Genomic DNA, 288358 nt, shown 5'->3' with positions numbered 1-288358 from the left:
CCCAGTAGCCCTGGGGAACCACCAACACATGGGTTTTACAAGGCTTAGGAACCTTACTCTCACTATACAGGAGCCCATTCTCCCAATACAGGAGATGATCACCAGAGGTACCTGTATTTAGGTGGGCCTCAACCTGCTGCCGTAGTCCCTCAAGAGTGGGGCACGCCTTCTGTGCCTGGCAAAACTCTGCCAGAGAGGGGCCTATTTCATCCTGACATCCAGCAAGTTAAATTAGGCCACCCCGAGCAGAAATGTCCTCCCCTGTAAGTTGTGGGGCATCACCCTCAGGACTGGCTGCTTCCCAGACCGTGAGCCCCTTCCCCTCTTGTTCCTAGGAGGTACCTGGATCAACCGTTACATGCTCCAGGTCCTTTTGACTCTCTTCTCTGGCTACCATAGGCCCGTGTGGGCAGGTACACCCACTAGGGCAAACCTAACATTTCCAAGTGAGCCCGAAGCTCCCCTCTTTTCAGATAGTGTACTCCAGGTCACTTCCTAGCAGACAGTGCACAGCCCTGGGTGGGCTCACAGCAGCTATTAAGCTACCTGAGACCCCCACCTCCAATCCCATTCAAAGTGAACCAGAGCCATTGGATAGCAACTCACCTGGTTGTCTTCTGTCACAACCTGGTGAAACTACAGTAAGGATTACCTGCTCCCATGCCACCAGATGACACCTAACAGTAGTCTTATTGGCTTCTCTGTCTCTCAGAGACTCCACCCTCTGCTCATTCATTTCTATATTTCTTCTATATTGTGCATTGATGGCACCATATCTCTGTCTCCCAGGTACACTAGGGTAAACTGTGCACCCCCGAACACTAACTGGGGCAACTTCCTCTCTGAGCACTACACTAGCCATTCCTGGGATAGGTCCACCAGTGGGGGGCAGCTTCCTGCACTCTCAGATGGGGTCCCCCTTAAAGTGCCCATACTGGTAGCACTCATGGCACTTGAGTCTAAAGTGGCCCAGGGGTTTCCTTTGGATTACTTGCCCTGAGAACTGTTTTGGAGGCCTTGTGAGAACTGCTTCAGTTTGTCCTTGAATCCCCCTTTTTTCTTCTGGAGGTGACCCTGTTCATCCTTTTGGTGATTTCCCCCCCACCCCTGGTACTTTTTTGACACCCTAGTTCTAATCCAGAGTTATGCCTTTTTTGCAAGCTTCTTAGGTACAGTGAACTTGAAGTATATCAAGTGTTAATAATATCGTAAAGCATTTACTCAGCCTGTGAATCAGATTATACAGCCCATTTAAATCACTCATTTTGCTGCCTTTCACCCAATCATTCAGTCCCTTGCTGGAGCAATCCATGAAATCTACCCAAGATTGGTTAGACAGTTTGTGACTGTCCCTGAACCATAAGCGTTATTTCTCTGGAGTGAGACCAAACCTGATGCCGAGGGCTGCTTTCATGGGGGCATATGTCAACTAGTCAGCCACCTCTAAGGCCAGCATGATATCGCACCCAAAAACTGGTAAGTGCTTCCATAGGCCAGCTCCCTAATCCTCCTCTGGGACTCTATGCATACGGAGGCTACTTTATATGGTGCAACCACCACATAACTAGACAATGTGCCTCTGTGAATGTGTACCCTTTTACCTCCTCTAGGCGCCTGTGTGCCGTATCACTGCCACCATCTTCAGTGGACTTTTTGACCCTCTTAGCTTTCAAGTCCAGTCCCTTCTGACTCATCTCCTGAGCCAGCAACTTTTCCTTCCCCTCCAGAGATAGATTACTTTCCTCCAAGGCCCCCTCAGCATCAGTCTTTTTCTCCACCAACTTCCTCTCTGTTAGAGCCTTTTTTTCTGCCAAGGCTCTTCCTGTCTCATTTTTCTCTTTTCTGCAGCCAGTTTCTACTTAGGCAACTGCAATATCAGCTCTTTCTCGGCGCTCTTGTCCTCCAGGGGTCAGATTGCAGGAGGCCACACTGCTTCCTGCTCTGGATCCAGCAGGGGATTCAATTAAATTAAATAATACACTATCTGTGCACTTGTTTGATATACACTGGATTTATTTCTGTATTTGTGTGCATTGTTTTGAGGTTCAAATCATAGAAATTGCTTAGGTAGGAGTCCCCAGCTTTCAGGGGTGATTTAGTGGGAGTTCGCAGACAACAAAATGTTAAGAACCACTAGACTAGGGGTTTCCTTACCAGCATTGCCTTTCATTTATCATTAACCCATTACAGACGGAGGCACTAGTTGCCATTGGCTGCTAACGTGGATTACGATCTATTAACAAAGAGACAGTAAGGGGGTTATTCTAACTTTGGAGGAGTGTTAATCCGTCCCAAAAGTGACGGTAAAATGACGGATATACCACCAGCCGTATTACGAGTTCCATAGGATATAATGGACTCGTAATACGGCTGGTGGTAAATCCGTCACTTTTCCGTCACTTTTGGGACGGATTAACACCTCCTCCAAAGTTAGAATAACCCCCTAAGTCTCTTACGAGAAAGGGCATTGATGCAAGTAGACAAAGTGTACAGATAAGAGACAAATTACAAAACTACGCAATGGAATGCAAGCTCAGGCACGCAATTCGAACATTGCCCTGGCTTGCTTTTTCAAATACTTTTCGTCTGGTTCTTTGCCTTCTTCGGTCGGGTCTAAATCGCTCAGCAACGAATCATCCTGTTTCCTGGAGACATGCTACCACAACAGACGAGAATGTGGTTGTGCCAAGGCTTACCCTTCATTTTCTTGGATTCTTTATGTGAAACCGTGCCAATTTCTCAATAAATCTTCCATTTACAGGATTTTCGGCTCCTGGATAAATAGTAATGAGGTCTATACAACGCTGCCTATACAATGAATTAACTGAATGCAATTCGATACATTTTAAAGTGAATTTAGGATTTGTAAAGCTTGCTGGATTCCGACCACCAGACACAAACATATTCGGGAATATTTGGCGCATGTAAGTGATAGTCTTGCCCACTCATTGACCAACTTAGAGTGACAACACGGTTTCATTGAAAGACCAAAGTCCATATTTATACTTTTTTAGCGCCGCAGTTGCGTCATTTGTTGACGCAAAAGTGTCACAAATTTACAAAATACAATTTTATTTTGTAAGTTTGCGCCCCTTTTGCGTTAAAAAGTGGCGCAAATGCGGCTCTAAAAAGTATAACTATGGGCCCAAGTTTGGCGATGATGGTGTACTGAGTGGTCGCCTGTCCACTCAGACATGGGCGTAAATCATTAAATCACGCAGAGGCTTCCAGGCTCTACGTTTTCTATTTTTTTTTTTTTTTTTTTTTGCTGATGGTTATGCATACAGATGGAAGCAATGTGGTTTCCTGTGTATGTTTGTATTACCAAACATTAAAGGAACGTATTTTTAGTGAATATTCAAACTGCAAAGCATTATTTAGCATCTATGAAGATTGACATCGTGGTGAGAATAAATATGCACTGGCAAAGCGAGTAGGTCTTCTAGTTTAGGTATCGTTATTAACCACGTTTTAGGTATCGTTATTCACCACATGAACCTGGTACATAAGGTGGCACCTTTACTTGTAATTAGGCCCTTAGACGGCACACATACAGAAAAAGAAATGCATATCTGGCTCATTCAGACACAAGTGGAATTTGCTTAGATGCCAGGATGGATAGATTGATGGATGTGTTGTTGTATACAAAGTGTAATCAATGGTGGCTGGCTAGCTGAGGGTGCAGACCTTGCTAGGTTGTGGATGGGTGTGGATACGTAGCTGGATTGATGCAAGCGTAGATTATTTCATTAATTGTACTGTTGATGGATGAAGGTATGGGTAGATAAGTATGTGTTTGGGTAAGGGTAGATGATTGTAGATAGGTCAATATACGTACTGGAGTGGGTAGATGTGCTTAGGGGATAGATAAATGTGGATGGATGAGTGAATAAATGGATAAGAGTAAGTGGTGTATGGAGAAATGACTGGAGCTGGATAGATGGGTGCATATACAACAGAACAAGGAAGCATATATGTAATTATTAGGATTAAATAATTAATAATTACAGTGATCTGTGAGAGAATGGTTTAAGGGATAAAATCCCCCTGCCGCACAATATAAGGATATTGCAAGTCAAAGAGGAGTGTCATAACCACACAGATGAACAAGGCTGAAGGCGTAGTTCCTTTATCATGTTATGGAACTCTAAGGTGACTTATACTTGTACAGGCTGTACTTGATCCCATATAATACATGGTTACATGCTGCTGTTCGGAAAAAGACCACAGACTGGGGCAGCCCTGAAGCAGGCCCTATACGAGCAGGTGCAGGAGCAGGATCGGCAATTGCCGGCTTGCAATCAGGCTGCACAAGGAGCTGAGGTTATGGTTGAGCAAGATGTTGATTCTCTGTCGGTGACACGATCTCCCCCCCCCTCACCAGGTGGCTGCAGGATCCGTCTTGACTGATATTGCCCCCAAGAAGGACCTAGTCAGGGATGCTACAACTGTGAGTATTGGCTCAAGATCAGAGGTCTGGAGTAGCCGTCTCACTAGCCCATTGTCTTGCAAGGTTTTGGCACTCAGGTTAAGGGTGGCCAGGGAAGGGCAGACAAACCCCATGGAGATGGAGGGAGGAGAGAATAGGGCCAGTGGGATAGTCAGGTTAGAGAGCTCCTCTGGCTGTGTACCTAAGGTGGGATTTTACTGACTCACCCTTGCTGGGCCGGAGCACTTCAGATGGTAAAGAAGCCAGCTCAAACCAACACATTGTTGTTACATTGGAGACAATATATCAAGGCATCATGGCACACCGTGAAGAAAATCGAGCTGATAGTCACAGGACTCAGAATGCCAATTGGAAGCCACAGGGGCCCATTCGAAGAATGGCCAAAACATGCTCTAAGTTTTTAGAAAGGATGGCTGAGGTGGAAAATAGGGTAGTTACCCTGGAGAGTGAACTTGGAGCACAAAAAGTATGTGAAGCAATTGAATCCCACATGTTCGATACCCACTGGACGCTTGAGGAGCTGAAAAACAGATCAAGAGGAAATAATCTTAGAGTCCTGGACATGGCAGAAGGCCTGGAAGATGCAGAAAGCTATTCAGAGCAGCCTTCCCGGAACTGACGAGTTGGAATTGGGACTTTGAGATTCAGGGAGCCCACAAGTTTTCATTCAAACAGCACCCTCAGCATGTGCAGGGACAGAAGGATGAAAAACGTAGGGGAATCCTCGTCTTCTTTGGAAACTTTCTACTCAGACAGGCAGTTTTGAATTCACCCACCCAGACTGGCAATGTACTGTTGAAGGTTGCTCATTTTTTGTTCGGCCTGATTGTTGTCTTGCCACTGTGGAGCAGTAGTGGCACTTGAGGCAATTGACACAACCCTTTCAGAACAATGGAGCCCAGGTGTATTTAATGAACAAAGCCAAATTAAAGGTGGTCATTCAAGACCGGCCATATTTGTTCATCTTGGAAATTAAAGCAAAAGAGTTGTTAGAGAGCTTTGGTACAGGTGTGGTTTCGGGTTTAAGTTGGTCCCACGCATTAAGTGAAAGATGGGTTGGGGATGAGGTTGTATGATAATTTTCTGACATATACTTTGTACATTTAAGTTTCTTTTTGTTTCTGCATTATGATTATGATTATGAATTTGTTTGCTTGGGAGTAGGAGTGGGACAGTGGCTGTTTGGTGGTGGAATTTGCAGACTGTTTATTATGGGGAATGGGCCTGCATGATGGAACAGCAGATGGTTTGGATTGGGGCTGGGTTTTTTTTCTTCTTTTTTCCATTAAGAGGGGTCAAATTCGAGAGGAGGGTACATAACCATCCACGGACCTGATAGGTCCAATTGCCTCTTGTGACTGGTTGGGGAGGTTTGATGATTAGGAGGTGGAGAAAAGGGGGTCTGGGGAAGAGTGAGATGAAAGGGCATTGAAGGTTTTTTATCAGACAAGGAGGTATGGTAAACCATTTTAATTTAAACATTTACAGGAGGGTTTTTTGGTGCATTTTATTTTATTAATTTACATATTGGTAGATGACTTGGTGGATGGTGAGTGGCTCCTTGCGGGCAGACCAATAAGGGGGTGAAAGACTGATCAGAAACTACGTATCTGAATGTTCAATATTGCGGCCTTAATGACAAGAGAAAAAGAAGTAGGATGGCACTTGGTTTGTAGTTAATGAGAGCAGATGTAGTGGGTGTACAGGAGATGCATATCGCTTGGGGTAAGAAAGGGCTTTTGCTGGACTTGGGCTATTACTTCTTGGCTGTATTCGTCAAGACCTGGCTTCTAAGGGGGGTTGTGTTTTGACTAATAAAGCTAGATGCTCAGCCCTCTGATTCGCAGCTGACAAATTAGTTCCTTGGGTTATCCGAGAAAGTCACGTGGGTGAAGGGAGATTTATCCTATGTACCCTTTACGGATCAAATTTAGACAAGGCTATAGTTTTCAAATATTTGAACATTAAGCTTTCATCTTGGCCTACCCCTATTATTTTTTGCGGAGACTTTAATATAAAACTTGGATACCAAAGGGGAACTGCCTCAATTCGAACCTTATACTGGCAGGAAACCATTAGTATACAGGGTACTGCAACGGGTGGTTAGGGATCAGGGATTTATCGATGTATGGAATAAGCTAAAGGCACCAGAGTTAGAATATAATTTTCTTTTACCCCCACAATAAATTTGCACATTCAGATTATTTTTGTGTGTCTACTTCTCTTGGTAGCCGGTTAGTAATGGAGAGGTTTCCCAGAGCTTTATCTGATCATAATCCACTAGTGTTGGAAATTCCATATATGGGGCTTGGTAAACTACAGGGGGATTGGTCGTTTGATAAGAAGCTTATGTTTGACAAAATGTATTGAGATCATATATGTAAATGGATGAATGAGTTTCTGGGTTTCAACAGGGGGACGATCTCTGATAATATTTTGTGGAATGCATTAAAAGCTGGCGTTGGGGGCAAAACCATATGCTATAGTTTGTTTAAATTGAAACAGAAGCAAGCTGAGATCCAAGAGCTATATAAGGAGATGTAGTTGCTAGAAGAGAGACAGTCTAATGTGGGAAAACTAGATGGCACAGGAGTCAACCAAAAGATTGCTGTATTGAGGGTTAGGATTACCCACTATTTTAGCAAGGAAGTTGCCGCAAAGTATCATAATCACAGATCAGAATGTTAAAAATACAAGAAGAACACCGATCGCTTACTTGTGCTGCGGATTTGACAAAAACAGACTGAAAGAGACAGAGGCTGTCTCTGACTCCCAGAGACACAAGGTATATTCCCTAGCTGACATCTTCAGGGTCTTTAGGGATTATTATGAGAATTTGCATACTGATGATCTGCTACCTCCCACGGATGGATATGAGGCTGTAGTGGGAATTTTCGATAAGGAGAAGCTAAGTGCAGAGCAGCAGGCAGCTTTGGAAGCACCAATTTCATCTGAGGAAATATTAGAAGCAATTAACTCAATGACTTTGGGGAAAGTCACAGGGCTAGATAATCTGGAACTGGGCAGGGGTATCCTTGCTCCCCACTGTTGTTTGATCACTATTTTGATACCTTCATAACATTAATTAGAGGGAAACAAATTAATAAGGCCTATTGTGGTAGAGATAGCAGAGTATAAAGTACTAGCTTATGCGGAGGACATAGCAGTGGTTACAGCGGATCCCCCAACCACTCATGTATAAATAGAGAAAGCCGCCAAGTATTTTGGGACATTCTTTGGCTAAAGATTAAATGAGGGAAAGATTCAGGTGAAATAAATGGAATTTGATGATCAGTGAGTGGTGGAAGAGGTGGTGTACTTAGGAATCAAAATAACAGCCGCTTTGGATCACCTGTGTAAGGTAACTTTAGCCCCACTGCTGCGTAATATGAAGCAGGAACTTATGAGAATCAGCCACAATCGCCTCTTAATGGTGGGAAGGGGCAATGTGCTAATATTTACAATTCTGTCAAAGATGATATATGTATTTTGGGCTGTTCCCTTGAGATTACTAGTTTCTGGATGGCAAAACTTGAAAGTGTCTGCTCCAGCTTTCTGTGGGAATTTAGGGGGTCATTCTGACCTCGGCAGTAAAAGGCGCTTACCGCCGGTCAGAAGACCGCCATAACACTGCTGCGGCCGCGGTAAACCGCCACGGTCATTCTGACCCGCAACTTGCAAACAGCCAAAAACCCGACATCCACAAAAGTCCGCCACACCAAAGGTCAGCGAAAAAATGGCGATGACCAAACCTCCACCGTCACGCCAACAGAAATACGCCCACACTATCACGACACACGAATCCACGCGGCGGTCTTTCAAACGCGGTATTCCATTGGCGGTACACACCGCTGCGGTCAAAATACACACACACATAGAAAACTCAGCCACATTGGTCATTTTGAAACACACACACCTGATACACATACTAACACCACTCCCACACACCCAACACAATATAAAACACACACCCACATCACCCACAAACCCCTACGACCCGAAATTATTGACGAAGGCTAGAGAGAGAGCACAGAATAGACAATCCCACAACACAGAGGCACACAACACCATCACCCACACAGAATCCACGCACCAAACACCACACACCACCACACGCACCACACTCATCACCACAAACGCCACCCCACACCTCATCCACACCACCCCATGGCACCCCAAAGACACCCCAGGTTCACTGACGCAGAACTCAGGGTCATGGTGGAGGAAATAGTCCGTGTAGAGCCCCAGCTCTTCGGGGCACAGGTGCAGCACACCACAATTGCCAGGAAGATGGAGCTATGGCAAAGGATAGTGGACAGGGTCAACGCGGTGGGACAGCATCCACGCAAACGGGATGACATAAGGAAGCGCTGGAACGACCTACGGGGGAAGGTGCGTTCCATGGTATCAAGGCACAACATTGCGGTGCAGAAGACTGGCGGCGGACCCCCACCTACTCCCCCAGAATTTACAGCATGGGAGGAGGAAGTCTTGCACATCCTGCATCCTGAGGGCCTCGCAGGAGTAGGCGGAGGAATGGACTCTGGTAAGTCAAATCTTCACTACTGCTTCCCACCCCCACCTGCATGCCAGCACATACCCCCACCCTCACCCCCACCCCCATCACACCAACTCCTTGCAAATGGCTCACCATCACAACCCACCCATCCCAACACCAAGCCCTGCATGCGACCACAAAGCATGGACACCCATCACCAAAGCAGGCCCACTGCACACACACATCACCCCCACAAGCCACCCTCACAAAAGCCCCCACAAGGGAATGCCTGCACTTGGGTACACGGACACCCACCCATCACACGAAATGCCACACACAGAAGCAATAACCATACCTTTATACCCCTGCAGGACCCGAACGCCACCACACCGCCACGGAGGGTACAGAGATGTCCATCCCACCCCCAGAAGAGGCCACCAGCGATGACAGCAGCTCTGTCTCCCTGGACCCAGATGACCAGCCCAGCCCATCGGGGACCTCTGGACAGTCGGTTCCCCACAGACAGCCACAGGCTACACCAGACCCAACCCCCTCTGGGAACACCAGCACAGCTCCCACCCAGCGGGCCCATGCCTCTGTCTCCAGGACACGTCAATCAGCGGTGTGTCCACCACTACAGGGCACCCAGGTTGACCCACCACCCCAACAACAACAGGGACCTGGGGCAGTGGTAGTGGGCACACCGTCCAGGGGACAGAGGCCCAGGAATACAGGGGAACTGGGAGGGCTGCTGTGCGACAGGGGGGGGACAGGCCCAGGGAACCAACTCTCCAAGAGGCCCTCTCCTCCATCATGGGAGCTTACCACCACTCCCAGGAGACGATGGTGACGGTACTGGCCAGGTTCCAGGAGATCCAGGCACTGCAGGAGGAACGGTACATGGGGTTCAGAGAGGAACTGAGGAACATCGGTTCCGCAATGGGGACCATCGTCGTGGCCCTTAACCAGATAGTCACCACATTGCGGGACCATGTGGCACCCCAAAGGGCCCCTGTCACTAGCCCAGGCCAGGAACAGCCTACCACCTCCGCCGGCGCTAGTGGACAGGAGGCCCCCACACAACGACAGGCCACCAGAACCCCACCTCCTGCAGAAGAAGAACCACCCCGCAAGCGGAACCTGAGATCTCACAAGAAGACAGAGTAGGATTGCAAGACCCCCGCCAGCATAAGATACCCCCTGATGTCATCCCACTGTCCCACATTGTCACCCTGTCCAACCTTTAACAGCCCCTGCTCCATCCTTCCACAGGCATATGGACAATGCACCTGTGAGACTGAGAACTGGACTCTGCCATGGACATTACTCCACCCCCACCCATCACCGTTTTACAATCATGTACCTATATGTAGCACTTAAAATAAATCACTTATTGCACTTAAAATAACAGGAGTCTGCTTGTATTCTTAACAAATGTATTACACATAACAGTGCAATAATGTCCAGTTACTTTGTGATGACAACATACCAATTTCAATAAGCTTTAGTCCATGGGCAAACAAAGCAGAAGTCACGCAGTGGGTCATACAGCTCTTAAAAGGGAAGGGAAAGTCACAAATCAGTTAACAGGAACTGGGGGGAAACACAGACAGTAGAGACGCATGAGGCCTTAAGTAAATGTAAAATGGCGTGGGTGATTCTTACCTGTGTGCTACTGAAAATATTGTTGTATGACTGTATCCCTGTTGTCCGTGTCGTCCCCGTCGTCTTCCTCCTCTTCACTCTCCACAGGCTCCACAGCTGCTACAACACCACCATCTGGACCATCCTCCTGCAGAAAAGGCACCTGGCGTCGCAAAGCAAGATTGTGAAGCACACAGCAGGCCACGATGATATGGCACACCTTCTTTGGTGAGTACATTAGGGATCCCCCTGTCATATGCAGGCACCTAAACCCCGAAGGTCCTTTCTATGATCCTCCTAGTTCGCCCATGGGCATCATTGTACCGTTCCTCTGCCCTGGTCCGGGGATTCCTCACTGGGGTCAGTAGCCACGACAGGTTGGGGTAACCAGAGTCACCAATTAGCCACACACGGTGTCTCTGTAGCTGTTCCATCACATAAGGGATGCTGCTATTTCGCATGACATACGCGCCATGCACTGACCCAGGGAACTTGGCATTTACATGGGAGATGTACTGGTCAGCCAAACAGACCACCTGGACATTCATCGAATGATAACTTTTTCTGTTTCTGTACACCTGCTCACTTTCTTTGGGGGGAACCAAAGCCACATGGGTCCCATCAATGGCACCAATGATGTTGGGGATATGTCCAAGGGCATAGAAATCACCCTTCACTGTAGCCAAATCGCCCACGTCAGGGAAAATAATGTAGCTCCGCATGTATTTCATCAGGGCAGACAACACTTTGGACAAAACCTTAGAAAACATAGGCTGAGACATCCCAGATGATATGGCCACTGTTGTCTGAAAAGACCCACTTGCCAAAAAATGGAGTACTGACAGAACCTGCACCAGAGGGGGAATCCCTGTGGGTTGGCGGATGGGGGACATCAGGTCTGGCTCCAGCTGGGCACATAGTTCATGTATAGTTGCTCTGTCAAGCCTGTATGTAAGTATGATATGTCGTTCTTCCATTGTCGACAGGTCCACCAGCGGTCGGTACACGGGAGGATTCATCCTTCTCCTCGCAAGTCCCAGCGGACGGTGCCTAGGAAGGACAACATGGAGCACAGAGTCAAGCAACCAACAGGTTCGTTCACACAGCTTGCACAGTACATGAATCGCTATGCATTGAAAGGCTTGTATGAGTGGCAATGCAAGGCCTAGGCCTGTGTGACGCAGTAGAAATTATGCCATGTGGGCCCTTGAAATGGCGGCTGCCTGACCTGTGAAGTGTGACAGTGGGATGTGAGGTCAATGCGCTGGCGTGGCACACCGTGGCGGTAGGCGGTCGAAGACCGCGGTGCTAAGCCGCATTGGTTAACATTGCACCCTATGGGTTTCAGTAGCCAATGAGGATGGGCGCATGCGGTCGCGGTACGCACCGCGGCAGTACGCACCGCCGCGGGCGTGACCGCCATTTTCTATCTGATTAATCACACGAGACCTGATCATCCACAGGAGAGGACCGATACTGCAAGTGCTGCTGTGACCTCGGTCTGGGAGATACAATGGCTGCTGCGACTGGGGAAAGGGCCCCTGCCTTCACCTCTGAAGAATTGGAGAAACTTGTTGATGGGGTCCTCCCCCAGTATGCGCTACTCTACGGTCCTCCAGACCAACAGGTTAGTACACAGGGTGCACGTTGAATGGGCTATGCCTGTGTTGAGTGGGGTGTATGTAAGATGGTGGGGAGGGGAGCGAATGAGGAGTGCAACGCACGAAAGATGAGAGCATGTGCCACATGGCAAGGTTGGGGAGGAGGGGGCCACTCACATTGACCAGGCAGAAAAGTGATGAGATTTCCTTTACCACCCTGTACATGTCACATAGGTCAGCGCCCATCAGAAGATCGACATTTGGCGTGCCATCGCCAAGGACGTCCGGGCCCTGGGGGTCCACAACAGACGGGGCACCCACTGCCGAAAGAGGTGGGAGGACATCCGCCGCGGGACCAGAAAGACCGCCGAGTCTCTGCTGGGGATGGCCTCCCAACGTAGGAGGGGTGCCAGCCGCCAATTGACCCCCCTGATGTCCCGGATCCTGGCGGTGGCCTACCCCGATTTAGATGGGCGCGTGAGGACATCACAGCAGACACAAGGGGGTGAGTATCAGCACATTCTGCTATCTTTGCGCGCAGTGAAGGTGTCTGGGTGGGGGAGGAGGGCTGTGGCTATCTCTAGGCCAGGGCGCATTCTGTAGGCTAGGCCCCTCCGTTAGGCATGGCCCTGTGCCCCCGCCCCCCACCTCTGTAGGGTGCCAAGTACAGCTATCCATGGTCCGGCCTCACCCATGTGTGCATTTGTCGTCCATAGACCTGTAGGCCTAGTCACAATAACTGAGTAGTGTACCCCGATTGCGCGGCCTAGTGCAGGGGGCTTCTGTGTCTGTCCTCTTGGTGTTGCCAATGCATGCACTCAACCTGTCTTCATTTCTCCCCACCCCCATTTTCTTTGTCTTCCTGTTCATGTGTGCATTAGCATCATCAGGCGGAGGAGAAGTGGCATCGGCGCACGAGGGAGCTGCCTCTCACATGGCCCCGGAGGGCCATGCAACAGACTCTGAGTACACCAGTGAGACGGAGGGCGAGTGGGGCTCCACAACGGGGACCCGTGGAAACGTCAGCGACACCGACACATCCTCGGAAGGGAGCTCCCTTGCGGTGGCGGCAACATCCGTGCCCACCGCCACAACAGGTACAGCCGCCACCCAGCGCACCAGCCCCGCCCTCCCAGCAGCCCCTCAGCCTTCGCTCCGTGCCCGCTCGCCCAGGAAGGCGGGCATCTCATTCGCCCCAGGCACCTCAGGCCCTGCCCCAGTTACCCCTGCTGCCCTCAGTGAGGAGGTCATTGACCTCCTCAGGACCATCATTGTTGGGCAGTCTACCCTTTTGAATGCCATCCAGGGTGTAGAAAGGGAGGTGCATCGGAGCAATGCATACCTGGAGGGCATTCATTCGGGTCAGGCTGCCCATCAGCGATCGTTCAACGCTCTGGCCTCAGCACTGACGGCAGCCATTGTCCCTGTCTCCAGCCTCCCTCTTCTGACTCCCTCCACCCAGTCCCAGTCTCCTGTTCCTCTGCCTATCCCATCCACACCATCAGACCAGCCTGCACACACCTCTACACCCAAGGGCAGCTCATCCAGACATAAGCACCACAGATCCCACAAGCATTCACCCAAGCAACATCCAGATGCAGACATGCCAACAGTCACTACCACCTCTGTGTCCCCCACCTCCTCATCTCCCTCCTCCCTCCCTGTGACGTCTCCACTCACACCTGCATGCACACCACCATCAGCCAGTACTTCCATCACCAGCACACCCTCCATTACAGTCCGCACACGTGCAGTCACCACCCCCACTGCCATTTACACGTCCCCTGTGTCCTCTCCCAGTGTGTCTGTCACCCCCTCTTCCAAACCACACAAACGCAGGCAGCCACCCACCCAACAGCCATCCACCTCACGACAGCCTCCGTCACAAGCACCTGCACCCAAAGACAGCACACTTGACTCTCCTACAACCACATCCTCTTCCTCCACTCCCATACCCACTACACCTACCCGTCCCTGTCCTTCCAAAGTGCTTTTCCTTTCCAACCTTGAACTCGTTCCAACCACTGACCCACCCCCTCCATCTGGTAAGAGTCAAAAAAGCACCTCAGCCACCACCAGCCCTGCATCTACTAGGACCATAGTGCAGGGCTATTGGAGTCCACCAGTTCCTAGGGCAGGAACATCGGCCAGCAGCAAGGGGACAGCCAGCCCACCTCCTGGGAAGAGGACAAAAAAAACTAAGGGCCGGCGCGACAAGCCTGAGACGGCTGCCACCAAGGACAGTAGCCTTGCCCCGTCACCTGCCACATCATCAAAGGGAGGCAAGGGCCACAGAGCTTCAGCGAAGGAGGGCAAGGGCAGCAGGGCGGAGAAGTCAGGCAGCAGGTGAGCTGCCCAGGAGGGCCCCACCAGCCCCATTCCGGTTGTGACGGACGACACCCACGGGCCCAGGACTCCATCACAGGACGGCCCCGCGACCGCAAGGTCGGATGGCGACTGAGCGGGAAGTCTTGGCCAGGTCTGGCTCCCTAGAAACACAGGACAAGCACCGCTGAACAGGGCCCCGCCGTGAGAAGCACTGCTGAACAGGGGCCCGCCGTGACAAGAACTGCTGAACAGGGCCCCGCCGTGAGAAGCACCGCTGAACAGGGCCCCGCCGTGAGAAGCACCGCTGAACAGGGGCCCGCCGTGAGAAGCACCGCTGAACAGGGCCCCGCCGTGACAAGAACCGCTGAACAGGGCCCCGCCGTGAGAAGCACCGCTGAACAGGGCCCCGCCGTGAGAAGTACCGCTGAACAGGGGCCCGCCGTGAGAAGCACCGCTGAACAGGGCCCCGCCTTGACAAGAACCACCGAACAGGGGCCCGCCGTGAGAAGCACCGCTGAACAGGGCCCCGCCGTGAGAAGCACCGCTGAACAGGGGCCCGCCGTGAGAAGCACCGCTGAACAGGGCCCCGCCGTGACAAGAACCGCTGAATAGGGCCCCGCCGTGAGAAGCACCGCTGAACAGGGCCCCGCCATGACAAGAACCACTGAACAGGGCCCCGCCGTGAGAAGCACCGCTGAACAGGGCTCCGCCGTGAGAAGCACCGCTGAACAGGGGCCCGCCGTGACAAGAACCGCTCCTCTGTGCCCTTCCTGTCAAGCACCGCTCCGCTGGGCCCTTCCTGTCAAGCACCGCTCCGCTGGGCCCTTCATCTCAAGCATCGCTCCGCTGGCCACCGCCGTCTCAAGCACCGCTCCGCTGGGCCCTTCCTGTCAAGCACCGCTCCGCTGGGCCCTTCCTGTCAAGCACCGCTCCGCTGGCCACCGCCGTCTCAAGCACCGCTCCGCTGGGCCCTTCCTGTCAAGCACCGCTCCGCTGGGCCCTTCCTGTCAAGCACCGCTCCGCTGGCCACCGCCGTCTCAAGCACCGCTCCGCTGGGCCCTTCCTGTCAAGCACCGCTCTGCTGGGCCCTTCCTGTCAGCCATCGCTCCGCTGGGCCCTTTCTGTCAAGCACCGCTCCGCTGGGCCCTTCATCTCAAGCATCGCTCCGCTGGGCCCTTCCTGTCAAGCACCGCTCCGCTGGGCCCTTCATCTCAAGCACCGCTCCACTGGGCCCTTCCTGTCAAGCACCGCTCTGCTGGGCCCTTCATCTCAAGCACCGCTCCGCTGGGCCCTTCCTGTCAAGCACCGCTCCGCTGGGCCCTTCCTGTCAAGCACCGCTCCGCTGGGCCCTTCATCTCAAGCACCGCTCCGCTGGGCCCTTCCTGTCAAGCACCGCTTCGCTGGGCCCTTCCTGTCAAGCACCGCTCCGCTGGGCAACGCCGTCTCAAGCACCGCTGGCCCATTGACAGTGCCGGTTCTGTGTCGAGCAGGGCTTCACGAAGCACTCTGGGCACCATGCCTCCTCCATTAACAGTGGAGTCGGTAATCCATCTGATGGACTGTGGCTTGCCACTTCCCAGGATGGAACAGTGGGCAAGCCACCCACTGTAGAGACTTGAGAGACTGTGGCTTTGCACTCCCCAGGATGGCACAGTGGGCAGGCCACCCACTGTAGAGACTTGTGAGACTGTGGCTTTGCACTCCCCAGGATGGGACAGTGGGCATGGAGGCCCCTCGTGGATCTGGCGTCGTGGACTCATGTGGCTGAGGTGCCCCCCCTTCCCTTCCCCCTGAGGTGCCTGTAGTTTTATCATCTGATGCCCCAGCAGAGTTCTCTCCAATGGTATCTGGTCTCCTGTGGGGGCTTTGCCCATGTGTTTGTGCACATTGGCCCACGGACTATGGAACTTTGACAGAATGGGCAGGACTTATTGCCTATGTATATATTTTTAACTATGTTCATTCCTTATTTTGTATCTTTCATATTGCATATTTCCCATAACTTCAATGGAGCTATATTATACATATATTTTAAAGATCATTTTAATTGTGTCTTTGCATTATTCCGGTGGGTTTGGGGGGTGTCACTCTGACTTGTTGCTCTGCATTGGGGTGTAGGTATTTGGGGTGGGGGGGTGGGTGTATGGCGTATGTGTGTGCCCGTAAGCTTTCCTCCTCCCCCCTCCCCAGTGTCGTAGGTGCAGTACTCACCGTTGTCGTCTGCGCCGGCGTTCGTACTCCTTGTAGATGAGCAGGTAGACAATAGCTGGTAGGATGTTTAATTCGGGTTCCATGCTGTCCTCCTTCCTCGTGGAGTGTGTAGAGGTGAGCGTTTTCCCGTTCGTAGTCTGTTTCCGCCGTGTTTTTATCGGCGGGGCTCCCGCCCCGGAAAAGGTGGCGGATTGGTGAGTTGTGATAGGGTGGGCGGTACATTGTCTGCCGCCTGCTTGTTGGCGGTGACCGCCGCGCTGTTTGTCTGTCCCGCCGTGGCGGTCGGAGTGTTAAAGTGGCGGCCTGTGTTGGCGGTTCCCGCCAGGGTCAGAATTCCATTTTTTTGACCGCCTGCCTGTTGGCGGGTTGGCCGCCGCTTTATCACCGACCGCCAGGGTTGGAATGACCCCCTTAATCTGTACTATACTTCAGCCAAGTTGTGTAAACAGGGCAGGAGCCCTACATCGGTGCGGGGCAGAACAGGCGGAAATTGTACATATGTTTTTCGCTTGTCCTGTATTAAACTCTTTCATACGGGAGATTGGGAATTGTCTTGACTCGATTATAGGTGAACAGTTCCAAATCACCCCAGCAATGGCCATCTGGAAAAAGAGGTGTATCTGCTATTTGTTGCTTTGGCTCTTGCACGATTGTGCATTGCATCAGGGTGGCTAAGTTCAGAGTCACCTACAGTTACAGAATAGAGGTCCTGGTTCCTGGCAACACAGAATATGGAGATTAACCTATATGTGTGTAATGGGTGAAAATCACAATGGTGGGGAGCTAGGATCTGGTTGTCAGTTACTAAGTGGATCGATAATATGAGTTAACTGTATATGTACTAGCACTGTACAGCTGTAATGTCTGTTAGGTATACCCTGGAACGCTTAGGCTTTGAACAGTGAACTGTTGTATTAACACAGCATACATCAGTTGATTTTTTTTTGTCTTCCTTTCGTCAGCTTGTGCTGTGCTTTTTTTTTTTTATGTGAATTTGCTTTACTTGCTGCCTCCACTACCATTCTTTAATGCTATTTGCACTGATTTGCTTTGCATTTAAATCTCTGTTTGCTGCTATAATGTGTTGCATCAGTGGGATAACAGGATGCTTGAATTTTGTCTTCCTGCTTTTAGCCTGAGTTATCTTTTTATGTTATATCGTTTTATGTGAACATGCCTAATTGGTTGTCTGTATTTCAGCACTTTATTGGTATTTGCACTGAATTGGACGGTATTTACACTTCTGTTTCATGCTATAATGTATTGTGTTTATGGGATAATTATATCTCTCTCCATTTTTTAAAAGCCAATAAAACATTTAAAAAAATACATGGTCACACCATCACCTTACCCACAAACCACTTAAAAACCCGGTGAGTAGCTCTTTCATATGAAAGGGCAAGCATGTTTGCAAAGATGAAGAACACAAATAAAACCTCTAGTGCAAAATTCAACACATCAAAACCAAGTTAGTTATTTGTTGCAAACAGATACTAGAAACAGTTCACTACAAGTCAGTTTAAAAAAAACAAAAAACTCTGCACTAGTTTAGAATGTGTAGAAACATGCAGAAAGATTCTATCTGTTCTCTAACTATCACTGGAGTACAAAAAATTAAACGTGTTCTCTGCTTGTCATTGTAAGCTAAAAAAAAATAGAGCAGAAGAAAGAAAAGCAACTTTCTATTTTAGTTTCTTTAAACACCTTCTTCAGTTATGATCCATGACCTGAGCTGACTTGCCTTTAACCTTGGCTGCTGGCTCTGGTAACAGGCATTGTGATGTCAGAATTCGCTTGCAGTTACTTATTATAGTTGAGTTCTGATGCATTTTCTTTATAATCAGCAACTGGTGTGTCAAAAGTCGCTGGTTATAAAGAAATCAGAGACTGATGTTTATATTGGGTTTTCAGAACACCATGTATAATAAGTATTTTATGAACAAAAAGTCCAAGTGTGTTCTGATCCTAGAATATATATAAAAAATATATATATTGGGCACTGTCCAAAATGGAATTATAATTTCATAAACACACATTTTTGAATAATGTGTACTTTTGCGCTGCATGGAAAGATACCATGCAGTGCAGCAGTCATGCCTTTAAAGTATTTATCCAGGAACCATAACCAATCAGTGTATCACTTTATTTCCCCACAAAAGAAAGACATCTTATCTACTGGTAAGTACATGGTTAAAACAGAAAAGATGTGCAACATTTTATTTTGCTTGTTTCTGACATTGGGTTTTCTAAACACAAGTTTCCCATGTGAATCCTTGAGTCCGCCTTTGATGGCATTCCAACGCTTAAAGCCTCATTAAGAGTTTGGCGGCCCCACAAACTCCAGCACCGACAGCTCTGCAACCAACCACTGACCGTATTCCAAGTCCAAAGTCACCGTGGGGGGCACTCAGGGCAGCCGGACAATGGCGGTCCGAACCACATAGGTCCATGGTCACCAAAGTAATACACAACTGCACATTGGATGGATTTGAAAATACAGCTGACACATATTGCCACACTCAACACACCTGCAAAGGGCACTGTAAAACACATCCCTGCACACAACACCGTTCTCTGCATTTTCACAGCAAGAGCCAGCAAGACAGAGCTCACAAAAAATGTAATTCCATATAATAGGCACCCCTTCAATCTTTTTTTCAACATCCCGTACCACACCGTGCAAGCACTTTTGACCAGGCACACCCTTTTGCACTTCCCCTCTTTAGTAAGTTACTGCCACCTGTAATATATATTTTTTTCAACCATGGCACATCTTAAAATTCCATGTTTCACTAATTAAGAGTGAAGAGTCATGGTGAATGAAATCACAAGAGTAGAGCCACAACTGTTCGGAGCCCAAAACCAGCATACTACTCTCAGGAAAATGGAAATGTGGGCTAGGATAGTCAACAAAGTGAGTGCGGTAAGCCCCACCTTGTGCATAAAGGAGGACATCATGAAGAGGTGGAATGACTTCAGGGGCAAGGCCAAGAAGACTGGCAGTGGTACTCCCATTCCTCCCTTACAACTCCATTCCTTGGAGGACAAAGTCTTTGCCATCCTGCATCATGAGGGCTTGGCAAGAGTACCTGGGGAAGTGGAGTCTGGTAAGTTACAACAATAAAAATGTCACCAAAATGTTCTGTCACGCATGGTCACTGCCCACCTTTTGCCACCTTCACTGTCACCCCACTCACCAGCCTGGTGTCCACCTTTTCAAAGACCCATGTCTGGCATCTCACAATTGAAGTAGACTCACCTGGGGAAACAACATCTGTGTATAGTGTATTTAGTTCAGTGATTGACATGACTACAGCTCCTAGCAGGCACTGATCCTGTAACTCCAAAAACCAGCCCAGTGTACTCTGCTCCAAAGACCCCTGTTTGTCATCTCCCAATTGAAGTGTACTCACCTAGGAGGATAACATTTGTATAATGTGTGTAGTACATGGACTGACATGACTAAAACTACCAGCTGGCACTAGTTGTGTAACTCTAAGCACCAGACCAGTGGTCACTTGCTCAAAAACATCTGTTTGTGAACTCTCAATTGAAGTGTGCTCACTAGGGGGAAAACATTGGTCAGGTGTGTGTACTCTACTGTGTGACATGACTGAAACTCACAGCAGGCCCTGCATCTGTAACTCTAAACACAAGTACAGTGTTCTCCAAAGACGACTGTTCGTCAATTACAAAATGAAGTTTACTCATTTGGGGGATGACATTTGTCAAGTATTGGGGAGTAGTGAGAGTGACAGGACTGCAACTCCCAGAATGGACTGTTCCTCCAGCTCCAAACACCAGACCAGTGTTCTCTCCTCAAAAGATCCATTTATCTCAACTCTCTTGTGAAATGTGCTCACCTGGGAAGAAACCATTTGTAAACTGTGTGTAGTACAGGGTGTTACATGACTGCTAATGCCAGGAGGCCCTGTTTCTAGAAAACCAAACACCAACACTGTGCTCTCTTGTCCAAGGACCCCTGTGTCTTAACTCTTAATTGAAGTGTACTCACCTGGGAGGATGCCATTTGTAAAGTATGTGCCGTAAAGTGAGTTACATGACTACTGATGCCAGAAGGCCCTGTTTCTAGACAACCAAATGCCAACACAGTGTTCTCTTGTCCAAAGACCCCGTGTCATAACTCTCAATAGAAGTGTACTGTTCTGTGAGAATACCATTTGTACAGCGTGTAGTACAGGGAGTTACATGACTGCAACTCACAGGAGGGTCTCTTATTATCACTCCAACCACTAGTCCTGTATCCTCTTTTCCAAAGACTCCTGTTTGGGAAGTCACAGAAGAAGAGTACTCATCGGGTGATGACATTTCTTAAGTGTATGAAGTAGAGGGAGTGACATGACTGCTAAAGCCAGGAGGCTCTGTCTCTCCAATTCCATACACACCCTGTCCAAATACCCTTGTTCATTAACTCACAGTGGAAGTTTACTCTCTTGGGAGGATCACATTTGTCTAGTGTTGGGAACTAGTGGAAGTGACCTGAATGTATACTCCAATGGGCCCTGTTTTGCTAACTCCAATCACCCAACCCAATGTATGTTAGTGTACTCAAAAAGGAAGTTTACTCACTTGTGAGGCTAGCATTTGGCTTGTGTTGGGAACTAGGGGAGTGGCCTGAATTCAATTCCCAGGAGGCACTGTTCAAGTGACTCTAAATAGCAGAACAGTGGTCACTTGTCCAAAAACGTTTGCCTGATCACTCTCAAATGATGTTTACTCACCTGGGAGGGACCAAGATACAGATAACGCTCAACTCAGAGATGTGGCTGGCCATCTACCTCAACCCTGAACTGCTAAACCAAGATGAAACTATTGAGGATAGGAAGGACAGCTCACCCAGTGTGCATAATAAATGAACAACAAGGCCTCAAGATGGATCACCAGAATGGTATTGGCTACAGACACATTCACAATGCACTGACCACATGATGACTCCAATCACATATACAACAAAGTCCTGGGTCAGCCCTCATAACAATATAGTAGGCCTCAAAATGGTCAAAGCCACATCCTGCCCAGTCACTGTTTTGCCTGCACTAGTGGCAATCTCAGCCCATCCTACCAAGTGCTAATAAACTGACAAATTCAGCAGTTGCTTGACTTAAAAGGAATTGGAATGCTTCATAAATGTCAGGTAAATACAACCAATAGCATGGGTACCTGTCACAACATGATAACTTGCAAATCAACTATCTACACAGACTTTACAAAATGCCACTGTAAAGTTTTGGAGGTAGATGTCACAATACAACCAGTAACATTGTATCTTTCACATCAACAGGTTGAACTGCCACTGGCACACAGAGGCCACAGACAAGACTGCCTCTACTCCCATTGATGAAGCCCTCAGTGATTATGACACTCCTGGATGTCTGGACATGGAGAATGGTTCAGGTCCATCTGAACAACTTGGTCAGACCCCTACAGTGGGTCTCACTATGGCCATATTAAGACCTCCCGGCCTGGTTGCCTTGACCTCACAGGAAGCCATTCGCCCCCCCCCCCCAACCTGTGTCCCTAGGACAGTGGCAGCCATCTCGTGCCCCCAGTTCAGGATCCTGAGTTGCAGCACAACACCTCAGACAATGATGGTCTTGGAACCAGTAGTAGGGGGCACCCTCTGGCAAGAGCACAACCTTGTGGGTGCATGGAACGGATGTTGTGGGCCATTGGGGTGAGTCCACTGGGGATGCTCCCGACCAGGACACTCTTAGCCAAGACTTGGTGGTCTATCAGTCGTCCCATGGTGTGATGGACCTGGTACTTTCCAAACTCCAGGAGATGAAGCATCTGCAGGGAGACATCCATAGGGATATGCTTCAACAGTGGGAGGCCACAAATACCAACCTGCCCTCCCTAACAGAGGTTTTGAGGGACATTAGCAGTACCTGATAGGGATCATCAGCAACACTCCACCTCTTCCTTTGGTGCAGCAACACCAGGCCCTTCTTCATCGGTGGCAGACATTGGAAAGGAGGCCCTGTCAGAGGAAGAACCAGCGCCAGACACCCCTGCCTCTGTAGCAGCAGCGCCCCACCCCTCCATGCAAGCGGGGACGTCCAGCTAAGAATCCAGGAGTGCAGATGGCCAGACACTGACCACTGCCAGCAAGTGACCACTTCCTGCTGGAACTCCTTTGTGTTCACCATATTCATTCTGTTGACAGTTCTTGACCTACTATCCATTTCCTTTAGGAGTAGTACACTTGGACTTTGGACTTCCAATGCTGTGGCATCTACTACAATGCTTCTATCCACCTTGAATGAATCCTACACTTTTCTGTTCCGTCATGTCCCTTATTTTTATTCTGTGCACAAATTCACAATGAGAAATACTTATCACAAAGAAGGTGTTTGATTGCTTCAATTTCAATTGTTGCTATGTTAATATGTAGGACCATGTGAAGCAAATGATGAAGACACAAGATACTAGTGCAAGGAGGGATGTGTTACAAGTAGTGTCCTACTAAGGATTACAACCAACACACACAAGCACATTGGTACAAATGTCCGGTCACACCAAACATTGTACAGCACATCAGCTGTCTATATGTCTGGACTGTCATAGCCAAGAATGGCTGGCTCATATTGTATCAAGGTAGATATATGGAGGTACAGTCTCACAGACCACAGAAGGAAGGGCCTTGTCAGACATTGTCCTGTAGAATAAGCAAACAGAGAAGTGAACTGTATCACCAGCTTGAGCCTTATCACTTACCAAAACCAAGTAATCCAACATTGCATAAACCAAGATAAAGGCAGAAGGCAGTACAACAGTCCCTGATCATAGGTCCATCATAATCCAACTACTATGCATCTGGTGGTATGACACAAACATATGTCAGTGTTGTGGCGCAGGCACTGTGGCCTGCAATTATGAAACATAACTACAGCTACCTACAGGTCATACAAGAAGAATGTTCAGCCTATGTGAATGGTGACTGCTTGGCTTGAACTTGATGACAACATATTTCATGCCCACAATCACACATATGATGCAATCAGTCCAACACAACACAAAAAAACAAGTATATTGTGCACTTCAGACCTTTTACCCAAACACTGTTCAAGCTGCCTTGGCACAAGTCTCAGATACCCCAAATCTGTGACCTACAATACCTGAAACAATCCATGCCCACTTCCTATGCCAGAACAGCATTAGATACCTGCCAATGCCACAACTCTGAAATGCCCACATGAGGATGCCATGGTGAAGATACTTGTATAAAGACAAAACAATTTGTATAGATTTGAAAACATACCTATTACACACATCACATTGCCAGCATCTGGAAATGAGGTCACATTGCAATGAGACTGACACAATCAAAGCAGCAACATCAAGGTGGGGATATGTCAAAGGCTAACTCTTCCAGCACCCTTTGGCTGAATGTTTCAGAGCCTTAGCACCCCAGTGTTTTGCCAAAACACTCTACTCCACACATTCTGACAACTACAGTTCTTTGTACAGTCAGTCATAACATCACATGACATACGTACAGTCAAGAAAAGTAGTTGAGATCTTCCCACAAGTCAGCTCCTTCCTGTTTACTACTGTCATCCTCACTTGGCATTTCAGGAGACTCACCCGGCGGCACATCAGACTCCCCCCTCATATGGGGTGTATGGGATATTCCTCTAAAGGACAAACTTTACTAGATGAGTAGAGGAGGGCTCCACCAGTGCGGTGCAGACACCTACAATTGGCCTTCAGGAGCTCAAAAGCCCGCTTATTGAAGCGGACTTTCCCTGGCGTAGTTGGATTCCTGATTGGCGTCAACAACCAAGGATGGTTTGGATGTGCAGAGTCTCCTGTTAAGTACATATGTGCAACTATGAGTCCCTCTAATTAGAATTGTTGCACCCGACATCGCACACACACAAACAGGACAAATATTACTTGCCAAACAGCCAGGCCCTTTGTGGGTACAGTCGTGACATCAGACGGGGGATAGTGCTGTTCGGCATAGTGAAGGCATCATAGACTGAACCCGGATAATGGGCGCAGACCTGTGAAGTGTATGGGTCAGCCAAACATACAACTTAGACATTGATAGAATGGAAGTTATTTCTGTTGTAGTATACTTGTTCGTTGGCATGCAGTGGGTCCAAGCCAACATGTGTGCAATGAATAGCCCCACCACATGTGGGATGGGTGCAAAACCATAAAAGTCAGCCTTCACATGGGCTAAATCCTCACGTCAGGGAAACTGAATATAGCTGTCAATATGTTTCAGCATTGCTGACAGGACATCATTCAACACCAGACTGAACATAAGTTGTGACATGCCACCAGTTTGGGTCACTGTATGTTGGAAAGATCCTGTCGCTAGGAAGTGTAACACTGACATGACTTGTACAATGGGTGGTATGCTGGTTGGATAACTAATAAATGGCATCATATCTGGCTCCAACTGACAACATAAGTCCACTATTGTTTGCAAATTCTGACGGTAAAGGAGGATGATATGTCTTTCTTCCATGGTCTGTAGGTATGGCGGTGACAGGTGGTTGTCGCATCCTCCCTCTCCTTGGGTACCTGTATATGACAAGAAATGAGTACTGACATTAGTTATTGTGTCCACAGCAACATACAAGATGCAAGTCAAGGATACCATGTGGCAAGACAATTTAGAAGGGATGGACATGGCAAACAGTACACATCATAGCTGCTAATAACACGAGGGTCACATGTTACCCCCCTTGGTGTGCCACACATGTGTACACATCATGAATCTGGACCTAAATCAAAATTTTGCATCAAAAACGGCACTTGAATGTCCTGAGCGGAAAAATAAAATTGTCCTTTGACGGGGGTGGACTGTGCCCCACTGTAAATTGCCATCTGTGCCTTGCAACATAATACAATAGTGTTTGAGTAGTAGGACCAACATTACAAGACAAGAAGAGCAGGTTTTTGTGCTCACAACAACATTTTCTAAGGTGTGTCGCAGTTCTTAAACCCCAATCACACATTTTAGGCCTCTAAAATGGCGTCGCTTGACTTACTCAACTGACTCAACAATAGGAACTGCCCGAGACCACAGACGGAAGTCGTCATGGCGGTTGCAACCGCAGTGGATGCCAGTGGTGACGACTGCATCCGTGGAGGACGTGACCGCCATGTTCTGCAAAATCCCTCACTTGACTCTTGGCACTGGGGATAGCAACACCTCCACTACCAAGCTGCTGTGTACCACCTTTGGAAGCAATCATGCCACGTCCAGCAGACGATAGAGCCCCTTCCTTCTCACCAGAGGAGTTGGAGAGGCTGGTGACTAAGGTCCTACACCTGTATGAACAGCTCTATGGTGCACCAGGGGAGCAGGTAAGTGCCTCATGTGCACAGTTTACTCTGTACTTCACCATCCTTTCCCTCCTCATAGGCTAGATTGTGCTCATGTGTGACAGATTGAATACTCATGTGCCTGTAGGTGCACTCTGTGTGGCACCAACTGGAGAGTCAATGTGCAGGTATTGGTGGCCAGTGCCATACGTTGAATTCATTCACATTGTGGTGTGTGTGGTGTTTTGTGTTCCCTGATCCACTTTGCGTTGGATGCACAGAACTAGGTGAGGTGACATTACAGCCATCCACTGACATCTATTTCCTCATGAATGTTGTATTTGTGAGACAAAATGTATGTACATGACAGCATGAACTGAGTATGCATGTTGTAGGTGTCAGTTGTGAATGTGAGCTATTTGTATGTTGCACAGAGATTTCTTCACATATCTGCCCTTGCTAGACTGCTGTTTGTAAAGCATGTCATCACTTTGTCTGCCCTTCAGGTCGGCACCCACACAACAAGCCAATTTGCTGTTGGCTACATGTTGTAAGGTAATGCATGGAAATGATGGGAATGTAGTGTCATGTGGGTTATGTCTGCTCAACCTGCAGAGACCAGGGCCTGTCACATGCATCTCCCGGTATGGGTCCTTGTCTAGGCAGGGGAGGAGTAACTGTGGCTATGCAACTGTGGCACTGTGCCCACTCCCTGTACCCCTGCAGATCCTGTCATGTGGCCAATATGTTGCCCAGAATTCCTCATTCCTTTGATCAGATTAGGAATGGGTTCAGGGGAAGGTTACTGATCTGTGACAGATCTACACTTAGCATCATTATCAATGTGTGTCTCTGACTCTTGATAGGTCCAGTATTCCCACAGCCCTGTTGTCACCTTCATAAAGGTCATATTTGTCCTGTGCAGGCTCATTGCATAACTGATGTCTCCACAGTGCAGATAGTGTGTTGATTCCTGGGAGACCATGGTATGTGACTCAGTAGCTTGGTCACATAGCAGAAACTGGACAATGCATGCCTTTGTTTTTTGGATGCTATCTCTGTAGACTGGACACATATGTTCAAAAGCATGTGCTGTGGTACAGATACCTAACACAGAATAGCACTCCTGAAGTGGCATGAGTTTGCATTTGTTATTGCAAATGTCCACACATGGACAGGCTAGTCACTTTCGGTGCCCACCATGCCAGTCTCTTCATTGTCACCCATATATGATGTTTGAGTTTGTACTCTGGCAGTAGCCTATAGGGACTGTATGCAGAGAGTCATTGTCACAGAGTGTGAATGTGTTGGTCCATTCATGCCTAAGGAGTCTACCTTCCAGAAGCCACAGAGGTGTGATGTCTCACAGTGGCTCACATCTCAGTCAGGTTGCTAGAGCATGTCCCGCAAAATGTCAGTAATCCTGCCTAGTCATTGTAGGGCGTGAGTAGGGTGGTGGGTAGGTCTACAGATTGGGAAATGTATGTTTGTAGTCATGGCCCTGTACTTATTGGCTTTTATGTGTCACACTTGTACTGAAAAAATGGGAAAGTTTTAAGCTTGATGTAACTGACATAAGTGGCTCAACCATTTGTGATGAAACTTGTGATCATGATCTCTTGATTTGTCTGTTGCATCCATACAGGTCAACGCCCATCAAAAGAAAGGGATATGGAGAGCCATCGGCAAGAAGGTGCGGACCCTGGGGTCCACAGTCGGTGGAGGGCCCACTGCAAGAAAAGGTGGGAGGACCTGAGACACTGGGCCCGGAAGATCGCAGAGGCCCAGCTGGGGCTGTCCTCCCAAAATGGGTGGGGTGCCCATCAGTCCATGGCCCCCCTAGTGGCCTGCATTCTGGCCGTGGACTATCCGGAGCTTGATAGGCATTTGAGGGCAGCACAGCAGTCACAAGGGGTTGAGTACAGGGCATAATCCTGCCTGTCACATTGCCAAGTGATTGAGCGATGTTCTGACTGCTCTCCTTAACAATTAGGGATGAGCCATGTGTCACACAGTAGATGCGAGATTGTTTGTGTTGACATGTCAAGTGTTTTATACTGATGTGCCTTGCCTATTGTGCCAGGGACCTAGGACAAAACTGGGTAGAATCTTCAAACCACTTGCTATGACAGGACAACATATTGCTGTGTACAGATATCAATCATGTACTGTTTGTTGTTGTTGTGTGAGTATTTTCAATGCAATATCTGTCTATGTAAATGTGTATGTGTAGGAAGTTGGCTCTGTATGCACTATTTCAAAGTAAGGAATACTGTAGTATGCACAGAGTCCAAGGGTTCCCCTTAGAGGTAAGATAGTGGCAAAAAGAGATAATACTAATGCTCTATTTTGTGGTAGTGTGGTCGAGCAGTAAGCTTATCAAAGGAGTAGTGTTAAGCATTTGTTGTACATACACACAGGCAATAAATGAGGAACACACACTCAGAGGCAAATCCAGGCCAATAGGTTTTGTTATAGAAAAATATATTTTCTTAGTTTATTTTAAGAACCACAGGTTCAAATTCTACATGTAATATCTCATTTGAAAGGTATTGCAGGTAAGTACTTTAGGAACTTTGAATAATTACAGTAGCATATATACTTTTCACATAAAACACAAATAGCTGTTTTAAAAGTGGACACAGTGCAATTTTCACAGTTCCTGGGGGAGGTAAAGTATTGTTAGGTTTTGCAGGTAAGTAAACCACCTACGGGGTTAGGATTGGGGTCCAAGGTAGCCCACCGTTGGGGGTTCAGAGCAACCCCAAAGTTACCACACCAGCAGCTCAGGGCCGGTCAGGTGAAGAGTTCAAAGCGGTGCCCAAAACGCATAGGCTTCAATGGAGAGAAGGGGGTGCCCCGGTTCCAGTCTGCCAGCAGGTAAGTACCCGCGTCTTCGGAGGGCAGATCAGGGGGGTTTTGTAGGGCACCGGGGGGGACACAAGTTCACACAAAAAGTACACCCTCAGCGGCACTGGGGCGGCCGGGTGCAGTGTAGAAACAAGCATCGGGTTTCCAATGTAAATCAATGGGAGACCAAGGGGTCTCTTCAGCGATGCAGGCAAGGGGGGGGGGCTCCTCGGGGTAGCCACCACCTGGGCAAGGGAGAAGGCCTCCTGGGGGTCACTCCTGCACTGAAGTTCTGATCCTTCAGGTGCTGGGGGCTGCGGGTGCAGGGTCTTTTCCAGCCGTCGGGATTTTAGAGTCAGGCAGTCGCGGTCAGGGGGAGCCTGGGGATTCCCTCTGCAGGCGTCGCTGTGGGGGCTCAGGGGGGACAACTTTGGTTACTCACAGTCTCGGAGTCGCCGGAGGGTCCTCCCTGAGGTGTTGGTTCTCCACCAGTCGAGTCGGGGTCGCCGGGTGCAGTGTTGCAAGTCTCACGCTTCTTGCGGGGATTGCAGGGGTCTTTAAATCTGCTCCTTTGAAACAAAGTTGCAGTCTTTTTGGAACAGGGCCGCTGTCCTCGGGAGTTTCTTGTTCCACTTGAAGCAGGGCAGTCCTCTGAGGATTCAGAGGTCGCTGGTCCTGGAGAAAGCGTCGCTGGAGCAGGTTTCTTTAGAAGGCAGGAGACAGGCCGGTAGGACTGGGGCCAAAGCAGTTGGTGTCTTCTTTCTTCTTCTGCAGGGGTTTTCAGCTCAGCAGTCTTCTTCTTCGGTAAGTTGCAGGAATCTCAATTCTTAGGTTCAGGGAAGCCCTTAAATACTAAATTTAAGGGTGTGTTTAGGTCTGGGGGGTTAGTAGCCAATGGCTACTAGCCCTGAGGGTGGGTACACCCTCTTTGTGCCTCCTCCCAAGGGGAGGGGGTCACATTCCTATCCCTATTGGGGGAATCCTCCTTCTACAAGATGGAGGATTTCTAAAAGTCAGAGTCACCTTAGCTCAGGACACGTTAGGGGCTGTCCTGACTGGCCAGTGACTCCTCCTTGTTTTTCTCATTATCTCTCCTGGACTTGCCGCCAAAAGTGGGGGCTGGGTCCAGGAGGCGGGCATCTCCACTAGCTGGAGTGCCCTGGGGCATTGTAACACGAAGCTTGAGCCTTTGAAGCTCACTGCTAGGTGTTACACTTCCTGCAGGGGGGAGGTGTGAAGCACCTCCACCCAGAGCAGGCTTTGTTTCTGTCCTCAGAGAGCACAAAGGCTCTCACCGCATGGGGTCAGAAACTCGTCTCTCAGCAGCAGGCTGGCAGAGACCAGTCAGTCCTGCACTGAACAATTGGGAAAAATACAGGGGGTATCTCTAAGATGCCCTCTGTGTGCATTTTTTAATAAATCCAACACTGGCATCAGTGTGGGTTTATTATTCTGAGAAGTTTAATACTAAACTTCCCAGTATTCAGTGTAGCCATTATGGAGCTGTGGAGTTCGTTTTTGACAGACTCCCAGACCATATACTCTTATGGCTACCCTGCACTTACAATGTCTAAGGTTTTGCTTAGACACTGTAGGGGCATAATGCTCATGCACCTATGCCCTCACCTGTGGTATAGTGCACCCTGCCTTAGGGCTGTAAGGCCTGTTAGAGGGGTGACTTACCTATGCCATAGGCAGTGTGAGGTTGGCATGGCACCCTGAGGGGAGTGCCATGTCGACTTAGTCATTTTCTCCCCACCAGCACACACAAGTTGGCAAGCAGTGTGTCTGTGCTGAGTGAGGGGTCCCTAGGGTGGCATAAGACATGCTGCAGCCCTTAGAGACCTACCCTGGCATCAGGGCCCTTGGTACCAGGGGTACCAGTTACAAGGGACTTACCTGGGTGCCAGGGTTGTGCCAATTGTGGAGACAATGGTAAATTTTAGGTGAAAGAACACTGGTGCTGGGGCCTGGTTAGCAGGGTCCCAGCACACTTCTCAGTCAAGTCAGCATCAGTATCAGGCAAAAAGTGGGGGGTAACTGCAACAGGGAGCCATTTCTTTACACAACCCCCCCCAGCCCACAGGCCAGGAGACTCAGCAAAAGCTAGGAGAGTCTTCCTAGTCTGTCAGGCGAGGAAGAGTAGAGGAAATAGGCTGGTTTGTTGCAGGGCCTACTCTGCCTTACATCCTCCTGTTCAGGTCATTCCCTCTGGGGAACTGACCCACTTCCACAGTGATAGGACCTAGTCTGAATTGCCTCTTGTCTGTGTCTTTAAGGTCTCCACCCATTCTCTCTATTTTGGGGTTAGAGGTATCCACCTCTGCTAATCTTATCTTAGCCAGGGTCACCCCTAGCTTACCCAAAGAGGTTACCCAGAGCTGGAGTAACCCCACCATGACCAACAGGGTCAGGGGGCCTAACTTGCTATTTGGTATGGGGTCAGACCACCTTGCCAAGGATAGTGCAGCCATTAAGGCTAACACCCAGCAGAAGCCACTGACAGCTGTCAGTGCCCAGAACCACACCTTTAGCTCTTCACCTACAAGGGAAGGGGCTAAGTTACAGGCTTCTTTGGGTTCAGGGTGCCTGTCTGCTGTATTAGAGTGGGGGGTTACCACATCTTGTAGTAAACACCCTTCTTCCACTCTTTCTTCTGTTAGCTGAGGAGCCACCCACTCAGTTTTAACAGTTGCCTGACTAGCCAGGACTTCTTGTGGGTTAGGTTGGACTTTACCAGTGCCACTTTTGGAGTTCTCCCCTACTGGAGCAGAATCTCCTTGGCTTGCTGGAACCTTGGCTAAAGGTTGTCCACCCTTCCTACACTGTTTTCTTTTCTTTTTCTTCTGGGGCCTGCTTGCAGTTACTGCAGAGGCAGCATCTCCAGAATCCTTGGGAGAGGACTGGCACTGGACCAGTTCCTCTCTTGGGCTCTGACTAACCTCTGGGTAGTCATTTCCAAGGAGACAATCAAGGGGGAGGTCTGTACTGACTACCACCCTTCTCCAGCTAAAAGTCCCACCCACTTCTATGGGCACAAAAGCCATAGGCCTATCAGTGACCCTGTCTGGGCTAACTCTTACTCTGGCCATCTCACCTGGGATGTACTGGTTGGAGAACACCAGCCTGTCATGCACAATAGTGTGACTGGCACAAGTGTCTCTCAGGGCAGTGGCTGGGATTCCATTCACCAGTAGGTGGTGGAAGTGTCTACTTCCCTCTGGAATCTCCAACTCACCTGTTGGGCCCTTTTTCCAGTTGAAGGCTATGAAGACCTTCTCATCTGAGGAGTCATCCCCAATGGCTACACTGGTCACCCCTGGGATTTTGCTAGGGGGTTTGTTTTTGGGAGACGAAGTGTCCTTGGTGTGGTGCCCTGTCTGTTTACAGTTATGGCACCATGCCTTAGTGGCATCCCAGTTCTTACCCTGGTACACACCTTTGTTTTGGGTTGTGTCTCTGGGCCCACCCACCTGGTCTGGTTTTTGGGGGCCTACAGAGGACTCTTTTTCTTTGTTTCTAGTGTCACCCACTTTCTCCTGGGGAGGCTTTGTAACCCCTTTCTTTTGGTCACCCCCAGTGGAAGTTTTGGTTACCCTAGTCTTGACCCAGTGGTCTGCCTTCTTTCCCAATTCTTGGGGAGAAATTGGACCTAGGTCTACCAGATACTGATGCAACTTTTCATTGAAGCAGTTACTTAAAATGTGTTCTTTCATAAACAAATTATAAAGCCCAACATAGTCATGCACTTCATTTCCAGTTACCCAACCATCCAGTGTTTTCACTGAGTAGTCAACAAAATCAACCCAGGTCTGGCTCGAGGATTTTTGAGCCCCCCTGAACCTAATCCTGTACTCCTCAGTGGAGAATCCAAAACCCTCAATCAGGGTAGCCTTCATGAGGTCATAGGATTCTGCATCTTTTCCAGAGAGTGTGAGGAGTCTATCCCTACACTTTCCAGTGAACATTTCCCAAAGGAGAGCACCCCAGTGAGATTTGTTCACTTTTCTGGTTACACAAGCCCTCTCAAAAGCTGTGAACCATTTGGTGATGTCATCACCATCTTCATATTTAGTCACAATCCCTTTAGGGATTTTTAACATGTCAGGAGAATCTCTGACCCTAGTTATGTTGCTGCCACCATTGATGGGTCCTAGGCCCATCTCTTGTCTTTCCCTTTCTATGGCTAGGATCTGTCTTTCCAAAGCCAATCTTTTGGCCATCCTGGCTAGCTGGATGTCCTCTTCACTGGAGTTATCCTCAGTGATTTCAGAGAGGTTGGTCCCTCCCGTGAGGGAACCAGCATCTCTGACTATTATGTTTGGAGACAGGGCTTGAGAGGCCCTGTTCTCCCTAGTTAGGACTGGTAGGGGGGAATTTTCCTCCAAGTCACTATCTTCATCCTCTGTGTTTCCATCCTCAGGGGGGTTGGCCTTTTCAAACTCTGCCAAAAGCTCCTGGAGCTGTAGTTTGGAAGGTCTGGGGCCCATTGTTATTTTCTTTATTTTACATAGTGACCTTAGCTCCCTCATCTTAAGATGGAGGTAAGGGGTGGTGTCGAGTTCCACCACATTCATCTCTGTACTAGACATTATGCTTCTAAAAGTTGGAATACTTTTTAAGAATCTAAAACTAGTTCTAGGTTCTAATTCAAACTTTCACAAAACTTTTAAACTCTAAAAGAAATGCTAAACAGGGACTAATACAAGGCCCTAGCAGGACTTTTAAGAATTTAGAAAAATAGTTCAAATTGCAAAAATCAATTTCTAATGACAATTTTGGGAATTTGTCGTGTGATCAGGTATTGGCTGAGTAGTCCAGCAAATGCAAAGTCTTGTACCCCACCGCTGATCCACCAATGTAGGAAGTTGGCTCTGTATGCACTATTTCAAAGTAAGGAATAGTATGCACAGAGTCCAAGGGTTCCCCTTAGAGGTAAGATAGTGGCAAAAAGAGATAATACTAATGCTCTATTTTGTGGTAGTGTGGTCGAGCAGTAAGCTTATCAAAGGAGTAGTGTTAAGCATTTGTTGTACATACACACAGGCAATAAATGAGGAACACACACTCAGAGGCAAATCCAGGCCAATAGGTTTTGTTATAGAAAAATATATTTTCTTAGTTTATTTTAAGAACCACAGGTTCAAATTCTACATGTAATATCTCATTTGAAAGGTATTGCAGGTAAGTACTTTAGGAACTTTGAATAATTATAGTAGCATATATACTTTTCACATAAAACACAAATAGCTGTTTTAAAAGTGGACACAGTGCAATTTTCACAATTCCTGGGGGAGGTAAAGTATTGTTAGGTTTTGCAGGTAAGTAAACCACCTACGGGGTTAGGATTGGGGTCCAAGGTAGCCCACCGTTGGGGGTTCAGAGCAACCCCAAAGTTACCACACCAGCAGCTCAGGGCCGGTCAGGTGCAGAGTTCAAAGCGGTGCCCAAAACGCATAGGCTTCAATGGAGAGAAGGGGGTGCCCGGTTCCAGTCTGCCAGCAGGTAAGTACCCGCGTCTTCGGAGGGCAGACCAGGGGGGTTTTGTAGGGCACCGGGGGGGACACAAGTTCACACAAAAAGTACACCCTCAGCGGCACTGGGGCGACTGGGTGCAGTGTAGAAACAATCGTCGGGTTTCCAATGTAAATCAATGGGAGACCAAGGGGTCTCTTCAGCGATGCAGGCAAGGGGGGGGCTCCTCGGGGTAGCCACCACCTGGGCAAGGGAGAGGGTCTCCTGGGGGTCACTCCTGCACTGAAGTTCCGATCCTTCAGGTGCTGGGGGCTGCGGGTGCAGGGTCTTTTCCAGCCGTCGGGATTTTAGAGTCAGGCAGTCGCGGTCAGGGGGAGCCTGGGGATTCCCTCTGCAGGCGTCGCTGTGGGGGCTCAGGGGGGACAACTTTGGTTACTCACAGTCTCAGAGTCGCCGGAGGGTCCTCCCTGAGGTGTTGGTTCTCCACCAGTCGAGTCGGGGTCGCCGGGTGCAGTGTTGCAAGTCTCACGCTTCTTGCGGGGATTGCAGGGGTCTTTAAATCTGCTCCTTTGAAACAAAGTTGCAGTCTTTTTGGAACAGGGCCGCTGTCCTCGGGAGTTTCTTGTTCCTCTTGAAGCAGGGCAGTCCTCTGAGGATTCAGAGGTCGCTGGTCCTGGAGAAAGCGTCGCTGGAGCAGGTTTCTTTAGAAGGCAGGAGACAGGCCGGTAGGACTGGGGCCAAAGCAGTTGGTGTCTTCTTTCTTCTTCTGCAGGGGTTTTCAGCTCAGCAGTCTTCTTCTTCGGTAAGTTGCAGGAATCTCAATTCTTAGGTTTAGGGAAGCCCTTAAATACTAAATTTAAGGGTGTTTTTAGGTCTGGGGGGTTAGTGGCCAATGGCTACTAGCCCTGAGGGTGGGTACACCCTCTTTGTGCCTCCTCCCAAGGGGAGGGGGTCACATTCCTATCCCTATTGGGGGAATCCTCCTTCTACAAGATGGAGGATTTCTAAAAGTCAGAGTCACCTTAGCTCAGGACACCTTAGGGGCTGTCCTGACTGGCCAGTGACTCCTCCTTGTTTTTCTCATTATCTCTCCTGGACTTGCCGCCAAAAGTGGGGGCTGGGTCCAGGAGGCGGGCATCTCCACTAGCTGGAGTGCCCTGGGGCATTGTAACACGAAGCTTGAGCCTTTGAAGCTCACTGCTAGGTGTTACACTTCCTGCAGGGGGGAGGTGTGAAGCACCTCCACCCAGAGCAGGCTTTGTTTCTGTCCTCAGAGAGCACAAAGGCTCTCACCGCATGGGGTCAGAAACTCGTCTCTCAGCAGCAGGCTGGCAGAGACCAGTCAGTCCTGCACTGAACAATTGGGAAAAATACAGGGGGTATCTCTAAGATGCCCTCTGTGTGCATTTTTTTATAAATCCAACACTGGCATCAGTGTGGGTTTATTATTCTGAGAAGTTTAATACTAAACTTCCCAGTATTCAGTGTAGCCATTATGGAGCTGTGGAGTTCATTTTTGACAGACTCCCAGACCATATACTCTTATGGCTACCCTGCACTTACAATGTCTAAGGTTTTGCTTAGACACTGTAGGGGCATAGTGCTCATGCACCTATGCCCTCACCTGTGGTATAGTGCACCCTGCCTTAGGGCTGTAAGGCCTGTTAGAGGGGTGACTTACCTATGCCATAAGCAGTGTGAGGTTGGCATGGCACCCTGAGGGGAGTGCCATGTCGACTTAGTCATTTTCTCCCCACCAGCACACACAAGCTGGCAAGCAGTGTGTCTGTGCTGAGTGAGGGGTCCCTAGGGTGGCATAAGACATGCTGCAGCCCTTAGAGACCTTCCCTGGCATCAGGGCCCTTGGTACCAGGGGTACCAGTTACAAGGGACTTACCTGGGTGCCAGGGTTGTGCCAATTGTGGAGACAATGGTAAATTTTAGGTGAAAGAACACTGGTGCTGGGGCCTGGTTAGCAGGGTCCCAGCACACTTCTCAGTCAAGTCAGCATCAGTATCAGGCAAAAAGTGGGGGGTAACTGCAACAGGGAGCCATTTCTTTACAGTATGTTGGCATCTGCTACCCAGAATCTTGTTTTCTTTAGTGCATGATGTATGCTGGTGCCTCACTGCAGTCTGTAATGTGAAGGTGTCCAACATACACGTGACAGGGCTTACATTGTTCTTTGGATGCAGCTATAGATCACTACTTTTCCTTGGTAAGTGGGGAATGTCCATTGCAATTAATTATGTGCCATCACTGTTGCAAACATTCCTTCTTCCTACATGTCAGCATGTGTCCCTTTTTCTGTAGAAAACAATTGTAACCTGCAGTTTCATGCATAGTATACCTATGTTGATGGGATGATGTCTGTATTCCCTCACATATATGTGCATGGCAAACTGTGGAATAGTACATTTACAGTGGGGATACATTTCAGGTTGTGCCACATACATGAGTTTGTCACCATTGTGTATTGTCTAACACGTCCCCTCATGCGTCATAGTATGTCATTTGACTTGTACAATTGCATGAGCAATGAGGGACATGACAGTGTCATTGGGTGGAAAAATACACTGCACATGTGTAGTGGTTAAGGTATGTGCCCTGACTGTTGGCATGCATCATGGAGTGACTTGCAGTTATGTTTTGGACCCATGTGTTTGGGTACAGGCATGCATCCACAGACAGACATCTGGGTTTGCATGACCAAGATGGGGACAGTGATGTAGCTTCCCATTGGGCAACGGGTTGAGGGTCTTCCTCAAGTCCTTGCAACTTCTGTGTCTTTCCAACATGCAGAGGAATAATGGCTTCTATTGAAACACTCAGAAAATGTCATTATGAGGGGTGCCAGACATTGGTGCTGGATACTCTGGGGCTTGCTGACTCATTGTGTTGTGTATTTTAGGGACATCTCTCCCTGACATATTGGACATGATGTCTACAGTGTTAATTTCCATGCCGCATGTGTGGCCTATCTGAGTAACATTGATAATGTGGGGACAAATATCACTTGGTGAAGTGTACGTTGTTGATATGTTTCCAGTGAGACATGGGCATTTCCATGTCACCTTCTCCAGGCACTTTCTCATCAACATGGCTGAGTTTTTGAGCATCATTTCTTATTGTTGTACCATTATGTATGTGACAATTAGATGTGTGCATGACCTTGTGTGGGATCTGTAGAAATGGACTTTGCATTGGCCTACTATTGTATGCCAACTGGTGACTGAGATCTGCTCCATGGGTCAGAGCTTTGAGGGTAATGAGGTCTCCATGGTTGTCGAACGGTTATTGTGATTGCACAAATTCAGCCATGCAATTGTAGTTGTCTGAGATCCAGAATTCCCTGTGGGCAACTGTTGATAAGTCAGGTGACATGCATGCATATGATATGGCACATGTATGTTATGTTTTGGACCCATGTGTTTGGGTACAGGCATTCATCCACAGACAGACATCTGGGTTTGCATGACAAAGATGGGGACAGTGATGTAGCTTCCCATTGGGCAACAGGTTGAGGGTCTTCCTCAAGTCCTTGCAACTTCTGTGTCTTTCCAACATGCAGAGGAGTAATGGCTTCTATTGAAACACTCAGAAAATGTCATTATGAGGGGTGCCAGACATTGGTGCTGGATACTCTGATGCTTGCTGACTCATTGTGTTGTGTATTTTAGGGACATCTCTCCCTGACATATTGGACATGATTTCTACAGTGTTAATTTCCGTGCCGCATGTGTGGCCTATCTGAGTAACATTGATACTGTGGGGACAAATATCACTTGGTGAAGTGTACGTTGTTGATATGTTTCCAGTAAGACATGGGCATTTCCATGTCACCTTCTCCAGGCACTTTCTCATCAACATGGCTGAGTTTTTGAGCATCATTTCTTATTGTTGTACCATTATGTATGTGACAATTAGATGTGTGCATGACCTTGTGTGGGATCTGTAGAAATGGACTTTGCATTGGCCTACTATTGTATGCCAACTGGTGACTGAGATCTGCTCCATGGGTCAGAGCTTTGAGGGTAATGAGGTCTCCGTGGTTGTCGAACGGTTATTGTGATTGCACAAATTCAGCCATGCAATTGTAGTTGTCTGAGATCCAGAATTCCCTGTGGGCAACTGTTGATAAGTCAGGTGACATGCATGCATGATATGGCAAATGTATGGGCCACTTAGGTGGAGTTTATTGCTGGAGCCTACTTGACATCATGGTAATGTTTGCTAATCAGAGCTGTTCATTTTTGATCATGGACATGTGATGACCCTATTCCTTTTTGTCTTGGCAGCATCAGCACAGGCAAGCAGAGGAGATGGGGCAGAGCGGAGTGGGGGAACATCTGGCCACGGGCCCTCGGGTAAACACACCACTGACACAGAGGGACCAAGTGGCCCGGAAGGCGAAGGGAGTGCCACAGGGGAGACCCGATCTACATTCCTCCTCCAGTGGTGGCAGACCCATCGGGGCATCCCCCTGCACCATCCTTGTCCGCCAACCTGTTCTATCTCAGTCCTCCCTGTTGCTCCCCACCAAGTTGGCTGTGCCCGCTCACCCAAGAGGGTGGGCGTCTCCTTCACTGCAGGCACCTCCAGCCCAGACTCTGTTACCTCTGCTGCCCTCAGTGAGGAGGCTATTGACCTCCTGAGAATGATCTCTGTGGGTCAGTCAGCCACTGTGAATGCCATCCAGGGATTGGCCACCCAACTACAACAAACCAATGTGTTCTTGGAAAGTATTTATGATGTAAAGGTTGGCATACAGAGATCTTTTGAGGTTCTGGTCTACTCACTGATGGCAGCCAGTCACACCCCACCTTCTGTCCCCCCTCCAACTTCATCTTCCCACCCCAAATTCCCCCCTTCCCCTACCTACCCAAGGCACACAGACAGATCCACAGGTATGCACATCAACAGCCAAAAGGTGCATGCACAAACACAAGCACCACAAAACACACGGGCATGCACACAAACAACAGCCACCCACAGACACAACAACAGTCACAATCTCCCTGGAGACCCCTACCTCCCCCAGAATCACACACATGACATCTAGCATACCCACAGGCATCACACCAACAGTCTGTGACACACACACAGTCAGTGACACACCCACAACACCTATCATATACCCACAGACACCACCCCAGCAGACCCCCAGACAGCCACCACAAGCACCATACCCACAGACACCACAACTACAGACACACAGAACTCCACCACATCCAGCCATCCAACAGTCACCGCCCCAACAAAGACACACACATCCACCAGTTCATCCCCCAGCACCTTCAACTCCTGTACTCCTGAGACACACAAACGCACTCACTCTCCCACCCAAAAGACACCCACCAAACACAAGCATACCTCCCTGAAGCACGCACTCATGACATCCACACCAACACAGCCTACAACCACACCTCAACCTCCAAATCCCGACCCCCTTCTGATGACCATCCCTGTGTCCCTAAGAAAGTTTTTTTTGTTTGACTTGGACCTTACCCCTTTTGCTCCACCCCACGTCCCAAACCCAAGAGGCCCGCACCTAGCTCCCAGTCCATCCCTTACATCTCCAAGGCCCCCTGCCCCCCTTCAAGTGCCCACCCCTCCCAAAAAGAAGACCACCCCTCCGAAGCCCCCACCTCCAAAATCCAACTCTTCCACCCCCGGATAATCCCTGAAGTGCCTGCCTGCCCCCTAGATGTCTCTTCCTGTGGAGGTTCCCTGGCGGTTAAGGAGTCAAGTCTGAGCAGGGGATGTGCATGAACATTCGATTCTTGGACTGGCCAATGGCCTTGGGTGTTTTATATTTTCTTCTAAAATAAACCCAAACAGTTATTTGTTGGGTACAACTTTGTCATGCAATTCCTTTTCTGCCTTTAAGTTCTTCACGAGTGACTGGTCTTTTGTGCTTACAGTTGTGTGTGTGTGTGTGTTTCAGCCTGGTTGCTGATCCATGTGCTGTTGTTTGCAATATGTGACTTTGTGGGCAGTGCTGGTGTCCCCCAAGACGGGTATATGTTGAGTGTGTAGGTATGAGCGTGTGATTGCAATGGTGGTGTCATGGGATTGTGTACTGTTTGTTCAGGTAAGTATTTAGTCTTGTATTTTCCAATGTGAGCATGTATGGTGTTAGACGTGTCCCCCCACTGACACTGCTTATGTATTAATGTGATGTGTGTCAGCTTGAATTTTGTTTGTGCAGACCTGGAGTGTGTTCAGTTGTGCTACCTCTGTTTGCAATTGACTGTGCATGTGTCCATTTAGGTGTGTGTCTCTTGCAGATAGTTCCTGTAGATGTAGGTCTCATGCAGTTGGAGTAGTATATGCTTTATTGACTTGCACTTCACATTGTGCAGATGGGCATGACATTTTGGTCTAGTGCTGTTTGCCCCTGTGACACATGTAGGGTCAGTTCCTGAGTACATGTACCTGAGGGGCGTGTGCAAAGTGATATGTGTCCCGTGCAGCCTCCTTCCCTGAGTGTTTGTGATGCCCCTATCCCTATTGTGCAGGTACTGGTAATATAGCGCTCTTTGCCTATTTGTCTCTCTGTGTATTGTGAATGCCATTGTCCTTCCATTGTGCTGTGATGTGTGTCCATTGCAAGGCTTTTTAATGGTAGTGTTTGTGTTCCATGCCACATCGATACATATTTGTGTTGTCTGTGATGACTATCCTTGGCAAAAGTGGAATGTGAGTGTGTGAGTTGTATCTGGATATGTGATGTTTGTTTGTTGTTGGTGATGTGTGAGACAATGTTGTGTAACTCCCACTGTACCTGGGATGTGTGGCTGTGTGTTTTTGTGTGGTGTTGCAGTGCAGTGTGAGTGGGCTGCCCAAAGGGGGAGTATTGTGACTGTGGATGTGTCCGTCTTAATGTATGTTTTGGACTGCGGCGCTGCGATCTGTTTTAAAGGTTAATGATACAGGTAGGTGTGTGTACTTACTGTCGGTTGCGCCCATGGTGGCGTTGATTTGGTGATCCATTGATAATCAGCAGCAGCGGTAGGATGTGTGTGATGAGCTCCATGGCGGTATCGGACGTGTAAGGCTGCCTCCAGGTCAGTGTCTCGCTGTATACTGTGCAGTTGTAGCTGCTGAGACATGGTGGTTGGGCAGCCACGGTCACATTGGTGGTGTGCAACCCCATAATGCATCTGGCGAGGACCCAGGCTCCACCAGCCTTCCTCATGACCAAGTGGGCTGTGCTGCCTGGCGTTGACGGTAGGACCGCAGCGTGACTGCGGCGGTCCTTTCTCAATAGGCCTGCATGACTCATAATATGGCCGTCCTGACGGCGGTCAGACTGTCACCATGGTGGTCCAGGGACTTCACAACTGGTAATGAGCCACTAATTCTCTATGGACTGACTGCACAGACTATCTGCTATGCTAAATCCACCAGTGCGGCTCACAATGTCTGAATACTGTAGTGATATATAGAATAGCACTAGGAATTTCACAGTAACCTAATTAGGCACACCGTAAACATTTACAGAAGATATTCACATAGATTTGTTTTCTTTAGATATTTAGTGATAAACACTGTAAAATACCTACATAAGGCCATCTGAGGCACATGGGATCAAGCACTTGTGTTGGGGTGCCCACTTTATCCAGACCAGGACCCATGGAAAATGTTGTGAATGTAATGTTATGTTATGCTATCTCAAAACAGATTTATAAAGCGCATGTACACCCCCAAAGGGTTTCATGGCGCATGACAGGAATATTAGTTTCATAGTGATTGACAAAAATATTCACTTGCATGAATATTGTGTCAAAATATCATCAATGCAAAAATATGGAGGAACAGAGCATAGAAGGTAAGAATATTGTTCTGTATATATAAAATATTGTTCTAAAAATATAATTGTATATTATATTGTTTACTTTAACATAGTTGTATTAAATATCACTTTCTTTAATGTAATATACATTAGTTATATAAATTGCAGGTGTTAGTGTATATAACTATAATTGTTTACATGTATAGATTGACATTTTTAATGTCTCATTAACATTCTTTTATATTCAGTAATGTATCATTTTGATACTTAAATGACATGACTGTGGATGAATTAAACAAACACATTATCAAATATATGATCATATGTAAAACCTATGTTCATATTCAAAGGACTGTAAAAAAAAATACAAAAGCAAAATAAATTCCCTGACAACCTAAAGCTGCAAAGGAGTTAAGTTTAATCAACATGTTGATAGTAGCTCTGTACAAAAATGAAAAGGAAACAAATTCTCAAGCGAAGCTGTGCAATGCTCAGTTTGTAGAAACAGAACAAATGTAGGTGCTAAAAAAATAGGGAAAAACTCCCCAAATTAAATAAATTAAGCATGATGGAAAATGTAGTGAACCATGCAATGTAGGGTCGTGAATATTCTTTTTAAAAAGAGAGAGAAAAAGTACTTAAGATGCCACTTATGGCATTGCTGCTAATAGACAGATTAAGGATTTCTTACTCTCAGATGTAGCACCTGATGTAAACACATTGGCTATTGTGATCTGTTAATTGTGAAAAATACAGAATGGCAATTTACAAATCACAAATCTCTATGCATCAATCACTGTCAGTATCACTTTGTGATTTGTTTAGCATTCACAGTCACAATATATGCATTATATATTTGTCATTCGGTTATCATTGTAAATCATGAATCTGGTGTTTTTAATGGCTAATGGTACATTTGGCAAAGACTGATGACACAACAGCCAAACATCTTGCCAATAACACAGTGCTGGCCAGGAGAACTCCCTGAGGAACTGTATAGGAGCTTTGTGACTAAACTGAGGCGCAAAAAGCCATGAGTTACACAAAGACAAAGGTGCAAAGTAAAAACAGCCACTCTCAGACGTGGAAATGGAAATCTTGACAGAGAAATGTGTAGCAAACTTTGATAAATAGTTTGGAAAAACATCCCTATCTGTACCTGAGGCTACCAGGGGAAAAATGATAAGGCATTCAGGAGCAAATTAATGCAATAGATGTAGCACAGTATCAGCAGATCAGGAAGCGCTCGTATGATCTCAGGCCAGGCACCAAAAACAAATTATACTAGGAGCAGAGATTCTGCTGAGACTCGAAACGGCCCATTGATTGAACTACCTCTAACATGACAGAGTTGATAGAAACCTCATTCATACCAGAGTCACTAATAGGTGTCAGTTTGTTATGGCCTCTTTGTTCAAGGTTCTAGAGAAACAGGTCAGGGTATTCCCCCTACACACATGAGTCAAAAACTAGTATGGGAAGTGAGTCCAAATGTTCACAACAGGAACATGCATTATGTATAGCCAAGACAACAACATTCAACAAACATACCTGACTATATTCAATCATTCTGGCCATGTCCTAGATGTTACAGGAAACATTCATTGTGGGACTTGTTGTTGTGTGGTCCAAAAGTGAAACAAAATGTTTCACCCTGCACATGTTCATGGAAGACATATGCTGCCAACATAAAAACAGAGAAGTACTGATCCCAAAGTATGAACTGCATGTGTGACACACAAACATCTAGTAATGTCATGCTCTCCTAATATGATATTATGCAGTGACTTTTCCTAGAGAGGCCACAGTACAGTAGGAAGAATAGTAAAATGGCATTGAGCATGAAGACAGGGAAGCAGATGTGAGCAAGACAAGCACTAAAGGAACTGTTACCAGCCCAATAAGAAGTATAGGCCACTGCAAGATCACCACAGCGACCATCACCACCTACAAGGACTCCAATCTCCAGTTCAAGAGACGAGTGAGAAGGCAAAGGGCAGCAATCAGAGTAAGGATCACAGTTGGTGTAGTGGATTATGGAGGCAACAATGCAACATCAGGAGTTGAAGGCCATGGCAGTCATGGTGTTGGGGCCTCAATAGGTCAATCGGAAATCAACTCAGGGCAGTCACTGAAGAGCAATGGCAGAGGAGGGGACAGCACTCTGTGAATCCTTTCATGGTGAATCTGGAGAAAAAAACCATAAACACAGGCAAATGCAACTCTGTGGTAGGCTTCGTGGTTAGTGACTTGACTCTGCCACAAGTGTGCTGCCCTGTCATACCCTCAGCTTGAGGTTTAGACAGGAAACTTTGGTGCTGACGTAGGAATGAGTTTTGTAAAAGTCACCTCTGTTTTGGAGGAGCTGCACACAGGTCACATAACAACTAGGGAACAGATACAGACTTCTGCAAGTGATGAGGCTTCCAGCCTGAGCAGTATCTCAGTGTCAGAAATGGCATGTAGACTGTGCTTGAGAAGGTGTAAAAGAGAGGGGGGGGAAATCACAGCATTGGAAGCAGAGAGGGCCAGAGGAGGCCTTTCATTCATCATATTTTGGGAAGGAGGACAAATCATGTTAAGGGTGATGACCTACCTAAAAATCATCTATCTCCAATTTCTCATTTTGCCAATAGGTCACACAAGCCACAGTGCCGGACAATGAATGAATCGTAGGTACTGACTGCATACTGTGCTACAAGATCTGTGATCAGGCATTCGGAATTGCTTACCACATGTATGTTCAGAAAATGCTGATTTTATGGGCCCTGCACAGAAATTTAGTGAGCGATGAGGGACATATTGATATGAGGCTGCGATCTGCACAGCCAGTGGCATTTTTGAAATTGAGCTATGTAGTAAAATTGCACCATGGCATCCGGCAAAATTGCCTGTGTATTAGGAAAGGCAAAGTGGTCGTGTATCTCCAATACATGGGCTTATAAGACTGACCTAAAAACCAGGATCAATTTACATTGTAAAATTACACTTATCACAGAAACTATGCCCTTTCATCTTTGCATACATCGCACATTATCCTTTTTGTAAATCAGTATGTGCTTGTTTGCCATTCGTAAATCTTTCCCACGTCTTACACATAGATATTAAATTGGTGAACATCATAAGGCAATTCCTGCACAAAGAAAGATTAACTGCTTAGTTGCGATGTGTGAACTGCTCACATCCGTGGATTGAAAGTGAAAGCAGCTGGTGCCATTAGCCACCTCAAATTTCAGAAATGTCTGGGTTCAGTACGTTTCCGTGGGTGGTGGCCAATGCCGGGGCCAACTACCACAGCTACCTACATTGCCAAAATGGTTACATTTTCATGACAAAAACATGATGTCTCCACAATGCTTTTTGGGGCTTATCTTGTCGCCAGCAGTAGGCCCAGATGCACAAGTGAGGTATTGATTTTATCTGGAGACGTGTAGGAATACAGAGCAATAGAACGTTTCTTATTATCAATTACATTTCTCTGGCTTCTAAATGTAAGCCAGTGTAAAAAAGAACACATTTTGCAAATGCCCTCTTAATCATTTGATTGTAGGATAACCTCATATTGAGAGCTGTCTAAATAACCACTAATCGTAAACACATTACTTCCTACCCACTCATTAGATTTTGATATATGAATCGCTGCGTGGTTTAAATTTAATTATATACTACAGCTCAATTCTAGGGTATTGTGTTTTCAGACAACTCCTAAAACTGAGCCCGAAGGGTCGAACAGACGTAATTGTATATTATTTTTGTAAATCAGTCATTGGGACAAAAAATTAAAGTTGAAAACCTATTTCTATTTTTTCCTACTTATTATCTTTCTTTTTCTATTTCGAAAATTAGTTTCTTTTGGAAAACTTGATAAATTTCACATTTTGTCTGTTTCCGAAATGAATTACTTTCTGGTTTCACCCACTGGTATTACACCTCTTTCCATACACACACTGCAAGTAGGTAACAACCACAACAACAAAAAATGAGAAAAAACGACTACCACTTACAAAAATGCAAATACTGATTAAAAATATGTTTTTCAACTCTGCTTGTACAGCTAACTTTTTGTTAATGCCATTTTTAGAAAAACAGATATGCTTCCTTTCACATCCCTTTTTCTGGTTTTCTAAAAAAACATGCTACTTTTTTGCTATTTCCAGCGTTCCTTCCAGGGAAATCCACAAAGACAGGGTACCTTTCAGATCTCCAGCATTTGAGGGAAAGGATGAAATGGACACCTTTTATGTACTGAAAGTTATTAAGGCTTAAGTGAAAAGTGCCCCAACACCGCAAAATGGATCAACATGTTGGGGGTGGGGGGGAGAGGGGGATGGAAGGAAAAGGTTATAAGAGATTGTGCTGGTTTTGCAACCGGCTGTGGGTCTGCATTTGCACATAAATATCACAATTTTATCAAGATCGAGATTACAGCCCAGTGTTTGGCTCAAAACAGAGGACTTCAGTTAATGGAGGTAGAATCACATCCAAAAGACGCAGACAATACCAAGTCAACTGGTAAATCTTTTTTTTAGATCAAATTCAAGTGTATCTGGCTGTGTCCAGCATGGTCCAACAAGGAAGGGCAGAAAATATTAAAAGCCAAGAAGGGAAGAAAGTCAAAATCAAAAAGAAAAAATAAATCCAATACGAACCCTCATGTAGCAGATGCAATTAAACATGTCACAAATAACCCTATAGATGAGGCCTGTGGATCACGGTCCTCTTGGGCTTTACTGAGCCACAACCCAAGCCTCAGGTTCCTTAAACTCTGCAGCAAAATCTGCATTTACTTTAAACTTAAACACAGTGGGATCATTTTGCCCTCCCCTATGTGAACCAAGGGCTCAGGAGATGCTCCCCTGCCCTTTTCTGAGGGCCCAGGGACCGAGGCACCAGTTCTGCAATACTGGAAGCAACATTATTCTTCGAGTTGAGGGCACTTAGTGTACACAGACTTCTGGTTTGCAGGAATGAAGGACAGGAGAAAATGTTCCCTCTTTAAGCTGGGTTTGAGTTTTAAAATGTTGGTCTATGAATTTTATGCAAACCCTCTTTCTCGTGCCATCTATGGGATGTAAGTCTTGCTATCTCTCTTTCTAAATTTGATTAACAGGCTGCCTCAATATGTAGAAAACTATGAAATGGATTTACACAAAACCAAGACGTCGCTTCAGTCAGTAAAGTTCTACTTTCACGCCACGTTTTGTGTAATTACTTTCAGCTGTGTTTTTCTCTATTGTAGAACAAAGATTCCTATGGGAGTTAAAATTGGAAAGCTGGAATAGCAACTGTATAGTTATAGTTAGTTTTTTTTTTTTTGCTATTAGCTTATGGTGCTCTTTGACAGATCTGCATGAAGCTTCCAAAAAAATGCTCATGGGTGCAGCATGGTAATTTTTTGGCAGATCTGTCAAGGAAGGAGCTAAAAAAAGGTTAGTCAAAAAGTGATGTTTCCCATTTTAATTCCCATATGAAGACATTGGACTCACAAAGTGGTTTGGGAGCAAAGCCTGGTTGCAGGGTAGCTTTATGTTTTTGTTTTCAAGATCTACCTGTCCCATAACGAACTACACGGAGTTGGATGCACAGAGATACTGTTCAGGAGTATCCATTCATAGTTGCAGTGATGTTCAGTTCTCTAAATGACAAGGTCAGGACCTACTGTCCGCTTCACTGCACCCAGCCTTTGCCGCACACAAAAGAGGCTAGCTGCTCGTGACATGTTAGGGCAGATTGCCTGGCTGAAGGCATTATGCAATGGGGTAGAATATACTTTGGATGTAGTATATGATAAAATTGAAAAAAAATGCATTCATTGTGCAAGCCAAATGTTAAGGATATCATTAGCTTTTGCTATTAGACCTAAAGTATGTTTAGAAAAAAAACAGAAATTGACTTAAAAAGGTTCCAATTACAGTGCAGTTAAGATTATGAATTTAAAAAAGAAAAAGAAAAAAAACTGATTCATCTGGTATAGTTAGGACCGCATCCTATTAAATGGACAACAACCATACAAAATGTAACTTGCATACCAAATGCAAAGCTCATTGCATCACGATATGTATACTACTAAGTGACAGCATGTAGAAGTACAACATAAAGACGTACTCAAACCAATAAATAATACCACACTCATAGTAATATTTGTCACAGTGTTAAGGGTAATATGATATGTAATCTGATGTGTAGTATTATGTTATTTCATAGTTACCTGTTAAATGCATTTTTCTCCATCATGACAGCCCCTAAACCGCACTGAGGAGGTTTATCATTGTCAGGACCACTAGAGGTTTGTGGCAAGGTTAACTAAATAACATGGCAAGGTGATATAAATTGTGTAACAAAATGGGCAAATTATGCAGCACATTTCCATGCAGTATTATCTTCATTCTTTTGAGCCAGAAACAACATGTTTGTGAAATCTGCCACTTATGTGGCAATGTTTGTGGTGAATGTCATAAATCCCTAATTATGTAGGAAAGACTACAGTCACATGATCACATACATCCACTTGCACTCACAGGTGTTCATTGTTTTTGTTTCCAAAATGTATTCATGAAAGTAAACTTAAACATTTGGACTCTAATCAGTGCCCGTTGCTAGCTGCATTTTAAGTTAAACAGATTTTTCAAGCTACCTACCCCAAAATGAACATGTAATGCAAAAAATAATCATGGGCAATGTGTGAAATATGATCCTATATTAGTATCTGGTAGTTATGATAACATTACTTCCAAATCACTCAGCCTCCTGGGTGAGCAGAACCCATTGTTGGTAATATTTGACCATATTACTTAGTAATAAGCTATGTATCCCAACCCTCTCTTAGAGGGTGGGGGGAAATGGGGGGGGGGGGGTGCCCCATAAAACACCTTATTCAGAGGAACTGTGCTAAAAATGCCCATTCAGTTCTCTTATTTATTGCAACAGCCAACTTCCAGTTCATTAACACAGTAAAGCAAAATAGACATGATAAATAAATTTATTGTCTCACAGAGTGCATGAAACAATCACTACACATGGAAATACCTATTCTAACGGTCATGATGTCTCTTTTTTGTGAATTTATGACACCTCCTGTTAAATGCTTTCCTGATACAGCAATAAAAGCTGTTTACACTAATTACTGCAAACATTAAACTCCTTATCAGAACCCCTTTCAGAGGGCCACAGGACATGCAGGGATTCCTGGGCCAAACCGTGGGGGTTAAGGCCTTTTACTCCTGATGTCAGAGGCACAACTCACTAACGATCCCTAGCAACTGAGCCAAGTATTTTCATTTGTATCGTGGTTGAGCAGTCCAAGGCTCCCTCAGGGGGAAGGGAATACAGGCAAGTGAACCCAGGTTCACAATTCAAAGTCGGTACAGCAATAGCAATAAATAATTCTCCAGCCAATTACTCACTTTTATGAAAAAGAGGGGTATTTTATTTCTACCAATAACACACAGGAAAAATACAACATTAACCAACAATCACATAGTTCTCCCTGAGGTTGATGCTCTAGTGTTTCCTTGGCGATTCCCTGTCCCCCTCCCTCCTCACTCTACCGATAGTGATTATTCACCATTCACTATTGGTAACATCCAGGGTATGCACCACTGGCAGTCAGAGTCTCAAGAGTCCACTTTGGCTTTAATTTAAAGTCAAAAATGTTCAAGCACCACACGGCTAGCTAGGAGCAAATTCCCCCAGGGCCGATAGACTCAAAATCAGTCTTACCTTCACCCATAGATGTGAAGCATCTGGAATTCTTGAGTGCACCATGAGCAACTGGAGTGTCAGCAGCTGAGTTCAGGTGAGTTGGCCATATGCTGTCCCGGTAGGCCGCACTCTGCAGGTGCAGAGTTCCTCACATGCAGCCACTCTCCCAATGTGACCAAAGGTTCTTTTTGGTTACTCCTGAGGAGCATGTATCCTATCCATTTCCCGGTTGGGTTTGTTGGGATGATCCTCAGATGGGTCTCTTGCTTAGGTGATGGTGCGCAGTTCTCCCAAGGCATCCTTACCCCAGAAGGGGTTGCAGATCAGGTCACTCTATCTTCACAATACATGGGCTCCTGCCTGATCGGAACAATGAAGTTCTTGGTGCAGGCCCTCCTGACATACAGGGTTTTTGGTCCTGTACTGCACAAGGCTATGGCCCTTACTGCACCAGTCTTTTCACTGCGGCCCCTTTTGGTTTACGGGTTTGCCAGCTCTGCACTACACCTGTGCTTAGGCCTGATCGGTGTAGTGCGACACAAGCCTCAGGCAATGAGGACCTCCTCTGACATATAGGTGTCGCTGACTTTGTTTTGCACATGGGAGACCAGCCAATCAGTGCAGCAGCCATCTCCTCACTCCTCGCAAAAGAAGGCCACTGGCAGGACTCCCTACTGGACTTTGCCCCCTTCTGCATTCTCCTTTTCCTCATAGGCACACTGGTCTGATGCTCCAGGGCAAGTGGTCTTGGATTCCTTGGATGATGTCCCCTCACCCAGCAGAGAGACTAGCAGGCCTTGGCCCCCAGTCCTGGTCAAAGGCAGAAGCCTTGCAGAGCTTCTCCCCCTTACACAGCCTGTTTGGTGGCTTGGCAGATAATTTGTGATGTCTCGAACTCCCCTTCTTGTAGTCCATTATCAAACACCAAATGTGATTTAGGGTAAGAGGCTTTGAAGTTTTATTTTGGGAGTTTGCTTCTTTCACAGTGTCCCCTCCTCTATTCTCTCTTCCTCTGAAAAGCAGTGTATCACAGCAAGAGGGACTCCATAGTTAATAGCCCCACAGTTCAGTCCATGGGAGTGACTAGAGTTCACACCTGGATGTCAGCCACAGTGATATTACTATCAACAGGTTAAAGGTTAGCCCGAGTCCCCAACCCTAGTCTTTATGATTCTCTTATCAACTCCATCTCCTTCCTGAGATGTGCCCAGGTCCCTTCCTTGTGATTTCTCACTGAATCAAGAAGCACCCTTTAAAGTATACAGGGGAAGCCTTACTGTCCCCTTTCCAGTATGTGTCCTGCCCAGCTTACAGGAATGCAGCAATACTCAAATATGCCTGGGGGGATATCCCTACCTCTCCTCCATGTTTCACCTCGCATGCTTGGGTGTCCCAAAATGGAAGTATCAATATCAACAGGATAAAACCAATATATGCTGTTGTGCTTCAACTTCCATTGAAAAACAACCCTGTGAATGGGGAATAAAAGTTGCTTGCCCGTTGTCTAGGGGGTTCGAGTCCACCTTCAGATAGGGCCCATTCATGGGCTTACTTTTCAATAGAAGTTGAAAAGCATTTATTTATTTTATCCTGTTGACATCAATAGTTCTGGGTTCTCTATGCTAATTGGAACGTATTTGATTGCTAATGGGTGGCACCTACAATTTAAACTAGGGGCCTCTTGGTGACCTCTTTGGTGTGAGAGGTGGACAGTGGCATCCTGAGGAGACCCAATACGTAGTATGAAACATTGATAAATATTCTCCCATGTGGTCAAGACCTATTTATGAGATACAGGAATAGCCTTGATAATCTGGTTACTCTATGTACTTGTCACTTCAGCAACACCATTGGGGAACGTACAGTGTGTTATTGTAACGTTTTGTTTCTATTTGTATGTATATGTGAGCACTGTGTCATCTGCACTAATGACTGATTTTCTCACACCTCGGACTCTGATTCTGATTATTGTATTGTAATATATTATGACAATTTAGTTATATATATATATATACAAATAATATTTATTTATTTTTTCATTGCGTGTCCAGCACTTTGATTTGATTACTGTTTGCATTGGTTGAATTTAAATTATCCGCACATGTATAAGAATAAGTTGTCAATTAGATTGTCAATTACAGTAATTGATTTAATAAAACTGCAGGGCTCATAGACCGAATGGATAATAGCCCTGACCAAATAAGCCTCATGTGACATTTGTTATATATTAACTCCTGATGAAGGCAGTAGCCTTCCCCCACGCATGATCTGCGTTTGCCTACGACAACAAAAATCAGTAATAGGGATCCAGATATCAGTACAGTTGGGCATTCAGGGCCGTGGTCCATGTTCATTACCATGCAGAGGACATTTTTGTCCTAACACCCCTGCACCTGGTTTTAGTTAAACACCTTTTTTTAAAAAGGTACTTGAAAAATTGGCATGACTTAAACCATAAATGCAGATGAGTGAAGAATAACTCTGTGTTCATTATCACTCTTGGGCGAGAGACATCATGGCCTACTTAAGGTTTCACCTCTCATGAGTCATGGTCTCCCCCTGCAATCAACATGATGATTAAAGGTAGGATGCACCCTATATAAATGTGAGCAATAAAACTTATGTTTTAAAATTATGTTATTTTGCTTTATTTGCCATCCTTATTATGGTGAGACCTGACTGAATACCTAACAAAACTTGACACAGCAGGTATAAATTAACACAGTGGGCCTGTAAGGAAATGTTTCTTTTTGCATAATCACCCCCAATGTTTTGGAATGATGCTGCTGGCTTTCCATCTCGGAGAGTACATTGAAGCACTGTAGGAAGCTGGCTATCTATGCAGTGTACCAGTGTAAGGGGACACTAGGCAGAGAGTCCAGGACGACCCTTCTTGGCTGAAAGGGGTCAAAAGCTCTCTCTTGTAGTGTGGGCGAGCAGTTAGGCTTATTAAAGAGGAGTGTTAGACATCTCTTGCAGGCACACAGTCAATAAGTGATACATGTGACTCAATAAGGAGATCCACGCCAAATTATAAAAATAACACTTATCTTTATATGATTTTTAAAGTCCAACATCATCAGAATTAGATAAGTACTATTCAAGATATGAATTTTTACACGTTTCAAAAGCTGACAGTGCAATTTCCGGGTGTGGTAATGTTATCCTATGGGGGAAAACATGCACTGCATTTGGGTACTTAACAGCAACTTACACAACTGCTTTCCTGGACTTAAGGTGAGTATGGAGCAAGGTCCAAGATCACACCAAAAAGTCACCTCAGGAGGCTCTGGGGCATCCGGGTACAGAGGTGTGTTACGGCATTGGGTGTCACGTTGACGTCAATGAGAAATGGTCTGGTCAGGAAGAGGCTGCATACTGGGACTGAAGGACCAGTCGGCTGAACCAACAAGGGGGCTCAGCACTCATGATGCTTGGCGATGTAGGGACACCTTTGGTCCTCTTCTCCTCAGGCCAGAGCGGCCAGGTATAGAGGTGTCCTGAGGAGTAGGGTTTTCATCACCAGAGGCAGTCACAGTAGAGGAGGCCTGCAGAAAAGGCTGTAGGCGCCATCTGAAATTCCACTGTTGGCAAACCCAAGGTAGGCTTTGGCTCTGGAAGGCCAGGGGACCACACTGGCACCGTTGGTCCACTTCAACTTGGGCGGGTTAGGGGGCACTGGTGCAGTGGTGCTGTCCGGTGTCATGTTTTAGCAGTCTGGAGTCCTTGTGAGTCTTCTTTGGAGCCAGCATGGTGCAGGGAAGCCACTCCACTACTCCACAGGAGATCCTGGTTACTTCTCGAACTGCAGACAGTCCTCCTAGGCTATGTAGGCAGGACAGCTGCAGGATGAGTCATCTTTGGCGCAATTGTTGAGGACAGCAGGCAGGCCGGAGGGGTTGGGGTCAAGTCAATTGCTGCACCTCAGTTCTTGCTTTTCGCAGCTCATCGAGTCCTCCTTCTTCCTTAGTCCAGTGAATCTGAAGTCCTGTTATCAGGGGGTCCCTTAAATACTCAATTTAGGAGCATTAAGGGGAGTGCAGGGCAGTAGCAAATGGACTACTTAATCCTGGGATCAATACACCCCCTAGATGACCACTTCCTTTTTGGGAGTGAGCATCACCCTATTCCAGAATTCTCTAATTCCACCACACACAAGATGGTGGAATTCTAATTTTGCATTCACTTTAGGCTGGTAACCCTATAGGTGTATCAAGCCTGGCAGTGTAACACACATTCTGCATAGCTACTTTTTTTCACCTGTCCTGGTGCCTAATGGGCCTCAGGTCAGAGGGTTGCCTCTCCCAGGACAGGAGGAAGCGGGGTTTGTATGCCAAAGGTAGCAAGGACTTTGAAGTCCTTGGTAGTCTCTGGCCTTGTTATACAGATTTACTAGCCATCCTGTTGGTGCAGGTGATAACACCTCCTGTCAGAGCAGGCATGGTTTCTGAACTTGGAGAGAACAGTCTCTTACATCCAATGGGTCAGAAACATGTCTGTGGTGGTAGGCTGGTTGAAACCAGTCAGCCAGCACACTACAGGACTAGTAGGTTTCAGGGGGCACCTCTAAGGTCACCTCTGGGTGCATGTCATAATAAATGCATAACTGGTATCAGTATGGATTTATTAAGATGTGGTGTTTGATACAAAAATCCGCTATTTTCTGTGCAGCCATCATGTAGCTGGGTCACTCGTGCTGACCAGTGTCCAGTGGAAACTGGACTTTTGCTGCACCAAAGCCGGCTTTGAAGGATATCAGCCCCTGTGCCCAAGGTTGCATCACATGGACTGCGGACCGAGGAGTAGGCCCAGGAAGACCCCTGTGGAACCCCTAGCATCAGGACCACTCCATTGAAGCCTACTGAGGTTCAACCATAGAGCCTGGAACTGGACTGGAGGCTGCTTTGGTATTCAGGTAATTGTCCTACTACTTCTCACTAGCCCCCCTGAACTTCCTCCTCTCGGAGTTGGTCACCCAACGTGAGCCAGAGTAGTGGAACACAACTCCCTAAAAGTTTTACAAAGTTTCCAATGTTTGTGGTTACAAATTTTGCTTGCATTTTTTGAGTGAAAAGCCGACTTTAATATTTTACCTAAAAATCTGTATCTCGGGAACCCTCTAATGGATTATATTCCTTTGGGTATCTAAAAATTAAGAAAAATATAATCTATTTTTAGAAATTGGTGTTGGATTTCTTTTGTGATGCATGACTTTCTTATTCTGTTGTTTTGGTACTTCTAAAGTACACTTGTTCCTTTGTTTATGCCTAACTACTCAAGCCACAGCTACCCAGGGTTGAGCTAAGGTTCAGCAGAGGAGCCTGCCTGGACCCAAGTTGGTTTTGTGAGTGTAGTCCACGGTGAGGTCGCACAACCACACCATATTATACACCACAATTGCTCACAGGGTTTTAGGGCATAAAGCTAGCAGTTGGAGTGCTAATTTAACAAAAATATCTGCCACTGACTGATGTCCACAACACTAGACAGTGGTAAATGATTGCTTGTTGCAGGAACTTTAAAGGCCTGTTCTGCTTTTGGCTTGAAATCTAGCAGCATTTGTTGACCTCTTTAAAGTAAACACTAATGTAACACAATAGTACGCCAAACAATATAGCAACACTATTAAAATAAAACGGGGCACAACACAACAGCCAAAGTATAACGAGCCATACTACAATAACGTAGCACAAAAACATAGCAGCACAAAAAAGAACACATCAGCACCACAACAAAAAAAACACTGTAAATATTTACACTTTTGACACGGTGATTAGTAAAAGGTGTTAGCACCAAGTCCTGTGTTGATTTACCACCAAAGATATGAAGTTGAGACTCTCGGAAATGTGCTAGCAAGTCTGAAATCCCACTGCACAGATTTAGAGATACGTTGTTTCGCTGTTTTTCCGTAGCTTGGAGTAACTGCATGCAACATCAGTCTTGCTGCCTCGAAAAAAATCCTGCAGCAAAGCAACTTCCATCTGGTGCCTGCCCCTTTCTCGTGTTTCCAGCGGTTTTGAGACTTCCTCTCGGTAGCTGGAGGCTGCGCGTCAGGATCAGTAAAACATACAAAGAAATTGCTAGCGCAGGCAGAAAAGCCAGTCCCTGCTGAGAGGAAGGATGTGCCTGTGAGACGGGGCAGCCGGAGCACTGTCATTTTCAAAGGAGGCGAATCTGTGGAAAAAGGAGACCAAAGTTTGCAACATGAGGACTTCTCGAGCCCTGCACATTTGTGGCTACCCTTTTCAGCTACTTTTGCTCAATATACTTGTTTTTCGGGACACACTGGCGGCACCGTCACCCATCATTAAGTTTCCAGGAGACAGCAGTCCCCAAACGGAGAAGGAGCTGGCAGTGGTAAGTGGTTCTTCGCCCCCCCCCCCAGTACCACCCCTACCCCCTTCGCCCGCTTTGATGGCATTTATTTACGTTTTGTCGGAGATGATTACTTTTCTTTTGTTCCGGCGGCGACTGCGAATGAGTGAATTCTATTCCTGCCTAAGATCATGGGGAATAACTCAGACAAAGGTGGTGTCAGTTTTCAAATGCGCGGACGCTTACACGCAGTTACCCGAACAAAGCATAAAGCCAGTTCCAACTTTACAATACTCGTTAAAACTTATGTTGCCAGTAATATCCTATTATGGGTCCAGTAATCTTGGGCAATGACGTCAGTGTTTGGTATACTAATCCCTCTTAAAGCTGCCACGAGAAAACATATTCAATAGAGTAAGATAGGAAGAAATGAAATAATGAGGAAAACGTACAATTAAAGAGTTTGTGCGACGGGTTTCCGAAAAGGATTTCTCTATTTGTCATTAAACCACCTCCCAGACCGCCCAGATTTACTGTTTAATAGACCAGAGGAGACGGGTATGTTTCGTTTTAACACTTTATTTTCAGTTCAGGCATAGTATGTCACTGGAACTATGAGGCAGCTGAAGACCAGGTTATGTAGCTGGACGGACAAAAGTATGTATCGAGGGAATTGCAACATACGGAGAAATGAAGATATAATTATGCAATGATTATGGGGCTTAAGGATTTTTGACGGGGCACATCACGTGGCCCTATTTATCCAGCTTTATTTAATACACGTTGATATATAACTAATCTGAAGGCTATGTAAATGAAAAAGATTTTATTAAGATATAATGCTACCATGGACATTCAAAAGAGCAGTCGCGGCACGCACTGCAAGGAAGGGGTGGAGTGCTCGGGGAGGGGGGGTGGATAGGGTGCGGAAGGTGGCTCCGATGGGAATAAAAATTAAATTAAAAAAAAAAAGACTTACCTCGCTCCTTGCTTCTCCTCTCCTCCATCGCTGCAGGCAGGCGCAAGCTCGCAGCCTGCCCTGCGGCTAATCCTGACGCTGCTCAGAGCAGCATCAGGATTAGCTGGGAGCGCCCAGCCAAGATGCTCCCAGGCAAACTGGGAGCCTGTGCAGGCTCTCTCCAGCACTGCGCATTTGTGTTTGGCCGGCCCTCGTCACCCCCTCCCCGAGGTCCTGCCCCTTTTTCAGGAAACAATAATAAACACTGTTTATTATCATTTCCTTGTAAAGGTTTGCAGCTGCCGCTGCTTGTGGAAGGGGTGATGCGGCACTCCTCCGCCCAAATTGAGGAGCCGCCCATGCAAAAGAGCCTACTGGAAATGTTATTTATGAACAATTAAGGCCTGATTTAGAGTTGGGCGAAGGGGGTGGGGGGATTTCTCTGCCAAAAACATGACGGATATCTTGTCTGCCATATTACCATTCCAATGTAGTCTATGGAGATTGTAATACAGTAGTTGGGATATCCATCACATTTGTTATGGAGTAACCCGCCCGCAAACTCTAAATCAGGCCCTAAGTCATTTAAGGTCTGATTTAGAACTCGGCGGACGGTTACTCTGTCACAACGGTGACAGGTAGCATGTCCTCCGAAATCTAAATCCCATAGAATAGAATAGGATTTAGATTTCGGCGGAGGGGATATCCATCACCATTGTGATGGAGTAACCTGTCAGCCGAATTCCAAATCAGGCCCTTAGTCTTGCATGTTAGCGTAAAAGAGTAATTGCATGAACACTGATCACAAGGGCCACTTAGCATAAAAAATACATTTGTCCAGAACATATACTAATTTGTCCTGAGCAAAAACGGAAGCACTCATGCACACACTTCTTGTCTATGCTGCACATTACCTTTACATTTTAAAACGTATCTTTAGTTTTGGGAGCAATCCTTTCTTCCATCCACAAAGTCTCTGGAAGCACCAAGGTTCATAAAGAAACAGCCAGACAACAACAAGCATTTACAATGCAACGGGTCTTGCGTTTGCTCATGTTAGAGCTAATAGTGTTGTAAACTCCTAACCCGGCTTTTCACCTATCAGCAAAAGTGCATTTATGTACGTAACCGAAAAAGTGCAATTAACTATGTAAAGCGCTCGACTTCTGCTAAGCGAAATCGCGCTAGTAAATTAGAGAAAAAGTAGTCCACGAGCCGGACAGAAAACAGCGAGCCTCACATGTTTTCTGTACTTGGTCGATGCGATCGAGGAAGGGTAGCCACCGGAAAAGGCATGACATATGCATGCCTTTGACTAATGAAAGCAAGCAGATTTTATGAGGCATGCCCACGAACCAATGAAAAACACTGACGTGACGTCGACAGGCCTCCGAGCCCTTTTCTAAACACTAAGGCCCATATTTATACTTTTTGACGCTAAACTGCGCTAACGCAGTTTAGCGTCAAAAATTTTTGCGCCGTCTAACGCCATTCTGAAGCGCCATGCGGGCGCCGTATTTATGGAATGGCGTTAGCCGGCGCAAGCAGACCGGCGCTGCCTGGTGTGCGTGGAAAAAAACCACGTAGACCAGGCAGCGCCGGCGTTGGGCAAAAATGACGTTAGGGCGTCTTAAAATGGGGCAAGTCAGGTTGAGGCAAAAAAATCGTCTTAACCCGACTTGCGCCATTTTTTAACGACGCCCATCCCCCATCAACATGACTCCTATCATTGTAAAGATAGGAGTCATGCCCCCTTGCCCAATGGCCATGCCCAGGGGACTTCTGTCCCCTGGGCATGGTCATTGGGCATAGTGGCATGTAGGGGGGCACAAATCAGGCCCCCCTATGCCACAAAAAAATTATTAGAAAAAAAATAATAATACTTACCTGAACTTACCTGAATGTCCCTGGGGTGGGTCCCTCCAGCCTTGGGTGTCCTCCTGGGGTGGGCAAGGGTGGCAGGGGGGGTCCCTGGGGGCAGGGGAGGGCACTCTGGGCTCATTTTGAGCCCACTTGTCCCTTAACGCCATGCCTGACCCAGGCGTTAAAAAGCGGCGCAAATGCGCCGTTTTTAGCCACGCCCACTCCCGGGCGTCTCTTTTGCCCGGGAGTATAAATACCACGTAAAGGCCTGGGAGTCATTTTTTAAGACGGGAACGCCTCCCTTGCATATCATTAACGCAAGGAAGGGGTTCACGCTAAAAAATGACGCACATTCCGGGAACTTTGGCGCTAGACGCCTCTAACGCCATAGTATAAATATGGCGTTAGTTGGCGTTAGTTTAGCGTCGAATTTGCGTCGAAAAAAACGACGCAAATTCGGCGCAAACGGAGTATAAATACGGGCCTAAATCGTCTCGCTGCGATACGCATGCGCGAGCGCATGCAACGCAGGCTCGACCCTAAAAATGGGCTTTTCGTGTTTATCATGTGTGTGTCTCACTAGCGGACACTTTGAGACTTAAGGGACCTGTGGAATGAGCCGAACACTGAAAGTGTTAGTTTAAGGCAGGTCCTTGCCTCAGTTTCGGGCCCACCTTGTGCCTTAAGTAGTTGAATAGCTTGAGCAGCTGAAAGTTTACCACCTTAGATAGTGGTCAATGTTCGTCACTGAAACTTTAAAGTAATATTTTGACTTTCACTAGAAATCTAGGAGCATTTATAGACATCACTAAAATAAACAACAGAACACAGCACAATGACACGAAACAAAGCAAAATAACCATTTAACAAAAACATAGACAGGAACAACAAAACAGTCAAAAATAATGCAACAGAAGTACCGTAGTGCAGCCCAGCAACAAAACTATACAATAATGCAACATAAAACACAACAGGGCAAACACCTCACAACACATCACCACCACAACAAATATACACACATATCTGGATACACATTACCATCTCCACAAATCTGCCTCCGTAGTTCGGTAGTAAAAAAGTGTTTGCATCAAGCACTGTCTTATTTCTCACCAAGTACAAGTATGAGTGCCAGTCACTTTTGTGATCTAGGGTCCTATGTCAAACCTTTAGAAGCGATTCGAAAACTTTGAGATTCTTCTAAACTTCATATACAAATAACTATGACCTTGGGAACAATATAATTAATGTAAACTTGTATTTGCATGAATTGTAAGACAACAATTTCTGGACAGAGAATGAACATTATTTCCACTGCATACAAATGTGTAAGATTGTGTTTCTTGCAGCAGATAAAAGCCATGACCCAGTGTATCATTTGGAATCATTAACACCATCTGGGCAAAATTCTCATCTATTCAGTACCTGCATGCAGCTATTAACTACTGAAAGGTGACTAATTATTCCAAAGTGAGGGCTCTGTATTCAAGTGTGTGCTCATGTCTGATCGGTTTAAATCAGAAGCTTTACTGTTGAAATCAGTACATTAATTAGCATGTGGTACTGTATGTGGCAAATGCAGCAAATCTATAGTTAGGCAGTTGTTTCTTCAATTGCAGCTTTCAGACTTAATGATGCCTCTTTTACTTGGCAACAAAAGTGCATGAGGCATGTGTTGCTACCTGGTCGATCCTCATCCCTTTAGTGTTTCCAAATCCACTTTGCAATCATCGAGTGTTAACATGGAAACGTCAACAGAATCATCTTGATGCGCATTTCTACTCTACAGTAATTTTGGCTGGTGTGGTTATGATCAGGATAAAGCTTCCAACTCTGACACTCTGGGACTTTAGGCTCCACACACTGACATCTGGCTACATTGATGAAGTAAACACTGTGCACCTCTTTGGATGTACGCTCTGAACCAGGTACAAAAGTGCATTTTTCAATATCAAAGTAATCGTCTCAAGTCAGACAGATAATCTCTGCATCATACTATCAAAGATCTGCTACTCAGAGAATGGAAGGCTGTAAGTGAATCTAGAAGCTGATATCTTGATAGCTTCAGTACTGATTTTACACCAGTATTGAACATGGAATCCTATTTCCCCACTTTTCCAAGACAAGCATCACTTAAATTACAATATGTACCTTCCACAGATCACACTGATTGAAAGGTAGATACGACCAGTTCTTAAATCAAATAGGCAGTGGGCCCACAAAGTCTGCAAGCCATTCTCTCGACATGGTGTCCCCAAACAATAACAAAACCACAATCGTTGTGGGAGAATCACAGGCTTGATCTAATCACTCATTAACCCCCTTGCTGTTATTCTCATGATAATGTGATGATTATGCATTCACAAGATTTAAAAGTCTTTTTTAACAAAAGGTAGTATGGAGTTTTGATGATAGTTGGTCATTGTTATTGAATCAGGACCCTGTTTTTTCAATAGCAAAATGACAGTTGTCTAAGGAAATGTCCCTTCCCTAAGTGACTGATTGAACAGATTAGTAAGTTTAACACTAATAAAATACCTGTCTTCACTGAACAACGGTATAAAGATGATCCTGAATTTAGTTTCCTTTGCTAATTCTCAACTATGAGAAGCGTAACCGGCTCAAACTGATTGAAGCTCCTCCCCAGTGTCACCGGAACTGCCATTTTTGGCTTGATAGTTGATATGTAACTTTGGTCAGTTCATATACTCTCAGCATTACAACATGCTCTGATCTGTTCAACATTGTCCTTGGAAAAAAATGAGTTTGCTATAAAAACTTCCTCGACGGGGACTGTTTGGGCTTCACACCTCGGGATGTAAATCTCCTGGACAATCCTCTAGCAAGGTATAAAAATCAACTCTGGTTTCTTTGTATTCCTTTTCAGCTGATCTGTTTTCTTACGTGCATTTCTGGAGCCCCTAAACATGCTCCAAACCAAGGCTCATTAGGATGCACATGATGCAGAATAATTCTCTTTTCCTCTGCTATTGCATCTACAGCCCTAGTAATCCATTCTTTAAACTCAAGAACAGCTTGCTCAACACTCTCAATTCTCTTTACTTGAAGCTAGCTAATGTGGGCCTCACATTAGAACTTGTAGAGTTGGACCAAGTTCATCCCCAGGAATGGATCGTTTTCCTGTCCTACTTTATCATTATCAGGAAGAATTAACATAAGTACATATGGCAATGGTTTGAAGACAGGAACTCTATGCCTGGAGCTACTTCTATGTCAAAGCAAGAACTATTAGGTCAAAGGGATGTCCATCTATACAGTTAGAGATTCACACTAATTGGCTCAGGTGAACTGCAGCACAACTCTCAGTGAGACACCCTGCCCCCTTAGAGTGGATATCATCAAACCATAATTTAATAATCCCCAACAATTGAAACTTTCCACCTTGAAGCATAGAAGGATTCATTATTCGAATAAATGACAGTACAAAATCCCCTCTCACACCAGATGGCCTATAAATAAAGCCACATGTGAGGGAAAACTGATGAATATTGCGCTGTTGGTCAGCAAACGTTCTCTCAGTTGAAACAGGGCATGGTTATTGAGCAAAACAGCTCCTTGAAAATAACTGTGATCCTGTTGCCTATTTTGAATTAATATTCAACATGCAACATTCTACAGTAAACCAGATAGCTAGTATTGACACTGGCCAGAGCAATGTGTAAACCATAAGGGGGAGAATACTAGGCGGCTGTATCACCTGATCGACAAAATCGCGAGGACCCACAGGGAAGTCCTTCTCTTCTCCATTAAAGAGGAGAGGGCTTCTGATAGAGTCCACTGGCCCTGCCTATTTACCCTAGAGCACTTTGGCGCCCGGTTCTTGGGGTGGATCAGGACCATATATAGTGCTCCTAGGGCAGTGGTGTGGGATAACAGGCTTAGCTCCTTGCCCTTCCCAGTTGCTCGGGGTTCCAAGCAGGGATGGTCCTTGTCCCCTCTCCTCTTCACTTTCTAAGTGGAACTCCTGGCCCAACATATGCGGGTCCCTCTGGATATTTCTGGCATGACGTTTGGGGGTGAACAACATCTAATTAGCCTCTATGCCGGTTAGAGACCCCCTGACCACTCTTCCAGCCCTGACTGTACAGCTTCAGCTGGTTGGAGCCCTCTCGGGTTTCAAAGTAAACATGCAAAAATCACTGAAACTTAACCTCTCCGTTGCGCCCGAGACTGAGGCCTCCATCTGGGCCCAATTCCTGTTTGAATGGGCCTTCCCATATCCTGTACCTCGGGATGCAACTGACTAACTCAATCTTCAAGACTATCTCTCTAAGCTATAGCACTCTGGCCAGGAAAATCAAGGCAGACAAACAGCTGGGAGCATCTGGGCCTTTCTTGGCTGGGCAGAATTGCAGCCATCAAAACGACCACATTACTGCCTGTTCTTTATTTATTCCAGATACAGCCCTTGACCATGCCTCAACAGGCCCTTCACTCAATGCAGGCAAATATTAACATATTCATCTGGGGGAGAATAAATCGCGCCTCCACAAACAGCTCCTCTACCAGCAGATGCGTAAGGGCAGTCTCGTTGTGCTCTCCCTCCCGAGATACCATCAGACGTCGCAATTGCTGTTTTTAGTGGAATGGAGCAGGCCACTTATTGAGAAGCACTGGTGCTTCATGGACCAGGCAGTGGCCGGCTTCCTCATTTGGAAAGAACCCTGGCCTCCCAAAAAGCACAGGGCTTGTGGTCTTTATTCCTCTTCCGTAACAAATGCTATCTGTTGAGTGTGGGATGCTGTGGCGGTAAAGACCAGCCTGACGGCTTTCCCTTCCCCACAAATGCCAATTCTCGACAACCCAGAGTTTACTCTCAGGCTACAGCCCGACCTGTTCAAACGATAGCAAAACAGAGGCTGTAAATGGATTGGGTGTCTATTTGACCTCCACAGAATATTTCCTCGAGCACAGGCTAAAGGAAACAGACCAGGTGCAATACTTACAAGTCTGCCACTGGGCGCTCTATCCTTCCACACGCAGAGAGGGCTATGACACAATTTGAAACATGGCTCATCCAAAAGGATAACAATAGACACCTGGTCTCCAAACGGTATGCTATCCTTAGCAGACTACAGCATATTCCTCACTCCCCAGAACAGGTGTGACGGGAGAAAGATCGGTAGACCTCTTTCTGATAAGGCGTGGGCGGATATCTATCACAGAGCGTGGCACATGGCACACAATATATCAAGTACAGAGGCAGGATAGAAGATTGTGTCTTACTGGTATTTAACTCCGTCCAAACTTGGCACATGGAATCCAGGGCGTTCAACAGCGTGTTGGAGGGGATGCAGTGGGATCTGATGCTACTCCACCTACCATGGCACTGCCCTAAACTCAAGCACTTTTGGGACCAGGTGTTAGGTGATAACAACAGTGCATTTGAAACCACTGTCCCTAGCTTTTTCTACCTATGCAATTCCAGGGTTCCCCAATCCCCTGACATTCCTCCTCTATTTGCAATGAGGCAAACATGTGATGCCTGGCTCTTGGTGCTGCGCAACAGGTGATCCTACCACTGTGGGGCACTGACAAAACTCCCCAGTACAACCTGGCTGCACAAGCTATGGTATATCCTAGGCATGGAGAAATTGAGGCTCACATTAGATCAGAAACTGGATGACTACCCATTAGATTGGGCCCCTTTCATATGTATTTTATCCCAGGAATTTAACAAACTGACTTGCCCTGCCGATCTGATACTCCTCCGCCTGCTTTCCATCCCAGATCCTCTGTCGGCTCTTGCCCCCTTCACTGCCCACCTGAACCCCTGTCTATGCCACTGGATAACCTTCCACAATATTGACTACACTGCTAGATAGCCCCACATATATGCAGAAGGAATAGGGGGGAGTGGGGAGAGTTTCTGGGATTGTATTGTTCATGTTTTTTCTATGAATTAACAAAGCAGTCAACCTTCGGGTCTTCAACAACAGCTGTATACACCTTTTTCTTCTCTTCAATACACTACCAGCCCCTTGAGGTTGTAGGCCTACAACTGTGTATCCTTTTGCAATTTCACTAATAAAATAGAATTGATCTATAAATCTAAGATAAGATCTCTAAGGCAATGTTATTGTCACTATATATCAAACGGTGGTTAATGCTTTTCTAAAATTGGCCTCTATGAGATCCCTTTGTTTGGTTTAACAAATTAATTCTGGGCTATCAAAGTAGCTTCTACCTGATTGATTTTGGTTTACAACACCATGTTCCAAATGTATGTCTTCACCTACGTCTTGCTTCTGATCTTTCCTCTTAAACAAAAACTGGCCAAGAGTTCCTGCCTGCTCCCCAGCCAGAGACCGGATGGACAAAAACAGAATTGCCTTAGCCATGTCTTTGGCACACCAGCACTCTCTGTCCAGCATACAGGGGCATTAGAAGGCAGATTAGCAGGACAAAGTAAACTAAACCAGAGACAAGCTATTCCGTGATCATGAGGAGGTACAGCTAAAGAAAAGGATAGCCGAACACTAGCGCTAACTCAAGGAAAGGATATTAGCAAAAACTACAAACACACCCTTTTACATACCTAAAGAAACAGACTAATATAAGAAATAGCGACTAGGGCCTCATCCCTAGATCAAGGAAAATAAAAAAGTTTGGATGAAATGAAATTTGAAAGGTTTTGAGCTCCTTTACTACATGCATATGTTTTGGTTTGTGCCTTCCTGTTTATGACAAAGAGCATGCTAAAAAGCTTACATTTCCAAAAGTATTGATCAGGCAGCTAATGAACCAAATTAACATTTTAATGTCTACTAACAATTAGGTAATCCAGCAGCTTTAAATTGTACTCCATATGTTTCATGATCGCTTTACTGGAACCGTATCAGGGTCATTGCAGCCAAAATTTCTCAACCATATATTATTATAGGCTTCTCCTGCCAAACCCCTTACTTTAGTCCTTCAAACAGCCGGGAAATGAACATTCATCAACTCTTGCTGAAAGAAATCAAAGCCTTTGACCTGAAAATTAAACCTTGTCCAAGGGCAAGATTGAAGCTATACTTCCCTACACTCATAGCCAACATTACAAGGAAGATAAACTAATTCCTCTTTATTAGAACCGTTACCCAAAAAATTAAACACTCAGTCATTACTCATTCCTGTAACAACATGGCAAGTCAAGAAGACCAAGAAACAGTCCAACCTGCCTTATATCAGCAAAAGTACTGGAGAAATAGGGCACTAATCAATGGCATGAGCACATTAAATCTAACAGTATAGTCCACATCTTAAAGCCCTTGTGAGGAGCATAAGTCATATTTACTAGTATTAGGAAAGGCCTGCATAAACGGAAGCAAGTAGTCTTATTCTGCAGCTTATGAGCCCATGGACATAATTTAGAAAAGGCTCAACAAAATGGCTAGGATATCTGGCATTGTCCTGCAAGAGATGTGATCTTTTCACCTTGTAAGAACTAACCCCCACTGAGGACTGAATCCAAGAGATCCTCAATACAAACAGGGAAATGCTGTGCTCTGATCTGTCTCTCAATCTCACTCCTTGTTTTCAATGTTTATCTGCCCACTGGTGCATATTCCATCGCATCACCAGGTATGTTTCTAAATGGATATTGATGACACCCAAATCAGCATTTGTTTAAAAAACAACTTTGACTAATCAAAGAAATGTTCCTTTACATGCATGGAGCTAAATCTGAGATCCTGGTATTAGGTAGCCGGACCATAACATGTTCCCCTTTGAGACAATCAGGAGCAAGGGGTCCAGTCTGCCTACATCTCACAAAGAAAGAAATCTGAGGATAAATCTAAAATATAAATCTGTTGTCAGGGTTGCTAACCTCCAATTTGTCATACTAAGGAGCATCCTTCCATTATTGCAAACCAATGATCAAGAGGAGTTGGCAGGAATCCTAGTATTGGGACGTTATACTATACTAGTGTAGTCTATATAGGGCCCCCTTAAAACTCATGGGCAGATGTAAAGACTTCAGAATTACAAAGCCAAAGTCTGTCTTATAAACAAGACTCACACTCCTGCAAAACTGCCCATGAAACCCTTCCACTGACACCCATTGGAAACTAAAGTCAATTTCAAAATCGTTCCTCAGTTCACAAAGTTAAATGTGACTAAAGAACCCATGTTTGATCCAATGTGCCACTCACAGCTCATCTGCTTAAAAGTCAGTAGAATTTGCAAGCTTATACCTTGAATTCATGTTAGGCTATTTGCTGTGCAATGTCCATAAGGATATCCCCAAGCACTGCAAATTAAGTGACTACACTACTTCAAATGAAGCTCTTTTAAACATGCAGAAGAACAGGTAATGGGACATTTCCCTTTGGTTATAAATCAAACATTTGAGCTAGAAACTCACTCAGGGATAGTTCTGCATATACCTCTGAATTGTATTCTGCCTTTTTTTTTTACTAAGGTTACATGTTAGTGACACTTTTTGAAAAGCAGCCTCTGAGTGGAGAGGCCCAACCCCTTTTAGAGAAGGGGCTGTCATCCCAGACCTTCGTGTTGAATTGGAATAAGATATGTCCTTCTTTCTCTTCCTGTACAGGAAGCAACTTTGTAGATGATGAGCTTTTTGTTCCTGTTCAGATAATTTCTAACATCAATTATCCAGCCTCTGTAGGGAGGCTCCATTACTAGTTTTCATTGTTAGCTTTCAAACTTTCCTCCACTTCACAGGGCTATCAAATCTATGTTCTGCAGTAACAGTCTGTACAACCTGTAGGAAGAGGTATTTCCATTCTTAATGACTGGCTAATCAATGCTTTATCTTTGTTAATGCAGAGGACCAGTTACTGACCGGATTTGCATAATCATCCAAACCTTCAGCCTCACTATCATTTTCAAGAAGTCCTACCTGTGGCTGTTCCAAAATGAACAAGCATTTGCAATGCAATAGTTCTCACATTAGCCAGAGTTAGAGCTATTGACGTAAATATTAAAGACAACCTCGCATTTGGGACCTTATAAATATTTAGCCAGGCAGCACATTAAACCTTTATCAGAAATAAACTGTGTTTGTGCATTCCTTCATACACCTGGCATTGGACTGTAATTGTCTGAACAGCCCATACAGAGTACCACAGTAAAAAGAGAATTTGAAAAAAACATGTTCATGTAACCATATATTCTTCCCCTAGAGGGCATAATTACATAAAAAATAATGATAAAGAACATTGCAGTGTAGCCATATCATCAGCCCCCTGAGGGCATAGAGTATTACACATTTTCAGGCCCAGCAGGCCTTTTAAGCATCATTTAACTGTGGAGTCAGTGGCACAAAGGTGCAGTGCTGCAGGTCCTTACTCGATGCCCCAGTAGCGTCAACAGCAGAAGGCGCAGTACCACTGGTTATGGCTAGATTTCCCTGTAGAGTCAACAGCAGAAGGTGCAGAATCACTGTCCATGGCTAGATGTCCCTATGGAGCCCAAAGCACTCAGAGTACAGTTTCACAGAATGCTGCCAAAACATCTTCTGACGTTAGAAGCTCAGAATGTTCCCCAAACCCGAAAACAGCTGCAGTACCAGGTCCTCAGTGAAATGGCTGAAATAATTAGCTATGCTGCACATTAAACCCTTATCAGAAATAAACAGTGTCTGTGCATTCCTTCATACACTTGGCATTAGACTGTAATGGTCCGAACAACCCCTACAGAGCACCACATTAAGAATAGCATTTGGAAGAAACATGGTCATGTAAGCATATAGTCAGCTCCTAGAGGGCATAATCACATGAAAAAAAAGAATGACAAAGAACATTGCAGTGTAACCATATAATCAGCCCCTTGAGGGCATAGTGTATTACACATGTTCAGGCCTAGCAGGCCGTTCAAATACTTAACTGTGGAGTCAGAGGCACAAGGGTGCAGTGCCGCAGGTCGTTCCTCAATGTCCATGTAGAGTCAATAGCAAAAGGTGTGTTACCACTGGTCGTGGCTAGATGCCACTGTAGAGCCAACAGCAGAAGGTGCAGTACCACTGGTGGTAGCTAGATGTCCCAGTAGAGTCAACAGCAGAAGGTGCAGTACCACTGGTTGTGGCTAGATGTCCCTGTGGACCCAACATCACTCAGAGTACAGTGTCACAGAACACTGCCAGAACTTCTTCTGATGTCAGAAGCGCAGAATGTCCCCCAAATACAGAAATGGCTAGAGAAGTACCAGGAATATTTAGCCGTGCTGTACATTAAACCTTTAAAAGAAATAAACTGTTTTTGTGCCTACATAAAACCTGTATCAGAAATAAACTGTGTTTATGCATGAGTAGAAGGTGCAATACCACTGGCCATGACTAGATGTCCCTGTGGAGCCTACTGAGTTAGTAGTGCCCTGGGGCAATTATCATCCATCAGCCCTTGGAGAGCATAGTGCTTTACACATTTGCAGGCTGAGCAAGGCAGTCATAACATTATTACAAACAATGCACTTATAGTAGAAACTCCTCTCAGCTGTAAAAAACAAAAGTTCTAGCTGTAAGAGACTTTTAATATGCATTGAATGGCGGAAGAAGTTATGATTTTTGGTCCTTCTCTAACCGAGCGTGTCCCACAAGATGACCGGGACAGAAAGAGCACATCGTTCTGAATGTTTTGGTGGTGGTCCCATTGCACTTTGACCACCACAGGCTGAGTTATGGGCAAAAAACTGTTGGAAAAGGAATGCCTGCAGAGCATTATGGGGTGAGTTTCCCCCAGTACAGTGAATATTATAGTATCTGTGTGGGCAGTTGCAGCTTGCAGGAGGGAGAAGGGATGGGGTATCCTGGCACAAGGTGGGGGGGATGGCGAGAGGGGAGCACAAAAAAAAAAAGGAAAATAAAAGTACCTGCTACGCCACACCACCTGTGAACGGCTACTCATCTGCCTGGACAGGTTCCCAGAAGCATGAAAGCAGCGGTAAGACTGGACGGAGCGCTGTGGCTAGGCGCTCCGAGACAGAGTGGGAGCCTCTGCCTGCTCTCTCCAATCTGGCACTGCGGTGCTGGGTTTGGACAGAGCCTACTGCCCAAAACGGCAAGCCAAACATACATGCGCACTGAGGGGGAGTGCTGTGCTGGCCCTTTTGCAGTAAAAATGTAATTATTACATTTATTACGTTTTTACTGTAAAAGGCTGCTGGCGGGGAGTGATGCTCCTGCGCCGCTGTGTGCGAGGAGAGCCGCTGTAGAGGATTCATTCCTGGGTTAATTTCATGCTATATAAAGCCACAAAAAAATGTACAAAACACACGCAGGACTACTTGTAATTACTGATTATGTAAAGTAAGGGCCAAGTGAAGGGCAAACGTGGAAAATGAACCACACTTGTGAACACAAGTACTTACTGACAAACACGAGAGGCAGGAAACAAAGAAAAATAGTCCATCCAAGCAACAGAAGTCATTCCAGGCATAATTAAACTGTACTTGGCCAGTGCTCCTCAGCCAAGAACAGGAAGTGACGTATCGGCTATCAAACCAGTTAGGAGGCAGCAAAACAAGAGCAACACTGCCTTCAACCTATGGTAAGCGGCAGGCTGGAGCAAAGTCCTATACTCCATCCAATAGGTGTAGCAGACAGCACATGTGCGCTGTCTAGGCTTGACCTAAATATGCTTGAAGGTCCAGTTCTAAGCAGACTGTGGTTGCGACTTCTTGCTTGGGTTGACTTCTCACCTCCCTCCTTCTGAAGTCACCCTCTTTAGCTCATGAATGATTGAGTGTGAAGAGGCAGATGCTGGCTTCAAACTTTTTGGTGTTATGGGGATAGTTACTGTTCAGCACTGGAAATGCCATGTGCTGTGCAACTGATCAACATATATACTTACAAACTGTCACAAAGAAGGATTGTAATAAGAGTTAGTAGGCTATCTGGTAATGACTGCAACATTACTACCTTATCCCTATCCCTCATCGTTCTCCTTATTTACATGAAACAGAACCCAAGCAATGCCTAGTGTGTGACTAAGGAGCAAAGAAACTGCATTGACACCCATATGACGTCAAACCTCTGTTTCATATAGTTATCACAGAAATCCCAAAACAATAGGAAACTTAAACATGCATTGGCAAAGCCAATAGGTTTTGCCTATGCAAAATCTATTAGCTTTGTAAATGTTTTTTTTACATGTTGCATGACAGTTGAGCTGCTGTGCAACATGCCTTATTGTAAAAAAAACTGCTATGACGTGGCCAGCTGACCACGTCATAACATTTTTATTTACTTTAAGCCATGTTACACAGCAGCTCAACTGTCTTGCAACATGTAAAAAAAATCCCATCTATCCCTTCATCAGTGTAGCTTGCTTGGAGTAGGCTTAGGGTGACAATGCAGTGGAGGCTAGCAAGTACAACATTGGAATTGTGTTCTATACACTCATCCTGTACTTGTGAATCGTAATCCACATTGTGAGATTTAAACTCGTGTCCCCAAGAGAAGCCGTGTAGGGCATGGCCAGCAGAAGATTAACGCGTACAGGCAAATAAACATGGAGGATACCTGTAGCAGAAGCAAATGGAACAATTACTTAAATGTGCCAACTTTTATTTCCACCAAAAACCTTTTATTTGACACGCTAGTCACATGCGGCGATCATCAAACAAGAAGAACCTGCCTTTCACTTTGAAGTCAAAACGTGAAATTTTGCCTGTCACTGATTCACGTTTTTATAGCCCAAGTCAACCGAAATGAGCCTTTCTGGGTTGGATTTGTCTGTCGCCTCTATAATGTGTTCTTTAAATATTGCAATTCTGAAAACATTACAAGTACATAATAGGCAGCAAAAAGCAACACAACAGAAGCTGAACATTCACTAGAAATATTTCCAACTCCATCAATTGACGCAGTTAAAACAATGTTAAAAGCTCCTTTTTCTCTCCTTTTAATGCGACTCTAACCTCCTCTCCCACATGCAGATCTGTATTTCATTCTCTGCACCAGCCAGTGCTGTCATGTCACTCTGGGCCCCATGATGCATTGCGACCTGCCGTCCAATAATATTAAACTGACATGTAAAACTGATTAGTCCATGTTTGCTTCAGCTCCGGGAAGAGAGAGCCCCAAGCAAGGAAGAATTGATACAAGATCACAGCTGATTTGTAATAGAGAAGTGCAGGTACATGCTCTGCAACAAAAGCTTAAAAAGTGACAAACAAAGAATGTGTAGCGTGAGGGGGGGTGTGAGGGATTAAAATAAAAAGCTTAGATGATCGGAGAAGGCCTGGTGGGAGGGAGGATTGACATAGATTGACCAAGCACTTCCATGTTGTACTTCATGTAGCCCCATATACTGTGGAAGTAAACTAAAAAGTACCTTTGGAAGCATATGGTCAGTGGAAGGACACTGATCATTAGCTAATGGCAGTGACCAGAAGGAGTACTTGGTCCTGAGGCAACACAACAGCAGGATGGCAAAGCAGCAAGCAGCAGAGAGCAGGAAGTGAAAGCAGACGATGTATTGGCCAGTCAAAAGCAAGAAAAAGCAACGTTGTAATAAGCCAATGGCAAGTTCAGGTAAGTAAGGGGCTGATTCTTAGCCCCTTTGAGTTTTTTTTTTCTTTTCTTTTTAATTCACAATAGATTTTGCAAGCAGCGTGCAAGCGTGCATGCAGGTGAAACCTAAAGATCGGAGTAGAAATTATCTGCAAGGTAAAAGTGATACCTGCTCTGTAGTGAAGGACAAATGATAGCAGATATTATTAGGGGAAATACTGTGATTCTACAGCTATATGTTGCCACCCAGCAGATTAAAAATGTTTTGAATATTTGAAGTCAGTTTCAGGCATTACCTCATAGTTTCCCCTGACCATGAAATTAAGTCATTAAAAAAACCTGAACCAAATTTGATGCATAAACAGCATAGTTGTGTTTTCTCAAAATTGCTTTTCATGCAATGTACTGATAGACATTAGCATACAGATGTAAATAAATGCAGATGTACAAAATGTAGTTGTACATCTCTATGCATTATGAGGTCCATCTAGAGAAATACAGATTTCACAAATAAAATTCACGAATTTAAGATTAACTGTCACTTCAAATTCTATATTAGTATTTTCACTGTTTGCAACCAGCCGTATATTATATTAATCATTAATGTGTTTCTAAATGGAATGGTAGTCTTTGTACTTTTCACCAAAGTTAAATTTTAATTTTTTGTTTTTTCCTGAAGCAATATTTAAACAGGTTCTACGGGTGCCCAAAAGAAAAATGCAACCTCTTTGTGCTAAAAGATACTTTAAAGAAAATGCAAAAGTTTTTTGGCTTACCTGAAACTGGAGTACTGGATCAGAGCACAATTGAAACCATGAAGAAGCCTCGCTGTGGTAACCCAGACGTGGCAGGTTACAACTTTTTCCCAAGAAAGCCAAAATGGGAAAACAATCACATCACATACAGGTACAACAAACCATATTTTTTAAAGAATGTCCAAAGCATGAAAGCAATCCTAATTGTTATGTGTAAACTTATGTGAAACTGATTTTGGTCTCGGATTAACCAAAATATTTCTTATATTTTTGTCCTGGTAAAACTTGAAAGGGAAATGAAAAATTACAATATAAATCAATACATTTGGAGACAGACAGGCCAAGTCTCTCTGAATCCAGACGATTGCCTAATTTGTAAAGCATTAACGTTACTCCATTCACAATTTGCAGTTAAAAACCTAGACGGAAGAGTACAATTAAACAAGAATTGCAAAGGCAACAGGTCGGACATTAATGTGCAAACCCGTTCAGCCGCACTCACAAGTGCACAGATTATTTGGGTTTCGTGTAAAACTGTCTCTCTGTACCTCCTATGTTAGGGCCGAGTGTTTTCTTACCCATCTTTGTGTTTCTTCTGTATATACTCCCTAGGCGTGCACTGCTGGTTCCATACAGCACTGCAAGCAAGGGGCGAAGAGAGGCACTAATCGAGGCCTGGGGTTCAATAATAGAGCATGCAGAGATTACGCAATTGTGCATCCAGCTGTTTGCATGTGTTAGCCATTCAAAGCCGAACCTATTGGCTTTGCTAATACTTGTTTCACATACTGCAGAAGAATCGGTCGGAGTGAAATTTTCATGCTACCGCCGTTATTTTGTGAAATTATTGTTATTTCATCCTACATGTTATGGAAAAATCCCGAAATTAGTGAACTATGACACCTAATTACTCATAGTTCACAGCAAAAATGTAGTGCCACCCTACATGAATAACACGAATGACCATAACGCAGTGTTACTGTTCTTTGTGGCGTTTGTGTTTTTTGCACATTTTTTAGGGCAAAGTGTGTCTGTGTCCAGAAATAGATTTGCGGACACCTTTGGCCCTAGAACATAAAGTCAAACGCTAGTTTTGTATTTCACGTAATTATGCATAATTTCACATAAGATTTCTGAGATTTCACATAAATTACGCAAAAGCAAACTACACCGATTTCGTACAACCCTTGAAAAGAAGAGATTTTGACATAAGAAAAAATATTCTCCATGCGTAGATAAAAAAAAATGTTCAAATGTGCGTTTCTGCTTGAACTGTGTTTTGGTAAATACTGTTCAATGGAAGTATATCTACGCACCGATGCCTATCAATGATTTCTAAAGTTGTTTCTGGACATTTCAGTGAATCCCCAAAAAGTTGGACACCTACTTTAAATTCAGAAACCCACAGAAGTCGGTTTCACGTGCTTTGAAGCATGGCCATGTGAATAGAATGCAGATATCAACAACCGGTATTTTGGGAATGGCACCAAAGACAATGAGAGCCTCATTAAGAATGCCTATACTTTGCTGCAAAGATACAGGAGGGCTGGAATTTAAATTACCAATTGGTATCTCCACAGCAATGTCCGACCATTATGAGTTTTCCCCTCAAAATGGCGAATAACTGCTCAGAATTGGATTTACCAGGGGTTTTCCCAAGAAGTTTTTCACCAATTCGTGAAAAAACACAGACATTTTCCATCTGCTCTGAACAGGTGAAAGTGACTGCAGGACCCCCCAGTGGAGGGCTGGTTTATTGGGTAGAGTGAAAGGCACTCTTTCCTTGTCCGGGGGGGAAGGGGGGCCTTGGGCATTATCTAATGTCCATAGCCCCTGCTTGTTGCAAGTAATAAAGTCCAAGGCCCGTATTTATACTCCGTTTGCGCCGAATTAGCGTTGTTTTTTTCGACGCAAATTCGGCGCAAAACTAACGCCATATTTATACTTTGGCGTTAGACGCGTCTAGCGCCAAAGTATGGGCAAAGAGCGTCATTTTTTAGCGTGAACGCCTTCCTTGCGTTAATGAGATGCAAGGAAGGCGTTCCCGTCTAAAAAAATGACGGCGACGCAAATGCGTCGTATTTATACTCCCGGGCAAAAATCACGCCCGGGAGGTGGCGGGTCAAAAAACCCCGCATTTGCGCCACTTTTTAACGCCTGGGTCAGGGTAGGCGTTAAGGGGCCTGTGGGCTCAAAATGAGCCCACAGGTGCCCTCCCCTGCCCCCAGGGACCCCCCCTGCCACCCCTGCCCACCCCAGGAGGACACCCAAGGATGGAGGGACCCACCCCAGGGACATTCAGGTAAGTTCACGTAAGTATAATTTTTTATATTTTTCAATTTTTTTTGGGTGGCATAGGGGGGCCTTATTTGTGCCCCCCTACATGCCACTATGCCCAATGACCATGCCCAGGGGACATAAGTCCCCTGGGCATGGCCATTGGGCAAGGGGACATGACTCCTGTCTTTACTAAGACAGGAGTCATTTAAATGGCGTCTGGGCGTCGAAAAAATGGCGCAAATCGGGTTAAGACGATTTTTTAGCGTCAACCCGACTTGAGCCATTTTAAGACGCCCTAGCGCCATTTTCCCCCTACGCCGGCGCTGCCTGGTCTATGTGGTTTTTTTCCACGCACACCAGGCAGCGCCGGTCTGCTTGCGCCGGCTAACGCCATTCCATAAATACGGCGCCCGCATGGCGCTTCGGAATGGCGTTAGACGGCGCTAAATTTTTTGACGCTAAACTGCGTTAGCGCAGTTTAGCGTCAAAAAGTATAAATATGGGCCCAAGTGTCTCTTGACGCAGAATTATCGGGTCCACAATTTTTGAACCCGATAATTCTGGGCCCACACACACTTGTAATGGGGACTTGGGTTCTTTGACTCAGAGTTATTGATCCAAGTGAAATAACCAAACTCGTAATGAGACCCTTAGAGAGATGCTCTAGTTGTCTGTGATGTCACAAAAAAAATTACACTTTCACTTGCTATCTGCCCACCTCCACTCGCATGTAGTGCATGGTGCTGTTCTGCTGCTGCAACCAACAACAGTCATCTGCTGTTACCTGTCCCCTTTACTGAGGAGGATTGCTGCTACCTTGGTTCAGAGCAGGGTCCATGATGGGAGGTCACGTTAAAATGATGGAGCAGAAATCGTACCTTTGAACAAACCTATTTTCTTTCTGTCCTGTGATAGAAGCCATTTAACTCTGTTGTGTATCATATTAGTGTGATATGACTTTGGTAGTAGATTGCTGCAATGTCATCGTGGTGCAAAGGATCTTCTAAATTCTGCTGTGGCTTCAGAATTGTGATAGGGAATCCTCATGCTGCCCCCAAATGAATATGCACTGAACTGGTTCTTTGGGGGTTCTTGGCTGTGTTCTTAGTTTGGGTGCAGTGCAAATGGACAAGTAATTGTTCATTCCATTAAACAATACAACAGCAGCAGAGATTAAAATGTTTGACATATTTCCTTGTGAGGATTCCTGTCGGACAACCACAAACGTCTCTAATATTATCCTATGACTGCTATGTGGGTTTTTGAATGTCAGCCGTTAGGGCCATCTCAAGGTTTGTGGTCATGTAGGTGGTAGGGCATTTTACGAATTCCTCCCCCAGCCCTCACATGTTTTAGTCCTTGGGGGCCAATGTAGCACTCACCAGCTAGTGGCACCCTTTTCCTCTTGGCCTCGTCTAATGAACTGTTATGGCGACATTTCTAGCTGATCCCACTTGCACCATGAGACTGGTTGGTGATATGTAATAGTGTCTAAATGATTCTGCTTGTATTTTTAGGTTGAAGCCTAACAGATAGCACAACTGGCTGGATGCAAAGTCTATGTGGGACAAGTTGAAAGCTTACTTAAGCCTGCTTTCTGCCCATTGTCTACCATTGGCTTTGAGCTTTGTCACTCTCGCTTACTTTCTATTTGCTGTCTGTACTTGTTTTAGATCTTAAATCTTCTGTTTGCCCCTCCCATGGAGCATAGCCTGTTTGCCATCTGTGGCTCTCTTTATGCATTCACCACTGTCTGCTTTTCGGGAACTTTTGATTTTCTTTTTCATGAAGCACTCTATCAGAGTGCATGTGTTTTCCAGCTGTCTCCCTTGTGTGCTTTTTCAAGTTGTTTCATTTCCCATATTTTGCTGTCCCTCCTCTACCATCCACGCTGTTGTCTCTCACACGTCATCTCCTTCACTTTCCCTCCCTTTGTGCTACTTCGTCCTTCACCTGCTTCCAACCTATGTGTTTTTATGCCACACTCCATGCTCATCTACCTCACTAGTGTGTTTTTCGCCCCTGCCTCCCTGAAGCTTTTAATCCTTCCATTGCGGCTGTTGCTTTATCTCCATCCACCCGCTCTCCATTACTGCTGTTGCTTAATGTCCAATAATCCACCTACCCTCTGTTCCTTTTATTGCTGCAGATCCTTTTTCCCAGTCCAAACTCTCTGTTGCTGATGTTGCTTAGTGTCCACCCACCCTCCTTCTATTTCCTTCATTGCAATTGTTGCTTTTTCCCATCCACCCTTCCTCCCTTAATGCTGCTGCATAGTGTCCACCCACCTTCACTGTGTTTCCATAGTTGCTTTTTCTTCACCCATTCCCCCTCAGTGTTGCTTCCCTCACCCTCCTTTGTTGCCTCTTTTCTTCCTGTGCACTCAACCTCCATTGCTGCTTCCTCTCCCACCCACCCAACATTTATTGCTGTTGCTATTGCTTTCCACGTCCACTTTCATTTTTTTATAAGCTTTGGTGAAATCGGCTTTGCCAGTAGGTCTCTAATGCAAGACTTATTGGCTTCCCCAACGCTTGTTATTTATGAACCAGTAACATGCCCCAGGTCCAGCTTTAGCACCGGTGAAGCCCAGTGTGACAGTCTTTTTTGGCACCCACTCATGACCACCTTCTCCACGAATTCCCTCATTACCACTCTCTAACAGTGCACCTCATCTCTCCATAGCCTCTCTCTGATATATATTTCATTTTTTATAGAGCTATTCATAGTTCACTCACACTCAGTTCTGTGATCTGCATGGCACACATTCTTAGCAGCAGGCACATTATTCCTCTGTGCTACTTTATGATGAGCTAAAAATGCCACTAAACAAAAAGATATCTCACAAGTAGGGACATAAACCACCAGAGTTATCTTGACATTTTTATTGTTGCCTGAAAGCTGCTGAATGTGCAAGGAATTCCACATGCTTTAAACCAATAGCTATTTTTAAACACAGCGGCCCCCACCTAAGTCACGGCCAGATGCGACTGCATCGGTCCCACTGCCCTAATGTAGGTCCTGACACTCCCCTTGGCGTATATAGCCTGCTATCCAAACCCCACAATCTTTTATTATACTCAGTAGAAAGAATTTTAACTTGTTAAATTAATTTAGTTATAAAGATGTCAATAGACCAGTGAAGGCTGCTTTCAGAATCAGAAAATTGCTTGTTCTTATTTCAGAACTGGAAGGAAATGATTCCTTTTAATAACTTGTACGACCATAGCTACAGAGTAGGTATAGTAAACAGAGTTTACAGTGTTACTGTTGCTGCCTTGAAGTTCCTTAGACTTGTCTTCTACAAAGAGCGTTGGCTCCATGGAAGGGACGGGAGGCATGTCAGGCTACCAATGACCCCCTTTTGACACTTTGAAATTGTCATAACGGCGTAAATTATTAGTAAAATGTTTTTGCATATAGCACTTGGTCCCCCACTTTAGAGGTTTTGTTTATAGGGTGTAGAATTACTCAGCTCAGCAGTACTCACGTTATAATTGGGGAGGAATGAAAATCTAGGTTGGAGGTGCCAGAATTTGAACCCGAGCATTGTAAGTTGCACACAGTTTTCTGCAACATATTCATGAGCCAGTTGTCTCTTGCTTCCAAAAATTTGCTTCCAAAAAGCGTTGTGGGACACTTTGCAGAGATACTGAGTGCTAAATATGCTATACCTGTGAACATTCGTCACAGGACAGCTACTCAATGGTAATGTTAAGCAGTTACTGATTTCAATTTTTAAGTCAACTGTCATTTACCTTCTGTGATTAAAAAAGGATATTTCAACAGGACTACAGAAAGTGACTGTGAGTCTGCCCAGATGTTGATTCATCCCAGTACATCCTTTGATTTGTCAAAAGCTGTGTGCTTCCACAGTTTACACTCCAAACAGCTGTGGTCATTTGTTTATCCATTTGCGTGAGCTGTGCTCTTTAACAAGCAAAGCTATTGAGTTTGACTTTTTATTCACGCACATGCCACATTAATGGATGGAGCCGGACTTTTAAGGTTACACAAATGCCACTGTGATGCTATTAAACAATTTCTCCTAAATGATTTGATAATTAAGGTGCTTTTTTCTCTCTGGTTCTTCTCTGGTTGCCAATGTGTGAAAGCAAGTTTACGCTCAACACAGCAGGGCCTTGCTGGTTATGGTGGCAAGCCAATAACCAAGGCTTTAAGCTAGATCTGTTTAATCTGAGAAGTTACTATAAACCCAGTGGGCCTGGCTTTTATATTGTCAGAAAGACACGAAAAATGTTAATAGGCATTTAAGTGTGGAGTGCAACTGCTCTTAAAATATGCAGAGATATTTTTTTTCTTACATGTAGTCTCACAGTTTATAATAGTAGGCAAGGGTTTTCGTGTTGGTTGACCTAGGATAGAAGTTGTGCCCTGTGATAATCCGTGTTGGGCCCTCTTAGGCCTAGTATTTTGTGTTACTAGCTGTAATGTTGTTTACATTTCTAATTTTGTGACTGCATGCCTGATCATTGACCTGTTGTGAAGCTTACGCTCAATACATTAGGCCTTAGCTGGACATGGTGACAAGCAAATTATAAAGGATATACAGGCCTGATTGGCTGAGTGGTAAAAGTTATGTCCAAAACATAAGGTCTGATCTCTTCATTATAAAATACTATGACATGGGCAGTAGGATTGGCTTATGTATTGTGAAAAGCATTTGATAAAACCATAGGCCTTTATTGATGGATTTTTATTAAGCAATGTTACAGACTCTTGGCAGTTTTTACATGAAATCCCACAGATTACCCTAGTAGGCAAGGGTTCTGGTGCTCATCACTTTGTATGAGAAACCCCGGAAGTAGAAGATTTTCATTGTGATAATTACTTTTAGGCCTTTTTGACAGGGTTTGTATATTGTTTTGCCAACTGTAATTTTAGACATATTTGTAATTTTTCTAACTGTATATATGATGTTAAAATCATAGGCACATTTCAGTAGGCCTGTGTTGGTTATAGTATACTGTCAAGCCAATGGAAAATGATAAAGGCCATTTTGGTTCATTGCGAAAAGACCTATAAGATTCAAACCTTTGGTCCGTTTATTATGAAACATTATGAGAAAGCCCATGGGCCTGATTTATTAGTTGTGAACAGCATTTTTTCACTAATAGGCTTTTAACAGTGGATATTAATCCACTGTGGTCAAAGCCTGTGAACTGGTCTGTTGTTAAATGGAATCCAAGAGATTACGATAGTAGGCAACAGTTTTGATTACCTTCTCCAACAAACCATAGGGATAGAAGATTTATAATATGATAATCCTTACTAGATCTTTTTAGGACGAATTTTACATGGTTTTTAACACCTATAATTGTGTATACATTTATAATTTTGGTACTAAATAGCTGCCTTGTGGGAAGGTTTATGCTCAATACAGTAGGTCTAACTTGGGTATGATGACAAGCCAATGACAAAAGCTATAAGCCTGATAAATTCATAGTGAAACATTTTACCCGATGCCATGGTTCTGATCTGGTTTTCTAAAAGTTACAAGAGAGGCTGTAGGCCTCATATATTTATTATGAAACACACGTTAAAGCCAATAAGAATTTAAGAGTGGATTGCTATTATACCATGTAATGCCTGCAGATGTATTTTGTTACATGAAGCCTCACATTACTTTTGTAGTCAATGATTTTGCTGTTGATTACCCCCATTACAAACTCTCAGGGTAAAGGATTTGCACTGTAACAATTATTGCAAGAATGTTCTTGGAAGGTATGACAGGCTTACTTGTCTGCCAGGATCTTGTAATAAAGAAACAATGACAATACATAATATACATCAGTTAAAGCACTTTACTTGCATCCATGAAAACATTAAGCATGAGGAATGGGTCAGCCACTTCAGAAAGTGACAGTAACCGCATTTTTCTTATCACATACAAATCCAACTTAAAATGAGTGCACTTCAGTACCAGCATTGGTGAGCTAATCCTTTCTTCAGTTTTTTTTCTTCTCATTTATTTTCTTCTCATCATCTTATGTTTATTATTTTTAGAGCATACATCAGCTTCTCAGAGGTGCTAACAGGTTGTTTGCATGGACTGCGCCGCATCCCATGAGACCACAGCATCTAGACCAGGGCAGCGTCATCGAATGGTAGTGCCCATAGTTTACGATGGCCAGCTCATTGGGTTTAAATGTAGGATCAGTGCTGGAACTTGAAAACAACTAAACAAAATGAGCAATACCACTGCAAAATGGACACGTGCTACTATGTTTAACTTTATTTGTTATTGACTTATTTAATGCCTTAAGCCATATTTAACTAAGGAGATATCTTCATTTAAAAGCCAGACTTAGTGGCTTTGTCAATGTTTGTTAATTAATGTAAAGCCCTTTACTTATGAGGAGAATATCAGGAGACTGTCACTTTGTGAATAATTTCACGTGGAATATTGTTTTTTGCTGTCAGCTATCCACACTGCAACTACTTCCTGAAGCGCACTCCTTGACGTTTATGGTCCCGCAAGAAAACAGAAAAAGCAACCCATTCGCAGTGCCTAAAACCTCAACTATAGACTTGATATCCAGGCGTTTGGCTGAAAATGTGAATGATAGCGCTGAGAAAGCAATGACCGTTCTCTACACTTTATAAATGCTCCCTGTGGGCTAGTCCAAAACGAGTAGGCAATGACAGGAGGAGGCTAGTTCAAAGCTTCGCTCTGTGTGTTACTTCCTGTATTACTATTAGTATCAATTTCTCGAGATCTGCCAAGGCATTTAAAGCCTCCTTTTATACCAGACCTGAAAAGTATTTGTAGTTCTGTTGCCCATGCATAAGAGGAGGGCATCTCCAAACGTGAGGTCACTACATATCATTCAGAAAATGTATTGACAAGCACAGTACTTAGTTTCTGAAGGTTGATTGGAAAGGCCATTCTTGCTTAAAAGAAAGTCTACATAAACCAGAGGGTGATTCTCAGATAGCGGATTGAAATATGTTACGTAAATAGGAGCACAATTTGTTTTGGAAATAAGTATTTTCTTTACAATTTATAACTGCATTTGTCCAGGAACATGACATGATTATTCTGTGTGCATGAGCCACGGAGCACCCATACAGTAAGTCTTGTAACTTTATTTTTAAAACTACATGTATAGCATTAAGAATAATTCAACATATTTCAAGCATATACTGCAAAGCAAAAGATTTCAGTGATCCTCTGTGACTGTTTGCTTGCCAGCAAAGTATTATGAAAGGCAAGCAGGAAAACACGGTAGGCGATTACACAAAAGAGTAGAGAAATACTGAAGGTTTCTACATCAAGTGAGAAGTAGGCAAATAGAAGCAGGAAGTAACGATACTATGTTGGGTTTTATTAACATATTATAGTACCTAGCAGCTTGCAACATACAATGTGAAGAACAATCGTTTCAAAGAACGGTGTTAATAGTGGCTAAATCATGCAAATTAGCTCCTAAACATATCATTCAGTAACAATAAACACCTTGGAATCCACAGGTCTGTATAATTTAACGGGGCAATGAAAAGAAAGGAAAAGAAAAGGAACATAAAGATCAGTGCTTAGTTTGAACTGGTGGTTGCCGGTGGGGGCAACGGCACTTATTTTCGAGGGCCCGCACTTATTTTTCTGCATCAGGCAAATACTGCGAGCCAAAGACCCATATGGGAAAAGATCGGGAAAGAAAGATGGAAAAGCGTTACAAAGGGAGAAAGTAGAAAGCTGCAAGAGTGAGCTGAAAGGGCAGGGAGTGCCTGTAGACGGATTAAAGAGGCCCGAGATGGCTTTAGGATTACGCTGCCTCACTATTGTGTGCTCGCACATTTAAATGCAGAAGCCGCATGTTTCAGAGGAGGGCTTTTAGCACAGGCACGCTTTAATTTACAAATTAACCACTGAAAAAGAGTAAGCAGACTGACAGGTTATGGGAGGAAATTCAGTTTGAAGGACACTTATCTAGAGATTTCGGTATGGCGGTGACATAAACAAAGAATAAACTCATTGGAGACCAAACACATTTCAAGTAATGATGATCAAATCGCCTAATATTTTGCAAAACACGGTGGCCCCCATTTTCAAATACCTTTACAACCATAATACTTCATTTACAGCTGAAAGTGACTCCATATATGAGTGACAGTTATCCACAAGACAATACTTGTCTGGAAAAATCGTTTTACTACTGTGCAAGTGTATGTTGTGACTGAGTTAAATTATGCACTAATAATGCCCAGGGGAGTGATGGAAAGCTGGAGTTTCGAGGTGTGGTTTGCCTTTACAGTTTGTTAATGCCTACAAACTCCTGTATTCCTGTTTTATTAAAGAAAGGAGGAAAGTCTAAAACAGCAGTGCAGAGAGAGAAAGAGCAACGTGGAGCTGAAGAGGAAAAAAGTGTGAGAGAGAGAGCAATATGGGGAAGGGGAGAAGCATATTGGCAGGAAGCCAACTCGAGGCCAAGGGGGGATGAAACTAGGAAGAGTATCATAGATGGGGGCTGGCGAGAGCACATGGGCGAGAGAGAGCAACGCTCAGAGGGGATAAGAACCACACGGGAAATGGCTGGAAAACACATGCACTCTTTTAGAATGCTTAAGACAAAATTAAAAAGTAATTCCCTCAATGTGAGGACAAACGTAAATTGACATGCTCTAGAGGAGGAACACAAGATGGGCTTGGAAAGCCATTGAAAAAGAAGCAGGCAAATGAGAGTGACAATAATGATACCCAATGGTAAGCACTGGGTGGGCTGCAAGCACCTCAATGCTCGAGGTAGTGCCAAAATGTATATGTTGCAGCCAGGCACCTGCACTGTCTGGTAGGTTTTGCTTAACAAGGGGAAGCTTCTATCTCTTTTTTACTTATCGACTAAATATGTCATCCTGTTTGCAAAAAATCATTATAAATTGACCAATAATAGTACCAGGCTAACCCCCCAAAATATGTCCACATAAAATATGCCTGGCCAAGCTTCCTACTATATAACTCATTAGAGCTCACTATCTCTTGTCACAATTCATGCTAAAATCACTGTTTTGTGCTTAACGGTTGATATCCCTGGATAATCCTGAAGTAGCTGATAACAACAAACCGCCATTGGTTGACTTGGAGTTTAACTGGGAAAATAAAATGACATTTGGTCTTTTGTGAGTTGGAATCTATGATAAAAGGGTCCATTGTTTCTTGGGCAATATTAAATTGTTGTTCTTGACTTGTGGCAAATCGAAGGCCATATTGCAAACGTGCATCAGCTGAGTCACCCCTTGGGATCTATAACCTTGTGATTGCATAGCAAATCTTCGAACACTCCTTGGGCTGGTCTGACAAAGAGTGTGGAGAAACAAAAGATCATCTGCACTGCCTTCCATCATTGGGCCCTCGAGACATAGTTAGAACAAAACAGGACAGAGAAGGATGTGAAGTACTCGTATTATGAAAAGAACAACGTATTATCGTCACCTGTGTGAAGCACTAAAGGATGCTCTTGAACTAAAAATGTTTTAAGTCCTTTTTGAAACATGTTACTTGTGGCCATATAAACAACCTGCCTCCAGGATTGCTTTCCTATTGCAGCAGGGATTAAAACCTTCAGTGATTCTTTTATGATAATGTAACCAAGCATGCAGTATCCATGCAGGTGGGTTCTCAACAATGACCTTTGCTTTTCAGAAGGTTACTGTACAATTGAATGGTCAGATTCAAAATAGCATTGCAAAACATTAGAACTTTGTTATTCTCCTAAAGTAGTTTAGGTATGACTGATAATGCGATTGTCTTTCTTTTCCACAAAATAAAGAAGTGGTGTAAAATCAAACACTTGCACAGTGCAAGTGCCTGATGCTTGTGGAGAATAGTTGTAACATATACATTTTAATAACGTTTTCCTATAATAAATGCACTGATAACTAAGTTAAGCACACCTCTGTTTACAGTCAAGGGATTTCTATATCAACAGCGACATTGGGACTTATTCACAAAAAAACGTATATGTGATAATATACACCTCTTATTGAATGTACTTTTACACTTTTTGCAGTTACAGTTTCCTAGGGTGTAAGGCTTTGTGTGTCATGTGGCATTTTTACGAATTATTATTTACCCAAAGTGCAACTGAATAAAGAGTATAGTTATGGACTGCCGAAAGGCAACGAGATGTGTAAGCTCATTTTTTGTTTTGCCCATTGGGAAAACATTTTGGCATATTCAAAAACACTTTCTGTACTCTCCCACCATGGTTTGGGGGGTGAGCCATTCCCCTTCCCTCCCTGGAAAAGATGCTACTCTAGCCCCTTTGCTGTAGTACAACGCCTACTATGTCCAAGGTGGGAAAAGATCAGAGAGGGGTTTGGGAATACTGACAAACTCATGAGTTTGTGTGTGTTCACAAACTTACAGGGCGCACCATGCTTGGTCCCACCCACTACCCGCAACTTGCATGGGATATACTAATGCTCTTGTGGAAAATTATACAGTAATAAAACCATTTGCTCCTCGTAGGTATCCTTATGTGGCTAACTTTCAGGCTTAAATTGCGTCATTTACTGCCTTAGGCATTCATCTGACTGTAAATCACTGTAAATTGCACCTATGTTTTTCATGGAAATCAGCTTGATTTATGAAAGTGATATTTATTTTTCTTTTATATAGGATCTTGGGATACACTCCTGACTTGGACTCTGAAACTGTGGATGATGCCTTTGCAAGGGCATTTAAAGTTTGGAGTGATGTCACACCACTGAAGTTTTCCAGACTTAATGAAGGGGATGCAGACATCATGATTAATTTTGGCCGCTGGGGTAAATTTTTGAGTCTTTTTACATTTTCATGTGCTGTGTTGCTCTGTTTTTCTTGAACTATTGATGATCTCAGCAATGCATGGCAGAAACATTTTAAGAAGGTACTATGGCTCAAGGATGTGACCATAGTAAAACCATTCATTATATGAAAAGTGAACAGTTAAAATCTGCACAAAAACACAGAGATGAGAAAAAATCTGCACCCCTAAGCAAACAGAGGATCATTCAAAGTATCTGATTAAGTCAATTCATGACCTGTCTCACCTACCTACAACGTGAAGATAAAATGCTCTTCTCTACAGAGACATATCTCACTTGGCCTGGTCAAATATCCAGGGCAAAATGTGACTGCCAAAGTAACAGTCTGCAATTAAAATAATACATTTGCATTGTTGAAGATAAATATTGAACATCAATTACTATTTACTGACTGAGAAGTACTACAAAAGAGCTAGCCAACATCTGATTCCCATCCTAGCACATATGAATGGGGAGCTCTTGGGATGCCATAGGTCCTGGGTTGAACACGGGGTTCAAATCCTTAGATGAACACCAAGTGTTTTTTTCAGTTTCACTTACTAGAGTGTTTAATGGCAGGCCTAGAGCAGCTAAATCACAGTCTGCTGGCAGTGCAGCCATCTCACAATTTTAATTCAACAGAGATTCAACACAGAACCCTTGGCTACCCAGGTGACCCGCAGAGCACTGGTGTGCCCAATAGGCTACATATTAGGAAGGTAGTTCTGATCACTGTAAGTCACATCCTAAAGAATTCATCTTACTCCATGAGACAAACGAAATAGGTAGAAAAATGTTGACCTAAAAATCATAAAGGATTCCTAAGAAAACCCTCTCAGTTTTACTATTTTAAATGTGACACATCATCAAAAAATCTCAGTTCCCTGCCCTTGCAAGTATTTATAAGCTTCAAAGAGGATACATGGGACGGTGGTTAATTAGTAGGAGAGAAGATGAGATACGGACAATAAAAGATCTTCATCCCAGTTTGGGAAAACACCATACTATTGTCACTCCCATACTACTCACACTTTCATCTTCCTCTGTTTCGGTGTATTTCAGAAGTTCTTTAGCATTCTTTGGCCCCAGAAAATATATTATTTGTCATTATATGTGATATGAAATTTAGCTGGCTGAGGTGAAAGGAACTCTGTTTCTATCTTCTTGGTCAGACAGTGGCTGTTGACAGTGTAAAATGATGTATTTCTTCATTGTTTCTGGTGCTGAATTTGGGAATATTATTTTCTGGCCCTCATGTTACAGTTCCCCCTTCTTTGACAGCCTCAAGAATCCTCATCCTTGTCAAGTGAATATGTTACACAAAAGATCAATGCAAGTACACCTCCATCATTCTTATTGGCTACTGCTATGCTGGTCTTTAGCTTGTGGCAGTTGTTCACATATCTTCCTTATGCATTATCAGTGGGTCTATTGTCCAATCCACTAAGAAGAGATTGTAGTTCTCCCCTTATGTCTTCAATCGTTTCTAGCAGGGCTGGGACTCTGATTTGGTTATGCCATGTTGCTTAATCCTGCGGGCCAATAGCCTATTGTACTTCTATTTTCTGTCCAAGTGAGGCATCTTGGAGGTTGCTAGTGTTAAATGTCTTTCCACTTCATTCATTTTGCCCTTTAGACTGGTAGCCTTCCCTTCCAGCCAACTAATTCATTTATTCACTGAGCCTGCCTTGTTCATGCTCCATGCACATGAATGACTTTTCATCAGGGGCAGCTTCTCCGCTAAGGCGGAGAAGCATCGTCCCACTGAATTGTAGAGAAAGGAAAAATAAAATAAAAATAACGCTACGTTAATTAATTTTATATTTCTTGTGAGAAGGGGCTGGAGGGAGGGGCCTGGGTATGTGCACTATAAAGTGCACAGGTCTGTTCAGCCGGCCGTGTTGGGGCGGCCAAACAGACATGCACAGTTTTCATGTTCTCTACCTGGCTGTATTGCGCAGCCGAGTGGAGAACATGCCCAGGCTCCCAGTCTGAGTGGTGAAGCAGGCTGCTCAGCCCAGTCACAACGATGCTGCTGCTGGTGACAGCAGCATTGTGATTATCTGGGAGCCTGTGAACAAGAGGAGGAAGAGGACGGAGGGGGGAGAAACGTGTCTGGCACACAGGTCAGTTTTTTTTTCTTTTTTTTTTTCCACCCATCTCCCTCACCCCGTTTCCCCTACCCCGCCACCCCAGTTAAGTGGCAGACACCACTGCTTTTCAGTTCCCATTAGGATGCCCTACACAGTAACACTTGGTCGGACACAGGTGCCTATGGGAAACTGCTTGTTGTTCTTTTATTTTAATTTAGTTTGGCAATTCTGTATGCTGCTCTTTTTTCTTTCCATACAAACTAAGCGTACTTGTATGAGAGTCTGATTTTAAATTTTGTAGCAGTTCTTGGAGAAAGGTGATTAGGCCTCCTTCCAATATTAATCAGTTATACAAATGTGTTCCATACAATGTGTGAGAGTGAGTGGGCCTGACAGCAAGGTGATTTTCACCTCCGGCAAAAAGGTAGCCTTTATTTGCTTCCTAGGCCCAGGCAAGGCTGCACAATCGGTCTGCTTCTTTCAAGTAAAAGTCAGCCCTCATTCCACCACTTACAAGGAACATAATCCAAGAGGACCAGTAAATCTGTTCATCCTAATTTTGCAACTACTCGGGCTACCACACTTCTGGACATGCCAGCAGAGAACCAAGTTGAGAAGTTCTCGTTTCCTCTCATGTGACGCTTGGATATATTGTCACTCCTTATTCAGAGCCGGCAGTCTCTCTTGGCGTAATGGTATGAGGCAGAGCAGTTTCTCCCCAGCCCTATGAGCAGCATCTATTGAAGCTGAGGACGCCCTCACATGGATACAAATCTCCTTCCCACAAGGACACAAGGGCCAGATTTTCACTTGTTGCTAAAACCAGGACAGCTGCGTTCACTCTTGGGGGCCCTTCAATGATGCTGAGCAAAACATTATTTTTTATAGATGGTTGGACATCGAAACTCATGCTTCGTGGTGACATACAAATAGTACTACATTACAGCTCAGACTTCCAGTACTCTCTCTCTTCTGAACAAGATGGATATCTTTCTCCCTTTCCTATGAGACAGGCATTTGGCTACTCATTCCTTATTTCCTTTGGTTTATGTGGCTGTAGATGGGCATGTTTCTTCAGCCCTTCCTGAATTGAAACATATCTTTTTTGACATTTCATAGTTGATGAGGATACCAATAATCCAGTGTTTTGTGGTATTGTTTTAGGGTTATATGACATGTTTGGGAATAACAAGTTTGCAGCTCCCCAAGTGGATCATACATATGCCCTTTGTTGCTCGCACTTCAGAACCGGGTATCTATAGATAAGCAGATGGTCCTGCTGATCCAGGATTCTGCTCATGCTATGATGCGCTCAGTCACTGGTTATGGTTAAGCTCTTGATGGAACCAGAAGAATGCAGGAGTCCTTGGTCTGAAAGGACAGATATGCTCCTCATCACACACTCTCATGGGATATTACCATGCCCCTTGGCTTGAACTGGCCAGTCCAAGGTTTCCCCCACCTCACATCTACCAGGCTTTGCTGGACTGGTTGCGTGATTACCGGGGTGTTCATACAGTTCACAAAATGTACTCCTGGACTTAGCACATAAAAGTGTCTCTTCTACAAAGATAAAGCTATCACATTAGTATGGTAATCATAAAAGTTCATAGCCAGGATATACTTTTCCCATGTTTGATTCAAAATTTCCTGCTGGTGATTTTTCCATTTAGTACTGAATATTCATCAGAGCTTGGAGGGCTCATGTTTTTGCTTGTGATGGACAGAGGCGGTAAAGTAAAAGTCTCATTTCTGCCTAATCCTATCCTCCTAGATCAAGGATAGTGATTAACAACAGGGCTAAAAAGATAATATGTTGTTACTGACTGGTAAAGTCCATTATCCCATCATAATCCTTGTGGTTCTCCTCCCCCATTGATTTGGCTCACCCTTCTTCAGGAGCTGCTGCTCGGTAGTTTACAGCAGCGATCTGAGGTGCAGGGCCGATCCAGTTTTGCGGGAGACCAAAAAAAGGAGACAATTGTCTTAGGGTCTGTTAGCTAAGTGCCTATTTTTATGGTGCAAACATATCTCAGAGAGTAAGGACAGTAGTATGTTAGAGAAAGAATCTGGGTAAATGATTAAATTACTCAGAATTAGGACCAAGAGAAACTCCTCTTTTTTTTCTGTTGAACAGTTTCCCAACTTTGATCAAAACTTCATGTCAGTGCTCCATATAACCTGAGCCAGACTCTCATTAGATTACCGCCGTTTCGTCTCACTTTAATGGCTTCTGCTTGAAGTTTGCATCCGCTTTTATTGTAAAAGTGTGTTTTATAGGGCTATTCACCCATTTCCCATGGCTTCCTTATCTAACAGATTGAGTTGTTTCAGTATTACGATGACTTGAGGACTAATTCTGAACTCGAAAATAGGGACTCCCGCCTATAAACATATACAATATTTACCCACATGTTGTCCACAAAATCTTCCCGATTCCCCATATAAAAGAAGCACATTGAAATGTTAGAATTGGATAGCTTTTTGTTGTTATTTTAAACAAATCATTCGCCATTTGCTGTGTGAAGTAGCAAAATAGATTTCCACCGTGTTAAAGAGAGGGAGCAATGTTTAACGCACTATTTAAGGATGGAAAAGAGCTAATGCCCGAGAACAAGCTGCACGGCCCAAGGAGCACATGAATACAAGAGCCATATTGCCGTTTCCGGTTGGGATTCCCACGTCTGCGTTTAAAAGGTTTCACTCATGCAGTGCAGACTACTATGGTAGTCAGTTAATTAGCACGCTCTTTCCTCATGTTTTGCCCTAAATTCCGGGCACGTTTTTGCATAGAAATAGCAGAACCAGGAATTTCTGCACCAAAAGCATAATCGGAGATATCTGATCAATTCTGGCAAGGTTCGACCCTCCACGGAAAAACTACTCTGCGTGGATGATAATTCATCTCTTAGTTAGGGATGGCATGAACACATAAAGGTTGAGCAGGTTTCAGAAAAAGAGGGAAACTGGCAATAACTGAATAAAGTGGCACTGAGTCATACCCCAGAATAACGGAGATACCCCACAAAAACATAAACTGAGCTATACTGAAATTGATAACACTGATATTTTGCAAATGTGATATTGTTCATTCAAATGAACAATATAAAACCTTCTGAAACTCTCACCCATAGGTATCAACAGTCTTTGAGACACCCTATCCTTCCATTTTAGATTTCAAACTTTACCTTTTCGAGAAGCACCCAATCTATTCATAACTTGTCCTTCTTAGAAAAACCCTACTGACAATCACGATGCGCCTGACAATCCCAGCTACATAATTAAAGTATCCCCATGGAAAACATATAGGCGGTCATTCCAACTTTGGCGGGCGGCGGTAGCCGCCCGCCAGGCGGGAACCGCCAATCGGCCACCATGCGGCCAAAAGACCGCTGCCGGCATTCCAACATTCCCGCTGGGCCGGCGGGGGCTAACAAAGTTAGCGCCGGCCGGCCCAGCGGGAATGAGGCCGCAACACAGAAGCCGGCTCCGAATGGAGCCAGCGGTGTTGCGGCCGTGCGACGGGTGCAGTTGCACCCGTCGCCATTTCACTGTCTGCTAGGCAGACAGTGAAAAGCTGGCCGGGGCCCTGTTAGGGGACCCCTGCACTGCCCATGCCGTGGCATGGGCAGTGCAGGGGCCCCCAAGGGCCCCAGGACACCCCTTACCGCCAGCCTCTTCTGGTGAAAACCGCCAGAAACAGGCTGGCGGTAAGGGGGTCAGAATCCCCAGGGCAGCGCTGCTTGCAGCACTGCCCTGGCGGATTCGCCCAGCCGGGGCAAAAACGGCGGAAAACCGCCGGCCCCGGTTTTCCAACCGCAGCTTTACCGCCGCGGTCAGAATGGGGAAGCACCGCCAGCCTGTTGGCGGTGCTTCCGTCATTCTGCACCCTGGCGGTCCAAGACCGCCAGGGTCAGAATGACCCCCATAGTCTAAATTGTTGGTATTTGTAATTCCAATTGGATTTATTTAGAGCTTACTACCCATGACGAGGCGTTGAAGTGCTTTTCGACGAGTAGCACACTATTTCAGAACCCATAAAGTATTAGTGGTGGATTAGTATAGGGAAATATGAGTTCATTTAGAGAGGTGGACATGTGAGCCCATTATATGTGTTTGCTAGGACTGAAAAGGATTATGGGGGATGGAAGAGGGAAGCGTCTAGAAAGTGTTATCTGAGAGATCATAGTATTAAGATGAGGTTTGGGATGAGTAAAAGGAGAGATGAAGGAGGGAAGAGTCTCTAGAAATGGATTAGGGAGATCATAGATCATAATAGTAAAATCCAGTTTGGGATGAGCCTACAAAGGGATACATGAGGGAAGAATTTAGAAAGGGTTGCTTAGTAGCTCATAGTAGTAAACTGAGGTTTGGGGGGATCCAAGGAGGGAGAGAGGAGGGAAGAGGCTAGAAAGGTTTATTTTGGAGATCATGGTAGTAGAATGATGTTTGGGATGAGTCAGAGAGTGGAGGTAGAGGATAGATTGAGGTATAGGGCGAGACATAGAGTAGTGCATTAAGAGATTCAAATGTTTGTTTTTCTTCTACAGTAGGTGTAAAGTAATAATTATAAAATACATAAGTACATCGAGAGGGTACACATGTATAAGGAAGATAATATATCAAGATTTAAAGTTGTATATTATAAACTCAGACTTTCAAGTCAGTGGCGTTATGAAACTTGAGCCCCACCCATAGAGTATATGGAGGGGCCCCTCCAGAATCACACAGGAACTCTCAGGCCATGTTGGGGGCGGGGGGTTGACCACAGGGGCTGCAGGGGCATTTGTTGCACCACTGTTTCAAGTGTTGCTGTACTTATTTGTGTATTTTTATAACTTTCTTTTTTTTAGTTTTATATTTTTCTGAATATTTCAATAGTGAAGCATTTGTAGATAAACATGTTTTTGGCGCCCCATGCTAGATTCATTTTCAAGCCCATTGCTTGAAACAAATTTGCATTTTATAGCTTATTTTCTAAAAATCCAATCCTATAAACAATATGAGATTATCTATACATTGGGGGCTAAAAAATCATTAAAATGACAATGGCCAGAGACAGACAGGGTCAAAAACAGAAGAAAGCAGAGAAAGGGAGCAATGTTCTAACAGAAAAATCTACAAAGTTAGAGTGAGAAAAAAGTATTTGTACAGGGGGAGAGCATGGGAAGGTGGGGGCCTTGGTCAATTGCCCAATTTGCCCATATTTTAAAATATCTCTGTGAAAAATGCCATTGTCCCTTATCAATAAAATATCAATGAGCATTGTTGAGGTTCTCTGACTGGCATTGACATTTAATAGAATTCTAGGATATGTGAGGCAGCAGTTGCCCTGGAACCTTTGGTTTAACATGTGCAAAACCACACAACTATCCCCCCCATGCAAACACACAGATTAAGCAGTAACTACTTTGACAAAATGTCGAAAAGAACATTTAATGAACTGAATAGCTTAACTGAAGTTTTAGTGTGAAGCAGTCATTGGATTTGTGAATTTCAAAGGTCTATGGTTAATTTTGAGGCAGAAAATTTGACTTGCAGATGTCACAGGCCCATGGGTTAGTTTCTATGTTTGAGCAAAAAAGCAGGACTAATTAAGTTAAGATGATTTAGACAGGCAGATTCATCATACGTTTAGGTCTATACAGGATATTGTGAGTAGTGGGTTGCAAGACAGTGGGCAGGGGTTTACTCAAAAGAGCCAAGAACAATGATAGAATTAGAGTCTGCAGAAAGATGTGAAAAGAAAATCTAAGTGAGCAGGACAAATGAATATGTTAAATAACGTAAGAAAATGAGGACATAGATAAATAGCACTCATCAACTACAGCATTAAAAAGAATATAAACTAGACTTTCGCCATGCTCAAGAGTTTTTGGGCTTTACCCATTAGACGGTAGCAATCAGAGCGTAATAGCATAAATTTAAATATCCTGTTACCAATTCTACTCTGGTTTCAGCTATTCCTTTAAAGCGCAGACTACTTTTTAGACATTCACTTGATGTTGTGGTTTCCTTACATGTACCTAGGTATTTTCACTTTAAAAAGAAGCACTGACATTAACAGGCTTCAGCTAGCCCTAAAAATCCTTATCTGTGATGTACAATATGTGACAGCTGGTTCATGAAAGAGGTAACGTGCTGCGAATAAGAGCACACATTTTTCAAAAACATTGAACAGCCCATAGTGGTTCTTGCCTGCATTCTGGTTTGTGATTCTACACACAAACCTATAGGCAGAAAACAAATATGAGCTTAGCATTAATTTAGCTTTGCCTTCTATATGGTTTTCTTCCTAGTTCCTTGCTTGCTTTATAAAACTGTTACCGACCACTTGCTCCTTTTAAATCATTTTTTTTCAGAACATGGTGATGGGTATCCGTTTGATGGCAAGGATGGACTTTTGGCTCATGCTTTTGCTCCCGGTCAAGGCATTGGAGGGGACTCTCATTTTGATGATGATGAACACTGGACACTGGGAGAGGGTCAAGGTAGGTACATAATAATACCAATAACTGCATTCATTAGCAATGCTGTGTACAAGATGTCTGAAATGGTGAATAGGAAGAAATGATTTTAAATCACAATATAGGTGTGAGAATATAATGAATTTAAGTTTTACAGGCCATTTTTTAGAACAATTGTGAATACAAATATTCATTATTATTGGAGGAAACACTTCTATTGCACATTTAGGACATGAAATACAAGCTGCTGGAACTAATAGGGGGCAGGGGATTTGTCTTCTATCTTATCCACTTTCACCTTCCAGGTCTAGGTCATTGTTAACAATATGAACATCTCACAGTGTGCTAGAGACCCAATCCATTCTTTCTGAGTAAAAGAACTTGCTCCATGCCCTTCTTGAATTTACTGGCATTATTAATAAGTAATTAGAAGCAGTTAAGGCTCCAATCTCTTTAATGTATGCTTCAATATTTCCATTGATCCAGAAGCCATCTTAGAAGCCATTGATCTATTGCTGGAAGCTCATTTTTAGTTACAATAATGGCCCTCATTCTGACCCTGGCGGTCTTTGACCGCCAGGGCGGAGGACCGCGGGAGCACCGCCGACAAGCCGGCGGTGCTTCAATGGGGATTCCGACCGCGGCGGTAAAGCCGCGGTCGGACCGGCACCACTGGCGGGGTCCCGCCAGTGTACCGCGGCCCCATTGAATCCTCCGCGGCGGCGCAGCTTGCTGCACCGCCGCGGGGATTCTGACCCCCCCTACCGCCATCCAGATCCCGGCGGTCGGACCGCCGAGATCCGGATGGCGGTAGGGGGGGTCGCGGGGCCCCTGGGGGCCCCTGCAGTGCCCATGCCACTGGCATGGGCATTGCAGGGGCCCCCGTAAGAGGGCCCCTACATGTATTTCACTGTCTGCTGCGCAGACAGTGAAATACGCGACGGGTGCAACTGCACCCGTCGCACAGCTTCCACTCCGCCGGCTCGATTCCGAGCCGGCTTCATCGTGGAAGCGTCTTTCCCGCTGGGCTGGCTGGCGGTCTGAACGAGACCGCCCGCCAGCCCAGCGGGAAAGTCAGAATTACCGCCGCGGTCTTTCGACCGCGGAACGGTAACCTGACGGCGGGACTTTGGCGGGCGGCCTCCGCCGCCCGCCAAGGTCAGAATGAGGGCCAATATTTGGAAGGGTGGTTACTAAGCAGTTAAATATTCACTTTCAGGCTAATATGGGCTTTCCCCCTAGCAGGAGCACAGAAATGGCTCTGCTGGATAACAATGAGAGATTTTGAAAATTAGAGACCCCGGAAAGGTAGAACACTTAGGGCCTGATTCCAACTTTGGAGGACGGTGTTAAACCGTCCCAAAAGTGACGGATATACCACCTACCGTATTACGAGTTCCATAGGATATAATGGACTCGTAATACGGTAGGTGGTATATCCGCCACTTTTGGGCCGGTTTAACACCGTCCTCCAAAGTTGGAATCAGGCCCTTAGTGTAGCTTGATGTCTTGTCTGCATTTGATGCTACGACCACCTCAACTTGATTAATCAGTTGCAATATGTTTCCTGTTAAGTTACCATATCTTTTCCATGGTTTGAGTCTTTACTTACCAACAAAGCGTCCATAGTGATTGTGATACAGTCTTGTCTCCTGTGATGGAATAAGTGTGTGTGTGGGGGGCAGGGTGAGAGTGCAATAAGTATTATGCCTGTCCCATTGTTATTTACTGTGCACAATAAGCTTCTAAATGATTTGCTGGCTGCTTGCAATACATGATTTCACATCAACACTTAAAACACTTAGCTAATTCTTACTTTGGCTGGCATTGTTCAATCTGATGTAGATACTTTCCGTAATCTGATGCCCACTATCAAGGTTTAGGTGCAATATAACAGGCTGGCACGTACCTCTGAATGAAACAAAGCTTATGTTGGTTGGTTTCAAACCAAAATTTAGAATTCCTGATAATTCTCCTGGAAGACTTAATTACAAGCCTCTCTGAAGAGGTAAAAAACAATGGTGATCTTAGTTGAGAAGGCCTGGCCAGCTTCTAAACTAAGACCAAGCCCTGCAATTTGCATGTTCAAATATGGGCAAATTGAGACCTTTCCTACACAAAGACAAATTACCCACCATTCAACAAGCTAGAGAGGGATTATGGCACAATTATTGTTCCAATCTTTTGTTGATGATACTACAAATTTTCTTGGTTCCATTCACAAAAGATTTTCCTGCTTGATTGGTGATTGGTATTCCTCAGTGTGAATCCAACAGCTCATCTCTTCCCAGTTTCAGCAGGTGTCTGATAACTGATCAAATTTGATTTTGATTCATCAGCTTAATCTTTGAAATTGCACTACACAGAGGCCTGGATCATGAGGAATCTAGGATGATTTCTCATATTCATTGTAACGCTTTGAAATTGATGGACAAAGACTGGTTGGTTCTCCTTCATCTTACATACAGCACCATAGGAGGCAAGCTGTTCTATATTGCTGGTAGTCAATGGTAGAAGAGAACTTTGGCCCTCTTATTGTTTGTCTTCTGGTAATGATTAAAATTATGTTATTTTGTACCACTCAACAACAAATCAAGTTAACAAAGTGTGCAGCTGCCAAACAAGGGGTTCAGCACTGGAAGTGCACTACAGAGCATGTAAATAGCATAATAATAAAGGTTGAATATCCATGTCTTAAGTTGTTGTCTAAACTGTCTTTCCTTTTTCAGTCAACTAGTCTGCCACTAAAACAAACCTCTGAATTTGACACTGTTGTGCGTAATCTCTGCCAATATGATCCCTGGTTTGAGGTGAAATATGCTGGCTGGTGTTTTGCCACCAATTTTTTTTTTTTTTTAATCTTGTTTTTGTATATTGCACAAAACCAGAAAAACAAAATGACACTGGGATGACATGTCCATTGTAACACAGGGCATCATGACTGCTGAAGGTACATGGGCACAGAGACAACCTCTTGATTCAATCCAAGTCTTAGTCCCTCCTTTGGCTCAACGCTTTATCAAATTTCCTGGGACAGCTCATTGGCTTTGTACACTGTACGGTCAGTCTGCATACACAAGTCCAGACCCATCCTCCACTGGGACATGGAAGACAGCTCCTCACTCTCCCACACTCGGGCAGTGTCCCTCCTGGCCAATCTGGAGAGGGCTAGAGAAGAAACAGTACTCCATACGGCAAGATATACAAGTGATAATATTTAAAGGGTTCATCAGTTTATTTCTTTTACCACTATACAGTTCTGTATCATTCATTCTCTTGGGTATTTTCTGAATGCAGATAGCTTCTGGTGAAATTACCAATTCTTTCTGGTCGGAAGACATACTATACAGCAGCATCATTGCATGAAAGAGACTACACTATTACAGTCTTGGTGTGTGTCTTACTGGCAGGGCCATGGAATATGTGAAAGGGGAAAACCTAATTATGCACAATGGTGGACTAAATTATACACAAAGCAAAGGCATATTATGCAGCATAATACAGCACATTTTGTGAAAGTCTCACTTCACTATTCTGTAATTTTTGCACATAATAACACTGTCTTGGAACATATTCCCTCTTGTTAGCACAAGTTTAACACCCAAATACAGCAATAAACATATGAAAGATCAGTCAATCTTTCTGAAAGGCCTTCTATTGCGCACTACGTGTTGCAATGTTTTAGAAACTTTTGATCCATTTGAGCTACAAATTTCTTTTACTCAAAAACTTTAGATTATGCAGCAGATGATGGATTATAAAGTAAATGCAGTAAATTAATAATTATGTAGAAAACGCAGCAGCTGCAGAACCGCAATATTCCAGTAGCCCTTATTATAGGACAGAACTGAGGCTAGAAGCACTGTAGTACGTCATACAGGTTTGTGCCAGTGAAACTGCTGCTGCTTTTTCAATCGGACAAGAACATTCTGTCGTCGAACGTAGTAGTTGGTGCCGCCTTCACTGTAGTTTCCATTGTGATTTGGAGGATAATACTCATAAAGTGTAAACAAAATCAAGTGCACGTCACAATCATATATAGCAACATAGGTATTCATATGTTCTTGTTTACTGGCTCGTGTCTGTTTATGTATATTTCTGACGTGTGCCATTTACTGTAGCCTTACTTTACAGAGTAATATTTAAAAACAGATGGTATATTTGCTATTTCTTTTTTTTGTTTACAGTTGTCAAGGTAAAATTCGGAAATGCAGATGGGGAATTCTGCAAATTTCCATTCCTGTTTGGAGACAAAGAGTACAACAGTTGCACTGACTCAGGGCGCAGTGATGGCTTCCTATGGTGCTCAACCACATACAACTTTGATGCAGATGGAAAATATGGATTCTGTCCACATGAATGTAAGTCTGACATTCTGTTAGTCTTTAAACAACATTCCTCTGTGTATGCTCTCTTTGCTTCATTAAATACATTTGCTACATCAGAGGTTAGATAGTATGTTGGCACAAAGATAAGTTGGTGTTTTGCTTCATGCTATTTGGTGTTGTTATGTTTCCTTGTGTTAGAGATATTTCTGTACTGTGTGTCTGCTCTTTATATGGCCTTGCATCACTGTCAGACTTTGGTTGCTTCAGACCTTGTGCTTGAGGCCTCCATCATGGTTCAGAGTTTGATTTCTGATTGTTTGAGCTGCATCGTCAGCAGTGTAGGTGTAGTTTATATGCTGTTAACATATGAATTGCTTGTCTATATGTGTCTTATAGTGGGTAGAAATGTTTAATAATTGTTGTCAGTGGTCTTTACCAATTTGGATAAGTGCTGCCCGCGAATAATGACATACACATTGCCGGGGTATGTGTCTGGGGTAGATTATAATTTTAATGGACAAACACCATAAAGATGCAGATATTCTAGTACTTGTCAAAGAAGTGACATTTAGGCATTGTCTTTAGATAGCTGTTTAATATTAATGTATTGCCATTAGTAACTGATAGAGGCATGGTTTGCAATCAGACTGTGGGCCTGATTCTAACTTTGGAGGACGGTGTTAAACCGTCCCAAAAGTGGCGGATATACCACCTACCGTATTACGAGTCCATTATATCCTATGGAACTCGTAATACGGTAGGTGGTATATCCGCCACTTTTGGGACGGTTTAACACCGTCCTCCAAAGTTAGAATCAGGCCCTGTCACCTCATACAGAACTAAAATTAAATGTGAAGAGAGCAGAGTCCTGGGTTGAGGGCACCAATTACATTTTTGAAATAATATAATTATAAAATGCATATTTGTTATTTTAGTATGTGTCCTGGTGTGTGACCATGCACCTTCCTTAAAGGAAAACGGGATGCATTTAAAAAAAACAAAAATGAAAAGTTCTCTTTTCATTTTTTCAGAGCAGGCAGTGGTCCATGGGACCACTGGCTGCTCGGAAAAATATTTTCGATATCATTCACAAAGGGGAAGGGGTCACATGGGGAACCCTTCCCGTTTGCAAATGGGTTGGCAGCAATTTGAAATTGGTGCTAACTGTGATTGTTTTGTGACCACGTTCACGGTCACAAAACAATTATACATAGCACTGTGACTCACATTTAAGAATGGAATGCCCCTTCCTAATTGTGATTCCCAAACCAATTTTGCGATTTGGTAAATATATTACACAATTGCAAAATAGGGTTTGTACATACCGAAATGCTTTTTTCTTGTCGCAAACAGCCTGATTCTGCATAGGCGGGCCGCTCGCGACAAGAAAAAAACTACGTACATCAGGCCCTTAGATATTTGAGTGTGAACTATGGAACCAATATGATCTTTGTTGGATTCTTCGGGACCAACCTTTGATTCTTAGAACTCAGTATCCTCCAAAACAATAACTCCTATCAAGTGGCCATTCTGATGGGTCTTCACCAATGCCTGAGTACCTTTTTGATGCACTCTGCCTGATATGTTTGTAAAGCATCACGACCAAACACCCCACCAATGACCAACATTAATGGGACACTCTTTAGGTCATGTGCCAGAGAAGGACTTGAGGGTGTTTTGGAAAGAACAATCTTTTAATTCTGCTATATTAACCATCGTCATAATAAAACAGGGTATGTAGTCTCCGCCTATCACCAAAACACAACAGAGCTTCCTGTGGGGTGAGAGCCCTGATGTCCTCTGAGACATTGGACATCGAACTGAAAGAGGCTGAGCCTTTGCCCAGCAAGCCAACAGAATCAAATACCAGATTCACACCTAGAGCACCAGTCTTACTACAGATGCAAGAAGGTCAATCACTGCGACCTCCAAAGTGCCATCAGACTGAGGCAGGGCATTGCTCCTGACAGAGTTGCTTATCCAGCCTTCAGTCCAGCTTAAAATGGCCTGGCCTTCTGACCCGGCCCGGCCCTGCCAGCTGGAATCCCCAAAACATTCCTCAGTGCTGTGCAAGAATCCACCAAAATGTTTCACGACAAGTCACACCACCCTTCGTCACTTCCTCAGCCCTGAGGCATAGAACAGCCACTTTCAATCCTGAAGTCAACACCAAACATGCCTCTAAGACTTGCACAGAAGAAACCATTGATTCCAACATCAAACATCACCAAGGCATTGATCCAATATCAGCTGCCAGAGATCCTCGACACACGCCAGAAAACAATACACATTGGCCCCTGTTACAAATGGATCCCACCAATCTAGGCAACCAGGATTTTTTCAAATCACTACCAGGCTTTTTGACTTTTTATTATGAGTGAGTCTCACTACCAGAGTTTCACTCACTGTAAATTCATGGGAATTGGACTGTGTGATAACTGCCAGTATCTGCCTTTTAAAATAAGGCAGCTGTTCGCAGCTAGGGTAAGAGGCACTGGGCTGCTACATAGGATCATATGCACACATGCATGTGTGCACATGTGCAGGCTGCACATGTTAGACTAACTTCATGGGAAGCTTCCATCTGCATACAGGTAGCCTGTGGCAGAAGGGACTCTGTGAGGATAGGTGCTAACCTCAGGTAGGCCTTTTACTATCAGTGGGCCTTCATGCATAGGTCAGTAATGTTAAGTGGAAAATCTGTATTTTTTTCACTGTATTATATATAAAGGCAGAATCTGCCCTAGAGTGCAGTTTCACTTTACCTAGGCCTGCACAGTGCAGGAAGGTGTCAAACTGGGGTAAAAAGGGCATAATCAAGTTTGAACTTGCAGATCCCCATGCAGAGCATCCATATCTTATGTGACTTCAAGATTTATAATATTTCTCTCATTCCAATCCTTTTTTCAGGATTTATCATATTTCTGAATCCAGGACTTTGTCCCTCCTCTGGGCCAAGTGAATTACTTTGCTTTCCAGCACAGGTAACAAAAACCTCCCAACACAAAAGGAAGAATTACCTGAGACTGGCCCAGTTCATGGCAGAGCAAAGGGGTGTGGAGGAAATCTGCATCTGATAATTAGCTTGTACAACTGCACCTGGTATGGGACAGCCCAGGCCCACTAGTACAAAGGGGGAAGCCAGATCTCTAGAGGCAACACTGTAGTGGATCATCTTTGAGGTTTTGTGGGAAGGTAGAAGAACAGAGAAATCTTGAAGTTGTGATGTTTGATTGTCATGGAATGCTGTAAAGGAGGGATTGGGCAGCAGTGAGGGATGATGTGGCATTGCAGGATTGGCAATGGGTGTTTGGCCTCCAAATCTTTCTACCCAAATGTATAAACCGCTGCACTAGGGAGAGATTGTGGAGAACGCCATGGATCTAGAAAGCAATGGCAGAAGAAAGGGTGCCCAGCTGGAAAGAGAAGCCACCTGATGCCCTGCAAAGATGATCTAAGAACTTTGTCATGGGCTGAATGGGTCTCTCTAGGGTCAGTGGTGCTGCCCCACTAATGTCCCCTGAGGACCACTTGAAGGAAAGATCTGGACTCCACTCAGGCTTTGGGGCCTGGTGAGTGTGGGTGGGAGGCAAATCTGATGGTCGGTTGGCTCCAAACTGGTTAATTATAATGCTATTTATATTCGCCTTACCAAACTACAGCTACACTGCTTTTTTAAATATTGAGGTTTTCCATAAAGTAACACAACTGAATGAACAGTTCATACATGTGTGTTGCTACATTGTTTTTTATAAATTGTTCAAAGTAATCAAGTGTCATGCTAATAGAGTATAGAAAATAAACAATGTGGACTCATCAACTGCGGGCAGACACATTTTTGTAAAAGATGGAAAAATTATTAGCCCACAGATAAATGCAAGATAAATAGTTGAAAAAGTAAGTCTGCCTCAAGAAGCATATGGCATTTCCTGTGAGAATGATACCAATCATCCGATGAGATATCAAGTAATGAACCAGATCTAAAAGACTTAAGGCATCGTTGCCAGGAATGTACAAAAGTCTGAAGAATTAAAATTTAGTAGGGGAACTCAGAAATATATGCAGGTAAAATCTAACGAGATCTTTCATTACGTACCTAATCAAACAAGCATTTGCACAGGGATTGAAATTACGAGATGTGTGATGATTGCCTTTACCCCTGCAGCTTTTCCCTGAGAGTTTCGGGCAGGACAGTCCTGCTGATGTTTTTTGGTGGTCAAAGCTCCCCCCAAAAAAGGCACAACATGCAGAGTATGATGCGTTAATAACTGATTCCACTTGATATGTCTCTTTTTCAATTTGAAAACACAGAAAATTTGGTATTTACCACACGTCATAAGTACCTCGCCTTGAATTAATGGTAATTATTATGTGTGGTAAATACTCCTCAATATATGTTGTCCAGCCTGTGATGAGGGCCAAAGTGTTTAGTAGCATCAAAGGTCAAGCAGTTTAGAAGTTAACTGATCTATAGAAAGAGTGACAAATAATAATCTGTGCTTTTGTAATGTGCCTGACTTTGACTATGACTTAATAAATCTCCAACCTCAACCCGTAAATCAGTGGCCAGAGAAAAGAGTACAACTTTCTAAGGAATGTCTGACAAAGTATTTGGTGCCAAAGGTCAACAGTCTCCAGAAATCAACCAGCACTTAAACCAATCACTGCCTCCCTCCACTTTTTAGGCACTGTTTTTTCTGGTTTTAAGACTCTGCGCACTTTGCCACTGCTAACCAGTGCTAAAGTGCATATGCTCTCTCCCTTTAAACATGGAAACATTGGATCATACCCAATTGGATCATTTAATTTACTTATAAGTCCGTAGTAAAGTGCACCATATGTGCCCAGGGCCTGAAGATTAAATGCTACTAGTGGGCCTGCATCACTGATTGTGCCACCCACTTAAGTAGCCCCTTAACCTTGTCTCAGGCCTGCCATTGCAAGGCCTGTGTGTGCAGTTTCACTGCAAATTCGACTTGGCATTTAAAGATATTTGCCAAGTATACAACTCCCCTTTTTCTACATATAAGTCACCCCTAAGGTATGCCCTAGGTAGCCCACCTAGGGCAGGGTGCGGTGTAGGCAAAAGGCAGGACATGTACCTTTGTGGTTTCCATGTCCAGGTAGGGTAAAACTCCTAAATGTGTTTGTACACTGCCGTGAGGCCTGCTTCCTTCATAGGCTAACATTGGGGCTGCCCTCATATATTGTTTGAGTGGTAGCAGCTCATCTGAAAGTAGTAGGAAGGTCATATTTAGTATGGCCAGAATAGAGATACAAAATCCTGCTGACTGGTGAAGTTGGATTTAATATTACTATTTTAGAAATGCCACTTTTAGAAAGTGAGCATTTCTCTGCATTTAAATCCTTCAGTGCCTTAAAATCCATGTCTGGCTGGGTTTAGTTGACAGCTTTCTTGTGCATTCACTCAGACACACCCCAAACACAGGTTACTCAGTCTCACTTGCATACATCTGCATTTTGAATGGGTCGTCCTGGGCTGGGAGGGTGGGGCGGCCTGGCGCTTGCATGTCAAAGGACAGTAGTCTGCCCTCACACAAAAGACTGCCACACCCCCTACTGGGACCCTGGCAGACAGGATTTATCTGAAAAGGGACCTTGTGCACTTCTAAGCCACTCTTTGAAGTCTTCCCCACTTCAAAGGCACATTTGGGTATTTAAACAGGGCCTCGGACCCTACTAATTCAGACACTTCCTGGAGAAGAAACTTGAACCAGAACCTGCATCCTGCCAAGAAGAACTGCCTGGCTGCCCAAAGGACTCAATTGTCTGCTTTTTGTGAAGGACTGCGGCCTTGCTGTTGCCCTGCTGCCTTGCTGCTCTCTGGCTGAGGTGAAAAAGTGCTCTCCATGGGCTTCGATAGAGCTTGCCTCCTGTTCCCTGAAGTCTCAGGACCAAAAAGACTTCATCTCTACAAGAAGGACTCTTTGTGCGGCGAAATTCTAAGCACAGCCTGCCAGAAACGATGCACAGCCTGCGCCGTGGTGAACAATTCACTGCTCCCTGATCTGGAGTGATGCAGCCCGACTTCGCATCAAGAAGGTCGACGCAGCGCAAGCGTAGCGACCGGAAATTCAATGCACGGCCAACCGGATCGGTGCACAGCCAAGCCGGAATGACGCCGCCCGACTTCCAGAGAGAAATCAACGCAGTGCCTGCCGTACAGTAGAAAATTCGATGCAATGCCCACCGAATCGATGCAGCTCCTGTGACTTCATTCTGCCAGCTCAGGAAATCCATGCACCATCCCCAGGGCGTCCGAAAACCCCGCAACCCAAATAAGATCCACGACCGAGCGCCGGATATCGATGCACAGCCGTCACTGCGTGAAAACTAAACGACACATCGCCGTGTGTGGCCCGAGAAATCAACACACACCCCTTTGTTTCCACTCATCTCCTCCTCTGAAGTTCTTTGTGGAGATTTTGCATGCAAACCAGGGACTTTGTGCTTGAAAGAGACTTTGATTGCTTTTAAAAGACTTAAGACACTTTGGCCCTCATTACGACCCTGGCGGTATAGAACCGCCAGGGCCGCGGGACGCGGTGGCACCGCCGACAGGCCGGCGGTGCCCCGCGGGGCATTCTGACCGCGGCGGCTTAGCCGCGGTCAGTAAAGGGAAACCGGCGGTCTCCCGCCGGTTTTCCCGCTGCCCCCAGAAATCCTCCAAGCCGGCGCAGCTTGCTGCGCCGGCTTGGGGATTCCGACTCCCCCTCCCGCCATCCAGTTCCTGGCGGTTCTCCCGCCGGGAACCGGATGGCGGGAGGGGGAGTCTCGGGGCCCCTGGGGGCCCCTGCAGTGCCCATGCCAATGGCATGGGCACTGCAGGGGCCCCCGTAAGAGGGCCCCTACAAGTATTTCACTGTCTGCTTGGCAGACAGTGAAATACGCGACGGGTGCAAATGCACCCGTCGCACCTTCCCACTCCGCCGGCTCGATTACGAGCCGGCATCCTCGTGGGAAGGTCGTTTTCCCCTGGGCTGGCGGGCGGCCTTTTGGCGGCCGCCCGCCAGCCCAGGGGAAAACTTGAAATACCCGCCGCGGTCTTTTGACCGCGGCGCGGTATTTTGGATGGCGGAATTCTGGCGGGCGGCCTCCGCCGCCCGCCAGAATCAGAATGAGGGCCTTTATATCACTTTTATAGTGATATCTCAACATATACTTATTGCATTTTAATTGTGTTGACCTGCATTTATCCAGATAAATATTTTTCTAAACACTGTGTGGTGTATTTTTGTGGTGCTATACTGTGTTGCTGTATGATTTATTGCACAAATACTTTACACATTGCCTTCTAAGTTAAGCCTGACTGCTCAGTGCCAAGCTACCAGAGGGTGGGCACAGAATAATTTGGATTGTGTGTGACTTATCCTGACTAGAGTGAGGGTCCTTGCTTGGACAGGGGATAACCTGACTGCCAACCAAAGACCCCAATTCTAACACTGGCCCATTAGAGTGTTATTCCTGAGAGACAGCCAATGAACCAATGAAGGAATGATTAGTTTCCAGATTGTTACAGTCTCGCAGGGATCATGCGTTTCAATTAGCTTTGAGCTTGAGACACAAAAGTTCAGCTGTTGCCAAACCTATTGTGTGAAGGCACAATACTTTCACACATCACTTGCACATTAGTTGTACATATCATTAGATTGAACCATTAATGGTTAATGTCATTTAATCTGCCATAGAGGCTCACTGAGCTATGTGTACAACATTAGATGCCATCCAGTAACAATAATTTAGATATGAGTCCGAGAATCCTAGTTACCACGCTGTCCATCCAAGAACTGACATTTATGTAGAAGCTTAACTCTTTCCAGTATAAGTATCTTAAGGCAACTCTCTGTCAACTTATACAGGTTCATGGAAAAAATATTACACTTTGAGTCATCTCAAAGCCACATTAATCTCTTGGCCATAAGATTTTAAAATATTGTTTGTTCCTGGATAATCCTCACTGACTCAGAGGTTGTGTGGGGGAGGACTGCCAGGAATACCAATCACCATTCCTCAAGTCTGCATCTGTATGGCCCTTTCCATCATTTTGTCTAACCGCTGGCTTCTAAGTATGGCCTTCTGTACCACAGAGTTTGCTGTTTTAGAAGCCCTCCAAAACTCGTCTCTTGCACTTCTTGTAGTCTGCACCTTTCCCAGATGCCTGGGAGCCTCATTACATAAAGTGAGAACTGCAAGGACTAAATTAAGATACGATTTATGCCACAGAGCTTGAGCAGATCTATTTTACCACCGTAGACAGTGGTAAATTGTTTCTTTAAAGGCATGGCTATTTTGTGTTGAAATGTTGCAGCATTTGTTGACAAGTCCAAAGTTAGCAAATTAATATAATGTAATAACATAGACAAAGCAACATAACACAATTAAAACATAACAAGGCACATCACAAAAATCAGAAAAAGCATCACAACAACTGAGGTGCAGCTAAATCACCTTGTAATAATTCAATACAAAAACAATGCAGCACAATAAACAAGAGAACCCATCACCACAACAACAAAATGGCACACAAAAAATGTGCACAATGGTTATTGGAACACATTGGTACCTCAAAAATCTTATTTTCATAATATGGTGGCAAATGGTGTTTGAAGCAAGGACTGTTAAATAACCACCAAGGAAATGAAATAGTGTTAGTGAAAAAATGATTTGTGATCCATCCTTTAAAGCATATACCAGGATGTCAATCTCTTTAGTATTTAGAGCTGTGAAAAAATGTCTCTCATGAAGTTGTAGTTCATCTCTGAAGCACTGGCACAGAATAGGAGTGCACGTAGCCGATGCTTACAGAGAAAACTGACTAAAGCCTTTTGTGCAAGATTGACAACTTCTTCCACGCTTTTCAGCATTTTGTAGGTATGGGGCTTGTCAAGACCTTTTCATTTGACTAAAATGATATCCATAAAACACCCCTACTTATAGGGGCTTTCAGTCAGCCCTCTTCATCAATAGTTTTTTCTTTGCGTCGTTCACTTTTTGTTTTGTCAACTACAGCTGGCAGCATGGGCCAACGGGTCAGCCCACTTCAGCCATTGGCTATCTTCACTGTGACAATTGGCATTCTTACCTTTCACAAGGAGCACATCACACACAAGTTTGTTCCTGTAAATGTAATTGTCTACTATGTCAATGTGTGCATTTCCAGTCTGGCATTAGGAAAAACTGCTTATCTGGAAAATATATATATAAATGTATCTATATATGTGTGTGTGTGTGTGTGTGTGTGCACGTGCACACACACACTGACACACAAATAAAGTTTTGGGGTGAACCATCTAGTGGGAGCTTAGAAAAAAGGTGGGATTTTTAAATGTGCTATAGCAAAAATGGCTGACTGGAATTACACCAAATTTGGCTGAAAGTTAGATCTTGGTCCAGGAAGTACGCTTTTTGTGATTTAGTATAAATTGGTTCTGTAGTTTTTGAGAAATTAAGGTTCAAAATATTTGTATTGGTATGTGAGAGTTTCTTGAGAGTGCTCTGGTTGAGTGAGTTAGAAAACTGAGCCGTATGACTAGTTGAAGGGGCTTCTTGCCCATCGTGCTCTGACAGGAGCGAGAGGCTCCCACGAGTCCTGTGGGAGCTTGTGCTCTGATTGGATGGCAGCAACATGAAGAGAAATGTTGAGGCAGCCATTTGAGAACATGAGGACTCAGTCTTCGTATTCTGAATATTAAAAAAAAGTATAAATGGGCAGGGTAGGGCTACCCTGACCGCCTGGATCATGTGGGGCTCTCTCAGAGGATCCACCCCTTGGCCTAAATGAAAAAAAAGAAAAAAATATATTTTGGGGATTAATCCCATGGTTTTTCCATGTGAGCCAGCGAGGCGTGGCTCTCATGGGTCTCCCCTGGGAGTAAATCCATATATATAAAAAATGGCAGTGCGTGATGGAAGGGTAGGCTAGATCATATGGCCAGCCGCATGCCATGTTCAGTTGAAGGCCTTGGGGGGCGGATGGGGAGTTGCCTTCCCAAACCTTCATCATACACAGCCGTATGTCACTCGTGGCAGGGGTTGGCTACCTGTGGGTGCTGGATGGATGGCGTACCCTGCACCACGCATGGCAGTGAATCGGCTTCCTGTGGTGGTGAATGCAGGGTCTGTGGCCAACCGCATGCTGCACAGGGCTAAAGACCGTGCACGGCGTAAGGTTATCTTCACGTATCATATTGAAATATTACTTTACGAAAAAAAAAACTAGAAATTCACATAAAAAAACAAAGGTTAAAGTAACGTTATATGTAGGAATTGTATTTATATCTTACTTTACATTAAAACAAACCTTAGAAATTCACTGAAAAAATCAAAGGCTGAAATTCACCATTTATAGTTGTGTTAAGTAACCATACCTTGTGCAGTAAAGTAACTATAATTTGCGCCCGCGACATACACTTTGTCATATTAATTCACACCTGGCATGTTTTATGACATCATTGATAACATCACTGCAACATTTGAAATTACATCATTCATGACAAAACTGTGCATGGCGGTGGCATGAGTCACAGTTACTTTACTGCACAAGTTATAGTTACTTGACCTATCTATAAGTTGTGAATTACAGTGTTTTTTTTAGCTTAAGACAGTATGGCCCTCATTCTGACCTTGGCGGGCGGCGGAGGCCGCCCGCCAAAGTCCCGCCGTCAGGTTACCGTTCCGCGGTCGAAAGACCGCGGCGGTAATTCTGACTTTCCCGCTGGGCTGGCGGGCGGTCGCCTTCAGACCACCAGCCAGCCCAGCGGGAAAGAGGCTTCCACGATGAAGCCGGCTCGGAATCGAGCCGGCGGAGTGGAAGCTGTGCGACGGGTGCAGTTGCACCCGTCGCGTATTTCACTGTCTGCGCAGCAGACAGTGAAATACATGTAGGGGCCCTCTTACGGGGGCCCCTGCAATGCCCATGCCAGTGGCATGGGCACTGCAGGGGCCCCCAGGGGCCCCGCGCCCCCCCCCTACCGCCATCCGGATCTCGGCGGTCCGACCGCCGGGATCTGGATGGCGGTAGGGGGGGTCGGAATCCCCGCGGCGGTGCAGCAAGCTGCGCCGCCGCGGAGGATTCAATGGGGCCGCGGTACACTGGCGGGACCCCGCCAGTGGTGCCGGTCCGACCGCGGCTTTACCGCCGCGGTCGGAATCCCCATTGGAGCACCGCCGGCCTGTCGGCGGTGCTCCCGCGGTCCTCCGCCCTGGCGGTCAAAGACCGCCAGGGTCAGAATGACCACCTATGTTTTAACTGCCATTTCCACCTAACGTCCCTTTAACTTTTTCTGTGAAGAAAAAAAATACATACCTATATACACACATATATAGATAGATAGATAGATAGATAGATAGATAGATAGATAGATAGATAGATAGATAGATAGATAGATAGATAGATAGATAGATAGATAGATAGACAGACAGATAGATAGATAGATAGATACTTTGTGATAGAGGCTTTCAGCCAGTTCTCTTCATTCACTGGTCTGTTAGTATGTCATTCACAATTTTGTTCTGCTCACCACATAATGAAATATGGGTTAATTGGCCAGCCCACTTCAGCCATTGGGTTACCTCTCTTTGACTGACTGTATTTTGCTCTTTTGCAATGTGTGTTTCCAAACAAAAAGTAGTTCCTTTTAACAGTTTAACAGCATCACTTTACGGCAATGTCAAAGGTGTAAGCCAACTGCAGGCCTAGTACCTTTGCAATGCTTGTTGCTTATGTGATGTTTAGCCAGAAATCTCTGAAACCAATTTGCTTTTTCTTTACCAAGTGGTGTCATCTACATTTAGGAATTTCTTTGATCACGTCATTGGCTGTATTCTGTATTTAAGTTTATGGGCGGCAAAAAATAATATTTATAATAATATGCAATAAAAACTTGAAATACTTTGTTTACATTGAAGGGGTCCAGTGTCGAATTGTAATGACATGGGGATTGTCGAGTACCTTATTTTGTATATCATTTAGAATTATGGGTTTATGAGAAGCAACATTGGACTTAGGTCCTATATGGTTTGAACAAATAAATGTTTAAACCACAAATGTTATTTTTGTAAATACTGCCAGAGAAACTGCTGGGAGTAGATTAAATAAAGAATGATTTATAAAAAGAAGAATGTCAAAAGTTGTAAGCCAACGGCTGGCCTAATAGCTTTGCCAATGCTTGATGCTTATTTGATGTTTAGCCAGAAATCTCTGAGACCAATTTGATTTTTTTTTTACCAAGGGGCGTCATCTACATTTAGGAATTTCTTTGATCACGTCATTGCCCCTATTTTGTATTTAGGTTTATGGGCGGCAAAAAATAATATTTATAAGAATGTGCAATGAAAACTGGAAATACTTTGTTTACATTGAAGGGGTCCAGAGTTGAATTGGAATACCATGGGGATTGCTAAGTACCTTATTTTGCATATCATTTAGAAATATGGGTTTATGAGAAGCAACATTGGACTTAAGTCCCATATAGTTTGAACAAATAAATGTTTAAACCACAAATGTTATTTTTGTAAATACTGCCAGAGAAACAGCTGGGAGTAGATTAAATAAAGAATGATTTATAAAAGGAAGAATAATGTTTATAGCTTTCCAGATGTCTATGATTTGAGTTTCAAAGCAGATACACAATGCTTCTGAATAGGTTGTGTTGCTGAAACATCATTGCATTTTGATAGTGATCCAGCACTGGGCCCTATCTTTGAATCTGGTGTTCGATTAATCTTTCTTATCTGTTGCCAAGGATGATGAGACAATGTTTCAAATTATTCAAACTAATTACAGTGTAACTCAATGCGCACACATTCAATTCCAGAGACCAACTTAAAGTTCAACAGGCTTTATTTCAGACTCAAAGTCAAACTTACATATACGAGTCTCAAAATCATAGTACGTAGTATAAAAGTACAGAATAACCAAAGGATAATGAAAAGTTGCACAATATGGAACTAAACTAGCATATAAAATACCACCAACTCAATAGAGATAATGCAGAAAGTAAGGAAAAGCATTTGATGCATTAAATTTGAATCCAAGTTTTCCTGCCTAAACATTTGATCTAAAATTCAAAGTATGCTAATATTCTATGGGGTTCAAAAAGAAAAGTGGTCTGCAAGACATAACTTCTGCATACGTTTCCATCAAGAGAGGCATGAAGCCACATAAGAATTTAAAGTTCGAGAGATGTATTTCAGTGAGGGCCGCTCTCAGCAAAGGACAGAGGGAATCTGAATCTTACCGCTAACCAAACCACGCTTAAATCTTGACTCTTCCAAAGGTGCCCTTACAGGTGAATACCATTCCTAGTTCAAAAACATAACCTCAAATTGCAAGTTGTTCATTGACACTTTCGTCTTCTGAAAGCTTCAGCACTGGACCTGGGTACATTCTCGCGCTTTGGAATTTCACAGGAGTTACAGCTGCCATTCAAGGATACTTCTCCTGTCCTTGATAAGCATTCCTCCTGGCTTTTTTTTTATCTTCCTGCATAATGAGCTCATATTACATTGGTCCCAGTCCTGACACCTACAGCTTTAGGAAAACAAACAGAAAGCAAACTTCACATTGAAGGTTAGAACACAAGAAAAAAGATAGGGCTTCACTCTGGCCAAGCTAATTAGACATGAATACACTTTTCAGGTTAAATGAATTCTATATGTCTCGCATGTCAAAATATAGAATGATTATAAAGAAAAATGTTTCTAAAATACTATAACATAAACATTCTTTTAAAACGATGATGAAATATGGCATGCATGAAACATTATATTTATCTGTGCACTTTACTCATATGTATTGCAGTGCATCATGTTAAATGAAATTGTCTCTTCATGTTATATAGAAAAATAACCCACCCTTACTTTTCATGTTTTAAGACTCGTAATGGCACAGCCATGGTACACTCTTTCAATAGTAAAGTAAACCGTACATTAGCTTGTTTATATTAATGGATCAACATTTTTGCCCTTTATTTAAAACAATGAGACATCACAGTGTGCCCGCAGAAATTATTATCTACAGGCTTTTAGCTTAGGTTTTCTTCTTATTACATAGTTTCTAATCAGGTGTTTATTGTTACGGCCATAAACACTTAAGAACAGGACTTAGTAGGTCGAGCCAGCCAGAGAGCACAGGTTGTCTGGCTACAAATGACCTAGACTTACCTAGAACTTACAGAAGCTTACAGGCCACCCATTGCTGACAAATGGTCGGCTTTACCGTCACTCTCATTCGCTTGCTTTTTATTCAATGACTTTCCTTATCTGAACTTGTCTATCTTCTGTATGTCCCTCCCCTGGAAGACAGCTTCTTTACCATTTCTCTGATTGGCTGGCTTCTAACCTTCCACTTCTCACTTTAAAAAAAACACTTTTTTCTTTATGCTTAAGCACTCTGTAAGAGTGCATGGACGTTCCAGCTGTCTCCGATTTGTGTGCTTCACTCCACCCTGCACTCTATTTTTGTCTCCCTTGTGTTGCAAACTCTTTAGTGTGCTTCTTGCTCAACAAACTCCCTCCTTTCCCTGCCCCTGTGCTCCCTCATGCGCTGCTGCTTTTCCTCTACCCCTGCCCACTCCCTGTTTATTTCCTATACCAGCTCCTCTGTTGTCACCCAAACCCGCCATCTTTTTGTTTGTGTTGTATTTTCCCCCCTTTGGAAGGACCATGCAGCAAGTAGCTTCCAGCCCCTGTGCCTTATAAGAAAAATCACTTTTGCTATACTTCCTTCTCATTTTTCTGTAGTTACGGATCCATCTCGGCTTGGTAATTTTTTTTTAAAAAGAGCCTAATTCATTTTTAAGGCGCATACATGTTATGATATAGCACCTATAAAACGATGTGCTGCATCATCGCACATTGTTTTGCATTGGTTCTCTTTTCTACTTTTGGACATGCTGCACAGCATCTTGTTGATACTGTACACTACTGCCAAAAGCATTGGCAAAGCCAATAGCTTGCAAAAACAAAATCTAGTGGTTTTGCAAATGCTTGTTTTTATATTTCTCGTGGTCCAATTTACAAAGAACCTGCAAAAGGGTAGACACCTACTATTCATAAAATCCTTCAAGAGCACACATGGAAATCGGTAAAAACTTTAGATTTTGATACATAATCCATGACACCACAACAACCCCACCCCCAGACCTCTGCCTCCTTCCTGCAGCATGCAACCCCTCCATCCCCGGCACCCACCAAGAGAGTATAGTATGGATAGGAGTCATTGCTCTGTGTAGAAATGGCCACCATCTTGCTCCTGTTTACCATGTCAAATTCACCCTGTGGCTTCCCTCAATTGAATTGACTGCTAACTTTCCGTTGGTGCTTCTCGTATTTTTGTTTGGTCCTCTGCCTGACACTGTATGGAAAGAAAATGCCCTTAATTCCACAAGGGTTTTCATATTCACTTTATTTTGCAGGGTCACTACCAGTGAGAAACACACTGTTTCGCATCTTTACCAAAATCTCCATATGTGCCAATTATGCCTAAGTGGCCGATTTTGCATATTAATAAATGCACTTAATGAATGTTAAAAAAAACTGTAAATTACATTCTATGAAAAATATTTTCTTGTAATGTATTCTTGTAAATTGCACTTATTTTAGCTCGTAGGTAAATGTTAGGTACTTCAAAGAAAGGTGTGTGGATTGGGCCTCTTGTGAGCACTTTAATTCCACACCCCCTGGTGTTAAAACTGTCACTGTATAGGGGACGTCAGCACAGTTGAAGAACAGTACTGCAAGGGGAGCCTTTCCAGTCTGTGTCTGCAGCAGCAACATGCAGTAGGAGAAATGAAGCTCAGGGTACGTACAAAATTGCCAAAGCTCTGAAGCACCAAAATGCACCAGAAACATCTCGAAAGTTGAAGTGTATCTCTTTTTTCTGTTCTTATAGTGGAAATCAATAGTACCCATCACACTGGTTGGCCCCTCATACAGTAGACCGGTGTAGGACGTTGCTAACAAACCATTGTGAATCCATGATCTGCATGTAACCACAGGGGACAATTTCATCACTGACAAATACTAAACTGTACAAAAGAAAGGCCAGTTAGATGTAGCTTTCAACTAGTGGAGCAGCGTCTAAGTAGTAAACAAGTATTTGAATACACACTAAAAAGTTAATTGTATCTAAGTTCATGAATAATAGATTAATACTCATTTAAATGCTCTCGGAATGATGAAAAGCTAGGCTTGCCCTGCCAATATTCAAAACTATTTGGCGCAGACAGAAAACAGTCTATCTAACGAGAAGCAGAGGAATAGAGCTGGAAACGCACCATGGCTTGAGGTTGCTCAGTAGGACTCTATCAGGACCAGAAAGGCAGGTTTACACTCTGTGGATGCGCGTGCATTTTTTGCATAATACCATTCAAACATCACTTTGGCCACATGTCTCCGATGGTGGAAGTTAGTCTTTAGAAGAGTCTTACAAGAATAAACAAGGTCTCTAATTTACTGTTCTTTGTGTAGGTGGCGTTTAAAACTCTGTCCTTATTTCTTTGGTAAAGGTCTTCCATGAGAGCAAAGTGCTAGGGGTCTTTTCTCAACGTCAAAAAGCTTAAGCAAATGCAGAGATTGAAGGAATAAGATGTGTCATCTTTTTCAACATTCAAATATGATTTATTTATGATTTTATGCACTGCTACACTTACCTTATAAGGTGTGTTTTACATTATGAGAGTGCAAAATGTCTCCTGGTTCCCGAAATACATGTAAGCATACTAAACAATAAGGTAGATAGAGAAAGTGAAACATGAATGTACAAGAGATCGGTGCAAGTCCCCTGGGGCTGGGTGCAGACGAGAAGCAAGAACAGTGAAACAAAAAAAGGAAAAAGTTATCTTCAGCTCTTGGTGAAAATGAACTTGGGGGCACATGTATGAACATTTGGAATTGCGATTTCCTAATTATGATTCCATGCGAATTGCAATTAGGAAATCACAATTTGAAATGTAAGAAACTCCACTGAGTTTCTTTTGGGGTCAGCAGACCACCATGTCTGTGATTGCTTTTAAATGAAGCAATCTTTTTTTTTAAACGCAGCCCGTTTTCCTTAAAGGAAAATGTGATGCGTTAAAAAAGAAACAAATGAAATGTTTCAGCTTCATTTTTAGGTAGAGCATAGCAGTGTGAAAGCGCTGATTTCCAATGAGTTGGTATGCATCTGGGCTTTTAACCACACTCACCGCAACCCCATCACTATTACTCGTTCATGGACTTGCTTTTCAAAAATCCTTTGTTTTCATTGGTAACTGCTTTATGCTTGTCCCGCCGTAGGGCGGTTTAGTTACCACCTTGGCCATTGACCCTGTTACATGGATAATTGCACTTTTGTCGATAACTTTGACTGTGAGCAAACTTCTTTTCCTTTTTGTCTCTCTTTTTGCGCTCACAGAAGCACTTTGAATTGGACCGCTTATGTCAACTGTTATACTTTTTACTTTCAGTTTGCGTGGCCAGAAAAGTCCAGTTAGGAATTTACAACGCTAATAGCTCTACCTTGAGCAAAAGCGTGACCCATTGCACTGCAAATGCTTGTTTAAGAGTAGGCAGTGGTCCGTAGGATCACTGTCTGCTGTTGAAAAACGTTTTTTGCATGCAATCACAAAAAGGAAGGGGTCCTTTAGGGATCCCTTCCCCTTTGTGAATGGGATAACACCAATTTAAAATTGGTGCTAACTGTGCTTGTTTTGAGACTGCATTCACGGTCACAAAACAATCATACATACTATACAGATTTGTTTTAGGAAGGGAAGCCTTGAACATGCCCCTTCCTAATATCAATTCACTAATCGCTATTTCCGTAACAAGTTACTGAATCAGTTTAGGCTTTGTGCATTCCAAAAAGCATTTTTCTAGTCGCAAACAGGCCAATTGTATGAATCGGGCCATTTGCAATAGGAAAATGCTTTGTACATGTGGTCCTAAGTGTTAAAGTGAGTACAGAACTGTAGTGTTTTCGTTTCTGTTCGGACAGGGCCAGTGCTTTCCTGGCATCTGAGATCCTTTGGGAGTAAGTTCCGAAAAGAGGGAGCAGCCTCATAAATACAGCTGAACATTGATTGATCCAGTGACGTCCTATAATTTAATCAATGTAATCTATATTGATTAATATTGTTATTATCATCAGTGTAACTAGGAGAATAATCTTATAACTATAATACTTGTTTTGCATTCTAAAACCGTAATCTGTTTCATGTAAATTATAATTTCACATCGGGAACTAGGAGATGGCCAGCAGCTTCTCATCAGTGTTCTGGGAAAACCCGAGTTGTGTTTGCAGTATTCATCAAAGTAGCTGCTTTTACCATTAAAGATACTACAGTATTAGTGCCTCTAAACATCTGGGCTTTTGGAAGCTGCTTCATGCATAGGATTCACTGGCCAGGGTGCAAACACAAATGGCAATTTATTCGAAAATTCTTCAACAATAACATCCTGTTGAACTATTGCTTGTGGTTTGATTTTTCATCTGCTGCAGCGTACATGGAACCACTCCAAGGGAAATCTGGTCAAGGAAGGATCCAAGAATTCAAAACAGAAGATGCCTTTCGGAGAAGGGACAATTTAAAGCCCAGATTACATTTTCACATTTTATTTTATGTCCAGCATACGGCAGACAATTTGATCAGATGGATTTTATAAAATATATTTCCTCAAGAATGAACTGCTTTCGTAAATCTTTTTAGATACAGAAATGCAAGGTGTAGTGTAACTGAAGGTAAATAAGCCCATGAAAATGGATCTGTCATTTGCGGTGTTGCACCTGGTTGTTTCTACATAGTAGGCAGCATATTCTGGTCTGCTCTGGACTGACGATATCCATCCAGTGCCTTTGTGCGCTGAGTTACAAGAGTCAGAGGTCCTATAACGATGTGTTAAGAGACTGGAAATGACTTACGGCAACCTCTTGAGTCCCAAAAGCCAGACAGCATAATGTAATGAGCAGGTGGTCGATGGTCACTGTCAAGAGTTAACACGCACCCTGGCCAGGAGGGATCAATTGAATGCTTTTCTATTGTGTGCACAAATAAAAAAGCAGTTCAAGGTTTCATTGAGATGTATAACAGTTACTGTCTGTTTGATTGAGAATTACAATACTATCGATTGACCCATTAAAGTGATTGTTGGAAATGTTTCCCTTTCTGCATTGTCACCCCAGATTGTTTTGCCTTTTGCTGAATCCTATTTTTGCTTGCTATAGAACTAACCAGGGATTCAGGGCCAGATGTAGGAAAGCTTTAGCGACTCGCAAATGGCGAAAAACGCCGTTTGCGAGTCGCTAAAGCCCTCTGGTATGTAGAAATGCATTTTGCGAGTCGGAACCGACTCTCAAAATGCATTTCCGAGTCGCAAATAGGAAGTGGTGTTCCCTTCCTATTTGCGAGTCGCACTGGTATGCAATTCCATTTGCGACCGCGAAAGTGGTCGCAAATGGACTCGCAGTTACCATCCACTTCAAGTGGATGGTAACCCAGTCGCAAACGGGAAGGGGTCCCCATGGGACCCCTTCCCATTTGTGTCTGGCCTAAAAAATAATTTTTCAGAGCAGGCAGTGGTCCAATGGACCACTACCTGCCCTGAAAAATACTGAAACAAAAGGTTTCGGTTTATTTTTCAAAGTGCAGCTCGTTTTCCTTTAAGGAAAACGGGCTGCACTTTGAAAAAAAAAAACTGCTTTATTTAAAAGCAGTCACGGACATGGAGGTCTGCTGTTCCCAGCAGGCCTCCATCCCTGTGAGTGCCCTGAATCGCTATGGGGTCGCAAATTGCGACCCACCTCATTCATATTAATGAGGTGGGTCTTTGCGACCCCAGAGCGACTCGCAGAAGGTGTCTGCGACACCTTTCTGCATCCCAAATTGCGACTTGCAATTTGCGAGTCGCAGGGACTCGCAAATTGCAAGTCGCAATTTGGGACTTTGCTACATCTGGCCCTCAGTATTTGTGCTCTTTCTTTCAATGCGATGAAATTGGTATAAACCTGATAGGTATATTTAACTTCACCTATAATTACGATACTATTGGTATATGGTACCAAGGTGTACCTAGGGTCTGCAATTTAAATGTCACAAGTATACTGCAGCACACATTGTGCCATCCAATACAGTAATAATGCAAACATGACTCGGGTCTGCCATCAGTAGTCTGGCTGTGCAGGTTTTAACTGCAAATTCAGCCTGTCAAAATAACCTCTTTTGACAGCCTTAAACCTTCCTTTTAAATATTTATACATCATCTATAAGGTAAGTCTGCCTAATGGTCTATAAGGTAGGGCACAAGGTATTTAAAAGTAGGACATGTAAAAGTTTAATGTTCAAAATTTGCTTACCCTAAAAGCAATTTTCACAGCAGCAGGGTTGTTTTATGGGAAAGCACTGGATGCAATATGATGTTTACAAAATGTTTTCTCTGGCTGGGAAACCTCTAAAAATTGAATTTTTTGACTTTTTGAAATATGCATTAAAAGCCCAGTTCACTTGTGTTGTCAGATTTGTAATAAATATACTGGAAAGCTAAAATTGTATATGTTAATTTTGCCTTGCCCGAAGTCCCTGGAACAAAATCACCATTTTGTTCTCTCTTCTGCCAGCAAGTAATTAGCATTACAGTTGGTGTGAACAAGGTATGAATTTGCTCCGAGGACAAGAACAAAGCTGTGAGTGTGCTGGGGTGCTGTCGTACCCATGACAGGATGGCTTTGACAAACCAGCAGATTCTGACGCTGTGATGACATCAAGAAGGCCACTGTGATAAGAGCAAGTCTCACTGGACAGACAAAAGAGGGGTGCATGCTTGGGTATTAGCTACATCTGCATGTACAGGGTATGCCTTTATGAAGTTAATCAAGTCCTTGGCCCCAGCTCACAGGCCATCCTCTCAAGGGTACAACAATCCTTCACCACACCCAAGGCCTTTTGTCCCTGTCCTGAGAGCAAGTTCACACTTCATTCGTGCCCAGTGAAATGCTAACTACTGGCTGGCAGAAGGGACAGATTTCAGGCAGGGCAAAGGAAACTTTTTAAAAGTCATCTTTCCAAAATATTTATACAATTCAGACTTTACCAGTAAATTGCACTTGCAATAGATAATGTCCAAAAATGTAAATTGTAGCTGTTTCCTAGGCATAGTTGACTGTTAGTAAACATATTATTATTGTATCTGAATGCTTTCCTAAGGTATAGCCAACTATGCTACAGTGAAAATAGTTTTGAAGTGCCAGCCACTGACAGCACATATTTAACATTACCCATACATGCCCTACTTTTCAGTACCATGTACCCAACATTAACAGGCAGTAGGGTTTACTAAGGGGTGACATATTAAGTATTTAATAGGAAGGGATAGGCCTGTCAAAAGGCAAGCAGGCAAGCTTGCAGTCATGTTTACTGGAGGAAACTGGACTTCTTTGTTGATCTCCCCCCACTTTTGCCCCCTTTGGAAGTACTGGATGCTGGTTTTTGACTCTGATAGTGCACTGAGGCCTGCCAATCAGACCTCAGTGCCAGTGATCTTTTCCTTAAAACAAGGTGATGTTTAACTGTAACACAATTGAAATTGGTAAATGGCTTTAGCACTCCTTTAAGTCCCTAGTAAATGGTACCCCTGGTACTAAGGGCACAGGTACTAAAGAGGGTCCCTGAGAGCTGCAATATATCTTATGCCTCCCTAAGGAACCCACACACAAATTATAAACAGATTGCCATTGTAGGCTGTGTGACATGTTGCAAACAATTGAGTGAAAACAAGACATGGCACACTCTTGTGTGCCATGTCAAAGTCACAGCATTTAATATAAGTAAGTTACTCTTACAGAAGACCTTTGAACCCTAATGCATGGTGCATTTTATTTTATTTGAGGGCATATTTTCATGAGCAGATATGCCCTTGTGATGTTCAGTTCTGTTACTAGATATTAAACGTGAACAGGTAAGCCATCTTGAGATATGTACTGGTCACTGGTCAAAATGAGTTACCCATCTACATAATGGCTTCACTGAAACATATGGGGCCCGATTCACAAAGGTAAACTTAAACTTTTGGTCTAAACTCAGACCAAAAGTCTAATTTTATGATTTTCGATAGTCACAAAGGGTATTTACGAGTAGTATCTTTACATCCGCACTCAGGCGACAATTCCACTCCGATTGCGGAGGGTACTGTCTGCAGCCGGATTGTACTCTTTGCACCCAGAGTGTACACTCGGGGTGCAGAGAGTACACTCCAGCTATGGAGAGTACACTCCTCACTCACAATGGCATCTCTGCCCTGAGTGCGGACGTAAAGATAATACTCGTAAATGCTGTTTTTTGAATACCGAAGGTTATAAATTTAGACTTTTGGTCTAAGTTTAGACCAAAAGTCTAAGCTTACCTTTGGGAATTTGGCCCATAGTGTTTGGTATCAAACACCTCATATCAATAAACCCACACTGATTCCAGTGATGGATTTATTCATACATACACCCAAAGGGTACCTTAGAGGTCCCCCCTGAACCCTACTACTCCTCTAGTGTGCTGGCTGACTGCTCCTGACTGGTCCTGTCCAGCCTGCCACCACAGACAAGGGTCTGACCCCCTAGGAGGTGAGAGGCCCACTCTCAGAGGTCAGAAACAGTACCTGCTCTAGCAGGAGGTATTTACACACCCTCCAGCAGAAAGGCTGGTAAATCAGCATGTCAAGGAAGAGAGCTTTAAAGAACACATTGCCTTTGATATGCAAGCCTGGCTTTCCCCAGACCTGGAGGATGCAACCCCCTGCCCTGAGGCCCATTTGCCACCAGGACAGGTGGGAAATTAGCTATGCTAGGAGGCATGTTACACCTCCATGCTAGTCACACCTCTAAGGTGGGCTACCTGAAGTGAACACAAAATTAGGATTTCACCATCTTGGTTGTGGTGATGTTAGGAGCTCTGGGACCGGATGATGCCCACTCCCCTGAGAAAGTAGTCATTTAAGGGTTGTAGTGGCCCCAGGGGTAAGTGGCCCATTGGCTACTACCCTTCACTCCCCTTAACACACATAAATTGAGTATTTAGGTGGCCCTCTGACACCAGGAAATCAGATTCTACTGACCTAGGAAGGAAAGGACACCGAAGAGCTGCCAAAAGCAAGAACTAAGGAGCAGCAACCGACTTGGCCCCAACACTGTTGGCCTGTCTGTTGTCCTCAACCACTGCACCAAATTTGACTCATCCTGAAGCTGCTCTGCCTCCAAAAGCCTGGGAGGATTGTCAGCACTTCAAGGAACCACCAGCATCTCCTGTGTAGTGGCAGAGCTACTCTCCTGTGCCCTGCATGTACCCAAGTAGAACTGTGAGAGCCACGGACCATGGAAACTCCAAAACCAAAAAGCACCACTGCACCTGAGCCCCCCAGTCAGGGTCAAAGTGGGCCAATTGTGCTAAGCAGGTCCTGAGACCCTCCAGAGCTGAACCCCCACCTTGAGTTTGGCCACATTAGTCCCACAGTTACTGCCTGCAGGCTCGTTTGTGCAGGAACCAAGAACTACAAGAAGTCTTGATGACCCAACCCTGCCGGAGAAAGCACCACTGGGACCAGAGCCCCCCTTTGGGTTTAGTCAGACTGGTCAACCAGTCCCCACTTGCAGACTCTTTTTCCCAGGACTATTTCCCGTTAAAGTGAATGGGACACCAAATGCTGTAAAGCACCTCTCCACCGGATGCCCCAGTGCCTCCTGAAGTGACCTGCTGGTGCTGCCTTGGACTTTGCCACATACTTACCTTAACTCCAGAAGAACAGTCCTGTAAGTCATTGCCAAGTACCCCTATACCATATATGTTTCTGTCCCTTAGGATAAAATTACGGCACCCGATTCTAAAAAGCACTTCGGCACCCGGATGACCTGGAGCCGACCAAGGTGACTTGTTAGCACTACCTTGGACCTTGACCCATGCTTACCTTAACTCCAGAAGAACAGTCCTGTAAGTCGTTTGGAAGTACCGGTAGGCATATGCTCCTTTTCCCATAGGATAACTTTACCACATTAAAGTCAATGCAAGTGTACTTGCTGTATACTTCATAACTGCTAACTTAAAAGGTACTTGCCCAATAACAAAGTTTTTGGTGTAAAAAATATATAAAATGTGTTATTTTTCTAAATTGGTGCAGATCCCCTTTTTGATCACGTGTGGTGAGTCATTTATTGAATGTGTATGCAGCAGAGGTCTAACACTCCACTTTGATTAGCCTAAGCTGCTCGACCTCCCTCCTACAAATAGAGCACTTGGGATATTTAAAGAAAGCCCTGTCCACATCTAAGGGGATACCTAAACTCTTTACACTCTTTTTGGTATACTATATAAAGAGCCAGCTTCCTACATTTAATTTACCACTGTAGTGGATGGCGCAGTGAGTGCTACAACCAACTAGTGACATTTAACTTACTCTGGGTACACCTTGGTACCATATAATAGGGACCTATAGGTAAGTTATTTAGGACAATCAGAAGTATCCAATTTTACCATATTGTAAGGAGGATCACAACCACTTTACCACTGGTTAGCCAGGGTAAAGTTCAAAGTTTTTCTCAGCCAGGAAAAATAGGGGTAAGCAAAAAGGCCAACAATTTCAGGATGACCCAGCAGAAAGGGAAAATGTCCAACAGCCTAGATATTGGAACTGTTTTTATAAGTTATATACTTACAACAGCCAAACAAAACACGAGTAACTTGTGTATGAAAAATACATACATACATACATGAATAAATTAATTGGACAAAGGACAAATATATTTGTCAGTTCAGAGGATACTGGAACAGGTGTAGTAGTACAACACCACTTCTCTGACTGATGCTGTTTGTTCTGTACTGCCCTCAGTCCCAGAAACAATAAGGCTTAGGAACTTAGTGGGAATTGAGTTTGGGCACTTCAGTTAAAAAGCCAAGAAATGTTTCACTGTCTAAGATGAAGTCTCTGGTTGGCTCACTGAAGAGAAATCACAGTGGTATTACAGTGCCTGCATGGTCATTTGTAATTTGTACGTGCTGGACTACCCAAAATTAGAGGCTGCAGCAGGCAAAAAGGCAGGTTAGGATAGTTGCAGTGTCCATAAAACTAATAATGTTTCGAACACCTCTTACAGTTTTGCACAGGCTTTCAGTGCTGGTTAGTGATAGATATAATATGTGCTGATTAATCCAGAGAGCTCTCTGTAGCTAGGCACCTAATTACATTTAAAATAACTATGGAGCCAGATGTATGAAATACTAGGAGCAAACTACTGGTCACAATTTGTGACCAGCGTGAAACTGACCTATGTACTAATAGGTTGGTACGCAAAAGACTGGATCATTGTGGTTCACAGATGGCCTATCTCATGAATATTAATAAATTAGGATACAAATTACGAACTACTATGATTCACAGCCATCACAGATCAGCAGACAACCATGTCAGAGAATGCTTTTAATTGAAGCAATTCTTTTTCCATAAGGCAACCTGTTTTCCTTGAAGGGACACAGGATATGTTTTAAAAAAGTGACAGTTTAAGTAATTTTTTTAAGAGTGGCCATTGCTCCATGGATCTACTTCTCTCTCTTAAAAAATGATCTTGCCAACATTCATAGATTGGATCCCGTTTATGAATACCTTACCACTGCTTACTGAATTTCGATAACAAAACATTAATACATCCCACTGTAAATCAATATTTGGAAGGGCATCCCTAAACATGTCTCTTTCAAACAGCGATTTGGTATTCATATATACCAAAAGGCCTTTTTGCAGTCACAAATACCTTTGTACATCTGGCCCATATAAGGAATAGACCAGGTAGAATTCCACAGGAACAGACCCAGGGCTTGCTGCTGTTTCTCCCATTTCTAAAGGTTTTCTAAAGGAAAAGCTGTCGGGCAAGGAACAGCTGGGAGAGAGCTGCTTTGCTTTCCACTGTTTTGTAAACCAGTGTTTACTTCATGATGTTGATAATATCAGGGCATCTTGTAAAAAAAGACACACATACTAAATGTTTACAATTATTAACGAACAGCATTTCAAATGATTGCTTCTTTCATATGACTCATGCTGCACTTCATTTTACATTGGTCTCTGCTGTATCCTTTACTTCATGTTTTATAGTGACCTTGCTGCCAAACTTCTCCATTCTCTGAATGTTTTTCTGCAGCTGTATGTTAGAGGCAGTAACAAGACATTTGCCTGAATATTGTGACTAATAGAAATCTGTTGCTACTCAATGTAAGCTTGAGGTACTACTTGTGAAAATTTTGGGTTGTTCAGCCTTTGCATAAAATTATATTACATGGCAACTTTTGCACAGTACAGGTTAGTTTTGTTTAACTGATTGATTAATTAATTGATTGATTGTTGGTTGGGTCCCCTTATCAATCATCATACTACTGGATAAGGTTTCCTAGTGGGAGGCACAGTCTCCTACTAAGTGGGGTACACAATGCTTTGTGATGATATCTCTGTAACTGAGTTTTTATAAATGCACGCACTGACTACCTACCCATAAAGAGACTTATTAACACAATGCAATTCACTTTTCACTACTATTGATGTGTCTTCAGTGAAGCTGTCATTAAAATGTCTTCTTGTTCTTTTTGCTGGCAGCACTTTTCACGCTAGCAGGAAATGCAGATGGAGAGCCATGCAAATTTCCCTTCAAGTTTCAAGGTACTTCCTATGACAGCTGCACAACAGAGGGCAGGACTGATGGATATCGATGGTGTGCTACTACGGAGGACTATGACAAGGATAAAAAATATGGATTCTGTCCAGAGACAGGTACAGCACTTATTGATCTGTTGTACATGTTCATTCCTGGATATTTGCAAGTTAGCAGCTAATGCTTTTCCCTGAATTAGAAAATGTACATTAACTTGCATGTATGTTTAGGATTTAAGTAATTTGTAGGTTATATGCTGATCAGTATACCTAAACGTGAGCAAAGATATATGCATCTATAATAACCACTGCATGTAGTTGATAGCCTACAGCCGTTAGATTTGACCACAACCATAGCTGTATATCAAATTATGGTCAATTTCAAAGGGTTGGGGGTACTGGCTTTTGCAGGAGTACAAGATTTGCTATTGCTCGAAATATAACCAAAACTTTACCTCTAATCTTCCCTTGATGTTGCCAAGGCAAGAATTGCAAAATAAGGGATGCCTTCTTTCAGCTAAAGAAGATCTGGAGCTCTAAGGGCCTAACTCTGCAAACCAAGATCAGGCTTTTTAACACAAACATAAAATCAGATCTTCTGAGTAGAGAAGAAACTTGAAGGACAACAGTGATCACCACCAACAAATTCCAGACCTTCATCACCTGTCTGAGGAAAATCCTCCAAATCCACTGTCCAAAGATCCTCAGAAGGCTACCCAAAATCATGTCATAAAATGTTTTATCAGTATGAAATACCTTCATGTGAGTTATTAAATAACAACCATAGCAAAAATCACCTTGAGATATCCAGGAAATAACATCCTCAATAAGTCTCCATAAGACAGCGTGAATTATCATTCACCTGTCACCTTTAAACATATTTTGGAAATGCAACGAGATTAACTTCAAACATCAACTAATCAATTTCTGAAAGTAGAAATGTATTTCTATCAAACAAAAGCGTTTCCCTCTGGTCACAGGAACTCAATTTCCTAAAAATGTCACTTTCTAAAAAAAGAGCTCTACTTCAGCTCAAACTTTCAGTTTTCATTTTCAACAAATGCCTGCTTAGTCCTCAAATATCAGTTTGTCCCTGTCATCAAGTAATTGTGTGCTACTGTCATATACGGACAGAGTCTTTAATTTATTCCCATGTATTACCATCACATGCCAGGAATTGACACCATATACCAAGACCTTGGGTATCATGGGTGGACTCCATAACGCCATGGGTACCTACAATACATCAGTGATGGTTATCATTGTGCCTGGCACAAATCCCACTGGGCGGTGGGGTCAATAATGCCAAGAATACAGAGTACATTAATACTGGCAACCATTATACTGAAGTAGTCACCTCTTTGAAAGGTGTGTCCTTGATTAGCCCAATGATGCTTGTACAATGCCAGAACACTATAAGACCAAGGTTAGACAACTTGGGGTCAGATGTATGAAAAGTTTTAGCACTCGCAAATGGTGCGAATCGCAAAAATCGTCCGTTTGCGAGTGCAAAAACGTGGTCTGCGATACATGAAAGGCATTCGCAGACCAAAAAATAAGAAATTGCAAAATGTGCGATTTCTTGCGTTGCGACCTGGTTTTGCGAGTCGCATTTTGCGATTCGGTATTTCCAGTAGGAAATTGCGAGGAGCAAAATGCGAATCGCAAAATCCGAATCGCAAAGAGATGCATCAAAAATTCGCAATTAGCGATTTTTCGCAGAATGGCATTTTGCACATGCAAAATACCACTAAGTGAAACCAGGTGGTAACCAGGTGCAACCTATATGAAGTGGCACAGAATACTTCAGACCCCCCACCACAATGGCTGCACTCTACGTCATGGCGAGGAGGATGAGGATCCTGGCAGGTTTGAGGAGAGGGATGAGGAGACAGGAGCGCATTTCTAGAGTGCGCATTACACTATTTGAAATGACAGAGGAGGACATATTTGAGAGGTATAGGGTGAACTCAGCCATGATTCATGATCTCATAGCTGAGCTACAACCCATACTGCAGCGCAGAACACTAAGGACACATAGCATACCCACCCATGTGCAGGTATCATGCACCCTCCACCTACTTACCTCAGGGAGCTATCAAGGGGTCATAGCATCGGCTGGGGGGTCACACAGAGCACCCTCTCCTGATTTGTCAATGCATTTATCAACGCCATGCTAAGCAAACTCCAACAGTACATCCGATTCCCCCACACCCCACAGGAAATACAGCAGAAAAAATTGACTTTTATCAAATTGCACACTTCCCCCACATCCTAGGTGCCATAGATGGCACACATGTGGCAGTATGTCCACCATCAGTCACAGAGTATGTGTACCGAAACCGTAAACACCAACATTCCATGAATAAACAGGAGATATGCAATCCCAACCAAATCATAACTGATCTCGTGGCCAGGTAGAATAGTGGCTACTTGTGCAATCTTGCACAATATAGCTACAACCAGGGGCATACCTATAGAAATCAGTGACACTGAATCAGTTGAGGTTGACGATCCCATACCACCTCTACAGCCAGCAGACAGGACCAGTGCAGCAGAGGGACGGCAAAGGCCTGCTGACATCACACACAACCATTCCAGACGTGAGTATGTACAATCAAACACTACTGACTACTGTAGCTATAGTGAGAAATTAAATTTATTCCTTTACGGCAGGTTATGAATTGTGATGTGAGTCCCACACTATTACTCCATAGTGGGGACACCAGAGTCAATGAGGCAGAAGTCACTTCCTCCTCCCTCGCACACCACTGGGGTTCCCAGTTGCATCACTGGCACCCTGAATGTCAGGCTCTGTGGCAGTGCTGCGCCTGGCACTGCGCCGTTTGTGGTCTGGAGCTGGTAGGTGCACACTGCTGAGGCTTGAGGTATCCTCCGTGTCACCCAAGGCAACCTCACTCGGAGTGGCCGACCTCTGTCCCAATACCTGTTCGATCACAGTGGTGATCTGCACAAGGGCCTGGCCCACATCCCTACTGGTGTGTGAAGCCTCAACCTGGGCCGCCACAGCACGACGCGCAATGAGGGCGGTGGAGTTGGCCATGCGATTGGATGACCGGCAGTATGTCGCAAACATGGTGCGGAATTGGTGCTCATGTCTGCGTCTACTCAGGCGTTCTTGTCGCAGCTCCTCGCACAGGTCACTCACAGCAGTTGTCAACTCAAGAGTGTCCTGGGAGGCCTGTACCTGTCCCTCACGCAGCTGGTTGATGTTCTCATTGAGGGTGTCCAGTCTCCGATGTAGTCCGACCGTGTTACGATTGTGGACTCTGAGGCTCCTGTCCAAACTTTGGATCCTTCTATTTTGCTGCCGTTGTTGCTGCAACATTGCAGCCTCCTGTCCACCGAACAGGGATGTACCCTGAGCTGCCTCCTGCAATTGCTGTAGTGACACTGGGGCACGTGGACGACACGCTGCAGGACCCCTGTCCTCCGGTACCTGGCTGCGCATCCCGGATGCGGATGGTGTGTCGGAACTCTCCTGCTGCACATCGGAGTCACCACTGAGGTCCGGTAGTGGTAACGGCCTAGGCCTGCGGCGCACAGTAGGAAGATTGCTGGACCCACTGGTGTTGTTGTCTGAGGGCAGCTGCATGTCCGTGTCTGCTACACCCGTCTCTGCTGTGGCTGCTGTGCCAGGCCCACCTGCAACAACAATATGCAGCATGTCAGTTTCTGTATGTTACATTATCTGTCCAGAAATGGCAATAATACTATACATACTGCTGTACATGGTGTAGTGTGTGTTGTGTTACCTTGGGTGTCCCTATGCTTGCTAACATTATCATGCCACTGTCTGTTCTAGTTTGTGGACCGCGACTCCCATAATGCATGTTTTGGCTGCTAATGAGATGTGGAGTGGACTACTTCACACACTACTTCACATTACATGCTAATTCCTATGTGGCTTTTATGCATGCACATACAGTGTTCACACAACAGATTTGGCACTTACCTTGGCTGGTACTTGGTTGGGCTGAGGTGTTGCGATTCGGAAAATGGGCCTCGCAAACCACAAATAGCGATTTTTAAGAAAATCGCTAATTCCGAATCGCAATTTTGTTACATGGCCAATTGCGACTCGGAAATTGCGATTTCTTAAAATTCGCATTTTGCGATTCGCAGACCCCTGTTTTCATACATCTGGCCCATAATTCCTAGAAGGCCCTCAAAATTTTGAGGAAGGACATCATTATGCCAGGAGTGATCACCAATATACTACGAAACACCACGTTATGTGAGGGACAAGCAAACAAGCTTTCAGCTCGTCAGGCTGGTAAGTGTTGAGATCAGTGGGTCACATCTATGTTTCATAGAAAAACGTGCTCCTTAGTTGTTATGGATATCAAGCATATAGATTATCAACTTGGATTTCACAGGCTGGAAAAACAATTATTTGATCAGCAGTGTAGCATGTAAATTTGAATTTTATTTTGATATTGGGCTTTTTGGATCTAATCACCTACTCAACTCTCTAAGATGGCTGAAAGGCATCTTCCTGTGAAAATAATGCTGGACCTCATTGTGCGCCTAGACAGTGTACTCTAGAGGTTTCTAACATTTGAGTGCCAGAGTAGTACATGCCCTTAAGCTGTTTTGGTGTCAATGAATTAAACCCATCTTGCCTAACTAAGAAAATGTGCCCTCACCAAGAAGGTGAGGTAGCTACAACCTATTAAAAAGCAATGGTGCCGCCCACATAGTAGACACTATACATAGTTAATGTCAAGCCATCAGCTCTCACTAAAGCAACCAAATAGGGCTAACCAGCATCCCACTAAAATGATGACCTGGTCATTCGTATGACTAGAAAGATACAACTCCAAAAAGTCAAAGTCACAAGATGCAACCTGTCAAAAAACAACTGTAAGTCTTAACCCTCTCCTTGTTTATTTTTAGTATGAATCCCTGTACAGCCATTATACACTGGGTGAAGTCTAAACATTAGTTAGTATGTGTAGCTGCCATTACTGTATAATATACCTTATTGGCAATGGATATTAGTCCATGTTTCAACATTTCCCCTCACATTCATGTCATGTAAATTCATATGTGTGTATTACGTTGTCCTAGCTTGACTGAGAAGTTCTATCTAAAAGATATTTACAGATTGGTTACTGTGTGCCTCTGGGTCTTGATTTTAAGCAGTGAAGTGTGCTGGACATTTCAGCATCTGTACTGCACCACATTCTACCTTGTAATTATTTTGTGGTTTGTGGGATTGGGCATGTCATCCATCACTGAGCCATTTGCCAGCAGTAGAAACACCGCAGTAGGCCTCCTTACAGATTTGGGAATGTCTGGCTCGTATCTCTATAACTTCACCAGCAACCACCATGCAGATGGAATCTTGTGAGTCAGTATTTGTTCAATCTCTTGAACCACTTCTTTTTAGAGTTATTAGGACTTTGGGCATTTTCATGCAGCATGAATGACAACTGCAAGCAGATTTGTGCATCTAGTGTATTCATGTTCCCTAATTGGATCAATTCTGTACAATAGAGCTAGTGTCATCTACATCTTATGTAACAATTTAACGTGTAATATTTTGTCTGTATTTCACCATGTTTTGTGACGTTTGTGAATAGCAATAGGTCAATTGTTTTTCAAAGCATTGCTCATTTAAATTGGCCCTCCAGTGTTTGATTGCTTATATGTCTTCTTATGTTATTGAACCACTGGGGCTGCCCAGCAACCTCTGGATCTCTCCGATATGATCATTCGAGATGATGGTATAAGCTAAGTAGGTTGCTTTGGAAAGGAGAGGTCTATCTCTCTGATAGCGCATCTTAACCTGAAATATGCGTATATGTCTACAGGGATGGATGCACTCACCTCTTTAAATATCTCTAGTGGGGAGGACATGACCTTAACGGACAAGATGGTGGATGCGCTCTTGGGAGCTCCCAGCCAGTTCGATGTGGAGCCCCTGTTCTGGGTGCTAGCATTCCCAGATGAGGGGCCTGACAAGCCCCCCAACACTCCAGGAGGTGGTGGAGGGGCAAAGAGCCCTGAGAATGGAGGAGGACTCAGGCCCTGGGCTGCAACATCAGAAGGCCACAGAGATGATAATGGCAGTTCGACAACTACAGCTGGAGCCTCCAATTGCCTCAGAGACTCCGACGTGGCAAAGAGGCTTCTACCAGCTGACTGCTTGGCCCCGCTGGGGCAGGAAATGTGGGACACACCACAACCAATAGCGTTCCCTGTCTGACTGCCTGGAGGAGGAGGAATAGGCCCAGGAGGCCTGGCAATGCCCAAGGGTGGGGCCTGGTGGCCCGAGGATTAGCAAAACTGGTGGTTAGGGCTGGGCTGCTGGCAGGGCAGCATTAATGCTTGAGGGGATGGTGCAGCCTGGAGCCTCCCTGCAGCCACCCTCTAGTTGGTGAGTGAGTTGATGAAGAAGAGGGGGTCCCCTCTCTCCCATTTTCTTCCTTCTGCACCCACCCTTCCCCCTTCCACAGAGCCACCGGACTGGGCAAAGACATGGCCCCAGGAGCACCATTAGGCACAGTAATTGTGGAAGTCGGCATCTTTCCCGAGCCCAGATTCACAGAGATGGCATCAAGAGGATGGACCAGGGGCCCAAGGTGAGTGAGGCCAGTGACCTGCCACCAGGGGGCCAATTGCTCATGCTGCCCAGGTGCATCTTGACTGGGCAAGCACATTGAGACCCCCACCATCACACACTAGTGACAGCCAAACTGAAAGGCAGGTAATGGCTCTGAGACCGTCCCAGGACTGGCATATATTGGAGGGACAGCCAGTGTTTCGAGGTTCCAAGTGAGGTGGGCTGGGATAGGCCACCATAGGACCAGGTCAAAATGGAGCAATGCACCGTCACTGTTGGAGGAGCAAAAGTTGCTCCAGGTGGTGAGCAGGGTGCTGCAGCCCTTCCAGATGGGGACAACACAGTAGTGATCCTACAATCCATCCTAAACTCTGAGGCAGCATTGTGGATTAAAATTGGAGAAGTGGGTATAGATGTGGCCTTACAGTGCTATGGTTTTCGTTAGACCAAGGACTGAGTTACCAAAGCGGAAGGCAGGGTATCAGAGGTAGAAGATACGGTATGGAGTCTACCCTCAGAGATACATGTTTGCCACAAAATACCAAGACACTGCAAGACTGAGCAGAAGATGATGAAAAAGGGCCCAACGGAACAACATCGGCTTTATAGGTTTTCTGGAGCTAGCTGAAAGCTCAACCCCGGAAACCTTTCTTGAACAATAGATTAGAACCTAGATGGCAGCGGACGGTCTGTCTTTCTGTGTTATCCTTGAGAGGGTCCACAGGCTCTTGGCCCACAAAGCAATCCCAGGGGCCCGTGTTCTAAGATAGCAAAAGTTCCCAGTGGCAGCGAGCAACAGGGGTGCCTCGGAAGTGGATGCCTACAATGAGCATCAGGAAGAGCATCGGTAGCCATTCACAACGGAGAGGCCTATGGACCGGGAGGATCTCCAGACTGACTCAGCCGATGGCAAGGGCAAATGCCCAGAACAGGACCTCAATGAGAGTTGACATTGTTCATTTCCTTACCAGATATGGTTCCTCTGGAGGTGGTGGATCGGTGAACCATCTGGACCATCTAAGGACATCACCCTCACAGTAGTTCTGTGTTCATGTTTTACTTGGGCAGCAGATGCTTCTTCAGGGTGGGAAGTATAGGATGGGTAGGTGTTTCATTCTTCTTTTGAGATTTTCTTTGTTGTTAGATATGTCTTGTTGCTCAACCTTTCTGGGTGCAATAACCATTCCTCACTTGCTCTTACACTCTGCTCTGTACCATGGCTTGCATTGGCCCCACTGGTACTTCTCCATTAAGAGGGGTAGACACCACAGGTGGGAACATATGAGGCCAACTCACTACTATCACTGTGGGGGCACACTCGGTAAGGATATGGAATGTTAATGGGCTGGTAGATCGGATTAAGAGGGGAGCTGTACTACAATTTGTACATAGACATAATCTGGCAATCTTGATGCTCCAACAGCCCCATCTACAGGGACACAATTGTCTGTTCCTGACCTGCAGGGGTTACAACAGACTATACCATGCAGGATACTTCAAAGGTTCACAGAGGGTGGCCATCCTCTTAAATAGGACACTGAGCTTGGTAGTAGCTAAAGTCACAAGGGACATACATAGCAGATGTAATCCTTGAGGGCTCTTTGGAAGGTACCTCTTATAACTTAGTCAGTATGTTTGTTCCACCAGCTACACACCCACTGTTCTACACTGCTGACCATTAGGGAGCTAATAAGCGCCCTGCCTCATAGGTAACAATAGTGAGGAGAGGGACTTAAACACTGTTATGGACTTGCAGGATTGCTATGACCCAAGAGCAAGCCCCTGAGACAGGGGAGGGGGTCTGGCAGAATGGGCAGTTGGGGTGGGATTGAGCAACTCCTGCAGCATTTGGGACCCTGGGAGACATGAATATACTCACACATCAGCTGCACATGGCTCACAGGCCCCCATTGTTTACCTGGTCCTGCCAGCCTCAGACCTTCTGCACACCACAGGGTCAAATATCCTCTCCTGGGGAAAATCAGACCACACCCCAGTGGTAACTGACTTTGGGGCCCCAGACTCTCGGGACCACAAGGTGTGATGACTTAATGCCTGGCTCTTCAATGACAAGCACTTTTCAGAGTATTTATCTGAGGAACTGAAAACGTTCCTCGATCAAAATAAGGGCATGATGGAGTCTGCTGGCTTATTGTCGGGGGATTAAGGTATCACTCACCTCTACACCAGGGGGGTGTGGACCATGAAAAGTGAGCCCACATTTGAAATCTAAAGGCCTATTGTCCCAGAAATTGGTGGATCCAAATAAACAGACAGACTGGTGCAGCTCCAGTTACCATTCAATAGGACATCCTTACGTCAGCCCTTCATGGAAGAAGCCTACAATTGTTGGTTGTCCTTCACATGGAGGATGTCTGAATCAGGGGTACAAGTCAAGCAAACTCCTGCACTGGCTCGCCACAAAATATGTGAAATCCAATATAGTACCCAATGTAGTGGACGAAGCAAGTTGGGTGGTAGAGGAGATTGCGTTGATATTTGCAATATATTATGAAATGCTCTATGCAAAACAGGTATGCCCTGACTGTGAATTTACCACACCCTTGGCTGCAGACCTCCCACTGTCCATCCTGACTGAAGCAGACAGAATCATCTTCGATCAGACATGCACACTTGAGGAAGTGGGGAACACATTAGCAGACCTAAACCCGGGAAAACACCAGGACCAGATGACTCTCTGGATGAATACTATCAGAAACTCAGACCTGATATCCTCCCCCCCTTTTGGACCAAGTTACAGAGACAAACATGAAAGGCCACTTCCCTCAGGACAAAGACTTGGTGACTCTGGTCGTCCTTCCCAAGCCGGGATGCCCACAGGGCCAATGTTCCTCATACTGGCCTATTTCCCTTATCAACATGGAGGTTAAACTCTAGGTAAAGCTCTTGGCCAGTCACCTCCTGCAGGCGATACCCCAATCGGTCTACACAGACCTGTGTGGGTTCATTCCCCACCATAGAACACAACACTTCATTCGGAGGATGTGCCTGGCATTGGACCATATTAAGTCTCTGGGGGGTTTGGCAGCCCTTTTCCTGATAGATTTTGAACAGGAATTTGATACAGTAGACTGGTCATTCCTGGATGAAACACTTACCAAGATGGGGCTTGGGCCTAAATACCAGGCATATGTCAGGGTCCTCTATGCTGTCCTGTAAGTTCTAGTACAAATCAAAAGGGTTTTGTCTCCTAATTTTCCTAATAGGTGGGGTACCAGACAGGGCTATCCCCTCCCTCCCTCCTTTTTTGTGCTGCCTAGTGAACCCTTTGTGGCACAGGTTTGATGTGTTGCAGAGGTCTGGGGGTTTGACTGGAGCTTGGTAGCATTATACGCAGACAATGTGTTGTTGTTCCTCTCTCGTCCTGCTGAGACAGTTCCTCGTTTATTTCATGTCCTAAACATCTTTGGGGCAGCCTCCAGTCTGAAGGTTAACTGTTACACGTCCCTCCTGGTGCCCATACAGGGTGACCCCCAAGATAAATTTTGGCACTCAAGGTCCCCATATGCAGGCTGAACTTTCTGTATCTTGGCATATATATTTATTGGAATCAGGTACTTACCTGGAGTCTCAATCTTTGTCCCGTGGTGAGGAAGGCCCGAGAAAATATGTCCCAATGGTATAAGCTCCCTCTAAACCTTGTGGGTAGAATACCCTTTTTTAGGCTACTTTACGTTCTCCAAAACTATCCTCTTCGTATTCCACAGGTCTGGTTCGACTCTTTGGCAGCCATGGGGTGACAGTTTGTATGGGTACACAAACCCTGAGAGTGACTTTTGGCAAGTGTGTCTGCTCAGTGTATGAGGGAGGACTCGCCATGGCAGATGTTTGCTTTTACTATTGGATGGCTCAGCAACTGACCATAAACAACTGGTTGCATGGAGGATGAGGGGGCCCAACATACCAGGGATAATTGTCCCTTCTTGACCTGAGTAAGGTGATAGGGATCCTATAGGGGGTGTCCATTCGTATGACCCTTCCAAAACTGACTCAGGTGGTCTTCCGGGTGTGTAGGGTGGTGCTGAGGTGGATAGGCAGGGACCACAAACTCACGCTTGAGACTCCCCTATGGGAAGGCGGATGACTGGTCCAGGAATCACCCTGGGAGGGTTTGCCGGGATGGGGCTGTATAGGGATATCTCACCTGGGAGGTGTATGGGACCAGGATCATATTATGTCCTTTCAGGACCTCTGCATGAATTTCCAAATGCCCACCTGGCAATTATTTCACTATCTACAGCTCCAATACGTGATAATGGAATACAAGTACACTAGAGGACCACTTGCTTATGGGTTATATGGGGAAAGAGGGAATTTTGCAGATTGACAAGACCCTAGTGTCACTCATGCCCCTTCCTGATGGGTCCTTTGAGGGTGAAATGAGAAGGATGGGTAGGAGCCCTGTACCAAGCCTACTGGTGGGACACTTATATGCCCCTCCACGTGTTGGCAATCTCGGCTTGGACAATTTAAATTTCTTCACCAGGCATACCTCACACTCCTCTGGCTTCCCCAGCATGTGGCAGATGCCAGGAGCCCAGGGGGGATTTCTGTCACATGGTATGGTCATGCCCTGTTATCCACATGTACTGGAACACCATCATTTTGACTTTAGCCCCCTTGGTGGGGTTGTATATTGAAGCACACCCTTGAATAATGCTGCTCGACATACTGGAGGATCTGGGGGTGGGTCCAAGAGAGAATAGGATACTGGTGGGTTTGGGCATGTTGATGGCTAAAAGTGATACAGCCAAACACTGGAACTCTCCTGTAGCCCCAGCTATACTGGCATGGACAAATAGCATGGACTGGTGTGCCAAGACTAAAGAGACAACATACATGGCCAGGGGATGGCCCTATAAATACAAGAATGTCTGAAAGAAAGGGCGGATGCAGCATGGACTAGATGGATGAAGGTGGAATGGCAAAGTAGTATATAGCTTACCCGTTAGATGCTATAGTGGTAGAAATTGGGCTGTACCATCTAAACAGTGTTTATTCCAGACACAAAACTGTTTGTATTGTTTACAGTAAAAATAAAATGTTTCTATCAAAAAAATCTATAGTGAAATAAATTAATGCTCCTGGAATAACAGACCAACCCATATTAAACTACTATCTGTAAAAGATTTGGTGAACGCTTACTCCAATGTTGGCAGTAACATTGGGATATTCATTACCAATTGTTCAGGTGAATATAATTCAGAGCATCCTGATCTTTTAGTAGGATATGCCATACTCTCTTCATAGCTGAAACTCTATTAATACTGTCATGTAGTACAAATATAACGCAAAAGGGCTTGAACGGCCCAAAAATATTGAAGTCTGGTATTGCAAATACCCCTTCTCTTACAATAATGTAAGTATCTCTAACCATATGTGTTTGCTCTTTCCAACTCCACCAGTCTAATTAAAAGTTGAGAATTTAGGATAATATCACCATTTTATCAATGCACTTTGGTCTGCCATCAACAGTGGGAAATGGATCCGTTTGTCCACTTTAGTTGTGAGTTTGTCAGTTTCTGGCCCCATAATTGTCTCTGATAGTTATTCCTTTAATCAATGGATTTGTACTCCTGGATTTCATGAAGACTAGGTACTCAATTTTAGTGCATATGATAAATCAATTAAGACTGCCCATGCGGTCAATAGAAATAGAAATAAATTACAACATATTTTAATTCATATTATTGCAAGACAGTCTATTGCGTCATAAGATTTCCTGAATCACTTGAAATAAGTTAATTGTTGATCTCACCTCTATGGCATTGCATATTAGAGAGTACCAACCTCCTACTGGTTAATGAGAGCCCCCTGTGGGAATGGTCGACTCTGAGGTGACAGGAAAATGGCTCTGTAGTTATTGCAAAGACTAATGGGGACAACTAACATCCTTGTCTGGTACCTCTGTAAATAGGGAAGGTGAGAAATATGCTACTACTGATTTTGCCCTTACTATTCAGGTACATTCACAGTGGATTTATGATTTTTATTATGTAGAAGCTCAGGCTGAATCTGTTTAAGGCCTTTCTCGTGAGTATTCATTCAGTGACTCAAACAATTTTCCACACAAAAATTACTGACCAACAGAGGCCTAGTCTAATCTGGATTAACGTGGCAAACAATGTGCAAAAATTGTGAATGGTCATCGTACCTGGAACTAATCCCGTTTTTTTGGGAAGCAGCAAGCCATGCATCTGGGGTATAAAGTAGTTAGCCAGCACTCAGGCAAGTATTTCACATTCTAAGGATAGCAACAACAGTAGTCTGTAGGATCGACATTTTAGTGGATCCATGTCTGGTTTTTGAGAACTATTATTATGGCTTCTCAGCAGGCCTTGTTGTGATGTCCATCTTGGACCCATATTTCTTAGCCTTCTTTCGCATTGCACATTTTACATGTTGCACATTTTAGTTGCATTGCATTTTTAGCAGTATTATGTTTTACATACAAGCTTACATAATATTATTCTGAGAAGGCTGGGTACACAATGGTTGTTTCTTGTTAGCTTTCTTGACCCATAATCAGGAACACTCTGCCCAAGACTACATACAGAACGAGATTTTCCTGGTGCTGTGTTGCCAGTTTAGGTGACAGCTTCTAATACCAAGACAAAACATCATGTCAGAGCTCCATCTTCTAGCATAGTGCAGTTTTATTATATAAGCAATGCACTGACCAGAAGGGTCAAAGGGGCATTCCAGCTGCAACCATCTTAGGACCGCTACGTTCAGCAATGCAGCTTTACTGCTGCTGATTCACCAGCCTCCTGACAAGGATTGCCACTCATCACACAGGCACACTCCTGACACCAGTTTGAGCTATGAGGCTCAGGCTAATCCCTTGCATTGGGCAGACAGAAGGGTACACCCAAATATGCTCTCTTTAGGGCATTAGGGCCAAGTCGGAATTTCTAGAATTTCTAGAACTGATTAACAGTGGTGGGAATGTTCATTTCTTTGCACTATTCATAATGCTGATTATTTTGCATTGTTTCATCTGCCTAATTAAAGCAGTACATTCTCTCTCTATAAGATTACATTAGTTTCTATAAATATATTAGGAACTTTGAATGTATCTTCTTTGCATTTTTATCTTGACACGCATAAATAATATGACAAAAAGATGAGATCTGTTTCCACAGCTTCCCTGGGGAGTCAGAGTGTCATGTTTCAGTTTGCCACAAATCACCTTCTCCCTGTAAGGTTAGAGGTTCAGGTGAGGCACTGCGAGCTAGCCAGGAGCAGGGCCAACATTTTCTGATGGTGTGGAAGGACTCTGTCCCCCACATTCTGAAATTCTGCCATCCCACATGTACAGTCCTGTTTCATAATAGGAACCACACCACAGTTGGATGTAGTATGTCTTCTTCTAGTGCTTACAAACTGTGAGCTATTGAGGGCAAGTAGATCTTTGTAAGCTGTATAAAGTGCAGCTGAAAGGCCATCTGATACCAGAGTGATACAGGAAGTCAGGGCATAAAGGATAGTCAGAATTTCCTTTAAGGGGGTATCAGGGCCTCTCTTCGACCCTCATCTTAACATACTATTGTCAGCTCATTTATGTATTGCTGTATGTAATTGGTAGTGGCTTTACTACATGTAGTATATAGTTCTAGTTCATAATATTCTATGAATAATTTAAGTATTACAACTGAATTTGTAGTAATTGTTCCTTGTTCAGCCATAAGTGCAGCCATCAGGATCCCTGAGCATCCAGGCCATGGAGTATCCTGGCATGTCACCCATCCACACTTCCTAGCTTAGAAGTTATTACCCAGAAAGTCCACTTCACTTTCTGCTATTTCTCGGAACTCCTGAATTGCTCCATTCGATGTTGCAAGGGTATTGCCAGGTGGAGGATTCAACAATCCTCATTCAAGTTAAGTAATTTGTTTCCCTCTTGTTTATCTAACTGGTTTTGTACAGCCATTAATACGGCTGCCTGCTTGGCCACTCCCCTTATAACTAAACTATTTTTAAAATGACCCATCACCTGGAATGTGTGAATACTGTTGTGGTGTTGATGATGAAGTATTCACAGATTTCTCCAACTACTTTGTGTTTAAAAAGAAACATCCCTAAGGGTTTCTAAAGGGAACTTCCATTGTTTACTTTCTATAGCTCTAGCTGGCAGTCCAATATGTAGCATTATGGAGTGAGTGGTCAGATACCATTCAAAACAGATGATTTATTTCAAAACAGATGATTTATTTCAACCACCCAGCTGGATAGTTGTTTGGAGGATAATCAAAAATGTGTTCTTGGCAATGAGTATAGCAGAATAGTGTGTATATATTCAGAGATTTGGGTGAGCAACTCTCCAAATATCTTCTAGGCCCTTTATTTCCTTAAAAAACTTCAAGATTTTTGCTAATGATTTAGAATGGGTTGATGTTTGGTCTGACCTGTCTAAGGTGAGGTAAAGTGTTAATTTAAAATCTCCCCCTCCTCTATTAGATGATATGTTTCACTTACATGCTCTGGAATGCATTGTACATAATCAAATGTGCTTGGTGAGTCTGTGTTGGGGCCATATTTGTTTACTAGCCTAATCTAAGTATTCAGTATTGTGTCTTTGACAATAATATAACAACCTACTGGATTACATTGCTACTCTTAAAATCATAAAATATTACGAAAGTCATACCCCCCAAGTAGGATGTGCACAAAGTAAAATATCTGTCAGTGCCCGACCTATTGACAGACTTTTTAGGTCTGTCTGGTGGTGTGCTTTTTGCAGCATTGCAGCATCAGTGGTATGCCTATTGAGGGAACGCTCTCATTGTTAGTGAAGACTCCTAGGACATGGATGTCTAGGCAAGTATGACCCCATTGTCTTTTCTCTCTTCACAACACAACAAATACATTGAACAGACATTGCACTACAGGCTGATCGGTTAACAACCTGGACTCCTGCCTGCATAGAGGAGGCAGAACAGACCTCATTATTACCTATTGTCCTGATGTTGTTTTCATTACTGAAAGATGGTTCCCACCCCATTTCTACACCAATCTCAACATCCTGGTCCCCCTTGACTTTGAGCACCTTTCCTGCCACTCAGACTATTTGCAGCAGTCTACTGCACACACAGGCCCAGTATCCCCTTCTGCACTGAAATATGTAACATCAAGACAACAGTCTGAACTGGCTAATTCAACAAATTATTACCCAGCAACAGGTGACACAACACCCAAAGCTTTTATGGAAACTTTCCTCAATCTACTAGAAGCTGCTGACATCATAGACCTTCTTACTTTACCAGCTCATTCAAAAGGCAACAACCAGATCCTTATTTGCACAGCTAGCACCAACCACAAACCCCAACTGTCACTTCAGCATTACCAATAGAGTAACAGCAAATGATTCTAATTTACAGTTCCAGTCATTCAAGAACTTTCCTATTAACTCGTTCCATGATAAATGAATTGCCCTGGCCAATGCCTCTAACCCTGGTCCAGGCATCAATGCCCACTCCATACAGACTACAGCTGACATCTATGTTTCTGGCAAAAATCACAGACTAATTGTAAGTCATCCACACAATTGTAAGCCCAAGAACTCCCACAGAGTAAACAATTATTTAAGAAGGCAGGAGGAGGAGTAGCATTGATCTTAACCACTCGGAAACCTCATTGTCCTGTAAACTCTCTAAGCATCCCACAGAAAGCTCTTGAAAGAAACTGTGACATCCAGTACACCACACTCATCACAGATGCATCCAACAGAAGCAGAAAGCTCTTCAAAGCAATCAAGCATTGCAGTTAACCAGTCTCTCACCTACGCTTCAAATATTTCAAGGAAAAAAGCATTAACATGATGCTAGTAAAGGTTGAAATAATTATACAACCTCACAAAAACAAGTATCCTCAACTATCAAATCAACAGTACCACCTCAGGATAGATTGAAGTAGACTCACTCTCACCCCCTCTCTACTGAGAACTATTTGAGTCTTGAGTTTCATATAACAAACTCAAATAGTGCATTGATCTACCCCATTAGACCATAATCTAGCACTGTTTTTGGACATCATGTATTCTGAAATAATCTCTCACGATCAGTTTTCAAGTTCTTTAGAAAAAGGAATGATATTTGAACCACCAGTGCAGCCGTGCAGTACTGAAATTTTTGTTATTGACCTAATTTAGAAAATTCTGTTATTAAACCTTAGATTCCCTTTTAATGCTGCACAATTAGTCCTTGAAATCTACAGGTCTTCTGATAAACTGTCAACATTATTGTTAGAAATGTCATTGTATGGAAGTAAATGTTCAATCCATAAGGTTGGTCAAAGAAGGGGGGGTTACTGACGTTGACAGTCCTCCTAGGGCACGTAGTACCTCTATGCATTTCATAGCTAAGGAAGGCAAGGTTTAAACTAAAGTTCAATCAATATAGAATAATCAAACCAATGAGATCCAGATTCTCAATCTTCATCATTTGTTTTGATGATTATGTGGATGGTTTTAGTAGTAACGTCAGACTTGCATATGGAGAATTCCAACTTTGTAGAATAGATAGTAGGTCTTAATAAAAGAAATAAAACGCAAGGTCTTGAGCATTTAAAATAACACACAGAAGTCTTCAAACACACCCTCAAAATAAGTATTAAGTAATTTGCAGTTACCATACCGCAGGCAGACCAAGTTTTCAATAAAATAATTAGAGTACTAGTTAGTAAAGTTAATAGAATTCTAGCAGTATCAGTCGCCAACCAAGCCATAGTCATATTTTAGACTGGATACTGTGACAGAAGAGGCTGACTTCCTGCAATACTACGCATTTTAGGTAAAATAGTTTTTGCTGATATGAGTCACTTAATTACTTTCTGTAAATCTCTCAGTAATGCTTTACATCTCTTTGCGTTTGTCTGGATCTGATTGTTTCAGCATAGCTCTTCACATCTGCATAATATTATATGTACATAGAACTGAAGTATGTACACTGTGGACTTGATTCGCTAAGATAGATTACACTTTTGAGTACGTTTACACTTTTAAGTAAGTTTACTAGTTTTCAATATTCATTTACTGTAGTAACTTAGATTTTTGTATTCAGTCCAGCATTGCACGATACTGCAACAGCGTCCCATAGAAAATAATGGCAGTACTGGTCTAAAATTAAACCTATTAGAAATTAGCTTAAATGAAATTATTTAAAATAGCTAAAAATGTGAGGAAATATAAATGAATGTAAAAAAATATAAAAACTGTACACATTTATCACTTAATTATAATATATGTAATAACCTAGTTTAAATTGAAAAATAATGCAACAGATATTAATATATGTTGTTAAAAATTAATAACATTTAAGATGATGCCTAGTTTTTTGTCCCCAATCTTAACTGGTTTGTTTAATTTGGTTGTATGTTCAGGACTACCACTTTCCTGGTCAGTCTATTACCCTACCTGTTTACAAAAAGGGTTTCAGGGACACTCCATGTTGTTACAGGCCTATCTCCCTGATTGATTCAGCAGTCAAAGTAATTGGCAGGGTGACCTTAGAAAGGGCATTGTCTTGGGCAGAGGATGGATCTATTTCACTTGATCTGCAATATGGCTTTTGACCCAGTTTGGGTACCTGCAATCAGTGTTTAAATTTCTACATGCTAATCAGTAAATATACTGTTGCAAAATCTGTTTTTTTGTTTATTGGATATATGGACTAATCTTCCGCCTTCGATAAGGTAAACAGATTGAAATTGTGGCAATTTCTTTCTAACATGGGTATGGATACAGTCATCATTGTTTTTTTTTGCGGTTTGCACAGAGGCATGAGGGCAGTAGTTTGCTACAATACAGATGGGACTTGTTCTAGTTCCTTTAGATTGCCGAGTGGGGTCAGACAGGGACGTATACTGGCTCCATTTTAGTTCATGTTGTATGTGAACGATCATGGGGCCAGGCTACTTGATAGACCAGAGGATTGTCAGTGAATAGACTCTAGGCAGATACCTGCTCTGCTTTTTGCGTACAATACTGTTTTGCAGGCAGAACTGCCCTGGGTCTCCAAACACTTGGATGGTTTTGTACATTACATGAACAAGTTAGATCTCTCTATTAATCATAGCATATCGCAGGTGGTGGTGCTGGTCCCAAGAAGACAAAGTTGAGATCTTTTCAGGTCCAAGGTAATAGGCTGTCTAGAGTCCAGACCTATACTTATTTTGGTGTTGTTTTTGATAATCATATCACCTGGGGTCCTTTGTTAAAATTAAACAAATTAACTTTGTCTAAAAATATCTGTGCCCTTTTTCCTTTCTGCAAGAATAGGTAGTAAACCACTTGGAGCTCTGTTGATTTATCAGGCCAAATTTGTTTCAGTAGCTACCTATGGTAGCGATGTATAGGGTCATGTCAACTCAATGGAACTCCAAATAGTCGAAAATTGATTCTATAGGCGTTTGTTGGCAATTCCCACTTCTACCCACGCTCTCATGGTTCATGAATAGTTAGGGTTGCCATTTTGATCTTATCTTAGTACCTTGCATCCAGTGTTGAGATGGTTGGCCACCTGGGTGTATCCAGAAAACTCTTTAGGTAGGGAGCTACTTAAAGACTGTTTGGGGCTTGATGGGTGGAGTTTGTTCAGTTGGTTGACATAGATCAGGGACATTTTTGTCAAATTAGCTAGGCCAGCTTTATTTGAGTCACCCCTTTCCATAACCAAATCAGATATAGCATGGACTCGGGAACATTTTCTGCTGTAAAGCACAAGAAACCCTCAGTTCGAGGATATGCACTGCTTCTCATATGTTCCAGCAGCAAACCTTATTTACTCAGTACTTTCAATTCTCGCCACAGTTTCCTCCTTACCAGATTTAGGCTCAGTCAGTTTTATTGCTGATGATATATCCAAAATCTGTCCTGTGTGGTGCCAAAACATGTTCCTGTACTTGTGATATTTTTTCTCCTCGTGGCCTTTTGCATTTTATCTTTTTTTTGTTTTAGCTTTTCTGTGACCCCTTGTTGAATGTTTTTAATACCTTTAATGAAATCCCTGCCCTTTGTACAGGCTAGGCCTGCCTATCTGTTTCTACAGCTTTTACTCTTTTATTCAACTTGTGCAGTTGCTTGTGTCCTCTCCTCATCTTTGAGGTTGAGAAAGTTGCTTGATATGTTGGATAAACCCACTTGAATGTCTCTTTTACCTGTGTTTTGCACAATGCACTCTAAAATGTTTAGATTTTCTGGTTATTTTGTTTTTAAATGATTAGGATAAGTACATACACCAAGTCAGAAAAAAACTGTAGTAGGTTTTCTAGTGATTACATCTGCTGGTTTTAAATTTGTTGGATCTGTTTTTAACATTATGTTAATATCTGCAGATTTAGTGGTGGGTTTGATATTGGTGGGGCAGCTTTTAAGTTATATTATCCCCCTTTCAATTGGCATTTTAATGGTTTAAATTTTACAGTATGAACCTTGTCAAGATAATTTATCTAACAGATGTATCACCTTTTTATGCACTTTCATGGCCTTATGTAAGCCGGGTAAAGTAATTCTTGGCTTGGCTTATTTACATTTTATTACAAAAATGCCTAATAACCTTTTTGAAATTAAATGATTTTTCATTCAAAAAAGTTATTAAATATTTTATAATTAAAGAAAAATGTACTATTTTTAATATATGTTTAAACATTAATTTATGTTTACTTTTATATTTATCAAACACACAAAAAGTGATGGAAGGATGGTTGCAATAAATCTAACCACTGACAATCATTCCGGTTAGCATTCCAACAGAGCATTCTTTTGCCCATGACAGGGGGGCACCAATCAAGGTGAAACCAGTCTTTGGTTGCTTGTGTTGCAGTTCAGAAAGGACCTGGTTTGGCAGTTTGAGCTGGACTGTACCTACTGAAACAGAGTCAGGACTTAAATGCATATGGTCGGGTCTAATTTGAGGTGGCATGTTGGGCAAAAGAAAGATGGGCTAGAATGCTAATTCAGGTGACTGCCAGTGCCACTGGTTAGACTTATTGCAAGCCTCCTCCCATTACCATTTGTGTGTTTATTAATATTTTTAACTATTTTAAATAATGTAATTTATTTAACAATATTTCCTATGAGTTTTTATTTTAAGTCTCTAAATCCATCATTTTATATGGGAGAGTATTACATTACCAGTGGTAGGCCGTGTGTAGTAGTGGACTTATTACAAAAGTGTGAGGTACTATAAAAGTGTAAGTTGCTACAAACATGCAGTTTGTGAATACTGAAAAGTAGTACATTTAATCAAAAGTGTAAAATTACTCAAAAGTGCAGTGTGCGAATCAGGCTCTGTGTGTGTGTGTGTGTGTGTGTAGTATTACACCTATTTATTTCATGTCTTAATATGTGCTAATTGAAACACTTAAATACTATACCTTTATGTTTGCTTGCAGATAGGCTTGGTGGAGGAAGGGCACCAATGTTTTTTAGCGATAGAGAGACTTACTAGTCTTAAACCCTAGTTATTAAAACATTTTGGCCTTGCTCACTCAGTCAGGAAATCCTGGTTACAACCCTACTCTTCCCTGTTAAGTCTTAAAAATTATTAAAATTGATTGGCTTCCAGTATATAGTTGCATCCTTCTTTTTCATTTGACAATATGCAAAGGTAAGGTAAAATCTTTCTTCTAAGCATCCCTCTGACCTTGTTCCTTTATGCCAGCAAGAGGCAAATTGCTTTTAGCCTTGTGCAAGCACTTGCCAAAAGAGAACTCCTCAGAAAGCCTGGTGGGCAAAGAAAAGGAAGTTAGAAGCAGGTCAAGGAAACACGTTTAGTAAACCTGGATGCTGAGAGACATTGTTCAGTTACCAAAGGGCAACTTTCACAAATCAAGTCTCCTTTCCTCTTTGAGAGTTGTGTAGCTAATCCAGGATACCCAACCCCCAATGTTACTGCTACAAAGCTTGTGGGGCCCAAGAATGACCTCTTGAGCAGGGAGGTTCCCAGCTTCCCAGTCATGTCAGTAATGCACTGATACACATTCAAGTGATGGCTCCAGACTTAACCAGGAGGTTGGATTAATTAAAATATATCTAAAGTCCAAGCCTGCAGTGTCCTCAGTATATATGTAGAGCCACACTCTAAATATCTAGCATTTATGCATGTAATTCAGCACACTTTCACCCTAGAACTGGAGCAGAGACCATCATTTCAACTGTGTCTGACTAGAAATGTGTTACTCAATACTGCAGCTACACCATCATGACCTTGTACATGGAAATGCTGAGCATCCTGAACACAGCTCATTACAGCAGTATCTTTAGGAGTTAATCACTAAATTGTTAGTAAAATTCCTTCACTACCATCAGAAAAGGGCAGTACTTTCTAGTCTGAAACAGCAATCTGGTGAGATTAGGTCATGGCAAGAGGCAGCGTTTCCTAGTAAAGTTTCTGCTACCCATTAGTGTTGAAATTTCAGGCAACCATACTCAAATCTACATGGCTAGCCCACACAAAAGAAGGATCACGCAGCTTGTGTCCACTGCTCAAGAGATTCCACTCAGCATAGAAAATTGTTAATTGGTCATAAAACAAGTGGTATCACATCCAGTAGAATTTAACGGCATCTGCTGCTGGAATTTAGGTGCAATTAGCCTAACAAAACAAAACAAAAGTATGAAATGCACATATTTGAACAAAAAGCAATGATGAGTGGCTAGAAACAAGAGACAATGTTTCACGGTCTCTTGCAACAATCAATAAAAAATGTCTCACTGACATCCCATTATACTTCAATAAGGTGAGACTGAATGAGGAAACAGCATCCAATAAAGAAGAGTCTCATTTACTGTTGTCTCTTCAGTCTGCTTGAGGATGTGAATGTCTCAGAAACTGGAAATATGCTTCCAAATTTACAAACGCCATTAGTATAACATATGTCTGGCAGAAATAAAGTTGTCTTTGACGCAAACAATAAACTCATCGCTGGAAGCAGAGCATGTGGTGAAGATTAAAGATCACATGAGTAACCAATTTCTAAGAGAACAGGCAGCTTACTCAGGCCCTAACATTGTCTAATCTGCAATTTCCAATTGGAAAGCAACCTTCTCTTGTTATCTTAGTTTATTCAACAAAACCATGGCGACAGGACGCACATATAAAAAGAAATTGTGTGGTATGAACAGTAACCATTATTTCTTGTGGTCAATGTCTGATATTTTAGCCTGGGTTTTCTTTGAACTATTTATATGACTACTATATAACCAGTTAACCAAAATCATATTACATAATTTAGAAAACAAAGACTGGTAATATACGCCCATTTTCCAAAGATAGCCTTTATTGGTAATGTGGGATCCTTGGCCATTGTACAATCCACATATAAAAAATACCATTACATTTTTGTATTAGACAAGAGTTTTAACTAGGCTTATGTTTTTTAAATAAACAATTTTGGTTTTAATCACAGACCTTTGACGAGACGTTTTTGAAATGCTACATAACGTCAACTGCTGCTTCAAAGTGGATGGAATGCCCACTATTGTATATAAATGTTAGCTTTCAATTGCATATTGTGAAATATAGGTGTTCATCTTTATAAAGCACAGGCAATACTTCTGTAATACTGACCCATAATGAAGACTATTTCAAAACTATCTGAGTGTATACAAGTATACAAATAGGAGACTAAACACAATGATCATTTGGCCTGGAAAGCTGTATTAACAACTTTACTTTATTTTCCCTTCTCTAGCTCTCACAACTGTTGGAGGGAACTCAGAAGGTAGTCCCTGCGTATTTCCCTTTACCTTTTTGGGTAACAAATATGAGGAATGCACAAGTTCTGGACGAAGTGATGGGAAGTTGTGGTGTGCCTCAACCAGCAACTATGATGATGACCGCAAATGGGGATTCTGCCCTGATCAAGGTAAATACTTATATGGAGTATGGCTTTTTAGGTAATAAAGTGCCAATACTTGAGTATGTCGGAGTCTGGAAACATTTCTTAATACATAGAAATGCCAGCATTAAGCACTGAAATACATAATCAATATGAACTGTTTAAAAAACGGCATGCAAGTGAACCAACAAGTGTCTCTTTTCCCAGATGTCTGTTGCTCAGCGCAGGGTTGTATTGCTCTGAAGAAAGGTTCAACATGCCAGCGTTACTCATGCATACACTTATCTGTGAATATTTGCTTCAATTTAGAACACATACCATGAAGTACAAAATGACAATGTTACCAAATTACAACATTTTAAACAAGATTGACAACGTTAGCATTACACTAATGACAAGATGAAGTTGCTGCTGGTATTAGACTCTATTTTTCATATTCTTTTGAATGATTTTGCTGTATTGATTGCTTTAAAGCATAACTGTGTACAAAGTGACAAATATGTTTGTCATAAAATAGTACACACTAGAAAGCCAGCTACCCTATACAGGTACTCCAAGCAGGATTCTGTCATGATAGAGTGATCGAAACAGAAAAATACCTTTACAGAAACCCACTGCTCGGACATTGTTAGAAAGAAAACTAGTTTTAGGTTCCCACAATGAAAAATCTGCTTTTTCAAAAATATGTCCTTTTTTTAATCACATAAAATGTTTTACTTAAATAAAAGAAATTAGTGATGGTGTAAAGTGACAGAGCAAGGATTAGTGACATTTATAAAGTTAATTAATGTTACGATTTAGGGTTATTGTCAGGATTAGTGTTAAGGGTTGGGTTTACTGTTACAATCATGGTAGTGTTAGGATTAATTTTAAACATGCCATTAGAGTCAAGTTTAGCATTAAAGTAAGTGAAATAATTAGCCTTAGGGTTCTGTTTTGGGTTATGTTTAAAGTCTCAATTAGGGTTTCAGCCAGAGTCAGTGATAAGGTTAGAAGGATATTGAAAAATTTATTTTCACTCTAAAGGCATCTCTTCATAGCTGTTTCTTTTAATGAGTCTTTCTAATATTAAATAAAAACTTTTTGTTCAGGTTCTATACTCTAGTTTCTCTGAAAACACACTGGAAAGTAATTTTTTTAACAACATGTAGCAACATGCATCCCACTGAAGCACAATACTTCAGTTTTGCAACCCCTGTTAATGTAGTTTCCACAAGATTCTAAAGGAGATGTAAAAAAGCATAACTTTTTCATGACTGTCAGTACCTGTGTACTATTTATCTCAGTGGCAGGGATGCCACATGTTGAGTGGAAAAGTGACTAAACGTTAGTGAGGGAAGGGGAAGCAAAAACAGTGGGGAATGTAAGGTGGTCCCCTAATTGCAAAGCTATTTGACAGCAATAAGATACCTGTATTTCAGTATCATCTACATTTTATTAAAAATTCAGTGAAATATAATAAATGAGAAAGTGGATCACATAGATATTTAAAATTGATCATTTTTAAGCAAATTGATTTGAGCTTCAGGCTGAATTTTATCAACCAGATTTTCTCATTATCCTGATTCACTCAATTTCAGTTGATATTAAATTGATAGAATCCCATCAAATTTAATTTGATTTCTGAAATGTAATCAGATCTTCATAGGTAAGAAAATGCAAACCTGCATTATGAAAGGATTATTATAACTGCAGGTTAGTGTCACAAGTTCTCAGTCCATACAGTAATATACAATGGAAGCCAAACACAAAGAACCAGTGAAAGAGAATAAACGTTGTGATAATCAGATCTGCACTTGTAATGTGCTAAAGAAACAAAGTCTGACTAATGTATTTGTTTGATTTTAACTTTGTCTGAAGTGCGCAATTACCAAAGGATGTCCTAGAATCAATGGAATAATAGTAATGGGCACATTTATATTTGCTTCCTAAAAGTGTAAAGTTGTAATCGTGAGAGAAATGTTTCTACAGACAAAATGGCTTTCAGTATCTTCACAGTGAAAATAAAGTTGAACACATTCCCAATCAACATACTATTATTATATAGAGTTTCAGAATACATCATATGTTGTGAGCATTTGAACAATGGATATTTGTATTAAAACCCTAGTATCTTGGGTATTCAAATGTCAATCAAGTAAATTTCTATTTGGAGAAGAGCAGACATTGACCAGTCCCATAGCGGAAGTGAGCCTCTGAACAGTTTGGAAGGTCTAAATAACATTTATCTCTGGATCTATTTACAACAATGCTGGTCATGAGTTTGTGATCTGCATTTATTTCAATTATTACTCTCACTTCTTTAAAGACAGGAGTCATGATAATTTCTGTGGAGGCCCTAATTTTCTGAATGGCACAGTCCAGGCAAGGGTTCTTGTACCTTGCAATAGAAATCTTTCTTATGATTAATCACGGAGCAGACACATACAAGATACATTGCTTACAGATTGGATTTCTTTCAGTCAATATCAGGTAAAATATCTGAGATTTATTGACAAGTGAGAAAGACATACTCAAGATGTGACCCAAAAAAGGACCAGGTAATAACTTACCTCCAGGTTGCTTTTTAGATAAGATCTTCCTTCCGGTTTGGAGAATGTTCCGGCAGGGGTATTGGAAGGGTTCCCATTTTGAAGGTGCACTCTGTGCAATGCCAATTGCCCACACAATAATATATACCATATTCACCTGGTCAGTTAATTGTGACTCACTCCGGAGCACAAAATCCAGGACTGAAACAGAGTGTGAGCAGTTTAAATTGGAAAAGAATTAAAAACACAGTTGGGCATAATGTCTTACCCACATTGTGGAGACCACTACAGAGCAGGATGTATCGAAGGTAGAAGGCATTATTGGCACCAATGAGGAGAAAGAGTACGAGGGAGGTGAGTCCACAGGTAGCTTGCACTAGGTCACATCTGGAGACACCGAAATCAACACAGAAGACAGTAATGACTAAAGCCAGGCATCTATCTCTTTCCCTAAGGGTCTGATATTGAGGCAGAGACACAGGGCCAAAAACGAAGACCATGCTACGGTACATGAGTACTGTGCTCCTCTATTGTCAACACACAAAACACAGCTGCAAGACTTGTTGAAGCCTTGCCCTAGAGTGGATCAGCCCAGCAGCCCACTATTCAACACAGGTCTTGGTGCCCGGTGACCAAATGGTTGCAGTCAACACTGAGACAAGGCTTCAGAGCCAAGAAAGGATGACAGGTCTCTCAAAACTGATCAAGCACTTAGCCATTAGAAGAAGCATGGTGCTAAGGTGCCGAAGTCACAATTCCCTGGAGACCACACTTTCCCAGCATCATCGTTATTAAAGCCCTTACCATCTAATCCTCCAGTGTCCATGCTGTTGGCATCAAAACCCACAGCGTTGAAGGAACAGTTACTGAAGGGGCATTCAAAAAGCCCTCACAAGGACAATGCAGCACTAAAGCTGGCTCCAAGACACCAGGCTGCTGAGGAAGAAGAGGGCCCAATCCTCAAAAATCTACATCAGGTCCTTGACAAGACGCAGCCAACAATTGACCCAAAGACTGAGAAACTCACTGTCCCTAATCAGAGGAGGCTACTGTTAAAAAAACCTTTGCTAATTCCACCACCAAAGTAGCCTATGGTCAACAAAGGCATCAATCCACCACCACCCTCATAATCACAAAGCTCATTCACTTCTATTGCAATCTCTGCACATTTACACCAATGGGTGTGTAGATCTCTATTTCCCAGGTGATGACTTAGAAGGACCATTAAGTTACCCACGGAGCCCTGATAATCCTTGGTAAAACCATAATGTTGACACATAGGATGACCCAGATTTAGAGCCAGTCCCTATTAGGCCATCCTAACCAGATAACACCATGAATTATCACAGTATCATACAAAGAGCTGCAGCATACCACAAAGTACATATGCATATCACCCCGGAAGGGGATAACTTTTTGGTAGAAAATGTATCCAGAACAGAAAAGACCAATCAGTATCTATCTATCTATGATAAAGGCTATGCTAAAACTGTCAACTGAGATTTTTGAAGACCTTGTCAAAAGCAGAGCTTACTCCTATAAAGCATCACCTGCAGACCTGCTGTATATTAGGGGGCACCCGTTCACAAATTCCTTAGTGGTGGCAACTGCATAGAAGCTGGCGGTAGGGCAAGCAACACTAGATGTTCCTTTTCATGACAAGGTAAGTAAAAGAATTGAAGCTGTGGGGAAGAAGGTGGCTGTAGGCAATGTAAATCATTGATGTATTGCCATCTCGATGTACCTGCTCTCTAGATATAACTTGGCACAGTGGGACAAGCTTGAAGCTCGCCTCCAGCATCTTTCAGATGAGAATAAAAAGAAGGGGAGAATCTGGTCAATAAGGGGAAACATATCTAATGTGACCTCTAAATGTGCACTTGATGCTGCCAATACTTCGGCAAGAAGTATCAACTCCACAGTCCTTCCACACAGTCATTCCTGGCTGCATATGTCGGGTTTCAAACCCAAAGTGCAACAACACTTGCTGAATGTCCCTTTTGATGGAGAATATCTCTTCGGCCCCCAGGTTTATGAAATATTAGCGAAGATTAAGAAGGACACAGATACTGCAAAAACTACAAACAACCCTCCCAAGCCAGTCCTTTTGGAAGCAGCACAGGAGGGGTGGACTCAAACCATTATCCTCAGACCAGGGACAAATCTACCAAAGGCAACAGTAGACTTGCCATCAGCAGTTAGCAAAAGGTTTGGCAAAGTCTCATGTAGAGGCAAATAAACCAGAAGAAAAGGTAGATGTATGCCAGCCAATGGTGCCTCCACCACAAAATAATGACTCTCTTCAGGCCCTCCATCCACACAACACCTGTCATGGAAAGACTTCTGGAGTTTCAGACATATTGGGCAGACATTACCTCCTACCAGTGGGTATTTTAAATAGTTCAGCACAGTTAATGTCTTGAGATCCTATCAATCCCACCCAACATTCCTTCATGCTGACACATCTTCAGCCAGCAATACCTACACCTTCTGAAGGAAGAAGTAAAGGTGCTCCTTGTAAAAGGGTTAATCAATTTGGTCCCAAAATGGCATCAAGGCAGAGAAATGCATTCCCTGTATTTCTTAAATCCTAAAAAGGATGGGAATTTAAGACCTATCTATACCAGACTTCAGGCCTCTCAATGATACATTCTGTCGGAACATTTTCATATGCTGCCCCTTCAGGATGTAATACAGCTTGTATAGGAAGGTGAGTTCATGACAGCCTTACCCTCAGATCCATACGTTCACATTCACATCCATCCTGTTCACTGCAAATGTCCGAAGTTTGTGGTAAGAGGTAGATATTATCAATTCAAAGTATTGCCCTTCTGAGTTACAGCTGCTCCAAGGGTATTCACAAAATGTCTAGCATTACTGGTGGCTCACCTAAGAAGACAGGGTATTCATGCCTTCCCCTATTTGGATGATTGGCTGATAAGGAGTGTGGCCAGGGCTAAATGTGTACAGGATACACAAGCCACTATCTCCCGGCTCTACTGATTAGATTTCATGATAAATGCTGCAACTCCTTCAGACCCAGCCCCATTTTGGTGCTATTCTCATCTCTGTCACAGCCAAAGATTACCCCAATCCCTAAAGGGTTCTGAATATCCAGAGTAACAGGTTCTTTTTCATTCACATCATCACCTGCCTGCCAAGTCAATAATGCATCTACAAGGCATGATAGTCTCCTGCATAGCCATTGTACCCTATGCCAAGCTACACATGCGCAGCTTACAGCAGTGTTTGGCATCTCAATAGTCACAGTCAGAGGGAAATCTGGATGATCTAGTGCTGATTCAGCCCACAGCTCATTGTTCCCTGCAAAGGTGGAACAGCAACTAACGTCTGCAGAGAAGGGCTTTCATGGACACACTCCTGCAAGTGACCATTACCACACATTCATCACCTGAGGGTTGGGGTCACACATGTTGGGGAAGACAGTCCAATAGGTATGGAATGCTCCATAAAGGAGTCACCACATCAACTTTTTTAAGCACCTACCAATTCAGTTGGCACTCAAGGCATTGCTCTTATACATTCACCACAAAGTAGTCCTCATAAAAATTGACAATATAACAGCGATGTATTACGTTTAGAAACAGGAATGCACTCATTCTCTTCAGCTATCTCAACTAGCGAAGAGCATTTGGAAATGGGCAATATGTAATCACATTCAACTCCTGGCAGAATATCTCCCGTAAATTGAACAACAACTCTACAGACCTCTTAAGAAGGACAGAGCAACAAGTCCACAAGTGGGAACTCCACCCACAAGTCCTTCAGTGGTACTTCCAAATGTGTGGTATGTCAAAACACAAATCTCATTGCAACAGCAGAAAGCACAAAATGACAACACTTCATCTCCAGGTATCATCACCCATAGTCACTTGGCAATGCAGTATGAATGAATTGGTCAGGGATATTTGCCTACGCTTTCCTGCCTCTCCCAATACTTCCAAATGTGGTGAGAAAGCTTAGGCAAGCCTCTATCAGCCTATTCCTAGTAGCCCCCACATGGACTCAACAACCATGGTACACTACTCTACTCAGTTGTCAGTAGTCCCCCATGAGAAGCTTCCCAACAAGTAGGACTTTCTCAGGCAAAATCATGGGTCAATAAAACACCCATATCCCTTACAGCTCAATCTAACTATCTGGCTCCTAATGCCAAAGAGTGTGGGTACCTAAACCTGCCCTCAGATTGTATGAACATACTTAGAGAGGTGAAGCATCCTACTAGATCCTGCTATGCAACTAAGTGGAAAATATTTGTTTGATATTGTACTCCACAACACATTGAACCTATCATCCCTACAGTACAAAATGTTTTATGTTAGCTACTATATCTTCAAAGGTCATGTCTAGCTTACAAATGTATGCACCTTGCAGTCATTGCTATGTACGTACAAAACAGGGAACAAGATTCACTATTTAGACTCCCAGTTGTCAAAGTGTTTACCTCTTCCAAAATGGAATCTCACAGGCTCATGGGTCCCATTTTTTGAGTCTTAACACTCCTGTCTACTTAAATACCTGTGGAAAGTTCCTTTTTTAGAGGCAAGTACCTCACTGAGAACAGTTAGTGAAATACCGGGGCTCACTTTACAAGAGCCGTTCTTTCAATACATGAAGACAGAGTAGTCCTAAAACCCAGTCCAAAGTTTTTGCCTAACATTCTGTCATCCTTTCATCTCAATCAGAGAACTGAGCTGCCAGTTTCTTTCTCAATCCAGAGTTGGTAGTGAAAAGAACACTTCACACATTAGATGTTAAGCGAGTGTTACTATACTACATAGACAGAACTAAGGGGCAGATTTACAGCGTTTTGCTTTTCTTAACGGTCTGAATCAGTATTTCGGGCCATTAAGAGATGCAAAACAGCCTTTTCTTATACACAAAGTCCCTTAAGGAATCACAGATTGTGATGTCTACCTTGTAGAAATCTCAATTTGTGATTCCCAGAATAGGAAGTACAAATAGGGATTTCCTATTTGCATTTCCTATTCTGATGTACCATGCATTTCCAAAATGTGATTTGAGAATTCTGGAAACGCAATTACCGCTGACTTGAAGTCTGTGGAAATCAGGTGCAATTTCAAAAAAGTGCTTTTGTACAATTGCAATAGAGCACGCACATGCTCTATTAGGCATCTGTGTACTCTACAAATGCACCTCCATTTTTTTTTGGGGGGGGGGTGGAGTTCCCATTGCCATCCTAGGTTTTGCATTTCCTAAATAGCAATTTCATAATAAGAAATTGCTGTTTAGGATATGCAAAACTGGCCCACTGACTAAAGTGCAATGGGATTTCTTAATAGTGATTTCCTAATACCGATTCCTACTTTGTATGAATCACTATTAGGAATTTGGTATCTCTGTACACATCATTTTGCATTTCTTAAATAGCGATTTCTATGAAGTCACTATTTAATAAATGCCAAATTGCATTTTCGTACATCTAGCTCCATATCTTTTAGGAAAACACAAAAATTGTTTGTAGCTAAGGCATGGTCACACTATGTCCAAAGCAGGTTTTGCTGGATGGATAGTCAAATATCTTCAAACTTCTTATGGCAAGGCCAAGAAGACATTAGCGGTCCTCCCAAGGTAACATTCAACCAGGAAGAAGGGTGCTTCTATGGCTTTAATAGGGAACATTCCTATAGCTGACATTTACAAAGCAGTTACTTGGTTAACCCAATACACATTTAATGAAAATGTGTTTGCTTGCCAAAAGTCACACGTAAGACAAGCCATACTGAGAACTTTATTTCAAACATCTGCAACACCCAGTGCTTAACAGTTCATGCAGAGCATGTGTATATTCATATGCTCCCACCCATCCCCCTGGAAGTAATTGGTTATTCAAAATAATACTCAGATAATTCATATATTCACTTTATTTAAATTCACATTGAATGGCCATCAGGATAGGCATTTCTAGCTCCACTATACCTACTCCTGATGTGCGAAAAACAATCTGAAGACGGAGCTGATGACCATGCACATTGGAGGAGGAGTAACGGGATTGAGTGTCTAGAAAGACTTCTTCATAGAAAAAGAAGTTGTAAACGTCCGAGTCCAACACTAGATGGCAGGAGTATGCAGAGCATGTGAATCTGCAGCACCACACACAACAAATAGATGCTTACAAGGTAAGTAACATAATCTTTCCTGTAGAAGGACACATTCTGCATACATCTTAAAATATTGCACGAAATGGCACATATATTTTGCACCCTATATTTTATATCATATTTTATATCATTGTATCAACCATAGTAATTTAAATGAAGACATGCCCCATGACATGGTTAGAGGCAGCAGAAGCTGCTTGTCAAAATAGCAGCTACAGATTATTGTGATGATTCTCAGTAGACTAAATGAGGAGCTGTTGCACAGCAAATGGCATATATGTGTGTGTGTGTGTACTGTATACTGCACCTAGAAGGAGCAGCAGTATAGCTTTCCAATGATTAGCTGATAACAGGAATGGGGTTATACCTTTTAATGTGAGATGTATACTTAAAGGAATGAGCAACAGCTTTTAGAGCAATAATATATTAACATTTATGTTCTTCTTCAGGCTACAGTCTTTTCCTGGTTGCCGCCCATGAGTTTGGCCATGCATTAGGCCTGGAGCATTCAGATGATCCTGGAGCCCTAATGGCACCAATTTACACATACACCAAAAACTTCAAGTTGTCCCACGATGATATATCAGGAATCCAGGAGCTTTATGGTAAATTGTGTTTCTATTACTTTCATTGGAGGTCAATCCATCCCATGTTTCAAACTGTAAATTATATCACTCTCAACCCTATACAGCTTGAGTTATGTTTCACAAATAAATATGGGCATATCACCTAACATTGACCATGCAGCACATCTGTATTTTAATCATTTTCAATTTAACACTAACAACATTTGAATGTTTTGGTACAGGGAAATTGTACTGAAGCAGAGGGCTGTGGGGTATCTTTCCCATGTACCTCCTTTGTGAGACATTGTCAAAAGAGTCATTAATGCTGCCAATCATCCTGAAGAACCCAATGGGTAAACCTCCCACTATGAGGCCCTCATTACAAATGTCCCGATAATTGGTATGGTAATTCTGGCCGCCAGAGACAAATTACTGACTGGTCAGAAAAAAACAGGTCATTAGAAGTTGGGCTCTGAGGATTCATTAAAGACTGGGGAATAAGAAGAGGAATCAGATTTAATGGATGTGATCCTACAGGTGAATTCCTTATTCTTTCCTGGATTTTCACTTAGAGATTTTAGCAGCTGCAGTCCACAGGGGAAACTGTGCAGACCTCTGGGCATTACTCTCGATGCCAATGAGCGCTGCAGCTCACATTACTGGCTCAATACAGGTAACTTGTCATGTGAGCCTGAGTGCTCTGTATGCAGATTGGTCGTTTCTTTAATTGATTTGTTGGCTGCTTCATATGAATAATGTAACAATCTCGAATGTTGATTTTCCTTAGCCGTTGAATAACAGCAAAAGAGTGACATTCTTGTTTAGTGTTGGGAAATCTAGCCAATTATGCCTATAGTTTCACTTATTATAATAATATTTTTCCTATCAAATTATTTTTTGTCATATTTTTCGAGTTAGTTTATTTTTTACATTTGTAAAACTGCTGGAATATGTTCAGTCATGTGATAATAAACCCAAATATTACCCTCAGTGATTTCATTGAACTGAAAGCAAAATACCTCGCTTTATAGCACTAGTGACCAGAATGTACACACATTATTCAGAATTTAATCAGTGACACTGAATCAGACGGAGTGAGTCAGAGATAACACTTGATAAAGAAGCAAAGATCACGCATCCTGTACAAGTACCAGGGAAATTTGAAGTTATCTTGAACTGGCATGTACTCCAAAATTCTAGCATAGCATATTGCTTCTATACTGATCGGTGAATGAAAATGTTGTTTTTGCACTTCCCATCAGTGCAAATGTGACTGCAAAATTGGCGAGAAATAGCACAAGACTGAAGTCAGTTATGTTCTTAATTGATCTGGGCCAAATCTGATAGGTATTTTGTGCCTCATTGTGTGACTTGAAACTGTTTGTGAGAAATTAGTAATCCTGTTCAGTTGCAGACTCGGGTTTGTACAAGCTCACTTTCTGTCTAGATTTATATCTAGTTGGATGTTAGCGTGGGTTGTTGAATATAACCAAGCTTGAACCATGAATTCCTGAACGAGGAGGTTACTTAAACTAATTACGTTCTTTTCTTTAATGCTGTGTGAAGTTGCAAGCCTGACATTTCAGAACTTCTACACTTTTACAAAACATTCACCAGCTTCACTAACTGCAAACTTGGCAATTTGTAGCAAAACATGAAAGAAAGGAACCTCACACTATGGGGCAGATTTACAAGCTCCTAGTGGCACCTTAACCCAGTCATTGCATCATTGTTATGATGCAAAGGCAGCGTTAAGGTGGCCATTCCCCCACACCATATTTCCAAAGTGGTGCAATGCATGCATTGCACCACTTTGCAACCCCTTGCGCGACATTATGCCTGCATCAGGCATATGTATGAAAGGGGGGGCTCTCCCAATCAGGGAGGCCATAAAAATGGCACAGTGAAATTTACAAGATTTCACTGCACCATTTTTTTCCATAATTTTTAAAGCCGGCTCAGGGCAGGCGTTAAAGTGACGCAACCATAATAATCTATGGGCCTCCCTGTGCTTTGCTGAACTAGCGTCACATTTTTTACGCTAGTGCAGCTAAGCGCCAAGACAGCATCCAAAATGTTGATGCTGATTTGGTCATGGTGCGCCGTATTGTAAATATGGCGCACCATGGTGTTATAAGGGGGGGTAAGGGGAGCACAAACAAAGTGGTGCATTGGGACCGATGCAGCACTTTCTTGTAAATCTGCCCCTAAAGGTATTTAGTGGCAGCTGCTTACCTTTTTGGCAGTGCATGCAACACCCAGCCTCCCTTGCCAGGTATCATAGGTCCCAACGTGGGACTTCCAGTAGCAGGGAAATGCGATAAAGCTCTAGAGCTACAGCCATTATGATTCCAAGTGCCACTCAAGTGACATTAGATAGCGACAAATTCCTGTAGCCTGATGTACAATCCATGTTGGATGGGACCTTCAGCTGCAATGACAGAATACATTTAACTATACTGACCTCTGCTAAATTAAAAAAAACATTGTAATTTTACACAAAGTATGAGATCTCATAAATTCTGGCCATTTCACTTTATTCTCCTATTCAAATAAAGACACAGAAGTTGAGGATACTTAGTGTATTTCCTGATATGAGGTATTAGTTTCACTGTCTGATGTTTGTATCTCATTGCTTCTGTTTGTAACACTGAGAGCAAAAGACATAGGCCCTCATTACAACATTGGCGGTAAAAGCTGCTTACTGCCGTGCAGAAGACTGCCAACACACCGCCACTGCCGTGGAATTCCGCCACAGCTATTATGACCCACAGTTCGGAATCTGCAAAATCTAGACACCCACACAAGTCTACCACACCAAAGGTCAGTGATAAACTGGTGATAACAAAACCTCCACCGTCACGCCAACAGAAATACGCCCACACTGTCACGACCCACGAATCCACGCGGTGGTCTTTGAAACCACGGAATTCCATTGGCGGTACACACCGCCGCGCTCAAAATACACACACATATACAAAACACAGCCACATCGGACAATTCGAAATGCACACACCTGATACACATACACACACCACTCCCACACATCCAATAAAATACAAAACACACACCCACATCACCCACAAACCCTTACGGTCACGAACTAAAGCCAGAGAGAGACACCACCAGCAACAACACTAGCATCCACAGGCACACAACACCATCACCCACATAACTTCCACGCACCTCACACAACACCCCACTACATATCATCACACTTATCACCACACACACCACCCCATGGCACAGCAAAGACACCCCAGGTTCTCGGAGGAGGAGCTCAGGGTCATGGTGGAGGAAATCGTCCGGGCAGAGCCACAGCTATTCGGATCACAGGTGCAGCACACCTCCATAGCTAGGAAGATGGAGCTATGGCGAAGAATAGTGGACAGGGTCAACGCAGTGGGACAACACCCAAGAAATCGGGAGAACATCAGGAAGAGGTGGAACGACCTACGGGGGAAGGTGCGTTCCGTGGTCTCCAGACACCACCTGGCGGTTCAGCGGACTGAAGGCGGACCTCCTCCTCCCCCACAACTAACAACATGGGAGGAGCAGGTCTTGGCGATTCTGCATCCTGAGGGCCTCGCAGGAGTAGGTGGAGGAATGGACTCTGGTAAGTCAAAGCTTTACTATTAAATCCCCCACCCTGCCTGCATGCTATCACATACCCCCACCCTGGCCCTCACCCCCATCACTCCAACTCCTCACAAATGTCCCAACATCACAAACCACACATCCCAACACCAAGCCCTGCATGCAACACCAAGGCATGGACACCCATCACTAAAGCATGCCCACTGCACATACCCATACACCCCCCTAAACCATCATCACACAAGGTCCCACACAGGAATGCAAGCACTGGGGTACACGGTCACCCACCCATTGCACACCTTGACACACACAGATGCAATAATCATGCCTTTATACCCCTGCAGGACCCCTACCCAATGTCACCAGACAGGAGGGTCCACACATGTCCACACCACCAACAGAAGAGGCCCACAGTGATGACAGCACCTCTGTCCAACTGGATCTAGATGACCAGCCCGGCCCATCGGGGACCTCGGAACAGTCGGTTCCCACACCCAGTCACAGGCCACTACAGAGCTTCCCCCCTTTGGAAACACCAGCACAGCACCCACCCAGTGGGCCCATATCTCTGTCCCCAGGACACGTCAATCAGCAGTGTGTCCACCACTACAGGGAACCCAGGCTAACCCACCACCCCAACAACAACAGGGACCTGGGGGCAGTGGTAGTGGGCACACGGTCCAGGGGACGGAGGCCCAGGAACACAGGGGAACTGGGAGGGCTGCTGTGCGACAGGGGGCAGACAGGCCCAGGGAACCCACTCTCCATGAGGCCCTCTCCTCCATCATGGGAGCCTACCACCACTCCCAGGAGACGATGGCAACGGTACTGGCCAAGTTTCAGGAGACCCAGCGCCTGCAGGAGGAACAGTATATGGGCTTTAGGGAGGAACTCAGAGCCATTAATTCCACCCTGGGCACCATCATAGGGGTGCTGAAGGAAGTACTCAACACCAAGAGGGACACTGTGGCACTACAAGGGGCCCCTGACACTAGCCTGGGCGATGAACTGCCCACCACCTCCGCCGGCGCTAGTGAACAGGACGCCCCGCCACAGGACCACCACACCAGCACCCCACCCCCTGCAGAGGGAGAACCACCTCGCAAACGGTCCCTGAGATCCAGGAACAAGACAGAGAATGATGCCAAGACCCCCGCCAAGAAATTAGACCACCCTGATTCTCACCCTGTCCATACTTAAACTGCCCCAGCTCCACTTCCTATGCCCATATGGGTAATGCACCTGTGAGACTAATAGACTGGACTCTGCCATGGACATTCCTCCGCCATCACCCCTCACCATTTTGCACCCCCCTCCAATTTTGAGCACTAAAATAAACACCCTTAAAGCACAAAACAATCTGGAGTCTGTCTGTGATTTCGGAATACTGTATTAGCAATAACTGTGGCAAAAAGCTCTTTCATTTGTAATGTCAACATACCAATGTCACACAGCTCTAGTCCATGAGGAATCAAAGCAGATGTCACACTGTGGGAGCCAGATCTGTGAAATCGTACGGGAAAGTGACAACTCAGTGACCATAAACTGGGTGAAAAAGACAGACAGTAGAGAGGCAGTAGTGTTAAAGTACATGTAGTAGGCAGGTTTGTATCCTTACCTGTGTTTCACTGGAAATATTGCTGGATCACTAAGTCCCTGTTGTCCATGTCTCCTTCCTCTGCTTCCTCGTCTTCACTGTCCACAGGCTCCACAGCTGCAACAACACCGCCATCTGGACCATCCTCCTGCAGAAAGGGCACCTGTCGTCGCAAATCCAAGTTGCGAAGCATACAGCAGGCCACGATGAGCTGGCACACCTTCTTTGGTGAGTAGAATAGGGATCCACCTGTCATATGGAGGCACCTGAACCTGGCCTTCAGGAGGCCGAAGGTCCGCTCGATCACCCTCCTAGTTTGCCCATGGGCCTCATTGTAGCGTTCCTCTGCCCTTGTCCTGGGATTCCTGACTGGGGTCAGTAGCCATGACAGGTTGGGGTAACCAGAGTCACCTGCAAATGGCGATGGACAACTGTTAGACACACACTAACCTGGAGGGATATCCCCAGACAACCATTCCCACTGTCTTCCTTCCAGGTGCTCACCTAATAGCCACACACGGTGCCTCTGGAGTTGCCCCATCACATAAGGGATGCTACTATTCCGCAGGATGTAAGCGTCATTCACTGAACCAGGGAACATGAAATTCACATGGGAGATGTACTGGTCTGCCAAACATACCATCTGTACATTCATCGAATGATAACTCTTCCGGTTTCTGTACACCTGTTCACTCCTGTGGGGGGGGACCAAAGCCACATGGGTCCCATCAATGGCACCTATGATGTTGGGGATACGTCCCAGGGCATAGAAATCACCTTTCACTGTAGGCAAATCCTCCACCTGAGGGAAAACGATGTAGCTCCGCATGTGTTTCAGCAGGACAGACAACACTCTGGACAACACGTTGGAAAACATAGGCTGGGACATCCCTGATGCTATGGCCACTATTGTTTGAAATGACCTACTTGCAAGGAAATGGAGCACTGACAGCACCTGCACTTGAGGGGGGATTCCTGTGGGATGGCGGATAGCTGACATCAGGTCTGGCTCCAGCTGGGTACACAGTTCCTGGGTTGTGGCACGGTCAAGCCTGTATGTGATTATACCATGTCTTTCCTCCATTGTCAACAGGTCCACCAACGGTCGGTACACAGGAGGATGCCGCCATCTCCTCACATGTCCCAGCTGACGGTGCCTATGAAGGACAACAGCAAGCACAGAGTCAAACAACTCAGAGGTACGTACCCACAGCTTACACAGAACACCATTCATACTCAAAAAGTGGCCTGTATGTGTGTTGAGTCTACGCCTAGGTATGTGTGACGCAGTTGAAAATGAAGCCATGTGGGCCCCTGAAATGGCGGCTGTCTGACCTTTAAAGTGGGACAATGGGATGTGAGGTAACTGCGCTGGCATTGTACACCGTCGCGGTAGGCGGTCGAAGACCGCTGCACAATGCTGCATTGGTTAACAATGGACCCTATGGGTCCCAGGAGCCAATGACGATGTACGCCGGCGGTGACGGTACGCACCGCCGCGGACGTGACCGCCATTTTCTATCTGTTCAATCACTCGATACCTGATCTTCAACAGGAGAGGACCTAAACTGCAAGTGCTGCTGTGACCTCGGTCTGGAAGAGACAATGGCTCGAGTGTCTGGGGAAAGGGCCCCTGCTTTCACATCGGAGGAGTTGGAGAAACTTGTGGACGGGGTCCTCCCCCAGTACACGATACTCTACGGTCCTCCAGACAAACAGGTAAGTACACTGGGAGCATTTTGTATGGGCTATGCCTGTGTGGAGTGGGGTGGATGTAAGATGGGGGGAGATTGCGGCGTGCATGAAACGACTGTGAGTACATGTGCCACATGGCAAGGGTAGGGATGGGGGCCAATCACTTTGACAGTGCAGTTGGTAATAACTTTCTCTTTCCCATGTAGGTCAGGGCCCACCAGAAAAAATATATTTGGCGTGCCATCGCCAAGGACATCCGGACCCTGGGGGTCTACCACAGACAGAGCACCCACTGCTGGAAAAGATGGGAGGACATTCGCCGCTGGAGCAAGAAGACGGCAGAGGCTCAGCTGGGGATAGCCTCCCAGCGTGGGAGGGGTGCCCGTCGCACCATGACCCCCCTGATGTTCAGGATCCTGGCGGTGGCGTACCCGGAGTTGGATGGGCGCTTGAGGGCATCACAGCAGCCACAAGGGGGTGAGTACACTCGCATTCTACTGACTTTGCGCGCAGTGGAGAGGTCGGGGTGGGGGAGGTGGGCTGTGGGTTTCCCTAGGCCAGGGTGAGTTCCGTAGGCAAGGTCCCTCTGTAAAGCAGGCCATGTGGCACCCCACCCCACCTCTGTAGAGTGACAACTACACCTAGTCATGCCCCTGTGTCATCTATGTGTGCAGATGTCGTCCATAGCCTTGTAGGCCATTTCCCAGGAATTGAACCGTGGAGCCCAAGAGCGCAGCGTAGTGCAGGGGGCTTCTGTGTCTGTCGTGTCCGCCAACGGTAGCGGTAATGCATGCACTCAACATGTCTTTCTTCTGTCGCCCCCCCTTTTTGTGGTCTCTCTGTTCTTGTGTGCATTAGTATCATCATGCGGAAGAGCAGTGGCACCGGAGCACGAGGGAGCTGCATCTCACATGGCCATGGAGTGCCACACTATGGAATTGGACTTCACCAGTGGGACGGAGGGTGAGGGGAGCTCCACGGCGGGGACTGGAGCTGAGACCAGTGACACGGACTCGTCCTCTGATGGGAGCTCCGTTGTGGTGGCGGCAACATCTGTGCCACCCCCATCTACAGGTACAACCGCCACCCCCTTTCCAGCACCGCCCTCCCAGCAGACCCTCAGCCTTAGCCCCGTGCCCACTCACCCGGGAGGGCGGGCATCACCTTCGCCCCAGGCACCTCAGACCCTGCCCCAGTCACCCCTGCTGCCCTCAGTGAGGAGGCCATTGACCTCCTCAGACCCCTCACTGTTGGGCAGTCTATCATTTTGAATGCCATCCAGGGTGTAGAAAGGCAGTTGCAACAAACAAATGCATTCCTGGAGGGCATTCATTCTGGTCAGGCGGCCCTTCAGCAAGCTTTTCAGACTCTGGTCTCAGCACTGATGGCAGCCATTGTCCCTGTGTCTAGCTTCCCCCCCTCCAACTTCCTACACCCAGACCCAATCCCCTGTACCTCAGCCTATCCCAAGCACACCTACAGACCAGCATGCACACACATCAACACACAAGGGAAGCTCAGGCAAACATAAGCACCACACATCCCACAGGCACTCACGCAAGCATCACACACATGCAGATATACCAAAATCCACTGCCTCCACTGTGTCCCCCTCCTCCTCGTCTCCCTCCTCCCTCCCTGTCTCGTCTACACTCACACCTGCATGCACTACCTCTACAGCCACTACGTCCCTCTCCAGCACACCCACCACCACACCCCGCTCACGTGCAGTCACCACCACCACTACCATTCACACGTCCCCTGTGTCCTCTCCCAGTGTGTCTGTGATGCCCCCTCCCAAGATACACAAAGGCAGGCACACACCCACCCAATAGCCATCCACCTCACGACAGCCTCCAGCGCATGCACCTTCACCCAAAGTCAGCAAACGAACACCACCTACAACCTCCACCTCTTCCTCCACTCCCAAACCCCGTCCAGCTACTCATCCCAGTGTCTCAAAAAAACTTTTCCTGTCCAACCCTGACCTCTTTCCCACACCTCCCCCACCCCGTCCGTCTCATAGGTCCCGAACTAGCACCTCAGCCACAACATCTCCGGGACCAGTGGTGCCTGTAGTCACCGGAATCTGGAGTGCACCGGCCACCAGGGCAGCCAGTGTGGCACGGAGCCACAGCACAGACAGTCCCCCACCTGTGAAGCATCAGAAGTTGGCCAGTGCCCAGGCGGGAGAGGGGGAAGACTCCAGCCACCAAAGGCGCTGCCAGGGGTCCTGGTGGGAGTGTGGAGTCAGCTGTGACACCTTACAAGGTGGGGAAGGGCCACAAGAAATCCTGCAAGTCTGGGCCGAGCAGCACGGCGGAGAAGACCGCCATCATCTCCGCTGCCCAGGAGGCCACCGCCAGCACCAGCCCAGCTGCCCAGGAGGCCAACGCTAGCACAAGCCCAGCTGCCCAGGAGGCCACCGCCAGCACAAGCCCAGCTGCCCAGGAGGCCACAGCCAGCACCAGCCCAGCTGCCCAGGAGGCCACCGCCAGCACCAGCCCAGCTGCCCAGGAGGCCACCGCCAGCACCAGCCCAGCTGCCCAGGAAGCCACTGCCAGCACAAGCCCTGCTGCCTAGGAGGCCACCGCCAGCACCAGCCCAGCTGCCCAAGAGGCCACCGCCAGCACAAGCCCAGCTGCCCAGGAGGCCACCGCCAGCACAAGCCCAGCTGCCCAGGAGGCCACCGCCAGCACCAGCCCAGCCGCAGAGGAGGCCACCACCAGCACCAGCCCAGCTGCCCAGGAGGCCACCGCCAGCACAAGCCCCGCTGGGCCATGAAGGACCGCCAGCAGCTGAGTCCCTGAAATGGAGACCGCCGCCTCATGCACCGCTGAACAGGGCACTGCCGTCTCAAGCACCGCTGAACAGGGCACCGGCGTCTCTAGCACCGCTGAACAGGGCACCGCCATCTCAAGCACCGCTGAACAGGGCACCGCCGTCTCAGGCACCGCTGAACCGGGCACCGCTGAACAGGGTACCGCCGTCTCAAGCACCGCTGAACAGGGCACCGCCGTCTCATGCACTGCTGAACAGGGCACCGCCGTCCCAAGCACCGCTGAACAGGGCACCGCCGCCTCAAGCACCGCTGAACAGGGCACCGCCGCCTCAAGCACCGCTGAACAGGGCACCGCCGCCTCAAGCACCGCTGAACAGGGCACCGCCGCCTCAAGCACCGCTGAACAGGGTACCGCCGCCTCAAGCACCGCTGGCCCATGAGCGCCAAGAGCACAGACGCTACTGAGTCCGTCACGGGGTGAATGAAGCACTCTGGGCACAAAGCCCCCTCCAGAACTAGTGGAGAATCACATCCACTACCTCTGTCCTTGGCAGGATGAAGCACTCTGGGCACCATGCCCCCTCCAGAACCAGTGGAGAGATACATCCACTACCTCTGTCCTTAGCAGGATGAAGCACTCTGGGCACGAGGCCCCCTCCAGAACCAGTGGAGAATCACATCCACTACCTCTGTCCTTGGCAGGATGAAGCACTCTGGGCACCATGCCCCCTCCAGAACCAGTGGAGAGATACATCCACTACCTCTGTCCTTAGCAGGATGAAGCACTTTGGAAACAAAGCCCCCTCCAGCACCAGTGGAGACTGTTATCCACTTGAGAAACTGTGGCTTTGCACTCCCCAGGATGGAACAGTGGGCAAGCCATCCACTGTAGAGACTTGAGAGACTGTGGCTTTGCACTCCCCAGGATGGAGCAGTGGGCAAGCCACCCACTGTAGAGACTTGAGAGACTGTGGCTTTGCACTCCCCAGGATTAAACAGTGGGCAACCCACCCACTGTAGAGACTTGAGAGACTGTGGCTTTGAAATCCCCAGGATTGAACAGTGGGCAACCCACCCACTGTAGAGACTTGAGAGACTGTGGCTTTGCACTCCCCAGGACCAAGCAGTGGGCAACCCACCCACTGTAGAGACTTGAGAGACTGTGGCTTTGCACTCCCCAGGACCAAGCAGTGGGCAACCCACCCACCGTAGAGACTTGAGAGACTGTGGCTTTGCACTCTCCAGGAGTGAACAGTGGGCATGTGGCCCCCTTGTGGATTTGGCGTCGTGCACTCAGCCGGCTGAGGTGCCCCCCTTTCCCTCCCCCTGAGCTGCCTGTTTAGTTGCTCTCTGATGCCCCTGCAGTGTTCTCTCCGTCATGGTTGGGGATTGTGTGTGGGCCTCGCCCATACCGTGTGGTCCCAGTGTTCCACGGACTTAATTGGAGCACTACCTGGACTACTATGCTTGGTATATATTTTGTAAATGGTGTATATATATATTTCTGCCTACTTGATTTTAATATATTACAATGGTTACACTCATTTTCTATTGTCTTTGCTTTCTTCCGGGGGGTTTAGGGGGTGTAACTGTGATGTATTAATATGCATTAGTGTGTGTGTTGTAGTGGGTGGGGGTGGGGGTGTTGCGTCATGCGTGTGTGTGTCCCTGTTTTTTCCCTCCCCCCTCCCCTGTGTCGTAGGTGCAGTACTCACCGTGGTCTTCGCCGCCGGCGTTCGTGCTCCTGGTAGAGGAGCAGGAAGACTATCGCAGGTAGAATTTGGAGTTCCGGGTCCATGGTGTCCTTGTTCCTCGTGGGGTGTGTAGAGGTGAGCGTTTTCCCTTCGGAATTCCTGTTTCTGCCGTGTTTTTATCCGCGGTGAATCCGCCCCGGAAAAGGTGCAGGATTGGCCTGTCATAATAGTGTGGGCGGTACATTGTCTCCCTCCTGTCTGTTGGCGGTGACCGCCGCGCTGTTTGTTTGTACCGCCGTGGCGGTCTGAGTGTTAAAGTGGCTGTCTTTGTTGGCGGTTTCCGCCACGGTCGTAATTGCTAAAAAAATATTGCCGGCCTGTTGGTGGTCTTACCGCTGCTTTAACACCGTCCGCCAGGGTTGTAATGACAACCATGATGTTAATAAGGCAGCTGGCTTGCACACATCTCAACTACTATACTAGAAGATGCCAGTTTGCATCAGAAATGGACTCACTGAAATAGCCAAGAAGTTGTTTTCAAAGTCCACACTTAAAATTGTGCTGCATTGGCAATGTCAGTAGTAACAGTTTCTTCCATTGCTTATTATTTGCATAGGAACAACTGTAGTGGTGAAGTAAATAATACTACAATCTCATTCCTTATGTTTGATATTCTAGCCAAACAATCATTATTTTACAAAATAATTAAACTTTATGGCCATGATTTCTAAATGTGTCCTAAAATATTCTCTCCCAGAAAGTCTCAACAATTGGATATTAAACTAGATTCTAGAACACACATCCCTTGCATGAGCCAATATAAATATCTGTTGATTGTAATTGCCTAAACAGTTCTAGTGTCCCTGCTATTGTTCTAAAGAAATAATGTTGGCAATATTTTATTTGCAAAGTACATCTATTCCATGTTGAGTAATAATATTCTGTAAAGCTTCCGCTCTGAAAAATGCAAAAAATGCTAAAATGACAGATTTCTAGTGAATAGTAAATCATCCAGCACTTTCAACAGCAAAGACTTAAATGCAAAATTCTTGCAATAAGACATCTTTCTGGCTGTTTAAGTAATATTAAAGTCCTCAGAATTTTTCATAACCCCATTACTGTAACAGAGGCGGTCAGGAATGAATGTTGGTATTTAGACACAAAGATAAATAGAAGCTCAATACGTTTTGATTTTGTCGTAATTGGAAACCTATTGTGTCTTTCTAGCTTTTTATAATGTTAAGTAAACTTTGGTTACCACCTTGTTGTCTTGCACTATTAATGATATTTTCGATTAGTTTGCCTCCCCTCTTGGTTTTTAATGCAATTTCATAATTTTAGTCACCCTACCACCTAGTCTTCATGAAATTCCATTACTGCGATAGTTTGTTGTCACCATCTGAATTCCTGTTTTTACACAGTTATGGTTATTTGAAGTTTGTATTTTTACTGTGTTCCAGTTTCCACCCTTACCAGGGTTGTTGTATCAGCCCAAATGCAGTTCCATCCAAATACCAAATATTCTCCCTGCATTTCTTTAAATAATTGTGTTAAGAATGTTTGGCAGTGTGACTCTTTTCTGGAGTCACATGTTGTGTATTATTCTGCCATCTAGTGGTTGGGTCTGGAATATTTTCCTAGTAGTCCCTCTTCTCTTTTTAGGGTCGAGTCTGCGTGGCATACGCTTGCGCATGCGTTTCACTTGCGAGACACTTTAGGAGTTAGAAAAGGGCTCGGAGCTCCGTCAGTTGTCTTTCATTGGTTCGTGGATTTGCCTGTTAAAATCTGCTTGCTTTAATTAGTGGAAGGCACGCACACGTCATGCCTTTTCTGGTGGTTAGCCCTCCTCGAGCGCAGTGACCAAGTACTGAAAACATGCGAGGCTCGCTGTTTCCCGTCAGGTTTGTGAACTACTGTTTATCTTTTGTTCGCACCGCGATCTCGCTTGGCAGAAGTCGAGCGTTTGCATAATATCAACCCTGTTACATACTTAATTGCACTTTTGCCGGTTACGTAGATAATTGCACTTTTGCCGATAGGTTTCATTACAAGTGAACTGTAGCAGCGCGATCATGACGTTTTTTTCTTTCAATGTGGAAATCAGACATATGCCCCGGAAATCCTTTAATGCAGTTGCTGTCTTCAGATTATTTTTTCTGCTGTAGGATCTGGAAGCCTAAGACAGAGCCATGTAGTTGAGGCAGAATAAACTGCACAGTGGAAGATTGTTTTCCATTGAAAACCACAGTTGACAGAAAGAGATCCCCAATGACTGGAAAAGGAAGGAAAAACACCAGAAGTACACCGAAAACCACAGAGAAACACCAGTGGTGAGAAGACCCATGCACTGAGTTAGAGAATGAGAATGGAACATGGAGCATACCCCCTTTAGATTTTGCCCAAAGTACCAAAACAAGAATGCCCAGAAAGACAGGCACAAGCTTTGTAACAAAAAACAAAATCACAAAGGACCACAGTTTGGAGGACTGTGCAACGAGTACAGAAGACTTGCCGAAGACAATTAGGGCAAGGCGTAAACAAGGGTGGATAGTGGACTATATAGCAAATAGGAGGCCAATCTGTAGGAGGCCTAAGGAGAGAAACCAGACCTCAAGGAGGTGATCAAGGTACCGACTGGTAAGGGGCACAAGAAGGCACAGAAAGAGGAGCTTAGGCTGAAGGTAAATCCTTAGGGTTGCAACACAACCACACTGAAAGTTTCAGACTCATGTAAATCAGCAGTATGTTCAAAATCATTGATAACCGATGGCGAAGTCAGACCCAAGGAGCCACACGGGTTCAAGGCAAGGGACACTGCTGGCGGCAAACCTTAAAAACTAGCTTTGACCTTGAGACAGGATCAAAAGCATAGGAGGGAGATAGATAGCAAAAAGCAGCTTGAGACTTACCACAAAGACCCCCACCACATCAACTCCCAAAAACTGCATGACACCAAAGCCGAATGTGAGCGAGCCACATGCACCGAAGCACTCAACTTCGACACCGAAGAGTTTTTCAACATCAACACCGAAACACAGAGAAGCCAACAAGCTTGATGCTGACAGGAAGTTGCTTGAGGTACAGTGTAAAAAAAGGTGGCTCAAGGCCAAACTTGATGACCTAACCATAAAGAAAAGGGCATTTGATGACTCTCACCAGAGATACAGAATTAATTAAAACAACATGCACGAGCAGAAGAACCAGAGAAGCTGGAAACCCTAAGAAGAACCAGAGGACCTGGAAACCCTATCAATTCAGACCCCAGGAAGAAATGGAAGGGGACTTCTTGGAAGAAGACCTCTTTGAATTAGATGAAGAACAACAAGCAGCAATCTTGCAAATGGGAGAGTCAATGGATGATTGGACATCTATGCAAAATCACCAGATGAAGGGGTAGAGCCCTATCCATTTAAGCTGTCACTACCAGATGATATCACTGCATACAGTGCAGTCATCAAGACAGCTGCAGGTACTTATGGGGTACAGCTTGAAGAGGAGCAGTCAGAGACATACTTCCTCCTTCAAACACTGCAACCCGACCAGAAGAGGAACCAATTGCTCCCAATCCTACCCAGTATTCTGGATCAGGGCAGAGAGGCGTTCAAAGAACCAGCTGCATCCAAGGCCATAACATCAAGGGTGAAAAAGAGAAGTACTTTTTCTTTCCTAAGACCACGCTACATCAGGGTAAATGCACCAGCTAACTCCCTCATTGTGATAAGAGCACCCAATAGAGTAAACCCCCCTGAGCCGCCCCCTGACAAGGAAAGCTAGAGAGTAGATATGGTGGGGAGTAAAATGGAGAAAACAGCAGCAATGCAGTGGCGGATAGCCAACTTGAACGCTCTGCTAAACAGGTACGCCCACTAGCAGTGGGATGATGTGGAGGAGCTAATGGAAAATCTGCCAGAGGAGTAGAAAAAGAGGGCGAGTGAGGTGCAAGACAGTTGTTAATACCTGCCTAAAATCGTCATTAGACACAGCGGACACTGCCAGTAGGCAACTCTGCATTGCCACCACCTTATGCAGACACGCTTGACTGAGAATCTCTGAATTCAAACATGAGGTCCAGTCAGCTACAAATAACATGTCCTTCACGGGAGATGGCCTGTTTGGAGAGGCAGTGGACAAGGTGTTACAGCACACTAAAAAGACAATGAAACTGCAAAGGCCGTTGGAGCCCAGCAGTATAAGGGACATTCCAAGGTAGCATGGCCCAGAGGAAGGAAGAGAACAACACCAAGAGGAGCCATACAGCCACAGACCACTTACACAGTTTAAATTCACCAATAGAGTGAGGCCACTACTCCCCTGCAATGGTGGTACAATGCAAGGGTCAGAGAGCTCTTTCCTGGCCATGAAAGGGAAAGAGGGGAAATCACACAAGCAAGTGACTGCATCCAGAACACCCTCATACACAAGTCACCAGTAGGTGGAAGAATCAAAGGATTCCTGAAGGAGTGGCAAAAGATCACGTATAACAAATGGATACTAAATACTATATATATATATATATATATATATATATATATATATATATATATATATATATATGTTCGGTGGCGTGTGTAGCTGCAGATACACATGCTGTGCATTATACTTCTGGCATCTAGTGTTGGGCTCGGAGTGTTACAAGTTGTTTTTCTTCGAAGAAGTGTTTTCGAGTCACAGGATTGAGTGACTCCTCCTCTTCAGTTCCATTGCGCATGTGCATCGACTCCATGTTATATTGTTTTCTTTCCGCCGTCGGATTCGGATGTGTTTCCTTTCGCTTCGAAAGTTCGATTCAGAAAACTTAGAAAACGCCTTATTTTCGTCGGTATTGTATCGATCGGGTTTACATCTTCCATCGACACGTCGGTACCGTCGGAGAAGACAGCTTTACTTGCCCTTCGGGGCGCGCGCGCCCAACTCGGGCCTAGTCGGGCCGACCGCGTGGAAGCCTCATGGATCGAACTCCATTCCGATTCTGTCCTTGGTGCCACGCAAAATTCCCTTATACAGACCAACGTCCCGTCTGTAATCTTTGCCTTTCTCCAGATCACCGGGAAGAAAATTGTGAGGCCTGTCGATCCTTCCAGTCCAAAAAGACGCTTCGAGACAGGAGGGCACGAAGATTCGAGATGGCATCCAGAAGTTCTGAACATCTCGACGTGGAGGAGGAAGAAATCATGCAGACAGCAGTCTCCGTCCAAGGTTCCGACTCCAACCAGGAATCCGAGAAAGACAGACCGGTCACGGCAGGACAACATGTGAGTACGCCTGCCCCTTTACCATCACAAAGACAGAAACATATGGCCTTGGGTACGCCACTGCCGGAAGCCCATGGCTCAGTCCGAAAAAAGACATCTGGTGATCAAACTGCCAGTTCGGCACCGTAAAAGACCACTCCTCTGAAACCATAGGAGACTGTAAAAGGCTCCATGCCCGACTCGAGCAAACACCATTTTTTGGAGTTGAAAATTCGGAAGTCCCTTTCGGAGCCGAGAACATCCACTACACCATCTTTTTTGATACCGAAAAAGCCAGTTTCAGAACCGAAAGGAGCAGGATACACAGAGGAACATGGACTTTCAAAAAGACTAAAAGAAAGCCACAAAACCTCTGAAGAGGAGACTCAAGTACAGCCAATACTTGAAGTAATGGATGAGAGGCAAGCCAGGATTCATATCCACAAGGAAACCAGCAGAATCCTAACAGCACCTCCTCTAAAACCTAAGAGGAAGCTAGCCTTTCAGGAGGAATTGGACACTATGCAGCCTCCAGCTAAAGTGCCAGAGCTGAAGGAGAAACCACCACCTCCTCAATTTTCTCCTCCTCATTCTCCTCCTCACTCTCCACACCTGCATACCTCTCTTCCTACCAGTCCCACACCAGTGCAGTCACCATCACACTCTTTTGACTCACAACAGGACGATGTAGATCCATGGGATCTTTATGATCCAGATCCCATTCCCAACAACGACCCAGACTGCTATCCCTCTAAGCCTTCACCACCTGACAATAGCACTGTGTACAATCAGGGCTTAGCTAGGGCTGCAGCATTCCATGGTGTCACCATGCACACTAAACCGTCGGAAGAGGATTTTTTGTTCAATACACTCTCCTCCACACATTCAAAATATCAGTCCCTCCCCATGCTCCCAAGCATGCTAAAACACACCGATCAAATATTTAATGAGCCAGTTAAGGCAAGAATAATTACGCCCAGGATAGAGAAAAAATACAAACCACCTCCCTCTGATCCTGATTACATAACTCAACAAGTTCCTCCAGATTCAGTAGCAGTAAGTGCTGCCAGAAAAAGGGCAAGCTCCCAGTCATCAGGTGATGAACCCTCACCAGACAAAGAAAGCAAGAAGTTTGATGCTGCAGGGAAGAGAGTTGCATCCCAAGCAGCGAATCAATGGAGGATAGCTAACTCACAGGCACTGTTAGTTAGATATGACAGGGCCCATTGGGATGAGATGCAAGACAAAATTCATCATCTCCCCAAAGAACATCAGAAAAGGGCTCCACAAATAGTGGAGGAAGGGCAAGCCATCACCAATAATCATATTAGATCTGCCCTATACGCAGCAGACACCGCTGCAAGAAGTTTCAGCACTGCTGTAACAATAAGTAGGCATGCATGGCTCAGGTCCTCGGGCTTTAAGTCAGAAATACAGCAAGCGGTGTTAAATATGCCATTCAATAAAAAACAACTTTTGGCCCAGAAGTTGATACAGCCATTGAGAAATTGCGCAAAGATTCTGATACCGCAAACGCAATGGGTGCACTATACTCCACACCATACAGGGGATCCTTTCGGAAAACTCAGTTTAGAGGTGGATTTAGAACACAAACAGCAGAGGCATCCACATCGCAGGCAAAACCAATCTACCAACCACAATACCAACAGGGTGGTTTTAGGGGGCTCATAAAGGGGGCAGTATCCCAGAAATAGAGGTAAATTTCAAACCTCTAAGCAAACTCCACAGCACCCTAAGCAGTGACTTGCTTTATCCCCTGCCACTCCACACCTCTCCTGTGGGGGGAAGACTACAACAGTTCCACACAAATTGGCAAAGCATTACCACAGACAGTTGGGTACTATCAATTATCCGCAATAGTTATTGCCTAGAATTGATATAAACTCCCCCAATCATTCCACCAAAGTCACACTAACTATCTACAGAACACATCATTCTGTTACAGGAAGAAGTCAAATCTCCATTACTCAAACAAGCAATATAACCCGTGCCACAAGCTCAAATAGGGACAGGAGTTTATTCACTATACTTCCTAATTCCCCCAAATAATTGCACCCTCAGACCAATATTAGATTTCAGGACCCTCAATCTTTACATCCTGTCAGAACATTTTCACATGGTAACTCTTCAAGATGTTATCCCACTACTCCAAAAACACGATTTCATTTTTTTAGACCTCTAAGATGCATATTTTCATATACCCATCCATCCTGCGCACCGAAAATATCTCAGGTTTGTCATTCAAGGAAAGCACTATCAGTTCAAAGTGTTACCCTTCGGAATAACAACAGCTCCAAGGGTATTTACAAAGTGCCTAGCGGTAGTCACAGCCTACCTAAGAATACCGCATATACATGTCTTTCCATATCTAGACGAATAGGCTAATAAAATCAAACAAAACATACACAAAGGGGTCCCTGAAACTATAAGGAGAGAGAAACAGGGAAACATTTCTAGGAAACAAAAACACCTCTCCTATCTACTTAATGAGGAAAAACTCAAATAATGACATTTTCCTGTTATATAAAGAAGGAAAAACCTTTATTCTATATAAAAAAGAACAAACCTACAAATTTCATAAAATGATAAACAACATTCCTCCAAACTTAAGTTAATAAATAACACCACCACAAGACAACATTCACTCAACTATGTCAAGGACAAACATACATACATTGAAAATCACAAAACAAACAAAAAAACAATTCCTTGAAACGTAACATACACAGAATTTCAATATAACACTACTAAGATGAAAAAAGCACAAAACATATCCTTTTGTTTATTGATGGTTATATACACTTCACTATCCAACTCATTTGGTGTTTACTACATCAATCTCATTTAAGTTTTTAAAATTGATAGTTATGTACAGTTCACTATCCAACTCATTCTGTGTTAACTCCATCAATCTCATTTTAGTTTTCAAAATTGTGCTTACGCTTTTCCTCCTCTCCCCCTCTCCCACTTATTCCGTTTCTAGTCAACAAGTTGTGCCATTACTCACTCAATATGATACTCATAGCACCAACGTGGGCCCACCAACCGTGGTACACAACATTGTTAGACCTGTCAGTAGTACCACACTCCAAACTCCCAGACTGACCAGATCTGTTGACACAAAACAAAGGACAAATCAGGCAGCCAAATCCCAAACCACTCAATCTAGCGATTTGGCTCCTGAGGTCATAGAATTTGGATATTTACAACTTCCATCAGAATGTATGGAGGTTATTAAGCAAGCAAGAAAACCCACTACTAGACAGTGCTATGCTAACAAATGGTAAAGATTTGTATATTACTGTCAATCTAAACAGATTGCTCTTCTTACAGCATCACTACAAGATATTATATGCTACTTACTTCATTTACAAAAATCTAATTTAGCATTTTCTTCCATAAAAATACATCTTACTGCAATTTCAGCATATTTACAAAATATACAGCACAGCTCCTTATTTAGAGTTCCTGTTATTAAAGCTTTCATGGAAGGTTTGAAATGCATCATTCCACCCAGGACACCTCAAGTTCCCTCTTGGAATTTAAACATAGTGCTTATGGGCTCACCATTTGAACCTATGCACTCATGTCAAATGCAATTCTTAACATGTAAGGTTGCCTTCCTAGTCACAATTACGTCTTTATGAAGAGTAAGCGAAATACAAGCCTTCACCATTGAAGAAACGTTATTCCAGGTACACAAGCATAAAGCTGTACTATGAACAAACCCCAATGTTTGATAAAGGTCGTCTCACCTTTTGATATAAATCAAACGGTGGAAATGAATTGCCAGTCTTCTTCCCACAGCCAGATACTGTGGCAGAACGAGCTCTACATACATTAGACATTAAAAGAGCTCTAATGTGCTATGCAAAACCATTCAGAAAGACTCAACAACTGTTTGTAGCTTTCCAAAAACCTCATATAGGTAACCCCATATCAAAAGAAGGGTTGGCAAGATGGAACATAGTCACTCTTAAAGCACACGCTACAAGGAAAAAAGGTGCTACAATGGCTTTTTTAGGAAATATACCAATGGCTGAAATATGCAAAGCAGCAACATGGTCAACACCACATACATTAACTAAACACTACTGTGTAGACGTTTTAGCAAGACAACAATCTACAGTAGGCCAAGCTATACACAGAACATTATTTCAAACAACTTCAACTCCTACAGGCTGATCACCGCTTTTATGGGAGGACAAACTGCTTTGTAGTCTATGCACAGCATGTGTATCTGCAGCTACACATGCCACCGAACGGAAAATGCCACTTACCCAGTGTACATTTGTTCGTGGCATGTTCTGCTGCAGATTCACATGCACCCTCCCTCTTTCCCGGGAGCCTGTAGTCGTTTAAGTTTTAAAAAACACTTGTACATATGTATATATATATATATATATATATATATATATATATATATATATATATATATTTGCATTAGCATGGACATCTCTTTTCTTTTCACCTATATACTCTATCACTCCTACCTTACCCTCTGCGGGAAAAAAATCTAACATGGAATCGATGCCCATGCGCAATGGAACCGAAGATGAGGAGTCACTCGATCCCATGACTCGAAAACACTTCTTCTAAGAAAAACAACTTGTAACACTCTGAGCCCAACACTAGATGGCAGAAGTATAATGCACAGCATGTGAATCTGCAGCGGAACATGCCACGAACAGATGTACACTGGGTAAGTGACATTTTCCATCTATTTCATAGAATGAATAAAGATACCCCCAACAGTACCACAAAAAAAAGAAGAGAATAAAGGATGACGAACAACAATGACAACAGCAAGTGGAACACTTATTAAGCAAACAAACTATAGTACTAAAAACAAAGAATCAAAGGGGTGTACTCAAACTACTTCCTAGTACCAAACCTGACAAATCATTACGACGAACACTGTACCTATGGACCATAAGCTAGTTCTTAAAAGAGAAAAATTAAAAATGACAGCGCAGCAAGAAATCATCCCTCTGAAGGGAAGCGGAAACTGCATGGCAAAATCATAGATACCTACCTCTACATCCCAGTGAACAAACAATCCAAACAGTTCCTCAAGTTTGTGATGGACAAGTCACACTGTCAATGTAAGGTCCTAACTTTCAGAATACATTCAGTTCCACAAGTGTTCACAAAATGCTGAGCTGTGGCTGCAGCACATCTCAGACAAAAGGGAACACACATCTATCCATACGTGGATAGCTGGCTAGTGAAAGCAAAGACAAGCATCCAGAGAAGGAGGAATATCAACAAGGTCAAACACACCCTACACACGCACTAGGTTTCTCCATCAAATATGAAAAAATGATCACAGAATCTAGACACAAAGAAAACATTCCTGGGAGATGTCCTGAACTCACAGACCACAAAGGCAATGCTAGTGCACAAAAGGGTCAAAACAACTGTGGAGCAGAGCCTCCTCTACTGCAAGGGACAAAGTTTGACAATGAAGACAGTGGGGAACATGATGGGCATAATGGCCTATTGCATTCCACTAGTACCACACACAAGGCGACATATGAGACCAACTGAGGAATGGGTCCAACAACAATGGTCAGAAACATCTGGGAGTTGGGACGATCTAGTGGTTGTTACGGACAAGGTTTAGAGAGAGTGCATTGGTGGAACCTACAGAATCTCAAAATGGGAAAACCATTCAAACTACCAACACCTTCAGTGACCATTGTAATGGACACATCCCACATAGGATATGAAGCTAAAATAGACAAGCTAAATGTCAGAGGCCTCTGGAACACAGAGGAAGCAGTGTCACACATAAATGCACTGGAGCTGGTGAAGGTCTTCCTGAAGGACTTTCAGAAACATATAAAGGAGGGAAATTCTTATTCAAATGGACAACACATTGACAATCTACTACCTGAACAAACCAGGATTAACCATGTCCTACCTGCAATCGACCTTGGCCCAGGAGATTTGGAGATGGGCGATAAAGAACAAAATATCACTAGTAGTGATATACCTACAGGGAAAACAAAATGCAGATGCGGACATTGCTAAGCAGAAAAGCAGGCACCACACATGAGTTGAAGGTAAAACAAGAAGTGCTGACGTTGATCTTCCAAATATGAGGCCACCAAAAATAGACGTGTTCCCAACATACAGGAATGCAAAATGACAAAGCTTTGCATCCAGGTTCCACCATCCAGTGTCACTGAGGAATGCCTTGTTGATACGAAGGTCAGGGAGATTTGCTTATGCCTTTCCAGCAATTCCAATGATACCAAAGGTAATCCAGAAGTGCAGGAAGGAGCATTTCAGTCTAAACCTAATCAGCAGAAATGGTTCTCAGATCTTGTGAGTATATCCAAAGGACCATATCACACTCCCTACACACCTAGACCTGCCGATGTTCCAGGCAGGACAGGTATGGCACTCTGAGATAAACACACTAGGTTTAGCCGCATGGCTCCTGGGGACATAGAGTTTAGCCACTTCAATTTGCCAAGGCCTGCAATGGAGATTCCGGAAGAAGCTAGGGGTGGCTAATAACAAGGAAATGCTACAGCAACAAGTGGGAGAGATTTTAACATTGGTGTTACAAAGCAGGAAAACTCAGAGACTGGGCACATGATGCCACTGTCATTAGATACACTATATGCCTGCTAGACAAGCAACTCTCCTATGCCTCTTTCAAGGTTCACCTAACAGCCATTGAAGCATAACCAAGAAGCATACTAGAGAGATGTTTCTTCATCACACCAGTGGTAAAAATATTTCTTGAGGGAGCATAGAAGGTGTCACCTCCAAGGAGCGCACCCATGCCCACCTGGAACATAAATATAGTACTTACACAACTACTTACATCACCTTTCAAACCAACGCAAAACACACAGCTCAGATTCTTAACTCTTAAGGCTGCATTTCTCATCAACATCACCTTTCTAAGGACAGTCAGTGGAAAAACAAGCACTCGCCACCCAAGAACCGTATCTTCGAATACATAAGAATAAAGTGGTGATGACATTGAACCTAAGATTCATACCTAAGGTGGTATCTAAGTTCCACGTTAACCAGGCCATCCACTTACTGGCTTTTTTTAAAACAACTTACAACAAAAGCAGAGAAGGCCCCATACACTCTGGATGTCCATAAGGCAATATTGTACTACTTAGAAAGAACAAAGCCCATCAGAAAAAGAGAACAGTTCTTTGTGTCTTTTGCAAACATGCAAGATGGGGCTTCCTGTTCACCAAAGGGAATATCACAAAATGGAAAGTGCAAACTATACACTATTGTCACAAGGCAGGGGGGTAATACAGAAAAACTGCAGGCACAATCAACAATGAAGAAGGGAGCAAAACTAGCCTTCCTAGCTAGGGTAGCGTAAGAAGATATTTGTGCAGCTGACATATAGTTACTAGTACGCCCCTTTATAAAACACTACTGTGTGGACATTCACATCCACAGGAGTCAGAAGTGAGGCAAAGAGTGCTGAAACATTTGTTACAAACAAACTCTAAAGGATCATGCCCACTGACAGGAGGAAATACTGCTTTATAATCAATGCACAGTGTGTGAATCTAGAAAAGATTCACCCTGCAAAACCGAAAGATTGTTAAAGCGGTAGGAACAGTTTAGCAGCTTGAAGAATTTTCTCAATTCACATGCAGCCTGCCCTCCTTCATGAGTAGAGGTGTATTTAGACACTCTACACAGAGAGAACTTTAAACAATATAAAGGAAACAAATAGGCTGCATTGCAATGAGAAAATAAAGAAGAAATAAGAATCTGAAGATGACGACTATTTCGAATAACATTAAAATTGGCACAGTATACTAAAATTGCTAAAATTAACAATATCAATTTTACAAAAATCAAAACAATGAATGATAAAGTGCATCAACAATAGACAACAAAATTACTGTGTTAACAGCCACAGGACTTGTGAATATCAGTAACATATCAGTAAAACTCAGAATTTTCCAATCTGAAAATTATAACAGTAATCACTAAATAACAAACATGTTAAAAAGATACACAATTTAAATCAGGAAACCCAGCAAAAACATAAATTCAACTTTAATCAGCTATGCCATTCATAGTAGAATGTTCAATAAGGAACACTTGTACAAATTGACCCACAAAGAATGTAATTTCAGCCAAGAGAAGAGCAAAAATAAGATTTAAGGCCGTAGTCCAATCATGGCACCTGCTTTTTAAAAAAAGGTGGGGGCAGGAGCATCTTTCTCTCTCCTAAGAGATCTACACAATCAACTGAAAGGTGTTACATGGCGTATTTACAATTTACATTATATGGACATCTACCGTCCATTTTAAGTAGAACATTTCCAAACCACCAAGAGAAAGCTACACCAATAGGGAGATTTAAAATTAAGGGGCATATTGACAAGCCCCAAGCGCCACCTTGTGCTGCCATAGCATCATTTTGTTTACGCTAAGGCAGCACTAAGGTGGTTTTTCCACACGCCGTATGTACAAAGTGGTGCAATGCCTATTTTGCACCACTTTGCAACCCCTTGCACCATATTATGCCTGCATCACGTATAATGTATGCAAAGGGGGCGTTCTGAGCTGGGAGGCCTGCGAAAATGGCGCAGTGAAATTTACAACATTTGACTGCATGATTTATTCTGTCATGTTAAATACTTGCTTAGAGCAGGAGTTAAAATTATACACACATTTTAATCAGTGGGCCTCCCTGTGCTTTACTGCTCTAGCATCAAAATGTTTGACACTAGTGCAACAAAGCACTACAGTAGCATCAACAATGTTGACAATATTGTCCTAATGACTGTCATGGTGCGCCATATTGTAAGTAAGGTGCAACCATGGTGTTGTTAGGTGGGGCAGGGGTGAAGCAAGAAAAGTGGCACATCAGGACCGATGCCCCACTTTCTTGTAGATATGCCCCTATGTCCCTAATACATCAATTCAAGACTTCAAAAAAATATTGGTCAATTTCTTTTGACCCTATCCACTGGACAAAATGTTTTATAGATCTCTTGGAAGCTAACAATGTTACATCATAATTAAAACTTGATAGCTACACCCCCTCGTTAAAGAACTGTTTCAGTTTCCTTAGGCCTGTTGGGCAAAACACAACTGTTATGGAGGGATTTAGATCAAGGCTGGAAGCCAGAGAAACCGGAGCTGCCATTAGTTTAACATTTAACAAAGGGTTCCAAAGTTAAAAGCAACATTTTGACCTTACTTATGGAGTGCCCTAAATAGAAAAAAAGTGAACAACTTGACCATCAGCAAGTAAATTCCATGATTCGAGATGACATTCTAAACTGATGCCCTCAAGTGTAAAAAGTTCTGCTCGATATAGGGCTTGGGTATTAGTTTGTCACACACTGCTTTGAAAATCAAGGTAAGCAAATATCTCCAATGCTAACATCAGATTTAGTTTTTTTGATAAACAGCTTCATTGAGTTTTGGCAAAATAATAAAGCACTCACTGATACATAATAGCACTACTCTGATGATCACACACAAACATATTGTGCAGTATTAAACCAAGAGCCACTGGAGGGGAAACATAAGCTTGCAGTACTGCAAGATGAAAAACTGTTGCAGTGGACCCAAACATTTCCCCCATACATGTTCATGTTTTGTGGGGCATCACGCACGTGAAGCTTCATATGCAGGTTTCTCTTCTTGTGCACTCCAGTCCACTACTCACCACCATTGTAACAACGTGGGAGAGCAGGAGCTTTCCAGTGAGCTGCAACATCACGTTTCACCACCATTGTTGCCGTTCCCAGAAGTGCCCGGTCAGCACTCAAACACCCGGAGCCCTCCATGACCCCAAGCAGCAGCATTACAGGCAGAAGTTGCACCTCCCACCCCAGTACTTCTCATAACTCTCTTACTACAGCGGACCAATGTCTCTGGCTCACTGGGCACAACTATACTATGTGATAGAAGTCAGCAGGGGCTTCCAAACAGTGAGGACAGGTGGGGCCGGGGAGAAGATCAGCCCGGTGAAGTCTGGTTGGAGTGAGGTCGGCTCAGTAAAGGTAGTAGGTCTGAATCAGGCATAGCCTGGAACTAATCATGATACTTGAGGGTGTCCTCATTGCATCCTGCCAGTCAGTGTCCTCAACGGGACCCAAACATCCCTCACAGAGGGCCCTAAGGTGCTCCAGTGTGCCAGGGGTGTTAATGATGAGGGTGCCATAGATCTGGGACATGCCTCCTCTTGCCTACATCCCCATGAGGAGTTTAGCTCCCAAAGGACTGAGCTCAGGGGAAGGAGTGTCACAAGATATGTGAGTGTAGAGGGCATGTCGTAGCTGAATGTATTTGTAGAACTGTGAGGGGGTGAAAACATAGGTGTCCAGGAGATCCTGAAAGGAGAGCATGCGGGTCCTAGCACACACATCCCCAATTTGCGCTATACCAATAAAGTCCCACTTCAGAGTCAATGAGGAGTAAGGCCATGCGAGGTGAAAGCAAGTGACGGTGAGACAAAGCAACATGAAGTCGCCGGAGGCAGTGACGCTTGCTTCTGTCTAGTATGAAACTGCAATGATCTAGATGTATAAGCTTATGAAGGACCTGTTGAACATGTGTGGCCAGGATTGTAGCATAAATGTTAACCTCCCCATTGATAAGAGAAATAGGGTGATATTCTGAGCATGAGGTTGACGGGGGTTAGGTCTTTGGAATTACCCCAATGGTGGCAGTATCCAATTTAGATGGAAAGGTCCCAGTCTTGGACACCTCATTATAAAGCTTCAGAAGCCAGGGTGTTAGGATTTCCCAGAACTTGGTGTAATACTTGGTAGGGAAACCGTCAGGTCTTTCTGGACACCACAGGAGAATTTGCTGCACCCACTTCAACAGAATGCCGCTGGTCCAAAAGTAGTGACTCAGATGGTGACAGCCTAGGGACGGGGACTTCATGTAGGAAGTAGGGGGTCAGGTTCCTTATCCAGCTTGGGGGTGGCTGCGTACAGTTGCTGGTATTACTTGGCAAATGTGTGGGTAATACCCTGGAGGATGCGGTGGGTTTGACCCTGATTGTCTACAATTTCAGGTATTTGCTCACGGGCAAGTGGCAATTCAGCACAGCAGCTTACCATTCTTGTCCCTCCATCCATACACCTGGGCAACTGGGACACACCACATCTGTTTTGCTGCTTCAAGCAAGTGTAAATGGATCTCTTCTCGCACCAGGCTCAATATCCAAGGCGTCTCTCTTTGGGCTTCAGTCGCTAGCTGTGTTTCTAACTGAAGGGCAGAGGCCTCCAGGCCGCTCAGTCACTGGAAATGCTCTTGCTCCATCTCCCTGAGTTTGGCCCTGGCATAGGCCTATATTGTAGCTTTACTGGCTGCCTATGTGGTACAGACTGAGAGGACTGAGCCTTCATTAGTTTAGAAATAGTCCTTAAGCTCACTCTCAGTTGCCTGCGTATAGGCTTCATCTTGGAGGCACAATCACTGAGCCGCCACAGGGGGCGCAAGCCTCCTGTAGGGGATTCAAGATGAAGAAGAAGAGGGGAATGATCGTATATTCCGCACAGGAGAATCTGGATCTGGGAGACCTCACAACAGTCTGGAGCTGACATAAGTAGGAGATCTATGAGAAAGTGGGTGTGGTATGCTGCGCCGCTGAGATGTGGATGTATTGCCAACAGTGAGGGTTCAACACTCTCCATATGTCACAGAGGCCTAGGGCAAATGTTCAACTCTAGAGGCACTGAGCTCTGGCTTGGTGGGAGAACGAGGGAGCACTTGTGGCATCCAAGTCCGGGGCCAGGACCATGTTGAGGTCTCCACCAACTAGCTTCAGCCCCTCTGGAACGGCTGATAGCACTCTGGAGAGATCACTCAGGAGGGCCTCCAGGGTTGCCGGGGGTGCATAGCTACACATGAGACTCACGGAGTGTCCCTCAACCATTCCGGTGAGAGAAAGGAAGAGTCCATGGGGGGTCACACATCTCTTGTGTAACAGTCATGGGGAAAGAACAGTGAATTAGGATCACTACCAAGCAAGACCCTCGTGTGTAGCTGGAATGGTAGACCCTATCACAGCCTTGGCGTGCCAGAAATTAGCAATGAGCAATGATTCCCAGGGAGATGGGTCTCCTGGAGCAGCTGGGTGTCTGGGAGGAATCAGAGTACCGTTGGACCGCATTGCGTGTCACGCGATCCAAAAGGCCATTAACATTCCAGGACATTATTTTGAAGGGACCCATGCCTACTTGGAATTGTTGCATGTGAATCAGAGGGCCTGGGGACCCTCAACCTTGTGGAGGAGGGGCCAAAGCAAACATCTGGCATATGTGTTGAGTGCCCACATTGCTTTGGAGATATGATAGTAGAAATGGGTAATTGAGTACAGGGCAAAATGTAGTCATAACTAGACAAGCATAACCCCCTCTGTTAAGAACAAAACAGTACATAACCCCAAACCCCGAAAAAAAACCACCCCATCCCCCCCAAAAGAGCATTTGTCATACATAAAACTAAATATGAACACAAAACATAATCGATATTGGGAAATGGAGTGTTGGACCTCTCCATGCTGAAGGATCAGATGCAGCCATCAAGAAGTAGGTAGAGCATCCAGCGTCTGGTGCCCATCCCAGGTCAGGAAGTGAAGGAAGTCTTTTTGTTGGGGTTTGCAACAGGTCAGTGTCCACCACATGATCAGAAGGAGTAGAGGAAGCCATACCATAAGGTCTTCGTCAGTAATCGGGGAGTCTGCTGCAGTGGCAGATTGGAGGGTGCAGGACGGAGGTAGCAGCGGTCCCTTGCTTCAGGAGATACAGAGGATGATGCTGCTTCTGTGTCCCATGATCTCTGCAGGAGTGGATTCAGTGCCTCTTTGGTTTCAGGGCAGTTACAGACTTTGTTCTTTCAGGGGGTCCGAGCACTGAGGGCTCCCCAGTCGGCAAAAAGGCCGCTCCTCAGTAAGTCATATCCAGGTTGCGTCTGGGGTGTCAAAGTAGTAAGTTTTGTTCTCAAACACAATACTAAGCCAGATCGGGAATAGCAGCCTGTAGCTTAGATTAAGCACCTGTAACTTCTGGTTTACCCTGGCATAGGAACAGCACTGCGTTTGCACTACCTTGGTATAGTCCAGAGAGATGAGCACCTTGGCATCACCACATCTCAGGTCCAGATGAGCACAAGCTTCTCGCAGGATATTATCTCTGACTTTGAAATTAGAGATACTGGCAATCATGGGTCTGTCCAGAGCTCCTGGAGGTGTTTTAGGTGTCAGGGCTCTTTGCGTCCACAATTTGATCCAGGTTTCAATGAATTCCCCTGCTTGTGGTGGCCCCAGACCCACATGTATTTCCACAAATGTAGGTTGTTATACCGAGAGGGATTTTCTGCATCTTCCGTGCAGCAGTGAAGTTCAGCAGTGGTGGGAGAGAAGTTGAGATACCTGGGATTTTAAAGTGCTGACATCTTCCTAAATTGTGGACAGGCGGGTCTCGGCCTAAGAGATTCTGTTTGTAGTATTACGCAGGCCTTGGTGTAAGAGGGCCACATCAACATGGACTTCCCCAACCTTTGCTTACACAGCAGCCTGGGAGGTGTGAATGGTCTGGAGTATCATAGCTAGATCACTGTCTGCTGCTGGTGGCTTGTCTGTCACAGAATGTCCTTTCTGTCTGTGGATTTTAGTATTTTTCTCCATATGAGTTTGGGAGGTCTTTGGCCGTTTGGGTTTGTCCTTTCCTATGGTGATGGCAAGATGTGGCATTGTATCTGAGGAACGCAGGGCAGTCGGCTCGCTTGCCTCAAGAGTGCAGCAGCACAAGCAGCCGGCCACATGTCTAGTGCATTGGGCAAACCTAACTGTCCACCAGGTACCGGTGAGGGCAGGGAGGGTCGGTGGGTGCAGGCCAAGATATCAAGCGATTCGCACCTCTGGAAGGCACCAAGGACCGAGGCACTGTAATAGGAGCATAGTTCAATTGCCACTGTCAATGTCATCCCCCAAAATGTTGCCATGTGCAGGTCCTGAAGTCACAGGTGGGTAGGCCACAGGGAGGTTCGATGCTGGTGGCCTAGGCTGGTCAGAACAGCGTTGCAGTCATATGAGGCACAGCTAAAGTGGAGCATCCCTGTAATAAGGCCTGCGGATCTCATGGCATCTGGGCGCCTCCACCATCACTCCAGTAATAAAGTAGACCAGGGGGGTCCCAGAAGTACAATGTCAGCAGGAGAGGGTAGATCTCTCATAGTAGGCACTCCAGGCCCAAAGTCACATAGCTGGTTGATGCCCCTCCCCCAGCATCGCCGTACCTGTGATCCAGGGGGGGCCGGGTGGTGTCCCAGGGGTTTTGCCGTTTGGCCAGAACACCCACCCATCAATCTTCCAATCGAACACAGGCTGCTAGGGCAGGTGCTGCCGTGCAGGCCCAACCACCCCTGATAGGCCGAGGCAGGCCTCAGAAGGCATCAGGCTGCTGCAGATACCTTCCAGGGGCAGCTTCTGCAGTCACTGGGTCCGGTGGCGTAGCAGTGCTGGCCACATACAGGGTGCCATGTTGGGGGGGGGACAGACAGGAGCCTCGTCACTCAGCAGGTGGCCAGGACGCTTGTACTCCCTCACGGGCAGGTATTGCTTAAAGCAGGTCTGCAGGCATTATTGTACCCTTCTAGGAAGTGGATGCATGGCGTGGCATGGCATGGCGGATTTTGATGGCGTGGCAATGGGAGCGGTGATAGAGGGTTCTAGAGCACCTTTAGAATGCAACTGCCATCTTTATGCTCCAAGCCACCCACATCAGATATAATAAAACCATAAAAAGCACCCATAGGGAGCATCTTAACAAAGAAAAATGTGTCAATTAATTCAACTTAAAATCAAAGTTGAGGTCCAAATATTTTGGGAATGTACCTGTTCCAGGGGCCGAATGTTTAAATACTACTGGAACTTAGACGGCATTGATGAAAATATCAACATTTTTGTTTTTATCAATGCTGATGGGAATTTTGTTCTATTTACAATAGTTTCCCAAAACTATTATCTTGATTTTAAGGACAAATAGAGTATAACCCAACAAAATAAAACCATCCCCATACATTAGATATGTAACTTGGTACTTGCAGATTTTCACTGATCTAATAGCTGCCTTTCATACCACATAGAAAATCACCCAAAAATAGACTGACCAGAAGGAGTGCACGGACATACTCTTCCCATAATCCATTTTCAATAGAGAACTTACTAGTAAAATCCAATTCCCATTCAAAGCTATCTGCACCCTATTATGAGAGTGTAGCTGGTGGATCATATACAAGAGGGCCTGTAGGTTTATTCAAGGCCTGGTGTTTTCTCCAGAGAATGTTACAGACTAAAAGGTCAAAAACAGAATCGAAGTCCACAAAACAGCAACAGAGCTTACCATTATTGTTTTTGCTAATGACCACAGGGTTAGACAATGATCAATCATGGAGTGGTTTGGATGGAAACCCCTGTTCCAGAGTTATTAAACTTTCTTTGGGTAGCCCAGCATGTTATCATTTTAGAAGGGCTGTTGCATAGATTTTAGATATAACATCGAGCAGTGACATGAATCTATAATTAGCAGGTCACACACTTTTGCCCTTTTTTGGATCAGTTTTAAGATTGCACTGCACCATGAGTCTGGAATCACTTCTTTAAACGTGGGCCATTTGAAAAATGGACTTAATATAGAGGACCACTGTAAAAATTTAGCTTTGAAAAGGTCCGTGCGTAGGCAGTCAGATCAACCTGCCAGGTATGCTTTTAGATCGTTAACTATTTTTGATAGTGGGACATCCGCTAATAAATCCAAAAGCACTGAGTTAGGCTGATGTGACCCTTCTGCCTTGAATGGAGTTATTTGAGGGTTTGATTAACACAGCTCCAGAACATAATTCCTCCAAGTTTCTTCTGGGATGATTCTCAGAAATGACAAGTGAGACACAAGATTCCCTATTAACTAGTGCCCAAAACTTCATTGAGTTCCCTGCTTCAAGAGCATCTCCTCTCAATGGGTTTATAGAAAACAATTTTCTTGTGAAGAAGGAGATCCCTACACTTATTTTTAGAGTGTTTCAAAGACTGGAGAAAAGAGTAACTATCACCATTTTTAGTTTTTGCCAAATTGTGTTAAGGTTTTTTGTAGCTGCTTGACCATCAGCAACAAACCATCTTTGATAGAGTTCGCTTTTTCTAACACATGTTTATCTGGCCTCCTAGTGTTATTTAAAAAAATCTCTGTGATACAATCAATAAGTTCCCCCTACCAGAATAAGTTGTATTCTTTCCACTTGCCAATATCCCATTTTTCGAAAATTACATTTTGTAATTTTTCAAAGCTACTCAGTAAAATGGATTCTCGTCCTACTTGAATAAATGGAGGAGAGGACTATTGGATGCTTTGAAACATTAACATGAGTTTCGTTAAACCGAGTTTCTAGAAATGGTCACTAATACTGACTTCTACAATTCTAAAAAGGTTTTGAACTTTTCTGTTGAAATGAAAAAATAATAGGAAGAAGGCAGTCGCCTATTATAAATGTAGGTCTGGCAGGACTAGCAAAAATAAAGTGACCATTTAAACTGATCAAATTGTGCTGCCCAATGTATATAATAAACAATTCTGCCTTATTCTCGGGACAGTTTGTTGAAACAATGGATTCTGTAATCCCATTAATCCTGAGCATCGCATGGAAAACAACTTCTCATTTTTTCAAGGGCAATTAGAGATTCAGCTCTTCAGCAATAATAAAAGTCGAGGTTGGGAACATAGAAATTAATTTTACCAAGTCATAATCTAACTTCCACTTCCAGGATATCAGCTGCTGGAGGAATGTATAGATTGATAAATATCATTCCCTATTTCTTGAACCATCCTCAGTTAAAATATGTGCAAAATGCTGGTATCCAGCTGCAATGAAAATTATCATACCCCTTTTAATAGTAGTAACATTAACCATAAATAAGCCCCAGATGGTCAGATTTGACCTTTGGAGACTATTTTTAGTAAATTCAGTATAGCAATGGATGAGAGGATTTACCATAAGCCAGATCTCTTGGAGTAATAGCACTCAAAACTATTTGGACTGTCCTCCAATAATCCACCTTATCAATTGAATCAAACCTTTGACATTCCAAACCAGGTAACGAGGGCTTTTGGACTGACTCTTTAACAGTCCTAATCAGTACCCCAGCCATAGTTGGCACTGGGGTTAACTTGTCAATAAGGATTTGAAGAGGAAGGAGGGCTAAGTGGGGCAACATTGTCATACATATCATTTAGGTCTTCAAACAAAAATTGATTTTCTCTTTAACTTTGAATACCTGTTCATAATCTTAGCTCTAGTTCAAGTTATCCTCCAGGGAGCCAAGAATGGCTCAACATGGGTGGCAGCAAGACCCTTGTGATTCCTCAGTAAAATGGATTGATTCTGGTCAGCAAGGTTAATAGACCTAAATTGGGAAACCTCACAAAGAAATACCTTTATATTGTGAACTTCATTTTCTGAGTCACTACCTTTGAAAAAGAAAAACAGATTTTTATGACTTCAAACATATAAACATTGACAAAACCCAACAATGTTATCCCTTTTCAACTGATCCATTTTAGGGAACAAATCTCTTGAAAATCTGCTACTAGCCTGCCTCTGTCAAGATTTGCCTTCTATTTCATCTGTGGTTATATGGTTTACCAAAAAGAGTACATGGCTGGGTGAACGACTGCACTGCTCCATCACAGAACAGTTACCTAATAAATTAAACTTAGCAGATCTAGCCTTTACCTCATGCAGGGAGTGAGAACCCCCCCCTTCACCTATCTGTTTTTCCAGGATATAGAGCGATTAGCAAATAGATTAGTCTGACCAGAGGACATAACTTTTTATGTGAGTGCCCGGGAATACAAAATCGTTTAGCTTTCCAATCCCTCTTGTGACACCCTTGATTTATGTGGATGTTGTCCAGGGGCCTTTGCAAGGCATACGGAATAGACAATCTATGTTTTTCTCAAATTTTTCCCCTTTTCAAACACCAACATGGGACTATGAGATGTGTATGTATTCCCCTCATATGTCACAGTCACTGTTGAACTAGTATAGAATGTAGAATGGATGACAACCAGCTTAACTGCAGTCATAGTCAAGGATTTGTTGACTCATTGATTCTAGTAAGTCAGTTTTGCCTAGCTTGTTGCATATTAAAAAAACAAGCCTCTGAACATGTCCTCAAATGACAACTCCATCAAAGATTATAAATTCAAGAGGAATCATTCAATCGCTCCTTCCTGTTTAAGTATGCTATCATCGATAAACTAGAAAGGTCAAATGTTCTACCTTCGCGTGATGATACATTAGGAATACTTGTAGGAATAATAGCATTATCAATCAAAGAAAATCCTCGATCAGGGGACGACATCTGATCAACTACATGATTGTAATGTAAAATTTAGTTTAGGAGAAGAGAAGATTATAGACGGGGCTGGCGGACACCCCCATTGCCTGAAAGTTGAGAAAGTCATTGTGTAAGATGAGACTCATGATTAAATTGGCTGGCCTCCTCTAAAATTGGTTGATACACATCAGAGGCCAAATCTAATGTAATGTTAATGCATTCTGCCACAGATGAATATTGAGCAGGAAGGCCATCCTCAAAGAGATCCAAAAGTTTGTAGTTTGTGAAGACAAAATTGCATTTAGAAATTAACAGATAACATTTTTTTATTTCATTATCTTCAGACAAGCAAGTCGACAATGGATTAGACAGAGGACATAAGTCTTGAATAGAAAGGGTGTTATTGTCTATAACAATATTAGGATCATCATAATATTGACTTTTCCTTTTGTCCTGGAAACTTTCCTCCCATGGTGTTTGGGTTTCAATTTTATTATTGCAGGACCTGTCCCTAGCACAGAGATCAAACTTATAAATTATTATTTTCAAATGTTCATATAATCGAGAACAAAGTTAGAGTTATTAAAAATGTCAGTAGGTTGGTGAAAACTAAATTATATTGTTAAATTGAATCAACTGTGTACCATCCATTCTCCAGTTTTAATAACCAACTCCTCTGGAAAGAAAACCAAAAGGAAGTCGAAGGGAACAGCTAGACCATCCAACTGCCTAGTGTTGCCAAAGGTCAAAAATTAAAGCGCCAAAACACAGAAAACCGATGATGAAACATTTTGACAAATAGTCAAATATCAGCCAAGAATCATCCAAGGTCGATGCCGAACCCAGGCTAGTTGACGCTGTACAACATAATAACTCGAAAACTCCTGCCTACACCAGCCCTTCTCCTGATGGAGCACCACTGATTCCACTGGAGGCAGGCAAGCAATTACGGGTGGTGGCAAGGGCTAACACACTACCTGAAGCAAAGTACAGAATTATGGGTGAGAGCAGCAGGTTGAGAAAAACTAAAAATCAGTAAGTAGGCAACCTGCAGCACAGCCCACCACTGGTTCTCCTTGATCTTCCAAGTACGGCTTTAGCAATTGGGGTGTTTTTCTAGGCTTTTGCTGATGTCGAAGGTCTCACTGGAGCTGCCCTCACTTTAGGCCACAGTCTTAACCCAGGCCTTAACTCAGACCTCCCAGCGCACCAACAGCCTAGCTTCAGCCCCTTCTGGGGCCACTCCTGCAATGGTCTGTTCAGCCACCTCTGAGCTCCTCTGTGTACTGATGCATACAAGAGTTTGCAAGTTTAAGATCTGAATTTTTAAAAACAGCCTACTGCAGAAAAGTCGGAACTTTTACCAGTACTCCTTAAATTATTCACAATAGGGTGTCAAAATGCAAGGTGCCAAAGTGCATGTGTATATGTTCTTTAAAAAAGGCCTCCTCTTTGGGTCAATATGGCACTTGCTACTCTTTCGGATGCACCATACTCATTGAATACAGGCTTTATGGACATTGTGGGTGCCTATGTGGAAAGGGTAATGGTCAGCTTTTTTAATGCCAAGGCCTAGAATTTGATAGTTTGGGTGTTAAGGTGAATGTTAAGCCTGTTATAGCATTCAATGATGGCTTGTAACCCCAGTTGGTTAAAGTGAGCATGCAGCAGAGATTTGTGTTCCAAGAGTAGTGCCACAGTATGGAATCTACCCTATGGAGCCTACCCTACTAGGAGAGTCGAAAGACCTGAGGCAACAGCTGGATGCTGGTGAGTTGGCGGTTCTGGTACTGCTCGACCTGAGTGCCGCCTTTGACACTCTCACTATTTTGCTGCAGAGACTGGCCTTAAAGGCTCAGCATTAGCGTGGCTTAGCTCCTTTTTACAATCCAATCCAATTCTCAAGTTTTATCTTTCGGCATTCCGCAAGGTTCAATTCTGAGCCCACTTCTTTTCCACCTCTATGTCCACCCGCCAGCTGAAGTATTGCAGAGCTGTGGTTTGTCATTATTTAGTTATACTGATGACACTCAGATCATCTTTTCACTGTATCCTTAATAATCACAGATTCCATCCGATCTCTCTCTGGGCCTAAGTAGAATTCCTAATAGGATGAACATGAATATGCTAAAGCTTAATGGAGACAAGACAGAAGTTGTGCTCTTAGGTAACTATCACTGTCTATGGGGACCCCAGCATTGGCCCTCATCTCTTGGGCCCCTTTCGACCTTCAACTTTCAAGTTAAAAATGTAGTTTTTTTACTGGAAAATACAATGTCTATGCGACCTCAAGTTACCAAAGTTACCTCCACCTTTTTTTGGTGCTTAAATGGGTAAGGAAAATCTGCCAAATGCTTTCTTTTTCTGAGTTAAGAACTGTGATTTCGGCATTAATACTGTCCCACTTGGACTACAATAACGTTCTGTAGCTAGTCATGGACATAACTTAGATGCGCCGCTTGCAGCTGGTACCGAACCTGGCTGCAAGGCTACTTTTCTGGTTACCAAAGTATGCTTTGTGCCCCTCTTCTCTATGCATAGCATTGGCTTGCACTCCACAAACATGTCATGTTTAAAGCATTGTTCTACATGTTCAAGGCAAAAAACTGTCTTGGCCCTCATCACATTCAAAATTTGGTGACTGTACCATCCCTCAAGACCTCTCAGAAGCTCTTCAAGATCTCTTTTAGTGGTACCCAAGTTTCACTGTTCACACATTAAAGGGCATTCCTTCTCTTACTTAGGCCGCAGATGGTGGAATTCCCTTCCTGCATATCTCAGAGTGTGTCCATCTTTGTTGGAATTTCAAAAGGGCTTGAAGATGAGGCTGTTTAAGCAATAAACCTGTTACTACTTCTGCTGCCCCCTGCGCTGGGAAATCTGTTGAGGTAGCTGTGAACAATATAAATCACATTAACATAATGCAACATGCCAGGCTGTCAATAGCTATTTATCACAATCCATGCGCATGATCTCCTTGCAAACCTTTTTTTTCTTGGAGGACAACTCCACTTTTCCTCACTCCACATTCAGCAAGTGACCTCTGCAGTTCCCTCACAGATACAATCACGGCTCCTACTCATGTCAGTGTCTCCTCCCTTTACAAGGTCCTAAACAAGTTTCACCAGATGAGTTTATCTAGCAGTTCTCTATCGCTCTCTCCATATTGGCCGATCTGTTCTACAGTACAGAGCCTAAATGTAGGGTTCTTTCCTGAAGTGTGCCGTAGCTACACCAAAGATTTTTGTGTTGAAAAACATTGCAAAGTGGCTAAAATCTAGTTATTGCAACACAAGTCCTTGTCCTTGGGAAGAAGACATTCCAAAGATAGACCCTATTTACCAAAAATTGGCCATGTGGAACTGATAGTAAACTAGAGTGGGCTTTTCTTGTATCATTAGTTGTTATAACCTTAGTGGCAGAGGCAGTCAATACATCTTGGTTCCAAACATCACTCAGCTGTATTTAAAAGATATCATTGGCAGATGAACTGATTCCTGTTTACTCATGTGGCCCATATCCTGTAATTACCTGGGTATCTGGAGAGAATGTGCAAGGGGACAATAAGCTCAACAAACCCCCAGGAGCCCAAAAGAAGGAAGCGGGTCACCCTGCACCTATTTCTACATAGCGTCATTGTTACTCCCACCACAAGGGCTCAGAAGAGGGTATAAAAGGGACAACAAGACCCAGAAACACACAGGAGCTAGGAGAAATGGGAAAGAGGAGGCAGGCCCATCAGTGCCTGTCAGCTACTGTAAGAGGCAGGGCAGGCCCACATTTCTTTGCTCTGCCATCTAACACTTTCCTGTCCCATCTGATCTGGAGGAGAGGTGGCTCAGTGTTAATGTGACTGGTTTGTGAGTCAGCCATATAAGAGTATATTTAACCAAAGTGCTGTTTGTCTTCTATATCTAGGCTCACTTAAAGAAGAGTAGTTAAATAGCCTATTTATTCTTTGGTCACTTAACACCTCTTTCGTGTCATGCAGGTCTAGGGCAATTAGTGAGTACAAATAGGTCTATATTGTCCTATTATATGAGGAGATGGGCATTTGAGAATTAGTTAAATGTGATTTTCAATGAGTTATATAATATATGTGAGTATATATTTTTAAAACTGTTTTAGCGACCTACTGAGTATTAACAATATATTGCATTTATAAGGGCTGGTAGTGGTTTACGCAGAGCAGGTGTTTTTTTTTTAACATGTTTATTTATTGGTATTTCAGTTGGTACATCAACTTAGTCACAGGATCAGCTCTACTGTTATAGTCTTGCAAGTCACATGTTTATGACAATCATTACATAACTAACATACACTGTTGTCATTTAATATGCACACCACACTGATGATTAATCCTCATCTTACTCTGTGTTCAGATAAAGCAAGTGCAGTGCGAGTTGTCAAAGGTTCTCTGGTCCGTGCGGTGTATACAGGAGGCCGGGTGGTTACACACCACCAGTGTCCTCTCTAAGCTCTCAGGTACCGATCTAATTCAAGTGCTGTAAAGAACAAACTCAACATATAAAACAGTGCAACTTGTCCACTAATGTGAACGAAACTACGTGGTCTGCAGGTGTGTCTGCAAATACGCGTGGTCAGGCTGGAGGGAGAGGGGCAGGGGGAGGGCGGGGTGAAAGGCCACAGGCCATGCATGCTCCATCTGGGGATCCCATGCGTCCATCACAGATGTGATCCTAATTTTACTGATCGAGCAGTCCATTTGCAGGTCAGTCCATGGTGGCCTCAAGTGTGTCCCACGTTCCCACCACCTCCTCCCACAAGGGGGTTGGTCTGTTCCTCATCCCTCTTATTTCTTCCATCTGGAGGGCCCACTCCTCTGCTCTAGCCCAGCGTGTAACATCTGCCATCCATGTGCTCAGTCTGGGTCCTGAACTAGACTTCCAGGCCATCACTACCCTCCTACGTGCCAGTCCGAGCGTGAGGTCAATAAATCTATTCCCCACATTTTCTTGAGGGGCCCTGTCAAAGAGTCCTAGTAAGCAGATGGCCGGGCCGTGGTCAATCTGTCTGTCTAGGGTGCTATTGAGTCCACCAATAACCTCCCTCCAAAAGCACTGCAGTCCCAGACATGCCCAAGTCATATGGCAAAAGTCAGCATCACCCAAACGGCACCATGGACATACCCCTGACGTTGTATCATACATCCGATTAATTCTATGCGGGATAAGGTATGTCCAATGGACGTAATTATACTGGATATACTTCAAGCTGGTGTTTCAAGAGATTTTATGTGGATAAACCAGGATTTGAGTCCACTCAGCACCTGTCAACTGTCTGTGTCCCACCTACCTCGCAGTCCCCCCCAAAGAGTGGACCACCATCCCATTCAGGGCTCTGTAGAACCACGTTACCAGGTGGGATCTGACTTCCAGTGTCATCACAGACTGTAAGAGCTCAGTCAAAGTGGGTTCCCTCCCCCCCAAATGTCTCTCAGGGCTCATACAATAGCCTCATAGTTTAAGAATTGACTGGCAGGCAGGCCCGTCTGATCCGTCAGGTCACCAAAGGGGATCAACATCCCACCCTGGAACAGGTCCCCCTCCGTCGCTATCCCCGCCTCCGTCCAATGTTGTAACTGTTGTGCAGTAAAGAAGGAGCAAGGGTCTCCATGAGGGAGGCCTATCAGCAGGAAGGCAGGGGCATAGGGACTTGTCGTGTGCGTTCATCTGAAGGCCCTGCGCCAGGCTGCCAGTGCCGCAGCCACCAGTAGATTTGATCTGGGGGGGGCCATATCCCCGTAGTAGGAAGGCCAGTAGCTCTGCCTCTTGAGTATGTTCTTCGTCCAGGTAGATCATAAATGAGTCCAGTCCGTGGAGCCATCTCGCCAGCCACTGGAGTTGAGCCACCACATGATACTGTTAAAAATCAGGCACTCCGAGCCCCATCCTCCTCCAGCGGCAAGCAGAGCATCACCAGCGCCACTCGCTAGTGCCCCACGTCCCACACCAGCTCCCGCAGGAGCCCATCCAAAGTACAAAATCAGTCCGCTGGGTTGAGCAACGGCAGGTTGGCAAAGTAGTAAACAAGCCTGGGGATCATCACCATTTTGGACAGGGCAATCCAAGCCATAATGGGGAGTTTTAACGATTGCCAAAAGGCTACAGCTGATTTCAGTGCCCTGTATGCTCCTCCCAAGTTGCCCTCACTCAGGTCTTTCAAGTCATGGTGGATCTGAATAGCCAGATATTTAAAAGTACGGGGAGCCCACTGGACATCTTCAGGGCAGGACAGTGGACATGGCGCCCCTTCCTGCCATCTGGAAGACACACATCATGCGAATGTTAAAGCGCAGGCCCGAGAGGTTGCCAAAGTCTTCCAACATCCGCAGAGACCGCGGAAGCGCTGTGTTCCCACCACGTAAATAAATGAGGAGGTTGTCAGCATAGAGGGAGATAATGTGGGGTGTTCCCCGTTTACTCACTCCCCATTCTCAGGCCTTCGCACGGAAACTCACCGCTAGGGGCTTGATTGCAAGGGCGAACAATAGGGGCAAGAGGGGGCAGCCCTAGCTGGTTCCCCTGCAAATCTCATAGCTGCTCAAAATTGTACGCCCTGTCTTCACTCTCGCTGTGGGCGGTGTGTAAAGCAGATTAACCCATCGCACCCATTGCTGCCGTAGCCCCATCCGCAACATCACTGCCTCCAAATTGTCCCAGTGCATTGTTGAAGGCCTTTTCCAGGTTCACCAACACTATTGTAGCCGCCAACCCTGAGGGGTGTGGGTTATCATGAAGGATAGAGTAGAGTCTCCGTAAGTTATGTGATGTACTACACGTGGGTATAAACCCATTCTGGTCTGTATGAATGAGGGTCTGCATGTGTGGGAGCAACCTAGTCTTGAGGATTTTGCTCAGCACCTTGATGTCGGTGTTTAGCATGGAGAGGGGGCAGTAGTCAGCCACCGTCATATCATTCCGTTTACCCTTGGGAAGCGGGATCACCAGGGCCTCCTTAGTCGATGGCGGTAGGTCACGAATCGCATAAGCCTCTGTATACACCTCTACCAGCCGGGGTATCAGAGTTCTGGCAAACCTCTGGTAGAATGCTGGTGGGAGTCCGTTGGTACCCAGAGTTTTCCCCGTCACCTGAGCTGTGAGGGCAGTTCCCACTGCCTGGTCGCCCATCTGTGCCCTCAACTCTTCCCTGTCCTGTTCCAAGACATCACCAAGTGTATGCCTGCCAGGTAGGTCCTGAGAGAGTCAAGGTCGTCCCTCTTCGGCACACTATGCAAACTTGTATAGTAAGACTTAAACTCTTCATTGATGTCTGTCATGAGTAAAGCGGAGTCCCGGTTATGTATGTCAAGTGGGCAGTCGGCGTGCCCCTGCTTTCAGGTCTGACTAGCCAGTCTAGTAATCTCTCGGCCCTGCCTTCTTCTGCATGCAAATTGCCCAGGTATGTCTTGTGGTTGTGACAACGAAGGCACGCTAAGGTGTCAGTATAGGCTTCACGTGCCTCCGCCAGTGTCTGTCTCCAGCCCTGACTCCCACCTGCTCAATTCTGTCTCTAGGAGGGTAAGTTCTAACTCTAGCTCCTTCCTGATCCCCACTGTATGGCCAATGCAGTGCCCCATTATAACCACTTTCAGGGCTTCCCATTCCGTTGCCCTAGTGGAAGCGGTCCCCTTGTTCAGGGAGAAATAGTCCTTCCACTTAGAGGCTAGTACAATGCGGAAGACCTCGTCTTTAAGGACCCTTGGGTACAATCTCCATGTTGGGATTGGGGGACCCCCACCAAGTGTCTGAAGTGTCAGCAGCAATGGGCTATGGTCAGAAAAGGCTTCCGGACATCTTTCCCCTTATTTCGCTCTTTGACTGCCCCAGAAGGGCGATGATGACTGACTGTAGAGCTTCGGTTCCACCGGTTAGGGCGGTTGGCCATTGATGGACTGCTCTTGGGTCAGGGAGTTGGGTGTTGCTTTGGTTTCTTTTTCTTTTTTTACTCTTGTTGTGGCCCAGATATACAATAGGTGTGGGGCTTGTGGTGTGGGGGGGAGGCCAGTCCAGTTCCATGTTGCCTCTCCAGCTGGAGGCCTTTAGCGGACCGAGGGGACCCCCCCCAAGAAGCGCCAGATTATGTCTTCTGCGGTCTGAGGTGTCACCTGGGGAAGCTCCTCGTTCATACTGACAACAGATTCAAGGTTAGACGTGTCTTCCGTTTCATGGATTGAATAGATCCTATCTCTGTCTGAGGCAGGCGACTCCGTCAATGATGCCGTAGTCTGGATTGCGCGTGCCGTTCCTGGGTAGCCTGTAGTTGCGTCGATCGCCTCAGGCGATCAGTGGCAGGTCTATCCTTAAAGCGGCACCTCTTCTGTCTACAGCCAGTAGCCCCATGTGCGCCCTCGGCACAGTCAAGTTTGCTACCTTTGTAGGATTCAAGCCAGTCCAATGCGTCTTCCGGCGTCTGGCAAAAGTGTGTTTTGCTGTCTCCCTATTATCTTCAGCTTAGAGGGGAGAAGAAGCGATTATCGGACCCCTTCGTCTTGCAATGCCTTCTTCACAGATTAGTAGGAAGCCTGCTTCGACTGCACTGCAGCTGTGTAGTGGGAGACATATTGAATTTGCCGTTCTCCACAGTAAAAGGGCCCACCTCCCATGCTCTCTGCAACAGAATGTCCCGGTCCCTGTAATGTAGCAGGTTTGCCACTACTGGTCTGGGAGGCCGACCCAGCACCAGAGGTCTAGTGGGGCACCCTGTGCGCTCTCTTCATTGCAAAAAAGGTGGTGAACTGTTGCTCGCCAAGGATGGTTTTCATCCAGAGTTCCAGAAAGTCCACCATATCAGTACATTCGGCCCCCTCCGGTAGGCACACTATGCGTACGTTGTTGCGGCAGCTGCATCCCTCAGCATCCTCCGCTCAGTAGTCTAATCTTCTCTGTCTGTGAGGTGGGCTATCTGTGTCTCCTGTGACCGCTGTTGGGTTCCAAGGCTCGTCACCTCTTCCTCCGTAGTCTTCACTCTGTCCACGAGCTTTCGATGGTCTAGCCTCAGGTGGCCCATTTCTACCGGCACCTTTCCGATCTCTTGTCTAAGGACATTTTTGGAGTCCTTGATCATTTCCACTATCTTATGGAGAATAGCTTGCACGGGGGGAGGCTGCGCAGGTTGTTTTAGGGTTGCCTCCCCCACACCCAGATCTTTTGTCAGGGCTGAGTGGTCTCTGCACTTGGGGTTTGAAGCGTTGTTTCCCCATTGGAGGGCTCGGCGGGCAATCCCCCAAATGTCGGGACAGCTCTCGTGTGGGGCGGCCGGACACCATGTTGACACCGAATGTTGACACCAACATTAGCCCCCTTGTCCAGACCTGCCCCAGCCGCCTTCTGCTAATGTGCCTCCACCCCCCCAATATGTTGTTTTGCACAGCCGGGGCGTTCCAGGAGGGGCCCTTGCTCTTCCGACCCTTTGCGCTTATGGGGGCCACTCCGTTCCCAGTCACACAATGAGGTCGCCGAGGATCCGGTCCCCACTGCTCTTTTTTTCCTGCCTTCGCCGTTCTCAATGGTCCCCTCACACGGGCTGTCTCCGGGCACCAGTCCCGACAGCAGCTCCTCAGTGAGGCAGCAGTACTTCCTCCGGCGTCCACTGCGGTCAGGTTGTTACTGCTGCAGGACTTCCTGAACTCCCATCATCCTTCGGGTGTCTGGCATACCACCCCCGAACCTGGTCCTCCCTTCTCTCCCAGCCTTGCTGGAGTGTGTAGACCCAGGCACGTAGGCCGCCCGGGCCTCTTCCGGCCACTCGCGCTGGGGGGCAGAACACCGAACTATGCCCGACCCCCTCCCTCCTCACCTCAGCATCAGGGCCACCCGGGTCCTCCGGTTGCAGGTCTCCCCCGACAGCTGCCACCACCAAGAGAGGGATCCAACGTCGCTGCCTCACAGTCTCTCTCTTCACGCGGCCTGCCCGGAGTCTGCGCTACCGAGCGGCCGTGCTCTCGAGTTCCCACTGGTTCGGGCTCCTCGTTTCCTCACGCCCCCCTTTTGTGGGCCACCCCCGGCCTCAGTCACCGTCGGCAGGGGGGTCCTAGCACCGCAGGCCCGACTGGCTCGTCCACTTTGGGTCTCGCAGCGCCTTCAATTCTGAGCGACCGCCATCTTATTTCCTCGCCGATGCTTGTCAAGCCTTGTCCGCCCCACATTTATATGACAAGTGGGAGTGCCGGCGAGGCGTCGCTCGCTCCCCTGATGGCCCCCACCTTCCTCACAGCTGGGGGCTCATTTCCCCACTCCCGGCCCCGGGATGGCACCTGTGAAGGAGGATCGTTGTAGTACGGACTGGAGCTCTTTCTCTATGCGACCGCCATATTCAGCAGTTGGCTCCGCCCCCTTACATAGAGCAGGTGTTCATAAGATTCTTAACAGTTATTTGCCCAAGACAGGGAGAAATAATTCAGCAGAACATCCACAAGGCAGAAAGGAGCCCTAGAAGCCTGTGAGACATGCTGCTGGGAATTGTACATGCTGCTAGAAACTGTACGAAGTGACTGATGATCCGATTGATGATCTTGATGAGGTTGAATTAATTATGAACTCCAAAGGCCTTTCCAAACCAGCCCTGATAATTCCCAGTATTTTTAAAAAGAAGAAGAAAAAAGGTACAGTAAAGATATTAGAACATAGCCTATAGAGCGCTACACAGATTACATCCACAAAGCAGCAAGAGATTACCACTTTAATCCTCGTGAGTAAAAGGAATTATGTCACCACAGAGCAGTCCCCTGCATGATACGGCTTTATCACTTGTTAGCGGCTTAGCTCAAATCCATATAATCCTAAAGTAATCTGTCAGACAGCTCAACAAGAAGGTGCAAAAGTAGAAAAGAAACAGTACCCCCATTAGCCATAAATTAAAATAACTATATTGAAATAACTAAAATGCACAAGGAAGTGAATCAATGTGCAAATATGTTGTTATTTAAGTGTTATTTCATAATTAATTTGCTATTAGCGCTTCACTCAAACCTTGAGCTCAAGTATGTTTGAAAACCTAAGAAAGCAAGTTAGAATGTAAACATATTGAAATACATAACACATAAGAAATATAAATAAATTACATGACTCGAAAAGCTATTATTTAACTTACTGATAAGATTATTACACCACAAAAGTGTAAATATGACAGCTCAGTGTCCTACAAAATTAAATCAGAGAAAAATATGAATCTTGAAGTCCTTTTCTGTGGTTGGGTATATCAGTGTGGTCAATGAGGCCCAGGGGTGCATATTTTGCTTTATTGAATGCTTCCACAGCCAGTAGTTTGTGGGATGCTTCTTAAGGAAAACCAAGAGCCTGCCCCACCCTGTCATGCCACGCAACTTATCTGTGTTAGCATGCATCACAAAATAAACAAGGAAAATAAGTAATCCTCTAAAGCACCTTTTGATACTTAAATAGAGCACAACTACCACAAACACTAGGATAAATTTCAGGGTTTTAGAATTTTTGACTCAGGGTTTACAGGTCTGCAACTGACGCCCTAATTCAGACCGCTTTGCCATGCATACACTTAAAAGGGAGAAAAGTTGTAGTAACATTGGTTATAGTCTATTACATTTTCATGACACATCACTCCTTTTTAGGTATGTCTTCACCCTCTAATAAGTTGGTCTAGCTAATTTTCTATGCTAACAAAATGGAGACTTTTGAAATGGCCCTCAATCATGGCAAGACCAACTGTGCTCACTCAATGTACACTACTACTGCTGACACCCTAGAACTTTATATAAATATGCCAACCAGTGAGAACCCAATAATGAAGAGGTAGCCTAAAACTTTCTTCCATCAGAAGCTACTAATAATTGAGACTTTGTTTTCTCCAAATTTACTCTTACATTTCGTGTTTCTCTTCACATTAGGGCTACTCATTTCTCCTTAGACACAGAATGGGTAAAACGCTTTGATACATCAAACCCTGTCTTTCTTATGATTAGCTGTTCCTGAAGAAATGAGGCCCACACATTATTTACCTACGTCAAAGCATGTGCCATAACGGATCTCCTCATATACCAAGTACATTGCTTAACCATGGGTTCACCACCTTGTAATGTTAGCAAAGATTCCTAACGTCACTACTTTGACAACACGCAGGTTTCGGCCCATTTTAACTGTATATTACAGGGTTTTAGCATATATTACTTTATATGAGCAGCATGCTGAAAACAATAAAATAGTGTCAGCAAGTATATATGGATACTTTTCTACAAACGCTTGCAAGCATAATTATACATTATTGTTGCTTACTGGAAATCTAGAGTCACTACTAAAGTTATTACTTTTTAGGTCTTGCCTATCAAACATCACACGCTGTCTTATTGGAAAAGGCCCAATCTGAGCTTACAAAGAACTTCCAGTGGATTTCATTGCTTACCACCGGTTGGCTTTATTGTCACTCTCATTTGTTTGCTTCCTAAACAATGACTTCCCTTATCCATCATATTTTTGTTCCTCCCTTTGAGCTTAGTGTTTTAACCATACTCTTGATTTCTCTGACTTGTGTCCTTCCACTGTTAACGTTTACAGAAACTACTATTTTTTATTTTTGATTAAGTACTCCACAAGAGTGCATGTGTATTCCATCTCTATCTCTCATGTTCTTCTGCCTCTTGTGTGTGCCCTCCGGAATGCCTACCCTCCCAATGCTATGCGTTTCTCTCTTGTGCGTTCTTCCATACCCTGAGATCAGAGTTGTTCTCTCTCAAGTGTTTATCTCCCCACTTCCCATGTTGCTATCATGCTTGTGTTCTGCTCGCTCTTATTTTCTCATGTGCTAAACTTAGGTCAAAACACAAACAAGTTAGTGATGATACCTCACTGTCCATCAAAAATCTTTCTGCATCTTTTGAGGTTCAGAGCATAATTACTTACTGAGCAGATTGAAGAATTGTAGTTCTAAGCAAAACGGTGAATGTTAAAAAGACACATTTTGGTAACTGGGAGTAGTTGTTTTTGGCTTTATATCTTAACAAAATAGAATGAATCTTGAGTCTGTGGATGAGATCACTGCATGAGTGGCTAGATGACAGGTGGCCACACATTTAGTGTTATGTTGTACGAGCAAATATGTGCAGTTGTTCTATCCAGGTTTTCCAGTTTGTCAGTGTTGTATTTTGCCCTCTAATCCTCTGTGTGCTTGTGTTTAAGTCTATGTTTAAGAAGAACCCAAACATAGGAGCTGCTCAAATGCTAAGTCAGTGGTCCTCCGTGATACCTTTGGTGCCTTCTTGACAAGGGTTGTACCACAGTAGGAGTCCTCCACACTTTATGACTGAAGGGATATCCTCCAGTTTTAATTTCACTGTGGTAGGGTTTTAGTAATGCAGCTGTATTTGCGGGGTAACTCCCTCAACTAAAGCTCAGAGGACCCCAAGCCACAGGCTTGTGGGGCCTCCTCCACTGGGTGTGTACACACACACAAAATAAAGAATGGTTGCCACTTGCAGAGGTTATTAAGGTGTCTACAGTACTCTGCAGAACTAAAGTTATTTTGCCATAAGAAATCTAGCAATAATAGTCAAATGACTAGTAATAAAGGTTATGAGGGAAAATTATTTCTATGTGGCATCTTGCTGGATAGCAAGATGATGTACCTTACAATCTAAGACGTAGTTCTTCAGACTATGGAAAAAACCTGTGGATGCTCTACCTATCATATATCTGTTGGCCTTGTTTTCTTCTTACACAATCTATTGATTTACCCTATAAAGATTAGGGATTAGAAGCATGAGCAGATCGTGATCATTTCATGGGCTGTATGTCAAAATACTGACCACAAAAATACCATGCTACCCTGCTACAAATGTATTGTACATAGATTATCATTACTACTATACTTAACTCCTAAGCAGTGCACCTTGAAGATATATATATATATATATATATATATATATATATATATATATATATATATATATATATATATATATATATACGACAAATGCAATTTTCGTAGATGTATGTATTTGTGAATGTTTACAGTGCATGGCTATGATTTTCCCGAAACCAGTTTATTTGTGAAAAGGCAACTTAGTTTCATAGCAATAGAGTGAAACTAACCTGGTTTATTTTCTCATTGTCATTATCCTGGATTTCAAAAGAAAGTTTAAAGTTTAAGTTCAGATAGGATCATAAAGCAGATCATGAACCAATTAATTAACATTTCAAATGTTAGCTCTGCACATGTGTTGAAAGTCATATTGTCTCTCTATTGTGCAAGTCAGTATCTTGCCAACTATCTTTTTGTAGCCACTGTTTTTGTATTCATTATTATGACATGCAACTGCATATAAGCATTATTAGTTACTGTATGGAAGTAGTGAGCAGTGGGGGTATGAGATAGATGACACCTTTTTTTCTTTAATGTTTAATAGCACAAAAAATAGGGTTAAGTCATCAAGTTATATTAATCTGACATATCATGTAATTTCCAGGTGGAACAACTGATAAACCCGGCCCGGGTCCAAGACCGACCTTAGGACCAGTGACACCAGAGTTGTGCAAAAAAGATATTATATTAGATGGAGTGTCAGAAATTAGGGGAGAGATATTTTTCTTCAAAGACAGGTATGTATACCGTTTATGGAGCTGCTTTCTTGAAGAATGATGACTTTCATATACTCAGACTCAAACTGAAATAAAATCATGGACACACTCTGCAAAAGAAAACACTCACAGAAAAGCACAAAAACGCAAGACCAAACAATCAGAAAATATAACAATTAGGGACAGACTTATGACACTTATCTTTAACTGTCTGCCGAAAGCAACCAAAACAAAACAAAACTTCAACTCCCATAGTTAAATTATTTAGAAAAAATAAAATTGAAATTCCCCTTAAAAATTAGTTCAAAGGATGATAATGTTATGATGAAAAACTTAAAAACTACTTACATTCAGCAGTGATGGTGAGCAATGCAACCATGCCTCCTTTCCAGTGCTTCGCTCATGACCTTACACATGATGTTACTGATGACATCACAAATGACATAATTGAAAATATTAGTACTGAAAATATTATTACAGACGTTTTGTAGTTAAGTTCCAGCCCATAGTCAGGTCAAGAATATATTGCCCATAGCCAAGGGCAGGTACAGTGAGCTGTACAGTGAGGGGTTATGAGAAACAAAATTTCTGATTTTGGCCTGTGTCTGGACCATGGTAAGAAAGGTAGATGCTTAGTTGGTTCTTGCAGGAGTGATCTTACTTGCAGGGCCTAGCCAAAATCCCATTCTCTTCCATCGCACACTGAGTATGGTCAAAGACCATCCCCCTTTCCCTTTAGTCGTACAGATATTGTGCACAGGGCCTTGGTAAAGGAGAGGCTCAGTGCCCTCTTGTCAATAACAAAAAGGGAACAGCAACATTTCACGCTCAAATTTGGACTTCTGTAAGGCCAAAAAGCTGCTCCAGGATCCTCCTAGGTATAACCAAACAGCATGTATGGTTGATGCTCCTTTGTGAAATGTTTCAAAGTGGTCCATCAAGATGGGGCCTACAAGAGTGTGCGGGGGGAAGGGGCTCAAAACATGTTTTCACCAGGCAATTTCCCAAAGAAAAATGAAGTTGACCAGTGCTAGAGCCAAAATGGCTGAACGGAATTACACCAAATTTGGAAGAAATCTAGATCTTAACCTAGAAAGTATGCTTTTTGTGATTTGATGTACATCTGTATAGTGACACAGAACAACTTCAGACCTAACATGTTGAACCCTGGTGCCACATGCTTAAAATAAGCAATCCAATTGGCTGACCACAATATGATATGAGTTGTGGCCCCCATTTTATGATTTGGGTACTTGATCCCTGTGTAATAGGAAATAAATGAACATACGAATAAGAAGCCAGGGTAGGGGTACCCTGACCCCCTGGCCCCATGTGAGCAGGTCCTAGAGGGACACACCCAGCGTCAAATTAAAAAGATGTTTTTCATCGTACCTAGGTACAGCAGTACTACCGCAAAGATCAGTGCATCTCCCACATAATTTTGTATTAGTACCACGGTACAGAGGTGTCCACTTCAAGATCATGTGGGTTTTCCATCAACAGAGTCTTGGACACCTGTGGCCAACCCCAAGCTTACACACAGCTAAAGGGGGTTTACAATTGGCGTTGGCAGCGCATAGGGGTTATGGCGCAGGACCTAACTGCAGGCCAGACTCTGCGGCCAATGCCACCTTGCGTATAGCTGGAGGCTGTGCATGGCAAGGGATTGTCTGCCTGCTGTGGTTGTGTGCAGAGCTTTGGCATACACCAAGCACTGCAGTCAACCCAATGCCAGCTGTGCGTGGGTAGGCCAAGTTAGGTAAGGTAATAAAATATTACTTTATGATAAAAAAGCTCACAAATTCACTTAAAGACAAAGGTTAAAGTGATGTTATTGTTAGGTATTGTTATAATAGCTTACTTTACAAAAAACCTTGACAAATTCATTGAAAAAAATAAAGGTTAAAGTGACATTATAGTTGGGTAACAATGGCAGATAAAATGTTAAAACACTGAAATTCACCAGTCACAGTTAATTGAAGTAACCATAACTCACATCCTCACTATGCACTGCATATTAACTCACATATTGCATCATTTATGACCTGTTCTATGACATCATCACTGCGACACCTGAAATTACATCATTGATGACAACACTGTTCATGGCAAGGGTGTGGGCTATAGTTATTCCAGTTAACTATAACTGGTGAATTTCAGTGGTTATTTTAATTTTAAAAATTTTATCTAAACTAACAGAGTTCTCTGAAAGAAAATATTCTAATATAATTTGTAACAAAACTAGTAGAAACAGAATACTTTTGAGATAAAAAGGAACAAAATCATTCTTCTTACATTGGTGTACGCAATTGGTTTATTATTTGAAGTGGGTGACTTCCCACCTCAAAACATGATCACAACTCTTGTCAGGTTGAAACCTCAAAGACACTAAATTAACCTGACCTCATCCCCTTTGTAGCTATGGCACAGAACAGACAGGCATGTGTAATTATGCTGTGCCAAAATGGAAATACGGTCAAAATGCAAAACAATAAAAATTCCAACCAAGTTTGAAATATTGGGCAACATTAATAAACAAAATGATATCAAGATGACAACATTTCAATACAGGGAACCAGAGATATGAATTTTCAGAATGTTAAGTCAAAATGGCACCAAAAAGCACAAAGCACCAGTAATAGTCAGTGGTTGCTGTGGACTGGGATTTAGGTATAGTGTAAGACTGACCATCCTGAGCACAGGTCAGATACATCAACCAAATTCATCCTGGTCAAAGAGTTTACCATCCTACTCAGTCTTTTGACTCCCAATGCACCACAAGAGCACATTTCCAAAACTCTCCAGGACCACTGGGGGGCACTTAGAGGCTTAAAAGGTGTCAGGCAGAGGCCAACAACAGGGTTCAGCCTAGTTCCAGTTGCCACTTGTCTGTTGGGTACTTCCAATAAAAGGCCTCTTGCAGCTTGTTGTTTCCCTGTAGCCACACAGGAAGTCAGCCAACTGATCCTCGGAGTCCACCTCTTTGCCCTGGGCACAAAAGGGAGCTGGTCCAGTCATCCAAGGCTCCTTCCAGGTCACATACGGCAGGTCCGGCCCTCTTCTGATTTTCATCAGGGTCACCACGTGTTATGAAGTAGGTGCCTGGAGGTGCCACATTTATGTCTTGCACTGGCTAATGGGTGAGAATTACTGCTGGGCATGCCCTAACCAATGGGGTAAAATGTCACAAGTCCAGAGATACCAAACAAATCACTGTTGGCCTTTTCAATATAGTGAAAGTCTTCAGTCACATGGAAATTGGGCTCTAAAGGTTGGAGGTATACGTTGGGAGTGTACTATGGTAATTCTAGTGTCCTCCCACATCTAACAATAAAATGCAGTTTGACAAAGCCACTGCAGCCACATGAAATACAGAGATACACATCTGGTAAGACAAAAGGAGAGTCCTTCAGCTACTAGTTAGTGGATCTACAAGAGTTGTCTTGGCATCCTGTTCTTTCCCCTTTCAAGTGTACCCCAAGGGTTATAGGTGAACCCAGGAGACCTGTCAAACAGATTTGAAGGATCTATTTTGGCAGGCTGAATTGAGATTTTTACACCTCTAAAGTCAGGTTTTAATGGTAGGCCTAAAGCCAAGTTTGCCCTGTAGTGGATGGCACAGTATGTGTTGCAGTTCACTAGTGGCATTTAACTTCCAAGTCTTAGGTGCACTTATACCACTTTCCAGTGACTTATAAGCAAGTTAAATATGCCAATTAGGAGTATTCCAATCCAACAATTTTTAAAGGGGGAGCACAGGCACTTTAATGCTGGCTAGCAGGGCTAAAGTTAAGAGTTAAAGAGCAAAAAATATAGGGTCCAGTAAGTGGCGAAAACTCCATGGTGACCACCTAGAAGAAGCACATTCCCTACAATTGGGCAGGACAAACTAGAATGCCCAAAACATTACTGCTTTCCGAAACCTAACTCCAATACTGTGAGAATCCGACCCAGCAAGGCAAGGCCATCACAAAGGGCTAAGCAGGAGTTGTTTGACTTATGTCCTCTGCTTTCAAAGGCCCCACATATTAGAAAATGCATTACCAATGCATACAGATATCATGAGGCAACTTGTCAGTTAGACCTTTAGATGGCGTCATGCTCTGGTTTGAACCTGGCTGTAAGGTGACAATCTATTGTTTTGTTTTTCGTCTGCCCACTTTTTTACATTTTGGACCTGGACACCTGCACTGTCATCCCAGAAGAATGGGACACCGTGCTAGGTAGGCCCCAAGCTTATCTTGCTCATAGGTCTCCCTGACTCTAGCCTGGGATCTATGCTTGTGCCTTTGCATAAGCAGAGCCAGATCCAAACCCGAGCAGCATCAATGAGTCCTTGTGTAGGAGAAGGGAGGTGGTCAGAGGTCACACATATTTCCATCAGCAGGTTTGAAGAGTTGATGAGGGGATTTTCCCCAGCACAGTATAGCCTCAGCTAAAAGTCCTATTTTTTCTCTGAGTCTTGGGTAACAGTATTGGGTGTTATTACATAACAGCACATTCTCTGTGGCACTGTATACCAACAATGAACCATTTACTACTTAAAAGCATTTAACAGATTAACAATGGCCTTCCCCTTGGCTATGCCCTGTGTACCTTAACTCTGAGAAGCCCAAAGACTTCACATTGTGCTTTTTATTCTCAATTGCAGGCAACCCTGGTTTCACAGTGTTTAGACATTATACTACTCCTGGGATTCAATGGTGCCCTTTTACATTAGTAGATACATCCTATCGAACTGTAATAATGCACCTGTATTCCGATCTGAAAAATGCCCTAGTATCCCAGTCCTGATACATCCATAGTACTTTTGAATTATTGTGCCCCAAACCATTGCAAGGGATTTGATGCACTTACCTGTTCCAATAACATATTTCAGAATAGTTCACAGGTATACTGCATATGTAGGTTCAAAGTATCAAATGCTGAAATGGGTGACTCACATTTCATGCTTCTTAGTTCATGAACTGTGTACCACTGAGTACAGCAATCATAATACTGGCTGCCAACTATACCAAGGAATTATGATGTAAATGTTATATATTTTATCTATTTTCTTCAAGTACTCATATAAACCTCCTAATTAGAGGATCTGTTGGCCTGATTCACAAAGGTAAATTTACACTTTCGTGTAAGTTTAAGATTGTTTGCTAATCACAAATGGATTTATGAGTAGTATCTTTAACAGTGCGGAGTAAAAGACCTATATTTTTATGTGCAGAGACTCTGCACTCATAAAAATTCTACTCTTAAACCATTTGTAAATACCAAACAATTGAAAACTTAAACAAAAGTGTAAGTTTACCTTTGTGAATCAAGCCCGTTAGATGTTTAAAATGAGTATGTGGTAAGCTGCTACTGAGCAGAAACCATAGAAAACTGTGTAAACTCCAGGTATTTGTTCCCAATCAAAAGTGAAAGATTGCTACACCCTACAATGTGTAATGGTTTGTACCAGGTTTCAGTGCCAGAGACAGATCTAGGTTTGTTAATCTACCTTCTACAGAGAGTGTGAGTGAGAGAGAGATCTTTTTTTAACTCATAATAAAGAACTGTTTGGAAAATATATGTGAGTAACCAACAGACTGCACATAAAATAAGCATGCAATGCTTACTTTACAATTAATTTCCCCCAATACTTCATCTTCTGAGAATCAGAGTGTGCTCACCGCAGACATATTTTGACCCACCCACGAATGCTGCTAAAAAGCTTGCCACAAATCACGCCAACCCAGGATTATTATAGTCAAAGCAAACTTGTTGAAGAGCATCTGCCCAACCCAGAGGATTTGGTTCACTCTGTCTCCTGACTGACATTGATATTAATGGTAGATACAAGGAGGACCACCCAAAAAGCTAGATAAAGTGTGAGTGGATTCGTAAACAGGATAAGAGTCAGAGCTCAGTCAGGGACAACTTACACATCCTATTTCTGAAAAAGCCAGGAAAGCTTCATTAAAAACACAACTGAATGAAGTACTCAATCTGGTTCTTGTCTTAACATATTGGGAAGCAATGACAGCTTTGTATTGCTACAGCTCTGGTGTGTGGGCCTGTGTGGGCGCAACCACAGCCCACAGCAATGAGTAACAGATGTGCTGATGAAGTGCTTCATTGTAAATCTGCTGTGATTTCTACTCTGCTTAGATTCATATGGAGGACTGTCAACCCCCGCAGCAAACCTTCAGGCCCTCTGCTTATAGCCACGTTCTGGCCAGAGCTCCCAGAAAAAATTGATGCTGTCTACGAAGCTCCTCAGGAAGAAAAGACAATATTTTTCGCAGGTATTTATTTTGAATTATTCTCTTTTTAATGTTACGGCATAGTTTCCATGGATTCATCCAGCCATTCCTGTTAAATAACAACGTTTTGTTTGATAGACGAGAAGCGGATCTGTGTGTGCATAGCAAACTATTATTCTGCATTGGAAACAAAACACAAATGTTGTATTTAAGTTTAGTAAATGTAATCAGTAAAACTCACGTACAGATCTTGTAGTTCTTTTTCATGACAACTCATAGGCAAAAAGCATCCTCGCAATTTTCCGTAAGTTGCATGGTCTATTGTCAACTGCGTGAGGCATCCCAAACATTTTTACATGCGTTCTAAACAGACCTGAAGTTAACATCAAGGGCAAATATATTTGGACAACACACTACGGCCCATATTTATCGTTTTTGTGCGCCACATTTGCGTCATTGTTTGACGCAAAAGCGGCGCAAACCTACACAATACAGTTATATATACGTCTTTAAAGTAAGGATACATTGAGACGTTCGTTAGTTACCCTTTGAATAAAGCTTTGGCAAAGGTAATAGTTTGCATCTCTGCAGCGCCATTGGCATTGCGGATGCTGTTTTAATCCTGCACGTGTGGGCATGTGTCGAGGCGCATGTGTATGCTTGGCTGACAACCTAGAAACGGGTTACAAAACGTTCCAAGGTACTACCAATGCAAACATGATGTATGTGCAGATGAGCAACGTGATGTAAGCATGCATAAGCATGCATAATGTGCTAGACAGCCACGTTAGGATGAAAAATTAAAGGAAAATGGAATGGAAAAAAAAGAAAAATAAGTATACAGAAAGTGGGAAAACTCGTGCAAGCGGCCCACAGCAACCTGCAGCTGGCGGTCCTTGTAAGAAACAAAGAAATTAAAAAATAAATTCAACACAGAAAGCAGAATAAGGAGCATGATGCGGAACGGGGAGAGGAGGACTGGGGAGCAGAGAGAGGGCAATGAAGAGAGTGCAGGGAGGCAAGAGGAGAGGTTAAGGATACACGTGCACTCCAAAGGAGTACTGAAAGTAAAAAAAAAAAAAAGCCACTCAGGTCAGCTGTGGAAGCATGCTACTCCTTCAAACAGAAAAGCGACAGGCCAAAATTATCCTCGTTTGGAAAAACACAAAAATAGGGAGAAACACCATCTAATCAAGGGGCTGGCCCAGAACGCACTCAAAGTATGACAGCTAAAGCCGTCTGTTGCCAAGAACTGAAATAAATACTTAAAACCCATTATCTACAAGCACCTGGCACTTAATTCAAAGACCCCTAGATTTCAAAATAAGTGGTTGCCTCCTTTCTGAATATTGCCAATCTAATATGTTGTAACATACATGGAAGTTATATGCTTATTGATTATGGGCACCTTTGATTTTTTTTATCATTCATTGATACAGAGTGATAACTTCTAATTGATGGACCTCTGGATGCAGAATCCAGGCCAACTGAAGACAGTAGGCAAGGATAATGGACAGTCTTAAAGAAGCGGTTATGGTATGAAGCGTGATTGTACTTATCCATTTCAAAAGAGGATCCATGGGTAAATTCACAGAAATATAAAACTCTAGAACCCCAATGTTCTAATTCAGAGTGATACAAAGGGAGTCTCCTGGTTACATGAAAGACATTGGAAAATTGATTTCACTAATTTAATTTACTTCATTAATTCTTTCAAGTTAAATACATAGCATACACTTCAAAGAGACGTTTTGAATTTGCCTAAGAGCCCGAGAAGAAAACACCTGTCCAACACGATGAAGGTGTGACTGCTTATACGTCTTGCCACATGTACCTTGCTTGCTTGCAAAGTTCAACGACAAGCGGTTTCACCTCTAGATGGCATATTTCCCACACGTTGGAATTAGGAGTTAGCCCTGAAGTATGAGTATCGTGGAGCACACATCATGGTTTTTGATGGCTTTGATGCCAGGGGCGGTTACTATCAGGGAAAAGTGGTGTGGCATCACTGGGGACAATATCGAAAAAAAGAAGAGAAAACATACCTGCCACCTGCAGCCTTGTTGCCCTGCTGCTCTTCTGCTTCTCATGCTCAGACTCTCAGACTCCCCTGTGCCAATCCAGACTCTGCTCTCATGCTGGTAATACTATTACCTAAGAGAAGCACCAGAATTAGTCTGAGAGGGGCGGTTTGGTGTTCCCACAGGGACTGGGAGCCTGTGTCTGCTGTTCTCTACCCAGCTGTGCAACACAGCTCCGGTTGGAGTCTGGAGTAACCTAAATGTGCATGTTGGTTTGGCTATCCTAAGACAGACAGCCAAACCGACATGCACATTTGGAGTGCCCACCACTCCTCCCCCATGCTTGCTGCTGAGCTTGATGTCGACAGGATAACCTGGCCCCAAGACTCAGCTCCGGCTCCGTGATGAAAAATAAAATGATACTAAAATTGTTTTATTATCATTTTATCTTTCATTTTTTCACCTGCTGGTTCCAGAAGTGGGGCGATGTTTCTCCACCATAAAGGACGAGCAGCGTCTGTTTGATGCACTGGCTTTGTAGTAAAAAGGCAAATAACTTTTTCAGGTATTCATCACTTTAACAGTTTTTTATCATTCAAAGGAGAAAGTGTGATGGTATGATAGTAATGCAATCGGTGCTGCCAGAGGCTTGTTCTATCAATACTGAAAAAACAAGCTCCAAATACAAGTAAAGGATTCAAATATTTAAAGCCTAGCATTATTTCAAGCAAATTAATTTAGTCAAAAACCACCCAAATGACTTTCTAATGCAAGTAAAAAATATAACTACCCTATTAAGGATGGGAGGGGCTTTCATGGCAAGGCAACCTTCGAGTGAAAAAAGTAGGGGAACCTCTGGAACTAATGCCATTCTCTTGCCCTGCTAAGGCAATAAGCTCTACAATTCTGGTCTCTGCCAAGGGCAGGAGATTCTCTGCAAAAACATTATTCAAAGCTACAAGAGCCTTCCACATAAATGTGTAGTGCATATCTGATAGAGACTTCTAGCTGCAAATTTCTTACCTTAGAATTATCGCCAGGCATCAGACTGGATCCACAGTTTTTTTCGTGGAGTACCTCTGTGTGACAATATGTGGTGTTCATCTGAGCCAGAAGTGACATTTGCAGTGCCTATAAAGGTGCCACCCAGAATCACTGGATTTATTTTCTTTCCGCACCAGCCAGCGCAGATCTGGAGAAGAGCTAACCCTAGTCAATGTTTGAATAACTTTTTTGATGTTTTGTTGACTTCTTTTGAGGTTTTTCCTCCTAATGTGGCAGGAATGTTATCCAAGAAGGCTGGCTTCAAGCCCTGCTGTGCCTGTCATCAACTGGTGTTGGTGACGGACTGCAGTTGGTAAGTCTTTGGTGCCTCCAGCATGACCACAACCCTAAGTCCTGCTCCAACGTCCACAACATGAACCTGAAGGCCTTGAGGGAGTGATCCCTCAAGGTCCTGGTGGCCCAGTATGTAATGCCCCCATGATCGAAGTCCCGGTCCAGAGGAAGGTCATGGCAGCAGACATAGGTCTTCGTCACAAGTCATCGGTCAATCGGGTAAGTCCTGCCATAGGCAGAAGAAGTTGAAGTCTTTGACTTCTCCACGTCTGTCAGCTGATGAGATAACAGAGCATCCATATCTGAGGTCTGACTCTGCGGTAGAGACTGTGCATGGGCCATCTTCACACCTTCCCTACTTTCCAGGAGCCAGAGCGACCACTACCCAGCTTAGACTCCTATGAGGCCTTGCAACTATTTTTTGGATGGCTTGGCCTCTCAGGCGTGCCTTTAGGCCCGAGGGTTCAGCAGGGGCCACTTCTGGTTCTCCACCAGTGGCACCGGCTCTAGTAGGGACCCAAGGATCCATTCCTGGAGCCAGAACAACACTGGTTGCACCCTCTATACCTTCCCTGGCACAGTCCTGATGCCAACACTCCCATTCTGAGCCCTGACTCCGACACAGAGCCAGAGGGGTGTCGTCCAACACGGTATCTGACACCATCTGGAGCCAAACCTTCCATGGCAGAGCCTGAGCCCTCTTCCTATGGGCTGAGACTTGGAAGAAATGGGAGGGGTCTATGAACCCAGACGAATGCCAGCCTTATGACACCTTGGACTGGTGTGAGAATCTGGGTGAAGCCATTGGACTGGATACTTCTCCAGATACTGGTATGCTTTCTCCCCCTATCATGATTGTGGAGGAGGGATCGTCATTCGCCATGGTGGTGAGGAGGGTGGCCAGATCCTGGACCTTGGTTTGCCCTCAGTGGTGGTCAAGACGAACATCTTGACAGAAGTGTTACAGCTGGGAGCGTCCCCATTAGAACCGCTTCTCGCTTTTAGTGAGGCACTTACTGATGTCCTGCTTTGAACTTGATCCAAGCCTAACACCGGGGCTCTTGTGAACAGGACTATTGCCCGCCACCATCGCCTCACAATAGGGGACCCAAGGTTCCCCCACAACACCCCATTCCGGAGAGTTTTGTTGTCCAACCTTCCACTGTCCATGTAAATCCGTATGCATTTCCACCCACACCACTGGATCAGGAATCCTAGAGGCTGGAAACTTTGGGAAAGAAGATGTTTTCTTCCACCAGCGTGGCAATGCAGGCTGTGAACTGTGTGTGCCTTTTAGGCAACTACCCCCATGCATTGTGGGATATGGTTGCGCATGTGCTGCCAATGGTCCTGGAGGAGGCCGGGCCATGCTCTCCCAGGCTGTTGCCAATGGGAGAGATGCAGGGAAGTTCACCATCTGTTGTGGACTGGACACCACCAACTCACTAGGCAGAGCAGTTTCATCAATGGTGGCCACACGGCGCTGTGCACGGTTGAGAACAACTGGCTTTTCTTGGGATGTCCAGGCATCGCTCATTGACATGTCCTTTGATGGTTGCCATCTCTTCAGAGACAAGGCAGATTCAGCACTGGAGTGCTTTATGGACAGCAGGGCTTCGGTCAGGTCCTTGGGCCTTTCCATGCCCCCCCAATCTGCCTTTTGTAGCCATGGAAAGGGTTTCCAATTGTGTCCTTATGAGCCTGGCCACAGCGGTGTGCATGCTTCCCAGCCTCTGTATGGTCCTGAATGTGGTGCCTACAGACCCTGTGGGTCAGGCAGCTAGAGGTTGGGCCAGTCCACCACAACCCTGGCAGCCTGACCCACTCTCAGAGTGTACTGCAGATGCCCTGCAGTGGTGGCTAACAAACCACAAATGGGTCAGTGTCAGACCCATCTCCCTTCCCCAACCAGAACTGATAGTAGTGACAGATGTGTTGCTCCTGCAATGGAGTGACCATCTGGGAGAGGTGGAGATCAGAGGATTCCGGTCTCTGGCGGAATCCAAACTCCATATCAACCTGTTGGGATTTTGTGCAATCTGACTGGCACTGAAAGCATTTCTATCCTTCATCAAGGGAAGACTAGTGCAGGTGTTAATGAACAACACAACCACCATGTTGTATTGCAACAAACAAGATGGGTGGGGTTGCAGACCCTTTGTCCATAAGCCTGCATCTCTGGACATGACTGGAAAGTCAGGGCATATCCCTGGTGGTTTAACATCTGGTGGGCTCTCTGAATGCCAGAGCAGACTAACTCAGCCGAATATGACTAGCAGATCACAAACGGCCATCCAGAGGTGGTACAAGGTCTCTTTTAGCAGTGGGGAGAGCCGTGGTTAGGTCTATTTGCCACCAACGAGAACGTGAAAGGTCAGCAGTTCTGTACACTGAAGTTTCCAAGGCGTCTGTCTATCAGAGATGCATTTTGAGTTCTGCTCAGGCCTCTTCTATGCCTTTCCACCTATACAACTTCTGCCCAGAGTTCCTAAGAAGATCAGGTAAGATCGGGCCCAAGTCATTAGTGCGGATATGGACTGGGCACAGAGTCTGGAATCTGTTGTGTGTTGCTATTGGTCTTCCGATCAAGCTCCCCTTTGAGAGACTCTTCTGTCGAGGTAGCAGGAGTGGGTCCTCTACCAGAAATCGTGTAAAAATTTGAAGGGCAGCATTTGACTTTCCTCTCGAAATCTGCAAAGTTATCTTGGCAGCCAGGTGTCCCTACAACAAATCGGTTTACACCTGCCATTGGGGAACGTTTATGGCACTGTGCACAAAAAGACAGATTGATCACCTTTATGCACCCCTTTCTCAAGTTCCTCTATTTATTTTTTCCCTTGCCTAGCAGGGCTCTGCTCTGGGCACTCTTAAGGGCTACCTTTCTGCTATTTCCACAGCTGCCTGAACAGTCATACCACTTCAGATCCCCTATTGTAAATAGGTTTTTAAAAGGTATGTAACAGATGTATCCACCTTCCCCTTTTGTTAGTCCCCAGTGGGACTTAAATCTTGCCCTCACTTTTCTTATGTGCACTCCCTTTGAGCCTTTACAAAATTGTCCACTCAGGTTCCTTACTATCAAAATAGCCTTCGTCATGGCTATCACATCTGCCTTGAGGGCCAGTGAGCTTCAGGCTTTATCATTCAAGCCTCTTTATTTGGACTTCTTCCCACGTGCTTTGTACAAGAGCTTCCTTTCTTCCGAAGGTGATCACTCCCTTTCACGGAAGCCAATCCATCACTCTGCCTACTTTTTAAGCTCTGCCACATCCTTCCAAGGAAGAGGAGCAACTGCATTGTCTGGACTTAAAAAGAGGAATGTCATTCTACCTTGATTGAACAAAAGAGTTCCAGGTGGATAACCAACTCTTCATAGGGTATATCTGAGCGAAGAAAGGTCAGGCCGTACAGAAGCGGACCATCTCCAGATGGATCGTGTTCTGTATCAAGATCTGCTACGCATTGGCCAGGAAGCAACTACCTGAGGGTTTGCATGCTCATCACACCAGAGTCAAGGCTGGAACCACTGCGTTAGTATGGGAGTTCTGGTCCTGGACATCTGCCAGGTAGCAACGTGGGCTTCTGCACACATTTACGAAGCACTACTGCCTGGACAGCTAGGTCAATTGAGATGGGCATTATGACCGTTAGGTCCTGCAGGACTTTCTCATGTGAAATTGGTCTGCAAACCCCCCTCCGGGAAGGTGTTGCTTGGGTATCTAGTCTAAGGTAAAGAATCTGTGCCAAGAAGTCTCTATCAGATGAACAAGTTACTAACCGTCGGTAACGCCTTATCTAGTAGAGCCTCTATCTAACTGCAGATTCCTTAACGACCCACCGACCCTCCCTGCTCTGTAAATGCATATCTAGGGACAGGGCTGTTCCCTATATATGCACTGCAAATGTCACTTCTGACACAGACAACACCGATGACGCTTCATGAAGCAGAACGACGCCACCTATCGGCACACAGGGTTACTGCTCACAAAACATTTCCAGATCCAGTCTGACACCTGGGGATATTTCTAAGGTAAGAAATCTGTAGCTAGATAAAGTCTCTACCAGAAATGGTGTTACCAAAGGTAGGTAACTTGTTTGTTATGTGTTCAGATTCAAATGAAAGAATAACCTTGTGTCCCTCCAGTAAAATTAGTTTAATGATCCTTTTTTCTCGGCTGTCTCTATGTAAGAAAACTTTCTCATCAGATCTACCGCTGTACAAACAAGGAAACTATGGGCCTGATTTAAAGTCTGGCTCACGATTACTCCATCACGAATATGACAGATATCCTGTTCACCTTATTACATGTGCCATAAGATGTAACGTACTTGTAGTAAGGTGAACGGGATATCTGTCACATTTATGGCAGAGTAACTCATCCAACAAATTCTAAGACAGATCCTATGTTTCCAATAATAATATACAATTCAGAAAGCTTCATATACTTCCTTTCAAGTTCTCCCCCAGTCATATCTCTGATCCAACTCGTAATTTGGGTCTCAGTTATTTGCATTACTAGGCCACCAATGACAAAAGTCTGGACTGGAGGCTACAAGGCAAAGTGAGGTTATTGGGACCCAGTTGTATCAGTGGGTCATTTGCCTCTGTTGGCCACCTATGCCGCCAGCTTATTTCTGGCCACAGTGCCCATTCCTTCTGGGATCTGTCCAGGAGGGCTACCTGGAAAATAGTCCCATCGGAGAGTTCAATGAAGTCGATAAATACGAGTTAGAAGTGGATAAAACCCTGCCCTCGAGAAAATTATCATACAACCATGATCACTATTCTTCTTTCTGCAAGGCTCCTTTCCAGCTCGTCCTGCCTTCGCAAGATGTTTTTAAGGCGGTTGTAAATTCTGTCATTGACCTTCTCCCAATCTAACATTGCCATGTCTAAAATACATAAACAAGATTTAGTCCACTAGCACTTACGTGGCATGCTGGGAAAATTTCACAGTCATGATATTTGGGCACACCAGCTTTGCTGTGGTAATGTCCATCCTGTCATACCTTCCCCTTCAAACTTCAAGGAGAACCCTAATACACCTGGATCTACAATCCCTCAGTTGGTAAGGCTGGGAAAACCCCTTACATTAAGTAACCTTGATATGCTGCTAGCAGTTTCTATAATTCACAGCTCTGCCCCTTCCTCCAGTACCAGAGTTAATGTTTTTAGGAATGGTGCATATTTCCTACAAGGCCTTTGATCTGATGGTTGGAGAGCAAAACTATTATCTTCACCAGGACAAGTCAAGAGCAAATTTTATTACCAAAACGTTTCACACTCAAGTATATGAAACAATCCAGCCTGAGTAAATATGAACAGTAGAACTGGGTTTCAGACCCAGGAAATGTATAGAAGGGACTGCTTCTGGTCCTTGTGCCAATCAAAAGTTATGAATTACACATTTTAGACATAAAAAGCACAATGTGAAAAACACTACAGATTATAGAGTAAAGGCACATGCCCTTTTGGTAACCAAAGTATTAAAAGGCCTTAGCATCTCAGTACCTTAAGCCACACACAATTTAGACTGGGTCTCATCTGCCAGTAGGGCTACCTGTGTGCAGATGACAGGCTGGGTCAGGCAACAATTTTCCTCACTAAGCTAATACGTGTACATTCATGCCTACACTTATTGCACCTACCCCCTTTTCTTTCTCCAGAATTCTACAGTCAATAGTATCCTCATCAAAAGAGATGTGTATTGCTGTGAATTAAATAACTTAAGTGTGTTTCATCGAGGGACTTTGAGCGATATCAAATACAGAAATAGATTAAAATTCAAGTTGCCTATGATGTTACTTTTACCCATTTGCAATTCTGTATGTTTGGTACGTTTTTATAAAATGTAATTAGTATGAAAAAGAGATGTCCTTTTATTCATTTATGTGACGTCAAAGCAGTGAAAAAAACTAAATGTCTTTTTCACTATTGTGATGTCAGTGCTACAACCTAGGTGCCTCACTTGTCTTCCCCAGTCTCCACAAGCCCAAGCGATACACTGGAAGGTTTATGTTGATCATTTACCACCATTGGCTCTGCGGAAAGAGGTGGTAGAATGATGGATTCTTCTGCTTTCTCCAATATATTCCCCTTCACTTATAGGGGTTTCCAGTGACCTGAGTGAAGAGCACTTTAAACAGAGTGGGTTATGGGGAGTGGTGGCGGATGGAAATGCATGTTTTTTTGATCATGTTTTCTTATTGCAACCTACTAGCTGCACTGGTCCATGAAATGGGATGAGCTGAGTGGTGGCAAGAGACACCCCAGAAAACTAAAAACTCCTCTACTGTTGTTAATGATGTCACTCTGAAGTCCAACCCAGTTGTAACAGGAGGTGTACAATTCTGTATACAGGACCTTAACATGATGCAAAAACCCAATGTATCATGCAGCAACCATGGCAATTTAAGAATATCAACAACAGGTGCATCAAAACAGAACACACACAATAATACTGAAAGATAGTAGTGGGAATGGTTGAACGATTTAACATTAAAACATCAAGGGTCCAATGTACAACCATTACAGATTGCGACTCTGAATTTGCATTTTTCTGCGAGTCACAAATTGCGAGTTGCAATTTGTAATGTGGAACATTGTCTGAGACACTGTAAGCATTTCCCAAATGGGTCGCACAGGACGTGCCTCATTAATATTCATAAGGCAGGTCGCAATTTGCGACCCATTTGGGAATGGCCGCACTCACAGGGATGGTGCCCTGGTGGGGTTAGCAGACCACCATTTCTGTGACTGCTTTTCTAATAAAGCAGTTTATTTGGTGGAAATGCAGCCCGTTTTCCTTAAAGGAAAACGGGATGCATTTGAAAAATAAAAGGTTTTCTTTTCTTTTTTTCAGAGTAGGCAGTGGATCATGGGACCACTGCCTGCTCTGAAAAAACATTTTTGCTACCATTCACAAAGGGGAAGGGGTACCACGGGGATCCCTTCTCATTTACAATTGGGTTAACACCAATTTGAAATTGGTGTTAACTGCAATTGTTTTGTGACAGCATTCACAAGCATGGGCCTGTGAGTTGCAATTAGGAAGGGACGCCCTTGGAACGCCCCCTTCTAATTGCAAGTTGCAATCCCCATTTTGCAAGTCAGTAACAGGATATCGACTCACAAAATAAGGAATGATACATTGTACACAGCCATTTTGCGGTTGCAAGCAGTGAAATTCACCTTTTGCAACCGCAAAAATGTTTTGTAGATTGGGCCTCAAATGACATGATCACTCTGTACAACCATAAACTGATAAGGAAAATTTATTCTTTGCAAACTAAAGTTGTTTGATAAATTAGAAGACATTTGAACACATCTTTCCACAGATCTGCCTTGAATCTAACTCTCTGCCATAGTTGTACACTTCTCCACACTCTGACTGAACTAGTCAGATTGCTATAGTGCTACTGGAGTAGGCATATCAGTTAAATAATAGTTTATGAAGTAATGCTTACCACCTCAACTAGGTAGAAATCAAAGCGTCACAGGCCCACAGACCTTGGACATGTATCAGATTAACCAGGAGCTGCACATCAATTAAATAACCTGTGGGTTCAAAAGCTTTATTTATCAGTGTTCAATCTTTATTGAACTCAGCATAGAATATTATCATCAGTCAATCATTAATAAAGCGTAATAATCAATCAACTGATAACACTCTAAACTGCATTGTGTGCTCCATAGACGCAGGAATCCCTATTCTAAATCTCAGGAAGAATGAGAAAAAAGTGTCAGTCAGATTCCATAAAGAGCTACAAATATAGAGGTTCAAGCATAAAGCTTCAGAAACTAAATATCAATTATCAATCAAAGCAGAACTTCCCATAAAGAGAGGTTCAAGAAACTCAGTAGAGTCTCAGAGCAGCAAAGATTCTGGCAGTAAAGTGAATGAGTCTGGAGAGAATGAGCCTTAGAGAGAGTCCGGGAAGGTATCTGGTGAAGCGTCTGGAAAAGAGTGTCTGCATCTACTAGGAACACACACTAATATAAAGAAACATATCTAAACATTTGCAACATCTTTCATCTTCTTCCTTTTGTCAGCCAATCAGCAATCGGTGTCTTCATAGGCACAGGAACATTTTGTCATCGTCCCATACCCGAAACAATAGTCTATAGACAACAATGTCTAAATGCAACATTTTTATCAAACCTTAATATACTTGTATGAGGGTTCTCATCATTCAATTGATAAAACTTCCGTTCATGGTTAGGCTTTTACATCATTTATTAAATCACAAGCTATTGATTTCTTATAAGGTTGCTATTGTATGCTTTAAAACATTTTGCACAGTTAACCTAAAACATTTTATTACATTATTATATTATATTAAAAATACGCCTGTGGAAAGTTTAAACTTACTACTTTTACATGAAATCATCCTTTTCACATCATATTAGCTTGTCAAACGTTCATCATTTTACATTCCTAATGTAGGTCAACTTTGCAAAACTGCAGTATCAGCTTTTCAAGCCTAAACGTGTAAATGTGACAGCCTACTTCTTTTACTTGAATTAAAAGGCACTGCAGTTTTGTCTAATTATTTTATTCATTTTCATTATTTTAAAAATGCTTCTACAGTCCTTTATTAAATTTCTAAATAAATAGTTTTGTTTTTACCTAGGCAATGAGTATTGGATTTATACTGCTAGCACACTGGAAAGAGGTTACCCGAAAAGGCTTACCAGCCTTGGATTACCTCCTGACGTGCAACACGTTGATGCAGCTTTCAACTGGAGCAAAAACAAAAAGACATACATTTTTTCGGGAGATAAATTCTGGAGGTAGGAGTTAGCAGATGTGCATTGCATTCGGATAGCTAACTTTGATGTTTATTATTGAAAATGTATTGCTACTGTATTAATTTGAAGATTGTGACCATTAGAACCTAGATGCATGGAAAAGTTTGTATGAATACACAAATAAATTGCTACCATATTGATGCACAATATCAACTTACCAAATATTGGTGGTCATTCTGACCCTGGCGGTCTTTGACCGCCAGGGCGGAGGACCGCGGGAGCACCGCCGACAGGCCGGCGGTGCTCCAATGGGGATTCCGACCGCGGCGGTAAAGCCGCGGTCGGACCGGCACCACTGGCGGGGTCCCGCCAGTGTACCGCGGCCCCATTGAATCCTCCGCGGCGGCGCAGCTTGCTGCACCGCCGCGGGGATTCCGACCCCCCCTACCGCCATCCAGATCCCGGCGGTCGGACCGCCGAGATCCGGATGGCGGTAGGGGGGGTCGCGGGGCCCCTGGGGGCCCCTGCAGTGCCCATGCCACTGGCATGGGCATTGCAGGGGCCCCCATAAGAGGGCCCCTACATGTATTTCACTGTCTGCTGCGCAGACAGTGAAATACGCGACGGGTGCAACTGCACCCGTCGCACAGCTTCCACTCCGCCGGCTCGATTCCGAGCCGGCTTCATCGTGGAAGCCTCTTTCCCGCTGGGCTGGCTGGCGGTCTGAAGGCGACCGCCCGCCAGCCCAGCGGGAAAGTCAGAATTACCGCCGCGGTCTTTCGACCGCGGAACGGTAACTTGACGGCGGGACTTTGGCGGGCGGCCTCCGCCGCCCGCCAAGGTCAGAATGAGGGCCATTGTCTAGGCAAGAAGGCATGGCAAAATGTGCAGTCTTTATTCTAACTTTATAGTTACTTTGATGATATTGTGCAGCTGCAAATTTTTAGAAGTTGATAATTTGCAGTTGATGTGTAGATACTAACGTGGAGATTCATAGGTCACTCTTTGGTTGCGGTGAGTGGAAACCAAAGAGTGACATTGATACTGCTATAGTATCTTCTCAAACATGAATTGCATGATGAGTAATTAATGTGCTAGAGAAAAACATGGAAAGATCGTGTTAACTACAGAGTGATTGTGGCATAATGTGTTGCATTTAAAATCAATCCCTGATTTTGTGATCACATTCTTGAATTTTAGCCTCATGGGGAAATTTTTTGGTTTGTGTGCTTTTATCCTGTGAGACAATAATGCTTATCTTTTTAAAGGTTGGCTCGTTCAGTGATGTTGTTCAGTAGGGAAAAGTTAGTGATTTTTAAAATAATTTTAAATATTTCAAAATATTTTTCAAATCAATACGATATTTCCTTACCTATCTTTTTTCCAACAAGAGGCTATGTACATATGAGCAAGTTGGGCACTAAATACATTGACTGCATGATAATCACTCCATGAAATCTATAGTTTCTGCTGTGGAAAGTGTGACCTTTCTTCCGGCCAATGAATTAAGACATTTCTGAGCTAAGATGATATGACATTACAAGTTAGAACAGCAGCATAGCCAACATCTTATTTTGCAGTTGCCTGGTTTTGCATAATTTAAAGGGGCCTTCCAGTGTAGAAAATATTAGTTCTCTCTACCATGTTCTGAATGGCTGACAATAAAAAAAACTATATGCAGTCCAGAATGTTACTTTCTTTTTTAGACCTGCTACTACATCAAAGTAGGAAAGTGGGTTTTGATTGCAGTAGTCCCCCAACTTTTTGCCTCTTTTTTGATGCAACCTTAACTGAAGTGCACTGGATTCCTGCTAACCAGGTCCCTAGTGCCAGTGTTCATTCCCCAAATAAGACACCTGGGTAGTTGATCCCCAAGTGGCCAGGCCTTTAGCACCTGTGTAAGTCCCTAGTAAATGGTGCCTCTGGTACATAGTACAGGGTACCAAAGAGGGTCCCCCAAGATCTACAGCGCAGCTTGTGCCACGCTAAGAGACCCAAGACCAAACTCATACAGACTGTCACTTCAGGCTGCGTGTCTTGGTGCAGCTAAAAGTGAGAACACGACATGGCACACAACTTGTGTGCCATGTCCCCTGACACTGCGTGCAATACATGTAAGGCACCCCTACAGCAGGCCTTGCAGCCCTAAGGCAGGGTGCCTTATATTATATGTGTAGACATACCTGCAAGAGCAGATATGTCAGTTCTATGTTTTTGTCAATTCTTAGACATAGTACGTGTCAGGAAAGACATTTTAAGTGCACTTGCTGGACACTGGTTAATACGAGTTCCCCAGCCACATGATGGCTTCACTGAAAATAAGGATGCTCGGTATCAAACATCTCGTATTAATAAACCCTCACTGATTCCAGTGATAGATTTATTAATACATGCACCCAGAGGGCACCTTAGAGGTACCACCTGAAAAACCTACCATCTACCACTGTGGTAGATGACTAGTTTTAATTAGCCTGCCAGCAACAGGGAGGTTTCTGACCCCAAGGGTGAGAACCTATGCTCTCGGGTGGTCAGGAAAAAACCCTGCTTTGGCAGGGTTGTTAAGACACCCCTCCCAACAGGATGACCTGCACATCTGCATACAAAGGCAGGGGGCTTCAAAGAGGCCCACCATACTTGCTATCAAGATCTAGCTTCCCTTAGAAGGGAGATGCCGACCCATCTGCCCCAGGGCTCATTTGGCACCTGGAAAGGTTGCAAAATTTGTAGTAAGGAAGGCCCCGTCACCTTGGGAGCACCTGGATGTAATGAATGTAATGAATTTTTATTCAGAACCAGTACTGAACTATAAATTGAATAAAATGTATAAACTACATGACAATCTTATCAAGACAAAATATTTTTAGAATCACTGCATGGAAGTTAAGTGCTACACTTCTTCTTTGAAGACCAATTTGTTTCTACTTATTTATATACCCAGGTCAGAGAGTTACTGTGTTTGTCTTTTTTTTTTACTAATTGATTTCATTTGCATAATAAAAGGAAGTGGGCTTCAAAGAGGCCCACCACCCTTGGTATCTAGATCTGGCTTCTGGCTTCAGGTGGGAAAATTAGTAGCCATGAAGGCGTGTCCACTCTAAAGTCAGTTTCACCCTTAAGGTAAGCTGTCTGATGTGGGTACAGAATGTAAAAGTCTGCCATCTTGGTGATGGCAGAACTAGGAAATCTGGGACATGGTTATGCCCACTTCCCACAGGACATGTTCATATAGGGGGCATAGTGACCCCAAGGGGTAAGTAGCCCATTGGCTACTATGCTACAATACCTTAACGCCCCTACATTCAGCATTTAGGGCAACTTCTGGCACCAGGAAATTAGATTCCCGCTGACCTACTAAGAAGAAGGACACTCAAGAGCCCCGAAAGCAAAGACTGCGGAAGAAGCAAAATACTTCGCACCAGCCCTGCCGGCCTATCTGCTGTTACTGCAGTATTTCACCAAAATCGTCTTGTCCTGCAAGCTCTCATGCCTCCAAAAGCCTTGGAGGACTTTCTACCTTCAGCAAAGAATCAGGAACTCCTGTGGAGCAGCTTAGCTGTTTCCTGGCATCCTACAGGCACCCCAAAAGATGTGAGAGAACTCTGGACCGACAAAACCCAACACCGGACAGCATCATTGCACCCGTGCTGCCTAGCCTGAGCTGAAGCTGGCCAACAGTGCCAGCGTGGTGCCCCGGCCCTCCAGAGACAAAGCCCACCTTGGGCTTGCCCACTGTGGACTCACTAACACCGCCTGCAGCCTCTGTTTGCAGGCTCCCTCGACCAGAGGTGCTCCTGGTGACAAAAATCTGATGCCTCAAAACACCTCTGCACTCGTGGCCTCTGGCCGGTGGGGAAGCGGACCTAAGGTTTCCACACATCCCCGAGTATTGTGAAAGCTGAGCCAACTTGCTGGTTTACCCCGACTGGCCTCCCAGTCCAAACCTGCAGCCTCTTTTTAACCAGGCCTATCCCTATTGCTTCCCGAGGTGTCCTGTTGGTGCTGCCTTGGACATCGCCCCATACTTACTTTAAGTCCAGGAGATTGATCCTGTAGGTCACTGTACTATGCCTGTATGCTGTTTGTTTTCCCTCAATAGGATAACATTGTCACCTTTGGAAAATGCACTAAGTATCTACTTTGAAACCTGAAAGTATTTCTCTTGCAAAACGTACTTACCTGATCTTATTGATTCTAGCGCCTAAATATATATAAAGATATGTTATTTTTATAAATTGGTGTGGATCTCCTCTTATTGAGTCATGTGCTGCAATTTTTGACTGTGCATGTGTATTTGCAGATGTCTAACAGTCCTCTCTGATAAGCCCAGGGTTGCTCAACCACACTACCTCCTAAAAGAGCATCTTGGGATTGCTAGAGCAAGCCCTTGTCCACTAGTAAGGGAACCGCTGGACTCATTTTGATATACTATATAAAGAGTCAGCTTCCTACAGTCACTCAGCTGACTGCCTGTTCTGTGTAGCTTTAAAAACAAATATGTCATCACTATAGTTAAAATCATTCATGACAGGCTGTATGATACATCGAATGACATCTTGAAAACTCTCTGAAGGTGATGACACCATAACTTAGGGTCTGATTTTGATCTCGGTGGATGGAATACTCCGTCACAAACGTGATGGATATCTCGTCCGCTGTATTACAATCTCAATAGGACATAATGGGATTGTAATAAAGAGGAGGGGATATCCATCATGTTTGTGACAACGTATTCCCCTCAGCCAAGATCTAAATAAGGCCCTTAGAATTTTATACTGAAATAGACCAATACATGTAGAAAAGGTTGTAATGTACCTGCAGTTCTCCATGCGCTCCATCTGATGATACCCTTTATTTACATCAAGGCAAGATAAGACTTTTGCACCATTCAATTGTGTTGTCATGTCAGCAATGTGTGGACCTGGATGTCATTCTCTTTCAATGGGTTTGTTCGCTTGACGCATATCCATGTCCTTTTTGGGTACTATCACTATCGAAGAAACCCATGGTGTTGGACCAGTGAAATGTTCAATGATATCATGTTTAACTAATGATTCCTGTTCCTTTCTACCATTTCTTGTAAATGAAATACAACTCTTCTGTGTCTTTGTCAACAAGGGGGATATCCTCATTAATATGCAATTGTACTTTCATAGTCTTAAGCTTTCCTAACCCATGAAACAAAAAAGGGAACAGACTCACAATTGTGTGATGAGCATTCATGCTGTAGTTCACTGAGATATGTCCCGTATCAGCAACTGTGCTGAAACTGAGCAAACAGGCACTAGACACCATACCTTGAAGCACATGAATGGGCGCTTTTGTCTTCTTGTGTTTTATCGTCGCTACGAATGCAACTTGACTTTTCAATGTGTATACTTTAATTTTCTATGTCACCCGTCACTGTAATGTAGATAGTTTATAATATTTCTCTTCAGTCATAATGTTTATCGATGCCCCACTGACAATAATGAAAGGTATTCAGTGTAATTTTAGGACTATGTTTGAATGACTTTGATGCTTTTTCATGTAGTCTTTCTTTGACTAGTATTTCTCTTCACATGTGGCCAGTCCCACTTGTGCACATTTTTCTGAGGTAAACATCGACATTGCACAATCATCTTCTTCACTTTCACTTAATATTGATACTGAAGAACTTTTCTTATGATGATTTACACGATGATTGACTTCTTTTGGTGTCAGTTTGTCTCAACTGGTTTTGTCCTTGCCTTGAGGGCGTGCGTCGAATGTCGCTTCTGGAACTTTCGGGTGGCTATTTTGTCTCCTCACTATGATGCACTTACTTTGACCTTTGCCTTGCAAACCATTACAAAATGGTTCTCCTTCCCACAACCTTTGCAAATCTGTCCAGTGGTGGAACATTTACCTTCATGTGTAAACAACAATCCACACCTGAAACACAACTACTTGTTCCATGGAGACAGCACCTTGTGTCCTTCAGCTTTGATTTTCTGCTTGCTTTTCATGTTCATGGCTGACTCGCTTTGGGCACCTCTGGCCTCCATGTCAGCGGCTTGTCGAGTGGCACACTTCAACTCTGGCAGACATGAGAACTCGTTCCAGATTAAGAGTTTCTCTCAGCATTTGTTGTCTGAATGAATCTGACAGGCATCTATCAATAACATGGAGACATATTGCTTCCTCATAATTATATTTATTACATTTACAGTGTTTGATGAGGGTATCCAGTCTCTCAACAAATTCATCTATGGTTTCACCAACTCTCTGTCATTCTTGACTGAAAATTGACCTTTTGTAATCTACATTCAGTATTGGATTGAACTGTAGATTCAAGGCTTCTGTAATTTGACAAAATGTAAGTTCATCAGCTCGCGACATTTTCTTTATGACTTCTTTTGCACCTTCACTAACAGATTCTTGAGGTATTTGATAATCTTCTTGTTATCTGGTTCCTCTAGCGCATCAATGAAATCTTCATATGTCTCTATACAACCAGTCCATCTATCGCCAATATTCTATTTTGTGGCGGTATCAAATGATGTTGATGATTTCAGGAAGGTGGCAGCATTATAACTGTTTATGGGATTAGCTGACACTGAGGATGGAATTCTCTCTGACTCCGCTTGGCGGTCTTGGTGAACTTGTTCATGCACACCATCTCTGAGACCTTTCAATGTACTGGCATCTAGGTCATCCTTGATAGTCTCTGGAACTGTGACCTCCTTCTTGGTCTCCACTGCAGCCCTTCACTTTTTGGGGATTTCTGGAGTTGTGCTGAGCTGCCACCCAGCAGGTTTGGTGGTGTGCCACTTCAGGTACTGGACAGCTCATATGCACAACCTCTATGCTTCTTCTTGGGGTTCCTCGCTTCTGAGGTCGTAGAGCGCTTCTTCTCGAGACTCTGGTAAGTGTAACAACAGTTTGCTTTATTATCAATTGTTCTCTCAGCTAGAGCTTTTATGTATCCAACTCATATTTGACTATGGTCATTTCAGCGCTTCTTTTCTTTACCTGTTGGTGGCTGTATTTAGATTTATCACTTCATATGCTGAATAGCTTTATGTTGCATAGTAGTGCGGTACCTCTCTTTACGGCCTTGCCAGCAAGTTCTTGGCCACCAATGAGTTGACTTCTCAATGAAACTTTCTTTATCTTCACAAACTTCACACTGGCTGGACCTGTGCTTTGACTCCACATATGCCAAATATCAACTCTTCACTTTGACGGAGGCACACATGCCATGCACGGTCAGTTTGCTTTGACCACAGCAAACTCTTTGGGAGAGCACTGCCGATCTTTGGGTTACTTATCCCCTATTTCGATGTCAGATGTAGCATCCTCCCCAGCCTGGGTACCCACCAATAATTACACCACACATAGATCAGTATTACACATCTTTATTTGCCTGCATGTAATCGTGAACTCAACATTCTAAACCTGCATTCACTTCACCACATTCATGTCGCAGTTCTAAAGAGTCCATCAGGAGCCAAGAAGGTGCAGATATTCATAATTCACAGGACGCTGTACCTCCTTTTCCAAAGCCTGTAAGTATGTACAAGACACTGTTATTCGTTTTCCTCCATTGCTTTTCTGTGCTGCACACAGATGCCTGTTATCGATCATCTTTAATCAAGTTTCTTGGTTCGCTGTTCACTCGTTATTTTTTTCTGCCAACATTATCTACTTTATATTAACTATCTTCATATGATTAAAATTATACATTCTTCGTGATTGTATCTTTTATGACACAGTTTTGGGGATTTATTTTTTTATTTGGTCCAATAGATATGATTGGTATTGTTGAAGTTTTGTATTCTGTTTCAGAAGTTAGCTGTTTAAAGCAGACTTGGTGAATCTGTAGATCAATGTTTTTCAATTGAAATGATCCAAGACCCTGGCATCCAGCTCCTAGCATTTAGCTGGGGGGATATTCAGTGGCCACTAAGTTGAGAGGGCACCCTTGGTACATTTCTCTAGTTGTTTAAATTACTTCACAATAATACAGATCAGCTACACCTACAACCTTTGTGATTGTGAAGTAACAAGGTAAAGCTAGCTCCTGTGAATGGTCCCAAATGCATTTTGTATTAAATTCTCCATAGTTATCGCAAAAATCAAAATACTCGCCTTGGGAGTTTGTTCCTATCTCACTATATCTTTATGTGACCTGTAACTGCACTCTGTCATGTAACATGTGACATAACAGAAATGCTCCTGTGCCCCAAACCTGCCCCTTCAAGCAGTAGGAGAGCTCAAATAACATTAAATGATGATTAAAAAAAAGGCTGTGATGCATTTTACATGTGGCCTGCAGGGCATGAGAGGAAGGAGAAGAGCAGGGATGAAAGCGCCAAAAGGGACCTGCAATATCCCGAAGAGAAGCAGGAATAAAAAAGAAGGAAACAAAATTCTTTGGAAAATAAATAAAAGAAGTAGTAAAGAAAGTGTTAAAACGGTGGTACAGTGAAGCCATGATGTAAAAGGAAGAAAGAAAGGTGAGCGTACTTACGAGCATCCCTAACTTGCATTTAGTCATTTGTAGGACCCTGCAAATGTCAGATGTAGGAGCATCCCTAACTTGTTATTTAGTCTACGATATGCAGTAGCCTCAGGAGCTAATGTACCTCAATTACAGCTGCTTTGCAGTACAGAAAGGAAGAGCTTTTGCAGGCATGCAATGGGCATCCTGAAAAACAAACTAGCCACCTAATTAACCTAAACTACTAGCAAGGCGGAAAGGCCACAATAAGAAACAAAACACAGCAATGCAGTTCTCCACAGACTTAAAATAAAGCCTGGGTAGCTCCTCAAACCTCATTTCTGTGTACTCTTTGAGCATGAGACCCCCTGAGTCTAATCAGGGCAACTCAGAGATGCACCCTAAAACATGGAGGCCAAACAGGAAGGTTCCTACATATTTAGGCTGTAATATCAATCTGATGCATTGATCTGAGAGAAGCAGCAGGTGATGCAGAACTTAGACGGACAAGGCACGATCTGTGATAGATACCACATGGTTTCAACATAAAACAGAGAACTCGGAGGTGCAACCCAAAGTAGAAAATAAAGAGAAACATTTCCAAAATTGCAGGTAAATAAATTCCAAATGTTGAGCAACCCTGCTATAATTGTTCTATAATAATGCTGATCTATTGAAAACATGCTTAAATGTGTGTCACTATATGTTTTTCCTGAAATCTACATTTACAATGTCTACAGGTATAATGAAGTGAAGAAGAAAATGGACCCTGGTTTCCCTAAATTGATTTCTGATGCTTGGAATGGCATTCCAGATAATTTAGATGCAGTCCTGGATCACAGCGGAAGTGGTAAGCTGAAATTTGGTTTGACAATATAAGTGGCTTTTTAGAGAGAAAACAGCCTGTCTCTGCTTTGTAGAGTTAGTTCAAGTAGTTACTGGGCAGGCAGACTGCTTCACACTATACGTGGCATGCACATCCAAGAAGGCTATTGTTTGAGTGAAATATAAAGTATCTTTCAGGTTCTTTATATAAAATAAATTCAATGACTTAACTTATTTTTCCTAAAAGCAGTTTGAATTACTGTCCTGTAGTATAACTATGTACCACACATTTAAAGTTCATGTAGATGAAAATCTGAATTATCTATGAACTAACAAGGCCCTACCGCACATTAAGAACACCATGGAGCTTGAGAATAACCACAATGTAATAAACTCAGAACCTTCAAGACTGTCTGAAAACATGTGTACAGTGAAGGTTGTGTCACCTAGATCTGTGCAGGCAGAAATCTGACAGGCACTCAAGCTGTGCAGTCCATATAAGAGCCATGGATTGCATGTGCTAGGATGGCAGCATTGCATAGGCAGGAAGTAGATAAGTGGATCAATATTGCAAAGCAGCTACTGGTCCTCCTTCTTCAATGTACTAGTGATTTTTTTCCTGGTCTCTATTCCAGGTCCTTCTTTAAGAGTAGTGGTCCCTATTTACAACAACAAAAAATAAAGGAGTAATGACTATGACAGAAACAAAAACTGATGGACCTAAGGTGCTACAATGTAGCTACCATTGTGAGCTATTGATCAATAGAATTCAATGGGAGGAAGCTCATGAGTTATTGAGATGTACGTCATTCGATTGGTCTCAGTCTTTTACAGAGGGTGTATTCTACAATCTTCCATTAAATTGAAAGTACGACAACAAACCCCTATGTTTCAAGTGTGCATTGATTTGTCTAACCTTTGCCCTGGTTCCTCTGTTTTTCAAGGTCCACGTGTGGTCCTCTCAGTGGATTTTGGATCACATAGCTAACAAAAAGCCAAACATTTCACAAAGTCTAAACACAAACTCAGAAGCAAAATGGTACTCCCAACCCACAATATGCTTTGGTTAAAGACACTAGCTTCATAGGGGTGAATATGGGCTGAACACCACCCATTCATTCTGAGCAGGGTCAAGCTGTTAGCAGGCAGAAATGCCCAGGCAGTAAATCTGGTTTTGGTCAAAACATTGGTTTCTGGCAGGCATTTTAGTTTTAGAGTACTTGTAGTAATAAGATAGGGATAATATGACATAGCAGCTCTGACCCAGAGCCCTAGGGGGTCCAAGAAAGACAGAAATACTGTGATGGTGTTAAACTTATGCAAGGAATCTGCATTTTGTGATGGAAGTAATATCTGTTCTCAAAAAGGACAATTTATGCAGTGCAAAATACCTACATTAATACATGATCCCAAGCACTGATGTAGGACTATAGGGTTCCAGTTGTTGAAGACTGCAAGGGTTGCCATTACACATTTCTCCTCATGTAAGGGGAAACGGAGGACCCTGCAGCGTCTAAGGTACAATGAAAACCCCACTCCTTCAGGGGACCCGAAATCAACCCAAGGCCATTCAATATCTGTGAGATACAGGAAACTAAGGAGCCTTTCATCACATTCTGTTGGGAGGACCCATCACTTTGCGTTATGCCACTGCCTCACAGCACAAGTATAAAGGACTGTGCACATGCCTATCAACTAGTTTCCACCTAATGTCAGTTTTGCCATAGCTTGTGAGGGTACAGCAGTTAGCACTTAGTATGCTTGTAATTTTGTCAAGACATTTCTTGTGATTCTTTCTTTTGATCTCCTTTCCTTGAGTTTCTTTTATATTGAACGTTGAAGCACAAAGTAAGCTGGAATTTAGGCAATGTAGGTTTTTGCTTGTGATTTGCATGTATTTTCCTCTTTTTGGGATTCAGAGAATCACAATCAAACCACACTGTCTTTCCAAAAAATAGATTTCCAACCATATTTCTACTGCCCTGTGATAATCCTTCTGATAGTAAGCCAGGTGGAGAATCTGCAAATGCAAGTATAGTGTAAGCGTACATTTTCACTATTTATTTTTTTCCTCCACTTTTCTTTTATCTGTTAACCTTGTTCCCAACCCACTTATTAGAAATAATTCAATAATTATGGCAATGAGCATGACTTATGCCTGAAAAAGCTTTTTTTCCTCTTTCTAAAAATATCCATATAGCCACCAATATCTGTCTTAGGGCTGATAATTGTGTTTCCATTTTTATTTCCTCTCATTTTTACTTTACCAGGGCAACAATGTTTCAGATGAATATAGATTTAATGGCTGCTTTCTGTTTTTTGCTACCTATAACAATATTTATACTTTCACAGGCTTTTCATACTTCTTCAAGGACTGGTACTACATGAAAGTTGAAGATAAAAGCTTGAAGATTGTGAAATTTGGTGATGTGAAAAATGACTGGCTGGGTTGCTGAACTTTGAAGGGCTCATAAAATAACATTTACTTCCTATTTTATATTCTTTATCTGTAATTAAAGATTTTTGTAATGTTTTTAAATGAACCAGTCTGGCACTGGTACCTGGTAACTAGTATCAGTACTCTAGAATACCTTTCATAAAATAATTTTAAAACTTGTAAAAAAAAAAAGTGTGCCTTCTATGAAGAGATGTGTTGCATTAAGACTTGCAAAATAGTATTTGTCCATCCATGTTCTAAAACTATAAGAACTTCCAGGCTGAAGTAAAAATCCAGAGTTTAAAGTTAAAATAGATGTTACTATGTAGCTGGAGATAGGCAGCTCCATGATCTTGCAACTAATACAAAGAAAGTTATGAGCAAATTCAGCATTCTCTGTTTTTCAGTATGTAATAATGTGGAGACTATAAATGAACAAAGCAGCTCTTCAAAAGAACTACATGTAGAAATGGTGTAAGTTAAGCTCTTAAACTGCTGCCTCAACGTGTAAGATTACTTGCTGTAAGGTCATATATTTTGTATGTTACATTTGTTTCTCTCATTAATTACATGTTTCATCTGGAAAGGAGTGGGCAGAAGGGCACTATGGAATTAAAATAAGGATGGTCTTTTAGAAGGGGGGAACAGAAGGTCAATGCAGTAATACAGTAAGGGGTGGGCAGAAGGGCAATTTTTTATTAAAATAAAGAGGGCCCTGTAACAACCTTAGTCAGAGGCTTTATTGTATTAAAATGATTGAAAGTAACTGTTGCTAATCCAGACGCATGTGGTTTGAAGAAGGGCTAAAGCTCTTACTTTAAATTATACGCTAGAGAGCCAGGGTTAGAGAGACCAGCCTGGAGTAATTGATTCCTGATTCAGAATGACCTAGTGGAGCTATTGCTGCCTTCAGGTGTTTGAACTAGAGACTAAGAGATAGATTGATTCTGGGTTTAGGGAAAGGAAAACCATTTTGTAAAAGTAAAGGTCTAGAGTTTTGTTAATGAACATTTAGAGCTTTCTTTGTTTTCTATTTGTTACTCCTGTGAGATTTGTTTATAATATAAGAGGAGCAGCAGGAAATGCAGTAACTGAAAAGACTCCTGAAATCTAAACAGGTAAAGGACTGATGTTGTTTTACAAGAGTCTAGTAACACTCCAGCAAACTTGCACCATCAAATTATAAATGTTTATAGGAACCACAGAACCATAATGCCAAGAAAATAATAAACTTTTACGTCATGCTCAAAGATGGAAATGTTTCTTAGGTTTTTTTCTCACATATTTTATACTGTACACTTGTACACACTACTTCAGTGCAACAACTCACCTGTGCTTTCCACAAGCAGAGCTACACCAAATGATGATGTTGACAGTGGTGCATCTTTCAAGACTTCGTACTTCAAGATAGTGGGATATTTAATCTTTGTCTTGGTACAGACCAGACCCAGTATTTGTATGGGTTTGTACTCTTTAAAATCTATCAAATATATTCATTTTTTATTATAGGATATTGACAGTAAAGTGCATTCTGATGAGATTGATAAACACAATGTGATTCCACACCATTTCCTTTAGTGCAATTGTTAATCAGCTAGAAAATGACTACTATGCAACTGTTTCAGCACAGAGACAACACAGTAAATCACAGCTATTCTCATGGCATTAGGTAACATACTGAAATCGCAGTTTGCTAACTGGTAATGGAAATTCTTGAGTTAAAATGCCTCCATTCTATCTCCCAACCTTGGCAACACTGGCATTTACAGAGTGATTATATAATACCCTAGATAATTGTTCAAAATAAGAAATTTTCATGTACTCTATTTTGTTTTCCCATATCTGGCTACAAACATGTTGCTCCACATGTCATGCTAAGACTTAACTGAATTATTCTAGGTCCTCCAGCCTACAAACCAAGGTTTAGTTAATTAACCAGAAATTAGCATATATTTTCAACAACAAAAAAGAAAATATATATACTTCCATCTTGTGGCTAGTAAGAATAAGACAGTAGTTTTGTATTTCAATTCACAAACAAAATGTAGTCTAAGACGTGCAAAAACACAAACTATAGTGGCGTCAAAGCAGTACCTCTAAAAACTATTCATTAATCTACAGAAATCTAGTCTACCCAAGTATGACTTATCAGCACGCCAGATTTTACACACAATTGAATGGATGGTGAAAGTAAGAACTGTCAGCGCTACACACACAACTAAATAGCTGATGGGTGTACATAACATTGAGGAAGGAAAGGTACAGTTTGCCTTTGAATATGAAGTTTGAATGTGAAGTGCATTATTCATACTGGAGATGCAGGGGGAAGCTGCATAAACGTTTTCTTTCAAAGAATTCTTTTTTTATGGAAGAAGAAAACTTAGTTCAATTACAAATGTGCCTAGAGTACTATGCTACTCTGTTCAGTATGTGAAAGAATAGACAGATCTTCAAAAGAAAGCAAGATCTCTATATGTAAATGTCAGGTTTATCTATTGTGATTGTGAGTGTTTGTCCTTTCTTTGTAACAGTATATATTACTAGGATATTTTTTTTATCAGGAAGAGAACTATTACTGAAATGTTGTCCCCTTAAAACAACTTTCTGGCCCTTACTCTGCAAGCCTTAAATGTCAACAATTACAAAGTAAATAAATTACTGTTTAAAATAGTTTTTTTTTGTCTAACTTTATTGAGTTATGACTCCGTGTGACTCACTTTTAAGATTTTTACTTCGTTCAATTACTTTTTATTACTTTCATTTACTGTTTTTTAACACAGTCATATGACCAAGGACACTCTATACAGTGCAGCATTAAGAAGGATGGGGAGAAAAGCAACTGGAAAATTATAGTCAGGAGCAAAGTATTGGAGGATTTAAAAAACAAAACAAAAGGTCTGATGGTATATTGCAGAGATAACACAATACAGACCATCTCAAGGAGAAGCCTTGATGATGCAGAGATCTTCCCCCTCACATTTTGATCTAGACTGATGAATAATTTGAACAGGTGGCTGGGGCTGTACTGTGAAATGATTTGTGTTCCAGGCACAGGATTTTGAAATCAATACTCTGTTTCATATGTTAACTAGTGGAGTGATTATACAGAGGCAAGCCCATACACCATTGCAGTAGTTGATGCCTACAACTACTTCTATGAAAAGAGCAATGCAGTCTTAAGTTTGAACAATTTGGAGTAATTGTTGGAGGCAATACAATACGTTTGGTGCTTGTATTTTTCATAGACCTATAGTCTGGAAAAAGCAAGACTGGGCTGAGAACTGGGATATAACTTATGTGTTGATTTTGTAAGCAGGCCTTTGGAGAGGTAAATGGCTGAGACAAAAGACGTTTCAGAAACTTCATGAGCTTTTCAAAAGAACCACATCTGGCCATATTATTTAACATTAATTCAGCAAACGCAATGAAGACTGGCAATTTATGGAATGGAAATAAGCAACAACTTCCATTGAAAATGAAGGATGCACACGACAATACACAAGAGAAAACTGACTAGACACACTTTGGGGGTCATTACAACATTGACGGTAAAAGCCGCTTACCGCCGTGCAGAAGACCGCCAACACACTGCCGCGGCCGCGGAATTCCGCCACAGCTATTACGACCCACATCTCGAAATCCGACAAAATTCAGACACCCACACAAGTCCGCCACACCAAAGGTCAGTGATAAACTGGTGGAAAAAAAAACTCCACCGTCACGCCAACAGAAATACACCCATGCTATCACGACCCACGAATCCACGTGACGGTCTTTCAACCGCGGTATCCCATTGGCGGTACACACCGCCGCGCTCAAAATACACACACACACATACAAAACACCGCCACATTGGACAATTCCAAATACACACACCTGATACACATACACACACCACTCCCACACACCCAATACAATATAAAACACACTCCCATATCACCCACAAACCCCTACGACCACAATTACAAAGAGAAGGCCAGAGAGAGACACTACAAACCACTACCAAGCATCCACAGGCACACCAGACCATCACCCACACTACTTCCACGCACAAAACACCACACACCACTACATATCACCACACTTATCACCACATACACCACCCCACACATCACCTACACCACCCCATGGCACGGCAAAGACACCCCAATTTCTCGGAGGAGGAGCTCAGGGTCATGGTGGAGGAAATCGTCCGGGTAGAGCCACAGCTATTTGGAGCACAGGTGCAGCACACCTCAATTGCAAGGAAGATGGAGATATGGAGAAGAATAGTCGACAGGGTCAACGCAGGGGACAGCACCCAAGAAATCGGGACGACATCAGGAAGAGGTGGAACGACCTACGGGGGAAGGTGCGTTCCGTGGTCTCAAGACACCACATTGCGGTGCAGCGGACTGGTGGCGGACCCCCACCTCTTCCCCCACAACTAACAACATAGGAGGAGCAGGTCTTGGAGATTCTGCATCCTGAGGGCCTCGCAGGATTTGGTGGAGAAATGGACTCTGGTAAGTCAAATCTTAACTATTACATCCCCCACCCTACCTGCATGCTATCACAGACCCCCACACTCGCACCCTCCCCTATCACTCCAACTCCTCACTAATGTACTAATAACACAAACCACACATCCCAACACCAAGCCCTGCATGACACAACAAAGCATGGACACCCATCACTAAAGCATGCCCACTGCACATACCCAAACACCCCCCTCAACCATCATCACACAAGCACCCACACAGGAATGCTAGCACTGGGGTACACGCTCACCCACCCATTGCACACCATGACACACACAGATGCAAGAATCATGCTTTTACATTACTGCAGGACCACTACCCAACGTCACCAGACAGGAGGGTCCAGACATCTCCACCCCACCCACAGAAGAGGCCCACGGTGATGACAGCAGCTTTGTCCACCTGGATCTAGATGACCAGCCCGTACCATTGTGGGCCTCTGGACAGTCGGTTTCCCACACCCAGTCACAGGCCACCACAGAGCTTCCACCCTCTGGTAACACCAGCACAGCACCCACCCAGCGGGCCCATACCTCCGTCCCCAGGACACGTCAATCAGCTGTGTGTCCACCACTACAGGGAACCCAGGATAACCCACCACCCCAACAACAACAGGGACCTGGGGGCAGTGGTAGTGGCTGCACGGTCCAGGGGACGGAGGCCCAGGAACACAGGGGAACTGGGAGGGCTGCTGTGTGACAGGGGGCGGACAGGCCTAGGGAACCCACTCTCCACGAGGCCCTCTCCTCCATCATGGGAGCATACCACCACTCTGGGGAGACGATGGCAACGGTCCTGGCCAAGTTTCAGGAGACCCAGCGCATGCAGGAGGAACAGTATTTGGGGTTCAGGGAGGAACTCAGAACCATCAGCTCCGCCCTGGGCACCATCGTAGGGGTGCTGAAGGAAATACTGAACACCAGGAAGAACACTGTGGCACTCCAAGGGGCCCCTGACACTAGCATGAACGATGAACTGCCCACCACCCCCGCCGGCGCTAGTGGACAGGAGGCACCGCCACAGCACCACCACACTAGCACCCCACCCCCTGCAGATGGAGAACCACTCCGCAAGCAGTCCCTGAGATCTAGGAACAAGACAGAGCACGATGCCAAGACCCCCGCCAAGAAATGAGACCACCCTGATTGTCATCCCACTGTCCCACTTTGTAACCCTGTCCAAATTTAAACTGCCCCAGCTCCACTTCCTATGCCCATATGGGCAATGCACCTGTGAGACTAATAGACTGGACTCTGCCATGGACATTCCTCCACCATCACCGCAGCCCATTTAACAACCCCCCTCCAATATTTAGCACATCAATAAAGACCCTTGAAGCACAAAACAATCTGGAGTCAGTCTGTTATTGCGAAAATGTGTATTAGCAATGAGAGTGACAAAATGCGTTTTCAAATGTAATGTCAACATACGTATATCACACATCTCAAGTCCATGAGGAATCTAAGCAGATGACACACGTTGGAAACCACACCTGTGAAACCGTAAGGATAGAGGTAGAAGTGTGAAAGTACTCGTAGTAGGCAGGAATGTGTTCTCACCTGTGTGTCACTGGAAATATTGCTGGATAACCTAGTCCCTGTTGTCAATGTCTTCTTCCTCATCACTGTCCACAGGCTCCACAGCTGCCACAACACCGCCATCTGGACCATCCTCCTGCAGAAAAGGCACCTGTCTTCGCAAAGCCAAGTTGTGAAGCATACAGCAGGCCACGATGATCTGGCACACCTTTTATGGTGAGTAGAATAGGGATCCACCTGTCATATGCAGGCACCTGAACCTGGCCTTCAGGGGGCCGAAGGTGCATTCGATCACCCTCCTAGTCCGCCCATGTGCCTCATTGTAGCGTTCCTCTGCCCTGGTCCTGGGATTCCTCACTGCGGTCAGTAGCCATGACAGGTTGGGGTAACCATAGTCACCTAATAACCCCCCCCTGGTGCCTCTGGAGTTGACCCGTCACATAAGGGATGCTGCTATTCTGCAGGATGTAGGTGTCATGCAGAGAGCCAGGGAACATAGTATTTACCTGGGAGATGTACTGGTCTGCCAAATATACCATCTGTACATTCATCAAATGATAACTCTTCCGGTTCCTGTACACCTGTTCACTCCTGTGGGGGGGGACCAGAGCTACATGGGTCCCATCAATGGCACCTATGATGTTGGGGATATGTCCAAGGGCATAGAAGTCACCTTTAACTGTAGGCAAATCCTCCACCTGAGGGAAAACGATGTAGCTCCGCATGTGTTTCAGCAGGGCAGACAACACCCTGGACAACACGTTGGAAAACATAGGCTGGGACATCCCTGATGCCATGGCCACTTTTGTTTGAAATGACCCACTTGCTAGGAAATGGAGCACTGATAGCACCTGCACTTGAGGGGGGATCCCTGTGGGATGGCGGATTGCTGACATCAGGTCAGGCTCCAACTGGGCACACAGTTCCTGGATTGTGGCACGGTCAAACCTGTAGGTGATGATCAAATGTCTTTCCTCCATTGTCGACAGGTCCACCAGCGGTCGGTACACCGGAGCATTCCGCCATCTCCTCACATGTCCCAGCAGACTGTGCCTAGTAATGACAACAGCGACCACAGAGTCAAACAAGTCAGAGGTATGTACCCACAGTCTACACAGAACACCATTCATACACAAAATGTGGCATGTATTTGTGTTGTGAGACAAAGACCTAGGTCTGTATGATGCAGTTGGTAATTAGGGCATGTGGGCCCCTGAAATGGCGGCTGCCTGACCTCTAAAGTGGGACAATGGGATGTGAGGTAATTTCGCTGGCGTTTTACACCGTCACGGTAGGCGGTCGAAGACCGCGGCGCAATGCTGCATTGGTTAACATTGGACCCTATGGGTCCCAGGAGCCAATGACGATGTACGGCGGCGGTGACGGTACGCACCGCCGCAGACGTGACCGCCATTTTCTATCTGTTCAATCACTTGATACCTGATCTTCGACAGGAGAGGACCTACACTGCAAGTGCTGCTGTGACTTCGGTCTGGAAGAGACAATGGCTCGTGCATCTGGGGAAAGGGTCCCTGCCTCCACTGCAGAGGAGTTGGAGAAGCTCGTGGACGGGGTCCTCCCCCAGTACACGCTACTCTACGGTCCTCCAGACCAACAGGTAAGTACACTGGGAGCATGTTGTATGGGCTATGCCTATGTGGAGAGGGCTGGTTGTAAGAATGAAGGGGGCACAGTTCTGCGTGCATGAAGGACTGTGAATGCATGTGCCACATGGCAAGGGTAGGGATGGGGGCCAATCACTTAGACGGTGCAGTTGTTAATGACTTCTCTTCCTCCCCTGTACATGTCATGTAGGTCAGCGCCCAGCAGAAGAAGGATATTTGTCGTGCCATCGCCAAGGATGTCCGGACCCTGGGGTCCACCACAGACGGAGCACCCACTGCCGGAAAAAATGGGAGGACATTCGCCGCTGGAGTAAGAAGATGGCGGAGGCTCAGCTGGGGATGGCCTCCCAACGTGGGAGGGGTGCCCGTCGAACCATGACCCCCCTGATGTTCCGGATCCTGGCGGTGGCCTACCCTGAGTTGGATGGGCGCTTGAGGGCATCACAGCAGACACAAGGGGGTGAGTACACTATCATTCAGCAGACTTTGCGCGCAGTGAAGGTGTCTGGGTGGGGGAGGAGGGCTGTCGGTTTCCCTAGGCCAGGGTGAGTTCCGTAGGCTAGGCCCCTCCGTAATGCAGGCCATGTGGCACCCCAGCCCACCTCTGTAGAGTGCCAAGTACAGGTATTCATGCCCCTGTGTCATCTATGTGTGCAGATGTCGTCCATAGCCATGTAGGCCATATCCCAGGAATTGCATCTGTAGAGCCCAACAGCGCGACTTACTGCAGGGGGCTGCTGTGTCTGTATTGTCCGCCAACTGTAGCGGTAAGCCATGCACTCAACCTGTCTTTCTTCTGTCGTCCCCCCCTTTTTGTGGTCTCCCTGTTCTTGTGTGCATCAGCATCATCAGGCGGAGGTACACTGGCACCGGACCACGAGGGAGCTGCATCCCACATGGCCATGGAGGCCCACACCACAGACTCAGAATACACCAGTGGGACGGAGGGCGAGGGGAGCACCACGGCGGTCACAGGATCTGCAACGAGCGACACAGACTCGTCCTCCAATGGGAGCTCCCTTGTGGTGGTGGCAAAATGTGTGCCCGCCACTTCTACAGGTACAGCCGCCACCCCCCCCTAGCAGCACCACCCTCCCAGCAGCCCCTCAGCCTTCGCCCCGTGCCCACTCACCCAGGAGGGTGGGCATCACCTTCGCCCCAGGCACCTCAGCCCCTGCCCCAGTCACCTCTGCTGCCCTCAGTGAGGAGGCCATTGACCTCCTCGGGTCACTAACTGTTGGGCAGTCTACCATTTTGAATGCCATCCAGGGTGTAGAAAGGGAATTGCAACACACAAATACATTCCTGGAGGGCATTCATTCTGGTCAGGCTGCCCTTCATCGAACCCTGCAAACTCTGGCCTCAGCACTGATGGCAGCCATTGTCCCTGTGTCTAGCCTCCCCCCTCCAACTTCCTCCACCCCGACCCAATCCCCTGTACCTCAGCCTATCCCAAGCACATCTACAGACCAGCATGCACACACGTCAACACACAAGGGAAGCTCAGGCAAACATAAGCACCACACATCCAACAGGCACTCACGCAAGCATCACACACATACAGACACACCAACATCCACTGCCTCCACTGTGTCCCCCTCCTCTTCGTCTCCCTCTTCCCTCCCAGTCTCGTCTACACTCACACCTGCATGCACTACCAACCACTACGTCCCGCACCAGCACACCCACCACCACACCCCGCTCATGTGCACTCACCACCCCTACTACCATTTACACGTCCCCTGTGTCCTCTCCCAGTGTGTCTGTGACGCCCCCTCCCAAGATACACAAACACAGGCACACACCCACCCAACAGTCATCCACCTCACGACAGCCTCCAGCCCGTGCACCTGCACCCAAATCCACAAAACATAAACCTCCTACAACCACCACCTCTTCCTCCACTCCCAAACCCCCTCCATCTACCCGTCCCAGTGTTTTCCTGGCCCCCCTTAACCTATTTACCACCACCCCCGTCCAACTCATAGGTCCCGTACTAGCACCTCAGCCCAAAAATATACGGGACCAGTGGTGCCTGTTGTTACAGGTATGTGGAGTGCACCGGCCACCAGACCAGCCAGTGTGGCACGGAGCCACAGCACAGCCAGTCCTTCCCCTGTGAAGCACCAGAAGTTGGACAGTGCCCGGCGGGAGAGGGGGAAGACTCCAGCCAGCAAAGCCACTCACAAGGTTCCCGGGGGGAGTGTCGACTCAGCTGTGACTCATCCCAAGGTGGGGAAGGGGCAGAAGAAATCTCCAAAGTCTGGGAGGAGCAGCACGGCGGAGAGGACCGCCATCATCCCCGCTGCCCAGGAGGGCACCGCCAGAGTCACTGGCCAGGAGGCCAGCCCCATCGTCTCTGGCCAGGAGGCCAGCCCCATTGTCACTGGCCAGGAGGCCACCGCCAGAGTCACTGGCCAGAAGGCCAGCCCCATCGTCACTGGCCAGGAGGCCAGCCCCATTGTCACTGGCCAGGAGGACAGAGTCACTGCCCAGGAGGCCAGCCCCATCGTCACTGGCCAGGAGGCCACCGCCAGAGTCACTGCCACGGAGGCCAGCCCCATCGTCACTGGCCAGGAGGCCACCGCCAGCCACAGCCCAGCTGGCCAGGAGGGCCCCGCAAGCCACAGCCCAGCTGACCCATGAAGGACCACCAGCCACAGCCCAGCTGGCCAGGAGGGCACCGCAAGCCACAGCCCAGCTGACCCTGCACTGGACCACAGCCCTGCTGGGCAATGAAGGACCGCCTTGGCAAGCACCGCTGAACAGGCCAGGGATCGATGAACAGGGCAAAGACCGCCATGGAATGCACTGCTGAACAGGTCTGACACTGGCAACGCAAGCACCGCTGAACAGGCCAGGGACCGCTGAACAGAGCAAAGACCGCCATTGAATGCACCGCTGAACAGGTCTGACACTGGCAACGCAAACACCGCTGAACAGGCCAGGGACCGCTGAACAGGGCAAAGACCGCCATGGAATGCACCGCTAGCCCATTTGCGGCAGGGGCAGTGATGCAACTGGGACTGTCACAGGGTGTGTGCTGCACTCTGGGCACCAGTCCCCCTCCAGAACCAGTGGAGGCTGTTATCCACTTGAGAGACTGTGGCTTTGCACTCCCCAGGATAAAGCAGTGGGCAAACCACCCGCTGTAGAGACTTGAGAGACTGTGGCTTTGCACTCCCCAGGATGGTACAGTGGGCAAACCACCCACTGTAGAGACTTGAGAGACTGTGGCTTTGCACTCCCCAGGATGGTACAGTGGGCAAACCACCCGCTGTAGAGACTTGAGAGACTGTGGCTTTGCACTCCCCAGGATAAAGCAGTGGGCAAACCACCCGCTGTAGAGACTTGAGAGACTGTGGCTTTGCACTCCCCAGGATGGTACAGTGGGCAAACCACCCACTGTAGAGACTTGAGAGACTGTGGCTTTGCACTCCCCAGGATACATCAATGAGCATGGAGCCCCCACGTGGATCTGGCGTGGTGCACTCATCCAGCTGGGGTGCCCCCCCTTCCCTTCCCCCTGAGGTGCCTGTTGTATTCCTATCTGATGCCCCAGCAGTGTTCTCTCCGTTTTGATCTTGTGTGGGCCTCGCCCATGCATTTTGGGCCCAGTGTTCCACGGACAATGAATGGTGCATTACCTGTACTACTAATCGTGGTGTTTCCCTGTTTTTCTCCTCCCCCCTCCCCTATGTCGTAGGTGCAGTACTCACCGTGCTCTTCGCCGCCGGCGTTGGTGCTCCTGGTACAGGAGCAGGAAGACTAGTGCAGGAAGAATATGGAGTTCCGGCTCCGTGGTGACCCTCTTCCTCATGGTGTGTGTAGAGGTGAGCGTTTTCCCTTTGAAATGTCTGTTTCTGCCGTGTTTTTATCCGCGGTGAATCTGCCCCGGAAAAGGTGGGGGATTGGTAGGTTGTGATACTGTGGGGAGTACACTGTCCTCCGCCTGTCTGTTGGCGGTGACCGCCGCGCTGTTTGTCTGTACCACTGTGGCAGTCGGAGTGTTAAAGTGGCTGTCTTTGTTGGCGGTTTCCGCCACAGTCGTAATTGCAATTTGTTTACCACCGGCCTGTTGGCGGTTTTACCGCCGCTTTAACACCGTCCGCCAGGGTTGTAATGACCCCCTATATATTTAGCAAAGACTCAGTGCAGACCTTAGTTGTACTTTTGGGAAAAATACAATAAGCTTGAAAGGCACTGCTTGGCACTAGTTATCCTGATATAAAATCCAGTTCTTGTGTTCTTATTACTTCTAACTGAGCCAGTTATTTATCTGTCATGCCACCTGTGGATTCACTCCAACAATAACTATTAGTCCGGCATAAGATTAGACGGAGTCAAACTAGCTCTTGACAATGGAAACTAGGCTTATGAAAACAGTTATGGCCACAAATTCCTTTTCTGTTCTATTTTCCACTGTGAGAGCTGAAATCTGTTCAGAAGACAATACAACATCAGAGAAGGCACTGTGGGGGTCATTCTGACCTTGGCGGGCGGCGGAGGCCGCCCGCCAAAGTCCCGCCGTCAGAATACTGCTGCGCGGTCAAAAGACCGCCGTGGTAATTCTGAGTTTCCCGCTGGGCTGGCGGGCGACCACCAGAAGGCCGCCCGCCAGCCCAGCGGGAAACCCCCTTCCATGAGGATGCCGGCTCCGAATGGAGCCGGCGGAGTGGAAGGGGTGCGACAGGTGCAGTTGCACCCGTCGCGATTTTCAGTGTCTGCTTGGCAGACACTGAAAATCTTGGTGGGGCCCTGTTAGGGGGCCCCACGACACCCGTTACCGCCAGCCAGGTTCTGGCGGTCAAAACCGCCAGAACCAGGCTGGCGGTAAGGGGGTCGGAATCCCCATGGCGGCGCTGCCTGCAGCGCCGCCATGGAGGATTCCCTAGGGCAGCGGGAAACCGGCGGGACACCGCCGGTTTTCTGTTTCTGACCGCGGCGGTAAGCCCCTGAAGCACCGCCAGCCTGTTGGCGGTGCTTCCTCCGTCCCCGGCCCTGGCGGTCCATGACCGCCAGGGTCAGAATGACCCCCTGTATCTTTGTGTCAGCATTCAGTTATAAATTGCTTCCTGCAATTCTGAACTTGTGGAGATTGCTTTTGCAGCACCCCAGCACAGTCAGCTTGAGTAATTATTGTTCACTTTGAGACTCTCTCTCTCTTTCTTTCTTTCTTTCTAACTCCCTCTCTCTCTTTTTCTCTCTGAAAGGACTAGTGTTGGATCTTTGTTGTCGTCACAGATCAAGGGCTCGTCATCCGGAACCCCACTTCGTCTTTCATACACCGCATGCTCCTCCTCACACAAAGCACTGACTGGCCACAATGAAGCAGTTTGTATATCATTTTTGTACTCAAATGGAGGGCCAACGTATTTCGACCCCAATCAGTTCTTGAGCATGGCAAAGTGCTATATTGACGTACAACTAAAAATACTTGTCTGATATAAACAGAATATATAGACTATATTATTTGTGGAAAAAAACTCCTTTTCCGAAAATTCCAAACATTCACGACAGCTAGGAATCATCCTAAGCCACGATGGGCATATGCTGAGGGTGACTTTAAGCCATCCTCGCACCCACCTGTGTAGACAGCATTGATGGTCCACCCACAGGCCCACCCCTTGCAACATGGCTGTATGACAGCACCAGCAGTTCTTCTGCTGCCATCCCCAGTGCCCTTTGGTGATCTGATGATGTTGACTTGCGCATGGCGAGCCTACTTCATCAAATGGTGCCAGAGACATCATGGAAGCCATTTGCTTCCAGCTCTTTGGGAGAGAGGACCTTCCTGGGTAAGCCCTTCTCTGGGGGGGATTAGCTTTTTTTTTTTTTTTTTTTTAGAAAACAGAAGGAGAATTTTCTTTCCCCTGTGCCTGTTTGGAGTGGACTCCTGTCCCACAATCTTGGGTGGGGCCGTAATCATAGAACAGGTATCTAACCACCGGACCCCCAGGGATTTTTTGTGTTGGGGGGAGCAGCTCCTTAGGCAAGGGTCGCTCCCCAAAGTGGGACAAATAAATATCCATGATTCGGCCCCCCCTGGTGTGGGTAGGTCAGCCATTTTTTTAAGACGATCTGTCCCCCACAGGGGGTGATACCCACTAGATGACAAAGAGTTTGTGTTTTGCGGGGAACAACCCCTTGTGCAACGGTCGCTCTCCTTGAGGCCTAATATTTTCCACCCACCACCTGGAGAGCAGATTGGCCATTTTGAGGTCAATCTGCCCTCTAAATGGAGGGGGTGAGTATAAGCCCACTGTACACCAGAGAAACATCTATAGAAGGGGAGCGAACCTCTTGGGCATGGGTCGTTCTCCTAGGGGGCTAATTTTGTTTTTTAATTCAGCCCCTCTCTCAGAGGGCATTTCAGACATTTTTAGGCCGATCTGTCTTCTGAGGGGGGGGGGGCAGAAGGCTACTAGACACCAGGGAAGACATCATAGTAGGGGAGCGATCCTCTTAGGGGATAATTTTGTTTGCATTCCAACCCACCACTACCACCAGAATGGCAGACAGGCCGATTTGCCCTCTGGTGGGAAGGAAGTCCACTAGACACCAGGGAGTGTGTATTGAAGAGGAGTGACCCTTGGGGAATTTTTTTATTCTACATCCAGAAGACAGATTGCATGTTTTTAGACTGATCTGTCCTCTGGGAGATGATGGTAGGGCCACTAAGCACAGGGATTTTATATGGGAGCATCCCCATGGGCAAGAGTCACTCTACTTGGGGGCCATATTATTTTTGCATTCTGCCCTCCCCCTTGAGGGCAGGTTTTGTTGGTTGTTGTTTTTTTGAGTGAACTGGGCCTCAGGATGGGTGGTAGCACTTGAGCCACCTAGGAATAAGGGGCCAGATGTACCAAAGGATTTTACCCATTCTGTGTCTATGGGAAAAAGCTTTCGTACATATGGCCCAAGGTTATCTATATGGTGGGGGGGTCTACTTCTGGGGTATTGTTTACTTCCATCTGGTGGTGTCTTTTTTTGCCTTCATCACACTTCCTTTCGTGGGAGTATCAGTGTCTTTTGATTGATATTTTATTATCATTTTTTATTTGTGTTTTCACTTTTTTTTATTGGAAAGCCAATCATTTCTTTTGTTTTGTTGGTGAATCCTGTTTGCATGTGCAGCTTTAGCAGATCTGTAGTTTGTGGAGTTAAGGTTGTTAAGCAACTCATTTTGTGATCTTTTTATCGAATGTGTATCCTTGGCCAGTTTGTATAATTTTTTAGGACTGCTGTACTAATGTTTGAATAGTTAGCTTTTTGTGTGATTGTCTTTCAAAGTAACATATTGATTTGTGCATGTTCTATACTGCCCTGTGATATGTGTGTTATCTATTTTTTCCTTTCCAGTGGGACTTCTATGGTGCTTGCTGTGTCTGTGCAGAGTAGATGCTGTTGATTCTCAGTCTTGGCTGTCTCCGCAAGTGAGTGGCATCGGTTTGAGCATGTAGGTCTTTGTGTGCATTGTATTGATTGACTTTTCCTTCCAGATTACTACATGACAGTAGATTCACTTTCTATTTGATAATGCCACAGTTTGTTTATTACTTATTTTACATAGTGTCGGTTATAGTTGACATATTTGTGTTTTTTCTTTTATTAGTAAGGATTATGACTAACTGCAGGATTACAGCTCAGCAGGTTGTTGGTTTGCTTTTCGAATCTTCCTCTGAGCATGGTTTTGAGACTGAATCTGCTTCTGGAATCTGTGCTGCAGCCTGAGGCTGAAAGACTTACCATTGGAAGTGCTGAACTCTGGGATGCAAGAAACATGGTACAGCCTGTGTTGCCTGCCTTTAGTGGTGTCACAGGGTGTGTGGTCAAAACTGAAAGATTTTGCTTTTGCCTATACATTTCTTTCAGTTGTTATGGATGTTATATTTATGGATGAAATTGTTGAACAGACTAATTTGTCTGCTGAACAGTATTTGAGGGACAACAGTACCAGACTTAAGACCCACTCTAAAGCAAGCCGTTGGACTCCCACAAATCTGGATGAGTGGAAGAAGTTCTTCGGTTTAATTTTTTTGATGGGCTTTATAAGGAAGTGGTTGCTGGCTTCAATTTGGTCTACTAATCTCTTGATTGCAACTTCTAACTTTCCTGCAACCGTGAGTCATGATCTGTGTTTGCTGATCAGTGTTTGCTTCTGCTTCGGATGCTCCATTTTTTATTAATGCTTCGGCATTGCCACAGGATCACCCTTATTGTGACCATCTCTTCATGATTCGGCCTGTGCTTGATCATTTTGCAGATCGCTTTTCAGTGATCTATGTTCCAGGGAGTGAAATAGCTGTGGATGAGTCTTTGGTCCTGTTCAAGGGCTGTTTGGTTTGTAAGCAGCACATTCCAAGCAAGAGGGCACATTATGCAAATAAGATGCACATTCTGTCTGAGGGTAGTACTGGATATGTCTGTAATTTCAGTGAGTAGACTTGTAGGGATTCTTCTTTTGACACCCACCTGGTTATCCGTCTGCTTTTACAGTCAGTGAGAAAACTGTGCAGGAATTTGGTAGAGGACTCTTTAACAAATGTTGCCATTTATACCTAGATAACTTCTACACTGGTGTGCAATTGTTCAAGGAATTGTTAAAAGTGGACACTTGCTTGTGGCACAATTCGCCTAACCTTAAAGCAATGGCGGGCAGTAATTTTAGGAGGGAAGGGGGCGGGCTGGGCATACATGCGTACTCACACTCATTCATTCACATACACGCTCACACACATTATCCATTCACAACACTCATTATCATATATTCAAACATAGACACACGCACGCACCAAACATTGATTTAAAAGAAAAACAAAAAAAACACACACACTTAGCTTCAGCTCTGCCTCAAAGGGCCCAGGAGAGTTGGGACTGCTGCCTTCCCTCACTGGCTAAACTAAGGTCAGCCTATGAAGGAAGGCAGCAGTCCCAACTCGTCACAGAGTGGGATGGGGTCAGTGAGACTGCTGACCCCCACCCCACTCTGTGATGAGGTGTCTCTGATTGACATTCGGCCCTGGACACTTCAGGGCTTAAAACTGAAACGCTCAGGTCTGATGCAGTTGGTGATGTTACCCCCTTGTCATGAGGGGGAGGGCTTAGAGGCATCTTTGCTAAGCTGAAGAGGTCATGGCCACAGGGCTGTGACTTCTTCAGCCCAGCAAAGTTCAGCTCAGGCAGCCAGGAGCCCGCACAATAATGTATGTCTAGCTCTTGGCTGCCTGACCTGAGAATGAAGTGTCTGTCAGGCTGGCCTGTGCTCAGCCTAACAAACACTTCTTGAGGGGATAAAGGTAGGAGGGCATGGCTCCTAAGCTGAAAAAAACAGGCTGTGGTTGCCGTAAAGTTTACCCTAAAGAGCTTGTCAGTAAAAAACCTTAGAGGGGGCAGTGTAGTGCCATGCGTAGTGATGAACTTCTAGCTGTGATATTTTCAGACATGAGATGTGCACAAGCTGCCAACGGAGAAAACTTCCCTTACAATTTATTGCTGCCTAGCCATCATTAAAAATAATACACTGCTTAGAAGGGATATTTCATTACCTTTCTGCTTTATATTTTTGTTATATCATTTCACTTAACTAAATTTTCAGTTTTCATAATTAATTTTGAAATTTCCAATATTAACCTTAAATTCATCAACCATGCCACTTGAACATTAGAAAAAGCACACACACACTTCCTCTATCAGATATTCCACACACATACTCATTCTTACCTACACATATCTAAAAACCATGAACAGCTTCATTTCTTTGTTGCAAGGGTTCCTATAATCTCCATTTGGGATCTGTATAGTTTCTCTTCAGGCTACATGTGATCACATAAGCATCACACATTCAATACTCTAAATCCATGCTCTCTGTGTATGAACTGTGTCATTTCAATATGGTCACCGTCTAGATTGTGAGGTGTCGGCCTACGCAACAGAGAGAAGAAGGCTTCCACTCAATACAAAGTAAGTATACTAAAGCATTTCCTCTCCTCTTGAACTAACAGTGTACAATGAAAATCTGTAAAGATCAATTCCCATGCCACCACTTTCTGCAGAATGTGGCCCATGCTCGAGAACAACATTGCCTTTAGTCATTATCCCCTTTTATACTAGCATTAGTATTAGGTGACACCGCATTAAGATGGCTGCCAATTTGTTAGTGAGGTGCACCCTCCTTATTTCTTGGAGGTGTGGCACTTCTGGTATTTAAGGTGAGTGAAATGATGTTTGCTCCTCATATGCTGGATAGTGGTGGGTCACGGCATAATTAAAATGAATATGTACTAAACGTTAAAACCAATATGGATGGATAAAACTGTATTACTATCAAAAGAAAAAAAATGATGTAGCCACCAAATGAATGTGACTACTGAAGTTATCATTGAACATATGCCTTTTGCAGCCATTATGAACAAATTGTGCATTGTAAAATAAGGAAACAGTATTCCCTGTTCCAATATTGATGTGATATTTGATGATAAATTAACAAAGACAATTATATTTTGTGATACTACAAAGCAACAGTGATATGGATGCATTATAGTAACCGTTGCAACAAAGATATGATGCTCTTCATGGTTTTTAGATATGTGTAAATGTGAGTGTAAGAATTAGTAAAAGTGAGTGTAAGAATGAGTATGTGAATAGCATGTATGATAGAGGAAGAGTGAGTGTGCTTTTATAATGAGACATTTATACTGTTCAAGTGACTTGTGGTTGATGAATTTAACCTGTTCTGTGCCCAGGACGAGGTGATCTCGTCCAAGGCACCAGTTCCCCAATGCCTTGGACGAGATCACCTCGTCCTGCTATGGGCCCCCAGGGGTAGCGCTAGCGCTTCCGCCTATGGCCAGGCACACTACTCCCCTGGGCAGGGATGGAAGGGGAATCGCTTCCCCTTCCACCCCCGCCCGCCATGATCCTCCCCATGGCGTCTGATGACGTCAGCGTGCTTTTGCACGCTGACCTCATCAGAGGCCTTCCCTCCGGCGCTGGAAGCTCAGCTTCCAGCACCCGATCGGAAGAGAAATGCTTTGCATTTCTCCTCCGATCACGTGGAGGGGGCAGAGAAGCCTGAAAGGAGAGAAAAGTTACAGAGGAAATCGTAGAGAAAAATGGCTGTTTTTTTCACCTTAATTTCAATATTTCAGTTGTTATTTTCTGCAGGAAACCCTTGTAGGATCTACACAAATTACCCATTGCTGAATTCAGAATTTTGTCTACTTTCCAGAAATGTTTAGGTTTCTGGTATCCAGCATTGGTTTCACACCCATTTCTGTCACTGACTGGAAGGAGGCTGAAAGCACAAAAATCGTAAAAATGGAGTATGACCCAGTAAAATGGCAAAATTGTGTTGAAAATTGGGTTTTCTGATTCAAGTCTGCCTGTTCCTGAAAGCTGGGAAGCTGGTGTTTTTAGCACTGCAAACCGTTTGTTGATGCCATTTTCAGGGGAAAAAAACACAAGCCTTCGTCTGCAGCCCTTTTTTCCCATTTTTTTTAAACAACCGACATTTTCACTGTATTTTGGCTAATTTCTTGGCCTCCTTCAGGGGAGCCCACAAAGTCTGGGTACCTCTAGGATCCCTAGGATGTGGAAAAAAAGGACGCAAATTTGGCGTGAGTAGCTTATGTGGACAAAAAGTTATGAGGGCCTAAGCAAGAACTATTCCAAGTAGGCAAAAAAAAGGCCTGGCACAGGAGGGGGAAAATGCCTGGCAGCAAAGGGGTTAAGGTAATTATTGAAAATTGCAATATTAATTATGAAAACTGAACACTGTAATTTAGTTATGTGTAGTGATATAAAAATTACTAAAGCAGAAAGGTAATGAAAGAGCCCCTCTGTGGTGTGTATACTTTTTGATGATGGGTAGGCAGCAATAAATTATAAGGGAAGACGGGGTTTGTTTTCTCTATTGACTGGCTTTTCCCTGCCCTGATATCCTATTTACGCAGGGGGTCCAGCTTCTTTTTTAATATATATTTTACTCACATACAACTAAATGCCAATAAAGAAATATTTAAAAAAATAGATTTTACTCACATGATGACTTCTATTCATGATGAAAATTCTTAAGCTGTGACTTTTTGGGGTTATATTGCTGAAGTTCACAAACCTGTGTGCATTTTAGACTACACTAAGCACATGGGTGGTGTAGATGGAGTAGATCAGAGGCTGGAGCCTTACACTGCTGTTCGTAAGTCATACATTCGGTATAATTAGTTGGATGCCCATGTGTATTAAAGGATTGTTCTCCAGATTCAAAGATGACTTTTGTTCAGTTTCTGCAGTCTGTGATAAGCAGCCTTGTTGTAGTGGAGCAGGCAAGTGTTCCTAGCCTAGAGATGGAGTGGTGGAGGATGTGGCTAGATTGAAATATTGCTGCTTTCCTGATTACACACCAAAATAAAACTTCCCCTACTGTGTTTGAAGAGGCATGCGGAAGGGGAGGCGTATGCACTGCTCAGAGTGTCCTTCCAATCCTGGGCTAATTGTACCCACATGTTTTTATTGTACCACGTGCAACTGAAGTATCGGCAGAAACTGTGAGCGTAAAAGTGAATTGACTAGTCTGTATCATTTTATATTTTTTGTACAGTTTCACGGTTGGCAGTAGTTTGATATATTTAATTAGACCTGTGGTGTTTGTACTCATAGTTGTGTTGGTTTGTAGTGTCATTTTTGTTTAAAAAAAAATTGATGGTAGTGTGTGTGGATTTGCGCTTGGCTGGTGGTGTGCATGGTCTGGTGCTTGGCTGGTGATGGGTGTGAGCTGGCATTTAGCTGGCAGTGTGTGTGTAGTGACTTGCTGCTGGTCACAATACACACATTGCCAGCCAAACACCAGTTTACACACACTGTTGGCTACCAGGTACTGTGATTGCTGTGTCAGTGCTGTGGGCCTTTGAAAGTGATCAGCCCTTGAATGGGGCTATTTGTTGATGTGAGTGTTGTACTTTTCTGGGCCCATGACAGGCGGTGTAAATAGTTTTGTGTGTGTCATGCATGAAAGGTGTGTGAATGGCCTGTAAAGCGGCTGGCGCCTTGTTGTGGCTTTACAGCTCACAAGCTGTGAGTCACTGGTTTAGTTTTTTGAACTTTCAATTGTTAACAGTGTATTTCATTTTTGTGAAATCTTGTTAATAAAATTCACATTTAGAACCTTTCACTAACTCTTGTGACAAATCCAACCAGTATTGTGTGTACTGAGGAGTAGATGGTTGTACAGTTATATTTGTTGTTTCTGTCTTTCTCTGCAAGGTTGTACATTGCCTCTAGGGAATATCTACCAACTCTATAACATTTTGTGAACTAGGCACCAGGGGGACTCCTGGGTGGCTCTTGTGGATCCCTCAAAGTACTGGAATCTGCTGGGAGTCTCAGACTTCTTGCCACCCAGAGTTCCCACATATTTGCGGATAAAAATGGTACCTCACCTTCGTGGGTGGGCGTAATGCCTGCAAAATTGCAGGGTCTAAGATGCAATGTGGCAACATCAACAAATGGGGTAGCTGCAGTTTTTGGCCCTGGGTTTGGCAGCCACCCAAGAAAACATACCAATCCCAGGCATTTCTGAAAACTATACACCAAGGTAATGCAGGATGGTATTTGTGGATTCCATGAAGTTACCATACCCACAATGCCCTGCAAACCTCAACATCTCACTTAAACCTCATATTTTCCTTGTATTTCAGTGTATTCCAGAATTAGAAGGAATCCACAAAATTCCTACCACTTACTGTTTCCCCCACTTGTCCCCCCCAAAAAGAAACTGCCCCACTTGTCTGGCTGGGCATAGTGTCTGCAATAGGAATAGATCAAACTATCATCAATGGGAGGCCTTGCAAAGGGATACTCATTGGCCTTGGTTTGCTCTGTTCTGTTGCAGGCAGTAGGCCTAGCCACACAATTTTGGCAGCGAGAGAGAGAATGCTGGATGGAAGGGATTTTGTGCATTCCTGCTGATTCCAGAAGATTTCATCACAGAAAACCAAGGAAAATGTGCTTAATTAGTGAAAGTTTGAGGTTTGCAGGGGATTCTGGGTAACACAAACTGGTGAGTCATGCAAATCACCTCATCCTGGATTTCCCTAGGTGTCTAGTTTTTAAAAATGTATGGGTTTGCTAGGCTTCCATAGGTGCTGGCTGAGCTAGGGCCCAAAATCCACAGCTTGCCACAGTGCAAAAAAAGAGTCAGTTTTCTGTGGAAAAATGTGATATGTTCATGTTGTGTTTTGGGCCTTTTCCTGTGCGGACACTAAGCCTACCCACACAAGCGAGGGCAGTAATTTGTGGAGCGCGGTGAAGTCACCATGGGGGTATCTGGGCAATGGGGTGCGGTGTCTCTGTCAAAAAGTCAGGCCTTAAGTCTCTTCCTGAAGTCTGTGAGAGAGGGTGTAGTTGGATGGGGAGGGGTAGGTTGTCCCAGGCTTTGGCGGTGATGTAGGAGAAAGAGTGGCCACTGTTACGACTTCAATGGATTTTGGGTGTGTGCACGAGGGCCAGAGAGGAGCAGCGCAGGTGTCTGGTGGGTTGATGGAAGTGTGCTCGGTGGTTGATGTAGTCCAGTACTTGATCCTGCAGGGCTTTGTAGGCATGGGTTAGGAGCTCTTCTGGACGGGGAGCCAATGGAGGATTCTAAGGTTGGGGTGATGTGGGTATGACTGGAGAGGCCCAAGACAAGTCTGGTTGCCACGTTCTGTATGGCTTGGAGTCTTTTTAGGAGATGGGAGAAGATGCAGGCGTAGAGGGTGTTGCCATAGTCGAGGCAACTGGTGATGAGGGCATGGGCGACAATTTTCCTGGTGTTAGCTGGATTCCATCTGAAGTTCCTGCAGAGCATGCTGAGGGTGTGGAAGCAGGAGGAGGCAACTGCATTGATCTGCTGCTTCATGGTCAGTTTGCTGTTGTGGATGATGTTGAGGTTGCACGCGTGGTCTGTGGGTTTGGAAGCAGGTCCATATTTGATTGGCCAGCAGCTGTGGTCCCATATGGATGTGTTCTCCTGAAGATCAGAACTTCAGTTTTGTCAGAGTTGAGTTTGAGGCAGTTAGTTTCCATCCAATTGGCTACATTGGTCATGGTGTTGTGGAAGTTTGTTCTGGTGGTTGAGGGGGCTTCCGTGAGCAAGAGGATGAGCTGAGTATTGTCTGCGTAGGAGATGATGTTGAGTCTGTTGGATCTGACGATGTCTGGTTTGGGGGAGGGGTGGTCATGTAGGTGTTGAACATTGTGGGGCTGAGGGATCAACCTTGGTATATTCCACAGATGATGTTCTTGGGTGTGGAGGTGAATGGAGGCAGCCGGACGCTGCGGGAGCATCCTGTCAAGAAGGAGGCAATCCATTTGAGGTTGTCGTCTTGTAACGTGATGCTGTGACATCTGTTGATAAGGGTGTGATGAGAGATGGTGTCAAAGGCAGCTGATAGGTCGATGAGGATTGGTCCAGCAGTTTCCCCATCATCGAGGAGTGCTGCCAGGGTCCTAGTGGCGGGTTACCAGCCTACTGTGTGAGGGCAGTCCACTGATCTTTGAAATGTAAGTGTCAGGCCCTCCATCCTTCCAGCCCTTGAAGACCCATTCAGTATGCAGATGTGTCAAAGCCCAGCTCACCTGAGTTCTTGTTCAGTTCTGATGGAGGTTGAAGACAATCCGACCCCACCCTGAAACTGCTTGTTCCAGCACACTAGTTTTTAACACAGTGCACTAAGAACAGAAGCTCAAGGGTAGGGGGGAAGTGGATAAAATAAAAAAGAGAGACAACACCGTTCTTGCGTTTCCACTGTTGAAGTGCTGCACAAATCTGCGGCCCTTTCTGACTTCTGTAGAAACTGGTGCCTAATGAAACATAAACAAAGAACAGATAAGTGCAACCTATTCCTAAATGGGTTCCTGACTATCCCTTTATTTATTAGAAATTCTCTTCTAAAAGTACCTCTTGGATCCTGGTCTCGAGTTTCCAGGTTTGGAATGTGTTACTGCTCTGGGATGTGCTTTCTATTACTGTAAAGCTTCTAAAACATTAAACAAATACCGTTATCAGAATTACCAATATCAAACATTCATCTTAATATAACTAAAGCCTAAATTCCGTATAGCAGACTCACTTTTCCCATATCTCCAGAATCTTTTGGAAAACAAATACTGTACTTTTACATCAAAATACAGCATGTAATTTGTGCAAGTCCTTGATTTACTGTTTGCCTTGCTGTTAATGGTTTCCACTGTTCGATTCTTAAAAGTTCCATAAAAAAAAAACAATGTTTGTTTCACAAAGCTCCGCAAGGTATTCTTGCAACAAAGAGCCTGAATCACAATGTTCGTGGAAGGTATCTTGCTTCAAACCGTCCACACACGAATCGAGAAATTGTTGTCAAAGTTCCTTCAGGTAATAAAAAGTTTTGCACTTACTTGTTCCTGGCAAGAGATACTGATCAGTCTAACCTTGTCTTCTTTCTCTTTTGCAGGTTGTTTGTAGGAGAGAGGCTGAGGCAAGGAGGAACCGGAAACCAGAAGAAGGAAGAGCCAGCAGCTGCGCCCATTGAAGCCAATGAAAGTCTGTAGAGAGCAGGAGTGCCAGCGCCGAGGGATCTGTTCTCAGGTAAGCGGGAGGTAGACGAGCACAAGCACTGGGTGAGGCTCGGGGGCTGCCTTTTATAGACAGGGCTGGGTGTGGTTCGAAGAGCTGGGTGTGGTTTGAAGGGCTGGGTGTGGTCCTCACATGCTGCACATGTTCTTGAAAGGTGTGCAGAGTTTCAGTTATTATGCAAATGAGTTGAATTAACACATGGCCTAGGGAGGAGTGTTTTAAAGAAGCCTTGGTAAAAGCAAGGCCCAATGTGTAAACAAAACAGCACATTAAACAACATACACAGAAGCCTAAGGGGGGGGAAGGTGAGATAACAAGAAAGGGTTTGAATAGTAAGTTTAAAAGGGAGCTATTACAGAACCCACTAGTGCAGTGAGAGGGGACATGCTCTTTGCTGTGCACAAACCCTAACAGTTGCCCCCCTCAAAGGCCCTCCTACAGGACGGGGTTTTCCTGGGTTTTTTAAATAAAACTGTCTAATCAGCTGTGGGGCATGTACATATGATGCTGGTTCCCATGAATTCTCAGATTCATCATATCCTTTCCATTCTACTAAATAAAACAGACGTCCACTAATTCTTTTTGAGTCTTTTATGCTTTTCACTTCATATTCTAGATTTCCCTTAATTGGTATGGGTGGAGGTAGTGGTTCAGGTCGGGTTTTTGGGTTGTACGGCTTAAGCAAGGACACATGGAATGTAGTATGTACTGGATATTCTTTTGGTAAATCTAATTTTACTGTTACCGGGTTTACTATGGCAGTTATACTAAAGGGTCCAATGAAACGTGGTTGCAGCTTTCGGGATCCCTCTATGTTTAGGTTCTTTGTGGAGAGCCATACCTTGTCACCAATTTTATACATTGGGGCCTCAGATCTGTCTTTGTCTGCTTGTCTTTTCATGCTTTCCTTGTACTTTAATAAATGTTTCCTGGCTTTGTCTTGTATGTCACCTAACCTCGTTAGTCTATCCGTTACTGTAGGCAACAGGGACTCTTCTAACAAAATGGGTATAGCTCTTGGATGATACCCCTGCAAGAAATAGAATGGTGAGCAAAGTAGAGCTGAATGCTCAGTATTATTATAAACAAACTCCGCTACAGGGAGAGCTTCCAACCATTCACTAGAATAATCAGCCAATAAACAACGTAGCGTTTGAAGTAAGGTTTGGTTCAGTCGTTCAGTCTGTCCATCTGTCTCTGGGTGGAAAGCAGTGGATAATGCCACATCTATTTTCAGTTTTTCACATAATTTTTTCCAAAATCTAGAGTTGAACTGGCTCCCTCGATCTGACACCACTTTGCTTGGCAAACCATGTAAACGCACAATTTCCCTTATAAAAATATCTGCAAATTCTGCCGCCGTGGGTAATTTCCGTAATGGTACAAAATGTGCCATTTTAGATAAAAAATCCACTATAACCAACACTGTTGTGAAGGATTTTACAGGTGGTAAGCCTACAATAAAGTCTACGCTCACAGTGTGCCAAGGTTGCTTGGGTGTTGGCATTGGTATTAACAAGCCGTCAGGGGCCTTATGAGAAGATTTATGTCTTGCACAAATTGGACAGGTAGTGACAAATTGCTTAATGTCCTTTCTTATAGTGTCCCACCAAAAGTGTTTTTGCACATTTTCCAGGGTTTTTACCCAACCAGGATGACCTGCCAACGGTGAGGTGTGATGCCAAATTATCACCTGTGTTTGTAATTCAGAGGTGGGCACTAACAGCATGTTGTCGTGATACAATAAACCTCGTTGTATTGTGTTATGGGAATCCTTTAACCAATCCTGAGGTGCTATTTGCATGTGTGCATTATATAGATCTGTGATGAAATCCTTCTGTTGTACTGGTGCCAAAAACTTTTGGGGAGGAATAATGGGTTCTCCTATTTTATCTTGTTTCATGTCTGAGGTATGTCCGTATCTAGATAACACATCAGATTGAATTTGTTGTGCACCTGGTCTATAGGTTATAACAAAGTCAAATGTGCTAAAAAAATTTAACCAGCGCATCTGACGTGGTGTTAGTGCTTTAAGTGATCCAAAAAACTGTAGGTTCTTATGGTCAGAAAAGATTGTAACTGGGTACTTGGCTCCCATTAAATGATGCCTCCATTCTGAAAAGGCTACTTTGATAGCTAGTAGTTCCCTTTCAGCCACAGTGTAATTTTGTTCAGCTGGTAATAACTTTTTGGAATAGAAGGCTATAGGATGTAACTGGCCATCTACTATATCTCGTTGAGAGAGAACTCCTCCTAAAGCTACTTGTGAAGCATCCGCTTCAACAAAAAAGGGCAAGTCAGGATCAGGATGTTTCAGAATTGGGGCTGAAGTGAACTTTTGTTTTAGGAGTTGAAAGGCGTGTGCCGCCTCATCAGTCCAAAGAAATCGTTGCCCTTTCCGCAACAAGGTAGTTATTGGGGCCGCAATGTCTGCAAAATGTGCAATAAACCTCCTATAAAAATTGGCGAAACCCAGAAATTTCTGAATATCTTTTACAGAGGATGGTTCTGGCCAATCAGCAATAGCACTGATTTTCTTTACATCCATAGTTATTCCTTGAGGTGACAGGCAGTATCCTAAAAAGTCCACCTTGCTGACATTAAAAGTACACTTTTCTAACTTAGCAAAAATATGATTTTCTTTTAACTTTGATAATACTGCACGAACATGTTGGGTATGTTCTTCTGAGTTCTTAGAGTAAATGAGGATGTCGTCTATGTATACTATGACACAAACGTCCAGGAATTCGTGTAGGACCTCATTTATAAAGAACTGAAAGGCCGCAGGGGCATTACATAACCCAAAGGGCATTACCGTGTACTCAAATAAACCAAACTTTGTCTTGAAAGCTGTCTTCCACTCATCCCCCTCTTTTACTCGGACCAGGTGGTAAGCTCCCCGCAGATCTAGTTTAGTGTATACAGTAGAATGTCTTAATTGATCCAACAACACAGGTATTAGAGGAAGAGGATATTTATTCTTTATTGTAGCCTTATTTAGTCCTCTATAATCGATACACGCGCGCAGGGATTTATCCGGCTTCGGGATAAAAAAGAGTGGAGATGATACCGGAGATGTGGAATGACGGATGAACCCAGACTGTAGTAGGTCATCTAGGTAGGTTCTTAAGTATTTGGTTTCTTCGTCAGTCAAAGCATATACTCTGTTATTAGGTAAAGGGGCCCCTGGGATAAGATCTATACGGCAGTCATAAGACCGATGTGGGGGCAGCACACTAGCCTTTACTGGATCAAAGACGTCTTTAAAGTCAGAATATTCAGGAGGGAGACTTGGTTCATCTTGTGTAACACTAGCACAGTGTAATACTGTGCTCTGTTCTGTACCTGCTTCTTGATAGCAATTGGTTCTACAGAAAGAGGAATCCAAAGTAACAGTTCTATTCACCCAGTCAATTTTTGGGTTATGAGTTGTTAACCAGGGTACCCCGAGAATCAAACCAAAATTAGGAGTATCTATCAGATCAAAGCTAATCACCTCTGTGTGCCCGTTCTGACAGACCATAACAAGTGGACTTGTTTGTTTTGTGATTAATCCAGAGGTAAATTCTGACCCATCCACTGCACATACTGCTTCTGGACAAGGCTTTAGGCACAAAGGAAGTCCTAAGTTTTCAGCTAACTTATTATCCACAAAATTTCCTGTTGCGCCTGAGTCCAGTAGGACAGGGAGAGAATGCCTCACTTGGGTAGTAACAATTAAAACGACCTGAATTATGAAATGTCTAGGTATGTGCGGTACCATGAAGGCTGCAGCATTAGAGGTTTGATTAAAATGTTTTCTCGAACAAGTAACCTCTCCCCTTGTCGAGCTTAATCGTTTCCCGATTCAGTTGAGGAGGTGGAGGAAACAGCACCCTTTTGTGGAGTTCTAGGCTTTACTGGACATTCTCTGGCAAAGTGACCTGCCCTGCCACAATATAAACATAATTGAAGTTTTCTCCTTCTTTCTTTTTCCTCTGATGTGAGTGGACCTCTGAGTGTCCCTATTTGCATAGGCTCAGGTTCAGGGAGTTTATTATCTGTGTCTTTCTTCTCGTGTTTAATAAAAGTTAACCGTGATTCCAGTTTGTATTTATCTCCCTTTCTTTCTCCTAGTCTATGTTCTAATTTCACAACTAAATCTACAAAGTCCGAATAGTCTTCTGGCAAATCAACGATATGAGCCAGCGCGTCTTTTAACTCGTCTCTCAAACCTTTATAAAAAAGGGAGACACGCTTTCCTTCTGGCCACTGTGTCTCGGTGAGTAAACGATTAAAACTAGTGAGATAGGTCAATAAATCCTTGTTACCTTGTTTAAGATTTAAAAGCTCATTATCACTTGCCTGCATGAAAGTGTGTTTTGCAAAAAGGCTGGTCATGGTACGTTTAAATTGATTCCAATTATGGAGGATGGGATCATCTCTATCCACGAAAGGAATTGACCAATTGGCTGCTGTGCCACCCAAATAAGACAAGACGAATGCCACTTTCGTAGCATCAGTAGGGAACTGTTGTGGCTTACAAACGAAGTGTAATTGACATTGATGGATAAAAACATGGAATTTGTTACTATCTCCATGAAAACGTTCAGGTGCTGCTAAGGGCACAGCATTAGGAACATTAACAGTAACCTCAACTGGGGGAGGCAAAGTTGTATGTTTTGATGGCGCCCCTGTCTCTGAGGTGGTTTTAAACAAAGGCGTAAAAGCTGTGTTCCACTGAGATCCCCTAAATTTATACCTGCTTAAATCCTGTTTTAAAGAGGTATTCTCCATCTTTAATCTCTCTATTTCCTCTTGCATATGTTGTAAGATGCCAGACACTGATTCATTATGAGCCAAGTCCTCATTTAGGGCCTGCGCCATATCCGTGACGTCAATGCCCTCTATTTCTTCCCCGGTATTCATCGTCCACCAGAACTGAAATTTTTTAAGGCTTGTGCTTCTGTCAAAGCCCAGCTCACCTGAGTTCTTGTTCAGTTCTGATGGAGGTTGAAGACAATCCGACCCCACCCTGAAACTGCTTGTTCCAGCACACTAGTTTTTAACACAGTGCACTAAGAACAGAAGCTCAAGGGTAGGGGGGAAGTGGATAAAATAAAAAAGAGAGACAACACCGTTCTTGCGTTTCCACTGTTGAAGTGCTGCACAAATCTGCGGCCCTTTCTGACTTCTGTAGAAACTGGTGCCTAATGAAACATAAACAAAGAACAGATAAGTGCAACCTATTCCTAAATGGGTTCCTGACTATCCCTTTATTTATTAGAAATTCTCTTCTAAAAGTACCTCTTGGATCCTGGTCTCGAGTTTCCAGGTTTGGAATGTGTTACTGCTCTGGGATGTGCTTTCTATTACTGTAAAGCTTCTAAAACATTAAACAAATACCGTTATCAGAATTACCAATATCAAACATTCATCTTAATATAACTAAAGCCTAAATTCCCAATAGCAGACTCACTTTTCCCATATCTCCAGAATCTTTTGGAAAACAAATACTGTACTTTTACATCAAAATACAGCATGTAATTTGTGCAAGTCCTTGATTTACTGTTTGCCTTGATGTTAATGGTTTCCACTGTTCGATTCTTAAAAGTTCCATAAAAAAAAAACAATGTTTGTTTCACAAAGCTCCGCAAGGTATTCTTGCAACAAAGAGCCTGAATCACAATGTTCGTGGAAGGTATCTTGCTTCAAACCGTCCACACACGAATCCAGAAATTGTTGTCAAAGTTCCTTCAGGTAATAAAAAGTTTTGCACTTACTTGTTCCTGGCAAGAGATACTGATCAGTCTAACCTTGTCTTCTTTCTCTTTTGCAGGTTGTTTGTAGGAGAGAGGCTGAGGCAAGGAGGAACCGGAAACCAGAAGAAGGAAGAGCCAGCAGCTGCGCCCATTGAAGCCAATGAAAGTCTGTAGAGAGCAGGAGTGCCAGCGCCGAGGGATCTGTTCTCAGGTAAGCGGGAGGTAGACGAGCACAAGCACTGGGTGAGGCTCGGGGGCTGCCTTTTATAGACAGGGCTGGGTGTGGTTCGAAGAGCTGGGTGTGGTTTGAAGGGCTGGGTGTGGTCCTCACATGCTGCACATGTTCTTGAAAGGTGTGCAGAGTTTCAGTTATTATGCAAATGAGTTGAATTAACACATGGCCTAGGGAGGAGTGTTTTAAAGAAGCCTTGGTAAAAGCAAGGCCCAATGTGTAAACAAAACAGCACATTAAACAACATACACAGAAGCCTAAGGGGGGGGAAGGTGAGATAACAAGAAAGGGTTTGAATAGTAAGTTTAAAAGGGAGCTATTACAGAACCCACTAGTGCAGTGAGAGGGGACATGCTCTTTGCTGTGCACAAACCCTAACAAGATGTGACTGAGTGTCCTGTGTTTGTGGTGAAATGCACAAGGGAGCTGTCAACCATCGCAGACCAGACATTGGTTGGAGACAGGCTGTAAGGCACAGAAATGCTCACTTTCTAAAAGTGGTGTTTCTAAACTAGTAATATTAAATCCAACTTCACCAATAAGCAGGATATTATATTACTATTCTGGGCATACTAAATATGACCTGATTACCCATTTCAGATCAGAATCTACTACTCAAAAAGTATGAGTGCAGACCTAATGGTAGTCTATGAAAGGAGCAGGCCTCACTGTAGTGGAAAACTAATTTAGGAGTTTTCCACTACCAGGACATATAAAACACATATGTACATGTCCTGTGTTTTACCTACATAGCACCCAGCCCTAGGGGTTACCTAGGGTCTACCTTAGTGTTGACTTAAATGTAGACAAAGGGGAGTTTAAGGCTTGGCAGGTACTTTTAAATGCCAAGTTGAAGTGGCAGTGAAACTGCACACCCAGGCCTTCAAATGGAAGGCCTGAGACATGGTTAAGGGGCTACTTATGTGGGTGGTACAATCAGTGTTGCAGGCCCACTCATAGCAATTGATTTACAGGCCCTAGTGCACTTTACTAGTAAATCAAACATGCCAATTGGGAATGAACCAATGTTTCCATGTTTAAGAGAGAGTGTATATGCAATTTAGCACGGGTTAGCAGTGGTGAAGTGTGCAGAGTCCTAAAACTAGCAAAAACAGTGTCAGAAAAGTGGAGGGAGGCAGGCAAAGCTTTGGGGAATGACCACTCTACGACTGTCAGGTCTAACAGTGTTCCTGTTGCATTTTGGGCCTTTTCCAGTCGCAGGCATTAGGCCTACCCATACAAGTGAGGTGCCATTTTTATCAGAAGACCGTAGTATTTCTCTGCATTTGTGCCTTCCAAATCTAAGATAGTGTGTAAGAAAGAAGACATTTTGAAAAATGCCCGCTAATTCACATGCTAGCATGGATACTCACAACTTCAGAGATGTACAAATAACCACTATGTTGAAACTCATAACGTGTGCCTATTTCGGAAGTACATCGTTTTCCTTGATACCTATTTTTCACCCTTTATATTTTAACACATGAATTGCTCTATACCTAGTACACAATGAAAAAACATAGCAAGGTACAGCTCAGTTATTGGCTCTTGGTCCCTCAAGTTCTTGGAAAACCCACAAACCCTATATATCCCTGCCACTAGAAGGATCCATCAGATGTAATGGTATATTGGTTTTGTAAATCAGCCATCAAGATGAGTAGTTACACATTAAAATGTTGTCACAAGTGGCTGTTTTTTTCTTACTAATTTTCAATATTTTTGTATTTCAACACTTTATTTAAAAAAACCTTGAAGGATCTACACAAATGACCCCTTGCTGAATTCTGAATTTGGTCCTATTTTCAGAAATGTATATCTGTCCGTGATCCATCATGGGTTTCACACCGGTTTACATCACAAACTGGAAGGAGGTTGAAAACACAAAATATAGGAAAAACGGGCTAGCTCCCAGTAAAATGCCAAAATTGTGTTAAAAAATGTGGTATTCTAAATCAAGCCTGCCTGTTCCTGGAGTCAGCTTGGGCTCTGGAATTTTTCGCTGAGCAGTACCCTGCACACACCGTTGGGTGTCGTGTTTTGGATCCGCATGGCATCGTCTGCATTGTTGGAGCCGTCTGTAACGTCACGGTCGCCTATAATGGCACCACCCCGACGAGCATATGTCAGTTCTTTCACTCACAAACATCTACACCAGAAGCACAGAGTCATCGATAGAACCAACAGTTTGTCTGTGCAAAACCAAGGGACCTGAAAGGGATAAACCTTAGCTCTATTAGACATATCCGCAGAGCGGGGAGGCATGGGTGGGTGTAAAGAATCTGCAGGTAGATAGTCTCAACCAGATAACGCCTTACCGAAGGTAAGTAAGTTGTTCATGTGACAGAGACTTCTTGTTGCAGATTCCTTACCTTAGAATTGATACCCAAGCCATAACCTCCTGGCGATGGGCTGTGGATAAATCTTCTCACACTAGAAAGTCCTGTAGGGCCGAACAGGCAAATTGTCCATCTCTCCGGGCCTTATTGTCCAGGAAGTAATGTTTTGCAAACATATGCAGGGATGCTCACGTTTCTGCCTAAAAGATATCAAGGACTGGAACACCTCATGCTAGCACAGTGGTAGCAGCCTAGCCCCTGGAGGAATGAGCCCTCCGGAGGCTGCTTATTGGCCAGTGCTTAGCAGATCTGAATGCAGAGAACAACCCAGCGCAAAATGGTTTGTTTCTGCACTGCCCGATCCTTCTTTGCTCCCACGTTCCCCACAAAGAGTTGTTAATCTATCCGGAACTCTTTTGTGCAGTCAAGGTAGGACAACAATGCTCTTCTTGGGTCCAGTTGGTGGAGTCGCTCCTCTTCCTTAGAGGGAGGCGGCAGAGCAAAGAAGGGTGGGCAGGGTGATATTCTGACCCAGATGAAATGGGGTCACCACTTTGGGAAGGAAAGAGGCACACGTTCTGAGAACCACCTTGTTTGGAAACATAGAGAGATACGGTGGCTTAGATAAAAGAGCTTGCATCTCACTCACTCTCCTGGCAAATGTTATTGCCACAAAGAAGGCTGCCTTGATTGTGAGCAGCCAGACTTGACAGTTGTGTAAAGGCTCAAAGTAGAGTACACATGAGAAATGTGAGGACAAGATTTAAGTCCTATTGAGGCATAACAAAGGGCGTAGGCGGAAACATGTACATGCCATTTAAGAAATCTATGTACAATAAGAGACTTGAAAAGTGAAGGGTGTTCAGGCAGCAGAAGGAATGCCGATAAGGGAGAAAGATAGCCCTTGAGAGTAACCAAGGCAGAACCCGGCTGCGCAAGGAATAGTATAGAGAAGGATATCAGAAAGAGAAGCAGAAAGAGGATCAATAGATCTTTCTGCACAATAATATGCAAAACATTTCCCACGGCAGGGGTATATTGTTTTAGTGGAGGGATGCCAGGCTGCCAAAATAAAATTACAGTCTTTGGGAGGAAGGTCTAAAGCCATCAATTGCCGCCACTCAATCTCCACGCATGAAGGCGCAGAGTTGACAGGTTTGGGTGGAGAACCTTTCCCTGTTGCTGCTACAGAAGATCCTCCCGAAGGGGCAGCCTGATCACAGGATTGATGCTCATTTTCAGAAGCTCGGGATACCAAACTTTTCGTGCCCAGTCCAGAGCCACTAGGATCACTTTGGCCTGGTTGTCCTTGATCTTCTTGAGAACTCTGGGCAGACATGGAATGTGTGGAAAGGCGTACAGGAAGCCTGAACTCCACTCACAACGAAAAGCGTCACAGAGAGATTGCCGCCTTGGATACTCCAATGTGCAATACTGCTGACATTGCGCGTTCTCTGTGGAGGCAAACAGAACTAACCAAAACTCTCCCCACTGCTGGAACAGTCTTTGCACCACCTCCAGGTGGAGACACTATTCGTGATCCGCTAGGCATCAACGGCTGAGTTCGTCTGCCCTGGCATTCAGAGAACCTGCAAGGTGTTGAACCACCGGGGTTATGCCCTCTGTTCAAGCCATGTCCAGAGATGCAGGGCCTCCTAACAAAGGGTCCACAACCCCACACCACCCTGCTTGTTGCTGTATCACATTGCGGTAGTGTTGTCCATGAATACCTGCACCATTTTCCCTTTTACAACAGGAAGGAATGCTTTCAATGCCTGTCAGTTCGCCCGAACTCCAGCAAGTTGATATGGAGTCCGGAATTCACCAGAGACCAGAGGCCTCTGATCTCCACCTCTCCCACATGGCCGCCCCCAATCCCAGAAGTGATGCATCTGTCACTCCTGTGAGATCTGGTTATGGAAGGGAGAGGAGTCTGCCTTTGTCCCAATCGCAGTTCACTAACCACCACTGTAGGTCTTTTGCTGTTCCCTCCTAAATCTGAACCGTATCGGTGAGATTCCTCTGATGCTGTGCCCACTGGAACTTCATGTCCCACTGCAGAGCTCTCTTATGCCATCTGGCATCTTTGACTAACAGGATGCAGGAGGCCATGAGGCCCCGAAGCCTCAGTCAGTCTAACCGAAATCTAGGATAGAGGTCAAAACATCGGTATCATAACCTGAATATCCTGGTCTCTCTGCTCAAGAGGATAAGCCTAAAACTGTGCTGTGCCCAGAACAGTTCAGATGAAAGGGAGCTTATGAGAGGTAGTCAGGTGTGACATCAGCACGTTTATAGTGAACTCCAGCGAATGCAGGAGGCTCACCGTAGTCTCAAGGTGGGTGATGAGAGCCTAGGGTGTAGGAGCCTTCAACAGCCAGTCGTAGAGATAAGGAAAGACTGAAATCCCTTACCTGCGCATGTGAGCTGTTACCACCGCCATCACTTTTATGAACACCTGAGGGGTACTGGTAAGACCTGAGGGGGCATGGTAAACTGAGAGTGCTCGTGGCCCACCTTAAACCGCAAGTAGCACCTGTGGGTGGGCAGGATGGGGATGTGAAAGTATGCATCCTGCTAGTCCAGTGCTCCCATCCAGTCTCCTTGGTCTAGGGTGGACAAGACCTGAGCAAGAGTGAGCATCTTGAATTTCCTCTTTTTGAGGAAGAGTCTGATGTCCTGCAAATCCAGAATGGGGCATAGACCCTTGTTCTTTTTGGGAAACAGAAAGTAGTGGGAATAACAACCACTACCTACTTCTGACACTGGGACCCTTTCTATGGCTCCCTTGGCCGAGAGAGCCGTAACTTCCTCGCAGAGCAGGACTAAATGATCCTCCATCAGCTGTTATTTTAATGGAGGCAGAGGGAGGGAAAGGCTGGAAGGGGAGGGAATAACCCTTCTGTATGATCTGCAAGACCGAGGTGAGGGAGATGAAATTGAATCCTCCCTCCAACTGGATACGAGTGGTCTTGCAGAATCATACTAGAAGGACTTGGGTGGTGTGGAGGAGGGGGGCTAGGTGGTGGCCACCTCTGGCTAGACCCTCTGGGTCTGAAGGCACCACGACCTCGTCCTCGCACTGGATGTTGAGTTGTCGGAGGAAGGTGGCTGATTTGTGTGTGGCGTGGTACCACACCCCTTCTAAAGCCTCGAAAGGGGCGAAAGGCTGGCAAGCAGGTGCCAAGAGGCCCAAGGATCTGGCCATACACAAAGAGCCCTTGAACCGCTCAAGCACCGAGTCTGCCTTTTCTCCAAATAGGCGCAAGCCATCGAAGGGCATGTCCATATGATTTGCCTGGACATCTCCCGAAAAGCCAGACGTACGGAGCCAGGTGTGGGGATGAAGGGCCACCGTTGAAGAAATCGCCCTATCCATCGAGTCAGTTGTGTCCAAACCACACAATATTGTAAACTTTGCTTTGTCTCTCTCATCTTTAACAGATTGTGAGAGAGTGTCTCGCACACCTTCTGGGACCTGGGGCTGTACCTGTGCCACCGTATCCCATAAAGTATGGGAAAAATGGCCCAATAGGCACAAGGTGTTCACAGGCATCAATGCCAGGCTGGAGGAAGAAAACATTTTGTTACCAAGCTGATCCAGCCCTCTTGGATTCCCTATCCGGGGAAGCAGAAGAAAAGGCACCATGAGAAGTGGAGGCCTGGACCACCAAGCTCTGCTGGGTCGAGTGTTGTGTAAGGAAACTAGGATCATTAGGAGCTCGTCGATGGTGGCGGCCGTTTGTCCTATTTACAGGAGCCCCTGTGCTGGGTTTGGACCATGTCCCCAGCAGGACATCAGTGAGTGCTTCTTTAAAGGATAACATTGGTTCCGATGTGGAAATCCCTGGCTGAAGCACCTCAGTCAGGAGGCTAGTCCTGACTGGCACTGTAGGCAAATCTAGGTCCAAGACCTCAGCTGCCCTATGCACCACCTTAGCATATGAAGCTCCCTCCTTTGTAGCCACAGTAGGAGGTGAGAGCATGCCAGTATCTGGAGAGGTATCCAGTCCACTTGCTTCCCCTAGTTCCTCATACCAGTCCTTATGCTCCAAACCAGATTCTAAGGGGTCCTGAGACTCCTCCAATTCCTCACCTACACCTGGATGATCATAATAAGCCTCAGGCACAGATATGACCCCTGTTGGTGCAGTCGAAGTTGGAATCGGCGTCGTACGACGTTGTTCCAGATCATCTGGAATGAGGAAGGGGCTTGCACCACCGGTTGGGTGCCAGTGGAGCGGGGAGCGTCTACGTAGGGAACAAAGCCGGAGGATGCCGACTGTGTGCACTCGGCATCGTTCCAGATCCGGTATCGGATCCAGGAGTAAGCAACAGTGCAGAGGCCAAAGCTGCCTGTGGGGAATCTGATGGGGCCCCTCCTGACCCCGTGGGGCCCAAAGGCGCACCAGCAGGGGCAGCCCGCTCAAATATGAGGCTCTGAGCTGAGGTCACTCTGGCTCCCAGAAAGGGGGGGAGGCTCGAAGTCGGCCCTGTCATCGGTTCCGTGGAACCGTACCTGGAACGTCGACGTTCCCGAGACACCTCGTTGGTCAACGGACATGGCGAAGTCGAAGTCTGCTTGGACTTCTTCTTTTTGTGCCTCTTCCCCGAGTGCCTGGAGGACCTCGAGTGTGAAGAAGAGGACTTAGGGCTCCTGGAGTTGTCCCGCGACCTCCTCCTCTATCTGTATCGTGACCTCCTAGGAGTCGCGCCAACCGAAGTCGACTGCCCAGCTGCCATTCGCTTTAGAGACCGCTCTCTCAAAGCTTTCGGGCCATGGCTTGGCAGTCGGAACACGACTCTGAGTCGCGGTCTCTGTCAAAGCACCAGAGACATATACGAAGGGGGCCGTCATAACATGGCGCAATGGCTTGAACCCCATCTTCCTCGATTTCATCCTGACATAGACTTCAAAAAGCTTTGACCAAAATGTCAAAAAAGCCCAGCAAAAAAAGGCAGAGGGTAGCTTGAATCTGGATCTGCGCTTAACCGCCTCAGAAGGAAAAGAACTGACGTACGCACGCGCCGGGGTGGTGCCTTATAGGTGACCGTGACATCACAGATGGTTTCAATGATGCCGACAACGTGCTGATCCAAACTACACCACCCGACAGTGTGCGGAGGGTACTGCTCAGCAAAAAAATCCAGATTCCAAGCTGATGCCAGGAAATTCTAAGGTAAGGAATCTGCAGTTAGACGTATCTGTCAGATACACATTTAATAGCAGAGAATCTAGTCACTTTAAATAAAATATCTCTTTAACTGAAATATCTGATCCACCAATATAGTTATAACAGACTACACTGGTAAATCACCTCAAGATAGATTACGGACATTACAAACATAGCACACAGGATTAGGTTGTCTAGTAAATATCCTAACTATGTAGCATAAATGTTACTGTTTTTAATAGTTCTCTGCACAAATTACACTGGTGAGTTACCAATTCAAGCTCCATATGACCTAGTCATTTCTTTCCCTCCAAGAAAGAGTGCTCTCACTGAGCTCTGCAAACAAATACTGCAAATTTCAAAATGTCAGGCACAGTCTTTTTTCTTCTGCCATCAGTAAGGGGTTGGGTTATAATGCCACCTAACATTCATGAACTTCCTAGACCATTCAATTTCTGTGTATGATATGCAGTAAATAGTAGTATTATTTAGTGTCTGCCTTCGCCGGAGTGCCCCTCATGATACATTGGATAGTAAATAACGAATGAGATCATGTACAGGTAGGTTGAAACGGGGCATTCGCTAAAAGGCAGTGGATTCCCTATCCACCCACTCAGGTACCTTAGAAGTTTAACTCTGTCTGTAATGGAAACTCCTTGCTGGGAGACAAACTGCCACAGGCAGCAAAAAAATAACAATATTCCTCACGTTCTGGGAGACATTTTAGAGTGAATCAGAAATATTGTTTTTTAGTTTTCATGAAACAAACTCCCACCTTGGGGGTTTGTTTCTGAAAACTTTAAAAAATGCTGACCAGCCCACTTGATTTGAGCTGGCCAGCATTGACACTGTTGGTGGAACCAATTTTATTCAATAATTCCCAGGTGACATGATCAGGAACTCCAAATTTGGTTAGCAGGTTGCAACATGCCTCAAGGGTGAAAGAACTCTATTGGACCAGCAGTTTAGAAGATGAACCACCAAATTGCAAATGATGACCAAAATCTTTTATCCTCTATTCAACTTCAGAGCATTTGATTGTCATGGCTTGCTTCTTGCTGCTACCAAATGCAACTCCTACCATATTGAGCATGAGGCTTAGCACATGATTCAGGGTTTGGCATATGGGTTACTCTGTCACAAATGAGGTAGATATTCCTAAATCCATCTGCTATATAGGGGCGTTTCCAGTCTAACATCTGCTTGATAGGAATCTAGAAAATTAATTCCTTCAAAGTATTTCGCTGTCCAGTAAGATCCCTTGAAGACATCTGGCCACAGAGGGGAGTTAAGAAATATTCACAGCTTCATAAATAAACATTAACAAATTATCAAAGATAGGAAATGAGCCCATTGCTTACTAATTCAATATGATCCATAGTGGGGCTTTTGTGAGAAGCAGCATTAAGCAACTTGGACCCTAATGCAAGCATAGAGATGCTGAAAGCACCAGCTGGTTTGCAAAATACAGACGTAACTGGGGTGCGATGCATCTTTAAACCTCGGAACTCCTGTGCCCCATCACAGCTGCACTATTTCTAGCTTCACCCAAACAACAAGTGCGGATGTGGAGGACTTGCAATGGTGACCAAGATGTACCTGGAAAGACTGCTCATTGCGAAACATCAGGCAATGCTTTGTTCATGAAATACTGATACTTTTATTTGAATCCAAGAAGTTTCTTTCTTAGAAAATTCAATATCAAATTAATGATCATTTTTATAGTGTCCTTGCCACTACAGGAATAATTATTTTTACCCCCAAGAAAAATATTTTCTCAGTGTAACATATCAAAACGACATTAACAAAGTTTCATCGGATAACTTAGAATTACACTTTATTTATTTACCATAAACTCGCTACACACTGCCAAGACAGCCATGCATATGCACCATTGTCTACAAAATAAGCCCCTGCTTCTTTTAAAACCCCATACTCAAAATGCAGCATATTGTAATCGTTCCACTCTGATATCTCCGTCTCATTATGTAAATTATTTCAGGCCAAATGCTAGAAAGAATAACATAAAATATGCTTGCAAATCTTGTGGTACATTGCACCAGCCATTTAAGCCCAAACCTCCTGAGTAGCTTTTTGTTAACTTTCGGGAAGGGACACCGCACTGCTACGTGTTCCCAATCCAGGCCTTGTTTTTAAAACATAAGGAACCATTCATGAGGCCGGGAGGTCCTGCCAAGTAAAAAGCACATCCTGTACGTCATCGAGCGCAGCAGTTTAAGTGCATACCCACTAAGCAAAGAACACGATACAGCATCCACAGTGCAACGTCCACAAAAGCACTTACAGAAAACAGTTTGTGGCACGAGCTTCCCTGACCTTCTGTTTGTAGCTCCTGGTGAACACCACACATATGCCGTCACATACGCAAACTAGCAGAAATGCATATTTCGACCATTTAAATGTGTTTCCTTCAACTGAATATGTTGCACAAAAACATGCCTTGGCCATGGATATCCTTCAGCCTTACATAGTTTGAGCTCACTTCAAAATGAAAAATACCATCCATCTCCGCCCGCGCTAAGTCTAGGGTCAACCTGCATGTTTTCACAAAAATTAAAATGTCACCCTGTTCATCAGATTCAAATCATAACAATTTCCTCCAATATCTTGGAATACTTTTAAAATGCGCAAATAATCGCCTGAAAATATTTGGGTTTCCTAAGTAGAGTGTCTTAACTGAAATCCCCTTCTAGAGCAGGGATGTAAACAGTAGGTCCAGACGTACAGGATTTGTGTAAGATTTTCAGAATAACCACTGCTGTACAAGAGTGCATTTAACTAATGTGAACATCCTGAAAAACCTACCTGGATCTGGCTCTTCTGGACATATAATGGACATTCGCCTGCTTCAGCATCCATACCTAAATACCGGATTAGCCATTATAAAGCACATTTCTCCTCTTAGAAGTGTTACTAAATATGCAGCCTTCAAACTACATAGTGTCTCACAAGGAAGCATAACCTAAAAGTTCTAAACAATCAAAAGGAATCCACAGTGCTGTCAGAAAGAAGCTAGGGGGCCCTCAAAAAACAGACACATGGCTTTACTTAAGATGTGACGGGTGGTCTGCTGTCCTGCCAGTGTGTCAGAGGTCCTAACCTCCGACACAGAGGCAGATAACTGCCCTTGATACTTTGAGATTTCCACCAGCCTCACAGAGATTTCAGTGTCTTCAGAGTAGACACTCGCACGGTGGCTCCTCTGAAGGCATTATAGCTTTGCTAAGCAGTCACCATTTTTAGGTCGAGCATAGCAGCGCACAAGAGCTGCTTTTCCGACGTGTTGGTATGTATCTGGGATTTTAACCACACTCACCGCATGCACATCACTATCACTCGTACATGGGCTTGCCTTTCAAAAATCCTTTGTTTTCATTGGTAACTGCTTTACATTTGTCTCTCCTTAGGGTGGTTTTGTTACTGCCTTGGCTATCGACCCTGTTACATGGATAATGTAGATTTTCCTAGTAATTTATGAAGGAAAGTCTTAATTTTAGTAATGACACAGAGGCAAGTATTATGCTATTCTTTTCTTGTTTATTTTAAATAGCAGCTGCAGTCAAGAAAAAAACTACAAATCCCATCAGGCAAAACGAAAGTGGCCAATGGGAAACAACAAGTAGTCTATTATAAACACACCAATCACAAACAACCTGCCCCTATAATACTTATCTTGACTGAGAACAGCCCTCTTTTCTTGTGCGAGAGTTTAAAAAGTGAAAAATAATGGAATAATAGAACAACAAATGCAGATTGCCATGAAAACTGACAAAAGTTATTGTATAATGATTACAAGTCCAGAAACAGAACTTGGAATGATCCGAGCATCTGACTGAAGATGATCGTTTTGAAATGTGGTCGATGCAGGGGCTCCTGTAAGGTGTTGTTTAGTGAAGAAGTCTTTAGGAGGAAGCCTGTGGAGTCATTGAAAATGTTAGGGAGGGAATAAACAATAGGTAAGAATAGGTAGAGGTGGGATAATACTTGCCTCCGTGTCTTTGATAAAATTAAGACTTTCCTTCATAAAGTACTAGGAAAATCTACATTTTATTATAAGACCAGAGGCTCCTTTTAAGCTAGTTTAAAGTGAATCAATTACATTTAATGAAGCATGTTGAACTGGCTTACAATAAAACACTTTGAATACATTATCATTAGACTAGTGAGCCAATCTGAGAATGTCCTCCAGGCGGGAACCGGCCCAAAAAGCCTTAGAAGCCAGAGCTCCTCTAGCTGAATGGGCACCAAAGGCAGAAGTATCGATGCCTGCTAAGGACATAATCCACTTGACCAATCGCACCAAAGTAGGGGAGGTCAAAGGTTTTCTGAAAGAAATGAGGAGTTGGGATGCTGAGGCAACTCTCAAATCGGCTGTGTGTTGTTCATAAGTTTTCGTACATTGGCCCACACATAACTTAGGGTGGTCAGGGAAATAGGTATAGAATACTGATGAAAGATTAGTCTTAGTACTTCTGTGAATATTGAACAGAACACCTGTTGGAGTAAAATGATGAGCAGTAACATCTAAAGCTTTAACATCAGAGAGACGTTTAAAAGAGACAAAGCATAATAGCACAGTAAGTTTAGTAGATCATTTTTTCAATGTAAGCAATGGAGTATCTGGCCAAGAAATAAAAAGATTGAAAACAGCATTTACATCCCACAAAAAACTGTATTTAGGTTTAGGATTGGAAATGTGTACTCCCTTTAAAAGACGGAAATTAACGGATGTTCTCCCACTGGCTTACCATTGATGCAAGTGTGTGAAGAAGAGATAGCTGACCTGTACAAGTTAATGGTACGATAGTTTTACCCTTACAGGCTTCCGCCGCCAAAAAATTACCACTAAAGGTTATATCTGCTGTAAAGGAATCAATATGTTTTCCAACACACCAGCTATGCCGAAGATACCAAGCTGCTTTGTACCCCTTTTTTGTTCCTGGAGCCCTGGAGATTTCGATAAAGTTTGAAGCTTCTGACGAAATAGAAGGGAATGGCTGGGATTCCCTGATATTTTCCAGGCCGAAAGAGTGAGATGATTCTCTAGGATTAGGGTGTGAGGAAGGCCGATGGGATTGGAGAGTAGTTGCGGAAAGGAGGGAATAAGAAAGGGAGAGTCTATTGATAGTTCCAGAAGAGTGGGAAACCACACCTGGGATTGCCAGAAAGGGGCTATGAGAACCAAAGTAGCTTGTTGATGTCTTGCTTGTGCTAGCTACCTGGTTATCATAATGAAAGGAGAGAAGGCATAATTTAGGGAGGTCGACCAATCCTGAGAAAAAGCATTGAAGGCTAGAGCTAAGGGATCTGAGCGCCAACTGAAGAACTGTAGAAGCTGTATGTTGAGACGTAAAGCGAAGAAATCTATGTAAAAAGAACCCCATTTGTGATGAATAGTGTTGAAGACTTGGGGATGGAGATTCCAATCGCTTGAGTCCCGAAAATGGTGTGAGTGCCAATCTGCTACTGAATTGAGATTGCCTGGTAAGTACTCTGCAGGGACCGAAATTCTGTTTTGAAGACAAAAATCCCAAAACCCTTTCGCTAATTCCGCTAAAGGTTTGGATTTTGTGCCTCCCAAATGGTTGATGTAACGGATCGCTGAGACGTTGTTCATCCTGAGAAGAACTAAGTAGCAAACTCTGTCTCTTGCCAGGCTTTTTATTGCAAAGGAAACGGCAAGCATCTCTAAACAATTGATGTTCAACTTTGACTCCTCTAGAGACCATGTACCCCTAGTCGAGACTGGACCACATCGGGCCCCCCAACCTAGCAGACTTGCATCTGATTCTAATACAAGATCTGGGGCTGATGCAAAGATAGTTCTGCCATTCCATGCGTCTAAATGGTCTATTCACCATTGCAACTCTGATCTGATCGATATTCTTGATCTAGGGTGATAGAGTCCGAGTAAGCGAAACCTTTTTGGAGATGATGAATCTTTAATCTTTGAAGGGCCCTATAATGTAACGGGCATGGGAAAATGGCCTGGATTGATGACGTCAGAATGCCTACTATTCTCGCTAGGGATCTGATAGAAAGAAGGGAAATGTGTAAAGTTTGAAGAATTTCCGATTTGATGGACATTATTTTCGCTGATGGAAGAAGAAGTGTGGCAGAAACGGAATCCACCAGGAAACCTAAAAACTCTATTCTTTGAACAGGAACTAAGGAAGATTTTTCATCGTTGATAATGAAGCTGAGATCTGTGAAAACAGTGCAAGCTAGTTGAACATAAGAAAGAAGAGACGAACGATTTTGGTCCATGATAAGGATATCGTCCAAGTAAATGATCAATCTGACTCCCCAAGCTCTGACAAAGGCTACAACCGGTTTCATGAGTTTTGTGAAACTGTCAGAGTCACCAGATCCTCGGTGTCTGCGCACGTTCCCAACACGTCCATCACTGAACAGCTCCAAGACTCTGATAGATAAATCACAGAGGCTAAGAGAGTTCAAGAGGGGAAGAGGGGATTAGGAAGGGAACAGATGGGAAGGAGACCTGTAGTAAGAAAAAGGTTAAAACACACAATTTGAAAATTACATCTCATGAAATCAATACTAGACTATGACTCTAAGCCTAGTCATTCTGAAAACATGAACAGCCTAAGAATTAGGCTTAAAATGACTAAATTTCAAGATAGCCGGATACCTGTAAGGGAATCAAGATGGATTAAATGAAACCTTCAAATTCAAGTACTTTCCTTTACATGATAATCAGGAAAATATTCTGAATAAGTTCTAAACCAGTCATATGAATCCTTTTTTGAGAAGGCATACTAGGACCATGCAATATTGCATCTAGAAACTCTGGCCTTCTGTGTTCTCTTGAAATGTTTCAACACGAATTGCGCACATTGCAGATTTTCATATATATAGTAAACACCATAAAAGGATTGTGCACCATGAATAACACAATATGGATTCAGGAAACAAATCACACAACTTGTCAACTCGAATATTACCTAATAAATGTCTTCGAATAGTGAGATGCAATGAACAACATGAATTAAGCTCGAGGAGAGAATTGTGCGTCTTGCCGAGCACGCGATGAATATCAAGGTTAAATCACCATTAAACGTATCGCGCGTCTTGCCGATTCGTAAGCCACGATGTAAATGCCAAGAAATAACAGCACGCAATGAATAACAAGATTAAAGCACCATTAAACGAATCGCGCGTCTTTTGCCGATTCTTAAGCCACCATGTAAATGTCAAGAAATGGTAGCGTCCGATGAACAACAAACTTAAATCATCATGAAACGAATCGCGCGTCTTGCCGATTCGTAATTCACCATTTAAATGTCAAGAAATGGTAGCGCGCAATGAACAACAAGGTTAAAGCACCATGAAACGAATCGCGCGTCTTGCCGATTCTTAAGCCACCATGCAAATGTCAAGAAATGGTAGCGCGCAATGAATAACAAAGTCAAATCATCATGAAACGAAACGCGTGCCTTGCCGATTCTTAAGCCACCATGCAAATGCCAAGAAATGGCAGCGCACGATGAATAACAAGATTCAATCATCATGAAACGAATTGCGCGTCTTGCCGATTCGTAAGCCACCATATAAATGTCAAGAAATGGTAGCGTGCAAAGTAATCTGTTAATCATTAAAGAATTAGGCCAAGAATATGAAAGTTCTCGATAACGGCATTGGGAGGCCAGCCCAACCACCGTCTTACCGCCCAGAACAAGGATCACCAATGAAGACTGAAAGGCAGAAGCCTGGAATATCAAATAGGCCACCGGGACAGGAGCTCAGGAAGTAGCTGCTGCTCTGCACTGGGACCTCTGAATAGTGAACACTTGGAGCTGGGCTGGCTCCCTTTTATAGAGTCTTGGCCCAGCCCACAACCACACCCAGGCATGCTGCAGGGAAGGTCTCTGGAAGGCCCTGGAAAGGGACCACATCCTAACACACTCTGAAAACCTGCAGCAATACATTGCAAATAAACAGTATTTGTAAACACATTAAAAATAAGTCTTCAGGATTAAACTCTGCAATGCAAAAGGATAAACAACAACATATCAGCACAATGCATAAATTACGTTGTTTTGAGAGTGCTGGGTTTTTGCATTCTAGTCGCCAATAGAGCACGCACTGCCCTGGTGTTGACAGAAACACCATGGGGAGGAAGAGAGACCGAAAGGTAGGGAAGAAAAATGATATGTTTGATTTAGCCTATGGAATTGTAAAAACGTCCTTGAAACAGGATGCATGGGGACGGTGAGATACGCATCCTGAAGGTCTAACCGAACCATCCAGTCGCTCTGAAGTAAAGAATCTCTGAGATGCAGGATAGTTTTCATTTTGAAGTGACGGTAGATGACAAATTGGTTGAACTGTTTTAGATTGATAACCGGACGCATTTTTCTGTTTTTCTTTTGAACTAAAAAGACAGAGCTGACAAAGCCCAAAAGGTCAAGGGGACAAGGGACGATTGCTTGTTTTTGAAGAAGAAATTGAATTTCCGTAGAAATCAAGTGTGTCATTTCCAAAGAAAACTGGGGAGGATGAGGAAAGATTGATTGAAAAGCCTCTGAGTAGAGATTGATAGTGTATCCCTGAATGGTGTTTAGAACCCATGGATTTGCTGTGAGAGACTGCCATTTTGGAAGGAACAATAAAAGAGGACCTACTACAACAGGAAGGCCAGACGGTTGACTTACCCGGCTGGGAAGAGAACCTGGAACCTCTGTTGCCCTTGTTTCTGAAACCACAATTTCTCTGTGGGTAAAATTGAGGTCTGTATTCCTGGTAGGCGTTGTTATAGGCGCCACAGGAACCTTGGTTATTATATGTATGCCGGCAAAGCGGTTCCTACCTCTGCCAGCCCTGCGAAAGCCCGACTGGAGAACATCTTCTTGAACGATTGATGGGCCTTGTCCAGTGATGCAAACGTAGCAACATATTTACTAAGCTCTTTTATAAAAGAGTCGCCAAAAAGGAGACCTTCCGCTTTGATCCCTGGATCTGAGACTGCCACTCACTATTTTAGGATTGGGCTTGAGCAGGAATCCCTTCCTGCACTCGTGGGTAATTGCAGAGTTCACGTTACCTAGTAAACATACAGCTCGTTGTACCCATAATGAGAATCCAACAGGGTCAACAATGGCATTTTCCAAACAAGCTGTTTCTGCCATGTCGAAAATGCAGGTCAAAAGCCCCACAATATCTAACAATTTGTCTTGGCATATGGACCAAGCCTTATCCACTCCTTTGCGCAGGTCTTTACCTATCTTTGTGAAAAAAGTGATGAGGGAAGTGTCAATAGCAGGAGTTGGTGATATTTTTGAGAGTAGAGATGGGCGAGGACATTCTGATTTTAATTTTGCTCTGACTTGTTTGTCTAGAGGAGTGCGCAATCCGGATGTTATATATTCAGCCACATGGTCCGCGGGAAACCATTCAGTGGAATGCAATTCATCATCAGTGTCCAGAATTTTCAAAATTATAATAGAAGAAATATGTTTGGATTTGGACACACACTTTTTAGACAATTTACTCTAGGTTATCCCCTTCCTTAGGGGAGGCCTTTGAGGAACCACGTCCTCTGTCCTGTGTGAGGAACCCTCACCAATCAATAGCGTCGCTTTGGAATTTTTTGAAGAACAAGGACGCTTTCTACTATCCCCCGCAGACTGGGCCAAAATCGTCTTGGAAACCAATTTCACAACAGAACTTTCGAAATTTTTGGACTGACATTAAGTTCTCCATAATAGCCTCTTCCTTCTCAATGACAGCATGAGAAATAGGGGAGCTGTCCATTGTTACGAAAAAATACAAGCTGTGAGAATGACAGTAAAAGCGATGAGGAAGGGGTTAATTTCCTCATAAGAGTTGGTGAAAAAATCTCTGGGCGGAGAAAAGGGGGAGTGGTCGTATAAGAAAGTGGTGTGGCCAAGAAAAATGGCTGTAGGAAGGTTCGTCGAAATTTGGAAATGAAGGAGACGGAAGCTTGGGAGAGCAATGAAAACACTTGCCGTTTGTTCCCCTCGACCGTCGTTTTAAAATGGCGGTCGAGTTATGAGGGGAGAAATGCACAATATGATAGGGCCCACTGGGACAAGATGGAAGACCGGCTCCAGTATCTCCCAGAAGAACACCGTAAAAGGTGACAGAAGATAGTTTCCGAGGGTCAAACTATTTCCAATAATGCCATTTGGTGCGCCACTGGTGCTGTTGAAACAGCCGCACAGGGCATTAATATTAGTGTTATTATTAGAGGACATGCTTGGTTAAGATTTTCTGGGTTCAAGCCTGAAATACAACAGGCAGTGCTTAATATGCTTCTTGACAAGGAGCACGTATTTGGGCAATAGGTTGACACCACTATAGAGAAACTGAAAAAAGACTCAGAGATAGCAAAGGCTATGGGGACCTTATTCACTACACAACAAAAGGGTACTTTTCGTCGCCCACAATTCAGGGGAGGTTTTAAAACAACACCTGCTGAGCCTTCCACCTCCCAAACAAAACAAGGCACACACCTTTACAACAGAGGTTCTTTTAGAGGTCCCTATAGAGGTGCCAATAATAGAGGTAGAGGGAAGGCATCCACGTCTAGAGTTTCCGCCTCAAACACACGCCAGTGACTGGCTACACCTTCCACCAGGGCAAACTTCTCCAGTAGGGGGAAGAATACTCATTTCTACCCCCAATGGTCCAATATCACCACGGATCAATGGCTTCTATCAATTATCCAACAAAGAACTCATTTCCATTCCACTAAATATTCCACCCTGAACTCACAAACTTTTGCACAACCACCTCATTCTCTTAAAGGTAGAGTGACAATCCCTTTTCTCAAAGGGGCTATAGAACATGTTCCCCTATCACCACACGGTTAGGCGCATATTCCCTATACTTCCTTATACCAAAGAAAGACGGCTCATTAAGACCAGTTCTGCATCTCAGACCTCTCACCCTATACATACTTTCAGAGTATTTTCATATGGTCACTCTGCAAGATGTTATTCCTCTATTACATGAAAAAGATTACATGACAGCATTAGATTTCAAAGATACTTATTTCTACATTCCCATACATATAGCACATCGCAAATACTTTCATTTTGTCATTGCGGGAAAACATAATCAAATTCAAGGTTCTACCATTCGGGGTAATAACAGCACCCAGGGTAATCAAAAAATGTTTAGTGGTAGTTGTTGCATTCCTCAGAAGACAACATATTCATGTTTTCCCATACTTGGACAATTGGCTCATCAATAATGCCAGAAACATACTCAGCACACAGTAAACTTTCTACGCAGTCTGGGATTTACAATCAACTCTCTCAAATCCCATCTCCAACTCTCAAGACACATCCTTATCTGGGAGCAAGTCTCAATATTCACTCAAGGTTGGCATATCCAAACTCAGCACAGATTCAAGTTTTCCAAACTCTTCTGTCTCAATTACAGGAGATCCATACTTATACAGTCAGACTAGTGATGCAGTTATAAGGGATGATGGCTTCCTACACTGCAGCGTCTGTCTCGTCAGTGGTCTCAGTCACAGGGTCATCTTCAGGATCTAGTATTGGTGGACTGCCACACTTACTCCTCTCTGCAATGGTGGAATGCCACCAACCTTTCAAAAGGGCAAGCCTTTCAAGACCCTGTGCCTCAGATCACTCTCACTACAGATGCACAACAGATAGGTTGGGGAGCTCTCCTCAACAACCTCACAATACAAGGCAGATGGGATCCCATTCAACAAACTTATCATTTCAACTACGTGGAGCTACTAGCAGTCTTTCTAGCGCTGAAAGCATTTCGCCACAACTCTCCCACAAAGTGGTCTAGTCCGTACAGACAACATGACAACTATGTATTATCTGCAGAAACAGGGGTGGGTCACATACTCATCTCAATTGTCCCTTCAAGCGCAGACAATTTGGAAGTGGGTAATTCACAATCACATTCACTTACTGGCAGAATATCTCCAAGGAATGGACAATCTGTTTGCAGACCTCCTAAGCAGGATTCAACAACTAGAACACAAATGGGAAATTCACTCACAAGTATTTCACCAATACTTTCACCTCTGGGGAACACCAGAACTAGATCTCTTCGCCACTGCAGAAAATTCAAAATGCCAAAACTTTGTGTCCAGACACCCTCACCCTCAGTCCCAGGGCAAGGCTCTATGGATGAAATTGGTCAGGGACATTTGCTTACACTTTTCCACCTCCCCCACTCAGTCCATTTCTGGTTCACAAACAGACAGACATCACTCACCATATTCCTTGTAGCCCCACATGGGCACGTCAACCTTGGTGCACAACACTATTGGATCTGTTGGTGGTTCCCACCCAGAAACTTCCCAACAGACCAGACCTTCTGACTTAAAGGGGAGGTCAAATCAGATATCCAGAC

General features: G+C 44.3%; 1 protein-coding gene across 1 annotated transcript; it reads left to right on the top strand.

Moving 5' to 3' along the window:
- Positions 1-55938: 55938 nt before the first annotated feature.
- MMP2 (matrix metallopeptidase 2) lies at positions 55939-239446 on the top strand. Its single transcript, XM_069216277.1, has 13 exons — positions 55939-56219; positions 73158-73384; positions 86153-86301; positions 94775-94903; positions 99067-99240; positions 125824-125997; positions 149183-149356; positions 158453-158608; positions 208009-208141; positions 214268-214404; positions 226356-226515; positions 235675-235784; positions 238112-239446. The coding sequence occupies exons 1-13, from the start codon at positions 56067-56069 to the stop codon at positions 238213-238215; spliced, it is 1980 nt and encodes a 659-aa protein (XP_069072378.1). The 5' UTR covers positions 55939-56066; the 3' UTR covers positions 238216-239446.
- Positions 239447-288358: the final 48912 nt, after the last annotated feature.

Source organism: Pleurodeles waltl, chromosome 12, assembly GCF_031143425.1.
Source record: "Pleurodeles waltl isolate 20211129_DDA chromosome 12, aPleWal1.hap1.20221129, whole genome shotgun sequence".
NCBI classification, from domain to species: Eukaryota; Metazoa; Chordata; class Amphibia; order Caudata; family Salamandridae; genus Pleurodeles; species Pleurodeles waltl.
Note: the sequence above shows the minus strand (reverse complement) of the source record. Positions and strands in the feature narration are given on the sequence as shown.

Coding starts and splice junctions, on each gene's coding strand:
- MMP2 (XM_069216277.1), top strand. CDS start 56,067: ATGAGGACTTCTCGAGCCCTGCACATTTGTGGCTACCCTTTTCAGCTA. Junction 125,998..149,182: donor TGGATTCTGTCCAGAGACAG/GTACAGCACTTA, acceptor TCCCTTCTCTAG/CTCTCACAACTGTTGGAGGG. Junction 208,142..214,267: donor ATATTTTTCTTCAAAGACAG/GTATGTATACCG, acceptor TACTCTGCTTAG/ATTCATATGGAGGACTGTCA.